At 39.7% G+C, this 222,419-nt stretch overlaps 5 protein-coding genes across 7 annotated transcripts; 4 read left to right on the forward strand and 1 right to left on the reverse strand.

Annotated features, from left to right (window-relative positions):
• The first annotated feature begins 1,500 nt into the window (after positions 1-1,500).
• Positions 1,501-5,089, forward strand: fam163ab (family with sequence similarity 163 member Ab). The gene is made up of 2 exons (XM_088005302.1): positions 1,501-1,609; positions 2,489-5,089. The coding sequence occupies exons 1-2, from the start codon at positions 1,517-1,519 to the stop codon at positions 2,885-2,887; spliced, it is 492 nt and encodes a 163-aa protein (XP_087861428.1). The 5' UTR covers positions 1,501-1,516; the 3' UTR covers positions 2,888-5,089.
• Positions 5,090-6,175: 1,086 nt separating this feature from the next.
• On the forward strand, positions 6,176-37,526 carry crb1 (crumbs cell polarity complex component 1). Its single transcript, XM_015012422.2, has 13 exons — positions 6,176-6,295; positions 9,634-9,870; positions 14,287-14,482; positions 14,813-14,952; positions 15,029-15,214; positions 17,221-18,171; positions 20,462-21,012; positions 21,788-21,953; positions 23,448-24,405; positions 26,371-26,415; positions 27,440-27,562; positions 28,748-28,874; positions 36,312-37,526. The coding sequence occupies exons 1-13, from the start codon at positions 6,214-6,216 to the stop codon at positions 36,528-36,530; spliced, it is 3,981 nt and encodes a 1,326-aa protein (XP_014867908.2). The 5' UTR covers positions 6,176-6,213; the 3' UTR covers positions 36,531-37,526.
• Positions 37,527-37,765: 239 nt separating this feature from the next.
• dennd1b (DENN/MADD domain containing 1B) lies at positions 37,766-176,238 on the reverse strand. Of its 2 annotated transcripts, XM_014999582.2 has the most exons (23): positions 175,811-176,238; positions 173,745-173,809; positions 149,054-149,097; positions 125,312-125,361; positions 123,072-123,191; positions 117,155-117,224; positions 115,358-115,438; positions 113,275-113,334; positions 108,670-108,723; positions 108,010-108,120; positions 95,267-95,367; positions 92,048-92,093; positions 89,024-89,125; positions 76,928-77,053; positions 73,447-73,548; positions 66,286-66,376; positions 63,641-63,681; positions 60,660-60,695; positions 60,230-60,286; positions 57,479-57,568; positions 45,378-45,463; positions 44,423-44,648; positions 37,766-43,505 (listed from the first exon to the last, which is right to left on the reverse strand). In XM_014999582.2, the coding sequence occupies exons 1-23, from the start codon at positions 175,825-175,827 to the stop codon at positions 42,633-42,635; spliced, it is 2,649 nt and encodes an 882-aa protein (XP_014855068.2). In that variant the 5' UTR covers positions 175,828-176,238; the 3' UTR covers positions 37,766-42,632. The 2 variants fall into 2 exon arrangements, with proteins under 2 accessions (XP_014855068.2, XP_014855069.2); XM_014999583.2 differs by lacking the exon at positions 113,275-113,334.
• Positions 176,239-188,137: 11,899 nt separating this feature from the next.
• On the forward strand, positions 188,138-198,182 carry cunh1orf53 (chromosome unknown C1orf53 homolog). Of its 2 annotated transcripts, none has more exons than XM_014999588.2 (4): positions 188,138-188,539; positions 192,515-192,616; positions 194,516-194,605; positions 197,189-198,182. In XM_014999588.2, the coding sequence occupies exons 1-3, from the start codon at positions 188,303-188,305 to the stop codon at positions 194,585-194,587; spliced, it is 411 nt and encodes a 136-aa protein (XP_014855074.2). In that variant the 5' UTR covers positions 188,138-188,302; the 3' UTR covers positions 194,588-194,605; positions 197,189-198,182. The 2 variants fall into 2 exon arrangements, with proteins under 2 accessions (XP_014855074.2, XP_087861213.1); XM_088005087.1 differs by having other exon boundaries at positions 188,138-188,503.
• Positions 198,183-206,180: 7,998 nt separating this feature from the next.
• lhx9 (LIM homeobox 9) lies at positions 206,181-217,242 on the forward strand. Its single transcript, XM_014999590.2, has 5 exons — positions 206,181-206,990; positions 207,726-207,928; positions 208,709-209,067; positions 212,661-212,863; positions 213,404-217,242. The coding sequence occupies exons 1-5, from the start codon at positions 206,811-206,813 to the stop codon at positions 213,656-213,658; spliced, it is 1,200 nt and encodes a 399-aa protein (XP_014855076.1). The 5' UTR covers positions 206,181-206,810; the 3' UTR covers positions 213,659-217,242.
• Positions 217,243-222,419: the final 5,177 nt, after the last annotated feature.

Consider the following 222,419-nt stretch of genomic DNA (forward strand, 5'->3'; position numbering starts at 1 on the left):
CATTCAAAGGCTTGAATGCTGCAAACCAAAGACTGGAAACTTTGCTGATCCTGAAGTCTTTTTGAATATGATGCAACAAGGTTTGCTCTCTCAGTGAGAGACTTTCTGCATTGTCCTGGTGAGCTGTCTTAATTACTGTTATAATTACAGTCCTCAGACTTTAGGCTAGCTTGTCCATTTAGTCTTTTTTTTTCCATTACAGTGCTTCTTTCTCTCATTGCTTCAAATTACAGGCTCTGCCTGCACACCAATCTGGGCTGGTTGGACATGTTTTTATCAGCAGTAATAGATTTCACTTCACCTGGACAAGCCTCAGACTGCACACCAACTCCAATCAGCTGCAACCTTCGTTCCTAAATCACTTTTACTGCCGCTGTCTTCTGGTGATCCATGTGTGTCTCTGAGTGTTTTCCTGCGCAAGAAAGAGAGAGAAGCAGACGAGCTGTATGGATTTTTCTGATATTTGTTCTGCAAATGTTTTTATTTTAATGCTCCTTCTTTTTGTTATAGGAGTGTAAAATTAAACGATGCTTTATCCGGTTTGAGAGATATTTTTCTGTTCTCTTAGTGCCACCTTGTGGAGAAAGACAGTCGGTGTAGCTTCAGTTCAATTTCTCTGATGCTGATTTTTTTCTTCCCTCTGTTTAGAAATGTTCATAGAGAATTTCCTTTGACTGAAGTTCAAACCAAATAACTTCCAAACACTCCCCTGATGTAAGTGTGTCTTACCTACTAACAATACAACAAACTGTATGTGCCGCTCATTTTACATGATACGTTGTTTGTCTGCTTTCAGGTGTTAAGCTACTTTGCTGAACGTGAGTATTGCTTAGTAGCAACTAGGTCTGCACAACAAGACAATTTCTCTTTAATAAGAAGCTTAATGTTTAAAATGAACGCATTTTCTGTAGGACTAGAAAATACATAAATTACAATTGCTGTTATTTTTGGCATTTACTGGAATTCACTAAAATTTTTGAATCCAATCACACTGAATCAGGTATTTGAAATAAAATAATTTATTGTGCAGTAATTTTGTAAACCCAGAAATATAAAGACTTCTTCAATCTGTGAATTTCGACTTGAAATTTTAGACGTAAATCTCTGAACATATAACGATATTAAAAAAATGCCTGTTTCCATCAGTAAGAAAAATGTAATCAGCTCAATTTCTGTTGAATAAGTGCAACCTTGATCTTTTTAAAAATGTATGTAACTATACGATAATTTAAAATGCGAACATAATAGTTCAGGAATTCAAAAATAAGATGTAAGTAAAAGTCCTTCCAGCTGCACAACATTCAAAGCCAGAGGGAATAATTATCTAAACATGGAAGGCCTCAACCAAAAAACTGATCAACTATTATAGTTCATTTAGACATTTGTTCCTCTGTGTGTATGTAAATCCCTGCACTGCACAGCACATCGTTCATTTAATTCCTAGGTGTGTAAACTTCCTGTTTTCCCTTTGATGATTTCTGTTTCTGTGTTCAGAGTTTGATGGAGAGCTGGTCGGATGACAGCTGGAACTGTTGTCATAACTGGAGGAATACTGGCCACAGTGATACTTCTGTGTATCATAGCCGTGCTCTGCTACTGTAGACTCCAGGTACGACGTCGCCGGATGGGTTTCACACAGTAAAGGTCTGGCACCACAACGGTTTCATAGAGGGAAGACCCACTTTCAGGTCAAAACAAATCCCAAATACGGGTTAAAACAATAAAAAACTAGAAAGTAATTTCCTATTTAGACTTTAGTCACTCATTTTATCTAAAGTCATAGTCGATATTGTTTTTATTACTGAAAAGTGCATTTATTATCATTTATGTTTAATTTTATAGATTAACTGCACACATACTGATATGTGTTCAGGCCTTTATTTATGCTATATCACCATGTCTTTAATGCCTGCCTAAAGGTTATTTTCAGAAGATACTTTTGATCTGACAAAAGAGATTCATTGTGATATTAATCTAATTTAGTAATTAAGCCTGTATTTAGCACAGAAATGTGTTAAAACAAACTCTTGTTTTTGAAGTGTAAAAAATAAAAATGTCAAATTGATCTCACTGATCTTTCAATGGCTGCTGGACTTACTATCCAAAAACCACTTGCTGCATTCTTGTTGGTTGTGCAGGAGGCTCTACTTATGCTTTTCAGAGATGTATGGTTGTATAATTGCACATCTGTTTGAAGTAATTTTTACATGCAAATGTAAATATTGAGTTGGGAGGGAGGCCAGCAGCAGCTTATTTGGATTTAAAGTGGGAAGAATGGCTAAAATAGCTCATTCTGAAAGGAGTTCAAAATAGACAGAACTGAGTCATTATCTAAGAATAATTTTGTGAAACACAAAATACAATTAACATGCTTTGTTTAGACCACAGACCTATCCTAACCTGTTCAGGAACCTTAATAGATCATATGTAGTCACCAAAGTTCATTGCTGATTTGTGTTTGTACTCTCTCAAACTTCTTTGTGTATAGTACTACTGCTGTAAGAAGAATGGGTCTGACAGCGGCTCCCTCTCTCAGCAACACTTTGCTTGCAACGCCTGCAGCATCACTGGCCTGGACGGACCAACCATCACCCCTCTGTCGCTGTCGCCACCAGAGCCAGCCAAATCCTTTAACCCCACCAAACTTACCGTGGGGCAACACCACTACTGTCCCACCTGCTCCCCCTACGACTCGCCCTTCTACATCCGTACCACTGACGAGATACGCAATGGTGGTGAGCGAGTCACCTACATGCCAACACACTATGAGAACCAGGCGCTGGCGATGCCGCTGCCCGCTGTCCGAGGCTCCCTGCTGAGGGACAGCCAGCGCGGTCGCCCTCCTGATTTCTACACCAACACCCGAGCCATCAGCACCGAGGTGTGACCACCTCTACACACCAGCGCCACTGAAAAGACACAACCACTATTGTAGATTTTGGCTTCCACAGCAGATGCCAGTGAGTTTGTGGAGGCAACACATTTAGAGTCAATCTCTGGGTTGTAATAGAAATAACCGAGGAAGCTGGAGATGAAAAATAAGTTCCTCCTTATTTTCAAAAAAGAACTGATCCGCTAAATATACAAACATGTACCTAGTGGAAGGGTACGCCTGCTGATTGCTAACGGATCGCTTTCCCCTGAGGAGTAACTAGATCCATGTACGACTTGGGCTATGTATCTTCTTCCAAACGTTACTGTGATGAAATGTATGGATAAGTAAAAACAGACAGAAAAGTTTACCTTTTTTAAGTAGCTGACAAACAGAAAAGTTTGTGGATTTATGCAAGCATGAGGTGTGGCAGTGTGCAGCAGAGGACACCTGGATTTGAATCCTCTATGCAAGGTCTTCAGTCAACATCATAGCTTTTCATTTCCAGCCGTCTCCTTTCAGCAGTTTTTATGGTGAACAGGATACCTGGGACATGTTGTTGACAACCTGTAAGATGTAATGATTCTATACATGTAGATAGACATGAAAAACTTTTGATGACACTATGTTATGCAACCTGTGCTAAAGGGCTACTTTCTTGGTACTTACAGGTTAGTTTCCTGGGAAATAAAGGCTTTCTTTGGAACTTACTGGTTACCATCCCAGATCCTATAGCAAGTGGAAGAGTGAGAGGTTACTTTCCTGAAATATTCAGGAAGCTGATTCTACTTATTATGTACTTTTCTGCAACCTACTTTGTACTAATTATTCTCATAAGAGTACTTTCTCGGTTCTGGGAAAGTAATCAGGACATTTCTTAAAGGATTTGGAACAGTACCTGGTCAGTTTAACTTTAGGAAACTTCCAGGAAAACACCTTGTACATTCTGAAAACTTACCACTAAGTTCCAGGAACATACATAGTATGTCCTGGGAAAGCAAACTGCAAAGCCCCACAAAGTAACCAGAATGTTCCAAAAAATGTTTGACAAAAGGGATCTAGTAAGTTCCTGAATGGTGAAGTTAAAGAAAGGACCTGATAGATTCTGGGAAAGTAACGGGTAAGTTCTGTAAATCATAAAGTAAGTACCTGGTAAGTTATGGGAAACTTTCCTGCAAATTACCTTGCAAGTTCTCAAAATGTTTATGTGAAAGTAACTGAAAAACTTCAAGAAAGTTCCAGCATCAAGTATGTTTGTTGGAAAGTTCCCAAGACTGACTCCTGAGTTCGAGTACAGAAAGAGCTGCAGTGTGTAGTGTTACCAAATGTTTTAAAAAGAATACTGAAACATGGCGTTTCAATTCTTTTTTTTAACAAGTAGCTAAACATGACAGCCTGAGCCCTTGATCTGCTTAAAATTAACCCAGTGACTTTCTCTTGTCTGAAAAAGATGCAAAAAAAATGTTATGTAAATATTTACCTAAAAGCAATCTTTTGATCCCACCGTGTGAAAGATGGTGATGCAAGCAGGAATCTGAGCATTAGGAATAAGGCGGTTTGATTTACTGGTTTATGGGATTTCTTCTACACTCATCTTTCTCTCCTGGTCTCATATTAAATATCAGACATTTTGACTGAAAGAAATTAGACATACACCTTCTTTTCACTTAAAATTTCTCATTGAAAATTACATTTTGTGTGATATTGGTCTTCTGTCTACAGCATGGCTGAAGATTTGGAGCAATAAACCTTAATGATTTGACAGGGGTCAAATATTTAGAGGGGTCTGTTAAAAATGCAAATATAAACTATCAAAATTTCTTTCCAGCTGTGGTAAAACATTTATCTCTCAGTGATACTTTCTAAATGCTTCTTTGTGCACTAAGGATGACCCATTTGAATCACAGCTGGATTTCATACACAAATGAACTAATAGACCAAATGAAGTTCACTAATAATCTCTAATATTTCAGATCAAGGTGATTCTGTAAAATACGCTAGCCCAGTGTGGCTGTAATCTTGAACAGCTTCGATGTCCTTCAATTATTTATGTAGTGTAGCAACTATATATTTTAATGTTTACTTAATATGTTATATTTAAAATAATAAAAAAAAGTTTTTAAATGTGGTTTGAAAGAAAAGTGTACGTCATAACACTAAAAAATGAATATCTGATGGTGTAAACTTTTGACAATTAAATATTTCTAAGTCTATAAATTGACTCTTCGTTATTGTACGTCTTGTAAAGAAACATAGGTAATAAACGCAACAATAAGTTTCCTTTTGGTATTAAGAAAATATAATTTGACCTTGACTGTAACACACCAATTCCTAAAGAAAACCAGTGGACAGAACTAGGAGCTTCATATTTCCTGTCCATCTTGTGGGTATGGTGATGTCTCGCCTGGTCAGCATCACTGTGATTGGTCACAGCAGTGTTGTGGTTGATCTTTTCAGTGGTTTGAATTGTAGTCTGCAAGCAGTAAACTTTGGGAAAAGGGTGGAATAAGCACTTAACTGAAACAGCTCAAAGTTTTCAGCAGATTTTTCAGAAATTATGGGATGTTCCATTCATTTCAATGGGGCCAAAGATGATTACAAAAAGCTGAATGTTTTATACACTGTAGAAGATGTCAATACCAAAAGACATAGCTGTAATATCCTGAATGAGCAGAATATGGTAGAAGTTGAATGGTTGAAGTAGCACAATTCAATAGTTAAGTGGTGAGAAGTGCACAGAAAAACTGGAGGAACTCCAGAAAGACATTTTCCTGCCAGACATTAATGCATCAAACTACAACATGGGAGTCAATGTGTATCCCATCATCATGGCCCATTTTCTACATCCACCAGGCAAAGATATTAAGAAGACTACAATCTGAAATCTATAAAATCCTCTTATTTTTTTTATGCAATTTTCTGAATTGCAATAGAAGCTTATTATTGTTTATACATTACAAATGTAAGTTCACGTTTTGATCCAGATATCTGTTCAAATATCTTTGCTGGCACGTCCATTAGCGCAGTTCATCAGTTAGCTACCTCTGTTTTCATCTCCTGATTAATAAAAATTCCTTCCACGTGGCTCGTCTCCATGGCTACTCTGTGTTTGTGCATGCTCGTGCACGTTAGCGCGTGCCTCCCTGAGCGCCACGCTTCAGTCTTTAATTGTTTTCTCTGATGGAGGCTGTTGCGGATGGTGCTCCAACTCGAAGGGCGCAGAAGTGCGCATCAAGTGGGTCTGGCGCTGACAACCGCGGCGGAGCAGCTGCAGACAGAGACACGGAGACAGATCCACTCATGACTGGACTTCTACACCAGGAACAGGATGGTTCATCGCCATGAAAATGCATTTTACTCGCTGTGGTAGTTTTGACATTCTTACTTGGATAGTTTTTGCTTCTTCGCTGCTTCTAATAGATGGTAAGTGACTCTTAGTCCTGCTCTCTGGATCGTGCTTTAGCTGTTATTAGTTGAATGCTTCTGCTAATAAGACATTTTTACGATACATAGACAGAGGTTGATCCCACCTGCATGATTTAAAATACAAAATATATAGAGGAAATCTTGGCACAGGTGACAAAACCAAATTTTGATCGTGGTAAAATTACATAAAAAAACTTTTAAACAAGCCAATTATGCATGCAGTATAAAAATATGAGATTATAAATAAAATCATATTATAAAATGTGATGTATACAGCTGAGGGAAAGAAAACAACAGAGACCTCTTAGTATGATCAGTTTCTCTGATTTTACTTTTTATAGATATATCTTTGAGTAAAATGAACATTATTACTTTATCCTATGAACTACTGACATGAACTACTGACAACATGTCTCTGAAATTCCAAGCAAAAATTTGGTATTTATTTGCAGAAAATGAGAAATGATCAAAATAATGAAAAAGATGCCATGCTTTCAGACGTCAAATAATGCAAAGAAAACAAGTTCATATTCATTTAGAAACAGCAATGCTAATATTTTAACTCAGGAAGAGCTCAGAAATATATATATATATACCATTACAAGCTTTTTTGCACTACAGTTTTTTTTAGTCCGGACAGGTAACACTTTATTTGAAGGGGGGTGAATAAGACTGTCATGACACTGTCATAAACATGACATAACACCTGTCATGAACATGAATAAGCCTTCATGAATATTTATGACTGTTGTCATAAAGCGTCATTTGGTAAATTATGACACTTTTAATACAAAGTTGACATTATTCAAAATGTCTTTGTTATGACAACTTGACATTAACCAGGAAATCATTACTGATATAAATTTGTTATAAAAGAATTAATGATTGCACTTTAAAAATTAGGTATCTTTATGTTATTAAAGGTAAAGTTTGAACAGTAATGATTTCTTAGTTAATGTCAAGTTGTCATAACAAAGACATTTTGAATAATGTCAACTTCGTATTAAAAGTGTCATAATTTACCGAATGACGCTTTATGACAACAGTCATAAATATTCATGAAGGCTTATTCAAGTTCATGACAGGTGTTATGTCATGTTTATGACATTGTCATGTCAGTCTTATTCAACCCCCTTCAAATAAAGTGTTACCGAAGCGTTCAACTGCAGCCTAAGTCTGACTAACTGCAGTCACAACTTTTTTTTTCTCCAATAAAATCCTTTTTAATCTTGTAATTTCTAAATGTTTTAATCCCATCTCCTGTAATTCTATTCTTGTTTCATGCATTTGAACCAATTCATGGTTGGAATTTCAATAACATGTCTGTCGGATGACATCATTAGTTGGGTTAAGCTCTGTACAGTGTCTGCACGTTGAAAAGATGATGTAACAGTGAAGGGGCAGCAATGACCCTCACGAGAATCTGGGGAGAAGAGATTTCACACACAAAAAAAGGGTTTCTCTTCATTGTTCCACTTCTCTCCAAAACATCTAATAAATACCTGTTTTCTTATCTCCTCTGAAACAGAGGCACACAGCACCAAAGTGTATCAGCACAGAGGTGATCAGGTCCCCAACATGAGGACCTCTCGATAGGCCCAAACAAAGAGCCTGAGCGGTAATTTGCATATGAAGGAGCCCTTACACTGCGGGAGGGGGCTGTGTGCTCTGAATGTTACTGAGCTCTGTCTCAAAGCATCACTGGTTTCAGCTGAAAAATAATTCAGGCATCCTCAATGACAATTACATTCAAACTATTTAGGTTTTACTGTGCTTATAAGTAAAATGGACATGCAATCAATGTACCATCTGGTCCTTCTTGTTAACACAGATATGGTCAATTCATCAATCGCCAACATTTTCTGAATCAAGACACAAATGGCAGCTTCTGGAGAAACCAGCTGGTCCTTTGTACAATTGTTTGACTTCCATTAAAGACAGATGATTGGTCTCTGAGATGGAGAAGATGTCCTTTAATCGGACTGTTCTTCATCTTAAATGTCACTCAGACTGATTGCACTCTTGAAGGTTGATTACTTTGCATGATTATTGAAACGTCTTAACAATTCGTTCCCTCTTAGTAGTTTTTCTTGCATTAGTCATGTAAATCACACTTTATAAACGGTCTTTTCTCCTTTTGATATTCATGTGATAGTTTGAGGGTGTTTGGAAAGCACAGGCTGATTGTCACCCAACAGAGAGCAGCACTTCAGTACATCTGAAGACAAGCCTTCCCTCAGATCTGTTTTCTTTTTCTCTCATTTTCTGGCCATCATTCTGAAAATAACATCTTCAGAATTATGTTTTGTTCGTTGCTGCTCTGGGAGAATGAAAACATTGGTTTTGTTTTTTTTTTGTTCTTGTGAAGTTTGTATTGGCCTTTAGTCATGCAGTCCACAAATCCAGCAATTAGAGAAGACCTGCAAAAAGACACAATATTGCTAAAACAACCAAAAGAAAACCTGTTTGTAATATAGAGAACACAGCAACCATGTGGAAGAAGGAGCATTGGGCAGATGAACCCTAAATTAAATACTAAAATTAACATAATTATACAGCAAAGATGAAGAGTTAAAAATGAACTTTCATTAAGGAATTTGGATATTTTAGTGGTTCCACACTTTGGATTCAAATACTTGTGACTCAGAAAGAAAGTCCCTTAATATGTCGCAGATATGGAGAAAATACAAAATTTGAATCTTGCAGGAATGTTACACCATCTTAGAGAAAAAAGCGAAAGGCTTCACTGGTTCTGTTTCTCTGATTGTGTGCCAGAACGTAGAGCAGCTGTAGGTGAAGGAGTCATCACAAGGTGCTAATCAACCAATCAGAAGCAGACTTTGGGAAGCGCACCTGTTTTGTCTTGTTAATAAGTAATATGGATTCTACAATCTTTTCTTCTACCACGTTCTTTGGTTTCAGGAAAAAACATAAATGAAACAAACTCTCCTCTTAGATAAAACCACCTCAAGGTGTTTCCACTGAAATAAAACGACAGGTATACAGTTTAAATTTAACACATTAAACAATACTTAAAGGTAACCAGTTAGTGACTATTTTAAAAGCTTTCATGGTTTCTAAAAAAAACTATGAAACTAACAGGATCATTCATGTCTGGAAGAGTTGGGACTACTTCTTTGTGTTCTGACTGTTGTGACTAAATTATAGGATATTTTTAACAGATTTAATGAAAGTGGTCCTTGTTGGTGAAATGCCAGATCAATGTTCACTCTTTTTACAAAGGTGTATGCTTTGCTAAATAAAGAATCTTGAATGTGTTCCAGTAAAGGAGAACATCTTCAAAGTTTGATATTAAATAACACATCATGCTCTAGGTGCGTCCCCTGACAAGCTGTCTCAGACTCCGGACCCCTGCCTCCCAAACCCGTGCCAAAATCAGGCAATATGCAGAACCCGTGGGAACGGCTACTCCTGCTTCTGCGTGCCAGGTTTCCAGGGCGCTCACTGCCAGATAGACGTGAACGAGTGTGCTTCACAGCCCTGCAGGAACGGAGCCACCTGTGTGGACGGAGTGGGTCGGTTCTCCTGTTTGTGTCCTCCTGGATTCACAGGTGAGTGTTTGACGTTCCAATGCTGGTTTGAAGCTAAAAGTGTAGACGTTTTATAGACGACTTTTTAATATATTTTTATGTTATCTTATGCTAACTTATAAATATGACACAGTCTGTATGGACAGCATTTATGTTTTAGCATTTTATGGTTTACAGCAGGGGTGTCAAACTCAATTTCCCCGAGGGCCACTTCAGCATATTGGCCACCCTCAACGGGTCACATTGACGGTACAAATCAGGAGTGCATGCCTGCTAAAACACAACCCAGACAAAAGGTTGACTTCCCTCATTGAGTTCTGTAGAGGCTAATAATGAGTCAATGGTCCAGGTGTGTTAGAGAAGGAATGCATCTAAAGCTGCAGATGGTAGCTCTGGAAAACTAGACTTGGGCACAAATGTATAAAAATACAATGTTAAAAATAAATTAAACACCACTTCATAATGTTAAATAACTGATTTTATGTATTGAAGTTTTAAATATTGCATTTGAGTTTCCATGGATGTAAAATTACTGCTCAGTTTAAAAATTACAATATTTAAATCAGTGTTTAAAGGTAAGAAAACAAATGATAAAAACAAGTCACATGGGCAGACATTATGCAAAGATGGCCTTGAGTTTGACACATGTGCATTACACCATAGAACTGCCAATTGGTAATTGAAGTAAAGTAGCTTCGATTTCAAAGAAGCCGACAGGCAAATGAACCATCACCAAAGAGGAAGGCTCTTGTTGTCTCACTGCACCCCAAGAGATGCATAACCTACAAAAACCATTTCTGTCTGGTTTTGAACCAGAGACCTTTTGCATGTAAAGCAAATGTGATAACCACTACACTACAGAACCTGAACTTCTCTATTTTGTTTCAGTTTGAGGTTCCAAAGTTGATGATGTGAGATGCAACGCATGAAAATGTCAACCGAGGTTTGCACTCAGATGCCTGGATTCAGAGTACAGACCATGACACCACAGAACCTTGTTGACCTTTAGTAAACACCTGTGATGAAGAGAATGTGCAAAATCTGTTTCTGTCTGGTTTTGAACCAGAAACCTTTTGCGTGTGAAGCAAACATGATAACCACTACACTACAGGAACTGAACTTCTCCACTCTGTTTCAGTTTGAGGTTCCAAAGTTGATGATGTGAGATGCAATGCATGAAAATTTCAACTAATGCTTGCACTCAGATGCCTGGATTCAGAGTACAGACCATGACACCATAGAACCCTTGTTGACCTTTAGTAAACACCTGTGATGAAGAGAACATGCAAAATCTGTTTCTGTCTGGTTTCGAACCAGAAACCTTTTGCATGTAAAGCAAACATGATAACCACTACACTACAGGAACTCATGCTCTTTGCAGCGTTCCTGGTAGATGATCCAACATTTTGCTAGAGACTAATGTCAACAATTGGCATGGAACAATGTCAAATACTTAAACCACAGATCCTCTCAGAGAGCACAGTAACTTGGTGAACAAGCTGTCAGACTTATAATTGTGCCCAATTTCACATTGCAGTCCATAAACTAAGCCTGGGATCAAAAAATGTATTGAAGATGTCATTACCAGAGACAAATGGTTCTACAGAGAATTGGCTAAATGGCTATAAAATAAAATCAACACTTACAAATAAAAAATGGTTCAAAAATAAAATTAACACATTAAAATAAAAAAATATCTCTGAAATACAATCAACACTTGAGAATTAAAAATGGTTCAAAAATAATATCAACACTTCAAAATACAAAATATCTGGAAAATAAAATATTATGTATGTTGTTTTGAAAAACATTAGGATATAAGCACTTTTATCAAATCTTCATTGTGGTAAAATCATGTAAGTTCTTCTTAAATCCATAGAAACTCAACAGTTTGTAAGGTAGGTGAGTTAGCTCAGCAGGTTAGAGCACCATGCTGGTAATCCTGAGGTCATCGGTTCAAACCCTGTATGGGGCAATTCATGTGTAAGGTCTTTCACACAATCAACACTTCAAAATAAATAAGGGTTCAAAAATAAAATCAACACTCTACAATAAATAAGGTTTCAAAAATTAAATCAACACTTAAAAATGGTTCAAAAATAAAACCAACACTTCAAAATAAATAAGGGTTCAAAAATAAAATCAACAATTAAAAATGGTTCAAAAATAAAATTTACAGTTCAAAATGTATAATGGTGTCTGTTCAGTCCATAAAGTAAGCCTGGGATCAAAAAATTTATTGAAGATGTCATTAGCAGAGACAGAGTCTTGGCTAATACTCACAAATAAAAAATGGTTAGGAAGCGCATTACAAACCTTTGGTTGAATTCAAGTCTCCATTACAGATCAGAGAAAACTAAAGAGAAATCAACGTTGTGTTAATCCATTTGAGGAGCCGGCAGTTTATCTTGAGGAAATAAATGACGATGCAAAAGTTAATTAGACTGTAACATGCGCAGTCCGCTGCTCAACCACTGCAGACTGCAGATTTAACAAATGGAGCCTTCTGGGTGCAAGTTACCCAGGAGAGCGGCGCTCTGGAGGAGCTGCAGACGTAACATCTGTCCGTTTCGGAGAAGCGAAACCACGCAAAAAATAAATAAATAAATAATCCGGACCGCACCGGGTAAAACACTCACAGAGTTCAGTTGATCTGTTTGGATCAGACAGATCCAACTGACTGATGAATTAGCGCAGATTTTTCTGCAGATGGGAACCAGGAGGAAGTGCGTTCAGACCCCAAGTGATGCTAAGTGATGCTAATTTAAGTGAAGTCGCTTAATTTATTAAAAGTTATTGGGGCCTCAGTCAGTGGTTTTTTTTGTCACTACGAGAAAATGTAGATGCATTTATCTGCTTAATTTGTGATGGGATCTGGATTCACGGTGAATATTAACTAAACCACATAAAATGCGACTAAATAGTCGATGTTAATATGATTGTAATTTCACGGATAAAAATAGTACATGACCAGTTTGTGTTTTTGTTTTTTTTGTTTTTTTATGTTGCCGGTCAAGATAGCAGATAACAAAAAAAAGTCTAGGGCGACCTGCCGATGTCTCAGTTTTATTCGCTGGGAAAATCAATAAGCAGCTTGAGGTGACTCTGCTGCTCTCTAGTAGGGAGAAGCCGTAATGTTGGCTGGTAACAATCGGAATGCATTGTGGGAGATGTAGTTTGTAGTCAATTCGTGCTCAAAACCTATTTTAAGCCAATCATCAGCCTATAAAATGCTGGGCGGGCCACGTATAATGACATGGCGGGCCACAGTGGCCCGCGGGCCTTGAGTTTGACACATGTGGTTTACAGTGTCTTTCAAAACAACACATTTTGTCACATCACAACCACAAACTTTTTTTTGTGGACATTTTTTGTGACAGTCCTACAACCACTAGTCAATACATATAGACTGTGTGAAATATCATATAAATAAATAAATTTATATTTTGTAAATATAAATGTGGTTCCAGACTAGACAGTCATTTGCATGATCTTTTCTAAATCTGACAGAATGTATTTCCTTATTTATAATACCAATACCAAACTCACAAGGTGTTCAACATAATCTCATTAAAATTTTTTTTATATTGTTTATGTAGGAGTTCTTTTAAAATTGCTACTTCATTATTAATATATGACTTTATTCCCACATTATTATGTTATTATGTCCTTATTCTGGCAATGTTATTACATTATTCTTGTATTATTATGGTTTTATTCTCCTATTACCATGACCTTATTGTGGTAATATTTTATTTATGTAATTTATTCTTGTATTACTGGGATTTATTCTTGTCATAATATGACAAAGGTAGCCATTTGAAGTGTATAAATACTTTAATTCTCTGCCTCATACAGCTCCTCTTCTCTGCTCCTTCAGACTAGCGGCAGCAGCAATTAACAAACACCTTTTATATGGCTTAGTCCAACACTCCTAAGAACAGTTTTAAAGACTTATTGGAGAAATGTTGTTGTGATGATGTGCTGAAAGAATATCTGTTAGAGCAGGAGCTTCTTAAAGAGACAGTAGACCAGTTTGATTTCGCATTAAATTGTGAAATCAAATTTCTTTTAAGTCATATTTGATATTTATAGTATTTTTGTAACAAGTGAAGGTAACACAATGACCTGATGTGCTATAAAATGGCTTTATGTTCCTGGTAAATACATATTACCGCCCCTTAGCAGCTCTTGCAGGCAGGTTACTCAAAGCGAAAAGGTAATCATTCCGATTTCTGCAGGAAACAACCCACATAGATACAATCCTGCATACAAAGCACAACTTGTTTCCAAAATTTAGACCAGCTGCAGAAAGGGAAGCTTTCCTGTGACATAAAAAAGAAACCCACTATCACAGTCAGACGACCTGAAAGCTTTGCCTGTGCAGCTGGGCTCACCTGGACCCTGACATCTTTGTGGCTTTGATGATGTTCACAGGAACCACTTGTGAGCTCCAGGTCGACCAGTGTCAGTCACAACCTTGTCTTCACCGTGGCACTTGTGTTAACCACGCCGCGGGCTTTCGGTGCATCTGCCATGTTGGTTTCCAAGGAGACCGATGCGAAATCGACACAGACGATTGCCAGGAGCAGCCATGCCAAAACGGGGCTCTGTGTGTTGACGGGGTGAATGAGTAAGTCTTTATGGATAAACGCCCGTTAAGGCTGCCATCAGGGAAACAGACGGAAGATAAAATACGGCTAGTTTATAAATTACTTACCAGCTTAGCACCAAAATACATTAAAGGTCTTCTAGACCTCTCAGGTTTCCTGGTTCTGGTCTGAATCCCCAGAACCAGAACCAAACACAGAGAAGCAGCATTATTATTATTATTTAAAAAGTTTTTATGATGTAAAGCACTTTGTTGATGAAAAATTCCACACAAAGAAACGTGATTTATTGATTGAAGGAACTTCTGAGAAAACTATTACCGATACATTAACAAACTATGTGATTGTCTCAGATACAGCTGCGACTGCTCACACACAGCCTTCACTGGGCCGCACTGTGAGACGCTGCTGCCACAATGCAACTCTGATCCCTGCTTCAACAGCGCCATCTGTAAGGACAACCAGGGTAACTACACCTGTGAATGCTGGCCGGGTGAGAAAAACTAATTTGTTTTTGTGCTCATGATGTTTTGATCTCATCATAACCGCAGTCTGATTCCTCATTTCAGGGTTCGAGGGCCGTAACTGCGAGATAGACATGAACGAGATCGAGTGCAACAGCAGCAGACCGTGCATGAACAGTGGCAGGTGCCTGGAGAGGTCAGGGCAGGTTCTGTACGGCAGCGAGCCTCTGCTGCCTGAACGCTACGAGCCCGCTGCAGGCTACATCTGCATCTGTCCTCCAGGAACAGCAGGTACACTGAAACCAGGGCTGCAACTAATCATTATTTTAGTGATCAATTATTCTGTCTTTAATCACATTCTTCAGATTTTTCATTTAACCACTTGAGCTTATTTTGTACAATATTAGAAATGCATAAAAATACAAAGAAACAAATAACTAAATTCCTTTTTTAAATTGTTAAATAAAAATTTTGCACCTAAAATGCAATAACATTCCTTTAGTGAACACTTGATCAGTTGTAGCAAATGATGCATCTGCAGCTAAAATAAATCCTTCTAACATCAACATGTAAGAAGGATTTTCTGCTCGACTTACATCAATACAGTGTAGGGCTGATCTGTGGAGTATTTTTTGGATTAACTGATTAATAATTGGATAGCAAAAGGAGCTTAATTGGAAATATTTTACAGAATGTGAACAAACTGAAGAAAAAACTGGATCTTTAGGAGCTCTGGGAATTTCTGGGCATTAACAGACAAAGAAGGTATTTTATCTTAAATGCAAAATGTATTTTTTTTTAACAGTTTTAGAGTAGTGAGTGTGTTGTTCTTTTAGCAAATGTCAATTCTTTGAGTTTTTACACTCAATAAAGTGTCTATTTTCAACTAATATTTCGATAACAGCATAATGAAAGTTAGCCCCATCACTCCACACTGGAACTGGAAAATATTTTAAAAATTAAAATAAAACCCCAAAAAACTATAAAGAAAAGTAAATAAAAACCACACAAGTGAAACTATTTATATTGGATTATGACGTCTCTGAAAACAAGCATACTAATCATCAGAATGGAAATTATAACTTATCAATGACTAATTGATTAATTGCGTGCTGTGACAGACTTACCAGTAATGAGAGTGGAAATTTTTTTTTTAAATTGTAACTTTTAAACTTGTAAATTTTAACTTTAACTCCTTCGTAGCAAAAGATGAATTTTGAAAATGCTCACATTATTTCTTGTGCCCGTCTGTGAGCTGCTGCCTGCTGATAATTGTGTTCTAAAAACTGACTCTCTGCCAGTGGCGGCGGCGGCGGCTCTGACTCAGTAAGGTGGCTAAGTAGCATTAGCTTAATCCCCGGGGATCTGGCTTTGCTGGTCTCCTGACTGAACATATTCGCCTCGACATGCTTCAGAGCACACGGCCACACAAGCAGCAGAGCTTCGCCGGGACGCAAACACAAACTAATATGAAGTCAAACAAGTTTGGGTCAGTTCTGGTTGCAAACGTGTCGGCATGATGTGGGAACCCGCACCATGGATTTGGTGGATTTTGTTGCTTGTTGCAGGTAAACTGGAGCTTTTATTTATGTGAATAGATTTGGTAATGCTGTTACATAACAAGTCACCTGGTTCTTTCATCATTAATTACTGGTTTACTCAAACAGTTTAATGCTTAACAGATGTTGTATATTTTAAATTCTTTAATTTATGTTAAATTCATATACCAGTGATTTTTAAAATCTAAAAATGCCAAGTTAAGACATTCATGTAGAGATTTTGGAGGAAATAATTTGACCAGACTAATACGTTTCTACATCATTACAGCAATAAAACACTTATAAAAATATATATATTTGTCACGGCAGAAGATTTTGTAACAACAGGAATATTTGCAGAATTTATCTGAATTCAAAGTTACATCTGAGAACAACATCTAGTTGTTTAATTGTTGTTCTACTCTGCAAAAACAATTTTGATCTAGTTTCTTGACTAAATATAGAATTTCACTATAAATTAGAACATATGCCGATTTGTTTTGTTTTTTTACTTATAACATGGATAACAGGTTTTGTAACAACTTGCCAGTGGAACTAGTACTTTTTTTCTATATTCAAGAATTATTGATATAAAACAATATCTTATACCTTACTGAAAGATTACGTAAGTTAGTTTAGTCTTATTTTAAGTGTACTAATATATTTACAGTAGAAACTAGACAAAAACACTTGGTAAGATTTGGTTTTTGCAGCGTAGAGACTTTTCTGAACGTTTCTCCTTCTGTCTTCTGTCTGCAGGTTCCCACTGCCAGGAAGTGGTGAACCAGTGCGAGTCCAATCCCTGCCGGAATGGGGGCCGATGTGAGAGCCTCGACGGGGGCTTCACCTGCCACTGCCTCACACAGGCGCGTGACGGCGTTCTCTACGGAGGTTCGAACTGCGACGTGAAGTTAGTCGGCTGTGAAGGTCATGAATGCCAGAACGGGGGCTCCTGCTCTCCATTCCTGCTGGACGGGACTCACGGTTACACCTGCTCCTGCACACCCGGATACTCCGGACCGCTCTGCTACACCCCGACCACGTTTTCCTTTGAGCGCAGAGGTTACCTGTTGCTTCACAACCCCCTGGTGAACGCTGACCTGACCTGCAACATCACGCTGAGCTTCAAGACCGTTCTGCCGTCTGCGTTGTTGTTCCAGAGGAACATCTGGGGGCTGGTGCTGCAGCTTTGGCTGGACAAGGGTGAGCTGTTTCTGATGCTGTGGAGCGAGAAATCTGCCAGAGAGATCGACATTCTGGGGCTTCCACATAATGTCACTGATGGACAGTGGCACACTGTGCAGGTTGTGCTCATAAACGAGAACCTGAGCCTTAGATTATTCGATGACCCTGGAAGCTGTGGGAGCCAGTCATGCCACACGATGACCCCAGTCCAAACCAACCTGACAGAGCTGGAGACTTCCCCTCAGGACACATTTATAGGGGGGAGCCTCAAAAACCCAAGTTCGTTCAGTAGACATGTTGGTTTGCCCGTGTTCATCGGCTGCATGCGTGATGTGTTCGTAGACTGGCAGCTGGTTGTTCCAGAGGAATGGCTGAGCGACTCTGTGGTTAACGTGTCGCCCGGCTGCAGCCACAGGGACCGCTGCCGGGACGATCCGTGCCAAAACGGAGGCCGGTGTGTGAACCTGTGGCAGAGCTACGAGTGCCAGTGCACAAGGCCTTACGAGGGGCACGACTGTGAGGAGGGTAAGCTCAGGAAGAGACAAATTGTTCTTCTTCTTTATATATGAATGCACCTTTTGGTTTTTGTTTTCTTTTTTTGTCAGATGTAAAACATTTAAAGGGAACCTATAATTCAAAATTCACATTTTGCATGTTTTAATACTAACATTTGTGTCTCAACTCCTTCTACAAATAACCAAAGCGCTCAAAAAACAAACAAACACTCAGCTGTTTTTGCTAATATGTTCATTTCTTTTGGTGTCTGAAAAATGAGCTGCTTAAAAAACCTCCTAAATGTTAGGTCACAGTCGTTGGGCACTACAACATAATCTAGCAACCCCAGCAGAGACCAACTCTGTCACCTAGCAATGTGAGCTCACTTGGTCAGCTGATTTTACCGCTTTACAATGGCTACTGGAAAAGACACGTATTTGTGGTTTACTTACTGTCAAGAAATTACTTGCTGCATTCTTGTTGATTGTGCAGGAGGCTCCACTTCTGCTTTTCAAACATTTCCAAACAGTTGTATAATTGTGCTTCTGTTTGTAGCCATTTTGTCTAAACATTGAGTTGGGGGGGCAGCAATTTATTTGGATTTAAACTGAAAGAGGCCCTAAAACAGCTCATTCTGAAAGGAGATCAATATAGGCTCAACTGCTCAGGCTAAAGTGTCAATATCAATGTAAAGAACATCATTTGTGTAGCTCACAGACCTACTCTCACCTGTTTAATGAAGTATAATAGACCATCTTTAAGCTTATATGAGTTTCCAGACCTGAATAATTAGAACTGGAGGAAAAACAGTTACACCACAGGCTCCAAATTTCATAAATGGGTAATTAAATAACATCCTTAGCTGCTTTTGTGTAACAGAATTTGCCAGAGACAAGTCCAATCAAAAGCCAGAACGAAAAGGCCGGGGCAGAGATCCTCTTATCCGACGTAGCGGATTAAGGATACAAAGGATCCTATTTAGGAAATAATCACATCCTGCAAGGAATGTCGCACATTTTTTAACATAATTTCACAAACTTAAAACAGCAGAAAGAGAATTACACTCATTTTAGATTTATGTTTCAGATTATTCTTTAATTTTGGTGTAAAATAGAAAGCACTCAGGTTTTCCCCTTTATGAGTGTAAATCCTTTGTTTGCCGACACAAACACATTTCTGCAAGTCTACAAATTTTCACACATCAACATGGAAACGCTTTGAAGCTTACGTAAGGTTTTACGTGACGCGCTCTCCCTGCCTGAGCCTGTTTTTTCCCTTCGTGGTTTCACTATCTAATGAGATGACCGACCCACAGTGGAAAGTGCTGACAGGTGACACAGAACACGTTTCAATGAGGGCCACCACAAACTTTCCTCTGTTCGAGACTGAACTCCTACATTTCTGCAGAAACTCTAATCTAATGCACATCTTTTTAAAAGATGTGCATTAGATTAGTGTTCCAAACACAAGTTACATGTAATCCTTTGGGATTAGAATCAACACAAATTCATTGCATGGTTGTTGCATGCATTCGTGTGCAGCCTTCTTTATTTCAGTACCACTAAATAAAATACAATACCGTCAGATGTTACTGAAGTAATCCTGTGTGTAAGCTTGCATAATCTCTGTTTCTAAATGTGCAAAGATGGTAGATAAATACTCCAACAGATGGTTCAGAAAGTACCGATCAGGAGAGCTGAATACAAATGCACTCCATACTTTTCAGATATTTATTTCTGAATAAATTTAGAAAACTTAAAATCGCATAAAATCTCCAAAAAATACGAGTTCAAAAAGCCTTTCTGACATATTAATACGGCTGCAGATAACAATTTTTATTAGCAATCAATTATTCTATTGGTTAATTGGATAAAAATGGTCACATTCTGCAGATTTATTATTTAACAATATTTGAAATACATTAAAAATACAAATAAAGAAATGAGTTTTGGTTTATTCACTGCTCTGAATGTGTTGTTCTTTCAGTAAATGATCTTTTTAGAGTTTATATTCTTAATTAATCAATTACTAAATTAGCTGACTTGATTGTTTCAATAATCAATTCATCATGATTAATACAAATAATCATTTCTTGTATGTCTAGGGTTGTACTGCTAACAGTTAAATTTCAACCTGATTCAAATCTATAAGATTATTTTCTCAATTAGCAGACAGAAATACGTCTCTGTTTCTTCATAGCTTAAATAAATTTGGACTTTTTGGACACTTTTTAGTTGGTTTTGTGTCCGTGCATCATATGAAAACACATAATCTTCATGAAAATGTCCTCCAGACTAAAAATTGACTATCTTTTTTGCAGAACATGTTACTGCTCGCTTTGGGAATGAGGACTCTCACAGTTTCGCGGCCTTCGCCATCAACAACGATCTGGGTCAGAACCTCTCCGTCTCCCTGTTCCTGCGCACGCGGAGGCCGAACGGACTCCTGCTGCTGCTCTCCAACAGCAGCAGCCCGTACCTGCACATGTGGCTGGAGGGCGGCAGGGTCAAAGTTCGTCTCCATAACTCTGAGAGCGTGAAGGCACAAAGAGCCGTTCATGATGGAGAGGTCCACTTTGTATCTGTAGAGGTTCTGGATGGTCTCATGTCGCTGTATGTCGCGGGGCAGAAGCAAGGCGATGTGCAGGGAAGGACTGTAGATGTGAGCGCAGGCGATGCGGTTTTTGTTGGAGGTCTGCCGGAGAAGAGAAGCACCTCAGAGTTTGGTGGATTTTTCAAAGGCTGCATCCAGGATTTGAGGATCGGCGACACGAGGCTGCAGTTCTTCGGGCCGGACGCTTCGCTGACATCACATCCTCTTGAGCACATACAAAATGTGATTCAGGGCTGCCCTGGAGACAACGCCTGCAGTGTAAGCAAACACTCTGATAGCTGCACAAATGCATGCTGGAGCTATACATCTTATGTAACATCCGAAAATTGCACATGTACAGCGTTTTTACAAAATACGTAAGGGCCAAAGGGAAAGGGGCTGATGTACTTAAAGAGTCAAAAAGTGTAGCACTTTTTGACATGACTTTGAAACATTTAGAGGAGCAAATGTTTCCAAAACAGTGTAATGAGGAAATACAGTAGATGCATTGAGAATTGCAGAAGCTGAAACTGATGCAGAAAACTGCTGAAAAAGCTCAAATCGAAGTAAAACAACCATTTGATCTGATCTAGAGCTGAAGCATCATCAGATCACAGAGAAACATCCAACAAAAATCCAGCAAAAGAGTTAAAATTATTAACAATATAATGCAGAAAAACAGCAGGTTGTACGGTACTATGACCTAGATCTTACTGTCTGTAGCTCAAGACAGTAATATTGAAAGCTAAGCTTTATGAAAGAGGGAATATCGGTATGTGTGAGTACTTTCTTTATTATTAAAGTTGAAGCAGCTGGAAGAATTTATTTGCAAAATCCGGGAATCATATAACATTTGCATATTAGTGGAGTTTATGTTGTCATCAGCTTTGGCAGGAAACAGAATTATTTAATTATAAATATCCTAAAATTTAAACTGATTTCATAAAAGGTAAACGATAAAAAACTGAACTAACAGTCCAAAACTCCAGCAAACCAAAACACAGGACAGTTGTACCAGGTCATAACGCAGCGCATGTTTGTTTCTCATTCACAGAGAAATCCCTGTTTAAATGGGGGCATTTGCTTCTCTGGGTGGGACGACTTCACCTGCACCTGCCCCGGCAGCACAGCAGGGCCGCGCTGTGACGAGGTGAAGTGGTGTGAGCTGTCGCCATGCCCCGCACCTGCAGAGTGCAAGATGCTGCAGCAGGGATACGAATGTAAGTGACTCCAATTTACCCGCACAGATGAAATAGCTTACAATGAAAGATGAAATACGTTTTTTTTTTTTACTAAAACAGAAAATGTTTCTGTTGTTTTTCTCCCATACAAGGTGAATATTTTGCATATTATCCAATTGTTCTAGGATTTACCAGTTCATTCTTAACTTGTCTCTATGTGGCTGAATGCCACAGCAGTTTTATTTAGATTCTGGCCTCAATCTTGCCACTCGGTATTCAGTATCTGATCCGTAAAGCAGGATTGATCCAAAGCTACTTGATCCTTTTCTCAAAGGGATTAGTGATGACTCTCTGTCTTTTAAGGAACCCGTTTCCACTGATACGCTCATTTCTTCATCTTTACACTGCAAAATCACAGGATCTTACCGTGAGTTTCAGGTCTAGCTTCTAGTGCAAATATCTTAGTATACTTTAAATAGGACAAAGCGAGCACATAAGTAACTTTTCAGCAAGATATAGTAGCTTGTTTCAAATCAATAATTCCTTAATACTGATGAAATGTAGTTCCACTGGCAGATTATTTCACTAATTACTCAGGAAAATCTGCTGTTATAACTGTAATAATCTGCCAGTGAAACCAGTACTTTTATTAAATCAATATTAAAGAATTATTGACTTCAGACAATCTCTTATATCTTGCTGAGACATTATTTGTAAGTTCGTTGTGTCCTATTTCAAGTGAACCAAGACAGTTACATTAGAAACTTGACAAAAACTCTTGGTAAGATTTTATGTTTTTGCAGTGGATTATTTTTATTATCTGCTGAAAATGGTGTAGTAAAATTGGGCAAAGTTGTTTATTAGGTTGAAGCTACTTGATTTAAGGAAGTTTAAATCATTTAATGTCGATGAAAGCAAAATAAAACTCAAACCTGACTGGAAACATTTGCTTTAAACTCATCTGTCGCTGACTTCTCCTGTGTGTTTTCTATTTGCAACTCGAGCTTTATAACATTGTTAAATAAAAGGTTTGTGACTTGATCATTTGTGTTAAGCTAGAAGAGAATTAGCCTGCTAAACCACAGCCTCTTGTCCTACTTTTTGCTTCGTGCAAAAGGCTTTGGAGCCTCTGCTGATGAGAAGTGATGCCTGCTGGAGCCAGAGACTCTGCTGAGGTTTTAAATTTTACCCAGTGGCCAACGTGTGGCTGTGATGTGCTCCATCTGCCTGGTTCCAGCTACATTCTGGATCTGCAGATTAGATTTTTTTAGACAGACCTGTGAAAACACTGCTGCAGTGATCAATACGACTAAAGATAACCACATGGATGAGTTTCTCTAGGTCTTGCTGGGACGTTAGTCCTCTAATCCTGGAGATGTTCTTCAGGCGATAGGAGGCTGAAGATAATATCTACAGAGAAAAATGCAGACAGCCATGCTCCTGGTTGATTTTTCTGCAGATGGAACTTTTAGTGAAAGTGTCTGCTAGAAAGTTTTAGATTTGATAACTGCTGTCTCCCTGTTATTCCTCCAGGTTACTCCAATGCAACTTTCCTGAACGACAGCACTGTGACGACCTATCGGGGAAACGGCCACATATTCCGAAACATCACCAGCCTGTCTCTGAACCTCCGCACACGGAAGCGTAACGCAGCCATCCTGCATGCGGAGAAAGGTTCCTCCTTCGTCACGGTTTCTGTTCAGGACGGCCTCCTCTTCATGGAGCTCCAGAGCTCCTCTGGGCGCCTCAGCGGCTCGGAGGAGGAGCAGGAGGAGAGAAGAGAGGAGAGGGTGTCAACGGTGAGCCTCAGCAGCAGGAGGAGCATCGCGGACGGCGAGTGGCACGCTGTCCATCTGTTCATGACGGCGCCGTGGGCTCAGTCGTCTCGCTGGACTTTGGTTCTGGATAATGAGATAGAGGACGCCAGCCTCTCCAAGAGCCAGGGTAGCAACCTGAACTTCCTCAGGGAAGGGGTGGACGTCTACCTGGGCGGCCTGGCTCCGTTCACTGGCTGGTCCCTGGCCGGCTGTCTGGGAACAGTGGAGCTGGGCGGCATCGCTCTGCCGTACTTCAGCTCCTCGGAGGTGAACCTCCCACGCCTGCAGGTCGAGCAGTTCATCCAAAAGTCCCCGAACCCGGCGCTGCCCGGCTGCAGAGGCGCCTCGGTGTGTGAGCCCAGCCCCTGTCTCAACGGCGGCCAGTGCCAGGACCTGTTCAACACCTACAACTGCACCTGTGCGGAGGGCTGGGCCGGTAGACGCTGCGACGTCCTGGTAGACACCTGCGCTTCGAACCCCTGTCTCCATGGCAACTGTAGCATCAATGGGCTCAGCTACGAGTGCACTTGTGAGGTCGGGTACACGGGTGTGGACTGTGAGGAACAGGTGGATGTGTGCAGGAACCACCTGTGTGCCAATGGAGCCACCTGCCTCCACGGGCCGGATAAATACGCCTGCCTCTGCGCCGAGAACTACACCGGCCCGCTCTGCAGGTGAGTCCAGGGGCTTTTCTGCAGACAGACCACTGCAAAGACACAAATCTGACCAAGTGGTTTTGGTCTAGTTTTAGTGCAAATAGACTTAAAATGAGACAAAACCAGCTCACAAATAGCTTTTAAGCAAGATGTAGGAGCTTGTTTTAAGTAAATAATTCCCTAATATTGATAAAAAAAATACTAACCCCACTGGCATATTATTTCACTTTAACAAGACATGTGAAAAGTGAAACAATCTGCTAGTGGAACTAGAACCTTTTCATCAGTATTAACTTATTAAACTCCTATTTCTTGCTGAAGAGTTATTTATAAGTTAGTTTTGTGGTTTTTTTATGTCTATTTGCACAAAAAAATTAGACCAAAAACACTTGGTCAGATTTGTGTCTTTGCAGAGTAGTGCACAGAGTATAGGGCTGGACAATAAGCTAATAATAAAATCTATTGCAATAGACGTGATCAATATCAATCGGGAAAAAGTCTGCTCGAACAGTCAATAATTTCCGATCCAGAACCGCACAGCATTCTGGGGAAGGCTTTAGTCACTGAACCTCTCATGGTGCTAATCAAGTTTGGTGGCATCAACTAACTCACTCGCTCTCTGGTTACCTAGCAACGACCTGTTGAGGTTTTGCCATGGTGCCTCAGACCTGCTTAACAATAAAAAAACAGCAATGTGGAGTAAAGGTTTAGGATAAAACAGGATATTGGCAGATATTTAAACAAAAAAGAATCAATAATTATCGATTTCAAACCCTTTTATCCTGATACATTTTTCAGCCATATCGTGTTAATACAGGGAAAAACTCTTTAACTTCCACTTTGTAAAGAGACTAAACATTTCCTGTTTTGAACCAGTTAAAATTCTAAAAGAGCAAATTTTACAGAAGCTTTTAAAATAAAAGCTTCTGTAAAGCTTGGTTAAATTGGTTAAATTTTAAAATTGGTTAATTTTAAAATTAACCAATTTGTAATAACAGTGTTATTACAAATTATGGTGTCTGCTTAAAACAAATTCTGGTTTGTTTCCTCTTCTGCTATGGTTTAATTGTACATACATAAAACCACTATTTGAGTTGTAGTATTAAAATACATGTTGGGCATCAGTTTTATTCAGTTTAAGCTTATAAAGCAGGAAATTGTCCCAAATGATTAAAGACACAGTAATCTAAGTGTATGCCAACTTCTGACTTTGGTTAAAGTAATAAAAAATTCTCTACAAAATGTCTTGCTCATTATTTAATATTTAAAACAGACATTATTTGTGTGTTAACTCTATCTGACCTAAAACAAAAACTGTTTTCTTTTTCTTAAAGAAAATGTAACGGGTTTCTTAAAACTGAGTATGTAAACATGTGGTTTCTACTCTATTTTTCCTGGATGCATAAAGCTGAAAAATGTGGATTATCATATAACAAACAACCTCTCTCTTTTAAGACATTCTCAATGCTCCAAAAGTGTCGTAAAAAACAGAACTAAAACCTTACTTTGCGAGCACAAAATACACAAATAAATGCTCCAAAATCGCACAGCCGAGGGAGCGCACCACAACACAAAAACAAAATCCTTCACTGTAAATGTCTCCATGTCTGCCTCTGTTCAGCACTTCAACCACAGTTGCAGTAAGCGTCTCAGAAGCCGCGTTTCTATTCTAGTGTCAGCCAGAAAAGGCCTCAGTCTAGTTTCTCTCCCTTGTCATCTCCGGTTTGCCTCTGAGAACCAGCGGGGGAACGCCTCCAAACATTTATCCCGTAAACACACAGGCTCCTGCCTTTTTGCCTCTTTTGCACGGGTAAAATCTTTGCAAGTGTCTCGCTAAGAAAGCAGCCAGTGAAGCGATCTCCCTTTACTGGGAACATCTCCGCTGTATAGTTTTCATCAAAATGACTTTGCTTTGTTTTTCTCGCTTGTTTGTGCTGCTTTCTTCCTCCTTTCAATTTTTTCCCCCTTTCTGTTGCTCTGCAGCGAACGCATGGAAGAACTTCCTTGGTACATCGTTGTCAGAAAAATGTGAGTTTTGTTTTCCTTTATTTATTTCTGCTGCATTCCCAGGTGTTTGTTTCCTGTTAGATATTTGTCTCTCACATGTCATGCACGGCGCATCCTGTTCTTTTGTCGAGTTGTGTGCAACAAAATGCCAAGAAAAGCAAATATTAACACTCCCTCTGACGATGTCTGTTGTCAAAATGAGCCAACCAGTCTTTCAAATGAGTGACAGCTGTTGTTGAAAACATTCCCAGCCATTCAAACAGAAGACTCCCTGAACAAAAATGTACCTTTTCAGAGATAAGTGCCTATTTTTACATCCACTGAGGACTGATTTTCATGTTGCTACTGAAGGTTGTAGAGAGATTGTTTGCTTGCTGATTCCTGCACTTCGGATGTGACAGTTTGCTGGCCAATAACTTCATTTTGATGCGTTTATTTTCTTTTTTTGGGAAGCAGCAGGAGGCCGAACAAATCAGCCAGAATAATGCAGCTTCTGGATTAAATGCAGGAGTCCTGCAAAGTCCTAAAGTCTGGAGTTTGCATTTATATATTGCATTTTCCAAACAAGTATTGGAAAATATCGAAAACATTTTGATATTTACACATTTACATAGTCCACATTTTCTTAAAAGATTAACATCATAGTTTCTAAAATGTGTTTAATATTGTTTTGTATTTATAGGTTTGACTTATTTCTGATGTGCAAAATCACAACTTTACTGGGATCTCAGTAGTCGGTCTGACTCCTAAGATGAATCTGTTGTACAAATGTAAAAAAAAAAAAAAAACAACGCATACATTCTGGTATGAGAATAAGATTTTACATTTTAAAGCTGAGCTCAGATGGCAAAAATAGGAGCGGACGAGCCATTTACTAACGATTTGTGTTGTTTTATTGTTTCTGAAGCTTCTAAGATAAATGTTTCGCAGTCAAATATTCAGACTATTCATGAAAATTGTTCTAAAATTGAATGCATTAAATTTATGGACGTTTAAAATGTGCTGAGGCTGTGGAAACGTGTTTCTCCTCTGGTTTTCCTCTCAGCACGCCCAAGCTGCCTGTTTCTGTGTGTGGTGATGAGATCAGGAACTACACCTGCTTCAACGGAGGGAACTGCACTGACCGGGAGCTCTCCTGCGACTGTCCTGCAGGATTCATTGGACACAGGTAAGATGGAGTCGCTCCTTTCATTCATCCGTTGTCTTCTGACCATTTGAGATCGGGTCCAGCATCCCGCATGCAAAAGGTAAAAATGATCCCTTCAGTGAGTTCTGGGTTTGCCCTGCAGTCTTGTGAAAGTGTGGATCATTTTCTGCACAGGAAAAACAGCAATAATAAAAGTGATGCAGCTACAAGCAATAAATCAAATAATAAACATGTAAATCTGCAAAATGATCAACAGATGCAAAATAAGCATAATTTAAAAATGTAGAAAAAATTTCAACTTGTAAGACAAGAAGAAACACAAAGGATGTCTTAAAGAGACAGGAAGCAAGCTAAGCTTTCACTGCATCACAGCATCACTGTTTATAAATCTTTCTGCAAAACGAGAAGCAGCATAAAACTTTATTAAAAACTTACAGAAGAGTCCCAAGAAAATAATAAAGTCATCTAACAAAAGCTAAATTTGTAATTAAAAACAAAACAGACCCTAAGAGAGCGCCCTGTGGGACACCATTAGTAATTTGCTAATTCAAGCAAATTGAGAAATGACTCAAAGAAAGTCTTTCATGTGTTTCATTATGTTTTTTTAATGAAAAGTAAGCTTTGGTCATGTAATTTGAAGACCTTGATGAAAAAAGAAGGGTTTATTTTTTCATCTATTCTCTTAGAAATATTACTGTGACTCTTTGTTATAGATAATTGGAAATATACATACATGTGACAGGAAACTGGAAACAATTATAAATTATAAATCGATATGAAAGTGAACGAGTGAAACACAGTAAAACCATAAAGTTTCAGCTCAGATATAACGGATGTGTGAATGTCCTGTGGTTTTCCATTACTTGCATAATAAATGAGCTGAATCAGGTAAATATCTGCTGCCAGTCACATTTGAACAGTTGTGTTGTGAAAGAGAGTGTCTCCAAGTCAAACTCGCTCACTGAGGAAAAAAAATAACAGAAACTAAGTCACTAAATTAGCAAAACTAAAATAAGATCAGGTGGTGTTTGAGAACCAGTCAGGAGTCGGTAGAAGCCAGCAAATTTCACCAAAAAGCACATATGGTGTCTGTTCACAGTTACATTTTCCACTGCCATCTAAATACCTGTTAGTGTGCAATTTATAAAGAAAAATGTGTATATAAACATGAGTTGCACACTGTTTTGTGTTGTCGTGTGTCTTTAGGTGCGAGCAGGATGTGGACGAGTGCAAGTCCAACCCGTGTCTGAATGGTGGCTACTGCAGAAACCTGGTCAACAGGTTCGTCTGCGTGTGCGACATGAGCTTCGCTGGAGACGTGTGTCAGACGGACGTAAGCGACATTTACTTTTATGTGGCGATTCTCCTGTGGCAGAACCTCTTCCAGCTGCTGTCCTACCTCATCCTCAGGCTGGACGACGGGCCAGAGGTGGACTGGGGAGCAAACGACTGAGTGTGTGTGAGTGAGTGTGGAAGGGCTGTGAATATCTTCCAGACGCTTTAGGAAAATGTCTGCATTTGAATGAGTAACTGTCAGGGATGTCTGGGATGAGAATGGACGTTTATTTTGGCTAGCACCGAGAAAGATTAGGGACATCTGTGGTTTGATTTCTGGGACTGCAGAGTGATTCTGTGCCTTTCAGATCAGCAGCACTTTATTTATAGTCGGTGCTTACGAAACTTGTTTTGTTTGTCCATGAAAGGATGAGCACATATGTCCTGATTCACAGACTCTGTCTTGCTTCTGCGCCTCTATTTCAGTGTCTAAATCACAAAGCAAGTAGCACTAAAGAGACACTAAAGCTAAAATCAGGTTCTTGGTCAGGATGCAGTCGCTCAATAAAGATCTTTACTTTATGTAAGATGGCATCAAATCTTATTCACAGATTTTGACTTAACTGATTTTTCTTTGAATGTAATATTCCTTAAGCATTAAATTTTATCAAATTTGTCAGAAAATTGTGCACTTACCTGGCAATGTCTTCATAAATTACAAAATTAGTTTGCAACAATTTCAGGTTCTCCTCACTTGTCTTATGAATTGTAAAAAAAAATGCAGTACAGTAAATGTGGGCACCATTTCCTCTAAAGGGATGCGTGACACCAGACTGCATCGTTGCAGGAGAGAGGCTTTTTGCTGACAGTGCAAATATTCCGTTGCAGACGTTTTGTGAATTAGATGCGAAAGGAGAGCAGTGCTTTAGTGAATCAGGGCCTCCGTGTGCAGCTGGATCAATGGTTGATGTTTTTCAGTGTCAGTAATCAGAATGTTGTGAAATTCTTCTAAGTAGACAAATATGAGCAAAGTTTTAAAGAAAAGCATCAAAGGTTTGCACAGCTGGTCCAGTTTGATTTGCAATCTTCAAAAAGTAACGCCAAGCACAACTTGCTTCCTACGAGATTTCAGGGATCCAGAGACGTCCAAAACTTTTTTCCTTTTGTTGCTCAGGCTTCACCGAGAACAGAGTCCTTTAAAGATGCTGCTGCAGCGGTGAATTTGGTTTTCAGTAACGTACAGCTGTAACGAAAACACGGCTGGGAATGAAGTATGGTTCACTGCAAAAGGATTTAACAAAATCTAAACTTTAAAGGTGGGCAGAACTGAACACAAAACAAAAACACAAATTATTTAGATTTGTGTTTATTTGGATCGGGAGGCTCAAGTATTGAGATCCTCAGCAGGAATTAATTAATTTCTACTTTTGAATGTGGAATTTGATTAAAAACTTGTAAATAAAAAGGGAACAGAAACAGACTGTTCTGTTGAGACTTGCTGAACAGAACTGGAAGGTTTGGGTTTGGCGACTAGATTTTGTCTTAAAGTTTTACAGCAAAACAAAACAAAAAAACCTGACCATAACTTGTTCTGTAAGAGTCAAACTGTGTAATGACCTTCAGTAGGGGGGTAACTTAGAGAAACTAACAGAAGTGACAAAGAATATTTGTTGCATTATTTGAGGACTTTAAATTAGAAATAGTCGTTTACTTTGTTAATGATCACCTTGAACTTTCTGGCAGTCTGTTTCCCGTCTGTCCAATGACGTAAAAGTCTTAAGTTAGATGTAAAGAGAAGCACGCCCTGCGTTCAGAAAACACATTTTCAGGGAGGAATGATACAAAATCCCAGTTATTTATACAATTCCCACTACCTGATAAGCTGTCAGTCTCGTCTGAACTTTGGGGTTTGGAAGCTGTATACGGATGAATTTGTGAACTCTGAAAAATAGAGCTGTAGCTACAAGAGCTCCTGCAGGGCCCCGGATGTCTCGCTTGTTCTTGATGTGCGTTCAGAGCGGCTCGTGACTGACTGACTGCTGAGTGTTGTTCTGCACCAAAGACGAAGTTTTCTGCATCTAAACCTTTCTGTCTGAGCCAAAGATATTTTGAGTTACTAAATTCTCGGCGGCTCTGCTTCAGCCGTACGTTTAGAAGTGTTCCTGCGCGGCCGTGGTCAGCGCCGACGCAGACGTGGACGTGGACGCTTTTCATGGTAGATTTCATGTGTGCTTTGAATTTTAGGACGTCACGAGGGTGCGAGTGTAATGTCATGTTCGTCAATCATATTCTGTCTGTGTGTCCCGTCTTTATCCATCTTCTGTGTTGTTTAATAAAACAAAATCAAGAAAAATTGTTCTCTGTCCTCTTTTAATGTCTCTTCACTCATTTTTTCTGTAGTTATTTATTTGTCTGCATTTTCAAAACAATCTGCGCTGAACACCAAAATCAGCTCATTGATTTTCTTCCTGTTGGCCATTGTGTGTGTGTGTGTGTGTGTGTGTGTGTGTGTGTGTTTACTGTTCTCAGGTGTACACCATGACATCAAAGATAGACAGTTAATCCGTTTTAACAAGATGTTGATCCCAGAATAGCTCGGGTTCAGATGCACGCTGCCGACATGCACAGCACACAGTTAGGAAACAGTTTATCTCTTCTCTGTGTGACGTTACAGCAACAAACTTCAGCGCATTTGATATTTTCTGTGTAAGAACTCAAAATAGGAACTGTAGGAAAAATTACATTTGGTTTTCAACACTTTTCTACGAATAATAATCTGAAAAGTGCGCAGTGTACCTATCTTTACCCATAAATCCAGCGCTATAATCGCATGTGTGAGTGATTTAACTAGAAAAAAAGGGTCCACCAAAAGTCCTGTTTGCAGTTTGCACAACTGATGGAGAAAACATGAGAGAGAAAAATTACATAATCACACGGACCAAAAATATAAAGTTATTTGGACATTTTGGTATCTTATAGACCAGAATAATAATAAATAGTATAAATAGCATAAGTACAAATTAACAAAATCAGGCAAAAGAAACATTTTTTCAATTTATTTCAAAAGAAAACTTATGAAACTTTAACAAAAACTGCAGGTGTCTGTCTGTCTGGTGAACTTTTGGCTGGAAGGAGTTTGTTCTTCATTCAATGAGTAGAGATATATAGTGATACTTCACAATAAAACTACTCAAGCAAAAGTAAAAAGTACAGAGTAATAAAAATACTTCTATTTCTTCCAAGTAAATGTAACTCAGTAAGTGTATGTAGTTACCACAGTCTGTTGGATGTGAGGATTTGTTTCTTTTGCATACGAAGATGGATGTGGCTAAACTTTGGGACAATCATAACAGAACCCGTTAGTGAAAGTTCTTGTTCCTGCAGGACGACGACCCTCAACATTCAGCCAGAGGTAAAGTGAAACGGTTCAGACAAAGATCATGGATGGCCTCAAAGGGCCGCTTGTGGAAGAACCCAAAAACAAAACGCTTTAATCTAAATAAATATCCGTCTTCACTCTTAGAGTTAGATAATATCGAACATCTCTTTACATTGATGTAGTTTGGCAGCATATAGATAAAAAACAAACTTTGGTTTGACTGATTGAAATAACATTTAAGCACACGACAGTTATCTTGAGGGTTCTGTTTATGAGTTCCTCTGGAGTCTAGAGGGCCACATAAAAAGTTATGGCTGGCCGGATTCGGCCCCAGGGCCTCGGGTTTGACACATGGTGTAGATTATTGCACATCCATGTGTTAGAATGGCCCAGTCAAAGTCCAGATCTAACACCAATTAAGAATCTGTGAGAAGTGATGAAGCACACATACCAACAGAAGATGAAAAAAAGAATAGAACATTATCTGGGTTTATGCATTGAGTAAAAGAAAACTCAGGAAGCTTGTGGTTGGTTGATGTGCTTCCTGACAAACTTTTAGTGCATTTAGCAAATAGGTAGAGAATTTTTCAGTATTTAAATTGCTATTCACCAATCAGGAGCCAACAAGGTTCCTATATCTGGCTGATTGATTAGTAAACCTGATTAGCACAAGAGAAAATGCTTCTTTAGCACAGTTCACACATTTACAAAATCTATACAGACCTTTTGAGAGTAAAGTGCACCAATAGTGGCACCCATCTCCTTTCAACCTGCACCCGTCATCATGTCGTTGCAACATTTTTTTTTTTTTTAAGTTGAGGCATGTGTGTGTGCGTCTGTGTGTCCTTTGGAGGCACAGGTAGCCCTGACAGTGGGGAAGCACAGCAGGGAGGAAACGGGGGAAGTGGTTTTTCACTGTTGGCACTGATGTGGCCATCCTTTGAGAGCAAAAGAAGCGTAGAGGAAGAAATGTGCTTTGCCAGCAAAAAAAGAAAAAAAAAGAGAGAGAGAAAGAGAGATAGAGAGACAGAGAGAGAGAGAGACAAGGGGAGAAAAAGGGAAAAAGCAGCATCTGGTGCTGAAGTGCAGTTTCAGCAGAGAGCTGGTGGCATTCACAGAAGTTCGGTCTGCTTCACAGGAACGTATGAGGGCAGCTTATCTGGCAGGCACACACACACGCCCACACACACACACGCCCACACACACACACACGCACACGCACACACACACACACACGCAGAGCAGGTTGATAGTGCTGACAGCAGGGAAGCATCGCTGCCGTCTCTGCTGTGTGCGGAGCAGCTCTGCAGAGGCTTCAGGGTGGCCTCGCTCTGCACCTCAGAGACTGGTTAGTTAGACATCTCTGTGTCTGCGTCTGAGGCACTCGGTGACTGATGGCAGGTCCTGGCTGCAGGCTGCTCCGGCTCGCTTGTGTCACACTCGCTCTGACAGCCAACTGTGCTGCAGTGACAGGTAAGCACTTTCCAAGAGTCAACAAAGAACTTTGTAGCAGGGGGAAGGAAACTCTCATGTCTACGGCGTCAAGCATGAGCGCCAGGGTTATTTTTTGCCTCGGGATACGGATGGTTGTATTTTAAATTAGAATTACAGTATGTTTCCATGTTGATTGCTCAGTGTAAAGTTTGCTGACTTCTGAGATTATTTTTGTGTAACCTGCCAAGTTCAGCAAGAAGCTTTTAGTTGTGAAGATGCTGTCAGCAGGGAATTGAAGTGTTGTGGAGACTTACAGCTGCTAACGCTGTTGTAACCTTGTAGCAGCGACTCAGAGAGTCACAGCAGTGACACCAACCACAACCACTGGTGTAAGTGCTGCTATGTTTTCTACTGCTGGTTAATGAAAAGCTAATATTTACTCCGCCGCAGCACTTAGGGGCTTTGATTTCCTTAATTCACTGTGATTTCTGTCAGGACTTGTGCTTTTCACTAGGAAAACACAGAATCTTTAAAGTGTTTTTGGTCTGGTTTCTACTGCAAATATATTAGTACACTTGAAATTCAACAAAACTAACTTACAAGTAACTTTTAAGCAAGATCTAGGAGCTTGTTTTAAGTTTATATTGAATTAAGAAAATATTAGTGCCACTGGCAAATTATTTCACTTTTAGCAAGACATTTTTTTCCCATGTTGTAAGTAATGTGCCAGTCTATCAATATTAAGTTTCTATAGCTCACTGAAAAGTTATTTGTAAGTTAGTTCAAGTTTGCATTTGTAATTGCACTAAAAACTCTTGGTAAGATTTTTTTCCAGTGTTCTCTGCAGAATGTTATCATTTCCAGGTGGTGGTTTGTTGTCTGCAAAGATCAAAGTGCTGCAAAGCTTTAAAAGGCACAAATCATCATTTTGTGTATTTTTCAGTTGTTTCCAACCTTGTAGCTTGTAATAGTCATTTTTATTTTCAACTCCGGCAGAGAGAAGTATGTAAAACAGCTCAAGAAAGAGAAAAGAGCTACATGTGGGACGTTCATAACCCACGTCTACCTGAGGCAAAAGTAACGATTTCAGTTCATGTAGTGAAGATTTATAAGGCGGTTCAATTCTATAAATACGACAAAATTCAGAGAAATATTGTCAAAGCAATGGCTTTGAGACTCAGCAGACCGGCATCCTACTCTGTCATATATGAGCGTGCCATGATGAGGCCAATCTGCTTGTATTTGGAGGAGAATGATCATTTGTGACAAAAACATTAATAGAAATATTCTTTAAGATAGACATTGCAATGCTTTATAACATGGAGCCATGCTCAGCCTTCTGGGAAAAAATATTGGTTACTGGAAATATTATTTAAAGGGCCAGTATTATGTAAAATAATTTATTTTTTTAGCCTTACATCATGATATAATGTTATTCCCTCATCAAAGCCATACCTGGAGTGTTGCTTTGTTTCATTCATGCATGTTTGAGAAATTATTGAATTTCCCATGGCAACCATTCAGATTTGCAAAATGCTTGGTCCCACTGATGGCCGTCTTTTCCAGAAGCTCCTCCTTCCAGCTGCAGCCTGCAGCTGAGTTTCTGCCTCACAGAGCAAGCCTTCCCCACAGCTCCCTCACTCAGCTCCTTCAGACTAGCCAGCAGGAATTAGCAAACATCTGGTGGAACTGCGCATCTGCTGTGTTTCTGACTGAAACGCTGGTAAAAATGCTGTTAAAGGCATAATTACTTAATGTTGTGATGACATCCTGAAGGAGAGTCTGAAAGAGCAGGAGCTTCTTAAAGAGACAGAGCCAAAAAATTTCAAAGTGTTAAATTGCAAAGTCAAATTTTTAAGGGATATTTAATATATGCAGTATTTTGAAAGTAGCATAGTTACTTGATTGTGTTATAAAATGGCTCTATGTGCCTGGAAAATACATAATACCGCCGCTTTAAAAAGTATTTTGCTGCATTAGTGGGCGTGCCTCAAGAGCTACTATGTTTCAGAAAAGGTTATTTTTTACTACTTATCTGGCATGAAAACGAATTAAAGACCAATTGTGATTTATTTCCTTCATACATTTAGTTTTTTCAGGGTCTCTGGTTCCACAATAAGATGCTCTGTGCCTTTTAGGAGCAGATTTCAGACGAATCAGATTTCGCTTTTATTCCGGCTTTAAAGGGCTTTGGTGTTTGTTTGTGGGAGCTATTTTGGGGACAATGGATCGTGGTGCCAGTTCTGATAGGACGGGATCATCAGGCAGCATCTTGGCTGTATGTGTGTATGCGTGTGTGTGTGTGTGTGTTTGTGATCCCTCACAGACGGCGCGTGCTCCACACAGCTCGCGGGTGGCTGCAGTGCTGGCACCGTGTCTGGTCTGCTTGGCGATAGCGGCGATGCTGGGGCTGGCGCTCGTCGCAGCCAAGCTGCGTGAGAGGCGGCAGACGGAGGGAGGTTTCAGGCCGCGGCAGCTCCAGGCTTCTGGTGGTCGCAACCCACCTGCTGAGCTGGGAAACACATCCATCAGCACGCTGGCAGCGCGCGTGGAGCGCCTGGTGTAGTGTGAAGGAGTCAGGGGAGGAAAAAGTGTGAGGGGAGGAAAAAAAATGAGTGTAAGAGCATCCAAAAAAATATGACTTACTTAAATAAATCACATGCGACTCCTCTGTCCCTCCAGCTGACCTCTGAGAGTTTGACCTCCAACCTCTTGCTGTCCATCAGCCTGGCATCTGTCCTCCTGCTTCTGGTGCTGATCCTGACCTCCGTCGGGTTGGTGTCCGCTCTGAATCGACGCGCCACCCACGGCACCTACAGCCCCAGCCGGCAGGAGAAAGACGGATCCCGGGTGGAGATGTGGAGCATCACGCAGCCGCCGCCGATGGAGAGACTCATATGAGATCCAGGTGTTGGATTTGGAGACAAACCTGAGAGAAGCAGATGGACCAGAACGGATTCACAGCCTGCATGGAAACATTTCACACTGCTGCTGCTTTCATTGAGTGAAACATTTCATGCAAATGACTGAATCCAGGCTCCTGCATGCTGCAGGTCAGCTTTAGGTGCACACTCTGAATGTATTTCTGTTTAATGTGTTTATTTAAATTCAGAAAATGTTCCTACTTTGTTCTAGGAAATCTTAAGGATTCATGATTTCTTTTCATTTTGTCAGGTTAGAATCACAAATTTCAACTTATTTTACTATTTAATGCAATAAGTTGGTTGCACTTTTTTTTAAAGGGTGTCAGAGTAAAAGGGGCACAACACATATGCAGCATACACTTTATTTTCCTTTTAGAGGTATAACAACAATGAGAAACAGTTTTTGTTCTGATTAGAGATGTTAAACTGGTGTTATATTGAACACATCTATGAGATAAATGTGTGAGAATACATGCATTAAATAAATACACTTTAATCTTAATGTATTTTATTAGGATTTCTTGTCACTTAATCAAGTTTAGGAGGATCAGAAAACAGCTGATTTAGACGCATGCTACACTGTTTAGGAATTTATTTGCAATTTTAGGACCTTTGCATCCGTTTTCCCCTCTTTTTCACATCTGTAAAGATCTAAGCCACTAAAATATACAATGACTAAATTGATTGTGTGATTCTCAATTAGTGCTTCAGCTTTTATTTTTTTAGGGAACAATTTTCTTTAAAGAACTGATTCAAAGTGTAAAAAAACTCAAGTGCTTCAAACAGGCCAATAATTGCTTAAACTTTATTTCTACACTGTATAATGCCTATAAATGTTCTTTTAAAAAGTTTTTTTAAACTTTGTTACTTTATTTCTGTGTCAATTGATTAGAATGTTTATTGATTTATTGTCTGTCAAGTGTTAAGATAATAAAAAGCTCTTTGTTGTGGCCCAAACTGCCACAAATTATGACATGGATAAGGTGGATGATTATTTAAATGAGATTATTTTAAAAAAAGACGAAAAACATGCATTTAAGCAATTTAAATGTTTTCAAAAATGAATTTTAATATATTTACGCATGCAAAGATCTAAATTTTAACTTTTGTTTTGCTAAACCCCTTCCATTAAATATTAAAGTCAACATTTAAAATCCAAATAAAGACACAAAGGAAGGTGTATGTTCAAAGAAATTCAGTCTGAACACGGCAGAGCATGAAACATTGTTTATTTCCCGTTCACAGTGTGTACATTGTGTGCTGTTGTACCAGGTTACTCATCAGTAGCACATTAGATTGACCTCAGCTGTGACACAGCCACGATGAGCACATGCAAAAGTGCACACCATCAAAAAAATAGAAAAAGAGATTACAAAAAATAACAAAACAAAACCGAAAACATCATAACCAAAGAGTTAGTCCTGATGAAGAGGCCAATCTGAAGAAAGTTGCTGACTAACATTCAGCGTGACGGTCACTACACTGACACTGGCTTCAAATACAGACAGGAAAAATGACGTTAATGTTTGTAAAGCTGCTACATCAGACATCCCCCCCCCCACTCCAAACCTGTAATTATAAAACAAAAACTATATAATTACCGTGAGCATTACACAGTGTCATCTTAACCCTGAAATGTAAAATCCGTCTCGGTTTCAGGACCTAAGTCACTAAAGCTTTTAAGTGGGCCCGTCCTCCCACAGCGCGCCCTAATCTGACGCAGAGCGGAACAAGAAAACAGCAGAAATCTGTTTCCCGACAGGAAAAATGTGCAGCGGGCGACTTCTAATTTAATGTGAAGCACGGAGAGAATTACACAGATTTTATGGAGGCTTTAAATACTGAAATAATATGAGTACCAACAGGACAGATACACGACAGAGTGTACAGTACCAACATGCAGGTTACACACTGAGCACTGCATCACGTACAAACAACCATCAGCCTCCGTTTCTTCTGATCAGAAGTCATCACATCCTTCTGCACCGTTATTACAGCTACATGGGACATTTCTTAATGTTCTCCTCGTTTTCCAAAAATAACATCTCCAACATTCAAAGCTCAGGTGTCATCTCTTTACAATATGCAACACCAATCATAAACGTACATTTCATATATTTAATCCATGTAAAATATATTCAAGCCAGAAAAAATACACATCTATTCAGTTGAAAATAATTTTTTTATCCATATGAAAACAACTAGAGAAACTCCTCTGAAAATTATACATATATTTTAATTCAATCCATTCAAAGGAAGATGTTAAAGTGAAATGAAAAAAAATGCACACAAACTATACAAGCAGTTAAGCTATGAGTACAATCAGAGAAAGTATTCAGTTTACAAAAGAAGAACAAAAAAAAAAGTTATTTTTTTATTTTAAATATGAGCAGGAAGATTTCCGAACCCCAACGCAGAAGAGAAAAAAACTAAAACTCACCACAGCCGTGAGAACAAGACACCAGAGTTCATTTTGGGGGATTTCCTGTTGATTAAAACCCAACATGCTCTGTTCCTACCACAATAAAGTTGGTCTAGAAATTAGTGCCATGTTGTGATTACACAGAGGGGTACGTTCTGCATAAGGCACACAGCACACTACATCCGTAAAGGTCAACTCACACATGTTAAAAGTTGTTTTGTGTTTGTTGGATGGATGTCTTTATAAGAGATGGGCTCCTGATCTCAGCATTTCCAATAATCTGTATCCGACTCGACTCCCGGTACCACAGCGCCGCTTCTAGCAAACCATGCTGCTGATTTTTAAAACTCAACACCTATTTTCATGTGCACAGTTTGCAAAACAGTTTTAATCTCCAAAATGAAGCGCCTTTCAGCCTTTGCAACGACGTTCAGAGTCAAATAGAGACTGTATTGGATGCTGCTTGTTCCAGTCTGCGTTATGTGCAGCATACAGACATCTGTCAATGTTGAGGAGAACAGCGGAAACACTAGACATTAAAATGAATGTTGTTTTAAGTTTGTAATTCAAGAAAACAATTCTCTGTAAATTTTGTCAACACCACCAAATATGTAACCAGAAAACATGCGCGTTAAACTAGCATGAAAAAGTTGTCAGTATGAGCAAGAAGTGATTTTATTGAAGAGTGTAGCTGTAACTTTACAAACTCAAATAGGGTTGAAATATGTTTCACATAGTCAAGACAAAGCAAAACAAAGAATAAACTAGCTAACAGTAGCCTAGCACTTCAGCAAACTGTTATGCATTAAAAACAAATCATCAGCAGGAATAAAATGTGAGCCGCATTTAGCAAGTTCAGTCAGAACTGACTTCAGAATCAGCTTTAGAGGACTGGTTAAGCAAAGTTTAGACATGCTAGCATTAGCCGAGCACTTCAGGACTTCAGATGAGCGTCTCATCAGCAGGAGCAAGACGTGGCTTTGTCAACTTCTGTAACTGTAGTCAGATCTCATCAACAAAGTCCATTTGGGATTGGATAGCTGTCAAATGTATCAATAAATTACTAAACCAGGTTAAACATGCTAGTGTTAGCCTAGCATCTCAGCAAACCGGACCAAGCAATGGCCATCATAAGCAGGAGTAAAACATTACAGACGCTTAAAAACCGGTTGGATAAAAATAGCCGTTGCCGTCTGGCACATCACTGATGAGTGAGTTATGTTGGACACAATCACAAAACCGATCGAATCGGCATATTTAAGCTTGAGTGTGTTATTATTTCAAGACTTATTGGGCTCAGACTCTGTGGCAGCAAATGCCGTAATCTTAAGCTACTGATTACTATCAGGGAGGAAAATAATTCCTCACTGGGACATTCCCAGTTACCCGAGTGGTGAAGAAAACTGGCCTCTTTTAAGATTTCTAAATATTTGCATAGTACACAAGTTTGTTAAAGTGTTTACAGTGAGCGAGGCCAGTGCAGAAACTGTTCTGGACTTTGTATTTTTCTTTGTCTTTAACCATTCTTGGAATTACCATGACTGATTCTTTTTAGCTTTTTAGAAGCACGCCAAAGACTTTATGGGCAAATCGTTAACGCAGAGCAGCACTCGAGAAGTGGAGAAACAGCCGCTATTAAACTGCCACAGCGACTGGCGTCTGGCATAAATCATAAGAACAACGGACCATAAATGTAGTAATCCCAACCCGAGCGAGCGAAAGCGTTTTCTCTTCCTCTGGGTTTGTGGTGACGCAGAGAACGACACGAAGCCGGGATCCCTGGATGCTGATGCTTCTCTCCACAGGAGAGACGCTTATAAAAATACTTTAGACCCTGAACACATTTCATCCACGCAGCGACCTGCAGTATATTGCTTCATTACAGTACAATCGTCCTCCACTGCAGTACAGTGCAGAGGGTTTCCTAGTCAGACAGAGGTTGCATTTCCTATTAAAACACAAAGAAAGGAAAAGAGACCAAAAAAAAGGAAAAACAAAAGCATGGTACCTGTCAACAAGATTCCACACAGTTTAAATTAATCTTTCAAAAACTTCAACACGACATATTCCTGCTATTCATGACCCATTTTGTGGTTGATATCTTCAGAGCGTAAACAGCCTTAAGGCAAAGTGCCACACAGAGGTTAGGGAAAAAGCACAGAGAGGTGGAATAACGGGAACGGAGCTTGTTTTGGACCGACTGTGGGATTGGGTTCATCAACATCCTTCAAAGTTCGCCAACAACTGTTCTCAATTTGTAAAGCCGGCGTTGAGAAACATGCTAAGAGCAGCAAAAGGCCGATGGAAACAGAAACATACAGAAAAATGAAGTAAAATCTCTGGCTTTTCTCAGTCATGCGACTCTTTGCTTCATCAGGTATTTAGTCTTAACAGGTAGGAGTAACATTCGCACAAAAACAACGCAAAACTCATCAAGAACATCTACTTCTCTGTGAATGTGAACTGCTGTGTTTAGGATTCTGATTAGAAAGTACCTGCAGTGATTTCTAAAGTTTAAGACATCAGTATCAAAACAAATCACATGTCCGCTTAAGGCATGGTGATCAAAATCACGAATCCAACAGAGTTTAATTAGTTTCAAAGGCCTGCGTGGACATTGTGCATCTTGCTGGTTTTGCAGTTTAGTACAAGGTAGTAACGGGTGATTATCAGAAATTAATCCACGAGTGCAAATTTTTAGCATGAAATGTTCAGAACACAGAGTTCAACGAAACATAATGTTGTGTTTAGGGGAAATTGGCCCTTTGAAATCCTTGCAAAGCACTGACATTAAATAAATGAAGCTAAAGTGCTGAGTAGAGATGCACCGATCGACCGGCTGGACGTTGGAATCAGCCAATTTTCCAGGCCAAAGACTCAAAAATGAGATTTTTGAGTCTTTAAAATGTAAAAGATTTTGCATTTTACATTTTATTAAATGCAACAAAATGTAAGAATGTCAACTGATAACCATGCACTTTTAGTTTATTAAAATCAGATAATGTTTAGTAATATTTGCTTTGAAGCATAACGTAGAATAAGCCATATTTTATAACAACACCTCTATAAAATAACCTGCAGGATGTTTATTTGTCTTTTATGTGTTATGGTCCTCAGAAAAACGAAACAGTTTCGACAGTTCAGACCTGGAGGAGGATCAGAAATCGGTATCGGCCTGGAAATGGTGATCAGTGCATCTCTAGTGTTCAGATCTTTGCAGACAGATGAAGAAAAAACTGAACTGAAACTAAGCAGAAATCTCCACCTATTCTCATGCATCTTATTTATTTTATAGATTAAGTTTAAACATCAATAATATCTAGTAAATGTATGCATGTTTAAATTTACTCCACCTTTTATCAGTATGTATTCCTGATTTGAATCATAATTGGATGCTTTTTATAATTTCACTCACTCTCCACCATGTTTGTGAGGTATTCTTTATGTAAAATAATTTATTTGACCAAGTTTCTCTTCCAGTAGATGGAGGACAGATGGAGAACTCTGCAGTGCTTCCATTCAGCGCGACCAGCTCTTTGCTCTGAGGCTTTTTGTTTGTTTTGGCCCTTATTAGGTTTGTTCATAACGTTCCCTTATCAGCTGATCAGCTGTAACAGAGGACGGGAACCTGAGTCAGTTTTCCTTTTCCTGTCATCTTTAGGACTTCTCTGTGGCTTTTCCTTGGACCTGATGGTGGCTGTTGCTGCAGTGGACTTGAGAGAGATGCAGGCTGCTGTGAAGCGATGAGCTGAGGCAACACATGGACTCTATCTCCTCCAGCAGGCCCGGGTCCGGCCCTCCAGCCGTCTCCGAGCCTTCACACTGACCCAGACACAGCCCAAAGCCCAGCAGCTTGTCTTTGGGAGTCTCCTTCTCCTCCTTCCTCTCCTCCTCCTCCTCCTTCTTCCAGGGGACCTGGACCTGGCTGCTCTTCGTTGGGCTCGTCTGGCTGTCATGGTTTCCTCTGCTGCGCTGCCTCCGGACCGACCGCTCGTGGAAGTTTTTCACCATCTCTTTGGACATGACCTTTCTCCTCAGGATGCCGGTGGACCCGGTTTGGTTCTGGGTTTGGGAGGGCTCGGAGTTGCGCTGAGGGTCTGAGATGGTGCGACTCCGGCTGGTCAGTTCCGGAGAAGAGTCTGGCTGAGCCGCAGGTGAGAATGGGGGTGTAACTTTATGGAGCAGCAGGGGGGAATAGGACAACCGGTGGTCTCCTGGAGGTCGACCCGAAGGCATGAGGTGGGAATTGGGACGGGACTTGGAGGAGAAGAGGGGAGGAGGATCCGACTTGGTGCCGTTGGCATCTAGAGAAGGAGGAGAAGCGGAGCAGGGGGTCACTGCAGAGAAGGCTGCGAGGTTTCCGGACCTCTTCAGGCTGCTTTTGTTGGGCTGCCTGCGTGGGGATGGAGGAAGGTGTTTCCCATGGACGGCGCTGTCATCCTGGCCCATGTTCCATCCGCCATGATCGGCGCCGCCGTCAAAGCTGCTGTCGTCTGCAGCTGCGGAGTGGCTGCAAGGAGATGGCTTTGACTGGAGGAGGTAAAAAAAACAAACAGGAATTACAAAAATGAAAATGCATCTGCACTCTAAGAGTCTGTAAGTTGTGTTTTATATCAGTCACTCCAAATGATGAACCAAACACAGAGCTTATGTTTTGTTAGACATAAAAATGTAAACTTAAGCATTTAAGAATCATTCCTGGATTTTTACATACGTCCATTTTAACAAAACATTTTATCCTCTCTGCGCTTCAACTTCTTTCCTCATGTCCGTACAAAACGATTACATTCCTTCGCAATAAACTAGCAAATACACCCTCATTCCTACAGTCACATTGATGACAAATGTCATTTTAAAATTCTACATATGTTCACCTTTAAAGCCTCAATGAAAACATGTTCACTCTTCACTCTGGTGCAAAAAATAGTTTAAAATCTATCTACTAAAGTTTGTTTATATAATGTCTTCCAGTGAAGATGGGACTCCACATTAAAATGTCTTTTTAACCCTTCAGGTAACAGACAAACAAAACCGTCAAATGGCAAAATTACCTTGTGAAAAAAAACTCAAAGAGTCAAAACAGTTTGGATGTATTCCTTCTTTCTTGCAGAAAGTTTCTGTCATGTTTATGTTTTGGAGTAGGGATGGAAAGTCCATGTTTGATCTGTTTTGCTCTGTCATTTTGCACGTAAGTTTGTGGTGCATTTAACCAAAAAGAAAATGTTACAAAACTTTAGATAAGTCACAAACAAGACATCGACATACATGGAAAAACCTTAAATTGTAGCAGAAAGACTTTCTGTATTCAAGAACTGACTAAAATACAGAATTGCGCAGGAACGCAAAAGTAAACATTTCCCCCCATGTCCTCTAGGGGGCTCCATAACTTCTAGTCTTTGTTTTGCATCTTCATTCTCTCACAGATTAAATTAATCTGTCTGGCATACCTGGACCTTGTAGTCATCCAAGTCATCCAGGGACCTAAAGAAGTCCAAGCTCTTGGCAGCACTGAGTTTTCCTTGGTCCGTTGTTGTTGTGGTCAGAGAATCCAGGATTTCCTCCAGCAGGTTCATCTGGCTGGAAGGTGACGGGTCGATGTCCGGATAGAAGGAGTCCGAGTCGTCGCTGTCTTCAGTGTACGAATGGACCTCGCCGCTGTCTTCAGAGGAGATCCTGGATTAAAAAAAAACACAAATAAAAACACTTAGCACAATTATATTTAACGTAATGTATTAAAAATAAGAGAGGTGACTAACGCAAGGTTCCTGCACAGAGTTTCCATTCCAGTATAACCACAAAAGGTCAGGATAAATGTCAGCTGTGCAGAATATCAGAAATTTTTCAGTGTTTAAATGTCATATGAAGAAAAACCCCAAAGCGTGTCCATAACACGCTTACAGATGTTTGAGCTTTTATAAAAGTAAGGCTTTTCTGTCAGGAGCTGAGAAACAAAATATGTTGTTAGATGAGAAGATAAATGCTAAAATTAGCATCTCAGTGGGAGTTGTGTAAATAAATATTATAAAAATAAATCAATAACTTAACTTTCTATAGTCAGGGTGTTGGTCCACTCTGGTTATTTCAGTCCAAAGCCAGTGCTGAAAACTTTGGACCCAGGAAACTGGCCTGACCAAAACCCCACAGTGAGCACTTTCTGAACTGATTTGCTGAAACAAATTTACTGAAATGCACCTGTAGCTGCAGCAGCCCTGCAGCTGTGTCCATCAAATGATGCTGTAAGCAAATGGCTCCACTGGAGGGCAGTGTTACCCTTAGCAACAGAAACATATGACTTTCTGTCTGGACCAAAGGCAGTCAACTTCTCAATCAGCCAAAGTTGCCTAATCTGGCATCTTTGTTTATACAGAAAAGAAAAATAAAGCGTCGCCTTCAGCTACTTACTTGCTCGCAGTGTCCAACTCATCATCGTCGAGCCCATAGCCAAGATCTCGAGGGCCCACGCTCATGGGAGACTTGTTTAAGTTGTGCTGTTAATGAGAATAACAAAGCAAGCGGATGTGGTTACACACTCAGAATAATATGATCACAACAAAAGTGGACCCGAGGGGATGTGGGGGGTCTCGGTTACACTGTAATAATAATAACCAGGGTTCTGCAGAGATGGAGGGATTCATAACACTACAGAAAAAAAAAGTGTGTGTCAGGTGAGTCCCCATAAGAGAGAACAAGGATCTTGTTTTAATGAGTCCAGACCCTGAGGGTTGAGACTAAATTTGTCAAATTTGGATCTGCAGGGGAAAAGAAAGCCCTTTAAGATCCCCTGCAGTAATTTGCCGAGCTCAGCATTACGTAGAAGCTAAAAGGCACTTGAGCGCCGCAACACGGGTGACTGCATTGATCATTTGCATTATGGCACCGGCACATGTGATTGTATTTGTCACAGCAGAGAGCTGAGTGATCAGTGTGGAGCGTAGCTGTCTGCCGCGGTGGGTTTAATAAGCCACCTGTGTACCGTGTTTAATGGGCGGGTTAAGGAAGAGACAGAAGCTTTACAGAGCAGGGCAGGACTCCCCCCCATGGGAGCCCAAATCTGCCCCAGGCCACTTATTAACATGCCTTCCACTACGACGCACATGTTCCTCTCACTATGTGTTCATGTTCACTGATGTTAACACTATCTCTCATCTTCTAATTTACACTCTTTGGTGTTTGCTGCTCACCTTCTGTGTCTGTTTTCTTTTGCTCTAACTGTCCCCCAGTCTGCGGTTCCTTCAGACACAATCAGGAGCTTCAGCCAAGCATCTTTCTAAAGCTGACAGACTTTTCTGTAAAATCAAACTGGAACAAAACGCCATGGTCTGTTTCTCTACTTCTTAAACTGTTCTTTGTAGAAATATAAGGGATAAATTAAAACAAACTCAATAATTTCCATTTGCTTGATTTATTGTTCTTCTCTTTTCTCTCTTTCTACCAAAAACTGGATGACAAAAGTCTTCAGTCTGGTGCTTTAGTTTAGTTTAGACAGTTTAGTTTACAGAGACTTCATAATTCATTCTATTCATTGTTTCTGATATTTTGTTAAATTGTTTTGGATATTTAAAATGTTTTCCAGCTCCAGTGGTAAATGTTTATTAGACTTTGAAGTGTTCCTGCCTTATTTTGCCACTATCACCGCTATCTAACTTGAAAATGGTCTACAAACAACAGTATTATCGTTTATTGCAATAACTTCTGAGACAATTTATCATTCAGGAAAATTTATCACAGGATCAAATCTGACCTCCACTTTGCCTCTGGTGACATCCTATCAGGCAACTCAGAGTCCTTTTGGATTCATTAGTATTGTTTAAATTTTTCTCTTTATTCACATTTTTAATTCAATTTCCATCTTCAAAGGTGTTTAATAACAACTCTAAGCTCCTTGGTGATAATTTACAGCCATATTTTTCTGATACATTATGGTCAAAACGGATCACCGGGCAGCCAGACTTACATTTGTGTCTTTGTGCTTCCATTTGTTCTGGCGCATATAAAACATATTCTTCATCCAATCCAAGATGTAGCATGAGCCAAGCTTTAACTCTTCACTTTTCAATTTCAGACTCTTTGTCCACTTCAGCTGGATTACATGATTTAGACAAAATTAACTCTTGTTTAGCTGCTTTGTCAAAAACTAAGATGGATACTGAAATGAATCATTTATTTTCCTGGTTTTCCTCCTTACATGTCAAAAGAGAAAATTCAAAAGACTAAAGTTTCTTCACTGATGCCAGCTGACCGGCTTCTTTCTTCTGCCCCTTGTGATGTCATCAACCCAAATTCACATAAAGCACAATTAGCGACTTATTTCTTGTTTTCAAAACGTAATTTTATAGAATCTTGCCACACTTCAGCACCTACATGTGGTTTTATTGTCAGTGCATTTTGTTAATAAGGATTATACACACCACTGGTTGGGTATCTTTAAGAGCGCTTAGCTCCACCTCCATGTTTTTTTTCACGCACTGTTACTCTGGAAGCGTCAAATACACAATAATGAAACTCCTCAGACAGAAAATGACTCCAGCTCGAGGTGAAAAGGTAAAGAAAAGCAGTCAAAGGCAACCGAACATGTGACCAGCAGACAGGGCGATGAATGGAAAGTGGAGAGAAGGAAATGTAGGAAGGTGAGGAAGAACTTTGTATGAATTGATGGGAATGGTGTGTGTGCTTAGAGTTGTATGGATGAATGAATGTGTGTGTGTGTGTGTGTGTGTGCGTGTGTGTGTGTGTGTGTGTGTGTGTGTGCGTGTGTGTGTGTAGAGGCGAGTTTCAGGGGGAGAGTAACTGTGAATCAAGCTGGTCCTGATTAGTGGCACCAGTGCCAGCCAGACAGGCGGAATGTAACGTGTGGCTGCGCTGCCCTCATTTAGGGCCCGTGTTCGGCCATGAGAGACGCGCACGCCAACACGCACACTCCATCACATCCGCACCCTATTACCAAAAAAACACAGAGTTAAAGTGCCACTTTCTCCATAAAAGTCAGTGAAGGAGATGTGTGCAGTAGCCACTTAAGCCTCTCAGCCATCAGGCTAAACATGAACACATGTGGCGGCACCGCTGATTGGCCGAGCCGCTCCTCTTCCATGGTAGCTTGGAGCTATAATGAAAGAGATTTCAGAGGGGCTCAGGCCTGGGATCCCTAAACAGCCTTTAATGGGTTCCTGTGTCAGAGCCGTAAATCTGGGGCCCGGGCCGACATGCCAGCCAGCCGTGGCAGGCAGGCCGGCCGGCCGGCGGAGCGGAGATGCACCTGTGAGACAGCGGGGACGAGTCCGCTTCAGACAGAAACATGACGGTTACATGTGTCGTGTGATCGGAGTGCAAACTGTTTGTTTCAACCCCCACTCCCCGGCCCTCCTCTGCATTTAGGTGTTTATTAAAGCAAGGTGAACCCAAACACCAGCAGACACAGGTCACGACGCCTGGCTCTCTGATCTCGGTTACAGCTCTGGTGCCGTCTGCCTGACAGGAAGTTCCAGGGGGAGCCGTAAACGGATGGGACCTCACTTCCCGGCTTTATCAATTTGTCATTCCCGCTCTTCATCGTGACCCTGCGGTGCAACATTTAAGATTAAACTGCTGCAACAACAAAGCATTTTACGACTGAAGCGCCACCAGCTGGTTTAGATCATTTGCTTTCTTTAAAAAAAACAAAAAAAAACATGGTGGATTCATGTTGGTAAAACCCACTAGGTAAAACACTCTGACTCTCCAGGGCTGTGAGAGACCTCAGACAGAAGCTGATTCACAATAAGTCAACAACAACAATAACAAAAACATGCAGACGTTCACAATAAGAGCTTCTCCCTCCGCTGAAGCCATGACAGCTCTGTCACCATCCCACTTCTCCCCAGGCCTGACAGGGCAGTGGAGAGCACGAAATAGGAGAACAACAGATTATCATACTGCTCCTTCATTAGTTCCTCGCTGTCGGCTAATGGGAAGCTGAAAGGTGAAAATGAAAAAGCGATTCCCGCTCCATGCCTCCCTGTCTCTCATTTTCTCCCTCCGTCACTCTGCTGCCACTGACAGATGTCACCGTTTCCGTCTGTCTGTCTGGCTCTTGGTTCCTTCGTCTGCGCCGCGTTGCCACAAGTAAAGACCGAACACAGTCGGAGCTCAGGCAGTGAAGGAGTCAGGGGGGAAGCAGGAGAAGCAAAAAAAAAAAAAAAAAACCCAGAAACGCTACAGTTATTTCAGTAACTCAATTCGGTTTTTCTGAATATGCAGAGAAGACTAATATGGAAAAGATCTGAAATGTTTGCTTCTTCATCAATGTACAGAAGGTTAATTCTTTTCCTGTTTGTATCTATTTTTAATTATTTTGACCTTTAACAGAAGCATAAAAAATACCAGAATATTACAAGTAGAGAAACAGTGATTATGCTCCTCTGAGGATATACCAGATTACCTGCTGACTGAGATTTTTTTCCTATAGGCTATAAAATATTAAGGAGAAAAAAACCTGCAGCAAATACATTGACAGAGGTAGTTTTGAATCCAACTGCACATGAAAGAAGTGTGTGATTATCCCCATTAATCCATCAAAGTCCGGGTCCCCTAGTCATAATAAATATTTAGACTATTTATGACAGGTGCACACATCGGTCTTTTACAACCAGATCTGATTCACAATTAAATGGAGCGAGCTTTGAATCTAAAATAAACACTTTGCTCAAAAGAGTTTGCATGTTTCATTCCAAGAGAAAATGGGGAATTTAATACTTCACTTTATACCTCAATGTCTCAGATTTATTACTAAAAGTACCAGTTGTGTTTTAGTGTCTTTTTGTTTTAAGATGTGGAGATGTTAGTGGCCTTTATTCACAGGATTTAAACAGGGAGACATGCAGCCTGGAAGGACAGAAAACCTCTGTACTGCTATGCCACACGCTAAGCCAGGATGCCTTTAAACAGAAGATGATGGGAAAACTTAGTCTTGATGCTTTATAACAAAAATGTATTTCTTTGATCATTTGAAATAGAAATATTCTTTGTTGCTCCTTTGTGGGGAAACTCATTACCAGCAGAAAAGTGTGAGGCAAAAGGATGGAGATTCACAGAAAGGGTGAAAATATAACATCAATCATAAAAACAAATGAGATTCTAAAGCAAGGGCAAATTCACAACAGAAGATAAAATACTGTATGGCATAATCAACACATAATGTTTTAGTATTTCACCTTCACAACACTGACTGATCAAGGGAATATTGTCATCTCTGGCCTATAACTTGTAGGTCTTTATCAATGCTTGTGAGCAGACTACGCCTGATAATTGAAATAGATCAATACAAAAGAAAAAAAATCACATCAAAGAGGCATTTTTTATTCAACAGATGCCCTGACCAGACTCTTTTAGAGCAATTTTCATGAGCCTTTGAGGTCAGATCTGCTGATTTTTAAGCAATTATGAATTTTCTATGGATTTAAACAGGGCTAAAAAAATGTGCTGCAGGTCAAAATGTTAAGGTGGCTTTGAATTCAACAAAAAATGACGTAATTAAAAGATAAGCCTCTGTAATTATCAAAACATGTTCCTAATATAAAAAAACTAAAAGAAAATACATCAGAGCACACACTGCTGGTTGATTTGTTTAAAACTTTTTAATGAATAGAAATAAACACATCAGATTGTTCAAATCTGCTTATTACCGATCAGAGCTCATCCGTGAATTTTGATAAAAACAGTCGTGCTACAAGTCTACAATATAAATCTAAAAGGGAAAGCTGCAATAAAATCACTTATCTACTCTTTAAATGTTCTTTTGCGAACGTCAAGCTATGAAATGCATCCAAGCTAATATATCTTTAGATTTAAATTGCTCTAAATGGTCATGCATTATAGTAGCTTGATCAGGAGAAACAAACTTTTCCCTCCACTCGACTTTTCTCTCTGTGCGACCGGCGAAGTGAAGCAGCTACGCCTCTCTGCACCAGGGCCAAAAAACGAGCTGGACATACATTTTATATAGTATTTCTGAGTGGGCAGTGATCTCACAGCTTGGCAGTGCATATGAAGGAACGCTGGTAAAATGCAAACAAACGTTGGGGAGAACCAAAGAATTCGCATTTGAACGGCCAACTATTTGTTTGCTTTAAGAGAACGAATAAAAAAAGAAATAACAGGAGGAGAAATTCACAGTTCCTCTGTCCAGCTGGCTGCAGCTGAAACGTTGCTTCCTTTCTGCCTTAAACAGGAGCAATAGAAGAAGAAGGAGGAGAATGCAGTATGCTCATTTTGTCAGAGCAAACTAAACCCTCACTGTGAAATGACCATGTCTGTAAATCAGTGCAGCACCTTGTAACCACCAGTAGATGGCACTTTAGCTCCAGAGAGGAAGGCAGCAAGTCTCTGAGGAGAATATGAACAGAGCAAGTGGAGACAACAAACACATACAAATAACCATGAAAACACATGCTCAGCTATGGAGAGAGACACTGCACTTAAACTAACCTGTGATGCATTTAAATATCCAGCATTAATACTAGAAATTATCATCATAACTGGGCTAAGTATACTAAAAAATATCATTTTCAACTCGACAAACACAATGCTCCATAATTTACAGCTCATTATTACGGTGTGAATTATCCACCATCTATTCACTTTCTGCAGAGACCATCTCTTTGGTGTAGCCTGAACACAGTGAACTCTCAATGAGCAACATGTGTAGAAATCAATCTTTGAGCTCCAAGACAAAATTCAGCCCCTAATTTACATTTCTTGAGAATCACACTCAAGCACTGCAGGCTGTGAATACACGAGGCACAAAAAACTCAGGCGAGCAGTCAAACACGGAGCAGTCTTTAAAAAAAAAAAAAAAAACACCTGTGATTTCTTTTTCCTGTTTTACATCTGTGTTAGCCCCCCCGGTCTCCCCTGAACCCCGAGCTGCTCTCCAGGCTGGCATCCCTCCTACCTCACCAGGTGAGCCTGGGGCTCAGGCCGGCCGCGCGCCTGCTGGCTGTCATTGTCCATAACACTGTCCCAACCTCTACCTCTCCTCTGTGCTCTTAACAGCTGTCACTCTGCAGCTTCCAACCTGAGGCAAACTGCAAAATGCATGCCTGTTTGTGCACGCTGAGCACACAGGCACAATGTAGTCTTTGGATTAAAGGGCTCTGGTACAGACATACTTTCTATTTGCATCACAAAAGCACATAAAACACACAAGCAAACACGCTGCATATAGTGAAATAAATATTAAACGCAATCTGGTGCTAAAGGAGCCAGAAGAAATGCATAAAAAAAAAATTCAAGAGTCCAATTCAGTCCTGCTCCCGTCAAACGAAAGGATTCACACCCACATCCTCCGTCGACACACTCACCGATCGTTACAAATCACTCACACGGCCGGATGCAGCTGAAATCCAGATACATGTGACAGCGGCGCTTCCACTTTGGCGCAGGAGTTAGCTGAGCAAACAGAACAGGAATTTCATAACTGAGTATTTTCCTGTGATTAATTAAAAAGAGGCAGGCAGAGATGTTGGCTTCAAATATGAACAACGCGAAAAATGCAAAAGGAATCTTTGCTTTCTACAATAATGTGGAATGTCGTTAATTATTTGATGACAAACTTTTCCTGAAGTCACCTAGCCGTTTAAAAGTTGGATATACAATGTCCTGTATATTTAAGTTTTTTTTTTACATGTTTAATTTAATTATGATTTAAATAATAGACCAACACAAAGGCAAATAAGATAAAAATATGATTTTTACGAATAAAAATCTAAAAAATGTGGCTTGCATTTTTGCATTCAGACGCAGTATTTTAATCTCAGTGTGAATACGCTGCTCCATGAAGCCTCAGAGGTTTGATGGAGAAAATTAATGAACCTCCTTGAGATTCATGAAGATCAAGGAACACAACAGACAGGTCAGAGGGGAAACTGTGTCAGACAAATACACCAACCAGAGAAGAGCATGGAGACTCTGGAGGAGCTGCAGAGACGCCCAGCTCAGGCTGGACAATCTGTCAACCCACAAATCTACAGAACTGAACCTACAGGCAGCGACAGCATCATGGTGTGGTCATTTTTAACTGTGATGAGACTTTAAAACTGATACGACATCAAATCTTCATCAACCCTGACTGAGCTTGAGTTATTTTGTAAAGAAGAAAGGGTAACATTTTCATCTCTAGAGGTGTAACACTGCTAGAAACTTCACCACCAAGAGCTGAAGCTTCTACAAAGTACTGATGAGACTGAATGTGTATGCGGAGAACATTTTTCAGCATTATTTGTAAAAAAAAAAGTTCAAAAACCATTAAACCTTTTTCTCCAACTTCACAATTATGAGCAACATTGTGTTGGCCTATCACATTAAACCTAAAAAAAGTCAAGTTAAAACATTTAAGTTAGGATGCATACCTGAGAATATGTACATACTGCCTCAGTACTTCTCAAACTACCATGTTTAAATAAACAGTTAAATTAGATACATTTCCAAAACAGGTTAAAGCCCGTTTTCCTCCAACTGAGGTTTCTACTTCATCACTTTTTGCAGCTGAAAACTATTTTCTTTATTGAGTTTTATTGCCTTCCAATCTTTTAAATCAAAGCCAGATTAAAGCGGTATTGTTAGATTTGGCAACGAAACTCTGTCATTGTAGTATTCGCAGATGGTATGGACAGAGATTTGACCCTATAAATGGAGCGAAGAATAAAAGGTTGATCAAGCGAAGGGGAGCTTGCCGAGTGGGAGATGTTTGCAGGTAATTTCACTTAACCTTTATTTAACCGTGTTGGTCTCGTGAGATCAATTTCTCGAGGAAAGAACACCTGGTCAAGACGGTTGTGGGCAGAACGAACATCAGTATCAACAATGTATAGGAGTCAGCCTCAAAGAGAGAGAAAAACTACGGATAAAAGGTGAAAAACAAAGAGCTGGAACAATTGCTGTTTCCACAAACAGAAATGTAAATATGCCGTGAAATAAACAGGTGAAAATAGAAAGGAGTGCTTTCAGAAAACAAAGACCTGGAGACCATCTCTAGCTAAATGATTTGGGTTTGGCTTCCAGTCTCGGTGGAAACATGAAAAAAGACAAGCCGGAAAATAAGACAAATTTATAAATTTTGCAACATTTTCTAAAGAAATTTTTGTGGAGTTTCCATCTTTTGACGGTTAATAAAAACCGACAACCATAAATTATGAAGCTCCTCTTGGCTTCTGAATTTACAGTTTTTGTTTTCATTTATCATGTTTTACACAAAAACCCTGATGAGCTAATAAGAGTTTCCATATAGACGCGTTTAATTATTAATCCAGTAAAATAAGGGAGGCGGGCCAGTAAGAGAAGACAGTAATGGTCAGAGTGTATGATTAACTAGAGAGTGATTGACTACATGTAAACAGACACACAAAAGCCACGCTGTGGGACACGCCGTCCTGCGTCCTGACCGTCCCTCCTCCCGCCGTCTCCAGGGACCTGTTACTGTGGCAATGAGCAGGCCTCAGTGGCATGAACATGGGTGTGAGTGTGTATCCTGAGCCTGGTGTGTGTGTGTGTGTGTGTTAACAGTCAATCTGTGTGTGCGACGGGCCGTCTTTGTCTGAGGGGGAACGGCGGGGGAGGAGGGTGTCCGAGGAGGCCTTTAGAAAATCCCTAATTGCCGTTCTTCTCCTCTCTCTCCCCCGGCCGTCACACCTTCCCCACACTAAGACTTTCCAGCCTCATCACACACACAGGAAACACAACGCTAATTAGACACAGCACAAGCTCTCCTAATCACACCCGTACGCGGCTGCGACCGAAATGTCAGCATGTGCATGCAGGCATCCGTTGTTTTTTTTTTTGTTGTTACTTTTTTTTTTTTTCTTCCAGAGTCCACTTACAATTTATGTGTTTAAAAATGAGAGGTGAAAATCCTCCACAGAGGTGTAGCTATGAGGTGGAAGACGACAAAAAGCTCCCTGAGGAAGTATTAACCTTTATACATATTTTTTAACGGTTCAACTACGAATTTTAAAGTATTTTATTCGGATTTTAGGTGATGGAGAAACGCAAAGAAATTAATTATTGTGAATTTTTCAAAAATATCTTGCATTTCTACTCAGCCTGCAGTTAACAACTTGAAATTTTATCCCAAATAAAATGATTTTGTCGTAGTGTAAATTATTCTCTTTTAGAATCACTTTAAATTTTTGGAATGAATAAAAATCTGAAGAGTGTGGTGTGCATTTGTACTGATCCCTTCTGATGCTTGATACCCCTAAAGAAAAAGTTTTTGTAAACAACTGCTATCAGGTGATTTATAAATGGTGTTTACTTAAGTGTCATCTAATCCCTGCATAAATACATCCTGTCTCTAAAGATGTCAAAAGTTTCTTACATTATATTAGTGGAAAAAAATATCTTAATGAAGACCAGAGCTGACAGATCAGAGATTTAGCGGTGGAAAAATTAAAAGCAGGGCTAGGTTATAAAACAATATCCCAAAGCTGTGAGCATTCTGCTAAAACCACGGCTGAAAAACAAAAAGGGTGTGGTAAAATCGCAAACCTACTAACAAACACATGTCCACCGACAGCAAAAGGAGAGCATTGTTCAAAATCTCAGCCAAAATACATGATAACTCTGGAAAAACAGTGCAGGGAGGAAGAAAGGGTCAAAAGGACAACTATTAGTTGTTCACTCCATTTTTATGGAGGACTGGAAAGAACGTTTAATTGTTTCTGGAGTTTCCCACAAACTAAGTAAGGAACATAGCAAACATGTGGCAGAAGGTCTGGCCAGATGAGAGACACACTGATATTTCTAAGCGACATTGAGTGGAGGAAAACTAACAGTCTGAGCAGACAGCAGGATCCTGTGGTGATGTTTGTGAAGAGACTTGAGACAATTCTGAAAGAAAACTGGTCAGAGGCAGCAAACAACGTGGAGGTTCACCTTCCAGCAGGACAACCAGACTGAACACAGAGCCAGGATGGAATGGTGTAGATCAGTGGCACATCTACAAAACGGCTTAGTTTATTACTTCAGGAAACTGTGGCGCACTCATTACCTTAGATCAACATTTAGCTACTTTTATAAACTGTGGTATACTTATTACTTTAGACCAACATTTAGCTTTATACTTTTAATAAGACTTAGAGAAACTCCTTCCTATTAGTTTACAAATCTAGAACAGGCTTAGAAAGTACCACCTACTTAACAACCCAGAACAAGAATCAAACATGGAGAACCAACATGCAGCTTTACCAGAACAAGAATCCAGAGAAACCCCTAATTAATTATGGACTACCTATTATTAAACATGGGGAACCAATAATTACCTTTTTGTCTTTCTTCTGGTTTGTTGTTTTGTTTGCATTTCATTCTAATTCATGTATAGCACTTTGAATTGCCTTGTTGCTGAAAATGTGCTACATGAATAAAATTACCCTACCTATCTGAAACATGCAGGCTGTTGAGGACTGAAAGTGGCGACCACCGGTTTCTATCAAAGCATAGTCATGTGTCAGATTGGCCTAGTCAAAGTACTGATCTAAATCAAATTCAAAGTCTGTGGCAAGACTTAAAAAAGTAACATTGACCAATTCTGAGCAGGAATTATGACTGAGCTAAAGCTATTTTGTGAAGAAGAATGTGGAAAAAAAATCTCTCTAGATTTTAAGAATGTTAGAGAGATGTTTTCCCCAAAACCTGCAACTGTAATTGCAGCACAAATTGGTTCTTTAAAGTATTCACGCAACAGAAATGCACGCTACTCTTTCAGATTTTATTTTTTATTTTTATTCAAAAACATCCTGAAATCCTCTTCACTTCACTGTTATTCACTATTTTTCACATAAAATCAATTTCCGTTTGTGGTTGTGACACAATTTGGAAAAGTTCAGCAGGTGTGAATACTTTCACATAATTAGAAACTCCCTGCCTTATGAAACTTATGTTCACTTTTAGAATGATAAAAATAAACTTCTTCATTAGTTTGTTATAATTAAACTAGAAAACATGTCATCCTTCCTGGTATTTTTACTGATGATTGTGTGTTTTGCACATCAAGCGCCAGCTTTGCATACAACAAAGACAAAATTTTTGCAATCCATTTTTGGAGCACAAGCAAATTCTTCAGAGAAAATGCTGACCAGCAGATGAGTTGCTACGACTGTCCGTGCTGTTCAGAGAAAACCACTGAGTGTACAACAACGAGCGCGTTGAAAGGGAAGGAAAAATGCTTATGATTACATTTGGAACCCTGACAAACTGCTGTACTTCCAACAGAGTGTGAGAGGAGGGGGGAGAGAGGAGAAGTAGGATGGTGATGAGAAGAAAAAAAAAGATCTGGAGCTACAAAAAAAAGGAGAAAAAAATCACAACAAGAAAGGAAAGTGGACAGAAAATAGTGGAAAAGTGGAAGGCTGAATTCATATTGGTCAAGTGAAAACTGAGCTGTGGTGTGATCAGGCAGTGTAAATGTGCATAACTCGTTTACTGATGTGCTTCTGTAGCACTGTGTGTAGCACTGTGTGTGTTTGTGCACGTCGTACCCGTCTCATCTTTTGCAGTCTCCTTGGAGACAGGCTCTTGGTGCTGGTGGGAGACCCTGGACGGACTGTCATCCCGTCTTCTTCGTCTTCCTGAGAGAGAAACAGAGAGAGAGAGAGAGAGAGAGCGAGAGCGAGAGAGAGAGAGATGATGAATATAAATCTGAGACTTTCTGTCTAATGAGTGATCAGTGTGAGCACCAATGTGTGGATTTCTGAGCTGTATAAATGTTGCACATCATCCAGTAAAGTACATTTAATTCACAGGTTAAAAGATCAGTCTGCTTATATATTTTATTTATAGCCTGAAGTAAAAATATTTACCTTAAAAAAAATTATTACATGTCACATTTTGAAATAAGTGTTGCCCTGTGACAGACTGGGAACCTGTCCAGGGTGACCCTGCATCTCGCCCAGAACGTTAGCTGGAGATGGGCACCAGCAACCTTAACGACCCCACTAAGGGACAAGGGTGTAAGACAAGGGATGGATGGATGGAATTTTAAAATAAATGAGCTGTGTTTGGCATCAGCCAATATAAGATTATTGGAGCAAAACCTTGAAGAAACATATCATTTCGCTGTATTTTAAACAAAATAATTTCTTTTTTTGCTGCAAATATATTCAAATTTCTTAAGCTGTAGTTTAAAAGCAGTGCTGCATTAGTAAAAGTTAAGGGTGGAGATACTTTAGTTCTCAACCTATGATTGTATTTTTTCCAACTGGAAATATGTCAAAATAGCTGAATTTGTTTTTTTGCAAGCGTAAAAAAATCCCCACAAAAAACTTAGGGACTTTCTTTCAGCCAGTCGACTGGCAGTGTGCAGCAACAATATTGGGAAGGAGCAGCGCTGCGCTACTCCAGTCATTCTGGTACTTTTCAGACATCTTTAAAATGTCCAAGTAAACCTGAAACCTGAGAATATTATTGCCTTTTAGTGTTTTTGGAGAAGTAAATAATAAACGCTAATTGAAACGGTTTCTATGGATTACAGGAGGACAGGACATTAAACCAAACTCATTCACTAGTGAACAATGTTACCTACTCAAACTGTTTTTTTATCATGAAAAACAAGCCCAAAATTTCAAACACAAAGCTAATCTTCGATTTTAGATTAATGTGAGAAACTTAAATAGGATAAGTTCTACTTCTTACAGTGAAATATTGTATTGCTGAATTAATAATACAAAAATTATAATTTTTTCAGCAACAAGGCAATTCAAGGTGCTTTCCAAGATGAAAATATGAAAACAAGAAACATATTTTCATCATCAAAAATCCATGCATTCATTTTCTTACACCCTTATCTCATTGGGAGGGGTGTTGGTGCCTATCTCCAGCTGACAATGGGCGAGAGGCGGGGTCACCTTTACAGGTCGCCAGTGTCATCAAAAGTCATTATCATAAAATATTGGAATAAAGACTAAGATCAATTTATGCTCCAGTTATTTCTAATCAAAGGCAACTCTAAACAATGGGTTATAAGTCTTGATTTGAAGGAAGTCAGGGTTTCAGCATTTTTGCAGTTCTCTGGAAGAGAACTGCAAAAATGCCAAAAGGGCACAAACGTGATATAGTTTTAGATATTTTCACAAAAACAAAAGATTCTAACCCAAAGAATGGAAAACCCCTTCAGAATAATCAACAAGAGTTAAACAGGGTCCATCTGCTCCTCACTAGGAAAGCTTCACTTCTTGATCTCATATTTGGAAACACTGATTTATCAACTGATTCATGAGTAATCAATTACTGCAGCTTCCACTAAAAAAGTACTGAGGCAAATCTCAAATTTTCCAGAAAAAAACTTTCCCAATTTTTTTTTTTTTAATTTCTGAGATTCATCTAAAATTTTCTTTGTTTTGTCAAGCAAATTTTAGACTTTTCAAACTCAGAATTTTCCTTGTTTTTTCTAAGAATTTCTGATGTTTTTGGCAGATTTTTTTCCCCTTTGTACAAAGGCCCTGATACACCATATCACATAGTACCTCATAATATTGTGATTAAAATTCTAAGTCCACATCACCTAGCCTATTCTCAAGACATTTCTATGCTTATCTTAATATTTTAAACAAATTTCTTCAAAGATTAAAAGCACAGAATATTAATGATGCACCTTAAACACATTCTTCATGCTCTCATATCCCTGGAGCCAATTGAAAAAGTGCAGCAGAGACTCTGTGCAATCACAAATTAATTTCTCTGAACGAACATGAAAATCTGCTTAACTTCAAAATCAAACAGATTTCTGCACCTGTGTTTGCCTCCACCGAATGTGTTTGTGCAGAACGAAGCGCACGCCTCGTGTTCGTCATCATTGCCCTCTCTCCTCGCTTCCCACTGACAGATCAAACTGCTATTGCCTTATCAAATCCATCAGGCTTATGGAAACATACACCTCGTTACATTAGCTTTGAGGAAATCACAGGCTCACTGATGAAATATGCAGACAATAAAAGAGAAAGAAGGGCTGGGGTTTCGGATGACATGACAGGCCATAGCCAGAGGGGCGCTAGTTAAAAATGTACAGCCCCGAACAAAGCGCTAAGCAGGCTTCAACAGTCATTAAAAGGCCCCTACGTCAGAATCACACACTCCATGTAAAGCAGCCTTCCTGTCTGTTTCTATGAGGGAGGCATGTGTCTGTCTGCGTGCCTCTGAACAAAGTTGTGTACGCATGTGTGCGTGTGTGTGTGTGTGTGTTGGCATGCAGCGCAAACTGTGTCGGAAAGGTGTGAAGGTGCATGCCGGCTCACCCTTGCTTTAAGTCTGCCCTTAATGTCCCGAATGCCCCGCTTGGCATGAACCTTGGCCTAGGAGGGGTGAAACACACACAAACACACGCAGACACAAAGACAGATTACTAATCAAAACATGTCGAATTAGCATTCTGCTCTGGTTTCGTGTAACATCAAGAAATTCTTTGATCCCTGTGGCAAAAACACGCAGACAAAAGGCTGGATGAGAGAGCCTCGCTCGCTAACAGGAGGCGATAACATGAAAGGGCACCCTGACCACCTATTATACGGCGTACAACGCCACAGCCAGCCGTGAACAATGCTCTTTAGCTACATTACCAATTATAATCAACATGTTTTTGAACATACATTATAACATTCAAGAGTGCCACTTCTTTCTGTGGAAAAAAAATCTAGAACTGGAAAAAAAAAAACAAGTATTAAATACCTTTGACACAGCTGTGTTGAAAAATGCTCCTCCTCTCTGTGACAAAAAAGAAAACAATATTCAGAGATCTGAAGATTTCACATATCGACTCACAAAACCAGGCTTTCATACATGGACAAAAATAGGGGATTTTAAGGGATGTTATGGATTTTATTACTTTTAGTGTCGTCACACAAGACATAAGACATCGCAACACGTGCGCAGGCCTGATTGACAGCGCTCAGACACCAACCTGGCTCTGATTGGTTATTTCTGACTTGGAGCGGTGCATTGCTTCAGACGACAATAGTGGATCTGTCTCGTATTAAACTGTCATGATGTGGTGACAGTTTCAACAAGTATGTTAGACAAAACCCCCCCAGAACATACTTTTTTAAAAGTTACATACTGCATCTTTAACAGCCTAAACTACAAACCAACGGACACTGAAATGGGCTTTGGAAAACTTTGAAGTTGTGCTGAATCAAACTGACTAAAGCCTGCAGCTGCACCTATTAGTGCATGTAGAGAGGAAAATGTCTGTGCTCATATGGCTCATCCAAGGTGAGCTCAGCCGATAAAAAGACCCAGTTAGCTATTGTTAACAACATGCAAAAGGTCATTTTACCAAGACAAAAAAAAATATATAAAAATATGTTTTCTGGTGATAATTACTAAACACAAAAATCTGTTATGGCTTCATTTAGAAAAACACATTTTATCATGAATTAAAACTGGAAAGTATCTGAGTCTGAAACATTCGATAAATAGGATATCTCAAATGTTACATGAGCCAGCTGAGTTCCCCTGTGTGACATTTAGATTCCTCTATTGGCAGAAAGGCACTAATTAAAGTCTAAATGGGTAAGGAAAAGTACTTCTGCTGCATTATTATTACTAGAAAAATGGTTCCACTGAACAAATCAACTTAACACGCTCATGTTTAAGTTTTATAATGTTTCCTAAAGGTGACTAAAGTTTCATTTCACTGTAAATGAGGGGCTGGATTGTGTTTTGAAATGATCTTCCAAACTGACCATTAAATGAGTTGGAATCCTGAAAAGTGTGAAACCCACATGAAACTTGAAAATAAAGTTTTCAAAAGATCTGAAAACTTTATTCTCACAGTGTGACCATGATTTACAAACACAATCAAAAACATAGATGACTATTTGCCACCTGATACACAATGCGGGAGGTGGAGTTGAGTCAAACATGTTCCAGAGATACAAACTAATAAAATGATTCAAAATGATTTTTGAGTCCAGGATGACATGCCGACTAAACGGCTTGAATGTATTTAAGGCTCATCAACATAGAGAGATATCTGCTTTAAAAGCCAAAAAACAGGATGTTGGTGCAGAAACGTTCCTGTTTTTATTTGAATTAATCTGCACTTATAGTGGATCTGATAAACTGGGTTTGAGAAAGGTTTTGTCAGAAGCAAAATATCAAATACAAAAAAATAGCAGCAGCGAGGCACTAATCATCTAGAAAGGGATTAAAAATTGGCCAATTTTCTTTTGATTAACAAGTCAAATATCAAAAAAACCTAAAAGTTTATTTTCATTTTTATCCAAAATACCAAAACAGAAGATTAATCCTTTTTTCAGTCAGTAAACATATTTACAAGAAGCACAAACTCTGGAGAATCTTGCTTTTAAAAAATACAAATGTTGGACAAGAAAAAGCCAGTTATGTCTCAAGCTGAGATGGACAGATGAAAACCTGGAATAGGATTCAGAGAAAGAAAACGACCCAATATGAGGCTCTTTCTAAGTTCACTGATGGATTAAAAGGTGGCTCCTCCTCCCCTTCAGGTTAATGTCAGGCATCAGAAATACAATTTCAACCTCCAGAACTGATTTGCTTAAACTCCTGATAAGTGTTGGACTTTCATGAGCTTGATTAAATTGAAAGCTTAATCGTCCAGTCATTAAACATCCTACAGAGTATTTAATAGTTAGTTTGCAGAGTGAATTTAGTGTCGGTGTCACAGCCTTCTAAGATAAAAAGCCAAAATTATTCCAAGCTAAACTCTGACCAATGAAATTATCAGATATTTTGAAAATTCCTGCAAACCTCTGCATCGCTCAGTCATATTGCAGGAACAGCAGAAAATGGTGCTGATAAACTAGCATAAACTAAGCAATTCACAGCATTCAAGAGCTTTTTATTAAAAAGAAGCCTAGAGGAGTTACGGAGGGGAATGTATTTCATCCTCTGAGTTAGGAAGGCTGACATTATGGTGCCCAATCTGTTTCTCTCAGTGTCTTTCTTCTTTTCTCTCAGAGTTGCCGTTTTCTTCTCAGTTTGGTCTTTAGTGTAAGCACAAAACGCCGACTAAACGGCTAAACAGAGTAAATGGCAGACAGCGTTTCAGAAGTTGGCAGAAAGAGAGGAGGAGAGGGGCCGAGGTGAAGGCCTCTCTCATAGATCCCCGTCAGTCAGGAAATGTGAACTTTAACAAACCTTTGAAGAGCACTCTAGAGAACTAATTCAGCCTTAGCTGACGGCGTGGGGAGATGGGAAGGGTGAGAGACGGGGGAGGAATCGGGGGGGAGGGGTGACAGAGATGAAAAGGGGGAGAGAGATAAAGACAGATAGATAAGGGAAGGAAAGGATATGAGGGAAGGGCCCAAAAGAGATGAAGGAGGAAGAGATGTATGTTCTTGGGCTGGTTCAGCGGCGTAACGCCTGTGTTTGCTGCCAGATCAACATGTCATGTCGGAGGACGTCTTGTCACGTCAAATCGCTTCTGTCTTCCTCCCTGTCTGTATCCAGTGTCCTGCTGCACGCGCCGCTACACACACACACACACACACACACTCCAGCTGGATCTGTACGTTCAGGCAACCCCTTCATTCCAAAGGCAACAGCAAGACTTCAAACACTGAGCTGTGTCAATCAGGCCTTCAATTAAATATAAGTGGAGAATAAAAATGAAACACAAGGATCCCGGCGAGAGAAGCTGGATGCTGTACAGGACGTTGTGTAAATACCTTCACAGTGTGCATCCACTGCTGGTAGGACCTTGAATTACCTGAGGAGACGAGGGAAAACCAGGGATATGAATTAATCACCGTTTCATCAGAAGCTCGCTGTTTTCAGGATGATTCAAAAGCAACATTATAAATCACTATGAGCAACACTCAGACCCAGAAAAACAATCCTAAATAAACTATAGTTTAAAAAGGTATCAGGACTGAATGACTTACAGAGCTGTGAAAGAACATTCAGCTCTTATATTTTTAATATTAATTGTTCTTTTTTGCCACATATTTGTTTGACAAAAAAGGTCGTCAAACAAATATGAACACCATCCAAAGACAAGTAAATACACAATGCAGTTTTCAAACTATGATTGCCTTTATTAAAGAAGAATAAATATCCAAGCCAACCAGGCTCTATGTGGAAGAAATTTCCCCCTAAACTTCATAACTTCCACAATGTGTTTGTGATTTGAAAAAAAAAAAACACACATCATTTGAAACACTTTTTTGTGTTTCTGTGGTTTATCATTGTTTGATGTTTTGGATGATCACAAAAGTCAAAGTGTGAAAAAGTAAGAATAAAATAAATGTTTGGTAAACCTTCACCTTTGGGAGTTAAAACTTAACACAAATTGTGGCAACCATAAAAGTTGCATTATGACATTTTGTTGAGAATCCTCTAAGGCTTTAAGAATCTTTTAGAAAACCAAACCACTGGGTTGTGGTGCTTTGCTTTCAGTTTCTTTTGGTGCACACCTTCAGTTTTTTATTTAAGAAGCAAAAAAGAAAATTACATCCAAACATTTCCGTACTTAGCTGTACAGGGACAACACAACTGTTACATTATAAATCAAAATATGGAAAATGAAGACAGATAAAGATTTTGCTAGGATTTTCCCTTAAACTTCTTTTTCAGTTTCATAGAAAAGGATTTTTCTGATAACTGCGCCTCTTTGTTGTCAGCATGAGATAAAATTTTGATTCTGAATTCAAACAGGAATCTGAAAGGAAACTCTGAAAGGCCATGCGATCAAGGGCAATGTTTTATTTTAGTTTTCAGATGCATTTTTCATTCTTGTACTAAAATTTAACACGGTTTTCCTTTCTTGCCAGTTTCCACGAAATCCACCAAGTCATGCTCTCAAAGAGAGAAACCTCACACATTTCTGCTTTGGCTTTCAGCTTGGCATTGAATACTGAACTTGTAGTCAAGGATTCCTCCAGCTGTCGGGGCAGGCATGACATTTTCAAAGCGCAGCATTACATTGGGTACGATTATTATTGGGAACATACATTTACATATGCTTTATGCGTACAGAGATGATGCAGAAGTGCTGTTTACTCAAAGCCATGCATCTTCATACACCGTAGAAATGTGAAGCAGAAATACAATCCAGCCACAAGCCCACATATTAGAATATCATTGAAAAGTTAACCGATTTCTTTAATTTAAATGCAGAAAGTGAAACTGTAGCAGAGTGATACATGTAGATGTTTTATAATATGGTCATCCTGATGATCCTGTGACAAAGGCCAGGAGCCAAAACTTGTTGGTCTGTATCTTCATGTCACCAGATGTTGGAAAAATGAAGCTGTACTGAACATTTTTGGCTGACTTGAAATCTATCCAGCTGAGTCAATGATATCTCAGAGGAGAAAGAAAATAAAAACAGTCACTGATAGAAAAACTAGGTCCTCACTTAGTGATGTATCAAAGTAGTTAAATGAAAAGTTAAGTGGAAGGAAAAAGTCTTGTAGATGATAACTGTTATATAACTACAGCTTTGAGAGGATTGTGAAGCAAAACCCTTTCAATATGTAGCAATCTGGGCCTTTTTAAAGTCAAAGAGCATTCATACTGTAATTCATGAAAAAGTGTTCAGTGCATATACTTCATAGTACAAGAGCAAACCTTCAGTAGGCTGACAGTTCTGAATTAAAAACATGTTTCCTTTGGTTTTATGTGAAATATTAACTTTCTTAAATTAGAATGTTGGGCTTTCATGAGTTGCAAGCCATAATTATTTAAATATGTCACTGTGTTTAAATTTTTCAACTCAGTAAGTTAATTAAAATACCCTTTTCTTAAAAAACTACTTTATTCAGATATGCAGGTATGTACATGCATATACGGCAATAACACGCTGATCTTGAGCATGTTACAAAAGACTCAAGATCAGCTCTGTCATTTCAACTTCTTCTTTCCCAAAAAGAGCCAAGATTTCCAGGAGCTTCTTAGGATAAACTGAGAAGTTTGTGGCAAATTTACAGTGGCATTGTTTTTAGCTAATTAAGTCAGTGATAGAGGGTCTGTTCATTTTCACATTTCTGGTGTCAGAACTGAGAGTTTTGAGCAACACGACTGACAAACCAGGAGTTGATTTTAAGACATTTGTAGCTCACGATGCTAACTCAAGCATCTTAATGGGTTTTACATATTTATTTAAATTTTTTTTTTAAACACGTAAAGCTTTACTTGGTTGAAAACACAATTTCTACTGCAGTAGAAGTGTTAAACATAACTCTTTTGGTTTATTTTTCTTCCCCTCCCTGTGCTTCACATGAACAATAGCACAGCAGCATCAATGAGGTGCAATAAATATGAAAAATAAATACAGTTAATCTTATTGGCAGACAAGTCTGGCACTACTCACTTCCACAGAAGCCCCCCTCTGTGATCTCTTCTTCAAACACATCGGTGAAGCCGCGGCCTGCGTTTAATTTGGCCAGCCGTCCGTCGATGAACTGCAACCATAAATTACAACATGCTTATTAAAGGAGTGGAGGGGAAGCGGGAGAGGGGGCACACTCACATATACACAGATTCAAACACTTGAGCCTCAGAGGGGTGTTATTAATCCTACCTGAAGGAAACTACATCCAGAGATTAGGTGGGTTTCCAGGTAATAGGGATTTGTTAATATGGAGCAGATGAGGGATTAGAGCTGCAGTCTAAATTCTGCACACTGTCTGAGACATGAGGAAGTTTCATTTCCTCCCTTTGTAACACGGAGCCCACTAAACTCCACGTCATAAATAAGCACTTAACAGCCGAGACAGCTGCACGTTTTATTAGCTCAGTGACAAACAGCACATTAATATGTCACAAAATAAACAATAACAAACACTCATCGAGTTAAATTAATAAACTAAGTGCATTCTTCGGATAAAAAAGCGATAAGAGTTTGCTTGCTGATTAAATCAAAACAGAGGAGAGAGATAACAGTTTCAAACACATCAGAACCTCTTTAGAGCATTTTGGACCATTATAAAGAATCTGCTGCCACACCAGGAGTAGTTTAACTGTATATCCTGTCAAAGCTGGATTTTAATACAATGCTTTTACATAGTTATTAACAATGAAGAGCTTCCTAATTTAATAAACAATCATAGGAATCCCCATGTTAACCGAGTCCATGTTCCCCTTTAGTGGTAATGTCTCAATATATTACATACTAATAATGCTCTGGGAAAATGGGTAATACATCGTCCAGCATTTTTATAAACTCTGAATAAAAACAAAGTCCCTTACCTTAGAAAAACAGAAAAGTTAACTTTCAGAAGTCATATACATACATATGACTATATTTATATTTTAATATCTTTGACACTTGAAGCATATGCAGAAATATGTTCAGTTGTATCCATGTTTTTTTGTCTAAGTAGGTGGAAAAACTGGTAAAAATGATGCAACATCATAATGAAAATAATTACAATTTATGCAAAAAGTCCACCTGTGTTTTCAAGGCAAACTTTTTTAACTGATGTCATTAATTAGCGAGATAAACCTTCAACCTTCCAAACCCTATTTAACTTTTTTAATAACTAACAAATGGCACTATAGTCTTTCAAGAATAATAATACAAAAACTTGACAGCAACATATTGTCAGACCACTTTTTTTTCTTTTTTGTTAATGCAACAATCCTACTCCTCCCCCTTGTGTTAGCACGTCCGCAGTGTAACACCAGTACAGCCTGTTCTTGGGTGCATGTCCTCAGGGACAGCCTGCTAACTAGCGACCGACACGGCTACCCGCTCCTCTGGTCAGGAGAGCTGGAAACTAATCATTAGATCATTTTAATGAGAGGTGAGACTGCAGACTCCATCGGCTGCTCCGCTACATGGCTGGTCCAATTAGCGGAGATAATCAACCCAAATCATCACCTCGCCCGAGCCTCCACTTAAACACCCTGCACCCCCACTCAAACCCCGGCCAGATTACCTGCCTTGCTGTGGGCCTTAATTGGACATTACTCAACAATGGCAGGCTGTGATCACAAACATGTAAACCACCACTAAAAAAAAAAAAAAAACATCTGTTACATCTGCATGAGCAGAAACAAAGGGGAGAAAGTCATTTTCTCTGTTTTTAGAGAGAGAAGAAAAAGCACTTAAAATTTTAAGACCAAATTGGGGTCAGATTTATTAACACAAAATACAGATGATTTTAGAATATTGCAGTTTTCAGATCTATTTAACTTTTTCTCACCTAACAGCCACAAAATTCAACGCATCTCACTGTCTTTAATTGTAAAATGGAAGGAAAATACGATTCAATATCTCTACATTTCTCTTGCAAAATAGCTTGCTGTTAGCTGTGCATGCTACAACTATTATCTTTGAACAAATTCTCCAATTTGAGGCAAGAATCTGAAGAGTTACAATGGATCTGTTGATTGAAGCCATGCTGGCTCAACCTGTCAGATTATCAGTTCGTAGTTCAGTACTTCCTTTTTCGGATGGCGCATTAAACTCCATCAGATGTTCAAAGCTTGTTGCGTAGCTTAGCACTGCTTTTAAACTTGTCCGAAACTTCATCCCTAATCTGTAGCAATGCACACCAAACTTTTCATATTTTTATTTTGAAAGAAAAAATAAAAACAGAAATAAAAACCGTGTACTATTATTCTAGCACTTCTAGCACAAAATGATGTTTGTGAAAAGATTCAAGGCGTATTGCTACGTCTGCAAGGCACCGGAGTGGCATTCTCTCCCTTAGAAGCTCATTAATATTACCTTAAGGCTAAAGTTTAAGATAAAATTAAGGTTATATTCTACAAAGTCATGCTGTGAAAGCAAAACTCTGCCCCCAAACAAATTTAGAAAAAAATTCCACCAAGGTGGGCGGAGTCAAGATACATTGAGGGGCGTGGCCAAATGTGGAGCAGGACAGGACAAAGGAAGAACAGTTACCAACTTATGCACTTTATCGCTATATTTAGCAATTATTTAGATCCCTGTAGTATTTTTTTAAAGTGACTAGCAACTAATTTAGAGACTTTTTCCTGTTACAAATATGTCGACAACCTGTGAAGCAACTGACCAGTGAGACGATTTCATACCCGAACGTGGGTCTGCAACATAAATGCTAACCAAGCTGTGCTGTTATAACCAATAGGAAAATTCAATTGGAGTAGACACTGTTCAACTTAAGGAGGCCAGATCTGACATTAAACAAATGTACACAAAAATGTCCAAATTTACACAGAAACATAAAGATAGCACCCTTACAAACTGTTAATTTGTTAAAAAAGTTGCTTTGGCAATTGCAATTACAAATCCATGCAAAGGTTGTGAATTTAACAAAATCAATCTTCATTACATGTTGTAAAGGGACTTTGTTTTAACTTGGTAGCTTTTGCCTCAGTTTGTTTGGCCTCTAGTTTGCATAGCCAGAAATGAAGAATCGACAGAAGTTCATTTAGAGCGACATGAATGTAGAGCCTAAAAGGAGTCCAAACACTTCCTGTTGACACTGCAAGATATGTTAGGAGAGATGTCAATCAAGCACACAGGAAAAAAAAAACCTCAAAATCTCATGAGGCGCGGATGGAAACATTTGAAATCGGCAGTACTAAAATCTGTTCAGTGGTGCTACATGCTTGTTAACTCTATACTTTATGGAGGAAATGCATTAAGAGATCCAAGATTTATGTAAAAATTGGCTTTGCTATTTTCAGCAACTCTTTCCAATACTGCCTTGGCAATTCTGCTCATATACACCAAAACTGAATAAATATACATATAGAAGACTACTGGCAGTAAACCATCTGGGTACAAGTGCCCCTTCAGGCTCTTGCAACAAGAAGAAAAGGGTTAATTTACTCCTTCTCTGTTTGCATAATATCCACATGACAATCGAAGTGTGCTTGAGAGCCTGAGTGAGTGCAGGAGCTGGAGACGGTTGATAGGAAGCAGGTTAATGTTGACAGATGTTCCCCCGCATTCCTTCTGAAGACTTCTCCCACTTGTTCTGTTCTGAACAAAGATGGACTGCTTGACCGAGTGGAGGAAGAAAAAAAGAGCCTGTGTGTGCAAGAAGGTGAATATGTGACATTTTAAGAAGCATGTGGCCTCTGTGTGTGTATTTTAGGATTAGTGAAAAGACTATTACTCAGAAAAAAAAGATAAAATTATTTATGGTTTAAGTTCTGGTTTGCTTTCAGCACACCACTCCAATATGCTCTTTTTTTATTATCGCTTTAAAGGTCATATAAACTCATAAGAACAATGGTAATTTAAGCATATGCTCTCTAACATTAATGTAACCAGGTGTACTGCATTGTAAGATGTAAGTAAAATTTGTCTTGTAAAAAGACAAACTCTTTCAGTTAACTGAGCAATTTAACTCTCCAATTATTCACAATGTGCTGCAGATTTAGATTAACAGCTCCGTGCTGCTCAAATGAGGGGACTGTTACTTAAACGGGTAATTTAAAGGGAGTGAAAAACACTTGCAATCAATCAAAAAAGTACATGTAGAAAAGCAATTTCCTGCTAAGATATGGTAACACCTCCACCTCAGGTAACACTTCAGAGGTATTCACATGTGGTTTGGACTGTTTAATGTGGACTGAGGTCAACAGAGTCCAACAGTATGGTTTAAATTTTGAAGGTTTAAAATCAGTAAGGCCAAGAGTATAAAATCCCAGACTTTGGGTATTGTTTTAAGAATAAATAAATGAATAATTTACAGTGAATTTGATTTTATTCAAGATGTATGGAGTTCCACTAGAGAGCGGGGTAAATTATTGAAATGAAAACAGATAAAATCTATTAAATATGAGACTGAAACAAGATTTACTAAAGCTTTGTGCAATGCAACATTTGTCGAAACTGTTCTATTTTCAAAGTGCATAAAACCCAACAAACCTGCAGACCTTCAAAATAAAAATACAGTTGAAACCAGAAGTTTGCATACACCAACAGACAGCTTTTTCACTTTCTGAAGTTAAATCGGAGCAAGCTTCTCTAATTTGATCAGCTAGCGTGATCAAATTATTTCTATTTGCTAAATGCCACAATAGTTGGAGAAATAACATGTCAGAGATTTAATTATTAATTTCTTCAAAATCAAAAGTCCATTTATATTTTCTATGTATTTGGTAGGACTGTCTTAATTGTAGGACTTGGATCAAATGTTTGAAACATTTTTTGCACAAAAACATTCATAGATGATGAGATTTTAGTTTGTTCAGTTCAGACTATTTTGAGCTCCTTCCAGAGTGTTTTAGGGCATCTTGCCGCTTTAAATAAGCTGCTGTTGGCCACGCCCTCCCAGCTAAACATTAACACTCTCATGTGAACATGGCTGCAAACAGGTGCACAAATTATACAACCTTACATCTTTGAAAAGCAGAAATAGAGCCTCCTGCACAACTAACTACAATGCAGCAAGTGGTTTCTGGAAGGTAAGTCAACAACAAAACACCCGTCTTCTCCAGCAGCCAATGAACAGCACACACAGCAGTAAAACCAGCTGACCAAACAGCTTGGGTTGCTAGGTGACAGCGTTTGGCTTGGCTGGGGTTGCTAGGTAACGAGGCAGTGCCTTTTAAATGTGACTTAACAATCAGGCAGTTTTTGAAGCGGCTCATTTCCCAGACACCAAAAAACTGACGTATAGCCAGGGTTTTCTAAGCACTTGGCCTGTTATTATAAGCAGTAGAAACCCAAAAGGAAATACAAAATCATGCAAAATGAGAATTTTGCATAATACGTCCTGTTTACCAATGCAGATTAGAACAGGAGCACAGATTGCAATATCTATATGAATGTTGACATAATTTTAGTGTATTAAACAACAGTGTGGTCATTTGAAAAACGGTAGGATGGACTCGACTAAAGACACGGAAGTCCCAGCAGAACGCCAGCTTAATGGGTCTCCAATGTACTGCAACTCAGACAACAAGGAACTGATTTCCTATTCCTCACTGTATGAATCACCAGACAAATCTTTGCATTATGAACTCAAACTCGAGCTGCAAAAGCTGCAATCATTACTTTTATCTTGAATGGTCATTTTGCTTTGCACCAATGGTCAAGTTTGGCGTTTCAAATAGAAGACCAATTTTCTTCTGTCTTGGTTTTTGTTTCCGTTACCTGTGTGTTTGTCAGTATGTAGACCATGTGTCTGGAAACAGGATAAGGAGAAATATTGGCCAAGACACAAAAGTAGCTGAGATAAAACTATTGAATAAGAAACTACTGACCAAGACATCTTCATTCCCACAGCATGTACCTATCAATATAAAAATTTATGCGTGCATGTGTGTGGCCATGCAAGAGAAGCACTGCATGTGTGTTTCTGAGCGGATGTGGGTCATGGTCAGAGCATCGCTCGGGCAAAACCACTGGCCCCGCTCACTTTAGCAGAAAGAGGAGTGGAGCAGATAAGCTCACCCCATCCCCTGCTCTCGAGAGGGGGAGGAGGAGGAGATAAGGACCTGTTTCCCAATGCTACCGCTTGAGGAGGCAGCCGGCCCGGAGGAGGCTTTGAACTGATGCTCACTATCTCCTCTGCCTGGGAAAATTATGAACAGGGTGTCCAGAGAAACAAAAGGCTGATTGAGGGCCGCTGTTCTGTACTCTCGAGGGGAAATCACACAACTATCATGGGTCAGAGAGCACAAAGAGGTGAGGGGAAAACGAGCGAGAGGAAAGCCAGAGGTGCCTTTCCTCTAGTTCTAGCTTCGCTAAGTTTAGCATTACTGAAGGGACTTGGAGGGAAAACATTAAGTATACATGAGTGATTTTTTTTTTGTTTGTTTTTAAAACAAACCACACATGAATAGAGAATACATCCTTGAACAGACAAGACACTGAGCACCACAGAGGAGAAACGTTACAGTCTGGCATGAGCTTTCTGTGCTTTCAAAGACTGGCACAAACATGTTGAGGACAGAATGCAAACTTGTTATGGTTTTATACAGTCAGTGGACTCTGCAGCCCTAATTTATCACTTTTGTTTGTACTGAAGATAAAAACTGAATAAACAGAGAAACATTAAAATCTGAGCATGGCGATAATGACCGTAAACAGTTTGAAAGGGTCAGTAACCGTCCATAATCCGGGCTTTGCTCTTCTAAATTCCTCCTCATTCTGAACAACTGAACTGTCAAGATACTAACCGCCAACCCTGAGCAGCTGACAGTTTGCTGAGAGACGGCGTCCATCTGTAACAATCACTTCCCAACAAAAAACCCGCTTAAGGTTTTTTGTTGGGCTTGCTAACAAAAGTGCAGTTCCTAGATGGCCACTAAATATGTCCTGTTTTTTTTTTTTTTACTTGTGTGTTCTTTAGATACGCTACACCAAGATACACTGTATAAGTAACTGTGACAGAAGGAAATGATAAGCAAGAACGATGAAAAATCTGCCCTTTTCACACAGATTAAATTGTAGAACAGAAAACAAACTTAACTCCCACATTTTTTTTTTGTTATTTTTAAAAGATTGCACCAATTTTGTTATCTCCAACATGCAGAAAAGAGTGCCAGTTGAACAGAGGCAAACATGCACAGCTGTCTGTACCTGTTTAAAGAGCTGCAGGTTGACAGCCATGGACAGGAAGTTCTTCATCGTACTCGAGCGATGGTTGGCAAAACTCTCCTCGCAGAAGGTGATTGGTTCTCCCTGCAGAGAGAAATGTTTCATTTTGCTAAATACACGTTTTATTTTGTAGCCACAGAAGACAAAAATTGGCTTCTTGAGTTGCAAAGGTTGCTGAATCCTGGCCTCACTACAAATAAAATTAATGAAAGTTTGTGGTTACAACGCGACAGTGTGGAAGGAACTGGATATCCGCTTTGCTTTGGGAGTATTTCAGCTGATTTCTTCATTAGTGAGAAACAAGTAGAATATTCAAGTAATACTGAAACAGAAAGGAAACAAGAAGTTTAAGTTTTTAAAGAAATTGAAAACAGTCCCCTTTCAACCGTTTCCCCTGGCTGCGCTCATATGAGCTGCGCTGGACCAGATGACGGTGTCCCACTAAACTTCCCAGTCCTCCATATAAACACATTATCACATTATTACCATTTCTTACATCATGTCTGTTGGCCTGTGAGCTATAGACACAGAGGATGACAACAGAACCACTCCGGGCCAATCACACGCTGCCCTCCAGTCAATTCTAATTCATGTTATCTTATAATTAACATAACTCTCACACATTTCAACGATGCTCTAAATTCCTGTGCAGTGAAAACAATGAGCTTTGTCTGTTCAAGGCTACGAGCGCAATGTGGCTCATGTAAACAGCTGAACAACAGTGGAGAGTAACCTCATTTTCAAGGATGGGAAAATGATACCAGTGGCCCAAATTACTTCACAAGAACGCAGCTCCAGTTAAATCGTGAAAAGTTTTAAAAGCAAAAAGATTTTTCAACTAAGAGGGTAGCGATTAGGGTGTCCTAACTTTTTCCCCAAACTACCAGTTTTATTGTTACATTTTATTTAATGAATGAAAAGGCTCAACTTTGTTGTTTAAATGCAATTAAGACACTCTTCTGCTGAAACATAATATATATCTGTGTTAGAAATCCATACCTGAACATTTTAAAGAAGAAGTGTAAGTGTAATGACGTGTCCTAATTCTTTTGTCACAGAGACACTTCCTGCCTCTGGCTGACAGCTCAGTCAGAGCTGTTCTGGTCACACCACAGTAAGAGACTGAAAACCGGAGAATATTAAACTTTTTTTGCTGGACCACCGATTCTTTACAATATTCTTCCTGATGAGATCACACTGGGAAGTTGAGAAGGAAAACAATATTTTTTGACATAATTTCCCTTTTTGAAAATGGTAAAGAAACCATGTCATCCAGCTAAGCAAATGAGTGTTGCTCTTTTATAAGTTACAGATCAGCCACAAATAAAATATATCCTTTCCTTAATGTGCCAGTTATTTTTCAGTGACAATGAAAGCAATTATTCAAATCTTTTATGACAAGCAAGGCCAAATGACCGCTTACGTTCTCCTTAACATTTAATTTTTTACATTTCATTTAGAAATGTCTGTGGCAGATGGCCACTCGTACAGAGTCAGGCTCTGGTTCTGCTGGAGGTTTCTTCCTGTTAAAGGGGAGTTTTTCCTCTCCACTATCACTAAATGCATGATGCACGGCATGAGGGATTCCTGTAAAGTCAATGACACAACACAAGCGATTATCTGCTGTCGCTACATGTTCGTCCAGGAGGAGGAAATGACTAGTAAACTGAGCTTAAGGCACGATTTGATAAGTAGGATTAAATGGAATGTATGTGGGATTGAATTGAAATTACTTTTTTGAAAAGGTCCTCATGAAGACATTTTTTGTGAATTGGCGTCATACAAGTAAACTGAATTGAACTTTGCAGCAGAGAAAAGACACAAAGATTTTAAAGCTCACTTGTTTGAGTGTAAATCTGTTCCTGTGGTAAAAACCAACATTTTTAAAAGATTTTTAACACATCTTAAGCAAGGGTGCCAAGAAAGAGGGTGTTGAACGTGATGACACCCTAGCCATTTTCTAAGATTCCATCTTGCTTCACTCTCAGAACTGATTAGCGAATAGCTTGTTCAAACTTTAACTGAGGCTGAGTCTTAATAGTCCTGCTGGCTAAAACTAATTTCGCAAGTTTTTTAACGGAAGATGGCGAGAAACACCTGGCAGAAGAACGTCGAGCTCAAACTGATGGCGTAAGAAAACCCGGTATAATCAGCTGATTGCCTTTCAGCTCATTATCAGGCTCCAGTTTTGTTTCATTTACAGCTCAGCAAGACTCCCACTAAGCATCCACACCCCTCCTTCTGTTGAGGCATATGGGTCTGTGAACCGCTCAGCACAACTCAGCTCTTTCCAGGAGGATCTTTTCTTCAGCTCAGAACAATGAGCAGCGCTGTGGTACTCAACAAATACTGCGGGAAATTATGAGCAACTTCATTAAACTGGATGCTCTGTTTAGATTTTAACATGTATGTTAAATCGGAGGCTTTTATGCAGACCTTGTCTACAAGCAAACACTGTGAGCGTGAGTGAACTGAGAAATTGCCGCTCACACACACAAACATGCTGCATCTTGGTGCTGGTGTCAGAGGGGAGGCAGTTTGTTCGTGTACTGTCTGTATACAGAGAAAAAGAGAGACAGCATCAATAATGTAGCATCTTGACTCCGGGAGTCCACAAAGTCCAATTAATCTCAAAGACTAAGGAACAAAGGCTTCGCTATTTGACAAACAGGACATGGTGTAGTTTGCTCTGCTCTGACTCAGACTTGATAAGCAGAGAAGATCTAGAAAAGAAATGTTAGGGGGGCTTAGTAAAGGAGAGTTAAACACCAAAGGTGGCTAAAAGGGATCTTCAAAGGGAACGTCCTGACTCCTTCCAGCTCCTCTGACATTTCACTGCTTCAGACAAGCCCACCTTAGCTCTGCTCTCCGTCTGAAAACACACCTCTTACCCTCAGTCAAAACTGCCACAGCCTTAACAGACGCAAGTGAAGCTCGACTCACTTCACTTCAGATAAGACTGCTACCATGTCCTGCACATCACCAAGAGAAAATCTGTTCTATTCACAAAATGCTTCAGCTTGTGAATATGAATCCATATTATGTGCTTGATGCTTTATTTTTTTCAGACAGTCTTAAAAGTGTAACAGCTCTTAAAGGTGAGTCAGAACTATGCTGATGTTTCAATTAGTTTGAGGCCATTTGCACGTCGGAAAAATCAGGAATTGAGTGGATCCCTGGTATCCATAGGGGTTATGGACACAGCTGCTTGCAAACAGCTAAAATGTGCAAATACATGAGATTAGGGCTGGACGATATGACTGAAAATGTGTTTCATATCAGTCGACATCAATAATTATTGATTAGTGTTGTTGATTTTGCAGAAAAACACAGACTTCTCACAGAGGTTCCAATAAATAATATTTACAGCGTTTCATGTTGGATAAATACACTGAATTAAAAAAATAAAGCTGAGGGAAAAACTCTTCAATAACTGTTAGTAATAAATGACAAAGGAACTTACAGGTTTATATCTGAGCGCATCTCTGTACGATCCAAACAGAGCGGCCTGCGCTCTCAGGAAGGCCCTGGCCACGCCACTTCCTGTTGCCGTGGACTGCTTCTTCAGCTTGCCCTTCAGAGCGGACACCTGGTGGAAAACATCGAGGATGGGAAAGGGTTGGAGATGATAAAGACAGGGATCAGGGAGAGAGGGGAGGGAGACATGGAAGGGTAAAAGTTAAATTATCACCTCTGAAATTGGTGGAGGAAACAGCTAGCCTATTCTGGGTGTGAAGTATCACATTTGCAGGTCATCTCAAAAAAAGGGATAGAAAAGAATGAAAGCCTTTCCTTCAAGCTTATCTGTTGTGCTGCTGGGAGCACCTGCTGCTTTGCTAATTGAGCAGCGCATTGGGGCTGGAGGGAGGGGGAGTTGGAAGAGAGGGTAAAGAAGAGAGGAAATAGAAAGTTGCATCTTTGCTCTTCCTCCTTCAGCCCTCCTTCTTCCCCCGCCATCACCTTCCCTCCTTTCATTTCTGCCTCCATGTCTCAAGTCTCCTGGTCCTTCCACCCAGACCTGCTGTTCTCCCCTCCCCTCTTGGCTCTCCCAGACTCCCTCTAGAAAGGGATTCTTGACATAAAACGTCTTTAATTATTTCCCCCCTCTCCTGGCTCTGTCTCCAGGACTCCAGGCGAGAGTGGAGGAGCAGCAGGCCTGAGCTTGTTTCAGGATGACAAAAGATTCACCCTGGCCACCGGGCCCTGGGGAGTCTGGGAAGGAAGTTGTCAAGAGGCTCTCCTCACCTGCTCAGCAGTGGTCTGACTGTGTTGTGGAAGTGCGAGGAGGAGGCAGAGATACAGTAGTGATGTCATGTAGCGAGGGACTGTCGCTGTCTCTGTGTGGGCTGCACCAGCTTCATACTAAAGCCTGTTTCTCATCTACATTACTCGGGGAAAAAAAAAAAAAAAAATCAATTGTAAGCTGACGCAAAGAAGGAAATGAAGAGTTGAAGCTTCAATTCCACTTCTGCGATATGTAATATTGTGTAAAAATAACTTTTTGTATGCAAAAAGACAATGTTTAAGGTAACAAGTCGAAACTCTTTATTCACATTTCTACATTTTAAAACTGAAAAATTGACAGCGCATGTGGAGCTGCTGTGTGAAACCAGAAAAAGAGTAAATTAACATTTAGAGTTAGCAGTCTGGTTCCTCCATTTAACACTGCATTGTAAATTTCAGCAGTCCAACCCAGTCACTGTTTAAAACAATGCAACACCAGGTTGTGACGTGTGTGTGTGTGTGCGTGTGTGTTCCTATGTGTCGCCGCTGTGAGTGTTTTATTGCTGACAGACTTTTCATTTTGTAGTTCTAATGAGAAAAATGCACTAAACAAACATGTTTATTGTGTCTTTTTAAATCAGGCATGTGTGTCAAGGTTTAAAAAGGTATGGGTAAAGTTATGACCATAAATCGGGAATCAGAATCAGTTGATTTTCTCTCGACTGGATCCGATTTGTGATCAGCTGGTAAAATACAGAAACATAAGTTTTATTTGTATTCTTTTATGAACCCATCAACAAACACCACATGCAAATCAGATGAGGCTGAGGGACAAATGGAATCTACTGCTCTAGTCAAATAACAGAACTCTCATGTGTTATATCTACTTAAAACTCTAACTCAAAGGGTTGTCTATTATTTTTATAAGAAATATTTTTGTTAGGTAAATATGAAAATTTAATTCCAGGTGTGATGGCTTATATTTTATTGCTCAGTTGCATTGTCTGTACACCATTTTGATTGACAGCGCTAAAATCCTTCTCTTGGCTCTGATTGGTTATTTCTGACCCAATGATGTATGTCTGCAGTCAGTACTGGGAGCTTTGGGAGAAGGCAGAGGAGTTCGATTTTTTTTCACAGATCTGTTTCATATTTTACTGTCACGACATTGTGAAAGTTTTAGCAAATATGCAAAAAAAAAAAAAATAAATTATAAAACTTACATAACCCAGTTTTAAGAGCAATGTCATGTTTTTGGACTGTGGGAGGAAGCTGGAGTACCTGGAGCGAACCCCCACCTGCACAGGGAGAACATGCAAGCTCCACGCTTTAAGACCCCATTAGACACCAGAACCATTTTTCTGCAAGGCAAACAGTACTACCAACCCCATAATTATCAATATTTTGTATTATTTTTAGCAGCACTGCTATTAATTGTATATAATACATCCTGCCCCCCCGTCTAATTTCAATCACAGGTGAGATCAATATCTCTGGAGCTGGGAAGTCTGAGCGGATCACACATGGAGGAAAGAACTGAGATGCTAAGAGACAAAAGACAGAAGGGAAGAAAGCAAGATGTCGATCTTAAACTGGGACAAAGACAAAACGAACAGTGTTGATTCCACTCCCCTGGGCTTTCCCCACTCACCACGGCGTCCCCACGCTGCCGTCGCAAAATGCTTCCAGGCATCAAACAGAAAGTTTACCATGGTTAAATTAACAAGTGTCATCTCCATATTCACTCATTCTACTAAATGCTTTTATGTTTATGTAAAGCCCTTTGTGGGATTAATATTTCATGTTTATGTGCTTATCACACATTTTTATTTATTTTTTTATTTCTGCAAATCATTAAACTGTATTTATTTATTTATTTTTTGTGGGGAGGAATCAAAGCGAACACGTCGTCGGTCTATGAGGGGGAGGCGTACCCAGAAGACTGTCAGAGCAGACGGGATAGCCGAGTTTACCCTGCAGAGTCCTGCACTGCGGCTCTGAAAGGGTGAGCAAACACTTTTTAATGAGGCTGGGGCACAATCTGAGTTTTACTTCCCAATAACGCAAAAAAGGCGCAAAAGAGCAGCGAGTTTAAAATTAAGAAGAATAAAAGAGTGGGGCAAAAAATATTCCTAATGTTCAGATAAATTGCTACATCTCTCAAATCAAACGCTTTTAGTTGCGCCGCGCGAGTGCGAACCTCGTTTTTACTAGTAGAAATCAAACCTCGCGACCCGTCCTCGCTCACATTTCCGACAAAAAAAAAAAAAAAAAAGAAATAAACGTGTATTTAGTAATTGGGTCTTGAATGTGGTGCCTACGCCACAATCATCAGGTATGCCTCCGCGGTAATGGCTCTGTCAAACTAATTAACTTCTACAGTTTGAGTGAAGGTAACGAGACGCGTACAGGCATCAGAGGAAGGCCAGGCTCTACAGGTGATAACCCTATTTGGCAGTGACATTTTTTAGTGTAAAGTCACAGTGGCGGTGATGAGATCAAAGGCAGAGACTCCCCCATTGGGTCCAATTAGAACTATAGCATTGTACAGGGAAGGGGTGGCAGCCGAAGAGAGGGGAGTGGGTGGCTGAGGGAAAGGGGAAAAGAAAAAAAAAAAAAAACTGTTGAGTTATGATATTCATAATCTATGCAGAGAGGCCTTTCCAGTACAGGTCTTCTCCCCATAGCTGTGATCTTTTCAATTTACATCAAGGGAAGATAGTCGGGGATGAAAGCGGGGCATCCGAGGCGCGCAGCCCACAGAGGGCAGACATGGGGCCTCATTAAGGCCCGGCCCAGACAGCCCCAAACAGGGTTTGAAGTGCGTCATATAAAGAGCACGGGGTCAAAGGTCAGACATAGAACAGATCTCCATTTAACTCTCCAGCTGGAGATGATAATTAGCAGGTGCAATCATGATCCCTGTCTGACTGTAAGGGATGATTCCTCCATAGGTGACAGCAGAGAGCGGAGGGCCGAGAATGTCGGCGCGCATGGAGGGCCTCGCTGCGCTCGCACACACACCGCCATTTATCAAGCGTCACCGCTTATCACGTGTGTGTGCGTCTGTATAAGACATGCTGCATTATATTCTAAAAACTAATTTCTATAATAATTACAACTATACTTCTATCTCTTAGTTCTTCTATAAATGGGTTTACATTCATGCAACATCCATCAGAGGTGTAGCGACTATTCAAAAGTTCTGTCATTCATCTGGGTCCTGTATCTTACTCAAGGCAACTTCTTCTCCAGTTAATAAAACGTTTTAGCTCCGACACGACTGAGTGAACAAACCGTTCCTTCTGATGTTTATTGTAAGGTTTTGTGGACCATAAGGACTGAGCTGGATGGACTCCCCTTGCCTTGCAAAGCTTGAATTGTGGATTGTGCAACTCAAGAAGGAGTCCGAGTTGCAACAATAAGAAGACTTTATATTAGTTCAGTTGCTAAAATAAACTAGCAGATAAATGTGTTTCCATCCTTGTCATTGAAACGATGCTTGGTTAAATTCCAGAGAGAAAACTTGGTGTCATTTTAACGCTTAGAAAAGTTTAAGTCTAATTCAAGCAGGATTAGTTTCTCTAAAAGTTGGTGCTAAATTTATTCTATATCCAACATCAACTATTCAAAGTACATTTTACTCAGTTTATAGTCAGTTTAGCACAAATCCATTGTAAATTTGACATTTTCCCCGTTTACCTCCAATGTTTACTCCCCTATAGCGGTAGATACGCAAGCAAAAATGTGATAGGCTGATTTTATAAATATTGGTGGCATCTTTCTGTGCATGTCTTGCATTTTAGCAACATTATATGCAGGTTTCTTGAACAAATCAATAAAGCAGTGTTACTGCACGGTATATAAAGATCTGCAGGATAATCATTTTTATGATGCAAAAATAGTTCCAGACAATTGAAGCCTCAATTATTGTTTCTTGGTGTAGAAAATGATTACAGCTTCATATAACTTACTTCGGTTACATTTGCAAAAATATTATTTTTAAATTCTAGAGATTCTGTTTTTAAATCTGTTTTTAAAATATCTATTTAAAAACAGAGATTTCGTTTGCAAAAAATGATGCGAGTGAAGGAGAGAAGAGAGACATTTTCAGTTTTTGGATTCAGAAAAAATAATCCTTCAAGTGTCCCTTTATTAATAAAAACAATACATAGTAGTTTTAAGTTGATTCTGCCTGTCTAAGATTAAAGATGTAACACTTTTTAGCATTTGCTACATAGCAGGACAGAGCTCACAGACATGAAAGAAAAAAACAAATTATTTGAAATAAATTGAAGATGTTTGAAGATGCAAAAAGTGGCAAAAGCCTCAGAAAACCTTAGTCTGCAACACATTCACAATTTCTCTAGTGGTCCATTAAAATCCGTAAAAGTGATTGTATTGGCATCACATCTCAGTCTGGTTTGATATAAAGCTTTTTTATTAGATACTTTATTTATACAAACCACAGCTGTCCTGTAAACTAAAGGCTTTGAGGACGCTCTGCACAGAAACCTATTTATTATTCAAAGTTTTATGATTTTTATTATTTTAAAATGCAGTCAATAATTGTTAAAAGCAAAATAGGAAATCAGAATCAGAGCACTGATAAAGCTTAGAAAAAGAAAAAAAAGAAACATGGAGATTTTTGCATAAACCATGAACTTCAACCAGAACATCACCAGAGAAAAGGAAAAAAAATAAAAGCCTCAGTGACAACATTGCGTACAATGTACATATAAAAAGAGTAAATCAAAGAAAAAAAAGACACACTAGGCCCTGAATATATATTTAGAATTATAATAAAAAATTTTAATACAACATTGCAAACCTCTCCCCCAAATAATGACCCCGGCATTTGTCTGTTGTTGGAGGGGAAAAAAAGGGAATAAAAAGTTGAGTTTTCTCTTCGCAAAAAGAGTGTTTTGTTTAAGCTTCTGTCCAGGGAAAGAAAGCCATGGGGACGCAATTAAAGAACTACAAAGAAAAAAATAGTTATGAAAATCTCCCACTTTCTTTTGATGTGCTGCAGTCTGAAGTGTACACACACACGGCGCACGCACAAAACACACAGACACAAATCCGAACAAAGACACAGAGAACAGACATACAGCACAGTCTAACAACTGCAGATGCATACATGCACACAAAGAGCATGGGACTCGGAAGTCTATGAAACAGATTCATTCATTAAACTAAAGATTAATATTAGATTTCATAATTTTATCTCCCAGTTAACCTTTTTCCCTATTCGTTAAGCTGCGCAGTAGAAGGGATTATTAGATAAAATAATGGGATGGAGTATATCTATTTTTAGTTTTAAGCATAAGCGTTTAAAACATAATTTCACTGGAAATAATGTGCCTGAATAACAAAAAAAACAAAAAAAACAAGATGAGATCAATTACAAAGTACAGAAATTGCTGATATATTGTGGAGTTAATGCAAAGCAGGTAATTGTTAGGAAAAAATGAAGAGTGGGAAAGCAGAAAAGAGGAAAAGCTGTATGTGTGTGTGTGTGTGTGTTTTAATAGGGCTATGAGTTTCTCCCCGGTGTGGGGTTACTTTGTCAAGCTGACCTCTTATAGCAGCTGAGCAGCAGAGTTTTGCATACATAATTAACTATAGCTAAATGTCATCTCTCGCTTCAATAACCATCGCAGTGGGTGTTGCTTCTCTCCCCCCCTTTTTTTTTTTTTGACTTCTAATCCGGAGTGAACCATCGGCAGAGCAGCTATATGTGAAAATGAAGTGCAGCTTTTAAAATCCACACGAGTAAACCGAGGAGCCGCAGTGAAGAGAAATGAACGAGTTCGCCGATGTTTAAAACAATCACAACCCGGAAAATAATTGTCAAATGAGCAGACTCTGACATTTGCAGCTGGTAAAATACCGGCTCTCCAACAAAAACGACATCCGAGTCTTTGTTTGGAGCTTGTTATTATACACTGTGGACTGTTCCTGGTAGAGCACGGCATGTATGTGAGCTGGGCGGCCACATTTTCCCACAACGAATCGCATGAGAAACTTTACTTTAAATGGATCAGACGCATTTGGTTTGTTTTAAACAGAAAGAAGCGCATAGAAGATCAGATGGACAAACAAATAGTGGCAAAAGTTTCCTCCTGAGCGACACCCGAGAGTCGCTGATGAACGTTCCCGGTTGACAGCGTGTAGGTGTGCCTGAGTGCATCTGTGCACCTACATGCGAGCGCTGCCTGCCGTCTGCAGCGCTCTGTGGTGGCTGATGATGTAGATGTTGCTCCCCAGAAAGTGAGCGCCCAAATTAAAGCCGCGATGTTTGATTAAGTGTGCCAGGTGATCTCAGGAGAGGCGAGGCAGACACAGCCTCAACCCCCTCACTCATTTGTAAACCTCCAAATGCGGGCTTGAAATACAGGAAGTAGGAGTGTGTGCTGTAAATCTCCCCCCCCGCCCCCCTTCCCCACCTCCCTTGATTGGGAATACAAATGATCAAATGTACGAGGGCTAGGATTGTATGGGTACACGGTGTCAGCAAAGCAGCGAGCGGCAGAGAGGAGGAGAATAGAAGGAATTAGGTTTGTGATGTGTGAGAAAGAGGGAGAGAGAGGGAGCATCTGAAAATAAAGATATAAGCTGCATTGTAGCTCCTCAACTTGAATGTGTGGCACAGAAAGAATAATACATGAAAAAAAATCTGTCATTGGTTTGAGATCAATTGCCAGAATCAAATAAAAACCTTATTCAGTCACACGCTGTTTGTTTTCAGAATTAACTGACTCCTAATTTGCTATTCTTGGATAGTTTTAATGACTAGCGAGGTAAACAACTTCACCAACCAAAAGTCAATTATAACTTTATCAGTCTCCAGTTGGGAGAGATGTGGATCTTACAAAAAGCAACAAAAATACCTTGATCTTTATTGTTTCATTGAGTATTTCTTCTCAGCGTGCTTGTCAACACACTGATTTTACTGACAAAGCATGGTGTCACAAAGATTAAAAAAAGTAGCAAACTATTGCAACTTTTGGTTGAACTTTACGAGTTTTCAGGAATGCAAAGGACTGCTAAAACACATTATGCAAAATTTAAAGAATGCTCTATTTTCTCCCAACAATTTATTTAAATAATTGTGAAAAAAAAAAAAACAGCGATTCAAACAAGAGAACAAAGACTACCCCAGCTCTACACTGCTGCTCTTACAATAAAGAGAACATTAGAGAATCTGCATGACTGACCTTTAACTGTTATCAGATATGCACATTGTTATTTTACTTTTTAACTCAAAGCCTGGCACTACATGTTAAATAACTATAGCGCAAAAACAGTAAAATGCAGAATCTTTGATTCATTTGACAACATTTCCTATTAAAGAGACCCAATGTTTAAAGTTCATTCGGTGTTCCTCAGGGCTTCGTGTCCAAGATTTTTTTATTTAAATGAAAAAAAAAAAAAAATTGTGGAGTTCCAACAGTAACAAATATTGCAGATCAAAGTATTTTTTGATCTGGTTTAAAAGAAAGAGCTGCTGTGTGTGGAACTTACTCGGAAACGTACAGAATAAAAAGGTGCTTTGGCTATAATTAAGTAAAACACAGTTTATGTTATTCATTTATTAAGATCAAGAAGCATATTTTAGTAAATAAAATAAAGCACATTCAGTACGACAAATCACTTCAAACAAACTGTCTGTTTAACTGTATTTGCATTAAGAAGCAGTACTTATAAAACAACTATGTTCATTAACAAGTTGCAGAAAAAAAAGCACAGTCCCCAAAACTGTTTATAGAAATAAAATAATAATTATTATTAAAATAGAAAATATTCAAACTCACTTCTCAGTTTCACTTTTTAACAGCAGGAGCCACGTATAAAATAATGGTCACTGCTAATGTACAAAATTGTTTTCTCTCGGACATGGAGGATATAATGTAAAAATGCTTCTATTAATCTAGATGTGGAGTTGAAATGCAGAATGGATGAACTGCAGACCCTAAATGAAACTGTTTTAAAGTGTGGCTTCCACAAGTGCCTAAGTATATATGTTCATACACACACAAGTTTGTATTTCTATCCATATTAGGACATAGTATTGCTTCATTTATGCATAACCCAAACACTTAAGCTAACATTAAACATTACCAGTATATTACAAACCCTTAACTTAATCGAAACTTAATTCACACCATACATCTAAAGCTAACAGCTAACCTGGCAAAAGAGGCTCCACCGCATTAGTACTGGCTTTGCCCCCCAAAAGTCCCAATGGTTTTCATGCGGTCAGTAAATATGCAACACAGAATAGCTTGTTAATTAGTTTTAGATTTAAAATGAATGTCATTCAACCAAGAAGTTGTTCCTGATATAAAATGAGACAAGCCTATCCAGAAACCATCTAAAGGGAAATTTATTTTTAAAAATAAACTGATGGTTTCATTTACGTTTTATATAAAAAATGGCATGTTGAAAATTATTTATAACCTTTTCAATAACCAATAGTTAAATCTCTGTAGCTGTGGGATCACAGCTACGAAACTCTTACACATAATTGCTGACCAGGTTTCCATAAATATTTTGACGATTCCTTTGTGGTGATTAGCCCCAAGTGTGTGAGGTGGGAAGCCCTCTTTGCCATCACCCTAATTATTACATCACTCCACACATTCTCAGATTCAGAACCCAGAAGAAACATGTTGATAAAATTAAAGTCTTACTTTAAACGTGTCAGGGGTATGAAAAATTTTGAGCTTCATTACTGTTCATAGTTTTGTTCATGTGTGTGGATTTATATGTCGGTAGAAATTAAGTCATGTATGGTATGCACATGTATAAATGTGATTAAAATAAAATGTGTGAAGCAAACAGGGAATAAAAAAAAGGAAGTCAAGAGAACGGGTTGGATGAAACAATAGTTTAGCTTCCTCCTGCTCCTTTTGGATATGTTCTTTTTAAATGAATAACTATAATAATAATAAGAAAAATCAGTAATTTAATTCTCAAAGTTCATTTCAGAAGATCACGGCTTCCTTTGGCACCCCTTAATAATTACTCTCTCAATAGATTTAGCCTTTCCTTTGCAAAACGGAACCGCTACCAGCTTACTAGTATTTGTAATAGTCAATAAATGTGAAATATTATGTGTGAAACTGTGAGAAAAGGCCGTTATGGGGCGGGCACTTGTGGAGCTGGGGTAGGGGTCCCGTCTGAAAGGGAGCGGCTAATTCAGGACAACTGTGAACTCTGAACCTGCTAAAAGCACGGCCACTGGTCAGCCGGGCCGCCTAACCAAGTCCACATGCGCTCACAGCCTGCGCTGCCATAATTACACGGATCTCTAAAGGTTTGTTTAAATCAACATCAGAGGCGCTTTGTTTTCCATCACAGTTGGACCTAAAGCACAGACACGTTTTGCCTGTAGCCTTTACCTTTTAATTCATGTCGTGCTGCATATATTCTTAGAAAGTGACGCCGAGGGTTTGCGAGTGAGGATCGCTGCGACTCCCTAGGTCTCAGGGCCCGGGCTTCACTCTGAATAAACTGGAGTGTTAAGTAGCCGCTGTTACAGTGAGAACTGGAGAGAAATAAAAAGCGGTTTTTAATAGCTAAGAAACGACGCGGAGACAGAGAAGCGCTCGGCATTAATTAGGAAATCAGGCCCCAGTTCAGTAAACAGCACAATGCCTGTAACATCTCCTTGTGTGGAAACACTAACATCAAATGCCATGTGGCATGTCCTCATCACTAACAAGCTAACTAACAAGAGACCTGGAATTCCACTCAATTAGTACCTGCTCGCTTTGTTATTAATCTACTAGCCTCTGTGAATAGATGAGAGGAGACAGGAGGGAGAAAAAAAAAACTTGTATGGGAATAAAAAAACAACAACAATTTGTTCCGATAAATATATTAATGCCAGCAAAGTTTCTGTTTCAGGTGCTGTAATTTGACATGATATGCGAGCTATGTTCTGTCATTAGTCAAGAAAAATTGGTGAGCAGGGGATCAAAGCGAAAAAGGCACTGAGCCTGCCACTTAATTTATCACACGGCAAAAAAGACAAAGGCTTTTCTCTCTGCTTCTGTCGCTTTTCAAAAGCCTCCACTCTTTTTATGACAAACTCAGTTTGCAATTTAATTTAGGGCTTCAGTCCCCAGGTGCAGAGAAGCGAGCAGGCAGGAAGTGAGAAGACGGTACTGCAGCCAGACAGGCACACAGGCAGAGAAGTATGAGAAAGCAAACAGCGGGTGCAAGAGACGTCCAGGTTGGCGGGAAGTACTGCGAGAGAGACACGTAGGCAGACAGGTGCCATGAAACCCGAGCAGCCGGGGAAGCAATAAGGCAGGCAGGCAGGCAGGATTGAAAGTCGGCAGAAAATGTTATAAAGTGGAGAAAAGAACTCACGAGGTAAAGAGACGTTCGTACGCGCTAGCAGTCAATGTTGGCAGAGCAGTGCTAAATCAGGAGAACCAGAGAAGTGTGGGAGTGTGAGCAGGTCTGGGGTCTGATGGGCAGTGGGTTGAATTATGTAGTGCTGCTGGGGGAAGGAGTCCAGTAGGCAGTGGAACCTGAGCGTATGCTGTTAGCAGCGTGGGTAATAGTGCATCCACCGCCTCAGCTGGGATCCCAGCGCCTCACAGAGGAGCTTTAATACACACACTGTGAAGACCAACTAAACAAACAGATTCCTGCTTGCACCAAGACAGGGGAGGCGAGCGCATGTGTTGTTTCCTCGTGGCTGTGGATGTGTGTGTAAAAGTGTGAGTGACCCTGACGCCACGGCGATGCTTCCTGTAGCACTGACCAGCGTCAGCGCTCCATTAATTAAAGAGACGATGCGCTGGCAGGTGGCTTCACTGCCCACACTGGTAATTGGACCCTTTCTACCCACTCTCTCCCCCCCTACAAAATCACCCATCTCTGCCTTTTCTTTTCTTTCCTCTGCCTCGTTCCCTCCCCCCATCTCTCAGAAACGTGCCAGTGGGCAGGCAGCAACGCAAGACTTTGTGAAATAATGATTAGAATGGATGAAGATGAAGGGAAGGGAGTTTCACATTTTCCCACATGCCTCTGATGGTCGGGGAATGCTGTTTGCCTTCAAGCGTCATACGACGCGACGGGAGTTTACTTTAGACAGCCACAATCTGAGAAGCCAGAGCTGCAGTCATTAATGATGTGGGGAGGGGACAGAGCTGTACTTTGACAAGTTTCTGGATGTGGGTGTGCGCGCACATGTGGGCAGAGATGTGAGAGCGGGATTACGTCGGAAGGAGAGAGGGAAAATAACCTTGATGTGCTGCATGTGGAATGACACAATAAAAGGCTGAGATGCTGGAGACGGTTGTGTGTTTCTCACCATGTCGCTGGGTAGGTTGTGCAGGTCATCAAACGGGGTCTCCAGGGTGTTCGTGTCCACATTCAGAATGACCACATCCTCCAGTGATCGACTGCGTACCCTCTGAAAGACAAAATGTGCAGTGTGATCTACAGCAGCTGTGGACAGAGTGAAAACTTCACAACATATCGAGTTTGGAAAAACGCAGCAACTGGAACTGCGTGTGTCTGTCTTATTCTGTCTGCATGCAAAACTCGACTTAATGAGGAATGATTCTGTGATCACCTGAAACAAACAGCAAAGGGAAAGATGGGAGGGAGAACGTCCCGAGGCACATGAAAGCTGGGATGGAAAATGCAGATTATTGCAACAAATCAGGTGTTTTCTGGCAAAAAAAAATAATTCTCCAAGTTAAATCGTGAAACATTGTGTTATAAAGTTATTATTTTATGAACTTGTTTATTGTTGTTTCATGTTATGAAAGAAGCATTCCTCAAATTATGACGATCTGTAATTTTAAGTAAAAATAAATACTTAAAATTGCCACATTTGGGGGCTAATTTTGGATAAAGCTTGTCAGCAATTTATAGAACAAAAATGTTTTAATAACACATCAAAAAATAGAAAAAAATCAGAAACTAGAACTTTTAAAGTGGTCTTCATTTTAGCATAACTAATAATAGATAATAATTTATAAGTTATCTTCTATAACAATAAATATTTTTGTCTAAAATGTCCAAAGCTCTTCTTAAACGGCATAATTCTACATTAACATATAAGGCCTGCTTGATGCTTTTATGTATTACAGAGATCAACCAAATCACAACTAAGCATTCACATTTAATATAAAATAACAGAAGTAAATTCATCATAAATTTCCAAAAGATAATTTAATTTGTCAAAAGGAAAAATAGCCATCGATCCCCCACTGTTGGTGAATAAACTACATGAGATTGCCCATATTTTATGTTCACTGCTTCAGCTACACCAGTTCCTTAAACAGAACCTGTAGGCTAATAGATCAGAAAGAGCAACACATCATGTCCTGATCCAGTTACGTTCAAAAGCAGATGAGACATTTTTAGTCTGAAAAGGGTTAAAACACCATGTCTGAGGTTTAGTAGGAGTCAATGTCGAGAACGAGTTGGAAGGTCAAAATTACACTTTGACCTATCCAATATATGCAAACAAAGATCTTGAGGACTGAAAAGAAAATGATCTGTGATGTGTGTTGCATCCTGGGAAAAAAAACTAACTTCAGAAAAGAGCATTATGCCCCCAGTGAAACATGGTGGTGTTAGTTTGGTTTTGCATTGCTGGATGACAAAACTAAGATTTCTGCTCTGGTTTTTGAAAGAGAATGTTTCTCTCCATCAGCCGGTCACCTTAAAGTCAAGTGTGATGAGGTTATGCAACAGGACAATGATCCAAAATATGCCAGCATAAATATCCCTGAAAGAATAAAAGTGCACAGGTGTAGATGGTGACTTCAAACAGGCTGTTCCTGCTGAAAAAGTGGCTGAATTAAAAGACTTCTGCAAAGAAGAGGAGGCCACAAGACTCATCCCCAGTTATCACACCTGTTTGTCAGGTTTGGGTGACAGTGACTCTGTTTTAGTTATTCAAATTTGAAACCTGCATTTTGTTTATGTTCAAATATGTTTGATGATCTGAAATATTGAAGAAAAAGGAAAGAAATAAAATCTTTAAAGGGGAAATAATCTTCTTTTTTTAAGACAACTTTCACCCAAATTAAGTTATAAACTGAATTTCACTGAACTTTACTGAATTAGAATTGGAATGCATGTAATTGTGTTTGAATTTATTTAAATTATTTGACTGTTTTGGGTTATATTAATTATACATATTCTGGACATAAATCAGACTAAATTAAGAATCAGAATCAGTTTTATTGGCCAAGGTTTTGTGCACAAATTTGTTTTCTATTTCAAGCACTACAGTTAAAGTCTCACACGTCTTGATAATTAACAATAAAAAATTGCGAAAGGAGAACAAAATTAAAGTAGACCACCTATGCTATAACACACACATGGGAAATGAAGAATGGGGCTGAGAGGAAACATTTGGACTCTAAGCGCGCGTTCCACAGAACCAGAAACATCATGCATCAACAACAACCCAGCGATGCTGTGCTGTGCCGAGCGCATCCTGATGGCGACAAATTCAACAATTATTTCAGTGTGGTGCAGGAAGGATATGGGCAGGTGTGGTGTGTGTGCGTGTGTGTGTGTGTGCGTGTGTGTGAGTGGGATGGGAGGCAGCATAGTGTGTGAATTTCTAGTTTGTCACTTTTGTGACAGCCTGTGCAGCGGAGGCTCACATGCTGATCTGGACTAATTATGTAGTGGCGGAAAGAAGGTCTGTCACGGATGCAGAGTGTGATAAATACTGCCACTGCCGCAACTGTCATACAACTATCACACACACACACACACGCATGCGCGCAAACACACGTGTGCATAACATTATAGGCAATTACACACGCACGCACACGCCTGGAAACTAACACTCGCACACGAGTGCAAAAATGTGTGCGCTCTTGCGTCATGCGTTCACATGAAACAGCCGCACTGATGACGGCCTGCTCCCCAGCCAACACAGGGTTTAACAATGAAGAAGAAAAGCTCTTTGTTTGCAGATGCTTTTTCTGCCTTTCTGTCTCTGCCTTCTGTACTTCTGGTTCAGAAGCCAAGGCACACACAAGCAGTAGACAGAGCAGAAACAGACAAAAAAGAAAAAAAAAAGAAAAAGATGTGAAAGTGTAAAAAGTTGGGATTTTTAAAAGTAGCATTGTTTAATTCATGATGAATTAACTCTTAAATATTCGACACAAACTCAGAATTGAGTCGTCATTTGTTTCCGACACCGAAGTTCAACAAAACATATGGATTAGCAATGAATAATCAAAATCAGCTTACACATTTCAACCCCCGTTTTCAAAACGCAGGACGTTCATGGAGCATCTTGATGTTTTTGCATTAACATTTGCAGCATATGCATGCATAAACTGATCTGATAACATACCTCAAGCAGACTATAGTGAACTCCCACGAAGTATGGCATCGGAGCACTGAGGATGTAGAAGGTACAAGACATCTGTTAGTGGTGTATGCAGACGCAACGTTTATTTGGAAAATAGCATCTACCTTTCAGTCATTTTATACACATTTAAATAACTAAAGATTGAAGTGTCTTCACTGTATGGATTCATAAATAAGAGACACACCGATCTGGATTTTTCCAGGCACATACCGATTTCCTGTTTTCTTTTACATTTGACCAAGTCCGATTTTTCTTGCTAAGGACAATAATATATAAAAGATAAAAACAGAATATACTGCAGGTTCTTTGATAGAGGTAGCAGATTTTAATGCAACAAAAAAGGGGAGAATAGATTAATCCTATTTATACTTCAAAGGATATAATTAACATTTTCTAACTACATGCTGGTTAATGTTTTTGTAGATAAAAACTGTTCAATTTTAATTAAAAAGAAAACAATAATCAGATTCTATAGTATATTATTGAGTCAGTCTTTATCTTGTGTGATTGATTAGTGCACTTTTATACATACTTGTGAGAAAAACATGTCTGATAATCCAGACTGAATATAAGACATAAAAAATGATGATTTATGTTAAGCCAATACTTAACACAGAACAAAATACTAAACGTGACCTGAAAAATAATCTGAAGTGCAGATTCTTTTCTATATCAGGATGTCATAACATGATAATGTCGCAGGCAGCAACAAGCCTTTTCATATCCAAGGCCCTCAGAACAGAGGAGTTATTTTTATGGAATCCAGATGCAATAAATGCCGTTTCCCTTTTCCTGCCTCTACAGAAAAGTACACACTGCTGTCACTAATGTGTGAATAGAAAATAGTTTAAGAACGTAGACCGCAATTAAAGTTGATCAGGCAACTTGAATCTCCTCAGAGACAGCTGGTAAATGACTGATCGTATACCAAGAAGTATTTCTGAGATTCTCTTTTTTATGTTTTAACTCAAAAAATTGACAGTATCACTAAATGTGATTATACTTATCTTAAAGATCCTCTGAAATCTAAAGCACAGTGATTGGCTTATGAAGTAATTAAGGGATAAGGCCCTGAAATAGATCTCAGAGTTGCTGTTCAGGTTCAATCTTTTCATTTAGTGTTTTTAGGATCAGAACAAAAAGAAAAGAAGTAACGCTCAGAAAATGGTATTTTTGTTAAAGTTGATTAAAAAAAACAACATTCAGTTTCTTAGAATATTAGACCAATAAAAATGTATTTTTAAGACAACAGTGACTTGACAGGTATGTGCAAGACAGTCGCTGCTGCCCTTCACTAAAAAGATCAGCCTCAAGAGAGCTGCATCCCAATATACTAATGGGCAATTAGAAGAAAAAATATGGTGGAAAAAAAGAGTACAACACAGCTAAATGTAGCTTTGAGAGGACTTAGCAAAGCCCAATCGATAATTTGGTGGATTCAGATTTGAAGACAAGGACTACATGATGAGTTATTTAAGATCAATGTGAAGTTTCCACAATGATGATTTTTCTGAGCCATGATCGTAGGCCTGTGTTGGTCCACTGTGTCTACCCAAACCCAAAGGCGGAGCAGCGATCCATCAGCACATTTTCAAGCTCGTCATGGTTACCACTGTCCATTTTCTAGCAGGTTTTGGCACCTGCAAGAACGGTCAAAAGCACCAATATCTGGTTTCGTAACTATGGGAACTTTCGGTTTGACTGGCCACCAAAGCTAATCTGACCTAATTAACAAGAGGAAGATGAGACACCAAACCCAACAGTGTATAAGAGCTGAAGTCAAGCAAAAGGAGCCCAAACCATAAATATGCACATGCACTGTACAGAACATGAAGATATTTTTCAGGTTGAAACATTTTTATAGGTTGCATAAATAATATTCCTATTCTGTAAGAAACACAATCTGGGTTTTTTTATTAACTGTAATATTCAAAACTAGTAGATTGGAATATGTTACTCTGTGTGTAAAAGATATAAGTTATGCATGAGTTAAAATTTTTGAATTAGATTACATAAATACATTTTTAATAATATTTTAACTCGCTGGGTGGCACTTGGTTGTTTGTTTCTTAGCACTGGAAACAACTCCCTGAAAACACACGATTTTCAACAAACTGTTGGCTTTTTCAGGTCAGCACATTTCTAAAAAGCCTTTTGCATTTCGCAGTTTCTTGTTTACTTTCACCATTATTACTTAAACTTCGTCTTTCATTGTAATTTTTCATTTTTCTCTTTAAACCGCTTACCTGTGTAAGAATATCATGAAAAAGTTTCCTTGTTTGAAAAAAAGACAAGAAGAAGAGGCCTTTTGGATGTTCCTACAGTCCTTTACTTTAGCATGTTTCTGGTCAGAGTGATTTATAAACCAAAGCTCATAATCACTTTAAAGTGACAGAATAAAAATAAATAGGCAGGCCTGTCGTGTTTATTGGATGCCCAGCGTTGACTTACAGAATTTCAGATGTAATGTAGAGGAACACAGAACATCTAATGTAATTTAGTTATCGCATCAGGGAATGGAGGACACCCCGTCATTTAATAAGGTAACGATGAGCCTTTGCAGAGTGATGGAAATCACATTTCCCTGTCAGTGAAGAATAGTTTCGCTGAGATGATCCGTCCCTCCTGGAAACGCTCCGCACCATAAAAGCAATCCCATTCAACCATGCTGACGTCAACACATGTACGCTACGTCTGCACTGATAAAAAGTTGACCTGAAAGCATGCAGATTTTGTAGACGCTACTTCTGCTCTCCGTTCAGTTTCAATCAAGTCCAATCAGATTTGTTGGATTTGTGTTGGAAGGGAGGTAATGAACCCCTGAGAGAGTTCGGACCATGATGAGAGCGTGCTGCTAAGAGCTGCCATGAAATATAGAGTAAGGTGATCTGGTCCGTTCATTATGTGCGGAGCCGTGCTGGAGAAGGCGTCCGCGCAAGAACACAAAGACTGAGTGGGAGAGCGTGTGAACATGTGTGGCAAGGCTTTAACACGGAGATCTTAGTGGCTAAAACCGATGCATAACTGTTGCACATGACGCAGTGTGTGTGGCTATACGTCTGCGTGCCGAGGTCCAGCATCAGACGCGGACAGCAAAGAGGAGAGGGTGGAAAAAGAAAGACAAAAAAAACAATAGCAGCAGAAACATTTTCTTTAAGTTGATAATGATTGTGTTTGTGCTTTAGAGGTTGTCAGGCTTACCAGCAGTAGTCCAGCAGATGCGGAGGCAGAACCGGGATGAAGATGTGCTGCCAGTACATCGGAAAGAGCAAAGCTGCTGCACCGTGGACGCATGCAGTTAACTACACAGAGAAAGACAGGAGGGGACGCCGTCAGCCCAACTTTACATACAGACAAGTGTCTTCTTACTGTTACAACACAACAGAAACACAGCAACTATTACTAACAAAATCTAGTTTAATAAAACATGCTTTTATTTCAGAGATTAACATTTTCATTTCAATACATAATGATGTCATTGACTGCTTTAATCTGTCGTTCAGAATGGGGAACGACACAAACACATTTCAAGCATTTTCTTCCTGTGAACCTTGATGATTTCAGCTTTCAGCGAATGAAATCCCCAAATTCAGTTATAAAATAAAATACACATTTTACAGACAGAAATATCAGCTAAAAAGGGAAAAAAAAGTGTGTTGATCTGCTGTGCTTTATGGAGTTAATACTTTATCTGGGCTCTTTTAGCATGAATTACTGCATCAATGAGGCATGTGGACTTGCTGATTTGCTAAGGAAGATCAAGCTGCTGTTTTCCCCTCCTACAGACTGGGAGCTTTGATTTCCAAATTAAATACAAAATTTACTTTCATCTGAAAAGACAAATTCTTGTTTTTTTTTTCTCCTTAGCCCAATTCAGCACATTTCCTGGATATGTCTGTGTTTTTGCTCTTGAAACACTGACTCAATCTGCGCTTCAGATCTTACGATTCTCCTCCGAACTCTTGGATGGGCTTGGCATTAGAGTCCTCTCAAGGCTGTGATCGCCAGTTTTTTCTGCCAGTTTTTCCTTCCACTTAACTTTACTTTTTAATTAATTTAATTTTTTATTTTATTTAACATAATATCTCACTGAGAATTAAAAAAAAAATTCTAAGGGAAACCTTAGAAAAATGTTGCCAGTATGACATAAAATTGATTTGCTCTTTGGAATCAGTGACTTTCATTCACAACAATTGTTTGAGCCACATCTGTTAAAAATAAAACTGATAGATATTGCTATGCAAAATGAATCCATATAATATAAATCTTTTACTTTTTGAAATTACTGGCAGAATTTAATTGTTGATGATATTATAACTTACTAAGAGGTGCCTGTAATTATGCTAGTCATTGAAAAATTGAGATGATAAATAAAAGCTAAACAAACAGGCTGGATGTTTCCTTGACCCTGATGAAAGAGACGACAGAGGAGGAAAGAGATCGGTATAAAGTGGGGAAAATATTTTGACCTAATGTAAGGCAACATTTGTTTTAATTAAAGTGTTGTGCTCTGTATTGATTTTTTGTCAAAAAAAATCTATTTTTCTATTAAAAATGAGAAAACCATGAAGTCAGAGTATTTCTATTGAAGAGGGGTTTTGTGCTGTGACCTGGACGAAAAAAGACAACAAAAGAAAGGCAAAAACATCCCTGACAGCAGCCATAAAAATCTGAGAAAAACTGAGAAATGACTGGGGAAAAAATGGAATAATTAACCTCGTTTTTAACAAATAATGAGCCGCAATCATGTAAGGATGACACTGCTTTTCAAAGAGCCTTTTTACATTGTCAAACCAATATTACACTCAGAATTAAAGTCATCGTCTCCCATTGTCTTAAAGCAAGCGGCCCCCTCCTTTCCTGACATGACATGTCACAAAAACTCAGCAATAGTAATGACCTGCAGCACACACACACTCACACACATACACAGAGAGACGCAGCAGGAGACAGAGGCGTTAGCTCATCCCCCAGATTAAAATAACATGATTAAATATGGAAAGAGAACAGAGGTCTGAGGGGCTCCTGCGGGACTTCATTAGGGCAAATTGCCAAAGAATGAAACATGAGTTAGCCAAGAGAGACTGCGGGCTAGGCCAATACCGCCGGGACCCCCGCAGCAGCAGCCGCCGTTATACCGCGGCAGCTTCACAGCCAAAGTGTGAAGCGGACACACACTATCACACACGCACAGCTACCAGGAGACCCCCCCTGCTCGCTGACACGCAGAGTGTCACAATTGACCGGCCAAAAGCCGGAGAGCGCGGTGGCTGAAAACAACCGCAGCCGGAGGAAGAGATGAAGAAAAAGACGAGGAGGGTGTGGGGGGCGTCCAAATACACCCTCTGATGAAGCTCAGGCATCTAAGAAAAAAAAAGAAGCATTCATGTGTTTGTGCGTCCAGCCCCCCCCCACCCCCCATCCCTCCTCCGTTTGTTTTAACTGCATTCATTTTTCATATCAGCCGGCAAACAAAAAGCAATGATTTTCTTTCTTATTGTCTTTCACACACAGAGTCCCACAATACTTAAGACTTAATCAACATTTAATTGGTGTCTTGCTCTGTGTATCTGCATATGCATATTCCTGCTTCCTGCTGTCTGAAAATGAAACAACAATGCCACACTCCTGTCAGGATTAATTTCTTGGCAAACACTTTGTTTTTCTTTTTCTTTTTGTTAATTCTGAAAATAAATCAATGCGATGAATATTAATAAGCTGAACTGAGTGCGCTCGGCGAAAAGAAGGGCTATCAAAACTATCACACCCTTCTTCCGTCTAGTAAGGGGCCATTAAATCGTGATGAAGAGGGGTCACCGATCTGCCTGCGGACCTACGCTGAGACACACACACACGCACGCTGAGTGAGGAGCCAACAGGCGGGTGTATTCCTCCTCTGGGAGTGCGAGACAAGCCCCAGCCATTCGCTGGTACCAGGAGGTAATGGCACAGAACACCTCGCTAACCAACTCCAATTATCTCCACCAGGCCTCAAGGTGAGCCCCCCAACTGGCATGATTTACTCTCAGGTTGAAAGTGAAAACAAGTCTCTCTCTCTCTCTCTCTCTCTCTCTCTCGCGCGCGCTCCGGCTCAGGCTGGGTGGCTGGGCTCGGGGGAGCTGGCTGGGAAAGGGAGTCCGAAACTTGGATTATGATTTATAACGCAAATCTAGATTGCGCTCCTCTTTTACTTGTTATCTACAAAGCGATGGAGGCAACAGTGTGCTTCCTTAGATAAAGGAAGTTGGAAGGAACTCCACAGGAATAGTTCACATATTTGCTTCTCAAAACTCTTAGATTAATACAAATCCCTGTGTCCTTGTCCAGGTTTTAGAACAAATGAGGCAAAAAGTAAAACGGGAGATAAATTGAAAAGAAAAAAAAAAAATAATAACCCCCCATTTTTTCTTCATTTAGAGGAGAGCTTCACATGAGAGTGGGTCATGAGAGGCTAAGGCTGATAAAATATTTGCCAGGCTGATAAATAATAGATGAGTGGAGCCAAATGGCTTACACGCTCCACAAAAGACCTGGGTGCTTAATATTCCATTCAATGGAGAATCACAGATACAGTCCCCAAGAACAAATACAGGATTAGGTGCTGGGTCCAGTCCTCAGGGACCAGGGCTCTGCCCGGTAATGAGGGGCTGCCTGCCTCTTATGCTGTGTGTGTGTGTGTAGATGTGTGTGTGTGTGTGTTGCCCCCTCCGCTGAGAGAAGCTAACCGATTATACAGCGACAGCCTGCTTCAAAAAGCAGTCAAGGTCTTTGGTTCTGCCCTGAGAGCTTTTTAGTGTGCTGTGGCTTAGGCGGAAAGTGGCCAAACGAACGGCGGTTTCTGCAGACCCATTCAGTGAGACTAAAGGACGGACGGGGGGCTAAGGGGGGCAGACGGAGGGACGGAAAGACAGAACAGAGAGGGAGGAGGGGAAAGTTGGTGAAGAAAGAAGGAGTAAAGAAGGACAAGATGAATGCAAACTTTGAAACCGGAAGCCAAGCTAAAACTGAGAATTCAGACACCAGTTGGTCAACTTCCAACTGTAAGGTAACATTCACACAACAGGCAAATGCAGCCCAAATCAGGATGTTTTTTCTTTTGCCCAAATGTGACCCATATTCAGCTTTTTCACCGCAGTCTGACCGGCCCAATTCTGAACTTTTCACCCCAAAAAATTCCAATCTGTGCCATTTCCATATGTGGGATCAATTAGGACACATATCCCATTGTTTCAAAGTGTCTTCAGTCTGAACAGTGATGGTGCATTTTATCCGACTTTCATGTCATTGATGTAAACAATGTATGAAAATTATGATTAACAACTTGGAAAAGAAGCCTGTCACTGAAGCACATCACTCCACTCTTACTACACACCCAAACAAACTTCTCTACAAAAGTTGCAGTCAATGCTGCAGAAAAATCCGTTGTTTTTTTTATTTGTGTTATGATCTTGTAACGATACTTTCGGCTTTCTTTGTTGAATAAACTCTAAAATCAATCCACAGACGGCGTATTACTTCCGTAAAGAACGCGCTGCTGTGTGGCGTCATCGTTGTTCTTCTGCACATGTGGGTCGGTTTGGGGTCATAAATCTTTCACACAGAAGTCTCACTGTGGTCGGGTTTAATTAACGACATGAACGACTGAAATTGAGCATGAAGACCTGCTGTGTAAGTCCAGTCTAATTTCGTACTTGATGCAAAGCAGCAAACAGCTCAGTGTCTCATAAAGTTTTGCTTCCATAAGTTATTAGAAACTTTACTCATCATTGTTTTAAATCATCACAATGTCCCCAACACCTGACGTGATCTTAAACATCTCAGCCACTAAAATTCACATTGTATTTGGAGATTAGGCACAATGAGCCTCCAGCCAACTGATTAAATGTATCTTTTTGCAGGCTGAGGTTGAATTCATGACACTTCAAATATAATAAAAAAAACTAATTCCGCATCCGAGCAGTCTTTTGGGCCTGTGAAGTTTCACACATTAAAACTGCGATGACAACTGTGATTCAAGGTATTGTGCAGCTCTAACACACAAAAAAACTACTTAATATTCACTTACAGCAATGAAGACAAGTGTAAATTACATAAAAACAAATAGAAAAATTTCTGCACAGTTATCGGCGATCTTGGCTGCAATCAAATGTCTTTCCAATTTTCAGCAGCTCTCGTTTTCTTCTTTGTTACTGAATGTAGTTCATGTTTCAGGGGGGAAAAAATCTATACTATTTTACATCCAAACACTTACATAAACAAAAGGGCAAAAGGTTAAGTGAATCTGCATGTGTAGCAATTAATTGTTACTGATGCCTTGCTCAACTATTCATACTATTCAATTTGTTTCCATTTTGTCACGTCCCAAACACAAACCTCAGTGTGTTCTATTGTGATTTCATAAATAGATAAATCTGAAGTGAAGTGTACTAGTAAAATGGAAATGAAATGATACAACTGTTTTTTAAAATAAAAATCTGATAAATGTTCATATGTATTCAGCCACCCTGAGTCAACGCTTTGCTGCTGTTAGAGCTACATGTTTTGTGGGATATGTCTCCCCCAGCTTTGCACATCTATAACTTTTATTTATTTATTTTACAATACAGCGCAAGCTCAGTCAGCTTGGATGGAGAGCATCTGTGAATGTCAATTTCCCATCCTTACCCCAGATCCTCATTTGGATTCAGGTCTGGACTTTGGTTGTGCCATTCTAACACATCAATATGCTTTGATGCAAACTGCAGCTCTGGCTGTAGGCTTATGGTTGTTCTGGAAGGTGAACCTTCACCTCAGTCTCAAACTTTGCATATAAGAGATTTATTTCCAGGATTTCTGTTTCTCTGTCCTGGCTAACGAAAAGGATCACCACAGCATGGCACTGCCACCATCATGTTCCACTATGGGATTGTGAAACCTGAATTTGGCAATTGACAATGGAAGAAGTCGACCAAGTTTGAGTTTCTACTCACAGATTTGCAAGTAGGTCAGAAAGCGACATGACCAGAACAACTTCTTCATCTACATGTCTTGTGGCTAACTGCACACAGGATTTCTTCTTGCAACGCTTCTATAAAGACCACAGCTGTAAAGGAAAGAAAGTTGTCCCATTAAGAGATTTTCCCAACTGAGCTGTGAATCTCTGCAGCTCCTCCAGACTCACCCTGGGCATCTTAGCTGCTTCTTTAAATAATGTGTTATTTATCCTACTTTTCAGTTTAGGTGGACAGCTATTGTCTTAGATTTACAGCTGTATTATACTTTTTCCATTTTTGAAAAAAGTATGGTAAGTGGGGAAAGTTGAGTTACTCAAGGCTGGGAATATTGTTTCATAAGATATCTCTGCTTTAAGATTATCCATGAATCCAAATTCAAAACCATCTATTTTTCTCGTCTTGCTTTCTTTTTTTTATCTCTCTCAGAGAGTTTGACATGAAATATATTTCTGCATAAAGAGCCTGAAAACGAGGAAGGAATAGCAATAAAAAATAAGATTCTAGTTATTTTAAATCTTGATCTCCAGGCTGAGATCCAGAAAATCACTGGTCACCGACTCCCTTAGTTTTGTGGTTTCATATTTTAAATTACTGTCTAGATTCAAACAACTCAAGGCATCCAAAATATAATTTGCATCACAATTTAAATATTTTTTGATGTAAATAACTCCTGACTGTGGTACAGATGGACATTGTGTCTACTGTTTTTCTGTATCCTTGTGTTGATCATTTTTTTTTGTTCTAATAATAATAAAAATAAATAAAAGAAAATAGAATAAAATTTTCCATAACAGTGTTTGGTCATTATTGCTGTCGACGGACAATGTGGCCTACACCAAACAACTAGATTTGCACCAAGATTCAACTACACACATACAGACTGATAATTTATTGAGGAGCATCAGCGTAAAGGAGGTTCAAAATTTCAAGTCACACTGATGAGTTTTACGTTTCCCTTCACAATTATGCATAATTAAGTGTTATTTTATGTTGCTCTGTGAGGAAATCCTAAAATATATACACTGATCTCATGCAGCTCACATATCAGCAAACGCATTCAAAACACATCGTTATTCTTTACTGGATGCTGAAGGAACATAAAATCGCTGAATCTCATTCACGTATTTTGGGATAAACAATAAAGCGGACTTAAAAGCTATAAAATATACTCTGCTTTTCCGTCCTGAAATGTCTTACTGGACTTGTTCGACTGTAAAGAAACAGATTGCGGAAGAAACCGGCTGCTGCTCCAGGCGGTGTAATTTAATTTGACAGGAGGAACGGTATCAACATAGCTGCTCTTGACCTTCTCACACCAGCTTTAAACGCTCATTTCTCCTCAACTAGCCTTTTACTTCCAACTCTATCCCCACACATTTGCCAAACTCAGTCCTGCAGTGCCTTGCAAAAATATTTATGCGAACTGAAGGTTTTCACATTTCATCACATTACCATTACAAAGCTCCATGCATTCTGTTGGGCTTTATTGTGAAGTCAAAAGAAAATAATAGATGTTTTTTAAAATTTTCTGCAACTAAAAATCTGACAATTGTATGCACTTATTTTCATCCCCGTTTACTCTGATGCACCTAAATGCAGAATCTTTATCAGGGAAAGATTGAAGAGGACAACTATGTAGGGAAAAAATCTGTCAGCAGGACAACATGCATTCACAAATCTGGCTTTGGTGGCAGCAATGCTGAATTGTTGAGAAATTCAAAAGAGGTCATACAGGGTAAACAGCAGATGAGGAAGAAAGTGCAAAACAATGTCTGAAGAAAAACTAAAACTAAATGACCCCTAGCAAATGCCCACTGTGAAACACTGTGGTGACAACGTTAGCTGGTCAAAGTTGATGGTAAGATGGTAAATAAGGGACAATCTTGGAAATAAAACCATTAAAAGCGGCTAAACCCAGAACTAAAGTGGAATAGTTAAGATTGAAGCATATTTATGTGATCGAATGGCCTAATCATTATCTGTGGGAAAACAACAAAACAGATTTGAAAAAAAAGAAAAAACAGGCCATACAGCTGCCCAGGTTCTTGGTATCATTTACAGTTTTCTCTTCTTCCTCGTTTATCCTGTTACTTTATCGCTGTGTTGGCCCTTCCCTCTCTTCTCCTATGCACTAAGTCACCAATTATGCATGCTCTGCTTTCCACCGTGTTGACAAACGTTGATGTCAAGCCTCGTAAGGGCACATACACGGGTATGTTGCACTGGGAGAGAAGTAGAGGGCATGCAGGGCGGCGCATGTAGCCGCTAACACCAGGCCTCCCACACAGGAAGACAGAAGGCATGAGGGGCAAACACCTGCAAGAGCAAATAGGGGAGACTGTGGTAAGATGAGCCATTTTTCATACTTAGGATCACTACACAACGACAACTTTGGTTTGGTCGATAACTTGTATATCTACATATATTTCACGATGTTGTGCATCCCTTCAAACAATCAGAAACATAACAGTTTTGATAATATAGCATGTTAAAAAGTTGTTTCGTAGCTCAGCTTACCCCTGTATGGGATAAGTTGAACTGTATTTCCTAAAACACACACACGCGCACACACACACACGCACGCACACGCACACACACACGCACGCGCACACACACGCGCACACACACGCGCACACACCATAATCCTCTTCATGGTAGCGGCTCAACTTAACCAAAACTACAATTTTGACTTTATTTGTGCCCACAGCTAAAATGCTACACTTTTATCTTTGGTTTATGACCTCATGTTATAGCTCATACATAGCACAACTGATGCATAAAACAAATTTTTAAATATCTGTTATAGTCAAAATATAATTCTTAGGAAACTTATGATAGACTAAATTCACTTTCAAGAGTGAAAAATGTTTTTTTAAAGGGGCGGTGTTATGTTAAATTTACTTTTTTGAGCTTCACATCATATAATTGTGTTATTCTTTCATCAAACACATGCCTGTAGTGTTACTTTGACTCTTTCATTCATGTTTGAGAAATCCTTGAATCTCCAATGGCAACCATTTAGCTGTGCAAAACACCTGGGTGAACCGAGGGCCGCCTTCGAGACGCATCTCATCACTTACTCCTCAAAAAGCAGCTCTCCCATATAACTCTCCCCACTCAGCTCCTTCAGACTAGCCAACAGCAATTAGCAAACACCTGGTGGGACTGGGCCTCCACTGAACTCATATAAAGTACTTCTCAGTGCTTGTTAAAAAGTTAATAGAGGAGCGACGCTGTGATGACTTTCTGAAAGCGGAGTTTCAGAAGGAGCAGAGTTTTTAAAGAGACAGGTTCAATTTCAAGCTATTATATTACAAAGTCAAATTTCTTTCAAGTCATATTTGATATATCCATCTATAATTTTTATAAAAACTGAAGGTAACAGTTACTTTATAGTGATGCCTGGAAAACACATAGTCTAACCACTTTACCCATGAGGTTCTTACCTTCACACACTTGAATAAATGATGCCTTCCTCCTAACTATTTGGTCACATGATCAGTGCTTTTTACCGTTTCCTAGCAACAATGGGAGGCTCAGTGTACCCCAGTATCCCCTGCTCAAGGAAAAACACATGCACATTTACAGTCCCACCAACAACGCACAGGACACACGAGGAAGGGGAAGTTTATCGAGGACAAGCAGAGGAAGGTACTGAGGGAGGGGGATACAGGGGGAGGATGTTCCAATGTTCTGCAGTTGCCCAACAACTGAAGGACACATTAGGACTCCCAGGAAGAGGAAGGCGATGTCAGAAAGAAAGAGGTGTAGCGAGAGAGTGAGAGACAGATGGACAGAAAATAATATGTCACAGGGAAAGTATAACTAACACAGCGAGAGCTGGGAGAGGCAAAGAGAAGTCAGCGAGAGAGAGAAGAGGAACAACAGAGGAAAAAAGCTGGAAACCAGGAGACAGCTGGCACTCTAGGGCACGGTGGATGGATAGCTCCTTGTTAGCATAGGCCTGACAGCCTGATGAGAGGGCTGCTGTCAGCCGGCGCTGGCCGATAGGCAGGGCAGAGGCTGGAGGGGAGGCTGGGTAGATGAAAGACACGGGTGGGGGGCGGCGGCAGCGGTGGTGGGGTCCTCCCTACTGACTAGTTAGAAGAAGGGCCGATGCACCCCTATTATACGGGCCTATGACAAGGCTGCACACACGGCTGGCTGCCGCCCCCTGCACCACCACCAACTGGCTTTTTAAAAACAGCGGTACCATTCACCTCTGGTCACAAAACAGCAATAAGTCAACTGGCGCATGGATGTAAGATCATGATTTATTCCTTTGCTTTCGGCTGCTTGCAAGACGTGGCAGCCATGTACCGACAAACTGACATGCAGGGTTCACTGGGGGCTTTAACACAGGCAGCACCTTACGAAGGCAGAATATATATAAATACATGAGCTGTGATGTGTCTGATTTTTTTTTTTTTTCCCACTTTCTATCCCGTGTTTCTGCTCGGCTGGAAAGGCGGAGGTGGTGGAAAGCAGCTGGATGTAACTAACGATGTTTCCAACAATATCTCCCAATATCTTCTTTATACGTCTTCTATCCGCAAGATCAGGCTATAGAAATATAACCCATCCATCCAATGAGTGATAACACTCATTTTAACATAATGCTGTGCCAAAATCTGACAGCAATTACACGTCTCTCATCCTTTAAGGTGTTTGATCACATGACAATGGCGCGGGTAATGAGTGGAGATATTTTCGGTTAGGTGCGTATCTATACACTTAGCTGGTTTTAAGAATCATGGCAGCCATTTGTGCTTGAACTACGAGGTCAATCTATCCCAACAGCAAAAATAACGCATCACAGGAGCGGTAATAACACAAGGCCAGCGAGTAATCCCACTGGGGACGAGAAAATGGCTTTGTACTACATCGCCTGACATACATAGCTACCAAACCAAAACACCTCTCCCTGAGGAAGACGGATGGATAGACGACTGGATGAGGAATTGCGGAGGATGAAAGGCTCACGGAGGTAAAGGTCTCCTAAAATATTCTGCCGGCATACATTTGCAATAAAAGCAAAAAGCGTGGTTTGTCTTCAAGTTACAGAAAGCTTTAAATCACACGCCGTCTTCGTGCTAAAAAGGAAAACACTCTCACCCCTCCCCCGAGTCTGATAATTTACATCATGTTCTGCTTGTGTCACAGCAGAGGGTGCCGCCTCAGCTGAGGTGCAGCCGGTCTGAGCCGAGGAGGGGGAGACAGGTGAAATTCTCAGAGGGGTGGGTAATCTTTACAGCTCCTCCTGATTATAGCTCCGAAGAGAGACCTTGGGAACACTTCCCCGCAGCGCCAAACACCACCAAAGGCCCCCAGCTGTTAAACCTTCTGCAGACTTGTAGATTGCGTTGGCAGGAGCCGCTCAGCTACAGATACAAATAGAAGTTGGATGACATCACTTCCCTCTCCCATCTAATCTGTCATAAACATTTGGCTCTGCCTCATCAGCTGCAAAGATAGCATGGGAGAGGAAGAGTGGGAGATGGACACACAGAGTTCCTCCCTCACACACACAGAAATGACTTTAAATTATAAGAGTAAGCTAAGGCATGTAATAATAGATAATTTAAGGCATTTTGGACATTAATATGCTGCGGTTATATGGTACAAACAGCCACATAAAACCCAGCTTCAGCCTGAATTTCACAGCCTGTCAGAGCTGGATGATTAAGAAGAGGGGCGGCGGGTGAGGGGGGGACTGCTTCAAGTCTCTCTGAACAACTATCAAGCCATGTCAGATAAATATTCCCATCGTAATACTTAGGGTTTCAAATCCAGCTGGAATATTGATGAAGCAAATCATGTTCAATCTATTGAACAGCCTAAGGTTAGATCCAGTTTTAGTGGGATAATTTGGCATTTGAATTTGATTTAAAGCATGACGGTGCAGGTCTGCAAGTTGGCAACAAGCTTTCTGAATTATTATTCAAGTGCAGAAGTCCTGCATAACAAAAAAACAGCTTTATGCATAAAAGTGTTGTGCATTTAAAACCTTTTACATCCGTTTGTTTTCCCTCCTCCAATCAGAGAAGACTGTTTTTTAGTAATTTTTCATTTGAGGAAATCACACTGCTTAAAGATACACAGATACATGTGCACATAAAATAGGATATAATTTAAAAAAGACAATTCATATAAGTCATTACATTTAAGAAGTAACACTATGCATATAGATAAGCAAAGACAGCTAAGCTGACAGTTATTGACAACCATCACAAGAAAAATATGCCACAAAGATGTCATTGCTAAACAACCCAGCAGTTCACAGAGCGATGCATCTGGGAATATAAATGGGAATTTGTGTGGAAGGAGAAAATGTGTTGTATAAAGGTGCAACAGGTGTAACCACAGTCTGGGGGCATCTTGAAGCAAAGCACATTTAAGAGTTTGCAGACGATTCGACAGCAGGTGTTACACCAATGCCTTGTACTAGGCCACTCCTGACCAAACCAGACCAAACTGTAGAAGATTATTACCTGAACTAAAGAGAAGAAGAACTGGAGCCTTCTGCTCAGATGTAAGTGAAGTTTGTATTTCATTTGGAAATCAAGATCCCACTGGTTTCATTGCCCAGCAAGACTGAGAACCCAAAGGTACCAGACGCTGGTTCGATGACCATGATGCTTCTCAGCTGAACCTTTATAGATTTATAGATAATCTATCAGTTATTGTTGAGATCAAGATGAGAGACATCAGACCCAACAATCCAGATGAGCTGAAGGTCGCTACCAAAGCAACCTGAGCTTCCTGAACACCAGGCATAAATTCACACAACATTCTCAAAATAAACATAATAGCAACATTAATATTTGGAGGGAAGAATCATTTAGGTTGATGCTGTATTCTAGTTGTTTTTCAAGCTTTTTTCAGCCTGTGCCTACAAGGCGAGGCTCAATAACCAAAAGCTTCAGGATGATTCAGGAGGAACGAACTCACAGTGCTAAGCTTCCTTGAGGTAATGATGATGCGCCGTTCGTGCAGCATACTGGCGTAGAGTTGGAGCATGTTGTTGATGTCCACAGCCACAAAGTACTCCGTCAGGTTCCTCTGGAGATGCAACAGGACAAAATGTTTTTAGCTTCCAAAATGTATGCACTACATCACTGTACAGACTGTGAGGAAGCCTGATTATATGTCAAAGAACAGTGTAAGAAAGAAAAAACTACTACAGAGATTGATTTGCATTAAAAATAAATGGTAAGAATTATGTGTGTTTCAGCTGCATTCATGCCTGTGATCCATCCAAAATAGTCAGATTGGGGAAAACGGATCACATTTCACTCTACGTCAGCCTGAGACCGACAATTGCTGTCATCTTGTGTCCCTTGCCATAAAAATTTGAGCTCGAATTTAAACACAAAAATCAACAAAGAGCATGTGCTCAGTTTGAATCTTTTATGCCAATCACTAAACTTCAACATTAAAGCACAAGCACCACAGGAGATAAATCTGAAACAAGAGGATGATGCAATAATTTCAAACGGTGACATGTGTATTAGATTAAAAACGATTAGAGGCAGGGATGTTTCCATAAGGGAGGGATTTCTCCTTCATCTCCTTTTTTCTCCTTTTCTCCTCTTTTCCATGAGCACTTACACTCTCTGGGATAGTTGGCAGTCCATTGATATCCGGGGCGATGAAGTAGGAGTGCTGCAAAAACACAAACATGCAGGAAAGAGAAGAGGGAAGGTCACAAGTGAGGCATAGCACTTATTCAGAAGAGAATGAGGGGAAGAGGGGAAAAAAGGGCCGTTCACTTTGTTGTATGATTTATGGCTCATCTTCTGCTCTGTCTATATGAATTGCTGAGCTGGTGTCTGAACCGTGGCAATGCTTTTATCAGGCCTGCAGAACAGAGAAAGCTGAATAGCAGCTCTGCTCCCCACAGACACACACTGTGGTGATGTCTCCGGTGGAAAACTGAGTCTTTATTTAAGCATTGAAAAGGTTTGTGGAGAACCAACACACGCGCGCACACACACACTGAAGCACGTGTGCACATTCACTTCTCCATACACACACACACACACACACACACACACACACACACACACACACACACACACACACACTCAGGTTGTTTAGAGGATCACAGGGCTGCCTGTCTCACTTTGGGAGAGCAGGGCAGGTTCAGTGTTCAGATCAAAGGGGCCTGAGAGAGGTGCTGTTTGCAGGTAGACAAACCACCAAGAGAAACACACTGCTGCGTCTCTCTACACACACTACTGAACGTTTGGTACACCTGCATGTCTCTGGGCCATCACTCAAACCATCTGTTGCAAGTCGTCGTAAAAATCCTCTGTGATGTTGGTGAAATTTCTAAGGCAACTTTGTAAGAGTTCAGATTTGCGACTGATATACTTTTTAAGAGTTGCTTCAAAAACATTTCAGTTTCTTCGAATCGTCGAGAATCTCTTTTGGAGCCGGGGCCCCCACTGGGAAGGAAGATGGACATGAAAATCCAACACAAGCTTTGCAAAATAAAAACATATGTAATAAAACAAATACAAAAGTTACAACAAAATAAAATCCCTCCAAAAAAAGGTCAAGACACCAGATCTGAAACCAGATGTTTTCATACAAATGTTGAAAAAGACTATTTGTTTTCCTCCCTTTCTGCCAACAAATGAGATAAAACTTCTGTTCTTTTAGGCCAGTTAGTCTTGTCAATATTATTTCTAGAATCATTATGAACTCAGAGTTCTTCATACAATAAGGCCACTTTGGCGTCAAGCTATTTGTTAAGGCACAGATGAAGTCATGGATTTGTAAGTTTCTAATAGGTTAATTCACAACATCTGAGTTCAGCGGAGGCCAATCTGTGAAAGTGTGCTAAGCTAACGCCTCAACCATTCTAAAAACAACAGACAAAGCTAAACTACGGTTTTAAAGACATGTTGAGGATGCGGTGAAGCCAAAACTGACGAGCTTGGTCAAAATGACATTGTTACATTTAGAGATTGTTTTCAACAATACAACCCCACACCTCTTCGGTAAAGGGGAGGCAGCATTATGTTGTGGGGTGAAGGAGGGAATGGTGCACTTCAAGTAAGGCACTTGGACCACTGACTGTCTGTCTACTCTTTTTATCCTTGAAACAACGTCTCAACAGAGTGTAGCTTAGGCTAAAATGGTTCTTCTAAACAAACAATAACCATAAGCATAAAGCCAAATTGGTTAAAAAAGGGATTTAGGACGACAAGGTCAAGGTTTTAGAGACGTCATCATGACACTTTGATCTCAGGCCCGTAAGACAAAAACAGAAAAACAGAAAAATTTAGACTGATCAGGGAGTGAAAGAAAATTTATATGAATTGTCTTTTTCTATAATGTATGTAAACATCTTGTTTTAACTGCACATAATAAAACATAGTATAAGAAAGTAATTAAGAAAAACAATTAAAACGGAGTCAAAATAGAGCCCAAACGAAAGGTTTTTACAAATAATTATTACAAATACAGGGACAGAAACCCAGACACAATTAAAGTCATGCAGAAAATGAATAATAAAAGGGAAAAAAAAATTTTTTAAAGTTTGAAAGACTTTCGTTTAAAACCATTTTGTGATGAAGTCAAATTCAGTTCAATATTCAATTTGGTTAAAAATGTTTTCCAAGAAAACTCATTGACTTGCTGCTTTCTTTCTTCCTATGTCCACATAGTGACAGTAGACAATCGCTGTGTTGTGTCGTTGACTTTACAGCGATCCCTCATGGCCAGCATGCATGTAGCGACAGTGGACAGGAAAAACTTCCCTTTAGCAGGAAGAAACGTCCAGTAAAACCTGGCACAGTATGAGCAACCATCTGCCAAGACCAACTGGGGGTTACTGGAGCCTTTTATTTTTATGATTTGATTTGGTATTCTTTATGCATACATGCTTCTTTTTCACCACTTCGTCATTCCTGTAGGTTTTTATCAAAATGGGCACCAGATAATGACTATTTCTGTAGCTTCACTGGATGTTGTGTTATATGGGATTCTGGGTAGTTTAGTGGCCTGGAAATTACAAATGACAAAAATTACTACTACTTCATTCAGTAAACATGTAAAGGGGGTAAAAAATTAGGTGTGATTCAAGGCCATGCCTCTAAGAAATACTGAAAGCACTAAACAAACACAGCATTTTTCCTCCAAGTGGGTGTGTATTAAGTGATAAACACATGAAAACAATTATCCTGAGTAAACACTTGTCTAATTCCCAGAGGATGGTCATTGTTACAGATGAGGCAGTACAAACAAACACTAAACTGGAAGTAACACGCAGGGCTTTGCCTCCAAGTTGTGATCAAAACATTTTCTAAGAAAAAGAAAGAAAAATCAGCCAGTTCAATCAATAATATGTCTGCTCACCTTATGGAAATTGAAACCTTCATGTCTATTTTATACAACTATGTGTAAAATTTGACTTTTACTCTGGGTATTTATTAATGCGTTTGCTCCTACTTCCTGACGGCAGCAACATTTGAATTGAAAAATGAATTTACACTGAGGACCAAATGTGTCATAATAAATATGCATTGCAAATAATAGCTTGCAAATTAATAATTAGCTGCATAGACACACAAATAAACCCACTGATGACAGAAAACAGACAATTTTCAGTTTGACCACTCAGTAACTCAAAAGACTAATCTTTTTTAGATCAGTGAATGCACCATAGATAACAGGCTAATGCTGACAACAACCCTCTTTGCTGTGGATGTCACTACTGAGTGAAGACGACTCAAAACATGTTTAATATCGGTAAGGTGCTTACAAATAGAGGAAGAACAAAATATGTAAAAGGTTTAAAAGAAATTGTTTTTAAATGATGTGGGGTTTGTGTCTGGACTTCATTCATGGTTTAATGTCAAAATGAAATTGGTGGTTGAGGGTTGTGGGAGTTTTTTTAAAGACAAATATAATTTAACCTGAAGTTAGCGTTTTAGCATTAGCTTCTGCTACATAATATGTTGATTAGTGCTTTAACATTAATGGAACTGGCGACCTGTCCAGGGTGTACCCCGCCTCTCGCCTGGAACGTTAGCTGGAGATAGGCACCAGCAACCCCTCCCGACCCCACTAAGGGGCAAGGGTGTAAAGAAAATGGATGGATGGATGGATGTTTCTAATTAGTGCAACTAAATCTTCTGTTAGCGATGTCTACTGTAGATAAATCAGATTCAGCTCAGGTCAAAGTTTCAGAAAAAACTAAAGAAAAGGCATTAAGTTCTGATTGGAGCTTCTCTTATTAGCTCCACATTATTAAAAAAAAAGCTTTGTTCCTGCCCAGGTGTCACATGCAACAGCAAAAATAACATCTTCAGATTTCTTTTTCAGCTTCAGTTCCTCCCAAAAAAAAAAAAAAACCTGTATATTATAGCTGTGGTCTCTCAGAGTTTATTTACAAAACTTTACATGAAACAATTTTAAAAATGTGAGCATGTTGGCACAAGAGGGACTTTTTGATCTGATCTTTGCTTCTGAATAATTTCTGTCTGCCAAATAGAAAGCAAGAGTGCTTTCAGCTGACTAAAACAAAGACGATCGAAAGAATACTTAAAATAACAGCAGTTGCAGATAAACAAATTGTACTAAAAGATCAGGGACTTGGGTCATACCTCTGAGACTGAGGACAGCTACTAAAAACCGCACAGAACAACTACAGTGGGGTGTGATTTCTATTCTTTCTTGTTTTCTTGCGCTTTGTGTGCTAAATTATGTTCCCCTGTTGGTCTACAAATTCGTGGCACTGTGATAATCAGAAGCCACGTTCCTCAGTGCAGCCGTGGCTTTCATTGGCTGTCTGCTTGCTTATCAGCCTCTTTCCTTGTTCTTTCGAAGACTTGTTTATACGAAAACGCATTGAAAGTGGGTTAACTGGAAAGGCATCAAGGAGATTTCTTGAGTACAATTGCCTTTTGCTTTAAACATAAAGAGAGGAAGAAAAAAAAACTTTTGATTTTCAGAGACAGAATATAGCAGAGTGGAAAGACATTAATCATTTACAAAGTTTGATTGTTTTCCAGAGGAGAAGAAACACACACCCAGACCCAGGATAGTTTGTTTTTGTTATATGTAAAAACGGTAGCGCAGCTTATTTGGCCAAATTGGAAATCAGTGGCTCCCATGCGATTAGTGTAGAAGCAGTTTCATATTTCACAGCAGCATCCTTCCCTCCACCCGTCTCTGCCGCTCACTCACTCCTCTTCCACTCACCGGCTCCTTGCTTGGCTGATCTCTCAGTACTTGCCCAGTGGCAATACACAACCGCTCATTCTTGCACAATAAGACAGAGAGAGAGCAAAACAGGGTTCACACATGAAAGGGGACAAGGCTTCTGCTCTTGGCTGCCATGATAAAATAAAAAAGGCTCCTGTAAGGGAATAATTCTGCTTTATCAATTAAATATTAAACTAGCAGCTTCTCTAGGAATGAGATGAAGCTATCATCTCTGTTCTCCAGCGTCGCCTTCAGATTGAGATAAAGAAAGTTTATTCAAGAGATGCTTTTTGGAGCCCATACTGATTTTCATTGGGTGTGTGACCTGCAGATTCAAAGTCCTTCCAGCTCCACGTTCTATGCTCAGGACTAAAACACATCAGAGAACAAATATGATCCAGGTTCTTTTGAACACAACAGAAAATGAAGGAATTACAAGATCATGACTATTTAAGCATCAAAGCATTTTCTCATAACCTTGATCTGATTTTTATTAAACTCATAAGAGGCATCAAAGAGCATGGTGTTTACATAGGATGAAAACTAAGGAAGTTTGGAGTTTCGATGCATTCAGTAATGGGGGAAAAAAGCCCAAACTGTTCAGTTTTTGACCAATCACACCTAAACAAGGGTAACTGTTTGATTCCAATCTCTGGGCAACCGATTGGTGCATCTCTATGCATAACTGTGGTAAGGCTATTGTAACCAATGTGCAACACAAAAACAAGTCAAAAGCTAATATACTTTGAGATTGGAGAGACATTTGATCTGGGGACGCACCGATCGGTCTTTTCCAGGCAGGTGCAACTTTCTTTAAAATCTGACCTGCCATTTCAGATTTGGAAGGATTATTTTAGGCAAGAAGAAGAGAAAAATGTGTTGCAGATTCTTTGACAGGTTCAGTAGATTTAAATAAAGGCATTATAAGATCATCAAAAAGCTCTTGTTTCAAACCTTTATTAGATTTTTAGTGCGTCAAAGTTCATCCTGTTTGTTCATCTGTTTACAGACTAAAAATCTCCTCAACTCTGATGCACTTAATGACTATAAAGGGAAGAAAAAACAATGTTTTTAGTAGTTAAGCTGAAAAGATAAAATCGGCTGAATAAAATATCTGGCTGACTGACTAGTTTATTCAGACAAAAACACGCAAACTACAAACTAAATCTTGACTTTATTGACCTGATATTTGTCCTGTTTTCTTTTTGTCTTTTCTTTTTTTGCAAATTCATCTGGGTAATTAGATGTACATCCTTCAGAGACCTTTGCTGTAGAGTCGACTTACAGTTGCTTGCTTAATTGGTTAAAAAAAGGGGGTGTAGGGGTGGAGTGGTGGTCCTTAAGGACGAAGGCTAATACCGAAACTCTTTTGATCCCTTCATGGTGTGGAGTCTGGAGATTGTGAGCTTAGCAGACTGGCTAAAAACCTTTACGTTGTGCTTAAATCGGCCGGGCTTACAGAAGTGACAGTGTTTAATGTTGGAGGCATTCCATGAGAGCTCGTGTCAGAGTTAACTCAAACAGAAGCTGACTTTGAGGGACCTGGGCTCGTTAGGCCGTTGCAGTTTCTTGATAAGCAGGAGACATGATGAGCTGTGAAAGGGCCCTTCATGTTTAAACGTGTCCAGCTTGAGCTTATCACACAAAAAAACCCTGTAAGCGCCACTTCTTGTTTCCAAACACGGTGTCAGTCCCGGGCCCCGTGCGCGTGTCCGTTCCCGCCCGGCCTGCCTTAACCTCCTCCTGCTCCGCGCTCTGCATCTCCTCTGCCTCTCTCTCATTTATTCTCTCACATCTCAACCTCTGCACTTTGCCGATCTCCTTATTTCTGCACATTCTCATGCCGTCTTGGTCTCTTTTTCTGTCAATCTCGTTTTATTTCTCATTATCTTTCCCTTTTGCTCGCCATGTTTTCTGCTTTACATTACGTCCTCAGTGTCTCTTGGTTCACTTTTAACTACTTCGCCCAATTGTCGTCACCGTCCCTGATGCAACATGCTGCTGCGGTACCTTTCCCTCTGTCTGTCTCTGCCTCAGCTGTCTTGCATCTGATCTAGCAGAATAACAGATGTATACCTACCACACTCAAGTTGACTGGTGTGAAAGGCTTTGGCACAGGCAGCTCATAGAGGGAATTCAGCAAGTCATTCAAGTCATTTTCCTAAGGGAGAGAAAAAACATGGGACACATGAATTATATTTACTTGTTTTGTTGATAACACAAGTTATGTGTCAATCTTGACAACGGTGCTGGGACAGGCACCGCGGCAGACCAGAGGGCAAACCTGCAGCGAGGCCTGAAGGGCTCGACAACATCCGACTGACATATGTTTAACGAGAAGTGTTGGGGTTAAAAGACGGCGGAGTGTATGGCTGCAGACGCTTATTATCCAGCGGCGCTGATTTACAGCCGAGAGCAGCCTGCGACTAATTAACCAGGGGGTCCCCGCTCCAAAAACAGGGCTTAAGGAAGCTGTCAGAAAGCCGGGTTTGACCACAGAACCGGCTTTGAATTTACTCATCCAACATTTATGACTCCTATTTACAATCCCGTGTCTTCTGGAAGAGGAAAATCTTTCAGAAGGCAACACTAAAAAGTGAAACTCGTATTCAAACTTCTGGGAAAGCAGTTAGTGAACTGCTGTGGAGTTTCGTCGAGCTTTTTTCTTCACTAAGAACTTTGTTTTCAGTCTGGGCTATAAGAAGATACTGCGAGTTGTGTGCAAGCCACAGATTCAGAGAGGCGATGGGTGGCAACGTACAGTGAGCAGAGGAGGGGGGAGGGCGGGAGGGGAGGGGTGCTAGCTGGGGTGTGTGCAATCGAACAGCCTCCTGTCATGAGAGGCTCAATGCTCACACGCATGGTCAGCAACACGGCCTGGGGAAACAGTTCATTTACCCCTCACTCTAAACCCTCATCGCTCTTCTGTCTTCCCTCGTCTGTCAACATCTCCCTCTCGCCTGGAACGGACAGCGGGGTAAATAGAAACCAAATCATGCACACTAACATTTCAGTCACCCAGGATTTTTTTTTCCTCCCTTCTTTCCCAGCGTTCTTTGCCGTCTCTCCTCTTTGCTCTCAAAAAAAAAACAAAAAAAAAAACGCTCCAGCCGCATTTACTTTTCCTCAACCACATTAGATTATTCCACCGAATCTCTTATAGCTGAAGAATTATGTGGATGTACGTTGATTGTTTATGTGATGTGACTGTCTTTTTTTTTTTTTTTAGCACGACACACTGTCCTGATAACAGCTCCCCGAGGATCCGGGGAGAAGCAACGACTACATGACAATTGAAAAGTGGTCCCAAAGCTCTCTGCCTCTCCTCCGTCTCCCTCCCTTCCTCTCTTTTCACCCTCTCTTCAGTCTAAACATTGGAACATCACCTACACCCTATGCAGTAGACTCTGCACATCTCCCCAGTTTGTTGCATATTTTACATTTCCCCTCCCTTTTGCTCGTACAATGCAGCGAATAGTCTGGGGAGACGACTTTTGTGAAGTGCAGGCATGTGTGTGTTTGTTTGCTAACTTGCGAGTGTGCGTGTGTGTATTGTTTTTAACGATTTGTTTTCCAGTAAATCATCAGGAATAACTTCCAGTGTCAGATCAGCGTTTGGTCTGTGAAATGTCAACATTGTTGCTGCTAACAAGAGGAACCAATTCAAGCCCGAGAAAAAAAAATATATAAAAAATACAAAACATGCAGCATGCAGACGAACACACAGTGGAGGGAAACGTCTCACCACAACACAGACTTTAAGAAAATACATGGTGTGATTGTTTATCAGTCAAATCCAAATAAAATGTTGTCTTATTTGTAAATGCATAAAAACTCCAGGCACCTTACGGTTATTAGAAACAGAATGAGTGATTACCTGCTGTTTTGTTAAGTAGTCAGCCAGTGTGTTCAGCAACTTGTAGTAGATTTCAAACCATGGTAGATAACTGCGGAGAGAAACACATTAATGCAATAAATATGGAGAAGTCGGCATTCATTTCATCAGCTTCTACAATAAACAAACAAGATGCAACGAATCAAAGCGGACTGGTGTGTTATTTATTTAAAATACAAGCGCAAAGGGAGTCAGTCTGCAGAAAACTTGAATGTGTGTTTCTCAAAATGTCTTCCTCATTTGACCTGTTGTTTCAAGATAAAATGCATAGATTGAGGAAAGATCCCAATTCTTACTCCAAACGTATGCTACCACATCTTTCTTATTACATTCTTTCTGCCCTTTGCATGTGATAAATTCTTGCCGTGTCTCCTCTTTAGGGCAGTAAAGAAAAAAAAAGATGAAAAGAAAACAAGATTGTAGATCCTTAAAAAAAAAACAAACAAAAAAAAACACTGCATTGCTTTTATATGGTGCAGAGGGATACTATGGTTTACAAGCATGCTGATCCCAGATGCACAAGCTTAACAAAAATACACCACCCCCTCCCCCCTTTACACCACCCTCCCCCACCCGCCTGCTCTGCCCCTCAAACTGCTGCTTTTCATGCCCTACACATATTAAAAAAATGTTACTTTATATAATTAATGTAAAGTAAATTAATTCATTAACTAGCTCCAAATAATTCATACAGCAGTGTTTGTGTTGAGGCTAATCAGTAAGAACACCCAACATAAGCTAAAGCATCTGCAGCATGGCTTTCTTTACAAAGTTGACATATTCTTGGCCAAGTAGGCTCGCTTTCTGGGTGGAAGGAGGCCAACATTTTACTCCAGCATAAAAGGCTGTGAGGGCTCAGTTCATTTAATGTTATGCAATTAAATAATAAAAACATGAGATCCTATCATGGTATTGAATTTTGATGCAGTTTGGGGTTTTAACATGCAGATTTAGACCCTGAATGAGCAATAATTCTGGCTGATGACTTTTAGGACTGCAATTAAATAAACAGACACTCCTTGTGATGCTTTATTAACTTTGATGGATGCGTGGGTTGAAAATGAACGTAAATATTATTTTAATCTCAATATAAAACTCTCTGAGCAATGATTTAGTTACATATCTCATAAAATGACCCAAGTTTGAAGTATTTTGTTGCAGCGGGAGATGTTTAAACCTCGGGTTTTAAAGTGACAGAGTTTACAGTCAAGCTAAAGCTGTTGGCTGGAGAGCGAGGAGTTGCCAGGGCATGGGTCACTGGCTGCTCTGCAGACTGGAATTAACAGACAACAAGAAAACAATAAAGTGGACCTAATGCAAATTTTCATATCACTAAATCCGCGAGGGGCCAATGACAGCCCGGTTCTTCAGGAGAAGTGCAGCCAAGCGCGCCAATCAGAGAGGCTGAGTGACCATTAGTCTGAAACAATCAGACTCTTAACATGCCGATATTTTGACATCTGCATGAAGATTTACCACAATCGGGTCACACTTGCAGGAGAGACTCAATCAAACACACTTATGTTAATTTACATGCTGACCGTATATGAACCTGAAGACCTATTTCTGCCATGTCAAGCAACACCCACGGGTCAGTTTTTGATGTGCAAAATGCATTTTTTCATTACAGTAACATAATCTGACAATTTAGATAAATGTAATTTTTTCAGTGATAAGTGGAGAAACAAAAAACCATCCAAGGCTAAACTGTCATTAAATAAGTATCTGCAGCACAATTAATTTACACTAAAAGTCATTGAAGCAGCTTTTCATCCTTACAGTTTGTAACTTAATCAGTAAAATGTAATTTTGATGTCTATGACATCATCCTAACCCTGGGGTAAAAAATTTCCACAGACAAAATTGGAAAGCCAAGAGAACATTCCATTCAAGACAGACAGGATGGGCAACAATAAGTCAGACAGTCAACTCTATATAAAAATCTAACTTTAAGAGAGACAAATAAGATAATTAATAAGTCCAACTTTATTTTGCTTCAGGCAGAAAATGATAAGGAAAATCTCAAGCTCTCTGTATGAGAATGATACCATTCTTTTTGTCAGTTTGAGATTATGTTACCATGACAAAAGATGTATTTAATAATAATAATAATAATAATAATAATATTAGTAATGATGACTATACATGCAGTAGGTGCTACATTTGCAAAACTACAAAAAGTCTGGTCTAACAAGTGGAGAATTTTTTTTATCTATATAATTTTTGAGGTTCAGTTTTATGAACTTTTAATTAGTAATCTATTCCTTTAACTAAATAAAGCAAGCCAGATATTTGTTGAGCCTTATTCAAATTCAGACAATGGTTACAATAAAATTACTATTTTCCCAAATACAAAGATTTACAATCTGAGTAATTAATATTTTAAAAGTTTAAAACAACCAACTGTGACAAGCAATGCAGAGTCTCAACAATGGAGAATGAGCACAATGGCAAAGTACATAAAAATGCAAAATGCTAATTGATAGAGAACTGCACCTTTTCCATTCACTTCTACAATAAAACAGAACGTATATGTTATCAAGATAATAATTATTAAAAAGAGAGGAGCTGCACTCTTCACAAGAGATCTGGTCTGATAACAGAAGCATTTTAGGTTGATGAAAGTATTTAAAGATGAAGAGCATCTTTTTAAGAAACTTTCGAGATGGGAAACCCAGGAAAACTTACCACTGAAGTCATAAAACAGCTCAAAGAAAGTAGCTACTAGCTTAAACCTGCCTGCATCTATAGCTAAGAGTACTAACATAACAGTTTAAATAACTGGAACAGTGACAACCAAGGCAGAAGTCAAGCTTATTTTGTCACTGTGCACAGTGACAAAGAAAATAGGAAAATCTAAAGTTTTCTAGTAGATAATTAAGGCAGTTGTTCAGAGATTATGCGACAGCAGCAGTTTAGAGAGTAAATTCGTAGTGATAATGTGGAGGGTTCTGAATTTACACACTTCACTCTGATAGGGGCAGTGCAAGTCGATAAATTACCTGACTCATTTACGACTTGTGTTCTCTGGACATTAAACCTTCAAGTTTTCACCGATGTGCGGTATATAAATGAAAGCCTCGCCGTCAGCGGCGCCGTCAGGCCTCACAGAGCTCACAGACATTACACTCCTTAACCAAAGTGCTGTAAATTTAAAGGAATACACACAATCACTGGCAAATCGAAACCCTCGCAAATTATCAATAATAAACTCATATTTGAAAGACGGAGAAAGTTTTCCTTCTTCAAAAGGAGACAAATTAATATATTTTAAGGATGCATTGGTGTATTCTTCTCCCCTCCCCTGCCCTGCTCTGCACACGCAAAGTTAAAGTTTGGAAAGCTCACTGAGAGATACTCCTACTCGTCACAGTTCATTGCTCAGATCTGTTTGTGCTTCGCAAATCCTCCGATAGAGAGAGGGAGGGGGGGAGAGGCATCTATCACTGGAGTGCTCAGTGCGTGGGGGTCCCGCGATCTCTCCTACCATTTTAAGCACACGTCTTCTCAAAGTGCCATGTACTCAAAGAGCGAACCAATTAATCTGCGACCCACTCGCAGTCTCTCCGTTCCAGGCTCAGACCACCTAACGCCGTGGACGTTTGAACGGGCCTAAAAGAAGCAACTCTGGGACTCAAAGAAAAAGCAAAACGTAGTGTAAGCCTGAAAAAGTAAAAAGAAAAAAGAAAAAAAAAAGACTTAAAAAATCTCAACAACAAAGAATGTTGGAAATTAAATGTTTAGACAAAAGCCAGCCCTCTTTGGCTGCCATAAAGTAAGTTGGGTGTTAAGCACGACAGTTATTCCTGTTCCTTCGATGAGCCTTAAATCGTTTTTACTGCAGAGGAATCTGTAATCATAAGTCACCTACACTTTGTAGACGGCTCAGCTGAAGATTGCATTACACATTTACTTTCTGGGGTCAGGGGTTAAGTATGGGGAGGGGAGGAAGTGTCGTCCTGAAAAAGTGACCAATAACTGGAGCCACTCAGTACTTAAAATGTATCCTAAAACATCTGCTGTTACACAAAATTACTTTTTTATCTATCTAAAAGAGGGAACAAAAATGATTTAACACCTAGTGGGAAAGAGTGAGAGGAGATATGAGGATAGAACATTAAAATAATAATGAGATTTCAGCGCGTTTTTTTTATCTGGTGTGATCTGTGGCTTTATTCTGGCCACAACTTCAGCAACGAGACTACAAAGGCCTTTCCACATAAAACTGTCCTACTCATTAAGGCACTTCCTCTTGTAAGCAGAGGTGACAATTTTACAGAGCCGACATTTCAGCGATCACAGAAGCAAACTGTTTTCATTAAAGTTTAGCTTTTATTCTTTGGAAATGATTAAAACTCAATAAAACTAGGGAGTTCAGATAGTCTTCCCTGTTTTATTTTGTGATTTGTTCTTTATCATCTATCTAAACAAAATGAACTTTCAACTCAGGACCTTGAAAAAATATATCTTGAAAATTGTTCACATTCCTTATCTGGGAAATCTACAACAGTGTTATGTTTTCGAATGATCCCAACATAATGTGGTTATTAGTGTTTTTAAAAAATTCAATAAAATAAGATCTGGGGAGGAAAACTGGGCAGCACAAATACACAAAAAAAGCAGAAAAAAATAACTTCCTATATGTTATTTTATAATAAATGAACCAAGTCATGCAAACTACTCAGAATGCATAATGAATTTTATACATCATATGTCAAATGAATTAGCATGTCTAACTCAGCGAGAGGGACGGGGGAGCCTCTGCTAATTGGCAGCGAAGCTTCATGCATAATTATGGGCCGAGCGTCTTTGCTGTCGCACTGTGGCAGCAGCCGAATAACGAGGAGGAAAGAGAGGGAGAGACAGAGAGCACGAGATGGAGAGGGAGAGAAAGGAAAAACAAAGGCCACGGAAGCTGGCCGGGAAGGGTGGGTGGTATATACGAGTGTGTATGTGTGGGGAAGGTGGGTGCGAGGGGGGGTACGAGGGCACTGTTCTTCACAGCAGCTCATCAGGCCAGCGACAAACCCACGACTGTCCATCACCAGCCACACAAACACACACAGAGGCGAGAGCGAGCCTTACAGGAGTGCTGCTTCACAAACAGAGAACAGAGGAAGGCTTTGTGCTGCTTTTCCAATTTGTTGTTTCTTAAACTGCTTATTACATTCATTAAAAATTGATCTTTTTACTTTTTTTTCTTAGTTATTATTAAAGTGCAGCAAGCCTGTCCACTGAGATTTTCACTGCAGTGCTCATTCTTTGTAATGGGTAAGTAATTGCATCTGTAAAGAAAAAAAACAAAAAAAAAAAAACAAAACAACATTGCATCGACATTAAATTACTTGGAAATTAACAGATAATAGCTTTTTTTAGGAGCATATTTATGCAAAGAGAAATAAAATTTTTCAACGTCCGGGGTCCTCGTTTGTCTGCGCTGTGATAGAAGGAATAAAGCTATAAAAAAAATATAAAAACGGCTAAAGTTTTGGATAATTATAGGCACTTTAGAAACATATTTGTGTGGGCAGATAAGAACATAAATTTGTTTTTCTGGCAAAGTGCAGCACGGTGTGAGAATGAATGAAAAGGTTGTTTCAAAAATCTGTGATCGTTTCTAAGATGTTGTAAATTAAAAAAGGTTTTATCCTCCACCATACAAAACAAACAGGGATACTCATATATTTATGATAGCTACTTAAGAAATAAGTAAAAAATAAAAGCTTGTAAAAAATGTATTTATTCACATTTATGGCTACTTAGGATTTGCAACTTTACTTGCAAAAAGGTATTTTTCTGACTTTTAATTTAATGTCTTGAAATCAGACATAATCCTTAAAACAAAAAACTTCAATAATGAAGTTTAAAATGACAATTAGAGAGTGGCTGTGTGTGTTACCTGAGGAGACATATGCAGACCCGGCAGCCTTGGGTGAGTCGACAGAAACCAAACCTCTGCTTGCTGTCGATGTCTGTGAGAACAAAGGTGAAGTTCTGCCCCACCTGATTCTGGGAAACCCTGCCGACGACACAGAGGGGCGCACGCAGTGAAGGCTAAACAGCCAGCAGTTTATTAATAAATGTGGGAAGAATTAGCAACAATTAATAACAGACAAAATTATGCTAAATTAATGCAGAGGGTTAACACATTTCAATCAAGGATGGCTCAATTCTGGTTGATCTGACCTTGAGAATCAACTGCAAACACATTAATTCCACATATTTCATGTTTAAAAGTTATAAAATCAAAGCTTGTCTGAGGTTTTGAGATAAATATGTATTAAGCTCGATTCACATTTCCACCACTAGATGGCAGCAGCTCAGCTTCAGTAAAAGCTCAGTCCTCCCTACATCCCTGTTCTGTCTGAAGAATGGATCATTTCACATGTTCCAATATAAAAACTGGGACTTTTCAGATAGTTCAGGCCTGAGCAGATCATGTTACATGTACAGAAACACATGATTTATTCCTCAACTCATCAATGACACTGGCTGTCACAGGTGACCTCATTTTCACCAATGACACTTGTTGGTCTCATCACTTACACATTAACATGTAATCACTTACACATATTCTGGTGAATATTTAATTGTTTTTATCAGATCATTGTTATCATTTCAACCCTTAAGACATTTTATATCTTTGCAGTTTTGATTTTGTACTTGTGGATGGCGCACAAGACTTACTGCCATCCATGGGTCATTTTTGTACCTGCTTTAACAAATTACATTTCAAAGTAATTTTCTAGATTCCACTCACAGACTACTTTTAGGAAACCGTGTTCACATGACTCCAATTAATAGTAGCTTCCAGCAGGATGTGGCCTGGAGTTATTTCAGTATGATCAGAGGTCTTAATCTGTTTTATAGGAGTCAATAGTTCCTGACTAAAGCGGCCATTGGGTAACAGGCGGGGTTCACCTTGGACAGGTCGCCAGTCACACAGAGATCCAGATCAAATAACCACTCACTCACAGTACAGGGCTATAGAGAAAGACCAATTTACCCATCCACCATGTTTTTGGACTGTGGTATGAACACAGAATGTGACATTATATATTTGAGATAAATTATGTGAGATTTTCAGATCTTTTTGCAAATATTCTCTTGGCTAATTTTCCCCTTTCATCAATTCATTCCTTGTGAACAAACCACAAAATTTACTCTTGGTTTATTTAACTTAGAAGTTCAGTGTTTTTACCATTTAAAAACAAAGATAAAATCAAAAAGGCTCACCTAGGATGCAATTGTTAATTAAATTCTAAACGTTTTCCACAAACACTCATCTTATGGTTATTTTGGTTTTATTCTCATTTTGACTCTAATGAAATCCTACATATGAGGACTCTTGATGCATCCAAAATGACTAAGAAATATTTTACTTATTTATTTATTTATAATAAACTATGAAACAAGTTTAGAAAATTACTATAAATCAGTGGTTCCCAAGGTTAGCATAAAACATTCAGAACTCCACACCATGCCGAACATTTTAACACAACCAGGACTACAATAACACAAGAATGTGATTTTATAAATAAAATTGGCATGGTATGGTAAAAGGTTTTTGAAGGTAACGAGTTGGTAAGGTGGTCAAGTCATTAAAGTACCACTGAATGCTTTTATTGCCAAACAGCAGAACTCAGTCAGAAGCAACTTTTTTCCCTATAAAAACCTGAACTTGAGAGGGAACTACTTAATACTCGTTATATTGGATCCACATTTGACATGAAACCAAAGCAGAAAGACCGTAACAATTAATTATGGGTTTTACTATCTCTAGTCATGCCGCTGTCACAACATTTACCAATGTTATTGAACATCGTGTTTTCTTAATTTCATGCAGTCTGTTCAAGGCATAAAAAAGAGTTTCAGCTTTGTTTTTGTTTGTTTTGATCCCACCCATGTGGACACGACCACAATAAACACTCATCATTAAGCTCCAACAGTCAGGAAATTGGCAGGTGACAATATCACTAAGTGATTGCAATTTAGAGCTCATCACTGTCACATCTGAGAAGTATAAACTGTACATCTCATTTTCTGTCTTTAGGTGTGTGAGAAGTGATCAGTTTTTCGAGGTGTGTGAACAAGTCAAATGAGGTGAAACCAGGAAACGGAGACGGAGAGGAATCATACCTTTCCACGTCAAAGGGAAAGCAGAACTTTGGTATTGTCTGAAGAACTTCCTAAAAAACAGAACACAGAAAGAAACAAATCCTTTTAGACATATCACAGAGAAAATGAACAAGATTGTATATTTCAGTATGGAAATTTCTTGGGCCTCCATCAAGTAGGGGTTAGGGTTAGGCTATCAACTGGCAGAACAAAATGGGGATTAATGCTAAACAGTACTGATAGCAATCTGACAAAGTCTTAACATCCCAAACAGTGCAGCCTAAATGCACTTAATCCAAATGAATGGGCAATATAACCCAATTTATTTGGCAGAACAGAGTGGAAACGTTCCCTTTTTTCCAAGAATAAGGGAGGGATCCTCGATGCACAGCTTGAATAATTAGCAGTTAATAAGTTCATCGATTATCAGGTGCCAAAGGGAGATGAAAGGGCTTGAGAAGAGAGAGAATGGAAGAGAAAAAGAGGGCAAGGGTGGTTGGGGGGGGATACACACAGCACCCAGGCTATGGTGGCAGATTGTAGTGACAATAGGCTAAGCAGCTCTGTGGGGTTAAGAGGTACGGAGGGGGGGTACAAGCCTGCAGGGCTTTACCTCCCAACACCTCCCCTGTGGGTCTGCGTGCTCTTGATGCGAGGTAGGGGAGACGGGGAGGGGGCGCTGGTCTTTTCCACCAGCGGCATATGGATTTAGACAGGGAGCATGAACAGTGCGGTGCACCATATGGGTGAGCCACTCCAGCCCAGCCACACAGAAAGCGAGCGCGGGGTCCCCACTCTGCCTGTCGCTCCGGCTCGTCTTCTCTCTGGCCGCTAACCTGGCCCAGAATGGCTGCCAGGTCCGTTCTGGCCGTCTGTCTGCCTGCTACCTCTCCCTCAGTTCTGGTCCTGCTCTGCCAAGCTCAAAGACTAATCCTGGGTACTGGGTGGCTCTCTGCTACGCTCTGGCCTCCCCAGCCGTCTCTCTCTTCCTCTTTCGTTTACTTGCCAAGCTCGGCCACTGAGCTGAGGTTTTGGTCTTTTTTTTATTTTATTTTTTTATTGGACACATCCGAGCAGTGAGTGATGCAGTTTCTCCTCTTCCATCTCCCTGCCTCCCCCAGAGATTGATCCGGACGACAGGTTGGGTTTCTGCTGCTGCTGCTGTCTCTAAGACCTCACCATGGGGAGCAGTCACCGATCCCCCCCTCACTCCCTGCCCGCCTCATCAAAACTTAAATCTGTCACCCCGGCACAACACAAACATCGCTCCAGACAGCCAACCAAAAGCAGCAATGAGCTATGACAGGATGTGTGTGTGTCGTGTGAATCTGTGCATTTAAATGTTATGCTTGCTTCAAGGACTTTGCTCATTCCATCCAAGGCTGGTGAGGCCTGTACATTTATGTGTTTGTGTGGGTGGCTGATTTTCAGTGGGCTATATGCTTCTATGAGAGCCTGTGCCCAGATATGGAGCATTAGGGAGGGGCTGGAGGCGAGGCGGGGTGGGTGGGTGGGTGGTTGGGAAGTGACTGTTTTTCCTTATCTGGATCCGTGATAAAATTGAGAACTCAACAAAGACGGATGGTACTGTGGCAGAGGAGGTCTGTTTTTTCGGTGCGTGTGTGTGTGTGCGTGTGAGACTAAGTCTTGGCGTGTGCGGCTGTAAAACTGTCACACACATCAGAGCTGCCATCGTTTTATGCTTTTGCTACTATTATTAACCACAATGCACGCACACCAATATGTTCCAGAGAGCCCTCCCTGGCACACTGCATATGGCACACAAACCCAAACAGACACACACACACACACGCATGGAGAGACGCTCTTTTTCCTGCAAATAAAAACATTCGAGTTGCCAGATTTGCAGTGTTGTCGCGGCCCTGCCCACATCGGGTTTCTGTTTCTGAGTGACAGTCCAGGAGCTGCAGAGACTCTGATCTCACACAGAATCAGCAGGAAGTGAAGTGATGAGGTTGTATTTGTGTAGAGTGTGACATTGAAATCACAGCTATATTCTCCCTCCATATAAGGAACCTCAGGACGCCATCCAACATATAGGCACTTTCAGACTGCCTGTCTTTAGACGTTAAACAGTCCAGACAGCTGTGCCTTGCAAGCATGTTTGTGAAGTTGGACAAGATCCACCTTTTTTCTTTCTCTTCATCTTCCTAGTATAATGATTTAAGGTGGAAATTTCATACATCTTAACAAAGGCATAGACAGTCAGGATTTCATAGAATTACACAAATGTTTCTTACAAGACCAAATTTAAATTTAAAGTAATGTTCATGAAGGTAATGTTCTCTTTCTGCAAAATATGCTCCTCTTTCAACTACTCTTAAAACTACCAAACTTTTCTTATTGTGATCTGGAAATGGATCAGCTTTTGACATTAAAGCATAGATAAATCATACATAAAACTTTTCGGTTATAGCACTCCTACATTTTCTATTCCTTAAAAGTGGAGGAAAGTAAAAGAGTGAATTTGGTTTTCTCCAGCTGTTGGAAGCGTAGAGTAACAACATAACTCGGCCTCTACTGCATGTTGCTGATGGGTCAAGCTGGCTGAAAGACACCCACAGCTCTTTTTCGTCGCCAACCAGGAAGACAAATCCTGCTACAAGAATGCTATAAGTGCTTTGGGTGTAAAGCGGCTGACTGCAAGTTAGCTGGTAGACCAGCTGACTAATTAACCAGCCAATATAAGCTATCACTAGCAGGAAAAAAAGTACTTAGCAGGTGTTTATTCAAAATGTTTACCTTACGTTTATGAATAAAAATCCAACTCCAACCGTTTTATTCAGTGTAGTTGTACTGCAACTTGAATTCAGGCAGTAAAAATATTTAAGACACTTCTAAATTTTTAATAGTAGGAAACTTAACTTCTCTGGTTACTTTGCGATACTTCATCTTCCATCCAAAATGCTTCTTCGATTTTCAACATGGTATGAATATGGCTTACAAGCTCCAGGTGAATGAAAAGCTTCATCATTACGTTTGGTTCACTTGCAGAAGTGCAAACTGAGCATCGGAATAGGAAGAAAAGGAGATTTAAACGATTCTGAATGTCTATCTCTAATACTGTAAGTTCATGAGTGGCTCAATTAACCACATGTTACAAGCAAGGTATGCAGAATCATCTGTGGTCACACGACTCAGGCTAAACTAAACTACTGGTGGCCATTCACCAGATCTCAGCCCAACAGCTGCACCTTTGGGATGCGGTATGGGCTTTTCGCATTGTGGATGTGCAGCAGAGAAATCTGCAGCAACTTCATGCCAAAATGTCAACATTCACCAGCATCTTAAATTTATGACATGAAAAATGATGTCAGATCTGAATGTGTGAGAGGGTCCAACCCATAACCTAGAAGTGACCTCTGACTATAAACATCATCATCGTAGTAGTAACAATCAATGTGGCATACTGCTGTGGCAGCCTAAAGAATACTTAATACCAGTCCATTTAAATTTAAAGCAATAAACACATACTACACCAATCTGACCTTACCCTTACCCTATGCAACCATTGTAGTTTTACCTGCAGTTATAACAAGTCTCAAAGTTTAAAGAGGAGAATCTGTTTGAAAAATTTATACTCCATATAAAGACAATGGAAATAAATGTATTTACATTGATCAAAAAACATTTTATAAACTGATTGGTTACCTGGAATCTCACTAGCTGCCAGAGATATTTTGTTTTATTTGACAATATTTTAAGACAAAAGAAAAAAAAAGGAAACTACTTAGTTTGTAAGTACAAGAGTTTTATTTTCTCCTTATACTTGTGAATTGACCCATTATTTTCTTCCTTCATTCTTTTCTGCTTTAACCAAAGAAGACGGCAGCATGTAATTTGAAACTCAAATCTTTTCCTCATCTGTCAGTCAGTTTTCTGTTTTCCATTCCCAGCATCTCACCTGTGTTACTGGCAACTCTTAGGCATCTGTAACTCTCTTCCCATCACTAGGCCCTATACCACTGGGATATCTCAACACGACTGGCACAAAGGGGATGTTCTGCTACTATTCCTTAGCATGGTAAACACACACACATATACAAGCACACTCGTCCCCCCACATGCCATTTTCCCAAGACAAAAGAAAAAGAGGCAGCTAATATATTTGCAGCTTTTGCGAGTGGGTGGGAGGGTGAGGGAGGAATCTGCTGCTAGGCTGGGCTTGGCAGACACTGATGTGTGTATGTGTGTGTGTTGTTTATCGTGAGTGGAGACAGGGGTATCATTCAGTGAGACAGAATGCTCTGGTTTCCCCCAGTGGACACTCGTGCTATCACTGCATCACATCACTACAACAGCACTGTGCCCCCACAGGATAACACAGTACAGCAGGGGAGAGCAACAAACTTCACAGCACATAGCGACACTTCGCTTTTCTCCTCTTAAAAATAGGTCTAAACTTTACTTTTATTCTTGCTCTACCCTAATTCCCCCTATAGAACTATCTGTGTTGAGGTAGGCTATATATATAGTCTGGCATTACACCAGTTTCTTAAAAGACCTGACAATAATGATGTGTGGGCTGGGCTTGGCTGTCTACCACATAAAGGGATGCACCCGTCTTTAGGCTGGACAACAAGAAAACTGCAAAAACAAAGCTGTACGACTTAAGCCTGTTAAAAATGATTTGTGTTTATAAACTGATTAAATCCCAAGCTCAGAATTAGTTGTGGTGTTTCATTTTGGGTGTGAACTTCATGAGCAATCTACACGTTCCCATGTGCGTGCAAACAGAGAGAAGCAGCAGAGTGGTGTGGAAAAATATGGGCAAAAGTAGAGAAGGAAGGAATAAGGGGGATGTAAAAGAAAAAAAAATGCAGGAGGGAGAGAGAGTCAGACAGACAAACTGACAAAAGTGAATGTCACAAGGAAAGGAGAGGTGGAGAATGATGGACAGAGGAGTGTGAGGGGGGAGGAGAGAGAGGGAGGCAGCTCAGTTCATGCCCCTCTCCCTTTGCAGCGAGGACTCCTCCCTGGGGGGGCTCAAGACTTTAAGCCCCTGTCCTGATTTATATTCCCTTGGCTACTGCAGCCAGATCAATGTAGCTAGCTACCCAGTGTAACTGAGTCTGGGTCTGTTCAGCCTGGCCCCCTGAGCCCGCCTGACAGGATGTAGTTTTATAAAAGAAGGGAGGAAGGTAGCAGAAAAAATGGGAATCCGGAACTAGTGGTCCAATACTAAAAAAAAACAGATTAAAGAGATGGCTTTTTTTCTTTTCATGTTAGCCCATTAATGCAAATCATATATACATTACTCAATTTTTTTTTTTTTAGAGCTTTTTGTTAAGCCTCATATTACAAGTAATTCCTACTACCGTATAATGAATCACTGTGAACACTATTTACTTTTCCATGTGTCTTGGCTCATTTAAATACCCTTGTACTCTGGCGCATTTTCTAAAATGCCATTTCGTGTCTGTTAGAAAATCACTTGCATGTAATGTATATAAATAAATGTAAAAGTATAAAGGGTGTAAAAAGAGGATCATTCATCCTGAATCTCATTTCTGAGGTCAAACACTGATGTTGGATGAGAAGGCCTGACCTTCAGTCTATATTCTAATACATTCCAAAGGTGTTTAATCAAGCTTAAGGTAGCAGTAGGGGAGAAAAAAAACCCCATTTGATTCATCAAGATGTGGGCATGGATTATTCTGATTCGATTAATAAATGTTAGAATGACTTTCCTCAATGTTAATTTACATCCTCACTGGGAGAAATCACTTTTACCAACTGTCCCTAGAGCCCACATTTTTGGCAAAAAGGCTTTTAATTTTGCAGCATCGTGTTCAGAATGAACTTCAGTTGAAGGAATTGGTCTCATTTTATTCTTTTTAAAATACAACAGAAAAGCAGTCTGTGTGTCATTGCTTTTAAACTGATTTATTTATTATTTTTACTAATGATATTGATGTTAATGAGTGAAAGTGAATCTGTAAGTGACTATTTCTGCTGCTGCCACTTGCCAGGACATTCTTGTAGAAAGGATTTTCCATCTCAAGCAGCTTTTTTATCCTGGTTACATAAAGGTTGATGAATGCAAAAAAAAATTGGTACCCAGTAAATTCATGGTGACAGAAGAATGAGAAGCTAGCTGATGAGAAATACATCTTGAAGGACATCTTGAACGAGAACCACAACATAATGAGGCCATGCAAAACTATGCTGAAATATTTAGAAATATTGCAATCGCAAAAAATCGTATTGCACGTTTCCACCTGGAAGCTGAAGAAAAACAGCTTGTATTACCTGCCTCCATAAAAGCTAGGACCTAAGAGCAAGCAATGTCAACGCAACTCCTTAACTCGGAAAAGGCAAAGCTAAAAGCAACATTCATTTGAGCTTTTCAATGATTTCTTTATGGACCTTTGTGCAGTGGTGCGTACATTTGTTGGAACAGGAAGAGCCTAGCAAACTGAGGCCACCATGTCAAGAGCATAAAATTGTCCAAAATGTCTTCGTATGGTGCAGCATTAACAGTTTTTCTCAATGGAATTAAAGGGCCAAGCTCAACTACTAAAAAAAGCAAAAGAACTCTGCACCATGATCCCTTCTGCACCAAACTTTACAATCGACATAAAGCAGTCCAGCAAGGGCTGTTCTCCTGACAACCACTAAACCTGGACTCATCTGTTGGATTGCCAGACAGAGAGGCATGATTCGTCCCTCCAGAAAACATGTCTTTATTGCTCCTGATGCCAGTGGCAGCATGATGTAAGGCTTGGCTGCAGCTGTTTGGCCATGAAATCCCATTTCATGAAGCCCTCCATGCACTGTTCTTGATATAATCTTAAGGTCGAAAGAAGCTTGGTGGTCTGCAGTTATTGACTCTGCAGAAAGTTGGCGACCTCTGCATCCGCTGACCCGCTCTGTGATTTGAAGTGGCCTACCACATCTTGGCTGGGTCATTTTTCCTCCCAATCATTTCCACTTTGTTATAGAACCACTGACTGTTAAATCTTTAGTACAGAGGAAATTTCAGAAATGGATTTGCCGCACAGGTGGCCCACTATCACGATAGCGTGTAGTAATTCTGTGAGCTCCTGAAAGCAATTTATTCTTTCACAAATGTTTGTATAAGCAGTCTGGAAGCCTAGGTGCTTGATTTTTATTGTCAAGCTACTCAAATCTCTGAATCACTATAATGTGTGGGAGGGTCTGAGGGCATCCAAAATACATTCACCTTTAAACAAGTTGCTTAAAATAAAAAACTATGAATAAACATTAAGCCAGAAGTTTACAGATCTGAGATCACAGGCTCTACATGCCTTTTTAAAAATTACTTTGAGGAAACGGTTCCAAAAAATAAATAAATAAAATAAGATGCAATATTAGCTGCCAGGAAGCTGCACAAAAACTGAGAAACAGCATGCTAGATATTTGTAGCAAAACACTGACCATTGGCTCAATAGTTCACAATTTGGCAAAAATGATTATGATGAACCCTCTATGGAGGTGAATCTTTGAAGAAGGCATATGGCTTTAAGGAGGTTTTGATAAGATCATAGAGAAACGGTACTATTAGGTGGTTTCTTAAGCTCATATAATAAAATAAATGAATTTCATTTTTCTGCATAGAATCTGAATACACTACTCACAAGCTTGAGTTTACATTTGCAATCAGCTCAGAGTACAGTGACATTAACGCTGCATACTTAAGTGTTTATCTAGAACTAGTCATACCATCACTGAAATAATTTTGTTTCTATATTTGAAACGTTAAAAAAAACATTAGGAACACAGAGACTATCAGACAAACAAATCTATGGAAACTGCTAACAACCCTTTTCAAACTGACATGCCACTAATTAGATTGGAAGACCACTACGATCTTAGTTCAGCTAACAGCATATTTTATCTCAGCCAACGTATGTATATAAATATATATAATACCCATGAGTGGAAGCCTGGTATGTCTAAAGAGTTTGAGTTTAAAGTTAGAGGAAAACTTGTTCTTATCTGGATGTTTAATAAATGCATAAAAACTTGCTTGCAAAGGGCTAGCTCATGTGTCATGCAAACTGTGTAAGGCTACAGTGGTTTGAAGCAAGCAGGGACTGCGGTTATCCAGCCGGCCTTCAGCAGCATAATGACATAGTCAGCAGGGCTACCAACACATCAGTGCTGGAACCCACCGTGTCTAAACTCACCCTTCCTTCACCTCTTCCCCCAGCATACATTCATGCCCTCTCCATCACCTCCTCCCATCTTTCCCTACTCCTTCACTCCTTCCATCCCCCCAATCTCCATCCTCTTTCACCTCCCTCCTAAACCCCCTGTCGTCTTCCTAGATCCCCCCTTCCTGCATACCCCACCTTTTTCCTCACCCTCACCAACACCCCTCGTCCCCTCTTTCGCCCCCCCTTTCCCAATTAGTCTGTCTGTGTGCAGCTACCCAGCCGATCTCTGCCCATCCGCCGGTGCTGGTTCGCTCACCCAGCCCCTCTGGCGAACATGACAAAGAGAGATCCTCAGTATTCAAACAGACACACTACTTTCAAATGCCGAATGGCAGGGTCGACCTGGGTGCAGCTTTAAGCAAAATATTCAAATTTTCAGCCTTTCTTTTTTTGAGAATTTGCATGGATATGCATTCATTTGCAACGTGTAAAGGCACAAGGACAGCTGAGCCTTGGTAGTTGAGGGAGAGAGGAAAAAATAAATAATGCAGAATAAAAATGTGTAATGGTCTGAAGCCTCACATGGGCTAAACGTGGTGCAATAAAATTAAGGGAAAAACTGGATAAAAACACAAAGATACAAGCAGAACCCAAGACTCAAAGTAGCTGTGAAAACAATAACTGTTAATATTTCAACGGGAACACAGAATGTTTGTGTTATTTACTGTAAATTTCTTATTTCTGATCTGATCTTTGATTTCAAGATCCAATATGGCAACTCCTCACATCAAGAACAGTAAGCTGTGGTGAAAACGTGTATATTTTATAAGAGACACTTGTCAGAGTGCGTGTAAAATCAATGCTACATGTAGCAGCTGTGACTCTAAGCTGAACAACTTAAAAGTGGTGTTTGCATGTAGAAAGTATGGCTTAAAATGGTGTTTGCTTTAAGCCATACTTAAGAGGTACCATGAACAATGGCTATTTCAGCATTGCCACATTGGAATACAGACTTCTCTGAATGCTGTTAATTTCACTCATCCTCTGCTGGAGTCCCAGTGGCCAAGTTAGACTGATAGATGTCCGTGACACTGTGTCTCTTCTTTTTCTGAATTTCTTTGCGTTACTTCTTCATATCTTTCAGCCTACTTCATGTTGTCAGATAAGTAATCATGCAATAGAACCTGACTCTACATGGGGGAAATTCTCAATGCATTACTTGAAAGTATGTAATTGGTAAAGTTACATTTGATTAAAATATTAAAATTTGTTTGGTGATTGGCTCACATAAGACTTTGAAAAATCAAATATAAGACGGATATTTTTAATAATTCCTAGATTACGGCTTTATTCTGGCCATAGGTGCATTTAAAAATATCCACTTTTATGTAAATTATTTTTGAGATTTAAACTTAATGTAGAAGTTTTTTACAACATGTTTCCTCTAGAATAATATTTATTTTATAATTATTATCATTTCACCTTCATTTATACAGGTAAATCTCAATGAAACATTAGGTCTTCTTTTGAAGTGTGAACTGTTTGCACAGTCAGTGACCCTAACCTTTTTGAGAAGAAAAGGGAAAATCACATCCCCTGGGTATATTCAGCATGTAACACCAAGATGAAACTTTAACCTTCATTACCGTTTTCATGAAGAATTCAGGAAACTATTTATGAGCCTGAATATCACAGAAGAAGGCAAACATAGATGAAAGTGGAAAAAAGTGTGAAAATGTCATGAGAAACATATCTGGTGCTAACACAGAGGGGACCTTTAAAATGCAGAAGAACAGATGAAAATGAGTGACAGTGACCCAAAAAAAAAAAAAAAAAAACGTGACAGAAACCAAGCAGAAGGCAAAGAGATGAAATTTAGAGCAGAAATAAAAAAAAAAGACCTGCAGAACTGCAGGGAAAGAAGAAGAACAATGGGCAGAGGTAGTGTCTCCTCTGGACGCTGCAGACCCCAGACCCTGCAGAGATTCCTTTCATTAGGCTTTAATAGTATGCTGCCGGTTTGCCATTCTGACCCGCGCTCTGTGCCGGTAATAAGAACGGCCTTCAGAGCCGGACCAAAGCAACACAGCTGCTTTAGCAGGGGGAAGGTGGGACGGAGGGGTGCGGAGAGGGGGGCACATGAGCCGATGAGGTGTACTTTTAAAATTGACACGGGGGCGTTACATTTTCACATTCTTGCTCACTCCGTTCCCGCTGATTGGTGAGAGATGGGAGGGAGCAGTTGTGTCTTTCTGGATTATTATTAATTCCCTCTTCATGTTTTTGATCCCAATGACTCCTCTGACGTAGAGCGTCTCCGGTGAACGGGGTTATTGTGATTAACAGCAGTCCCGTGTTATCAGAGCCTGTCTTCAGGAGGTGTTGAAGGTGGCAGATTGATCCTCAGGCCTTCTCAAACACTTGCCAAACCCTGACAGGTACGATATGTGTTCGTGTATTCATAGCACTCGCACAAGGAGAGACACTGCAGCAAAGAAAGCCGCGTTTCCAAATCTTGCTTCAGGAACCTGAAGGACATAACGGGGAATAAACCAAGGACAAAACGAAGGCCGCGCGTTTGGGCCTCCTGCGAGCCGCTCAACAGCATGTTTCCACAGGCTTCAACCTTACATTCACCTTTAGATTGCAGAAGTAAAAAGTAAGAAGTCATGCATTTTACTGCATTTCTGTCATTCTGCAGCATAAAAATAAAAAATAAAACACTAAAGGAGGACATTTTTGGCTTTATATGTGCAACATTTAATTGTTATTTTATTTCATTGACTCAGTTTAGAAAGATTAACTTTTATATAGATTCATTACACACAAAGTAATTTTTTAGGTGTTTTATTCGTAATAAATTTAAAGATTATGCTTTAAAGCGGTGGTCTCGAACTCAAGTCCTCAAGGACCGTCCTGCAACTTTTAGGAGTTTCTCTGCTTCAGCACACCTGGCTCCAATTTGAGCTCATTAGCAGAGCTCTAAGGGCTTTACTGCAGCTAGTGAGGCAGCTTAACTATTTAGTTTAAGTGTGTAGGACAAGGGACACATCTAAAAGTTACAGGACTCTGGCCCCCAAGGAATGCAGTTAGAGACCACTGTCTTAAAGCTAAAGGAGACTCAAAAGAGAATGAGCATTAAATTGTCATTGCTAAACAATCCTGCTGCACAGAGCGCTGTATCCAAACGTATTAATGGAAAGCTTAGTGGAAGAAAATAATATTGTTGTAAAGGATGAACAAAAAAAAACACAGGGATGCATTCAGAACCATGTCTAAACTTGTTGCTTTCCTGGTTTTGATCTACTCCTAAGTCAGAGATGTCAGAAGCATCTTACCTGGAAAATTGACTGGACTGTCGCTTATTTGTCTAAAGTCATGCATTTTCAGATGAAAAGTAAAATTTGCATTTCATTTCAAAGTCAAGATCACAGAGTCTTGAGGAAAAGTGGAGAGACAGAAAATTCAAAATGATTAAAGGCCAGTGAGAAGTTTCCACAGTTAATGATATTTTTGGGAGTCATGTTATTGGCCAGCAAGCTCACCTGACCCAAACTCCCTACTGGACCTATGAAGTGTTGTCAAGAGGAAAATGAAGGACACCAGGCGTGAAAATGCAGAACTTTAGCAGAGCCACAGGATGATCAACTCCATGGATCTATTGATGCAGAAATCCATCCAAAACGAGCACTGACCAAGTACTGAGGCTATAGACTATATTTACATGTCCACGTCCAATGGCTGGCTGTACCTCAGTCCATGTTTAATTAGTACGATGAAATTCATTAAACCTTATGGAACATTCTAATATACTGAGATACACCTGGAAGACTAAAATTATCTTCTGGAACCTCCACTGTCCCTGTTTGACACCTGTAAAAGGAGTCAATTCCAACATAATGTTATTTTTTAATGCTTAGTCCACTTGGACCTACCAGTGTTGTGAGGTGAAAGGGCAAACTGCTTAGAGCCAATAGGTATGGACCGTCAACAATAACAATGTGCATTATTCTAGAGCTAATACCCTGTCCTGCCGATGTCCTTTCCACACATCACAGATGGGCTCAGACAGGGCAGAGCGGCAGTATTATGCCTCTGCTGAGATTTTCCACTGAATATATTACCATGTGATAGGGGAGATGTCTCTTTTGCTAACACACACACAATCTCTCTCACACAAACACACACAGTAGTGTTGGGCCAAGAGAGCTGCATATGCCCCAAACATACAAGCATTGGTTTCATTAATGAAGTGCCAGGAGGAGAGAGCGAGATATAGAGATGGCAAGAGTGTGCGTGTTCCTGTGTACGTGTGTGTGTGTGTGTGTGTACGTGTGTGTGTGTGTGTGTGTGTGTGTGTGTGTGTGTGTAGCTAGAAGCCAAGGGGGGGATTTCCTTCTTTAAGCTTTCAACTCCCACTGGGCTAAGCTCGACTGTATGAACCCTGATGTGGGCCTGCCTCCAACACATGGCGTCACAAACACATACACACACACAAATGCACTCACACACAATAAGAACGCATACACAGCAGCTCAGCGGGAGAGCCGTAGCCCAACACGGGGCTGCTAAACATTTGGCTGCGGACGTCTCGTTGACAGATGTACAAGGAATACTGCGAAGAGGGTCAGGTCATTGCTGCACCCTCTTCTTCTCCCTTCCTTTTACTGCCCCTGTTTCCAACACCCTATTCCTTTGCCATTCCTTCCATCTCTGTCTGTGATTGGAGCCTTGGGGTTGTGCCATATCTGGGGTAGTTCAGAGAAAATACTTGCTAATTAAGCCACAATGTCCTTTGCAACACAGCTATGTTAACGGGCTGCGGTCGGTTTGGCATCATATATCTAAATATTACTTTTTTCTGTTTGAAACAAAACAACTTGAAACCCCATAAAGTGTCCTCTCCCTTCCCGTGTATGGCAGTTCCCACACTAGGGGTTTCTAGGTACTTCAAATTCACAAGCCAAGCCTCACTATGCATTGTACACTAATAGAGAGCACGGAGTACCGAGAAACCAATATAGAGTGCAAAAACTAATCAAAGCAGAACAATCCATCGACCCAACCTAAGCAATGTCCCTGTTCCCCATTCTAAAATCTCTGTTCCTTTAATTTGGCACTGTGCATAAAACCTGCCTTCAAGACCTCAGAGTATAAAAGCAGATGGACAGTTTATTAGGTAGCTCTGTACAACTGCTTACTAGGCATCTAGACACAGGGAAGACAAGTTCTTACTTCAAACATAGGATTAGGTAGAGAAGGTAAGAAAAGAGCTTTAAGTGACATGAGAATGTCATGAATGTTGGTCTGAGAATTTCAGAAAATGCAGATCCAGTGGGATATTCATAGATAACCATCTCTCACTTTTACAGAGAATGTCCTGAAACAAAAGAAAATATTCTGAGTCATAGTTCTGCAACTTGTCTGATGTGGAAAACTGGTATGCGCAATAATGGCTAAAACAACCACGTGTTAAAGTCAAAGTTTCTGGAATATTACCGCTGAATACACAACGTACTAACCCTAACACAGTCTCAGAAGGCCACTTTTGTCAGCTAATCACAACAAACTTACCATACAATTCACAAAGGCTCAACCAAATTTGAAAATAATGGATTGGAAAATTGCTCACTGGTCCAATTAATTAATTTTGGCTGCAACATTCAGATGGTAGAGAAAGTAAGGACACATTTTCCCTTGTATCAAAGGTTCAAACTGGTGGTGTTGGACATTTCCTTCATATCAAGTAAGCCTTGTTTAATTGAGGGGTTTCCAACTATACAACCTGGCTTATGTGTTTTTAACTGACTAGATTAAGGGTGGGGGGACATACAACTAGTTTCTGTACCGGACCAAATGCTCCCAGGTCCATGTCAGCTCACATTCTTGTCATCTTGAACCGTCTCAGCTGCTGTACGTGTCAAGTGGACAGACAGAAGCAGACAAATACTTTCGGTTTTTCAAAATGAAACTACTCACAGTTTAATAATCAACACCACTAAAGTTGCAAAACATTTATTTTTTTGAATAGGGCCAGAACTAACCAATCCACAGAGCAGCGGTGGTCCAAGTCCCAGGGGTTAGGGATGTCTGGTGTAAAGGCACAGCCTACCTATTGTTGCTGAAGGACAGTGAGCTCCTCTTTTAATGGCTGCTTCCAGCAGGGTGATGCACCATCACACAAAGCCAGCTCCATCTAATAGAGCACCTTCAGGATGTGATGCATCCCATCACTGATGTGCAGCTGATATATATGCAGCAACTGAATGATCCAATTATGTTATCAATGCTCAATATCTAAATAATGTCTCCATCTCTTTATTGAATTTGTGGGACAAAGAACCACAGTTATTTTGAAGACAAAAGAGGGTCAAACATGTACCAGCAATGTGTACCTATGAACGGGGCTCAAATTCAAATGATCCAGTCAGTTGAGTTGTGATTTATTTTATCAATATTAAAAAGAAGAAAGCCTGAAGATTTTGCATCATCCAAGTTGAAAAGCCCAGCAGTTGTGCTACAAGAAATTGCATTAAAACTCTCTTTTAAAGAAAATTTTAAATTTTACATGCATCCAGGGATTCCTTAACCAGAAAACACATTGGTTAATCTCCTGTTCACCTGCAGCTTGGGAAACACAAGCAGCTAACGGCTCCTCTCTCTTCTGCCAAAACACACTCCCACTTTCTTTTCTGCCAGTCACTGGTTGATGTTAGAGAGATGTGAGCAACGGGGCGTAAAAGTACTTCCTCTGCTCTGCTTCTCCCTCTCCACCACCCTTCTTCTCCCAGGAAGCCAGCCCCAGAGGTCAGCGCAATCAGGACCCATGAGCAACAACGGGGCCTAGTTAGGCATCCAGCTCAGTGCCCGAGTCAAAGGCCAGCTTAGCGGGGCGAGACTGTCCATTAGGCAGGACCCTGGAACACCTCAGGGATCTTAGGTGAAAGGGGTTAGGGAGAAGAATAAAAACAATATCAACCCAGACGCATACACAGATATATTCTCAAAGACATACAGAGATCATATTAGGCCTTGTTTGACACTGCTGTCAGGATGCAGTGAAGGGGAAAGACAAGACCTTGTGACACACTGAGACATCATAGGCATAAACAAATACACACACATTTAGACCTCTCAACACATGAAAACACAGAAGGGTAAGACAGGATCCCTTTTTTTTTTTTTTTTTTTTTTTAAACAGCCTCCCAAACCTCGTACCACGACGCCGTTGCTTTATTTTATACTCAACAGTGTCACAGTTTGAGGGGACTCAAAGGAACCAGTGTCTACAGATGGCAGGTAGCTTTACAAACTGCAAATTTTAAACAAGATTTTCAGGCATTTTGTTGCACAAATACACATTTTTAAAATAGCAGTAACGTAAGGAAAACAAGTCATTTTCAATTTTCAAAGAGCCATTAGCTTAAAACTAATGGCTTCTGTGAAGAACAATGGATCTCTCAGGTGCCTCTCATTTAATTTTTCAATACTGTTTAGTGGCTGCAGGTGCCTTTAATGTCCCACATATCTCTTTTATTCCCTTGTTCAAATGTTCACACATTTTAAACATTGTGTGTTCCAACTACAGAGTTTAATGTATGTAGGATGTTATGTGATAAACCAAAACAAAGTAAACTTTGAAGAAAAAGGAAAATGATACATTGACTTTCTATATTTTATGCAAATAAAAACAGTAACTCCACACTCTCCACACTTGACAAGACAACTATTATTTAAGGAGTGGTGGTGGAGGTATGACTTCCTTTGGCTTTCTGCCTTATTAAAGGAAATTCATAAGAACCCTAAACTGTTCTTTGTCACAAGCCATGAAGAAGACCAAGCAACCTTGTGGGAGAAGGTGCTTTGGTCAGGTGATACCAACACGTATCTTTAGTCACCCTCTAGCAGGATGACACTAACCATTCAGCCAGAGCAGCAAAGATATCTTACTTCAAAGGACTAAATCAATTTTAAAATCTGTGGCAAGACTTGAAATATAGTCTTTAAATATAGTGTTTAAATTAAATATATTTATTTAATTTTGCATAGCTCTCATCTTACCAAAGTCACTCAACCTCCAACCTCAAGTAAACAACCTTAGTGCTTTCCTTTTGACTGCAAACATTCCCTTTGACCACTTCAACAACATTTTCTTGTTCCTATTGTTTTATTTGCACCTGCTTCCTTTGGGTGCTGTGCAGCGTATCATTTGAGGCTCACATATCATTGTGTTCAGGTTAGTATCTGTGACCCCATGCTACCCAACCTTTGCACACCCACATGGACTCCTCCACCAACACATCTCACCCTCCATCTTCTTCTCTCCTCAGGGTCAACACTCAACTCCCTCTGGGACAGAGTCACCAATCATGTCCACAGGCTCCTCTCCATTACCTCATTCCCTCAGACCACCTCTTCCTCACCAACGCCATCGACCCCCCGCCACCCCTCCCGTCACTGCATCCCCCCATCCAGAGTCAGTCCACAGAGCTGCAGCCACCAATCACAGTGTGTCAGCCAGACTGTCCTGATGGAGAATGGTGTCAGAGCAGCTCTCAGAGCTACCGAGGACGAAGCCTCGAGAGACCGTCCTCCTCTTTTCTTCTACTTGTCTTTGTCTGTCTCTCAGTGTTTCTGTCTGGCTGATGACACATTAAGCTTTTGCAATGGATTTACAGAACTACAAGAACCAGTTTGGCCTCAAGCCACATCTAATGAAGGTGGCTAGTGGTTTAGACAAAATAACGCAACTGCAGAAATAGGGATGCAAACAATCATGAATAACTGTCGATTACCAATTTGCTAGATTAAAATTAGTTTGATTATTACTAGTTAATCCAATCGATTAACTAATAACGTCTGCTTAGACCTTTTAGTGTTCCACTTTGGCCACCATCCCTGAAGAGGGCGCCACTGGTCATGGAGCCAGTTGTTAGTGAAACAAAGATGGCAGAGGGTGCATCCCTCAACAGGAAAGTGAAACGGTTCAAACATAGTCTGGTGTGGGATGCAAAATGCTCTTTATGAGGTTCTGTTTAGAAATGTAAACACTCAACAAGCTCAAGCAGTTTCTGTCCACGGAGTGGCAAGTAAGTATCTCTCTGTTCATGTGGGGTTAATGTGTCACGTTTTATTCTTTTCCTCTTTTCTTTTCAACAACCTAAGAAATTCTCGTTTTGTTATATTTTATAAATATGTCTTGGGTTAATAAAGTGAGAAAACCACAATTCTCTGTTTATTCAGTCAGTATTTAATACAGCTGGCAATATTTAAAAAATATATAATATAATTGCCTCTTTTAAAATCCAGTATATTATGAAAACAGCCGTTTGTGTTACGGAAAGACGGCCATCCCGTCTAGACAAGAGAAAACTCAGGGTTTTTTAGGAAAATTGTCACTTATCAATTAATCAGTAGTCAATTAATAAAATCAATCAACTTTAGATTAATTAATCAATAACTTGCATCTCTAAACAGAAATAGATAATAAATATAATAAAATTGATAACACAGGCAAAAAAGGTAAGCATATACAGAGCATTTCACAATGTAACTGTAGCTGGATAAAACGTTTATATTGCCAAAATGTCCGGTCTGGGACAGTCGGACAGTGTGATCTAATTTGTTTGTATTTACCACTTAGCAAGTGTTTATTTTGGATCCTCGATTAAACTCTGAATTCTTTGAATCAGAAAGGAATTTAATGATTAAAGAAGCAAGGAAGCATTTATCCTTCCAAGACGATTAAATCCAATGTAAAACTTAAACAGCATCTCTTAAATAAGAGCTACAGGCCTGTTTTTCCAAACATATGAACAATTTCTTTGATAAAGTCAATGACTCCTCCCTGCAGAGCCCTCATATTCTAAATTCGCTGAGATCATAAAGCTGCATGACAGGAAGTCAACAATTGCTTATAAAAGGAACTGGGAGATTTTGGAAAGCTTTACAAATTGATTATACATAGCCGTACGTGTCCATATCAAAGCAGAGATATTTCTTTAGTATCGAACCCTCACATGCAACCTTGGCATAAATGAAAGCAACGTCTCGTACAGTCAGCTCGGCGCAGTATGCAGCAGCAAGATCAAAGGTTCCTTATTACAGTAAAATGTGCGGAATAGCCACGGAGAGTTAACATCAACTTTAGTTTACAGTTCATGTGGGGCCTTGGAGTGAATTCTATTTATAATTCAATATTTCCTTTATTCCTCCCTTGATACTACCAGACTGGTAGAAAAATAAATGTAATTTGTGTGTAATTTGCATTTGCAATATCTTGTAGCAGTATTTTGTGAGGCAAAAGGATAAGGATTGTGGAAGTAAGGAGGTTGATGACCACGCAAGGCGGAAAATACAGTAAACCCAAAGATGAATACATGAAAATAAAATTAGGGTAAAAAGAAAGAACTGAACAAAGAGGATGAGAGCGAACATTAAGAGTTACTTATGATTTTAAAACAGATTGAAAGCCTATAAAAACATGCAGAGTTAAGTTTTTATGTCAGTTCTTAAACTGAAAAAGTGTGTAGAGAAAGAACACAAACAGGAAGCAAGACCATAATTTAGTGCAAACAGAAGACAAGTTAGATAAACAGCAAGAACACAGTCCTCGTTTTAAGCATGTCAAATATTTTCAGGTTTCTAATCATTTTAAAAACTAAGTCAAAGTATTCCTGAACCATTTTTGCTTGGTGCCATGTGTTTTCCAGGCAAGCAATACACAAAAAACTAGCCGTACTCTCGATGTAGAACAAAATTAGATTGATCATTTTCCTATTATTCCAGATTCCAGCAGTGATAGTTTCATGCAGGTTGGTGACCCAAATGCAACAATATGTAATGCATTTCATATTTCTCTATCAGAACCAGCATCAATGTCTTTGTCAATTTGAGCTGCTGGGCTACACAAAGCAGCATCAACCCATCAGTGGCCATAATATTATGTCTAATCAGTGTATTTCACTCTGAAAACTAACTGTGAAACATAATCACAGACTAGGGGGAAATAACACCCCTGAAGCCAATCACGCCGTTTTCTTTTTAAGCACAAACATACAGCTATTTGCATTAGTGTATGTTTGTGTGAGCATCTTACTGAGGAGATACTAACAGCCTTAGTCTTCAAATGATCCTCTGTTTGTGAAGCTTGCAGAGTGTTTATCGTATCGTCATCTGTTCTTCACAGGAGAAGTCGGCCACCAGCGCTGCATACGCCACGCAGGGGTTAGCTAGATGTAGCTGGTTGTATCCTGTGTCTGTTCTGTCTGCTGATTTCCCCTCGACAACTTTGGGACGAGATCTAAGAGAAAACGGACAGATTTCCATCTGTCTGCTTCATTTGCAAAAACATTAAAAAAAAGACGAGAAAAAAAACCCTCTTATGATTCAAATATATGCTTTAGCCACCTCTCCTTTCCCCTCCCTCTTTCTTACATCTTTCCCTCTCTATCCAAGTGGCATCTGTAGATGACCAGGGCATCGAGAGTCTCAGGGGCTAAAGGAGGAAAAGAGGAAGGAGGAGGGGAAAGACGAGGAAAAACAGGAAGAGAAACAGAGAAAGAGGCAGCAAGCCCCTCTCACTTCAGATTTCCCTAGCACCACCCCAGCGTGTCAGCCAGCCTGCAGTCTGTTCTCCTTTGAGCTTTCTATTCTACCACTGAACAGAAAAAAAAAATCAATTCATATTTCCATAATCCACACTCCTGTCTGTCTACACGCCTTCCCTCCCTCCATCCCGCTCTGTCTTCCTCCCTCTTTCCGTCTCCCTCCCCTGGGGAAGACTAACCCCTCCACCTCGATCCTACGGCCTACAAATGTCATTACGCTCCGCAACAATAACGGCCTAAACAAAAGGAGGCCTTGCTCTGAGCTCCGAGTCCCTCTGCAGAGACTGTTGGCTGCTGCTGCCATATGCTGGCCAGCTCAGGCCACAGAAGACAGAGACTGTGGCTAGAGGACTCCAGCCTTCAGCTCCACAAAGGAGGAAAAGAGCCCTAATCCTGGTAATGAGGCCTGTGAATACCGCCTTTATGTATATGAGGGAAAGAGACCAATCCCTTTGTACACAGCACACTAACTAGCCAACTTAAGGACCATCTTATGCACACAAACAACTGACTGAAAGAGAAGTGGGGATGCTGGAGATACAAGACGGATGAGGCTCACGTAAACGCAAGCACATCTTTCTTAGATTCAGATATGTATAAATCTCAAACCGTTTTCTATTCTTTATGTCTTATTCTGATAGCATGCATTGGTTCTTGTGGGGCAGATATAAATTGCCTGAAGCATCTTTCTACAAGTCTGTTTATTCCTCAAAGTGGATCAGAGAAGCAGTAGAGCTGTTTAAACCTAAGTGCCAGACTGCTGTGTAAACTACAGCGGGTGTTTTTTTGAACCTGTTTACGTTACCTTGCACGTTTATTTCTACAGTCATCTGTCAAATACTTTGATTTCTGTTCTCCGGTCACTTTTAGCTGAATAAAAACCTGCATGGTTTGGTTTTCTTTTGCCATTTGCTGCATTTAGACGAAACCCATAGAGATTAAGCATGTGATGCTCACTGGTATCAAGATACAACACTCAAACAGTTCAAAGTCCTTTTTCACACAGCAGTGTAGTGGATAGGGGAAAAACTGCACTGCCTCTACCCAAACCTTTACCTCCAGACTGCCAGTCAGCTGGCTGAAAGGGGGCTCCTTACACTTCTTTCCCCATTTACAAGAAAGAGAAATTCAGCAGTTTGGAAGTCATGATGTGGAAACATTAGTGCTGCCCATCTCTCTAATTTTATGCTGTTTTGAAACTACAAACTACCTTACAAGGCTAGCATGGTAAGATACTGCCTACCAAGTTAGCCTGACCAATTAGCCACCAATATCAGCTTGATCTACTTAGAGTCAGCGGAATGACAATGTTTTTGAAAACTGCTACTAAATTCAGTGACTGTTTAAATGAATGTTGAATTTTGTGTTGAAACAATATTAGACACAGTAGTAAGAACACCTCTATTTGCACTTAAAAATGAAGCCTTCAGTCTTCTTGACGTCATACATACCAACTGATTACCTTGAATCTGACAGACCTGAAATGTAGCTTTGCTTACTATACTGCTCAAAAAAATAAAGGGAACATTTCACTTTAATTTTGTGTGTGGCTCCAAATCCAGGCCTCCATTGGTTAATAAATTTGATTTCCATTCATGATTTTTGTGTGATTTTGTTGTCAGCACATTCAACTTTGTACAGAACAAAGTATTCAATGAGAATATTTCATTCATTCAGATCTGGGATGTGTTATTTGAGTGTTCCCTTTATTTTTTTGAGAAGTGTATTTGGATTTTCATGACATTTTCTTACTCAACCTTTCTATCTGGGTAAGAGGTTGTAGCAACCTCATGTTCTGTAGTTACTTTTCTTCTGCTTGTATTTGTACAGGTGTAATAAACTTTTTAATGCTTACATCCAAATAAACAAAAAAAGGAAAAGTGATGTTTGGGAATTGCCTCAGCCAGAATCCAGAATTAAATCTGATTCAGGGGGTGGAAAGGTCTTCACAGTCCAAAGCTTTATAGAGTAAAAGTGACAAAATATTGACAGTTTAAGATTTATTATGTTGAAAGACTTCATGCTGAAGACTAAACACTGAAATACATGGCTTAACAAAGCATTGGTTCAAGGATATGCACACACTGCAGCTTTCTTATAATTCCCCCACTAACAGTTTTGTTTATGTTTCAGTTAAATTGTAATTATAGTATTAGAATAGGACATTACATTTATATGAACGTAATATGCTACATCATTTCATGACCAGTGCAAACACTGAAATTCTCCCACAAACAACAGATCATGACTCGTCACAGGCTGATGAAGAGCAGGAGACTGATTCAACCTCATGTGCTGCTTACACAGTTATACTAATATACTCCTGCATTAAAGCATGTGAGATCATTCTGATCAACTTGGATCTAAAGTGTTTTGCTCTGGAGGTGAATTCAGACAGGGAAAATAAAACAGACACCCTGCTGAGGCGGAATATTTTTCTTGGGGGGAAAGAGCAGGCCTTTCAAATAAAATCCAATCAAATCAAGAGCGCTTAGCGTCCCCTCGAGACAGCTGCTAAAATATGTGACTGGCATGAAGGATAATTTAGTTCCTGGGTCCCATTTAGTTGTTTATAATATGATGATGTTCAACAATGGTAAGTGCAGCTAAATGAAGTGACAGGAGGCAACAGAGGTAAATACTGAAACAAAACAGCGGTGAAAGAAAATCCCAGGATTCTGCATCATTCTTTCTCCACTGATTTGCACATAGCTGAATTAATGATCATGATTGTAACAGATATATGGTATGTGTAAATTAAACTTGATTTATTTGTATCTTTTTATGAGCTGTAATGTAGCAGGTCGGAGGGCTCAAGAGCTTACTGTGATACATCACATCAGTTCAGTGAATCTTTGGACAACAAAGAATCAGAAGCATAAAATGTCACCCAAACTTAACAGTTTTAAATATTTATTAAGATTTTGAGCCTGATCATATAACGCCTTCTTGTAAGCTAGAAACTTGTCCCCCCGCACCCTCACACACACATTTAGTGAATGCAGGTAACAAAACTCTGGTGAGGAAGTTGTTACCATCTAAAGCATTTTTAGTTTTAGTTTCATGTCAAAGAAAGAAAAAAAACAAGCAATTATCACTAAAAGACGACTAAAAAGCAGCTCTAAGGTTCAATAATTAAATGAATGGCTTAACAATCTAACAGAACAGCAAATTAGAACTTTTCTTCTCAAATATTAACTTTGTCACACTCACTATTTTCAAATGATCTTGTGGGGAAAATAATGAAGTCTTATGGTACGGTTACATTTTAACCGTAGTAACAAGTTAAAGGCCAACTTACTGTTTCCATCGAGTTTAATATATTTTGAGACCTTAATTTTAAAAAAAATTAAGGTTGGCTATAAAAAGAAAAATCAGAATCGGCTAAAATGGATGAAGAAAATCTCTGATCTATGTCTGGCTCACAAAAATAATCAACAAATTCAGAACATAATTTACATAAATTTTTAATAATATTTCATTTGCAGCACAAAGTAGAAAATACTTACCTTAAACTGTTTTATGAAGACAACAATGTATTTCAGATTGAAACTAAATACAGTAAATACGAGACAAAAGGAGGAATGAAGAGAAAGGCAAAAAAAGAGAGATGGAGAGGGAAAGAAAAAAAGGGGGAGAAAATAGAGGAGTGCATTCCTGTCACGGATGCATGATAATTACAGATTCACCATTTATTGAAGACCTGCTCACTGCTTTTCATTACCAACCACAGACGTACAGTCAGGCAGAGAAGGATGGTGGGGATGAGGAGGAGGAGGAGAGGAAGCACCTGAAGGAGAGCGGTGGTGGTGATAGGTGCTGGGGGAGGTTACCACAGGAAGGCAGGGTGAGTTCGGGCGTGAGGAAAAAGGAAGAGAGACGGCGGAGGAGGAGGGAGAGGAGGAGGAGGAGGTGGTGGCGGTGGTGTTGGCGGTAGAGGTTGTCTGTAACACTGAACGAGTGAGAGATTTGGAGAGAGTGGAAAAAGAAAAAGCAGAGTGTGTTCCAACCTGGTCTGTGTGGTCCTGGGGGAAGCTCCACAGCACGGTTGGATCTAGAGGTAATTGACAGACAGCATTAATCAGCGGGTGAGAAACACACCGTCTTCGCTAGCTGCCTCAGATCACATACATATTAATGAGAGGGGTGGGGGCAAGGGTGGCTGCTGCGAGCCTGTGCACGCACACACACTCGTACGCTGACATGCACACACACTCACATGGAGCAGCGCACACTGAAAGACAAGAGAGTATCTAGGCTGACTGTGTTGTAAATATGCAAATCTATATCCTCAGTGTAGATATGATAGCTGATATTATACACCGAATCATGCACGTTTAACAAAGTCAAAATAACACACTCTGGTTTATTTGCTTAATTATTCCTACATTGATGCAAGCTTTGCTGTTTGCTGGGATGTAAATCTTAAACCAAAAGGTCGATTACTATAAAAGGGTTCTGATTTCTATTTTCAGTAAGCAACAGAATAACATAAATGAGAGACTAAACTGGATTATCATTGGATTTGCAGATCAAGTAAATTACCTACTTACAACAAATACTGTTTTGTTGGCTTAGCTGGTTTTGGTAAACACTATTATCCAAATGTTTTGAGTGAATAGTGGGAGCTGATCAGGTGAATAAAGACATTTCTGGATATTTGCAGATATCATCTGAGTGAGTGGGTGAGGCTCAGTGGGAATCTATAACTGTTTTGAACAAATAAAACAGTATTTGTTCAAAACTAAATTTCTGGGTAACACTTTATTTGAAGGGGGGTGAATAAGACTGTCATGACACTGTCAAACCAAGAAATCATTACTGTTATAAATTTGTTATAAAAGTATTACTGATTGCACTGTAAAAATTAGGTAACTTTATGTTATTAAAGGTAAAGTTTAATCAGTAATGATTTCTTGGTTAATGTCAAGTTGTCATAACAAAGACATTTTGAATAATGTCAACTTTGTATTAAAAGTGTCATAATTTACCGAATGACGCTTTATGACAACAGTCATAAATATTCATGAAGGCTTATTCATGTTCATGACAGGTGTTATGTCATGTTTATGACAGTGTCACGACAGTCTTATTCACCCCCCCTTCAAATAAAGTGTTACCAATTTCTGTAAATTTAGTTACTTTGAGACTAGTCAAAGTAACTAAATTTACAGAATTTTCTTAATTTAGACGGTGGCAAAGAGGGGGAAAAAGAAAAAGGGAATGAGAAACTGAAAGGTCACCAAAACTAGCCAGTCCAAAGCTCAAAAATCAGACCTTAGGAAACAGTATTTTCTTCATTCCTGCTGCCACACAATTAGAGAGGGCAGAACTTTTAGCGGATAACAGGAAGGCTGATTAAAATAAAGCCAAGCTACACTGCTCTCTAATTCCACTTTAAGCTTTATCAGTCGTGGATTTAGAAATGTCAACCTCAGTTACTGTTAGGGTCTACGTTCAGCAGAATATATAAACCAACATAACATTATGGCACAACCAGCTGCACTAAATAATTAACAAAATAAGATACTAAAGCCATATGAGAAAGTCAACTCTAATAATTTGCTTTTACTATAAAATAACAGGAAATCCTGTTTTACAACAGGTGTGCATGGTGTGTAAATAATAGGTTTGCTCCTAATATTTATAAATTACTGACTTAACTGCAGCATTAAAATATTGTTTAAAATATATATTTTAATGCTCAAGTTCTTATGTCATACTTTATTATAGACAGTAAAGAAAAATGACAATAGACTTAAATCAGTTTCAGTCAGACAAAGTTAAAAATTTGAGAAAGGAACATGAAATAATTTGCAGTTTCACATTCATATTAACTTGTTTTTGAGTTTTCACACCATAGAACCAGTTTGTGCCATGTGTTGGAGAGCAGGCGGGCGCCCAGCTATAGTCTGAACACAGGGGTTATCTGGTAAACATGGCTTCCACAGCTCTGAGTTCATCCAGTGACCCTGGCAGGAACAGCAACGGTTTAAGCAGACCAGCTTTTGTGTGCCAAGTTCACTGTCGCAGATGGACTACAGAGTAAAAAATAAACACATCTACTTCTCTGCTCAAAGAAAACTGAATGAGAAGAAATTAAAAAGAAGCAGAAGTCTTAAACAACTGTGAATAAAAACCAATGTAATCGCACAGTGTTAGGAGAGGCTTCATGGCTAACAACCCAGGATGTCTGTGAGAATCAGAAACACAATGGCAGCGTACACGACGGAGCGGCAGCAGAACCCGTGGTGCCTTACGTAATCCTATTGGATGATTTCATGGGTCTCATCCTGAAAAGAGCGGCCCAGTAAAAAAAAAAAAAAAAGAACACCAGACCTCAAAGCTCAGCAATCCAACTATGACTACCCCCTTTCTTTCTACCCTGTGATCTGGCGCAGTCAGGGCTATTTTATGGTGATTTAGTGGGTGAGAGAATGGAGACGCTTGCTGGGGATGGATGACAGACATGAGGAGGGACAGGAAGTCTGGAGACGAGAGAGAGCCTGAGAAGACATGGGAACATGGAGGTTTGTTGCAGAGCGGCTGCTTTTAGCACTGCGTGGGGGTCCCACTAACAAGAACCACTATATTACTGTTTCTGAATGCTTTTAACCATGTTCACAGCTTAAATGGTGGACACCAATGTGGAGAACGTGACTGAACACAAAATGAAGTTGTGAAAAAAGGTACAACAAAACTGATCAAACATGGCTCTAAAATACCGTCTCTCTCTTAACCAACTCACGTTTTTTAACAATCATGGTTCCAGATGGACGGATGGAGGAAAAAAACAGACAGGCGGACAAACTAACTGACCCAGAGAGGCAACCCACTTTGTCATGTAGAGTTTAACCCAGAACTTCACATTTAAATCATGCAATCGAAAAACACATTTGAAATTGATTATGAAGCTGGCGCAATAAAAACAGTATTAGAAACGTGCAAAGCTGACTGCTGAGGACCTTTAGGGAAGTTTATATGGTTTCCTACCAAATCAATGAAGAGTCTGACGCATGCACTGCCTACACCACGATTACATCAGCAAAGTTTCTAAACTTTGTCCTTTCAACAATTTTCTTTCTGATAAATTTTAGATAGAATATTAATACTCCACCTTTGAAATGTCTTGACATAACTTCTTGATAACTTAACAACTCGATAATATCTTGGCTTTATGTTCTGATGTGTTTTTTGTTTTACATAGGAAGGAAAGTACAGGAAGGAATTATTTTGCTTGCACTAAGCAGTAATATTAAGCCAAAATAGTTTTTTTTTTTCATAATATCTGCCCTTTACACAGGAACAGACTTTTTTTTCCCCCGCTGCATGTATATCAGGTCTTACAGGTCCAACAAAAAGCTTGAACATGTAAATACATGTCACCTTTTCATCCCATTCATTCCAGGTTCCTTCAGGAGCCTATTTCTCCTATTTCAACTGCTAATCATTTTTCTTCTGGATTCCCCGTCGTTTGTCACCATCTTCTCCCTCCATGATTTTTCTCAGTTAACAACTATTTCTGCTTCATTTCAGGTCTTCATCTCCTGAAATGGTAAGCATCACTCCGCCATGCTTACCTAAGACATTTTACAACACAACTCTTTCCCCTCCTACTACCACCAGATGTCTGCCATATTCAGGTTTGCACCCCACTTCTCTATTTTTTGCACTTCATGCACCCCTCCTGTTGAAGGTGTTGGGCGAATGGTGGGTGGAGAAAGGACGCTGAAGGGGTTAAAGCTGAAAGTTGAAGGTTACAGAGGTGAAGAGATCTCTGCTGCTCTGCCGAGGGACACAAATGTCACCATGACAGATCTTCAATATTTAGTTATCACAATTTTGAAATGTCCACGTCAGCTGTTTCTTCTGTTCAAAAGGTAACATTTAATTGAAATCCAAGTTTTCTGAGAGATTTCTGTTTGTTTGTTTTTTTGCATTAGCTTTGACCTGATGGTCCAAAAACTACTGCCAAGAACAGTCTTTAGCCATTTATGTTTGAGGAAAAGATGGCATCCCACCATGTGAGGAAGCATTTTACTATTATTTCAAAACAAAGAGAAAATGTTGGAGTTGTCTTTAGCTTCTTATTTTAGTGATTAGCGCATTTTGTGGCTAGCTTTACTAAAACAGCAGGCATTCTAGAGTTTTCCAAAGGGAAAACCATCATTTCCAAACATAGGATTTTTCACAATAGAGAGATCAAAAAGAATAAAAGGGCAACTTCGCCAAAATATGGCTAGTCTTCCTGTTAACAGCTGAAAATCTTGCTCTCTTTTGCAGCCTGAATCATCCGTGGATGTTTCAACTTGCCAAAGATCCAAGTCGAGGCTGAAAATGCTTCATTTATTCTTTTTTATGAGTTCCCGCCATTTTTGTGTTCCCAGAAACTTACATTCCACCGCCTCACAAACTCTGAAAATGCCTCATTTAGTCTGTTAAAACTTTTACACAGAGCTTGGGTAAGGTAGATTTACTTAAGAAACTGGAAAAGCAGAAGTTTTGGAGAACAACTGCAGGCTTGTGTAGTCAAAAATAAATCTGTACTGTTAATGGAAATATGAAATTCTACAAAATATCTGCATTATACAAAAATCTTTCCTTGAACAACATATGCGCATCAGAATTGAACTGATACTTTTCTAACAAGGATCTTGTTCTTTTTCACACATTGTTATGCCTCTTTGCAGCTGCTTGTGCACACATCCATCATTCACACTTACCATAACCCTACCCTACTTGCATTATACATTTATTCAGAAAAATACTCTGTCACCTCCATCAATGCCAAAAACAAAAAAAGGCTGAATAAGTTTTTATTGGATTTTCTACAGCTGACACAATCTATAAAGAGCTGTTGGATGCAGCATAAAAACAGTCAATTTTATGTGACACTAGTGGCAGCAAGAGTGACAGAATGAAAACAACCTATAGCATATATCACCCCGGTGCGGCGTAAACAAATCCAATGGGTGAGAATTGAATTGAAATCACCTATTGAGGGTTAGATTCCTGCAATCACACCCAGGAAAATGGAGGTGGGCGAATGTGACGAAAAAGCTCAAGAAGTGACCGCTGGTGCCTGCGTGCAGCGTGTGTGAAAATGTGTACTGCATGAGTAGATATGTGTTTACAGATGGATAGCAAGCTCAGGAGTGAGTATTTACAGTACAGTGACTTGTCCATTGATCCCTGAGGGCTTCAAGCATGGCTGACCTCCCCCAGTCACAGTGGGGGCAACAATCCGGCAGCCATGAGCCATGACACAGATACTGGTGAGGGGAGAGGGGCGGAGGGGGCCTGGGTGGTTGATATGGTTCAAAAATCAATGTTTTGGCTACTTTTAACACGCCTGTCATTGAAAGCCGGAGGGTCAGCCTGTAATTAGAAATAATATGTGAAAGCTACAAAACAATTAGAAAAACAATTACAAAAAAAAAAAAAAACAGTCATGCACATGTATCTTAATGCAATAAGTAAGTAAATAAAAATTGCTGTTGGTTAAAATAAACCTTATTGGTGCATCTCTAACTGCAACCCATCTCACCCATCTACTGTATATCTACTCTAAGATTAGAGACGAAATAAACTTGCTGCTTTACCGCCCTTTCCTTTAATTTTCCCCACAAATCTTTGTCTGTTGCCTCTAAATGAGAAACGTTGGCATGTTCGCCTTGGCATAAATCTGTGCTTCTTGGGATTTTCAAGTAGGCTAAAAAGAAGCTGCTGGCAGAGGATGTCATTCCTAATGCTGCTGGCTGGAGGAAAAAGTTGGCACATTTTACCAGTGTGTCAGAAACCTCACGCTGCCCAGCGCTGCACAGCGAGTTATTCAACTTGAAGTCATTTTGTCACTGAAAGAGAGAGGAAAAAAACATGCCTACTAACTTTGACTGACACAGTGCTGGATAAAAATATCCTTTTCAAACAACTGGAATAAGCATATGATGAACGTGGAATACGCCCACGGACCAGAGGCAGATTTGTGCTCTGTACTTCTACATGATCACCTTAGCAGTAACAGAGGCACTTTAAAACTGGGACTTCAGTGAAGCACAAAAAGAGCCAACTCTAAATCCAGTGTGAATACACATTTAGATGAAAGCTTTTGGTTTATAATTCTCTATACTATGTGAATCAAACACAGACTTGGAGCCCTTATGGCCATGCAGTGTTGTAAAGGCATAAAAATGCACTTTTTTCTCCATCGACGACTGAATGTGAGTGAAAAGGAGGCCTGTTTGTTAAGGGAGGCCAAATCCCATATGGCGAACAGCAGCTCTTCTGGTGAGAAGAGAGGCTGAGAAAGCCACCGGCAGCCCCTCTCCTCCATCCGTGTTGCAGAGATGAAGGGATGTAGCGCCTGCCTCTTCTTGTTCCTCTTTTCTTCCCTCTCCCTTTGCCTCCTCTCCTCCTTCTTTCGTGGCCAGGGGTTAAACTGCTGCACTCTAACCTCCTTGGCAAAGATTTCATTCACTCACTTTCTCTCGCTCGCTCTCATCTGAGGCAGAGACTTATTTCACAGTATGTAGTGGATTAGGCCCCCTCATATGCCCCTGGACAAAAGCATTGTTTTAGCACTAGCCTGTTTGCTATAACTGGAGGAAGCTAGCACTACTAAGCGTCCACAATACGGCCATTGTGGACAGGGGGCTAAAGGGACACTGCCTCGGAGGCCGTCTAGACTTTGAGCCGGGGCCGACTGGAGAATCGGGAGGAGAAAATCCCATCAGGCAGTGGAGTGAAAGTTAACTAAGGTAACCTGCTGTGAACCTGATGAAGATGTCAAGCCAACATATGGCAAAAAATGTCTATTGTCAGAAGAAGAAGCTTTCTTCCCTCTGATGGAAGCAACGCTGGAGGAGGCGGAGACGAGGGCCGGCTAAAGAAAACTAAGGGGGGTTGAACAACCTAAAGCGAGGAATAAGTGCGGTGGTCATCGTTTTACTTCTGGATCAGCAGTCTTATTCTGGCCGGGAGGAGGCCCGGCCCCTCCGCTCACAATTAAAGGAGTAAGCAGATTAACTGGCATCTTTCAAAGGCCAGCAGAAAGAAAAACACACTCAGGGACGTTTAAAACTGGTTTTTCAATTTGCCCATCACGTCTCGTACTGCAAATGGCATTACATTTCATGCTGATTTTGGATGTTTTCAGACACATCTTAAAACTATGACATGCTCCTTAAGTTTACTAATCTTGATTGGTCACACTATGTTGTTAAAGTAAGGGCTGCAAAGTGAGAGAGAAAAACCCAGTCCTCTGGAAAACATACCTGGATTCAAGCCATTTGCCATACTTATTTTATTTAATTTTCAGTTTTCGTTAAGTCTAACACTGTAAAACCTTTTTTTTTTTTCTTTAGATAAGCACCATCAAATGTATCACAAAGCTGATCTAGATTAGATCTATAAATAGGTCTCCATTTTCACAGGAGTGATGAGATTTGCCTCCAAATGCTTAAAAATTTGAATAAACAAAGAGAAAACAACAACCTCTAAGGTAGAGTCTGAGCTGCCAGCCAAAAAAACCCAACTGGCAGCCTTCACATGTGAGAGATGCTGGCCTGAGGGATTTCCAAGCCATCTCTACAGATACATCTGAAAAGGATAAACAACAGTCTCAGTTGGAAGGGGAAGAAAGACCGAGCTGCATGGAGATGATGTGACCCTATTAATGCCACGTTAGTTGTTCCGTGTTCCCCAGCAATGTGAGAAAAATGCTTCAGTGGGATGAGCTGAGAGAAAGAAAGAGAGAGAGAGGGGGGTGGAAAAGAGGTGGAGAGAGAGAGAGTGAGAGAGACAGAATGAGAGGAGTGAAAGCGATACTGTCTCCAGGCTAGTTGGGATGCAACCCAATTTCACAGCTTCACGAATGAGTGGCACAGCATATGGATGCAACCTTTGTGACAGCCTCTCTGTATCACCACGTATCAGCGTTGATATTCCCAGTCAGATTCCATACTGGTCCAACATTATGTCAAACACCAGCGTCGCATGACTGCATCTTCAACACAGCCACCACACGGAGTGTTTGTTAAGAGGAGGGCGTCCTCCTTCAAACAGGGACATACGCTAAAACGGCGTCTCTACGGGTAGAGTCCGCTCACTTCACTCTGTAGTGTTTCAGGCCTTAAACGTTAAGACATAACCTGACGTGACCTGCATTTTTATTTACAAACACGTGACAGAGGAACAAACCGCGTCGTTTTGGCCGGTGTGCCACCAAGTAAACACAGTGCTGGGTGCTGGCTAGTTAGCTGAAACATGTCTTTATGTAAATGCATATGTCTGCATATGTTCCAACCATCTGCTTTCATCAAAACATCTATGAAAATAAAGACAAATAACAGCTCTATGAACTCAGTCAAAGGCAAAGTGAAGGAGACGGCTGCTGTGGCTACATTAATATACAAAGGGATGTTTTTTTTTTCAAGTGCATAATACACAGTTCCTTGGAAGTATTTAAACCTCTTGAACTTCAATATACAGACAACAAAGTTGTCCATAACTACTAAGTCGAAGGAAATTATACATCTATGATTTTTTTTTTTTTTTTTAACAAATTAAGAATCTGAGAAATGTGATGTGATGTGATGTGTATTTAGAAATTTTGCTAGATGTTGTGGAGAACCTCTCTACCTGCTTTGTTCATCTAGAGCAGGGATGTCCAAAGTGGGTCCTGGAGGGCCGGCATCCTGCAGGTTTTAGTTCTCTCCCTGGTTTAACGCACCTGGATCAAATGATGGATCGTTAGAAGGCCTAAGCAGAACACTGACTTGCTGAGGAGGTTGTTACTACCACTAGGGAGAGAACTAAAACATGCAGGATGCCGGCCCTCGAGGACCGACTTTGGACACCCCTGATCTAGAGACTTAAATTTCAGTCTCTTCTTTGTAAAATTACATCGTTTCACTAACATTGTATGGAGAGTTTCTTTGAACATGCATTTTTAAGTCTTGACATAAATTCTCAAAAGTATTTATGTCTGGACTTTGACTAGGACATTCTGACAGATGAATATGCTATAATATTCATTTGTTATTTAGTCTACTGAAGCTGTGGGTGGATTTTCTGTACTGCCTCAGTCTCCAGCAGGCATCTTCCATGATTTTTCTCTATTAGCTCCAAATATCTTCCATTCCACTCAGTCCAACTTTCCTTTCCCTGCTGAAGATAAGAATTCCCACTGCATAATGCTGCCACCACCATTTTTAGAGCCTGTGTACTTTGGGTAATTAATTGATTACTAAGTTAGTTGATGATTATTTCAATAATCGATTTATTGCAATTAATTGTTTCAGCCCTAGTGCACCTAGTGCAGTGCAGGTTTTCCAACCCACACAAGATTTTGTATGTACTCTAATCTGATCAGAGGAGTCTCATCCACATGTTTGCTTTGTCCGCTAGATGACACTGCAAATAAGACATCTTATGGCTTTCTTTCAGAATTTGTTTTTCCTCATTACTCTTGAAGGCCATGTTTGTGGAGAGAATGATCCACATTTGTCATCTCAAGAGATTCACCCACCTGAGCTGTGGTTCTTTGTAGCGCCTCCAGAGCTACAAAGATTACTGGTCTCCTTGCACATCAGCTATGTGTTGCTAAAGTTGGGGTTTTCCCAAAAATATCAGGTGTGCCTGTTTGAAGATCTGATAAATAATAAAGAAACTAAGAAAAGCAATGCATAAAAACAGACTGCAACACACTTTCTTTCAAATGGTTCAAAGGGCAATTAGGAATTATAAGAAAATGTAAAATAAATAATAAATCATGACTGGCCTAGAGAAAAATCGAGACCGATACAGATAGTAATATTGGAATCGATCAACAATCTCTAATCTTCAGCACATTGTGTGTTAGTTAATGAGTCCTAACAAACCTGAAAAAATCTGGACTCCATTTAATTAACATTATTAAACTATTATGCACCTTTAGTGTTTGTCTATCACAGAACATTTCAAGGGTTTGCTTGGTAATTTGCTGAAAAGTGCTGCTGAGGTCCTTGTTAGACGACTGTTTTTAAGAGAAAGCGCCGTGTGCAGCACAGAAGCTCCTTGAGGTGTGGAGGGGATCGATCTCAGTTAATGTCACATGGCACAGCACCCAGAGGCAGCCGCGTGGCGCTGATGACACTGTAAAGCCTTGCCTTTGGCGGCTACATGCTCGGTGCCGCCGAGCTGCGATTTGAAGTTCACATGCAAAGGCTGACAGACAGACAGCTCTCAGTCAGGCAGTCAGTGAGTCAGTCAGCCAATCCTTCCACAGGGATGGCAACATACCTGTATCTGTTAAAAGCGTACAACACTGCCTAAACTCAAACATGTACACAGGGGCCTCGGCATGCTGCAGGACTGATGGACTGACAGAAAAACACTGGCAAAACATCACCAAAATGCAGCTTTGCACACACAAGAATGATCCACTCTTACATGTAATTTGGCAGAAAACTACTGCATGTCAACGTTTGACGAACGACACTTACAGGGAGGTAAACATGCTGTTTTTTGGGGGGGGTTTTGTTAAAATTTGGCTTGCTTAGCTTAACGTAAATCTAAAACCAAAGGGAAAAAAATTAAATACAAAGAAGTATATCATTTTACAGGTGAGGTATTAAAACTTTACTTAAACCAGTAATTAATTTATTTAAGCATATCAAACGTTTGACAAATCAGGGAGAAATCGTGAAAAGACAAGAGTTTTTCAGAGTAAAACAACATGCAGTGCAAAATTACGCAATCGAGCACAGCACAAACTCAAACTTTGCTCTGAGTTTGTGGAAACACTATGCAAATGCTCAATCTGAAGGACCAAAAATGCAGACGTTGAGTCGGACAATTTATTGTGAACACATAAAAATACACAAGAAAGTGAGCTATAAATGTAAGATGAAGCTTCTGCCTTAAAGAGAAAATGGCTTTAGAAATGGCCACACAATACTCAAGCTGTGTAAATCTAATCTGGAATATCTTAAAAGATGAAGGAAACGAGAAGCAGTATATTAAAGTGTTTCCACCTGGCGGTAAAAGTAAAACGGCTGATAGGACCCTGCCTCTGTAAGCCAGAGGAGCACGAAACAATGACAAAGCTCCAAGCTAACTCAGAAAAGTTCATCTTAGATAAAAATTGTTTGTGATTATTGATTATTGCCGAAGACTATAGTTTTTCACTCGATGGAGAGTTCTTTCCACTTTTGCAGACGGTTGGAGTCATCAACCACAAACACAGCAGATATGTTTCCAATTGCAAAAGTGATTAAAGAGAGAAAAAATTACTTCCCAACACAGAGCTTCAGGTTGTGGCTTGATCAGGCACTTGTCAAACTTACAAAAGAACACTTGATGATTAAGAAAAACCACAACTGGAATGGCAATTCCAAATAAAAGGTTAAATGTGGTGGATGTTTTTAACGCACTGCTCCAGATTGTAGTAGGCGGGAATGATCCGTCCTGTTAACTGATTCATTGAAGGTAAACAGCCTCCATCGAAGTTCATGTATCAGATAATGAAGCCGTCACATGCGTGTATGTATTTGACTAAACTGTGATACGGGATTAGAACTTTTTTGCTTTCTTGACCATGAATGAATACAATATAAAAGAAAGAAAGATTGCTTTGCATGTAAAACAAAATAATGTGATAAATTGAATTAAAATTTTTAACATGTTAAAATCAATGTAATTAACTTAAACACATTAAAGTTCCTATCCTTTTTTTAATATTATAAACGAGCCTCATCAGAACCATAATTTATGGAATATGACTTTTTGCCTTATACAAGAACATCAGTTAATAACTGAACATATCTTAACTTTGTACACGGAAGTTCACACTAAAATTTGCAATGAAAAGTTGAAGCTCCAACACTGGTGCATTTGTGGGCGTTCAAAGAACAGTGCAAAGCAAATCAAACCTTTTAATGTCCCACAGCTGAACACGAACAACAGTTTAACTTAAGTGATGCCAGACTGACTGGAGAACTTAAATGTCAACACTTTATCTACATTTCTCTAAAAGAATTAATACAAAAAAGAAATGTCTTAACAAAAGATTTCACACACAAAAAAAAGCTGTCCAGTTGAGACATTAATGATTACTGGAAGGAGAGGGATTATATGCAGATATGCAAACAAAGACTGATTTAGAAGATCTGCAACGGTAAAAGGTCTGGACACTTACAGAGGCATCAAGATTGACCCATTTTATTTTCCGTCCTAAAAAAGTAGGCCAGAACCCAAATTAGGGGCCAGTAGGGGTACCACACGCGTAAACGCCTTCGTCTTTACAGTAATTGTTTGATGTTAGGCAAACTAGGAGCAGCCTCGAGTGGCGAGACGTAGCCTGAGGGCATCGCTGTTGACATGTAAATATCAAGAATGAAAGCTGAAATGACAGCACAGACAGTCGGCTTGTACTCTTGGCTGTGCTTGGATTTGGCCTTGACCATAAAATTAAGGTTTAAAGGACAAGGGAAGCCTACATGTCCAGATACCACTCCTCATATCATGTCAGTAAAGAGGCTGATTTTCTTAATAGGCGGGAGAAACACATTTTCATCTTTTGTCATTCATCTGTCATAGTATTAAACTGGCACCGGCCCAAAGATACCAGAATGTAACTGGGACTCATTCTTTAACAAAGCCATGCTTTTTTCTCACCATGCAAATAAATGTAATCTAAAAATTAGAGTGATGAAGTTTATAACATAGTTAAAAAGGTTTAGTACATGTAAAAAAAAATGCGCTTGCAAATAAGTTTAATCAAACTCAGTTAGATTAATGCAGTGGTTCCCAAACTTTTTCTTCTGCGCCCCCCCCCCAGTGGTTTCCAAATATTTTCTGCGCCCCCCTATGGATTACAAATGGCTGTCTGGTTGAAACGACGCGTGTGACGGGAGGGCAAAATGAATGTGCGTAGCTGAAAATAGACACCAACATCGGTAGCCTACAAGGTCCTTGTTAAGCTTAAGGTTCTGTATTGATATTAGCTAGTCATCTTTTAGCTAACATTACCTGCATCCAACAGCTTTACTCAACTCAGTTGGTTAGTTTAGAGGGAAAAACTGTGAAAAGTTCTTGGCGTTTTGCTGGTTTGCTGCCGTGATTCTAACACAAACCTACGTAGCTCCGCACAGCAGCAGCAGGTCTCCTTCACAGGTGTAAACCCAGCGCGAGTGTCGTAGCGCTCATGTTGCGTTTAAAGGCGGCTTGGAAAAACAGGTTACAACATGTTAACAACGGATGAAACAGTTTTAACTGCTGATAAAAGTGACAGAGGACACAGATATGGGAAGTGTGGAAGCCTTTACTGTATCAAATTGACACAGGAATAACAGAGTTGGCCATTCTAAGGTAAAAACCCAGCGCATACAGTGTTCATGTTTTGTTTTTGTTTTTTTTCATCCAGACGGCTTCCCGCTCCCCCCCTGCAATGGCACGGCGCCCCCTCTAGGGGGCGCGCCCCACAGTTTGGGAACCTCTGGATTAATGTGTGTGTACAGCACCAATTCACCACAACAGTCATCTCAAGGACCTTTACAAACTAAACACATTAAATGTACAGAAATACATTATCTCAATTCAACCCAAACAATACACTGAATTTCATACATTCAAGATCAGTCCTAGTTATATTATTACCCAATGGGAAACCAACTTAAAAATTCTAGGATGGGTTCCAACAAGTAGGATTATTAGATTGTGCTAATATGTTTTATTACTCTGAAATCTCAAATAAATTTAGAATGAGCTTTACAAATAAACTTGACCAGGTCAAACCAGGCTAAAGGTTATTGCTACCTCAGACAACCTCACTGACTGATCACCTAGTTAGCATGTTTAGGAGGATGCTAAAAATTATTTTAATAGAACCATTTATCTCTTTTTCCGTGAAGTCATCACAGCTGAGAGCTGAGGAAATAGATAGTGGCTCTGTTCAAGTCTGGCTACAGTTCTCAAAAAACAACTAAGACTGTTCTGATGAGTAAAACATTTTATGCATTATTCCTTGTTTAACTTATGATGTCTAAAATGACCAATATTGTGACTATTGAGGTATAAAATTTGCCTGAAGCGCTGTCTGAGCTGTACAGTATTTATTATAAATGGAACACAAAATGTTTTAGGGTAAAAGCTGTGTTCTGTTAAAAATAAAAAAGTGTGACTGTTAATAGGCAGCTGTTTTAATCCTTCCTCTCTGAACAGTGTTCTAATGTATTCAGGCATCTCAGATACACTATTGTGTCAACTGATGTGGTTTACTTCAAACTGTTATTTGAGAAGTTCATTCAACAGAGACAAATTAATTTCTGCATTTTAAACTGTAATTTAATTACATAAGCACAGAATCACCACAGAACACTTAAATCTCCAAGTATGGTGCCAGTTTGCTATGTATCGAAGATAATGTACCTATATAAAGCTTCTCCTGACTTCCTCCTCCTCACTGGACAAATCCTAACTTAAAATTTGAAGTCCAGGCTTTACAATAAACTGCTTTTGTCTTGGGTGGGTATTGTGTATTGCAATGATGCCTGAGTTCACTAATCCAAAACGAAACATGATCACTTTTCTGCAACTGTCAGCTGAATTATCACCAACTTAGTGCTTCCTTTTTTTGGTGTGCTTTTTTATTAAACATTAAATCTCAATTTGAGACGAGGGGAAAAAATGAATGAAATCCATACTCATTCAAATCCTATGATGACATGTCATAAATGTCAACATCTTTTTTTTCCCTGAAATCCAATTTAACAGACTAGCGCAGATTATCATCTCCAAAGCTATATTAAAGCAAAGGCTGAGCTAATCCTGTTCGTTTGTGGGCTAAACTAGGCCACACTGGTATTACACACATAAGTACCTGCCAATTATTGTGCTTTGACTCAGAAAATCAGGTTTTACGCAGTTGTTGGAGTACAACAGTATACACTTGCACCATCTGCTGTGCAAAGCATACGGCATATACTAAATCATCTGTCACGTTTTGAAAGGACCCATATGAATGAAAAACAATAACAACAACTGTTTTTTTTGTTCTTGAAGCGCCGTGCTGATGGACATTTTTGTGGCCTCATAAAAACGACCATCACAAAAGCGCATAAAACTGCCACAGATTTTTAGAAATAATATTCAACAGTGATCACAGGAAAATAAATCCAGCTGCCAACCCATAAAATTGCACAGTACAGGGAGAAAACGCACAAACAAAAAGACAAGCCACCAAGAAGACTGTTCCAAGACTGCAAGTGGGATAATGTGATGAAACTCTTCTGCATTCATCAAAATCTTTTCATTTTAAATTATTGATCGGGTTCCTACTTTTCCCCACTTTTTCGCCATGAAAAGGGGAAGTCTAAAAATAGCCTGCTGGTGTCAGTGCCTAGAAGTCTTTCCATGATCCCCCCTCCCTCCCTAACCATCTACACCCCCCTCCAGTCTGGCAGCATTAGTGAATTCAGATGAGCCTCCTGCAGTTCTCCCAGCTTCTGAGTCTCAATCTTATAGATGCAGTCACACACACACATACACACATACACACACCTCTACAAACAACACAGAATCAGCCGAAACATACAGTTCCCCTGGAGTTTCAGTGCTGCATCGGAGAGCGGGAAGGCTCTACCAACACACCTCAGAGTCTTGGTTCTGAGTTTATATGTTACCACCAGCAGAGTATTTGCCTCTTTTTTTAGCCTCACGTCTTCATTCTCTGTCCAACACTTGGCACCGTGTTTAAATTGTAAAATACTATACGTCTGGAAAGTTTAGAAAAGTCACACGAGAGTGAATGATTTCCTTCCTCTCTACACTTTAGTCGTCAACCGTCTCTTTCTCTGTCATTACAAGTCATGAGAAGGTGAGACAGATGGTTTGCAATTAGTCACTCTTTAACCAGCGGTGTGATCACAAAGGAAGAAGGAAGAGATGCGACTGATGCAACATAAAAAAGACACCAGTAGTTTCAGGCAGACGGTTAGTTTGAATAACTTAACACCAATACGCAAGCAAAACATGAATGATTGTTCTCAGAGAAATTACACCTGCAAATATGAGAAATCCATTGTAATGTTTCTATGTTATGGCAAGCCGGAGTGAATAAAGGAGTGAGGACTCCAATCAAGACTTAAAGCAAGAGCTCTTACTGAAGTTAGTCAGTACAACATCATAAAAATATTTCAAAAGGCCTTAAAATGTATATATAAAGATCAGTTTTCCACCAGAAGCAACCAGAATACTTACAATGAGCAGTTAGTTCCAATCAATAGCTGCGTTTCCATAAAAGTGTGCGCAAAACTTTGCGCTAGTCCTGCAATTAGCGGTGTTTCATTTAAAAAGGAAAAGCAATTAAAATCACACGTGAATAAGCGTGCTCACGCAGCAAGTCATTTAAAAAAAATGCCCCATCATCCTCCTGTCGCCTTCTCCATCTCTTCTGCCAGTGGTAACAGCTGGTTGTTGACCACGTAACTTGTGTGTTGCAAAAAAAGGATCTCCACTGTAGTTTTGCAGAATACACTAATTTCAATACAGCTGAAAAACCACCTCATCCTATTACAAACACCTTTTTAGTGAAAAACATGACTTTTTTCTAAATCTGCTTGTTTCCATTTAGCAAATCTATTTTCATATATCCAATTTGTAAAGTTATAAGTTGAATGGAAACAGCTGCTGATGCTGTGGATCATGATTAGGTTCCCAGGGCCTTTGGAAGACAAAGAGACCCAGAGCATCACAGATCTCCTGCCCTACTTAAAGTCAGCTTGAGGTGTTTTTCCACATTTTTATCTTTTCTTTTTTGCTGCACTGAGCTGGACTGTTAGATGTTGGAAAGATTAAAGTTGGTCTCTTCTGACTAAAGCACATGGCTACAGGTAAAGTGTCTGTATCGTTCAGCAAAGCTTACATTTGTTTGTGACGCAGAACAATGCAGGCTTTTTCCTGTTTTGACTCCAAAACAGTGACTTGGCAATGCATGTGATGATTGTTATGGAGATTCTTTGACAACCCTGGTCCTCTCTACCCTTGACTATTGCTCAAGTAGTTTTAATTCTAGATATAGGAAGTTTAGGTGAGTAGTTGTTTTCCTGTAGCCCAGTGGAGGCAAAGTCAACTCAACTAGAGCAGCTAACTTGCAAACTTTCAATCAATCAATCAATCAAATTGTATTTGCATAGCACATTTCAGCAGCAAGGCATTTCAAAGTGCTTTACATAATTAAAATAAACACAGCATGTGACATTGACTAAACAGTGAGAAAGACATTTTGAAAAAGATTAAAAAAGATAAAAACATTAAAACCCGCACCCCTTTTAGGACTTCAGTTAAATGTCGTTTAACTGGGACTCAAATCCTCTGGGACTTTAGTCAAAAACACCGTTTGACAAGGACTCCAACCTCTAGGTTTTTAGTTGAAACGCCGTCAACTGGGACTCTAAACCCTGTAGGACTTTAGTTAAACGTCATTTAACAAGGATTCTCACACCCCTAGATATAGATTCGTTGACCTGGGACATTTTCCGGGGGGGCTTTACATAGAGAGTGTGAAAGAGAAATAAAAAGTTAATAACTAGATGAAAACTTTACATGCATTCCTTCCCTTTCAGCTCTTCAGAGGCCTGGTGACAAATTGAAGAAGGGACACATGTAAAAGTTGCAGGAATGACTTTGCCGCCCCTGCTGTAGAAATTTCCTGAGTTATAAAGAACAGTTCATGTTTCTTTCACTAAAATAGCATGTTCTCTTGTCTTTCCCAATTTAAAGAGTTGTTAAAATCAACAGGCTGACGTATCACCACATTTTACACCCCAGCAAACAGGAAGTCATCTCTTACTCATTAATAGTTCTTTGGCAAAGGTAGAATCTTAAAAAATTAAGTTTGCACAATACTTCATGTTTATGCCATTTAGACAAATTCACAAAAGCAAGATGCACAACTCAAAAGCCTTCATGCAAAAATATCCTCTGACTTCAACAGCAGACTAAAAAAATATCTCAAACTAAAACTTTAGATTGATTGACTGCAACCCTGCTCTCGTTATGGGGTTTTTCAAAGTCTACTCATTACCACGTCAAGGCAGGAAAGTGAAGACACTTCCTCAATTCTGTTCAAAGGAAACTGATTAAAAATAACAGTAGATGATATCAAGCCTTGTGTTTAACACTCAAGACTCACAAATTTGTGTGGCTGAGACAGAAGAGAGAGGCAGAGGAGTTTAGAGATGAACAAAGTGTGAGGAGCGGGGGCTGTCTCAGGAGTTTAATGACCAATCAACACCCTTCTTGCTGCCATGGCATCGGCAAGTTCTCCAAAGGGCCCCCAGACTTGGTGTGAGCCCACCATGAACTCAACACGAAGCTGGCAGAAAAATCAGACTTTAGAACCAACAATGGTTGGGTCACAGAGCAGTGACATTTTGCAAAATGTCATCATGTTTTAAAACACTTTTTAAAACACGTACTACATAGAAGTTTTACTTAATAAGGGAAAAAAAACTTTGTTAAATAAGGAGAGGGTGAAAGAAAGAGTAAAACGACATGACAGTGCTGCTTGAGGAAGCTGAAGCTGAGACACAGCAGTTTGATAGTAAAAGATGCAGAGACAAAAATGTTTTTATAATTATACAGCTGCAACTTCAGCAACAAAAAGAAATATTTTGTCACTGCCCACTTCATTTAATTCATCTGTTCAACTGCTTCTTAATAAAAAATTGCAACTAAGCCAATTACATGCCAACAATGAATTTAGCCATCTAATTATGCTAAAAATGACTTGAAACTGATCATCAGATTGGAGAACGAAATGAATTCAAAGCACTTTTAATGTGCTCTGGTTGTTACTCAGATTCTGCATGCATACCTGGGGATTTGTTACAACCAAGGCAGTAAGAATACCATCTACAGGCTGGACCGTGAATCAGATGGACTCTAACAGCAGAAAACCACACCTGGTGCTGCTTCTCTCAGCTAAGAACAAGAAACTCTCCCAAGAAGCTCACCAAAATGAGATAATAAAAGATTGGAGAACCTTTACCTGATCCAAGGAGACTCGATTTCAGAAATGTCCATTGGCAAACATGTAAATATGGACTCATCCTACCTTGTATCAGCAGCTGGTATCAGTGATTTAACGTGTGGGAGATATCTTCCTGGCATCCTATCACCAACAGAGTATTGCTTAAGCTCTGAGTCTACCTGCCTAATGCCACATCCCTTCATGGCCACAGTGTACCTTTCTTCTGTTGGCTTCTCCTAGCAGAATGAAGCCGCATGTCACTAAGCATCAGGACAGCTCTGAAGGCAAAAAGGGATCCAACCCAGTACTAAGTCATACCTCATAAAGCAGCCAGTGTGATTTACTGTTCTTACGTTCCTACATTTTAAACGTTACCCTTCTGCTTCATAAACTAAAGTAGGAAGCAATACTTCTCATGTAAATAAAGATGCTCGCATGTAGAGAGTTTAGGGAATCTGACATGAGCTCTTCTAGGAAAGCAAATTAGCTTAGCTAGTAAGGGGAAAGTTTATGATACCAAAAACTAGAAGAAAAAAATAGGAAAAAGGGTAAGAAGAGAAACCTAAACCTCTGTCCATCCAGTGAGACCCCAGTGCTAACCTGGCTGCCATCACTGAGTTTTATGTTAATAATAAATCGCTTCCCTAATTGCAGCATAAATGTTGCTGTAAAACTGATATGTTGGTCTATTAAGTTTATTGGTTTGTTAGCGGGAACAATCTGGCTGTAGGGAGCAGGCGAGGACAGGTAGCATCTGTCCCCACCTACTGCCTTGGCAGCATTAGCGTCATCTGCTAGCTTTGGCAGCATCTTGGAAGCACATCAATATGGCTTTATGTAGCCAGGGCCGCTAGTAGCTAGCATGCCAGTCACGCTCTCAGGCAACACTCTGCTCACAGCCTGAGCATCCACAGAGCAGCGTGCCAACAGAGCTGAGCAGAACTGAGCGGGGTGCTGAACAGGGAGGCCAGGTCTCTGCGGACCTGCATGGGGGGAAGAGGGACAGTGTCTGTCATCTAGCCACAGATCTGTGGTTAGAAGTGTGGGGCCGAGTCCAGGTATGAACACCGCCACCACTGCAGTGGAAAGCTTTAAATTCTCACTGTTGTTTCCTTCCAGCAACACCGATTCAGAATGCTGATGCACTATATATATATATATATATATATATATATATATATATATAAAATATATATATTTTTATATATATATATATATATATAAAATATATATATTTTATATATATATATATATATTTTTTTTTATATATATATATATATATATATAAAAAGACACTAGTACTTTTTAGAAAATAACGGAGAATTCCAAGTAGGGCTACAAATGACGATTATTTTAGTAATCGATTATTCCATCGATATTCTTTTGTTTTACAGGGAGAAAAAAAATTGCCACATTCTGCTGAGTTTTCATTTAATTGTAATTAAAAATTTTTAAAGAAAAAAAGTCAACATTTTATTGCCTAAAATGCAGCAAAATAAGATTCCTGCTTGACTTAGCATTAATAGAGCATAGAGATAATATGTTGATTATTTCATGGATTAATTGATTAATAATTGGATAGTAAAAGGTGCTTAGTATGGGGTTGTTAATTTGAATCAGGTGAAGCTAAAATTATGAAGATTTCTGAGTTGAACATATTTACACAGCAAGATTCTTTTCATCTGAAAAGATAAATGTAAACATTTTTGCAGTTTTAGTTGAATTACTGCTCTGAGGATGCTGTTCTTTCAGAAAATAGCCGTTTTTAGTCTACATACGCTAGTTAATAATTAACTGATCACTAAATTAGTTGACGATTATTCCAATAATCTATTCATCACGATTAGTCTGATTAATTGATTCAGCCCTAATTCAAATGATGACGAGTTTGAAATGGTATTTTATCATTCACTGCAAATTTTACCGTCTAAACTTGAAATTGGTGGATTACCTACATTGCTGATGCTGCACTTTGCCTGCCAAAGAAAAAAAAAAAGGAAAAAACTACCCTTGGGGAATAATGACTGGGAGCTGATCCAACACATCATTTCAGACCACAGGCAGAGTCAAATTATGAGGTAACATGATTTTTGCTTCCTAATTACAAATTAACAGTTTTCTTCTTACAAGGCCATAGTTTTTAACCAGATGTTAGGATGTACATCAGTAGCAAATGTCATGCAAACTGAAGTCACTTAAAGAAGAAATAAAGGATTGGTCGCTGAAGTGACATAATGTGCCCTTTAACATATTCCATACACCTCACTGCAAGCATAAACTTTAATGTAACTTAAACGGATTGTTTGAGAGAAACAAAGTCATATAAAATTGTGAAAAGAAAGTGATAGAAGGTTCCTTATATTTTATCTCACTAAAACTTATTCAGTCGCCTTTACTGTGAAATTGCTTCAAAAACTCCAGAAGAATACTCAGAAGTCGTTTAAGTCATACGGTTGTAATGAGGCAATGCTAACTCCAGAGGAACTGCAGAGACCCAGAGCTCAGGTGGGAGGATTCATCTACAGCTTAACGTGTTTTATTAATCCCAGAGTGAAAATATAGTTTTTTAACACATAAAATGTTCATCAGAGTTATAAATGCTGATGGCTTTGACTCCTGTAGCAGTCATTATTACAGTAGTTCTGAAGAGGCTTCTGACTAAAGACGGTCTTAAGAGGATGCAGAAGGTTGTCTGTTATTTTCAAAACTATAAGAATCCATCATTGCAACTTCACCTCCAGAGCATTGCCCAGAACTTTATCAGCCTTCTATAAGTTGTGTTCTCCATAAAATATCTACTTTATTTGCACCATTTTAAATCAAAGTTAAGACGTTGCCAAGTGAAATGGTAACTATATAGAGCACAATCTATTTAGAGAGTAGTCTGTTTAACAAGGCCAACATGGAACAGCTTATTGAAATGCAGGCTTGTTGCAGGGCTGCCTGCAGAAATGTGGGTGTCTTCAGCATTGTGGCTAGAGAAGGTGCGAAACCCAGGTAGCAGAAGAAATTTAGGTGCAGGCGTGGTGACCATTCATATGGGGTTAGCTATTTTTACCTGACTTTTGTGCAGCTTTTTTGAACTTTGCAAGCTAACTGTGACCTACACAAGTGTCTGGAACTACCATTTACAGAGTAGAGGCACTGAATCAAGGTGCTGCGCATGGATCTAGTTTCAAACCTGCAGGACCCGGATGTGGTGAGAGTGGCAAAACCCTGGTGCGGCATCAGCAAGATAACGCACACAGCAAGCACTTCTCCTCCACCTCTTCAGTCTCTTTCTACAGGGTAAACTAGATCACTGATAGGGGAAACGCACGACACTGAAAACGCAGCCAGAAATCAATCTAAAATAAAGCTCGAGTTCCCTGAACTGTGGGGAAGAGATGTGAAAAATCACAAGCAAGCTTCCACCACTTCTCCAAATGCCAAATGCTCCAATCTTCTACATCACGTTGCTATGACAATTTAATTATAGTCCGTCATGGTCGTCCTACTGTTTGTTTGCCTCTCTGAAGCAGTGGGAAGATAATGTGTGAATATGAAGTGGCACTTTTTGGCAAAGAAAAAAGAAAAAGATCACGTTAGACTGTAGGAGAAAACGGTGCTGGTGTGTGGTGTGTGTGACTTTGTGGAGGTTTCACAGTGTGTCCAGGGTCTGTTGATTATGACTCATAACGCTAACCCACTTCGCTCTCAATAGAAGCTCACCGTAGCGTTGAGACAAAAAAAAAAAAAAAAAATGCAAGCAAGGCTACAGAAAAATTACACGGGTATATTTTACGTTTAGGTCATTAAGATGTTAAAATAATTTTGAGAATCGTTTTAACACCCAAGAAGTGTTCTACTTCATAAACACTAGTTGAGGTTAAGTCAAAGAAACTGAAACTGATCCAAATTTTTTGGAGAAGTGATTCATTCCTCATTGGAGTAAATGAAACTGCTTCTTGTCAAACGCTGACCACCGCAACCATAAGCCCCTCCTGAGAGTTAGCTCACAAACAGCTTCCTCAACTGATAAGTTTTAGATCCAATCAGAACTCTGAGCAGAACCAGCACTTTGGGCAAATAACTGAGCAGAATACGATTTCCCTGAAGAGTGCAAGCCTTGCTCTCTGCTCCGTCTGCTCTGGGGAACAGGGAGTCCGGATATGAGCCTGACCCCGGATCATACAAGAAGGAAGTCAGTTATTACTGCGCAATCCGGCGGTTTATGAGTTTGGTTTGAAAATCCAATATGAGAAATACATCCAAGGACAACTTTCAGCCTTCCCTAGTCAGGCCAGCAGCTGCCCAAGTGAGCCATCCAATAACACCTCTTTAAATCCAGTCCTCTGAGCGGGCAAAAGAAGACAGTGGGTGTAATGTGCAACAAAAATGTTTTTACACAATATTCAACTGATGAGGGATGGTGGATATTGATGTGAAATATATATTTTAATTTCCATATCCATGAAAAGGTAGAACACAGCGTTGTTCCTTATGAGCCACGGTCGTTTCCCAGAAAAGCTCTGGGCACCAGCGATGGAATATTTTATTAATGCAAACAGCAGAACAGTAAAGCAGCTTTCTGACCCAATAATGTGATTTCTAAAGCATTTTTGTGGGGTAACAGCTACAAAAATAAAACTTCCAACTTCAACTCAAGACATTTGTTAAATACATAAACTATATATCTACTTGATCAGTCTCAGAGCAAGATGTTAAAGCTAACTTATTGACATTTGAGGTTTTTCGTTTGAACTCAGTCCTGACCTTTTCTTGTCCTCTGGATCCTGACTGAGTGAACACAAGCATAACAACAGAACAGTTATAATGACTACTCTCATTGTGCAAAACCCACTCAGTCATGCACTGAAGTTCGGTGACACTTGGTGTCTTGCTTTAAGATAATGTGCAAGTGCATTCAGCAAATGCTCACTGAAATTACATGGCACTCTGACTGCAAAGCTGAACAATTATCATAATTAAAGGCTGGAGGATAATAATATATTTTGGAAACACAGAGAAGCAAAAAAAAAAAAGCCCTCGTGGATACACATGAAGATGCTTATGGCATTATTGTTGGTAAACAATCAATTCATTTAAGTCTGAAGGAAAAGTGAAAATAATCATTCAAGCCTAGAAGAAACAGCATCAAACAGGAAATATGTTTTATGTGTCAACAATCAAAAACATAACAGATTTACAGCAAACATTTGCTTTTCAGAAATTGTACACAAAGTTAATGTGCCCCTAGTAGCTGATTTACATAAAGAAAAAACAGCAGCTATAAACTGTGGCCATTGAGGTTGTGCTAACACACTTATCACCGACAGAATCAATGCTAAGTTTGAGCTAATATCTGCTATATTAGCTCAAGTTATTTCTGAACATTTTGTTTATACGAATGGCAATCAAACTGGAAAAATACTGCTCTTTATTTTAACAGCCCACTACAGCATCTTTAGAATGATAAATGATTAGAATAGTTGTTTGTGTGAGAACCAAGAAACTGTGTTGTTTTTATTCAAAGGTTATAATATTAATGGAAAGCTTGTGGTAATTAAACTTTCAAATAATTGAAAGTGTATATATGTTTCAGCTGTAGCTCTATGGATGAAAAGCTTCATAAACTTTCAGCACATGCACACACCAAGGAGATGACACACAATCCAAATATTAAGAATGGAAATATTGACATCACCTACCCTCATTTTCAGACGATGGGCACGCCACTTGTACTACCAGATCGAATGTTCTTTCTGGGTTCTCCCTGCAAAGAATTAAACAGTTCATTAAAAGAAAAATAACAAATTAATTTTAACTTTGCATTCAGCATTAAAAAAAACCCACATCTGTGGTGAAGATGGAATGCATCAGGCTGCCTGTGTACTTCTATTTAAAGAAAAAAAGTCTTGATCTGTCCTACTTTACCAGAGCAGAGAATGTCAATACTGGCAGCAGTTCAGTCACACAAGCACAGCTCAATAAATTAGAAGTTAGTTTTCAATTATTTCAATTCAAAAAGTGACTTCACAGTTGTCCAGGAGACATGAATTAGACATAAAAGGCTATTGCTGTAAAGCTGGCTATTCATACACTGCTATATCCAACAGTGTTATAGAAAGTTTAGTGGAAGGGAAAAACTGGTGGGAAAAGGGCATAAACGAGTCACTGTTCCTAGAACCACCAAACGCAGCCCAAAGTGTTAACCCCCTCTGCCCACACAGTGTAAAAGTACCACCCTGCTTTGAGAGAACCATGTATAGGGGTCAAAGGTCGGGGCCAGCAACCTTTTCATTTCAAAGAGCCACTTTATGCCCTGAAAATGTACCTAGAGCTATAAAAAAAATAAATGAGATGTTATTTTGGAAGTTGGGTGAAAACAGCTCAGACTCGGTCGAGCAGAAGCACCACATACAGTCCTCAATGCAGTTGTTCGCCGGTTCGATTCCTGCCTCCAGGCCGTTCATGGCACGTCTTCCTGTCCTCTCTCTGCCCTTCTTCCTGTCCAGCTACTAACAAATAAAGGCCACTAGTGCCACAAAAACTTAAATTATATATTTATTTCTGTTTTCAGTTAGAATAAAATTAATCACCTATTTTTGTCAAAGGAAAAAAAATATTGAGTGAATAAAGCCAGCTTTCAATAAATAAGCAAAGAGAAAAGGAAGAAAGATATTCAGCCCACTCAACAATATAAAAACACAGTTTGAGTGGAGGAGCTGCTAAGCCACCCATCCTTATTGCTTTTAAAACCAAAAATATGTCTTATTTGGTTTTTAAGAGCCTAGTGTGACTCTGGAGCTGCAAATTGCTGCCACAGCAGCACAACAGGCTGATCATCTGCATGCAGCACTGCACTGAAGCAGTAATTCATGCAAAAGGAGCCATGTCTAACTGTTAAGTGCGTATTATGTGCAGTAAAGAGTATGTGTCAAACTCGAGGCTGAGGGGCCAAATCCGGCCCACCATAGCTTATTATGTGGCCCTCTAGACTCTAAAGAGTCACAGGAACAGGACTTTAAGATAACAGCTTTGTTCTTAAATATTATTATATGAATCAAATCAAAGCAGTTTTTATCTGCAAACTTCCAAATTACATTAATGTGAAAAGATTTTTATTTTTAAGCAGCTTATTCATGGGTAGTTTTATCAATACATTTTTTTATCAAAACCAGCCTTTTGAAGACATTCTTGGAAGACCCACAATGGAAATGAGTTTGACATCCCTGATATAGAGAAACACTTTATTTTTTTAATTCATACTATGCAAGATTAATTTTTCTTAACATAAATAAGTGAAATATATTACTCTGTGATGACGTAAAACTTTTTGAATTAAATCAGCCAAATAAGTTAACTTTTCGACGTTATTTTGAAATTAAAACGTACCGAGTGAGAGCTGGTTATCTAAGAAAGAGAAGTTCTCTAATTTCACCATTATCTGGACCTTGCTCGTGTTTCCTATTTGAATGCGCCTGCTGCTTTTGGCTGTCAGAGCTGCTAACTGGTGGTCAGCTAGTAGACAGCCACAGACTGACCCACATGCTGTCTGGGCCAGCTGGCTCGGCCGTTAAATCCGCGGCTGGAGAGGACTCGAATTACGCCGAACATTCCTCCGCATTTCTCCCGCAGCTCCGAGTCAACGCTACGTGCCTTGCCTTGCCTTGCCTGGCTCAACCGCCGCACATTAGCCGTTAGCTTGGCAGTTTGAATGGTGGTAGAGGGGAGAACACGGAGAGAAATGAAAAAAGAAACTCCGGGGTCTTACTTTATCCTGCTGTCCATGGTTTAGTTACAACATCGCGACAGCTCCGTGCTGTCGGCGGCTCTGCTGTGCTGCTCTGAGAATATGTTGTTGTTTTTTTCCTCTTCCACCTCGTCCTTCTCTCCAGCGTACCCCTTTTCTCTTTTCTCCTCTGTCCTTATTATCTGGTAGCGGTCAAAGGCAGTCGCGACCACATGTTTGAAGGTGGGAGCGAAGCAACGGCGTGTCGCGTCTGTTCCTGCCGTGTATGTGGCCTAATTCCCCAGTTCAGCTCAGCAGCACCGGGGCTGTTTCCCACAACAAACACCACTCCAGGAAGTGCTGTCAAAGACCCGGTGACGTCGGCACGTCAGATGAGCACCTTGCTGCCCGCGAGCGTCCTGCTTCCACTGTGGATGAGTAACAGGGAGGATGAGGAGGATGATGATGCAGCAGCAGACCTGAACCATGTGATTCATGCCTCTTATAAAAAGGGGCTTCCCTATGACACTAATATTAGCTCAATAATATTGTAGCCCTCAGCGCTGGCTCCTACAGGAGCGGTGCAGGTGCTGCTATGTAGAGCAAAGTTGTTCTTTGCAGTGTTTATCTTTTTTAGCTTATTAATCTGTTATATTTTACACGAATTTATTTACATAATTCAGTTTCTATATTATTAAATTATCGCATAGAAATAGCGTCTACTGGCTCATACAGAGAAATTTCAGGCGTAACAGCAGCATCAGATATATATAGAGGTTCACAAAAAAGTTCCAAAAGTCTTAAAAGATATGAAAAGAAACAACTATCTTAACAATAATAGCAATAATAATAATAATCATAATAATCAGAATAATAATAATATACTGTAAGATTATGACATAAAAATATTCAATTATTAGAATATCATTGTGATTGTGTCACTATGTTCAGAATTTAATAAGTTCAAGCAGTTAAATATTTGCAATAATAAAATTATTTTTTAAAATCATTATACATCCATATCCTCAGGAATGATGTGCATGTGCCTTGCAACAAGAAGGTTCTGGGTTTGAATCCTGGGTTGGTGTCGTTCTGCATGGAGTTTACATGTATGGGACCATCCATCATTCTGGTGTCTACCTACAGCAGTCGTTTGGTGAGGGGACCGGTCCATCACATGCATTCACACACTAAACCTATGTGCAATTTAGAGAGGCCAGTTAACATACCGGCCATGTATTTTTGGACTGTTAGAGGAAGCAGAAGTACCCAGAAAGAATCAATGCATACACAGAGAGGAGATGCAGACTCCATGCAGAAAGAACCAGGACCTTCTTGCTGCAAGGCAACAGTGCCATACATTCACTGGGCAGATTTTTCCGATATAAGCAAACCAGTTCAGCTCCTTGCCAACCCAAACTGCAAATCAATGGAAGCGATTCAGTGGCTTTAAGCATCGAGATATGAAGAGTCCAGATCTCTTGTTTGAAATTCAGACTGAACGTGACAGGCAGGCTCCTCAGAGTACAAACCTCTAATCTACTGGGATTTTCATGCACAGCTCATTCAATTCAGTTTATTTATCCAATGCCAATTCACAGCATGTGTTATCTCAAGGCACTTTACGAAAAAAGATCAGTTCAGTCCAATCATACATACATTCAAATTGATCCTGATAGTCAAAAAATGGAGTAAAACCATTTCATTATTCAAATTGATTTAAAATGTCTTCAATCTAAGGAAACCCAGCAGAATGTATCCAGTCACTGACTCACAGTATTCTATCTTTTTGGATAAGCACGCAGCGACAGTGGACAGTCACATGCGCGTTGTCGTTGACTTTACTGCAATCCCTCATCCTGAGCATGCATGTAGCAAAATCAAACTGCACCTTTTACAGGAATACCACCTCTTGGGTTTAAGGAGAATGGTCTGAAAAAGAGGAACTATTCAGTGAGGAGCTGTTAACCACTTCTTTAAAATCATGGTATGTAGAATACCCCCTCTAGCTGCCTCTAAATGCACAACATGTTGAACCTGAAGCAGAAGAAAACACTGGGTGCCTCTCCTGTCGGTGAGGAAACGGGGCTACAATGCCCTCAGACTTATTCAAATCTGACAGGTTGGCAAAATGTTGCCCTGTCCAATGAGTCTTGAATTCATCAGCATCATTCCACGGTCACAGGTTGTCAGATCACCACTGGGAGGTGGTGAAATGGGAGATTAGCATCGCAACTGGCAAACCTGGAGCAACTCTGAGTAATGTTCATGGCATCTAAATGGATCTATGTGGCAAATAGTTAAAGTATTAATACAATGAAAATAATGTTTATTGATGGAGAATATATGTCATAATTGATCAATGCAATAGTGTGTAATCTTATTTTTTATATTATCTATGCATTTTCTACACATTTCCACATTTTGCAAGCAGACATCACCAGGAAGGTTAAGCTTTACAACCCACAAAAGACACATCCACCACTCTAACCATTTTAATTTCTTACTTTTTATGCACAAATCTAAAACACATTTACCTATGTAACATGTTTGCCTTCTTTGATCGTCCTCCCATGACTCCTGGACACCAAACTTCCAGGGGCTCAGCAGGTTACACACATATGAAATCACTAATGGATGTTTGAAAACAGGAATTTATGACTATTGAGTTGGTAGATATGTTGTAGAATATCAGATGATTTTTAAAAAAAGATCATGGTTTATGTTTTGGTGTGCCAAGATTATCAGTGGCCATACGTTACAAACACTTAATTCCTTCTGTCAGAGGGCCAGAGGCCAACACAGAAACACACAGGACAAACAGCCATCCACCCACCCACACACACACACACACACACGCACGCACGCACGCACGCACACACACACACACACACACACACACACACACACACACACTTTCAGACATTTTGGAGTGGCCCATTAACCTGACATGCAAGTTTTGGGGTGATGGGAAGAAGCCAGAGTAAACAGAAAGAAAGAAAAAAAAAACATAGATGCACTCAGAGAAAATGCAAGCTCCAAAAAGAATCCAGGGCATTCTTGCTGCTAGGCAACAGATTCAACAACATGTCCACCACATTTGATGCCCGTGTAATGATGTTTACATTGTAATAATCATGGACAGAGAGTCTCAGACTTCCCAGCTTCCACCCAAAGTTTGGCTGGTGTTGAAATGGACAAACATTCACAAACACAAACATAAGAGTACGGTCAATATATCCATTTTATCAATTATGGCAATGAGAATGGATTTAAAAAATTCAAGGCCAATCCAGTTGGTATGTCACAACGGGCCCCCAAAACCCGTTTTTTCAACTTCTGCCTGAAAAAGCATTATTATAAAGCCGAACCTGCATTTGGTTTCCTATTTCAGTGGTGTATAAAATATCTGTACTCTTCTTCTAAAGGTCCATGAGATCAAATAGGAGTACAAATGCTCTATTGCTTCAGCTTAATAAATCCTGTTCAGTCATTTCAAAATGCAAATCAGTGCCATTAAACCCCAGACACTAATGCGTCACAAAAACAACACTGACTTGATTTTTAAATGTAAAAGTTCAAAAATCTTTTATGTTCACTTGAACATAAAAGTGTAACTAACCCCCTTGTGAAAGCAAATCCATTGAAATGAAACAATACTTGGCATGCTTGCAATTTCAACTCCTGACTCGCCACCAGTGTCGTTTCTCAGTGAGATGGTAAACCAGGGCTGAGTGACGAAGACGCTAACAAAGCTGTACCATTGTAACCAATAAGAACATTTAACTGCAGTAGCCAATGTTCAACCTAAGGAGGGAAGCGCTGCAGAATATTTAAGGAAATTTACAAGGAATATCAAAATTTGAACAGAAACAAAGAGGTAGCACCCATAGGAACCTGTGTAGACATTTTATCTGCAAAACAAAGTTGATTTGTGGGTTAATTACATTTTAAGCACCACATCCTATCACAGTTCTTCATGCATTAGTGTGTGCTGCTCTTCAGTTTTCTTTGTGGTTTTAATAGCTTTCTTGCTCTAATCTCGTGTTGGCATGTGGTGTTAGAAGCTGACTTACAAATAAAGTTGTCACCACAGACTGACACAGAAAACTCTTATCTTTAAAGGGTACTTAGCGTTTGAAGCAACAGAAACTGACATTTTTTTTATTGCTTAATGCAAATGGAGACGAAGGCAAGGAAATTAATCAGATGAATCTGAGAGGTAAAAAAAATCAAAGAGCAGCTTTTGCCCCTCCTTCAGCACCACCTCTGATGTGTCCTTTGGCAAAGCTTTGTGGCCTCAGCAGCAATGCTGCTCAGTGGGAAGTTGATTCAACTGCGGTGCACAGAGGAAGGGTGGCGAAGGCTGGCACGGTTGCCTGACTTTCTCCTGCATAATTACAGTGTGTCAAGAGAGCATGGCCCTTAAACACTAACCATGTTAGACAGCAGCAGTTGACGCATGAAACAAACGCAGAGGCAGCTGTGAATAACTCAGTTTCATCTGTTTTTAAATTACCAAATGGTTTACATGCATTAGCACTTTAAATTACTGCTAAAGGTTTGCTTAGGGACTCTTTATTACAGTTCTCCTAAACTGACGAAGTCTCTTGTTTCCTAGTGGAGCGCTCACAGCTTGAACCACAGCATCCATGTAAATGTACTGGCGTTAACCTTACAGTTAGAATAAAAATATGGTTTAGATGTGAATCATAACTTAATGCTCATTTTGAGTCCTTAACATAATCCAGTTTCTATTTTTATTATCTTGTGTTCTTGCTTTGGTTTTATTTCCAGTGAAAGTATTTTCTCTGTTTCTTTGCTTGACTGGTCTCCTTAAGGACAAAGTTGTTCACATAGTTATCGGTGCCATTAACTTTATGTACTCTTTATTTTAGTTTGTTCCCATAGAAAGAACTCCCGGCTTGCTTGGAGGCGTTTCTTTTCCTAAATGAAGCGAATTATGGAGTAATAATTACAGATGACTTTGTACCCTCTCTGTTTCTGCCAAAGAAAGAACACTTAGGTCAGTGGTGCCTAAAAATGTTCACAAAAATATTCACACCCATGGGTATGCTAACCTTTTATTGCTTTAACAAATCAGCCCATGTCAGCAAAATTGGGCTTTTTGGCAAAAGTTAAACAAAAAATATTTCAATATCAATGTGAAAACTGATTTCTTCAAAAATAATGACAATTTAATACAAATATTTAACATAAAACAAGTGATTGGATAAAAGTTCACCTTCTTCTAGTCAGTATTTAGTAGATGCGCCTTTGGCTGCAATCACAGCACAGAGTCTGTGTGAACAGATCTCATTGAGGCTGCACATCTGGATGCTGCAGGTTTACCCCGTTCTTCCTCATAAAACTGTTCCAGCTCTTTCAGATTGAGTGGGGATCGGCTGTGAACAGACCTTTAAAAGTCCAGTCACAGGTTCTCTATTGGATTGAGTTTTTTTTTTTTTTTACTCACAAAAAGTACTCGTGGCTCAAGCCGTTTATGTAGCTTGTGACAGCTGACCAGTGGTGGAGAAAGTACTCAAAAAATGTACTTAAGTAAAAGTACAAATACACAGGCAAAAATGTACTCAAGTAAAAGTCAAAGTACCACATTAACATTTTACTTAAGTGAAAGTAAAAAAGTACTGGCTTTTAAAAATACTTAAGTATTAAAAGTAAAAGTACTTGCTGAATACATAACCTAATCGCTAATATCATTAAGTGAACTGATTATATTTAATTTTAATACATAAGAAATGTGCCATTTTAATGAACAATGCCACAGATTAAACATGTTCTTATTGTGTTTACTCTCTGTAACAGTTTAGACTTAGATATGTGATTCTATGCATCATAATTTCAGGGATGGAAACATCTTATTTCCTGTCCTAACATAGCATGAACATTAGTGACGTTTATTTAGAAAGAAATCCAACAGAAAGGGGATGGAAAGAAGGTGGGTGAGGGAGAACATGCAACCAAGGAGCCACGTAGCAGAGTTGTAGTCAAGACCACCGAACCCAAAACCAAGACCAGCGCCCTGCACTACATGACACAATAAAATGAAGTGCACCTATCAAAATTGGATCTCAGAATGATCTGAAAGATCAGCATTCTCATAAAAACACCTAGATATTAAATACTTAGAGCTGAAATATATTTAACCAGTATCAATTAAAACTCATTTCATTCTGTTTTGCTTTCATCGCTGTGCTACAATCCGCAGAGGTCTCCTGCCATCCCTATAAAAATAACGCCCTGGGTGGTTGGCCATATTGCCCATGTCAGAAACCACAACTGTCTGCACCATTAAACCATGAAACATAGCAATTAACGGTAAACAACACTATGAACACTGTTCATCGGCACAACAAGCAGAAGGAGCACCATGACTGTTCTCATCCTCCCTCCCACTGCATGTTTGCCACCATGACAGGAGATGAAATCAATCAATGAGCATGCTCTGTGTTCATACGTTCAACTTTTACTTATGCGGCAATTAAATAAATGTTTGTGTGCATATATATATACTGTATATACATTGTATATACATTGTGCAATAGCTAGCTATTGCAGTGTACACAAGAACAAAGAACGGCTCTCAGTGAGGCTTCAGTCCCATCAACCTTAGTAAAGATCCGTCCAGAAGAATCGGATCGTTCCTGAATGTTATATCACTATATTGCACTTTGGTCACAGCGTTGTGCCATATTTGCGACACCTCACTCAACACCTCCACACAATAATTCAGTGAATGAGTGACAACTTTTTTTTCATCGCAGATGCAACATGTGTCTCGTACAGCTAGCTTTGCTAGCATCACGTCCACAGATCTTACCTTTCTTTAAGCTTTCCTTCGAAGTGACGCTAAAAGTTGGACTAAGTCCCCACCGTCTGTGAAAGCGAAGCGCTGCTGGTTTTACATGTCGCCATATCTTATGATTTATGCAGCTATTATCGATTAGTTAGACATCTTCTCCCGCTCAGAGGAAACCACTGCGCATGTCTGGAGCTCCGCGTGCGAGTAAAGGTGGAGCCGATGGGTGACAACAGACACTAAGTCACGTTATTGCTCGGATTTTACGGCGCCACCTTAAAACCCTGAACTTCACATTTTAACGGACAAAAAGTGCAATGCGACTTGGATGTAACGAGTAACGCGACAGTTTTGTAGAAATGTAGTGAAGTAGAAAGTACAGATACTTACTGTAAAATGTAGTGGAGTAAAAGTAGAAAGTATCCATTATTAAATCTACTTAAGTAAAGTACAGATACACGAAAATTGTACTTAAGTACAGTAACGAAGTACTTGTACTTCGTTACTTCCCACCACTGCAGCTGACCCTACTGTCACACAGACCTGAATGGTAATCATTTTGTTTGTTTATCCTTTACATTAATTTAGACATTAATTAGTGAATAGTTTAGATTTTTATTAAAAATTATTTTCATTAGTCTGACCTTTTAGTTAACTATTTGCAGTGCACACATTTAGTTAACTTTGTCAGTTCTTTATATGTTTGTTAAAAGCAACAAATTAATTTATTTGTTTTGAGTTGCCAGTTTCCTTTGGAGCTGCTGCTGGAGGGTCACAGAAGAGCTCCAGCTAATTGACATCCATATATGGCTGGCAAAACCTCCTCAGCGGGCTGTTCCATTTGTTTGCCAGGGGACGGGGAAATTTGGTTTTCTTTCATTTAATTTGACCATTTCTTTAATGTTTCTTCTATTTGGTAGTTTCAGTCTAATGTTTGTTTAATTTAAAGATTTGGTATTGTATTTGTTTAAGTTTTTGTATGTTTAAATTACCCCTTGTGTGTCAGCAGTGGTCTGATCAGCCACTATTTAAGTTCCCCTCATGTCTTGTTTGTTAGGTCAGTTTTGAGCTTGAGTTCTTAGTGTTAACACCTGAGTTGTAGTTTGTTATGTTGACCTCAGTTTTGGGCCCAATTCTTCATTGTTTGATTATTTTTGAACTTTTTTGTAATAAATTAAAATTATTTTTTGAATTCCATTCAGCGTTTCTCTGGCTGGTTAATGTGAGAACCCTCACATAGCTATTGCCACCATGCAGACTTTTGACTACATCTGTTTATGGAGCAATTGCTACCATCCACTTTCTTTGTTTCTCTAACTGCCGAGAGTACAACTGACCCTGTGATTATGTATTTAGATTTCATTTTTAAAACCAAGCTATCTTAACCACTGGGTGCTCTTTTTTGGTTTTTCATACAAAGTATTATTGACCCAGTGCTTCTGTATCTAGTTGTGTTTTTTAAGAAGCAATTTCTGCCATTGACTGGTTCTCTTTTCTTTCTTCAAAAGGAAGGTACTGATGCTGTATTCTCTCAAGTTCTAGCCTAACTCCACTGAAGGATTCACCCTGTTAAAATTGTGCAATTCCTCTCCATTGTTACCACATGCTTGCTGTGGATGAGGGATTGCTGCACGGTGGATGACTTGATATGCTCAGATGGGATTCCTTAAACAGATTTTTTTTTTTTACCAATCAACTGAATTTGACTTCAGATCTGAACTTGGCAACTTGTTAGGATTGTACTGGAATAAAATGGGTGTAAATTCAATTTTGACTGAATTTGATTCCGTATAAGTGAACAACATGCTTGTGTTGGGAAAGTGTCATGAGGAAGTAACTTGTTGCAAACTACAAAAGTCAAATTTCTTATATCTTGATTTTAAAATCATACCAAATATTGCATGATGTACCATATTTTTTCCTCTATTTTATGTTTCCAAAAGCAAAAATTGTATCTTTTGCGACTCTATTCCAATGGTTTTCTCCTTACGTTTTAACGGAGAGGTTGTCTGGATCACAGCCAGATGTCTTCAGGCAGGCTGGAAGGTAATTAAGTGGCAGCAGACTGGGGCATGCTGCTTCAGACATCCATACAAAATTATAGTGGTTTTGTTGACATAGGGACTAAAGAAATAACATGACCTACAAATAAAAAGACAGTTTTATTCTTGAAGGTAATAAACCTCCAGTTTATTACCTTGAATCACAGGATGTTGATGTGGTCTGCAGAGACTCCACAAAGGAGTGATTAAGATTTATCTGCCTAACCAATAAATCTTTTTTTTTTTGTAATGATGACCACGCTGAATAATGTGCATGCAAATGCCTCTTTACCAGCGACGTGTAATTTGTTTGAGGGTGAATTGACCGCACAATGTCAGTCAAAAGACACTTGTCAGGTTTCATTATCCATAGTTCTGAGCACACAGATAATCAGCAGTGGCTTACAGCGGTGGGTAACCTTGGGAGGACTCATTAGCGTCCACTCATCAACCTTGCAGGGCCAAGTCCAAGTAGCTGTATTGCTTTAATATTTTACGGAGAGAAGATGCCTCTTCTCTGTGTGCTGCGGGAAAGCGAAGCCACTGAAGCTTTTTTGTGGAGTCGAGGTTAACCTCCCTGCTCCGACAGAGTGGTGGGATTGACAAAATGTTCAAAGGGTAATGTTAAAGGTGCACTGAAAAGTGTCAGCAGTTTTTACAGAAGCTGCTTCTTTGTTAGAAACTATACCGTTCGTAGCATAACCTAGAAAATACATGAGACTCTTTTTAAAAGATTATTGTAGTGCTTCCGAGCATATGAGAGGAAATGAGCTCATAGCACAAGATGGAATAACTCCTAAAAAATACCTCGAACATCTCTGAAAAGTACCAACTACTTGACATACAAACATAACAAAACTGTGTGAATGTAACATATCTTTCAAAAAGGTGTAATATTGCATTTCTAAAACAAAATTATCTGAAAATGTAAAAAATATATTTTATCTTACTCATTTTTTTCTGTGTCATATCACCGTGTATTGATACAAATATATTTAAGGTGGATTTTACTATAAGTTGCATTTCAAAGAATTATATTATCAAAAGTCTTTTTTTTCAGTAAATCATTTTAGAAAATTTAACTCGTGTATATATAAACTGGTTACAAATAGAGACATATTTTTCCTTACATTCAGCTTTATTTAATATTTTTGAAGAAGCTGGCAAATGGCCAGCTTCTTCAATAATGTCATTTCGTGGCTTATATTTCTTTTCAGGATGTCAGAAACTGCTGGACTGGTGTCAACTCTGCAGCTGTAATCCATAAACATCAAAAGTAAATACTTTAAATATATTATTCAGTCCACATCCTGGTTAAGTCTGTCTGAGAAGCAGCTGCAGTCCAAGCTTTGTGAATCATCGCCAAATGGTTTTGCTTCACAATTTTCTCAAAGTAATTCCTGTTACATGTGCACATTTTTCTACCCAGGGGCACCGCCAGAAATCTTGGGGCCGCATGACAAAAAAATAAATTGGAGCCCCCCCGCTGTTACAATTTCTTGAGTTTATTTGACCCATAAACAGCATCAAATGTTAAAGACTTGCAACTGCCATGCTTTCTTTGGATACTAGCACAATATTTACTGCTAATGAATTTTACATGCAACTGTATGCATGCTGTATGCAAATAGGTTGCTTAATTTCTTAAAATTAGTTTTAGCCTACTGACAGGTCTCTCCCCACAAGCAACAGTCATAGGCAACATGCAAAATATACATGAAGCAATCCAGACTACTCAAAAATGCTATGTAGTTGCATTTCATTCAAGCTGCAGTATATAACTTTAATAAAAAATATGTTTTCTCCATATTTGTTAAAGCTGTCACGATGTCGTAGCAGTTTATTATGAGACAGATAAGCAGTGAAAAGATCAAACTCCTCCACCTCCTCTCTGAACTACTATTGCTGGCTAAAGTAAAGCAACGTTCCGACCAAAAACAACCAATCAGAACCAGGAGGGTTTTAGTGCTGTTAATCAACTTCATTCACTCACTGCTAAATCTGCTAATGGTGGAGAAACAACTTATCGTTACAGGAAAACTGATTATCTGCCATCATTGGTAGCTATGCTAGCTAGGCAGAGCATTCACAACAGGCTATGCTAGCTGCGGCATAGCACAGAGCGAGGGAGAGGAAGGATGAGCCACATGAGATTGAGATTATCTCTTGTGCCAAACTTTCACAACATAATGGCAAATGACAAATATGTAAAAAAAAAATATTTTTTATAAAAGTTAAATCCTGCAGCTTTAATTCCACTTAGGAGAGGACAGGTCAGGAGGGACGTGGCAATACATATTTGTAATTTAAATGCAAGTTAAGGTAAAACTGAACTGATTTTAGTATCATTTTATAAAGACTGAATTTCTGTCAGTAGTAAAAATCTTGCTTTTGTTGTGTAATTGTAAAAAGAGCAAAGACAGAGAAATCCCTATATACTCACTGGAATGATGCTAACTAGCTTGTCATTGGACACTGTGTTGTCCTTTTACTCTGGCACAGGGGTTAAAGGTTATGCTGGTGTCAGAGTTAGAGCTGCTGCTAAATGACTCACCTGTTGTTAAATGTGGTATCTTTCCCCCCCTTAATTCATTAAATGCTAGTGAAAAGGAAGCAAACAGAAGTCTGTAGCTAAGCTAACTATGCTACATGGTTGACAATCTCCCACAGTCTACCCACCTCACTTGGAGAAAAACTGGCTTTCAAATTGACACTCTTGTCTTTTTTTCTGTCTGTATTTTTGAAAACCTGATTTTATAATTTTCCTTAGCAGCATAGTTACCGCCACAGCGGTTCTTGTCTTGAACTGACTGCTGCTGCACAGTTATGGTCAAGGTGCCAAGCAGAAACGAACCATTTCATGCAGATGCGCGGGGGGCTCAAAGCTAATATGGATGTGTGCTTTTTAGTCTAGGAGGGGTAACATTTAATTTTTACTGCTAAAAACAATTTTAAAAACGGAATATGCTTAATTTTGTAATTGACAGGGCCCCCAATTTTTTCTATTTCTATGAAAAAAAAAACCCAAAAAACTATTTTGTGGGGGACCCCTGTTGGTCAAGTGCCCTTGGAATTGTCCTAACTTCCCCCCCGTCCTCAGATGTAACATTCTGTGAACAACCAACCTTTTCAGCAATGACCTTTTGTGACAGAAGGATTCAGATTTGGTGGCTAACATAACATTTCTGCACTGAAGATATGCATATTTTTTACAGGTAATTAATAACATTTTAATTTTGTGATATTCTGAAAGCCATAATCATTAAAATAACTGCGTACTTGATATATTACTGCGTGTAAAGCATCAAGGTAATACATGAATGTCATTTTTTAAATTAATGAAATAAGTTACATTTTCGCTGATATTCTGATTTACTGAGACCCACCTGTAGGTTTCTTCTCTTTCATTCAAAACTAGAACTAGAGCCCATAGTAGCAGCTTTGAAACAGCAGAGGCGCTGTACAGGCTGGCAGTTAAAATTACCACATGTGACAAATGTAAAAAGAGGCAGACCAGGAAGTAAAACACATGAGTGTACAGGGAAAACTAGGAGGAGTAGGGAGAAAGTTAACATGCTGCATAGACAATCTTTGTTTAATGTAAACAATGTCCGCAGGGTTCTCTCGGTTTCCAGCGTTTCTAAATGACAGAAACCGGGTTTTTACTCGAGCATGTTTTACAGAAAGCTCCCCGGCGGAGCGTTCATCAGCAGGTCGATTCAGCTCCGTGTCCAGCTTCATAAACGACTCGTAAAGATGTCAGTGATGAAGCCTTCAGAGGAGAGGAGCTCGGAGCGAGGGAGAAGCAGCTGCAGCCTGCAGACCAGTGAAGACAGGAGCGCTGCAGCTGCACAGAGGCTGACGGAGCAGGAGGTGACCATCCACAGACTCCACAGGGAGGCGTGTGAGGTACCACGAACCAAACTGTCAGTTGGTGCATCAGGACAACTCCAGTTAACACGAGAAATTAGCGTTTACACCGTCACTTATACCGAATTATGACATGATCACAACGTAATCACACCATAAATGGTACTTCTAAGCATCCTAAGCTCCATCCATCCATCCATCCATTCATCATCACGATTAATCCGACTAGTCGCGATGAATCAATCATTTAAATAATCTTCAACTAATTTGAATCTAATTTATTTCCATACAAAAGGTAGTCCATACCATTTTAAAATAAAATAAAAAATATTTTTAATAAAGCTTTAGGTATATCATGTGTCTCTATGTGTCACAGCTGACAGAGCTCTTTACTCTTAAGTTTTTTGACACCTTCAAACGGCACATAAATTTATCCTTGTATTTCCCCAGCAAGGCATAAAAGTTGGGGTGTTGCTCACGAGGAACATTTGACTTGCAGATTCTAAAAGCATCCTGATAGGCTACCTGCAGTTTATTCATTATAGCTTTACTGTAGTTACACCACAGGTGATCCATATAAAAGGAAGCGCAATAAGCTCAAAAAACGGACCCTTTAACCTCATGTTAAATTTACGTCATAGGTTAATCGTTAACTGGAGAAGACAGACTCAATAAAGTGACATTTAGTGAAAGAACACACAGCAGTAATTAAGTGAAAATTTTACCAAAAAATACAAGTACTTTTTGCATTTAAGATACCCCTCCCACACACCCCCACTTATTTGTCTATAACAGTGTTTCTCAATTCTGGTCCTCAGGGACCTCTGCCCTGCATGTTTTAGATGTCTCCGTTCTAGAATACCTGATTCAAATGATTGCATGACCTCCTCTGCAGCCATGAAGTGCTGCAGGAACCTGTTAGAAGGGAAACATCTAAAACATGTAGGGCAGTGTTCCCTGAGGACCAGAATTGAGAAGCACTGGTCTATAAGTAGGTTCCACCCAAAACTCCTCAAGTGGCATAGTTTTAACTTCACCTGGTTCAGATTCTTTAAAAAAAAAAGATATCCTATTAAGCAACATATAATCAGATTAGCTTTACACTTTTAATCATTGGAAAGGGCCAAGCTTTTCACATGCTGATGTTAGAAGTATTTCTTTAGCTGCAGATGCATGTTTTTCTACGAATGATCAAGCGTACACTAAAGGAATGCTATGTTATTACATTTTAGGCAAAAAAAATCTTATTTAAAAAAAGATTTAAATTATTTGTGTGCATCTTTTAATGTATTTCTAATAGGATATATTAAAAAAAAGGTGCAAGTGGTTAAATGAAAAATCTGCAGAACGTGCCAAATTTTTTATCTGATAAATTGATCAGTGTTGTCAAGTCGTCTGAATAATTGATAGAAAAATTGATTACGATGGTTGATGGTGCAGTTGGCTGCACAGTCGCCTTGCAGCAAGAAGTTCTTGGTTTGAATCCTGGGTTGGGGTCTTTCTGCGTGAAATTAGCAGGTTCTCCCTGTGACTCTGGCTCCCTCCTGCAGTCTAAAAACAAAACTGTTGGGTTAATTAGTCTCTCTAGATGCTCTTAGATTTGTGTGTTTGTTCTCTGTTTCACCCTGTGGTGGACCGATGACCTGTCCAGGATGTACTCTGCCTCTCGCCCAATGACCGCTGGAGATAGGCACCAGAACTCCCCCCGCGACCTTGCAAGGACAAGTAGGTTTAGACGATGAATGGATAAAATGACCAGACTGTCATGTGACCTTTAGAAGAACCTGATCCTGCCCAAATACAAGAAATAAAGAGGCATCATGAAATAATTCTGATAAACAGTCTGTCTCAACAGTTTCATTTTTTGTAAAACAGTTGGACCTGGTGGAGAATGTCCAGAACGGCTTAGGTGAAGTCTGTGGGTCAGAGACCAGAGCATCATGGGGATCATGTGGAAACTAAATGTTTAACTGAAGCTGCATGGAATCAAAAAAAAAAATAAAAAATAAAAAAATTGGAATACTGTTGCTGAAAATTGCCACGATTTTTTCATTCATGACTTATGCACATTTTCATTTTCTTTTCTTCCTTTGTCATGTTGGTCATTTTGCCAAGTTCTGGTTATAGGGATGTGATTTACAAGCTAACGTAAATATTTTAAAGCCTATTCTCCAATGTAAGGATTTTAGAACTAAATATATACACAGGTCACACATTTTAGATTCTAGTTGTAAAAAACGATTGAAAACCATGTATCCACAAGGTCTGTATTTCTAAAACTTTACTTTAACAGTTAGCATTTTCCCACTAAGCTCAAAACCAATGTGACTGGTTTGATTTATTATCTGCAGTATTACGTTTTTAACCCACCCGGCAGCGGTAATCGTTTTTGTCAGACATCTCATATTCACCAGCTCTGACTTGCTCCTCCATCAAACAGAGGCGCGGCGCTCTGCCTCGATGACAGTGGTGCAAAGGTGTCGTGTACGTGCCTTTAGGCTTATCTGTTGTAAATATTGCGCTTCGGAGTGAGGATGAAGTTGAGGCAAGTTGGCCGCGACCTGAGGAGAGTGGTAGGGCCTGGGTGGGAAAAGCACAATACCGTGGGGGGGCCCGGCAATGCCAGCTTCACTATGCGGCCCCGCACCGCCATGCGAAATGACAGGCCGTGCCACCGAAAGGCCCCAGGCTTTTTTTGCTTTTGTGAGCTGTCAAAGCTCACCAACTAGTGCGCTCTCAGTTTGAAACAGACTGAGAGATGGCATTTTCTAACTTCCCAAAACATGGCAAGAGAAGTTCAGTGTGTTTCGCCTTCAAAAGGTGTTTGCGTGGAACGATTAGTCTAAATAAACTGTCTATAAAGCGTGCATTGAAGAGGTAGCGCTGTTGATTAATCACTCGCCTTTGGAGGCGCACAAAAGGATAGCACAAATTAATCAGCAACATCACGAGAATTAACCTGTTTTACATCTGTTTGTATGCACAGAGGTCAGCTTTTCCCTTTTTACCTTCACCTGAGCCAATCTGTTGGTGTGTATACACCCATATCCGGGATCAGTGCGTTCAGGCTGCTTACTTACCGAGCTTACCTTTGTGTAATTAAATGTACTGTATATAGTTATGTATGCAGGGGTCACATGCCGGCATGCATGCTTGTTTGTCATGCTAATTGGGGCCTGCTCATAGCATTACATGGGGAAGAGTGATTGCCTTGTGAAGCAGGCACCTATTGTTCTACACCTAATAGAATGTCTCTTTATTTATTTATTATTCTTCCGTCACCGTTAATGCGGCTCATACCGCCACAAGAAAGGTATCAAAACGTGCGGCTCGATCTCGGCATCCGGCCTATTATTCTTATTGGGGTTTCGTGTAAAAATGGTGACGTAAAAAGTTAAAAACGAGCAAAATTTCCAACTGTCGAACCTTAGAGTGCAACTGACACCAACTGCCGTTTTTTTAGAGTGAGAAAATGAGTAGATTTTTGACCCCAAAATAATTTTGAAATGGCTCTCATGGCTGCAAAAATTGCTCTATTGGTATGAAAGTCGGTCATGATATTGATATGAGTGTCTGCTCCGGTAAAATGTTTTCAAAATGTCCCTAGGGCTTACAGTTTACGGTGACTTAGCATTAGCCTTTTACCTAAAATAACCTATCAGCTAATTTTCTTACTTATTAGCGATGTTTAGTATACTAAATGGAGTAAGTCAATGACAGAAAACATGCTAGTGATGCCCCACATGCTACTGAGAGCCTTCACGCTAACATTAGCATTTTGGTTAATTTTAGGTTATGCATTGATTTTAACATACTGAATAGTACAAGTACAGCTTAGTCAACATGCATCTGCCTCTCCACAGGTTATTGACTACAATTTAGCTAAGCTTAGCATTGATGACTATTTTTAGCATCAGAACGCTGGGTCCGAACCGTCGGGCACACTTTGGCAGGCCCCGGTTAAATTTCTTCAGGAATTTTCTAGTTAAATTATAATATCTTCATTATGTTCAGGCAAAGAAGCAGATGTATGCGGACCCTTCCAGTGGGTATAAGGTGTTCACAGAGTATGCCCACCTTCAGAGAGGGAAATGCTGCGGCAGCGCCTGCAGACACGTGAGCTCTTTTGTCTTCTTCTCTTTTTTTGTTGTTGTTGTCACCAGGTTGTGTCGTCCTTTGGATCGCTGGTATTCTTCTGCACATTTTGTCTCCTTTATCCAGCCTCAGCTGTTTTGCTCTGTTGTGTTTTTTTTTCCCCCATTGTGTTTCTACTCTTTTTAGTCTGCTGTACTTTTTGGTTTGCTGGTAACATTACGGATGAAAGAAAGCATGCAATTGGTAATGAAAATTAATAGTAAAAAGTATGGCAGTGTGTTCTATTGATGCATCTACAGGTGCGTCTAAACAAATGAGAATATCATCAGAAATGTTATTTATTTCTATGATTTAGTTCAAAAGCCACTCCAGAACCAGAGTCAAAGTGTTTTTACCTGAGATATGGGAAAAGGAGTGGACTGCTGCTTAATAGCCCAAAGTTCTCAAAGTTATGCATTTAATTTGCAAATCAAGACCCTAGAGTCTACCAGGAACCGCAAGAGCCCTTAAAACTTCGTTCTGCTAACATGTTTTATGGAAATGCTCATTGCATTTTCCAGCAGGAGTTGGCACCTGTCTACACAGGCAAAGCAAAACCTGGTTTAACGACACCAGTGTCATTGTTCTTGACTGGCCAGCAAACTTGCCTGACTCAAGGTTGTTTTTTTCTGAAGCATTTTTTTCTTGCACTCAACTTTCCTTCAGTATGCTTGGATGACTCACTCTTTGAAAACATTTTCTAAGTTATGGAGGTGTACTTTTATATTTAAGCTGAGAGTTATCTAAAATTTCAAATCTCAACTACATGTCTGGAGTCAATAAAAGCTGATTGTTTGGGAAGGTGAAAGTTCGGGACAGGGAAAAATAGGGGAGGTAAAAGTTGCTTTTACTGAGCCTTTAAAACAAAACAAGTCTTTTAACGCAAGTTTATTTGTATGGCGCCTTCATACATGTAAAGCAAGAGAGAAAAGAGAATCACATTAAAAGCACAAAATATGTTGATCCATAATTGTAAAATAATTAAGCATCACATACAAAAATAGAAATGTGTATTAGAAATTAACTGATGAATCTATTTAGAGCAAAAATGAAACCATTAAAATGGTTCAGGCAACAGTTTTCCTATTTTCTGACTTGAAAAATGCTAAACTGGAAAAACCAGTGTGATAAAAGATGGTTAATTGTCTAATGCCAAAGAAAAACAGCCTTCAGTCTGTTGTGTTTGGGAATTTTGGTGCTAGAAAAGTCCTGAGACTGAAGCAGAGGCAGCAGAACAACCCCAAAAAGTATCAAAGCATATTAAGCATTTGTTAAAATGGTCCAGTCAAAGTCAAGACTTCTAAAAAGACTGTCTGACCAATCTGACTGAGCTCAAGCTATTTTTGGCCAACGTTTTCAGACTTAATCTTCTCCCAAAGGGGAACGCCTTGACAACGTAAAAAAATAAATCACTTAAATTCGACATTCTCTTCCAGAAAGATATTTTCCACCTGCACTGCTCATCTCTGTTATTGAACCTGTTTGCTCCCATCTGAATTAAAGTCATAATTCTGCTTTTTTTCAGTTCCCTTACGAAACAACACTTTGCAAAGTGGTGAAATGAAATGACCTCTGGTTTTAGTCTCAATTGTTTTACCACATTATGCGCAGGATTACTCGTCCTAGAATAGACTGGTGAAGATGGCACCTTGCTTTGCTCTGCTGAGTCCGATTCTGGCTGCTTCAATCCCAGCCTGCTTCGTCTCGCCACACCACTCCTTCCTTCTAGTCCTGTCCTGTCCTGCATCGCCCTGTTCTGTCCTGATGTGTCTCATTCTGTCCCTTTGCATCGTGTTTTTAATTTGTTTCATGTGCCGTATTTTCGTGCATTCTTAGAGCTGCTCTACATGCATCATTTGATTTAGTCATTTTCTCTCACAGTGTCCATATGGCCAGGTCAACGTGAAGGACCCTGCGATGAGGAAACGCTTCAACTCCCTGTTTTATGTATAGAGCTGTAACTAGGCAGAGGTAAAATGCTAAATGCTGTTTGGAATGAGCCCGGCTCTCCTGGCTCGTCTCCTGCCTGTCGTTATTTTGCCTGCGTGTGAGTCATTTTTTTTTTTTTGCTGTGTAATAAATGATGAAATATTGGTAGTGTCTGTGCAATACCTACCTCTTATGAATCACAACTACTCTCAGGATTGTTTTCATTGTCACAAATGGAGGATTTGGAGAAAGGATTTGTTCACTAGACCTTAATGTAAAATAGTCTTTTATAACTTTGTTTTCTCTTAGCGTGGTTTGTTTTCTGCATATTTTTCTTTTTTTTCCCTCCAATGTCCACCAGAACGCCCCGAGCTTCGTTTTTTTTCATGTCTCTTTAAGAGTATTTAAGATTTTTGCGGTATTCCCCTCCTCAGATGCATTTACAAGGGTTGTGGGAGTATGGAGATGAAAACTGAGAGTGCATTTTAGATCTTCGCCCTCAAGACAAAGGGCATATGAGCGAACGTAACTGCAAATAGTCAGACGGAGCTCTTTTGCTTTCGCATCTCTCGTTATCTTTTGTTGCTCCCAAATGTACAAACATGCATGAATATTAGCATCATTTGCACTCCACAAGTGCTTGACTGAACTGTCTACCTTTGACTGATGCGCTGTGTTGTTAAAAATAGGAAGGTGGGGGGAGTAGGGGGGAGAGGAGGGTCAGCCCTCGCACTTGGCTGCGCTGCTGTTGCACCACTTGATGGAATCAGGCTGTTAGCAAACATGCCATGGACATCAGCAGCAGCCCTCCCTCCCCTCCTCTCCCCACCGGACGCGCAGCTCAGCCTCCTGGCAACACTTGGCTACAGCGCAGCTCCCCGCGGCAGCTCTCCAGAGCTGCAGCCCTAATGAACTCCTGGGCCTTCTCATCCCAGGACTGCAATAGATCAGCTCATGTTCGCCAGCGTGCTGAGACGCACACATGCATAGGGATGCTCCCTCCATCAGAGCGCCCTGTGGCTCCTAATAGGCCAATATAGAAGAAAGGTTGCGCTTAACGCAGCACTTTGTAGCCCACAGTAATGGTAGATGGAGAGGTCAAGTGCTCACGCAGCTCCACCTGTGCGTGCAGGAGGCGTCGGGGAAAGCGGCGCCGCTTGATTTGTGAGTGCATGTGGGAAGGCAGCGCGGCGCCTCCGGGCTCCTCTGTCTCTCTCTGCTGCTCTGAAGATGCCACACACACTCGCCCGTCTCCGCCTGATTGGGCAAACAGCGTCGTGATGAGAGGATGTGTCTGCCGCCGCGTCCACGGCAGGTGGGTTCCCCGAAGGCTGGCTGGCGCTTTACAGTGATCGGAGCAAAAGCCCGTCGAGCGGCTATACAAGGAGACTAGTGATCCCAACATGACTGGGTTCTGGGGAGGACAGGTTCTGCGGCGGGTTTGGTTGGGGCGGGTTTGTTGGTGCTCCTCTAAGCAGAGGCAGCGGAGCGTGCGGCGGCTGCGGCGGGACGGTGAAGGTGTCACACTCATCAACTGCAGCCCTACCTGGGGCCCGCTTGCCTGCTGCAGCTCCGTGGGGTTTTTTGCCTCGGGACTTGTCTGTCACATTAAAGTAGATGCGTTGCCATTCAGGACCTCGGCGGTCCCGCAGCCTGACCATGAAATAGGCCAACTTTCATGTCTGCCCTCATCCCCTCCGCGTCTTCCAATCCAGGTTTGAATCCCACCCCAACTCCCCCCTACACACACACCACACACACCCCATTATGCTCTAACTAAGCAGTTGGTGACTGCGACACAACAGCGGGAGATTCTGGTGAATCTTATCAGTTCACGGCTATCACAGGCTTCAGGCCTTTTTTATGAGCATTTTTATCATTTGTTTTAATCTGGTAAAAATCAGTTCCTTGTTTTAGGCTTCGCTTTGTACAGGTAGTCTGGACCCTGTGCTATTGTGAAATGATTGTTACAGGCATGGACTTGTTTAAGTTTTAAATTTAACTCAATGGCTATTTGGTCATGACATAATGCACCAGCTCCAGGAAGCTTACCGGAAGCTGTAAACAATCATCAAACACTGCAAAGAGAGAAGTGTAGAACCAAATGAGGCAGCTGTCAATGTTAGTTTGATATTTAGAAGCGTGGACTGAATGGTTTCCTTCACTTCCTCTGCTGCAATTACTAAAACTACAGGCAGACTAGGATTTTAAAACAGCAATCAATGTCATCTTTCGCAACTAGTCCCTCTGTGGGTCAGTTGAAATTCTACCATAGAAATCCAATTCAATGGGAGAAACCACAGACTGAACAGTGAAGAGATTCAAATCGAGCTGAATTTCCTGGGAAAACAATGACCAGGCAAACATTTTTTATGTGTCCACCATTATAACAAGCATACAAACAGTATTAAAGTATCCTCTTTGCTTTCATCTAATAAAATAGATTTTATTTTATTAGAGTTAAAACTATTTAACTGTGTTTGATTTCAAGTTTTATGCGACGTTATACTTAATTGCAACATATCAATTTAAAACCTAACCCTATGCCTAATGTAAGTGTACTGCAAATTCCAAAATAAATGCTGAAAAATATTTATAATTTCCCATTTCCTATCCTGGTTGCAGGTGGTCATTGGACAAGAGGCAGTGTCCAGCCTGGACAGGTCACCAGTTCATCACAGAGCAACACAGTCACAAAGCTGGAGTACCCAAAGAGACCCACTGCGTGGAGGAAGAACATGCAAACTCCATGTGGAAAGGCCTGTGCAGGTTTCGAACCAGGACCTCCTTCCTTCCTGCAGGGCAACAACGCTAACAGCTGCTCCATCATGCAGGCCTGACATGAATATACTGGATAGATTGTGGATAATGACTTTCACTGTGGTTAACTGGAGACCCAAAAATTTAGAAACGTCTTTGTTACCTTTTGCAATATGTTAGTCAGTGACTCTGTTTCTGTGTTTCTTTGTAAGATCCTTTAGCCTACTTCATGTTGTCAGATATATTTTGTGTAAGTAATTCCTTTATTCTCTTGCATAGACAGTAAAATTGAACCTAAAAATGTGGCAAATGGCAAATCCCAGTTAATTCATGATTTACTAATTTGGACATTTATAATTTCATAGAGGTAGGCTTGGACCCCCCCCCTTAACTATATTTTGTTTTTATTCAAGCTATATATAATATTAAATTTGCTTCAGGTAGTGTGACGAAGACACAAAAGAATTGTAAGGAACAAATTATTTTCCCAGCAATGCAGCTACAGACTCATTCAATAAATTAGAATATTATTGAAAAGTTCATTTATTTCAGTAACTAAATGAAACATGTCATGTAGATGTTTTCAAGCCTTCATTTGTGTTAATTGTACTGTAGAGGATTAGAGCCACTGGGAAAAAAAATCTGACTTTAATCTCAGAATTCTGAGATTAAAGTCAGAACTGTTTTATTTTTTTTCCAGTGGTCCTAGTCCTCTTCTGTATAATTATGATTATTTTCTGCTTACTGTTAATGAAAATCTGACAAAGATTAGAATATTACTTCAGATCAATAAAAATATTTTACTGCAGAAATGTATGTTTGATGCGTAATTAAATAAAGGTCGTTATTTTCAAAGTTAGTTGAATCACACATTCTAATCTATTGAATATCACTATTGGCTTTTGGGGGTAAAACAAATGTGAACATATGAGCAAACACTCCAGATTCACTTGCCCTCCTCACTGCAGATCTGCTGCTGCACTACAACTGTCAGGCAGACATGTGAGGTTTTTATTTCAGGCATTTTGGACTGAACATCTCTGACCCTCAGCCGGAGCATATGCTGCACTGGAGCAGAGTGGCAGCTCTACACCGTGTGCCTTTCTGCAGGACGATGCCACTAGCCGCAGAGAAAGAGAGAGCTGTCCAGATCGGATCTGCGTGCAGACGGGCTCTAGTCACAACCAGTTGACAGGCCAAGCAGCCCCCACCATCTCACAGAGCCTCAGCAACCCCGCGGCCAAAGGCCCCAACCGCAGCCAGTTAAAGTGTCTCCATCACTGTTGGACAGACCAGCCAGGAACTGACACAGGGTTGGCATGAAGACAGGAAAAAAAAACCTCGAGTGTCAGCCTTATGATGGCTGAAAGGAACATCAGTAACTAGCCGGGCACTGCTTTGTACGTTTGTGTGTGCGCGCGCGCCCGCGCCGCCGCGCGCACGCGTGTCTTGATATTCAAGCAGCATTTGAGCAGCCCCTACATCAACGTCTGGTCCTTCTACACAGACAGTGTCAGCTCGCCTCGGGGCAGCAGCCTCCGCAGTGGTCATATGGACAACCGCATCCCTGTGGTAGAATTAGTGATAAAAAAACACACGCGGCCGCTGAGTGATAGTCAGCGCACCAGATTCCTTTGGACAGACAGGGCTGCAAATAGCACAGAGGAGCTGCCTCTCCCTCAGACCGCAACTGGTGGTCAGGCTCATGCCAGGCGGAGCCGCGGCCGCCAGATGAGCCCAGATGAAAGTCAGGGGCAGTCAAAGGCACCTAGGAGCCCGAGGAGCGCTCTGGCCTGTTTATCCCCTCCCTGGTTCTACATTAAAGCGCTCATATCTGTGATTTCTTGTCACACCCATCAGACAATGTCATTGCTTTCTATACATCGCGTCTTTAAGAGAAATGTGGCCGTTTGCGGAACTAGTTACGTTTACTTGAATATGTACTTTTATGAGGTTTTTTTGTGTGTGTGTGCGTTTTGAAGTATCGCTACTCTTACGTGAGTATTTCTGGATACTCTACCCACTGCGAGCAACTGAATGAAAAACACCAAAAAATTCACGCCTACAATGTTTGTTAAAATTTTATAAGCTTTCCATTGAAAGAAATCTATTTTCACTTAACTTTATGTTTTGATCAGTTACTCGGTACTTGAGTAGCATTTTTAACAATTCCAATTTTACTCTGACTTCAGTGATTTCTTGGATGGATTTTCTTATTGGTACTTGATAAAAATTTCTCCAAGCAGCTTTACTGAATGAAGAACACCAAAAATTCACCAGACACACCTGCAGTTTTTGTTAAAGTTTCATGAGTTTTACATGGAAAGAAATTGATTTGGAAAAAAATGTTTCCATTTATCTTATTTTTTAGTTATATTTATATGAATTATGTTATTGTAGGCCTTTACAATACCAACATTTTCATGTAACTTTATATTTTGGTCTGAATGATGGCGAAATCGTTTAAATATTGAATAAAAGTATTTGTAAAAGTATCAAGTACTTCTGAATAAAATTCAAGTATTGAATAAAAGCAGCCCTTGAGTCGCCTTTTTACCAAATATATTTTTACTCTACTTGAGTAAAAATTCTGGATACTCGACCCACTATGAGTGACTTCACTGAATGAAACTTGTTTCAACCAAAAATTCACCAGACACACACACACACCTGCAGTTTTTGTTACAGTTTCATAAGTTTTATATTGAAATAAACTGATTTTGAAACTTGTTTCTCTTGCCTGATGTTGTTATTTTGTAATTATGTGACTTACATGAATTACTTTTATTTAAGATTTGTGATATACCAGCATTTTCCTCGTTTTGGTCTGTCTGATTCTGTCATTTTTAAATCTTAAATGATTGACGTTTTGATCAGTTACTCTGTACTTGAGTCGTCATTTTACCAAATACCTTTTTACTCTTGAGAAATAATTTTTACTTGAGAGAAAACACGTTGAAGTAGTGCTTCTCTTACTTGAGGACAATTTTTTTGGCTACTCTACCCACCTCTGTCCGTTTGACAACATAACCTGAACCAGTATATTATGATACAGAACATCCATCTATTATGTTTCCATGTCCTTTCTAGTGTGGCCAGATCTGGACTAATACACGCACCATTCCCCGGGAGGATACTGCATCCCCAGAGGAGCCGGAGGTGTGTGTGTGTGTGTGTGTGTGTGTGTGCGTGTGTGTGTGTGTGTGTGTGTGTGTGTGTGTGTGTGTGTGTGTGTGTGTGTGTGTGTGTGTGTATGATGGTGGAGCTTCTCTCCGATGCAGGGAGGGGAGGCAGGCAGCAGTTGGTGTGCAGAGAGCAGAGGCTCAGGCTGGCTAGTTAAGAGCTTCTCTCTCCTATCCTCCATCTGCCAGGGACCGGGGTTGTGATTTGAGCTCCAGCAGAGCAGAGCAGGGAGGAGATCGAAGGAGGGAGGGAAGGGAAGGATAGAGGGAGATAAAAGGAGGGGGGGAGTAGAGGAAGCAGGGAGTTTGAGTTGGATAGAAATGACCAACAAGAAATGCAAAAACATAACTATAATCTCAGCAGAAGATTTGATTAAGCTGCTTTAAAATCAAGTAAATCGGCTGCTCCGATATTTCCCGTTTCCATCAAAAATGTTCCCTTCATGGTCATTTTGTGCCTGTAAACATCTCTCCATCCTTTCACCCACCCACCCAGGCTCCATGTGACTGTGATACATGTGACTATAAAGCTTTACAGTGCTTCTCTCCTCCCTCTCTTCCTCCTCCTCCTCCTCCTCAGCCCCCCTCCACCCTCTCTCCCCTTCCATTTCCTTCATTCTGTCAGTGTTTAGCTTGTGGTTCCCTGCTCCACAGTGGATCCTGGGAGAGCCGGGGAGCCTTCCCTCCTCCTCCACCACCACCTCCTCCTCCACCTCCTTTCCTGTCCACGCTCGGGGAGAGCTGCTCTGCAAGACAGAGTGTCACTGGAGGTGACCCAGAAATGATAACTCCACATGAACCTTGGATGTGTGGTAATCCAGCCCACCATGCCCTGCAGCAGATCGGAGCCACGGCGTCCGGGACGGGTCGCACCGAGGAGCCCAGGCGGGACGCCGAGCCGCGCGTGTTTCTGGGTGTCAGGCGCGGAGAAACCGCCACGTGCGCGTTGACGTGCCGTGCGTGGCGCGCTGTGAAACGGATCTCGCCGTCGCTGCATTATTGATGAGATGCACTGTGATGTCAACCCAGGCTGAAGAAGCAAAGCAAAATGACTGTTAGCAGTGTGGCACATGATCGTTTATGCAGAGGAGTAATTAATTGTCACCCTTTTGCTCCCAGCACCACTGTACTCTGTTAACTTGTTGTCATTTGAAATCTGTCCATCTGAGCCTCCATGTGCATGTGTGTGTGTGTGTGTGTGTGTGTATGTGTGTGTGTGTGTGTGTGTGTGTGTGTGTGTGTGTGTGTGTGTGTGTGTGTGTGTGTGTGTTGTTCTCCTTGGACATCCTATTCTGGATGCTGCCCATTTCCTCATTTATTTAACAATAAACATGCAGTTCAAATGGAGCCAGCACTTTATGCTCTTTAATGTAACAGATGGTTGTCATGTTATCGTTTAGTCTGCCAGAAAATAAATAATAAAACCTCTCCAAATGAAGTCACCTTTTCTCAACTTTATCCTCTTAATTGAGATAAAATGGTGATGATAAAAGTGAATTATGATTTAATGAATATTTCAGGAAGATGAAAATTGACATGGTTTGATTCTTCCTACAAAAACGTGCTGATTTCTAATTTCTATCATTTTAAATTATTGTTATTGTTAAATTACAATTTCCATGCATGATAATTATGGGTAGGATCGTAAGGGGACAAATATGAACCTAGAGATGAATTAGTATTAAATTTATTATGGGATTTTCTGCAACTTTTATTCATGTCATGTGCACATTTGTAATCGTTCTAAAATGTGCAATATAAATATTTTATGTTATCTTTAAAAAAATAATTTTAAAATCAGACATTATTCGTAATAAATATGTTTTCTGGGTAATAATCATCATTCAAAAACAAGAGAGAGTGAGGGGTAAAAACTGTAATGATTAAATCACTGCTGTGAGTTTAGGCTCCACTTTGTGTGTTCCCGTCTGCGAAAACACACAAATGAACGCGCAGTGTGTTATTTCAATTTGGCCTGTGCTTATTGAAGACAGAAGCCATTCTTGTTTTGCAGCTGTGTGTTGCTGTGCTCCACATCTTCTGATTGATCGAGTTTGACTGCGCACCTTTATTACTGCATATTCACACGAACCTCTGCAGACAGTCAGAACCTGAAGCTGCTGCCGTTCCCTTCTAATCTCTATGCAAACACAAACATTCACGGCTGCTGGTGCGTTTTGTGACCGTGACTCTCATTTGCGTTGATTGCAACCAAACAATCCGGAGCAGATGCATTAACGTTTTGCATTACCCGGGTTGTTAAGATTTAAAAATAATAATAACAGTAATGCCTTTTATAATTTTACAGCCGCTTTTAAACTCAGTTTCTGTTCTTGTTTGGGAATGAAATCCTCCATGCAGAGGAGGCCATTGGCTCGTGCCTTCCCGTTCTCCTGTTTGATGCTCTCTGTTGAGGGCTTTCTGCATGTAAGAGAGAGGGGAATATTTAAATGTCTTGTGTTTTAATTGACGCACGAACGGGAGCTGCGCGCTCTGAAACGAGGACCACCCGTCCCCTCCTCACCCCCCCCCCCCCATATCCCCCATCTACAGGCAGCGTCTCCTCCGCCTGTCTGTCTCCTCTGCTCTGCGCGCACAGTCCGCAGCTCCTCCGCCTGCGCGCCGCACAGGGGGATCTCACAGCCTCAGGTAAGACCCTTTCTGCAACTCTTCAGTCTTGGGGCGATAATAACACAGAGCGGGGCTTGATTTGACGGAAAAAACTGGAGGAAATCGACGGAGGAATGTGGGTTGAGAAATGCGCGCGGCACATGTGAGGATGTAACGATGACACGGTTGATATTCTGCAGGATGAACCGGGATGTGATGGAAGGTAAGGCCACGGATTGATTTTTTTTGTGCTGCCAGCAAATCTGTGATCGTTTATTGGCCAAACTCTGGATTTTGCAGGTGGCTTTAAAGTATGAAAAGAAAAGAAAAAAAAAAACAACAACAAAAAAACAAAAAACCAAAAACGCGTTAAACCATCAAAATCCAGGCGTTTTAATTTGGATCTGAGAACTTTTACAGTTTAGATTTATAAGAGTCTCTGCTCTCTGACGATATACGAAAATAAGGGGGTAAAAATGGACGTTTGCAATTTGTATTATTTAGGTAATTGGTAATTGATATATATATATATATATATATATATATATATATATATATATATATATATATATATATATATATATATATATATATATATATATATATATATATATATATATACACACAATCAATAAATCACGCTTTTCTTTTAATCCTTCAAAATAAAACTCTTTCACGTCTTAATATGGTAAATGTTTTTTTTATCTTGATTTACGCCTAGAGTCTATATAATAATGATTAAAGTCTAACTCTAAAATCGTTTTTTTTCTTTTTCTTTCTTTTTTTTTTTTTACAAATAAATAAATAAATTACAAAGGGCTCGTAAGTTCATGGTTGCGAATAGAGATGGGGAAGAAATAAAACAAAACGACAGCAACAAAGAGCTGATTTCTTCATCCCCTTGGTGTTCACTGACACACTGCTTAAACCCTCTTCAGTCAAATGAAATGTCACCGCTGGAGGCAATGGGTCAAAACTAACGAGACAAAAAAAAAATACATTATCTTGTACATGTTAGACTTTTAAACTTATGCGTTTGGATGAACAAAAAATGCATAAATGCGTAAGTTCCTATTTTCTAAAGGAGGAAAAAAAAATCAGCGGCGTGAATGAATTTCACACAGAGATGGCTTGCTCCTTTTTCCCCCCTCTCGGGGTGTCTTTGTCCAGGTGAAATGCGATCCGTTTTGTCCATTCTCACCGCTTTGCGGCTGCTGCTGAGACCCTGACAGAGAGCAAATGAAGGTTTCTGCTCTGAGAACAGCTGCAGCTCCAGCCCGTCCAGGAAGGTTCAGGCTTCAGCTTACAGCGCCGCTATCAAGGGGCCTCCAATTAAAGCCAACACAACTTCACTGGGGGGGCGAGAGAGAGAGAGAGAGAGAGAGAGAGAGAGAGAGAGAGAGAGAGAGAGAGAGAGAGAGAGAGAGAGAGAGAGGTGGGGAGGCGGGGGTCATGATGATCTTACATGTCTTGAAATGAAGCATCCACACCTGCAAACCCTCCTGAGCATGTGTAAATCTATTATTTGAGCTATAATGTCACTTTATGAGTATTTACCTAATCAAGATAATTATTAGAACAGCAATAAGGCCGGTATCCCCCGGCTGGACTTAAAGCTGGCCTACAGGGGCAGTAACCCAGGGCCCATAGTAATGGGGGCGTGAAGACAAATTTAATATTTTTATGTAGATTTTATTTATGAAAAAAAAAGTTAGAATATATCAGTGCATATATCTTGCAGGCCATACTCCACATCTGCTTTCTTCACATTGTGTATTCAGCCCTAGCATGCATGGCACCATAAACGTTTAGGCCTTTCTTGTGTGAGTGTGTTTCCAGAACTGACACTGTTGCTTTTCTTTTTTTTATGAGGATTTGTGTTTGTTTTTTTGTTTTGAAAGAGCAGTTTAAAAAGACCGTCTCAGAAAAACTATTTCTATGTGAATAAGGCATAAAACTTCAAAGTTAATGTGCAACAAACTAATTAGTGAATAGGGCACCAAAACTGGCTCCATCCCAGGGCCCCCCATGCTCCTAAATCCGGCCCTGTGTGAGCCTGGGTAGTTTTCACTCCCTTCTTGTACTGCAACTGAAATTCTTTAAGTCTGGCCCTTCTTCTTTTTTTATTTAATATAAAACAGCTTTCACACCCTTTAAAAGTGACACTGATCTTTATTATATTGCTCCACAGTGGCTCTCATGAAATGCAATATTTAATAGAATTTCATGCAATCTTTTTGGAAAATATTACCAAAAAAATTGTGGTGATGCTCCATCACATCAAGTCTCCTGTTGGTAAATAAGGTTTTCACGACTTACAAGAGATTAAATGTGTTGATGAGCCCAAGATTCCTGCAAAAATGTGACACATAATGGAAAGGAGAGGGAGTTTTGTTCTGCATGACATTTACAGGTACATATTAATGTGTTTTTATCACACACATTGTGGAAAGAGGAAATTTACTTCTTGGAGTAAAAAAATCTGATTTTTCATAAATGGAAATAGAGATGAATTTGGTCTATGCAAAAGCATACATACAATGTTTATCCTAATTTTTTCAGTTAAAAAATGAACATTGTGTTTTGGACAAAATCCTAATAATATGCTTTATTTTACATTTTTATTATTATCATTATTATTTCAAAATGGTATTAATGCAACCTGTTCCCGCCTTCTACGCTGTCACAGATCTCTGCCCCGCCCCAACTGTACAGCAGGAAGATTTATTGCGTTATTTCAGGGCATAAAAACACACGACTTGAGCCAAATAGCAGCGTGGTTTCAGAATAAAACTGTCCGTAAACGCAACACAGTGGGAAATGTAGTTTTTCTTCTATTTCTTTTATATGTATTTACAAACAAAATCTTTATATTTACTAATCTTTGGATGCATATTTAAGTATATCAGTTACATACAATTTATAAAATATGCATAATATAATATAATATAATATAATATAATATAATATAATATAATATAATATTTTGGTCTATTTCAGGTAGATGTTTTTTTAAAGCCCGATAAAGGCAATGAAAACGTGAGGATAAAGTGATGCTTTTTGATGAAATAGTGACAGCTCTTTGTTGGTGAATAGAAAATCAGAGGTGAAACTGAGAGAGCGAGAGAGAGAGAGAGAGAGAGAGAGAGAGAGAGAGAGAGAGAGAGAGAGAGAGGACTCCTCCTACCAAATTATTCAGACTGGGCCGGCTCTGCTCTGCTCTCTTCACAAATACAACACGGTTCTCAAATCCAGGCAGTCCCAACCTGACCTCCAAGCACCGAGGAACCCCCTCCCTTCCTCCTGCAGCACAAAAAGAAGAAACCCAAAACTTTGTGACATTATTTTTTGGCAACTGCTCACACTGTAGCCCCCTCCTACTCCCCTGGTCCCTCTCCACCACAGCTTCTACATCGTTTTGTCGCATCATTTGGACTATATACTTTTTTTTCTTCTTCTTTTACTGGATGAGAGACATTCACGGGAAGCAGGAATTCAGCGCCTCTCCTCCTGTCCCACCCATGCTGTAGTTTTTTTCTGCTTTCAGCCGAGGAGGTGGTCTAAATCACCAGGGTTTGGTTTGTTTTTTTTTTTCTCCTGTTTTGTGTTTTGTGTAGAGCCCAGTCGGATGCGCTGAGAAAAACAAAAAAAGAGAGAAAGAAAGGAAAACGGGGCGCAGCGCAGAGGCACGGTATATGGAAGTTGTGAGCTGCAAAACAGAGGCGAGCAGTTGCACGTTGTGTCCAGGACCGGGAGCCATGCTTTTCCACGGGATCTCCGGGGATCACATCCAAGGGATCATGGAGGAGATGGAGAGAAGGACGAAGACGGAGTCGCGCCTGGCGAAGGGCATGCAGCTCAACGGCAGGGAGTCGGTAAGAACCGCGGAGATGGAGCTGAAATTCAGACCAAAATTCATTTTTTAATACTCGATCATGTCAAGTGACGTGATACTGTATTGTTTCTAAGGTAAGCAGACCTGAGCTGCATTAACATCTTTATTGGCACTTATTTTCAACTTAATAATGTGCTTGAATTTTTCTAATTTGAAATACAACTGAATAATGTATTATGAAAAATAAAATAATTATTCTTATTGAAATATTAAATACTGTTCTTCTAAAAAAAACAACCAAAAAACTTAAAAGAGACCAAAAGCAATATATTTGAAGCATATCTAAATAATTTGACAATTTGACACCTTGTAGTTATTTTTATATTTATTATTATTATTATTATTATTAGATTTACATTAAACAAAAAGTGTAGATGTTTTGTACTAAACAGATTAAATAAAACAGCTACCCAAGGAAAAACAAAAAAACTACAAATATTTAACTCCGTACTTAATTTTTCTGCTGTTTCGTATTTAACCTCATCTGGTTCGAGATGTAACAATAAAATGTTTATTTAAAAAAAAAAAAAAAAAAAAAAATATATATATATATATATATATATATATATATATATATATATATATATATATATATATATATATATATATATATATATATATATATATATATATATAGCCTATATAACCAATTTTATATAAATGAACGAATTGGTTTCGTAATCTTCCCCCTTTCACACCTTGTTCTGTTCCCCAGACCATGACCTCCATGAGCCCGGAGAAGCCTGCCCTGTGCGCCGGCTGCGGTGGGAAGATCTCGGACAGATACTACCTCCTGGCCGTGGACAAACAGTGGCATCTGCGGTGCCTCAAATGCTGTGAATGTAAGCTGGCGCTGGAATCGGAGCTGACGTGCTTTGCCAAGGATGGGAGTATTTATTGCAAGGAGGATTACTACAGGTAAGAAGACCTTGGATAAACATCGGCGCGCTCTGGTTTTAAATGCTCAGCTCTTTAGTGTAGCCATGTCAATATAAACCTTGATTCAAGAACCTGCTTTAGGCCTCATTCTTGCACACTAACATCATAATGGTGATCCTGGAAACAAGTTTTGATACTAAAATTCAAGTGTATTCGGCACTGGCTCAGGCAGGAATGCTGTGACTATAATGCTAACCACATGGACATGAATGCATGAGTCACCGTCTCTTTTTCCTTGCGCCTTTTACTCGTTTTGAGCTTTATAAGCCATCGTTTAGTTTTAAAGTAACCCATTTGTGGCTTTTTTTCCTGGGCACTGTTGAGCTTTCCCCACATTCTCACATTGAAATAAAGCGGGCATGCGTGCTACCTGGAATGCCATCATTAATACAAAATACAACTGTAAAATCAGAAGCATTTTTTTGCTTACTTCTATTTTGTTTTATTAACAAATATGACGCTAATTGATTATGTTGTATGGAGCAATGACTGAGGTTAAGGTTGAGTTTTTCTACATTTAAGGGAGAAACGGTTTAAACACACACGCACACACTCAGTTTCAGGCCAGATGTGGCTATTAGCGACATCAAAGTGCGGGCCTATACGTGCATACATTATTACTGAGTCACACACACACGTTTCACCTCACCTGGACACTGTAACCCCCCACGTTAGCCAGCTTCAAGTTAGCATTCAGTCAAATTGGAGATTATTTTATGTATGCGGGTTTTTTTTTTTTTGACGATGCGTCTGTTCCAGAAGGTTCTCCGTGCAGAGGTGCGCGCGCTGCCACCTCGGGATATCCGCCTCGGAGATGGTGATGCGAGCGCGCGACTCCGTGTACCACCTGAGCTGCTTCACGTGCACCACGTGCAACAAAACCCTGACCACGGGCGACCACTTCGGCATGAAGGACAGCCTGGTGTACTGCAGGCTCCACTTCGAGACGCTGGTGCAGGGCCCGGACTACCATCCGCAGCTCAACTTCGCCGAGCTGGCGGCCAAAGGCGGCGGCCTCGCGCTGCCCTACTTCAACGGCACGGGGACGGCGCAGAAAGGGAGGCCGCGCAAGAGGAAGAGCCCGGCCATGGGGATAGACATACCCAGCTACAACACAGGTGAGTGGTCCAGGGGGTGGGGCCTCACACGTTCACTTGCATGGGCTTTTATTTTTATTTTTATTATTTTTATTTTCTAACCCGGATGTAAATTAACTATTTGACCTTAAAAATTGGACCGGTCCAGCAGCAGCAGAGCAAAGTTAGACGAATCACCCCCCTCGCATAATTTTTGCAGAATATTAATTGCTGCGGTGGCCTACATCCTAAAAGCTCCCATGAGCCGATGGAAGGTTGACTTTGAAAGCTTTTACTGAAATTTGTCAAGCAAGTTTCTTGATGTGGAAAACTGCTTCTCTTTGGGGACGCTCCTTCTGATTCCGTCTTTTCAGCTCGTTTTCACTCAGAATCAAAATCAGAATAAATAAATAAATAAATAAATAAATAAATAAATAAATATCGGATCATTGTTATTAATATATATAGATTTTTACAATTTTTCTTTTTGATTTTAAGAACATAAATATTGCTCCCGTTACGCATAAAATCCTTTGTCTCCCAATCTGATAAATTTCCTCGCACTGCGCTCTAAAAACCCGCGTTCTACAGATTTTAAGATAAATACACGTCTCATTTAGGCCTTTAAAAAAATAAAATAATAAAAACAAAACATTAAACATTATTTGAGGCTAGTTGAGCCTCAGCTTTCAGTTGAGGCGTCTCACCGTTTCCGAGGTTACACAAAGTAGCCCATAATCGAAATTTGACCTCTGCGTCAACCTCCTCGTCAACTTCTATAATTATATTGAATTTATATCTTGATGACTTTACAGTATTAGGGGGTAGGAGGAGGATTGCTTTGAGGGAAAAAATATATGTTTTACTAGTTTGTTCTTCCAAGCTACTAAACTGGATCCTCGCTGCGTAAACTTGCGTTAAATCGCCACTTTTCATCTGAAATCTTTCTTTTCAGTCGCCTGAATGTTACGACCCCGACCCCCCAACCTTCCCCGCTGCGTCCCCATTTTGTTGTCGCTTTCCGCGAATTAGTGTGCGGTTGAGAAAGTTTGTCATTGTGCGCCCAGTTTCCCCTGCTCCCCCGCTGAATGGAACAGGGGGAGGAATAGGGGTAATCTGCGCGTTAATTGTTCCTTGTTAATTGAAGGTGACGTTGGAATCCCTGGCCTCCTGCGCCGCGGTCAGTGCGGTTCTCAGGGACAGAGCAGCTCCGCGCACAGGGGCCTGCAGCAGGGACAGGCACAGGGCACTGTACAGTCCGAGCTGCGCTCGACAGAAAGGAAAAATAAAGAAAGAAAAAAAGAGCTTTATTTTCCCCAAACACAACTGCGAAGGATTATGCAAATCTTAAAGTTCCCACTGTTGCTTTTATAGGAAGCAGGATAGCTTTTGCGATTTGTTTACGCTCCACAATGCCGTCACAACAGGAAAACAAAACAAAACAAAACAAAAAAAACACTGACAGGCAATTGTAAATCTCACAGCTAAATGATGTCCGTATTAATTCATTAAGCTCCAGACGCAGTAAAAGTCCCAATGGGAATGTCTCATATGGGACTCTTTAATAGAATAATATAGATAGATAGATAGATAGATAGATAGATAGATAGATAGATAGATAGATAGATAGATAGATAGATAGATAGATAGATAGATAGATAGATAGATAGATAGATAGATAGATAGATTATTTTAATAATAATTTTAAAAATGTGTTAGTCTAATACTCCACAAAATTAAAGTGAAACTGAGTCACAGCAGGTAAAAAGTTAAACTGAATAATTCAAAGCGGTAAAAAGCCACTTACAGACAATAATAAATCCCTCCGATAAATTTAGTCGACATTACGTCATTATTAGGCAGCACAGACACAGCAAAGGTCCCATGGGATTATTTAATTTATTAATTTATTTGTAGAATATAATAGATTGAAATTGTGTATTTTATATATGCAACAATATAAACATATAAAATCAAGTTTAGGCTTTTTTTTGCCGCTCTGTAACTTTATTTATACAAACAAATTTATATCAGTTGTATTCTTTATTTTGGGTCTAATAAATGTAAAAACTATAAAACATAAAGCTTCTCAGCTCCATCAGCAGGAGTATTATCCCCTCCTCCTTTCCTCTTTTGACTTTGCCATTTTGAACAGACTCAGTGTACATGTCCCATTACTGTCTCACACTGTTCATGTTAATACACCAACGTGTCAAACCCAGAGACTCACATTCCTGACAAATTGGAAGAGGTTTCGTTTGAGGTTTTGTTTGTGCTTCAGTAGGAACATCCGTGCATGTTTCCACCAGGGGAAAGGTGTGTATTCCCCACCGCTCGGTGAACGCGTTGCTCTCCTATGCATATGGAGACCCCTAGTGGGTGATGCTGAGAGAAACACCGTCCAGTGAGGACTGGAGCACAGAAAGCAGACAGATGGATGCATTCATGATGCTTTAAAATAGTAATAATAAAGAAAGAAATTTTTATGCATCTTATTTTTGTCCTACATGAAAGAGCAGATTTTAAGCACATGTTTTATAACATTATATAAAATCTATCTCTCCTATAATTAAGCTGCTAGTGTTTTTGCTCTCTAGGTAATAAACTATATACACATTATCTTACTATCCTCAAATAAAAACACAACTCCACACAAAAAAAAATCAATGCAATGTTCTTGTTTGAACATTAGATTTTCACTCATTTGCAGCGAAAATGATAAAAGTCCAACCTTAGCAAACCAAATTTCTATACTTTAAAAGAAGGAAATGATCTGTTTGCCAGGCCAAAAAGTTTCTGCAACAATTTACCAACTTTCGGAAATAGTGCGATTCTTTCTGTCACGCTGATAAATGCTGGAGCATCTGTGGAGCGTTTAGCCAAGCATGCATACCGTTTAGTGAATCCATTTCAGGTGCTTTACTTTCAAAGCTGCTGACAAATGAGGCCCATTAGGCCTATTAGTCCCTGCAAACACAAGCAGAGAGCATTTAGCCTGGTTCCAGTGTTACTGTAATAATTCATCAAACTGTTGGCTCTATTTTGGTTGGTTTTAAAACTTATATATTTGAGATGGAACGACAGTAGATTCCAGTTGTATGTTGCGTCTGTATTGGTTAATACATATGTTAATCATCATGCTCTCGACTCGTAGCAAACAACAAATGTGTAAACAAACTTTTCAAATCGGACAGCATGTGATTCATTTTTGCTGAGAAAACAATTCTGACTAAAATAATATGTTTATTCACTAATAAACCCTTGATTTTAGCCATATTTTGATGTAAATTGTATTTTTTCTTATCAGTCTCCGAGTGCATTACATCATCTGGAGGCAAATTAAGTTATTTGGAGCAACTTAAATCAATTTTAGGGTTGTTTTATTTGTAAGGAAGAAATTATTCACATTTTTTTTTTTATCATCTTCCAATTAAAACCAGATGTGCAAACTTTAGATTAATCCAATGCATCAGAATAGTTTTTGCAAACAGTGAAATGCAGATATTTATTCACTCAAATAACTTACATTTTTGGCAGGATTGAGAATATTTTTTGAAATTCTAGTCTCCAAATGAGTGTTTCTGAATCCGCGCTTCATTGTTCTGACTGTGCTCTGCTCCCTGGCCTTTGTGCAGGCTGCAACGAGAACGACACCGACCACTTGGACCGAGACCAGCAGGCCTACGCTCCGACGCAGAAGACCAAGCGCATGCGGACCTCCTTTAAGCACCATCAGCTCCGGACAATGAAATCCTACTTTGCCATCAACCACAACCCGGATGCCAAGGACTTAAAGCAGCTGGCTCAGAAAACAGGCCTCACTAAGAGAGTTCTGCAGGTAAGCAAGCAGCCATTCCTCTTTACTGATGTTTTCATCCCTCACACTGAATGTTTGCATCCCTCTCCCCCTCCACCTCCCCTTGTTTCACGCCATCAATTTCATCTCTTTTAGTTTTGCTTTGTTTTGTTGTTCCATGTAGTCGTTAGATGTACATCCAGGGGCCTTTACATTAAATTTCCTAACTGTTAAATGCTATTTTTTCTAGAAAATTGAAAAGTAGTAATAAAGAATGCAACCGAAAGCTAAACACTGTTATATTACTCATAATGAGAGTGCATATTTCCTTTATAGCTGCAGCTCTTGCATTTAAAAAAAAATAGGTGCAGGATTTTGATTTGATTTACTGTCAAAATCACACAATAGTTCAAAATAATGATCATATTATAAAGGTTTATATATCTATAGAGAAGGGAAACTGCAGTAAAACCTGTCATAATTTGATATGTAATGATTTGGTGCTTTCTTTAAAATAATAATAAAAAACAACAACTATACTTAAACACAAAAAGTAAAAGCCACACTGGGATTGGTTTGCAGGTTTGGTTCCAAAACGCAAGAGCCAAATTCAGAAGGAACGTTTTGCGACAGGAGAATGGAGGTGTTGATAAGGCTGATGGCACCTCACTCCCTCCACCCTCATCCGACAGTGGGGCCCTGACCCCCCCCTCCAGCGCGGCCACACTAACAGACCTGACAAACCCCTCTATCACTGTAGTGACCTCCGTCACCTCTAGTTTGGACAGCCATGATTCGGGGAGCCCTTCGCAAACTACCTTGACAAACCTTTTCTAACAAGCTATCTCTATCAGACTGATTGTTATTTCAACTGAGTTTTGTTTTTGCTCTTTTTTTTTTTTGGACTTTCTTTAAGTTTTTTTTTCTTCAACTTACATTTATTTTTGTAAATGACACCTTTAAAATGAAGCAGAGACAAGTCCTGGGAAGAGACAGTGCTGTACTGTGTACACAAACAGAAACAACAACGGCTACAACAGCAGCGACCACTTAGGAAATTTCTCTAATGTGTAGCATCTCAAGCTGCAAAGATTGACTTTTGGATTCTTGGACTTATTTGGGGTTAAAGAGATTGAAAAAAATTAATTGTCTTGGATTGCAGATTTTATTCGGGGGAAAAAAACTTGAAACTTGGCTGGAAATTTAGACTCTGTCTGATCTGACTTAATTTGTGTATTTGTAGTAAAATATGTTTGAAACACGCCCTCCCTAATTTATTGTTAATTGGTGAAATAAAAAAAAATATTAGTGCCAGAAGTATGTATATGTATGCACTGTGTTCGCACTATCAAGATTTTTTTAATTTCTTTGGTTCTGCGTTGGAATAATTTGGAAAACCTGTCGAATGTTCTGTATATGGGTAACTCCAGAAAACAGGCTTTAATTAATACCGAATGTTTTCAGTCTGAGAGGCTGACTTTGATGGAATCAGACGCCGGCAATCTGACAGAAGCTACATGTAAAAGCATCTAAATTTACATTGTAAAGCACCTAGACGGCCGCCAGACAGAAGCTGAAACCACACACGGCCGTTTTTCTCATGAATCCAGAAGCAAATCCCACACTCTGTGCAGTGGTAACTGTTCAGCGCATCCATTAGTGGAAACTGATGATTTAAGAAAAAGAAAATAAAAAGCAGCAGAAGAAATTCAGATCAGTTGGGATCACTCGTGTGTATGACAGAGCGCTTTCTGCTTTTGGGGACTTGCGGTTCTCACAGAGCCTGGTAAACATATCCACACACCCACAGCTAAACTCAGTTGCACAGTGACAACATACTGCCCAGAGAAAAGTGCATTATTGTCCTTATCATGTTGCTCAGGGTAATGACGTGATTTTAAATGTAAAACAAACAAAAAAAAAAGAAAAAAAAAGAGTCAGGGGCTGAGAAATTAGGCGGTTGCGACGCTGCGGACTAGACTTTAGGAGCTGACAGAACCAGTCAAAACATCTGACCTCAGATGGGTGGAGTCGCGAGAAAAAGCCAGTAGGAAATCATTGTCCATGTGTTCCCTGTTTGTTACACTTTCTTTATTGACACTTGCCACTGAACAGACCAAAAAAATAATAGTTTAAAAAAAACAAAACCAACAACGCGCCCCTGTTTCTTCTGGCTGATAGATGGAGCGAGAAAACCTTCAGATTTCATTGTGAGCGTCACAGTTTGTTCTCCTGCAGAACAAAGTGCCGCTCTTGATCTACTTCATGAAGTAGACGCCTAACTCAGTTCTACTATGTGCCTTAATGCTATAACTTGGGAGAGAGTTTGTGAAATTCAGGATCTATGTGTTCTTTGTTAACTGACTCACATCCTTTTGGCGCCTCACTAGTTTTGTACTGTTTTGCATCTTATTTCCGAAGATCTTTTTATGGTGTATCCTGTTTTAAAAGTAAAAAAAAAAAAACAAGAAAAAAAGTGGGCAGGAGGGAGGGGCAGCGATGTCATAGAAAGCATTTGTGCACTCTTTCAGATATAGTTGGGTAATCCAAGAACCTTATATATTGATCTTCGTGTTAATAGTTGAGTACAGTAAGTGTTCTATCAAGATTGTCCATGTTTCCCTGTTTCTTGACAAAGATGGTGTATAGAAACTATTTCCCCTTAAATATTTATGGACCAAACGGTTGTTATATATCTTATTAAATTTGTGTGAATAAAAATACTTTGCTTTAAACGGGTTTTTTATTTTTCATTTACACTTGCCATGTTTTTGTGTTCCTTCTTGAATGCAAGTTTATCACATCAGCAAATGCAAGAGAGAGAGAGGGAGAGAGGGAGCATGAGAGAGAGCATTCAGTAATTAAATACAAGCTAAACGTCTTCATTTTTGCTTCCATTTTTAATTTCTATTTCCTAATTTATGATGTTTATGGTTTTTTAACGTAATGCCCCATGGATTTGCATCTAAACCCTGCAGTCAGAAACATTGAAATTGCTTTTTAATGCATGAACATGGCTTTAAATTTTAAATAAAAGGAATGCTGCAAAGCACATATTGATTTCTATATCGATATGCATACGTCGTCTATATTTATGCATAACATATTGGTAAATCTAAAAAGTGAAGTGAGAGTAAAATGCAGACCGCGTAAAGCCAGGTTGCTCTGTAGTTAATATATTCTTACTCTATCGTTTCTTTCAGGGAGAACAAATCTTGGGGCATTACAGCCATACATCCCGACGTTTGAAAATTCCCTAAAGTATTAAGAGAAGGGGAAAACTTTGATGGGAATTCCTCACCATTGAAGACAAAGACAATTTTAGGATAAGATGATAGCAAATCGAGAACAAATAAAACAACCAACATTAAAAAAAAAAAAAAAATTGTGCCAGATGCAAATGTGAAACAGATTTTCTTTTTTTTTTTTTTGTCTTTTAAAGAGTAAAATGTTTGAATGCATCAGCAGAAGAGACCAGTGGTGTATGATATTTATGCTATCAGTGTGTAAAAGTGAAGATTTCTGTTTTGGAGTAGAAAATTGTAAAATTTTTCATGTGATATAGTTTAAAAAATTACTCACATAAAGAAAGGATGTGATTGAAGGACACCTAAAACAATGAGACAATATGGATGTTATTGGTATGAACACACACACACACGCACACACACGCACACGCACAGGCACACACGCGCACACACGCACACACACACACACACACACACACACAGACACATGCTGCTGCCCTCCTCCTACCCCCCATCCAAGATCCAGCTTGCTAAATAGAAGTTTTCTTTTGTCACAAGTGTCATTTCGTAAAACACATGGCCTCCTCGAGACTCGGCAGCAGGATGCCCATCAAATATGATGAGTGTATGAAGAGGACTGCAGAGCTGGAGCTTTGCCATCTGGCTGTGCTGAGGGAAGGAAGTATAAAAAGAGAGAGAGAGAGGAAGAGAGAGAGAGACAAAGTGGATAAAGAAGAGATCCTCATTCTTGCATGCACCTCATCATCTTGTTAACATTTTCCTCGAGGTTGTGTATAATTTCCTTTGATCCGCTGTATGATTTATTGTTTGCTGCAAAAATGAAGCACATGAATTATATACCTCCTGAGCAGACAGCAGATAGGCACTGTTGCTTCAAGCTTATTTGTTCTTGACATTCAGCTTATAACTGTAAAGGGTGAAAAATGCATTCCTGGTTTCTCTTAGCTCATAACTGTGGTTATTTGTGGAAGCAGTATTTCTCTCGTGAGTCTCAGAACGTTACTGAATATTTTTGGTTCTCACACTTGAGGTTCTTCATCAGTTACATTTCTTCTCAGCATCACTTTTTTTTTTTTTTTTGCTTAAAGCTGTTTGAAATATGAGTCATGCAATTGCAGAAATAATTGTTTTTGTAATAAAGGTGAAAAAGCACTTTGTTTTCAGCATGATATGTGATGTACGGTGAATGGACAGCTGCTTCTGAATAAATTAGAATATCATTTCAAAAATCGCTTTTTATTTCAGTAATTTAACTGGAAAAGATTAAACTTATATCGAGGTCCACAGGTTCATACTGTGGTTATACTCTGAGATGCTCCTGTTTATTTTGATGATTATGGCTTACAACAACAACAACAACAACAACAACAATTCAGTTTCTTATTTTTCCATTATTTTTCTATGCTATAGCAAAGTTATGTGAAAAACTTTAATGCTCAGGTGTCCAGCAGTTATCTGCGAAGAGAGTAAGTCAGAAAAATATCTTTGATGAAGAAGCTGGGAGTTCACAGACTGCTGTGTGTATGGAAAATTAAGTGGAAGGAAAAAGTGCAACGCTCATTTAATGGTTCTACGTAGATTAACAAGGCAGCTGGAGTCACTGATTCAGCAGGACTTGGACATCATTAGTGCAAAGCCATTGCAGAACCTGAAGCGTTTAGCAGAACTGGACTGGACTCACTGGTCCAAAGTCCTATTTCAACGTTTCATCTTAAAATCATGGTTCCAAAGTCTAGAGGAATAGTGGAGAGGTAATCCAAGTTGAAATTCCTACAGACGTTGCAGACCAGCTCCACCACCTGCATGCTGCACCACGTTGATACAGTAATTCATGCAAAAGGAGCGATCAAGAACTGAGTGTAGATTCTCTGCTGTGGAGATTTCTCTACTAAAAATAATTTTTTATTGCTGTTATGTAGTCTTTTAATTTTCTGCAAAACAAAATTTAATTTTGGCTTTTCATTGGCTATAAACCATAGTCATCAAATAAAACAGAAATATTTACGTGATGTAAATTAGTCTGAGTGTTAAACTGCGGTTTTATCGGTGAAACTGAGCAGAATTTCTGATTTACAGAACTGTATCTGAATCTGCAAAGCGGGAGGTTTGGGGTTCGTGCTGTGTGGCACAAATGCTGGGTTTGCATTTCAAATAAAGACAGAGCCAGAAAAAAAAAAAGAAAGCCACACCAGTAAACAGGCTGGTGCTGGATTCCAACAATGTGGGGAAACGCTTCAGTCAGTCCGAGAGGAAAGCTGAGCCGCCGGGGCGCCTGAGCGCCGTGGCAGCAGGGCTTGTGTTCCTCGGGTCTGATGGGAGGAAGGTGGGCAGGTTTGACACCACACAGCTACGGGAAGCCCAGATGGAAGCAGAAACACAAACAAACACAGCCAGCCCCTGCTCCGGGTTCTGGAGCTGCTGCTTGGAAATTCTGGACAACGTCATGACTCCACGCTGGCAAGAAATTCAGAGCTTCGCTTCTCACTGGAATGTATTTTATCTTCAATATATTTATTTTTAAGGCTGGCCTTCTTGAAAGGCTCTGCTTCGCCGTAAGGGTTGCTATATTCCAGTCAAAGTATTGTTTTGTGTTTTTTTTAATTTTTTTAAAATAAAAAACGTGTTTATATATTTGCACACCTGATGTGTTTTGGTCCTTTAACTTAAACAAGTAAATAATTTCAGATGTCTGCCTGACACGGGCTACATTAAATGTAAAATCCAGGACATGCACGTCATTGTGTGGAGCAGCAACAGGTAAGAACGGCGTCCTTCTGCTGACTGACATCCTCCTCTTCCTCTCTCATCTCCTCTCCCTGTTACAGTAAATGACAGCTGTGTACTCTGACTAAAACAATGCTGACAGGGCAGCATATTTTCTGTCACACAAAGAGTTTGTTCATAAATCTCAGCTGATCCTGACAAACGTAGCAGATAAAAGGAAACAGGAAAACCTTCCCTAAATGCCACTTTGGCTTAAATGTGTTTAAGATGCAGCTCTGGGTGGAGGTTAACTGAGGTCACAGTGCATTAACAACGACTGGTTCATCATTTTGAATGCAGCTGCAGAAATCAAAACAGAGGGAATTAGCAAAGGATTTCTAAACTTCCTGGGTCAGGGGTCAACCTGTGGCTCTGGAGCCGTAAGAAGCTCTTTGAACTCCCCGCAAAGGGTCTTAATAAATGATAAAGAGCAAACTATTATAACAAATACAGGTTTTAGCTGTTTTCTGTTTTTTATGGAGCTATTACTTCAAACTTCCACAAGTGTGTGACATTAAAGTCTATTTTTCTTGTAACTTGTTTTGAAACTATTTTCAGGTGTATTTTTTTAAATGATCTTCCTCAAATATGAAAATCCCATAGAAGAAAATATATGTTTTTTGTTTACTTTAAACCCTAAACATAAATATATACGACAACAAATGTCATATGTTACATATTTATAAAAAATGTTTATAAAAAATATCAAAGTGGTCTTTCTTTCTTTGTTTCTTTGTTTTTTTGTTTCTTTCTTTCTTTCTTTCTTTCTTTCTTTCTTTCTTTCTTTCTTTCTTTCTTTCTTTCTTTCTTTCTTTCTTTCTTTCTTTCTTTCTTTCTTTCTTTCTTTCTTTCTTTCTTTCTTTCTTTCTTTCTTTCTTTCTTTCTTTCTTTCTTTCTTTCTTTCTTTCTTTCTTTCTTTCTTTCTTTCTTTCTTTCTTTCTTTCTTTCTTTCTCTCTCTTTCTTTCTTTCTTTCTTTCTTTCTTAAAGAAAAGCTCTTAAACTTTATTTTATTCAGCTGGATTAAGACAAAAAGGGTAAAGGTTGCTGATCCTTTACCTCGACTTACCCATAGACTTTCTCCTCTCTATATCACTTTAAATTTGAATTTGAAGATTTAATATCCCACCATTAAATGAGATCATTAGTTTTCACTTTTTGTGACTTAATAAACCAGTTTATGCTGCGTAGACATTCATAAACCCTGCAGCAGATAAATCTACTGTGACACTGTAAATGTTAAGAGACTTTTGTATTGACAGTAAACTAAAACTGGATTATATGGCATGTTACATGGCAGCAGACTTTATGCAAACGGTGGTTTGCAAAAATATGAACACCTTCATAACATGAGCAGAATGTGGTCATAGTTTTGAAACGCTCCACCATCCTTTGCCAGTTCCCTCTGTGACATCATTTGTTTCCCTGCCTGGTCCACTGATTATTACTCTACACTTGTTCACCTGTTTAAGATCAATTCGTTTTTCTTTCCTGTAAGTTTCCTTCTTCTTAGCTAATATAAGTTCCTGTTTGTATTTTGGCCCTGAATCAACTGTATCAAACATGACAGCTGTAAAATTTCAAACCTTAGGATATTGTTTTTATAACCTAATCAGTTCTAAATGTCTCCACAACTTCATTTCAGGCCTGTTTGCTGCATTTATTGATCTTTATGATACTAATGTTGCATTTATTGGGATTTAATTAGTCACATATTGACTTTATTTACTAATTGGTCAACTTTTCAAAACATTTATTTTGTTTTCTATTCTATTTAGGGTGATAAAATTAAAGCGAGTTGAGTATATGTGTATTCAGATGTTTAGGTAAACAATAACCTGGAAATTATCCTCTTGTTTTTACCCCCAACTTTTTGGCTTTGCACTAATTTGAATTGGCCTAGTGTCTAAAATACGCTGATGTTTGAAGTGGTTGCAATGAAATAAAATGGGGAAATTGGTCAAAGGGCAAGGCATCAGAAATGGTCAACACAAGAGAAAACAGATAAGTGATCCAGTAATTTACAACATTTTTACAATCGGATGGGGACCGGCTTATTTTCTAGGTCATCCACCAAAGTATTGTTCTTGCACACACATTTGAGGTCCCATACAGCCTGAGTGACAGGCGACCGAGCCAAAGTATGGGATGATCACTGAGGCGTGGGTCACATCTGCAGTTTACATGCTGCTCTGATGGTGTCGTTCCCATTGTCACTGGTTCTGAGCATGTGTGTGTGTGTGTGTGTGTGTGTGTGTGTGTGTGTGTGTGTGCGTGTGCGTGCGTGTGTGTGTGTGTGTGTGATATTCTGCCAGTTCCGCCTCAATTCACCCCTTTCCCATTGATAGGCGCCTATTTAACCTCACCTCACACACCAACCACCCCACTAACTCAAACACACAGATGTCAGAGGGGAGATGATGTGAATGAGACACAACCTGACTGTGTGTGTGTGTGTTTGTGTGTGTGTGAGAGAGAGACTGAGGCCTGCCCCTCTGGATGATGCAAAACAGGTGGAAAGATCCAAAGGAAATGGAAAATATTCTATTTGTTATATATGATGGAAATGCTCGAGCAGTCCCTGCAAAGCAGATTTCATGAGACGACCCAAACAAACAATATTCAGCTTTTGTCCTTCACATTATCTCACAGTTTCTCTCCTGTGCCTCATTTACGCGGTGCTCTCCACCTGCTGCAAATCCTTCATTTCTCTGTTGTGCTGTTATTCTATATTTACATCCATTTGTTATTTGACGGCTCACATCCCGACAACCTTGAGATTTCAGCGATCAAGGCCGATAACTACAGGTTTCAATTGCACTTTGAAGACAAAACAACATTAATTAGGGGGTAAAATGGAAACGGAAGCATCATCACGTGAGGTTTGACTGCAGGTTGGGGCTGGATATATGCAGAGCGAGACGTTTCACACATATTTCCAGGTGTAATGCCCCCCCACCCCCAGCCCTCTCTGCCTCCCTGTGATGGCTGCGCTATGCGAGGCACATAAGGAAGCTCGTCTGCATTGGTGCGGTGCGTTTCAGCGTGTGACAGGTCATCTTTGTACCGGCGGAGTGTAACCTCTCAGTTTCTGCTAAACCTTCAGGATGCGCGCAGGCTTCTCCCTCCTCCATCTGCTGGTCTCTATGAAGTCTGCTGCTGATCACAGGAGCTTTGACTGCAGCTTCTGTCTCTACCACACTGCAGACATACCTAACCCCTGAGCCACATCATTAACAAACAGCCAAATAAAATGACACGTGTGGAAACGGCAACATCCCTTTTTGCTTTTTTGAGTTTTAAAACACGTTTTTAGTCTCTACAGGAATTTTGTGTGTTGCTCCCTAAGTTTGAATGTATGGGGGGGGGGGATGTTTGAATAAAGATTTTATGATGTAGCTTTACATTGCCCTATAAAACTTTGTAAGAAATCTTAAATTAAATTAATGTCTTATTGCAGGAGCATAACCTAGCAGATTTATTTCATTTCAGCTTTTATTTGAGCACATTTATTCAATCAGAAAATAATAATGAAATCATGTACACCACATTTTTGGCACTCTTCTGT

This window comes from Poecilia mexicana, unplaced genomic scaffold (genome assembly GCF_051168715.1).
Source record: "Poecilia mexicana isolate PSO_F unplaced genomic scaffold, ASM5116871v1 scaffold_4, whole genome shotgun sequence".
In the NCBI taxonomy this organism is placed as follows: Eukaryota; Metazoa; Chordata; class Actinopteri; order Cyprinodontiformes; family Poeciliidae; genus Poecilia; species Poecilia mexicana.

Bases quoted from the DNA above. Each gene is read 5' to 3' on its own strand.
- cunh1orf53 (XM_014999588.2), top strand. From the start codon at position 188,303: ATGTTTTACAGAAAGCTCCCCGGCGGAGCGTTCATCAGCAGGTCGATT. The intron at 188,540-192,514 runs GTACCACGAACC...CATTATGTTCAG, and splicing joins TCCACAGGGAGGCGTGTGAG to GCAAAGAAGCAGATGTATGC. The intron at 192,617-194,515 runs GTGAGCTCTTTT...TTTCTCTCACAG, and splicing joins GCGGCAGCGCCTGCAGACAC to TGTCCATATGGCCAGGTCAA.
- lhx9 (XM_014999590.2), top strand. From the start codon at position 206,811: ATGGAAGTTGTGAGCTGCAAAACAGAGGCGAGCAGTTGCACGTTGTGT. The intron at 207,929-208,708 runs GTAAGAAGACCT...CGTCTGTTCCAG, and splicing joins TGCAAGGAGGATTACTACAG to AAGGTTCTCCGTGCAGAGGT. The intron at 209,068-212,660 runs GTGAGTGGTCCA...GCCTTTGTGCAG, and splicing joins CATACCCAGCTACAACACAG to GCTGCAACGAGAACGACACC.
- fam163ab (XM_088005302.1), top strand. From the start codon at position 1,517: ATGACAGCTGGAACTGTTGTCATAACTGGAGGAATACTGGCCACAGTG. The intron at 1,610-2,488 runs GTACGACGTCGC...CTTTGTGTATAG, and splicing joins TCTGCTACTGTAGACTCCAG to TACTACTGCTGTAAGAAGAA.
- dennd1b (XM_014999582.2), bottom strand. The intron at 117,225-123,071 runs GTAACACACACA...TTCTCTCCGCAG, and splicing joins GTCTGCATATGTCTCCTCAG to TTATCTACCATGGTTTGAAA. The intron at 45,464-57,478 runs GTACGACGTGCA...TCTCATTAACAG, and splicing joins GACTGCAAAAGATGAGACGG to CACAACTTAAACAAGTCTCC.
- crb1 (XM_015012422.2), top strand. From the start codon at position 6,214: ATGAAAATGCATTTTACTCGCTGTGGTAGTTTTGACATTCTTACTTGG. The intron at 6,296-9,633 runs GTAAGTGACTCT...ATCATGCTCTAG, and splicing joins TTCGCTGCTTCTAATAGATG to GTGCGTCCCCTGACAAGCTG. The intron at 14,483-14,812 runs GTAAGTCTTTAT...TGATTGTCTCAG, and splicing joins TGTGTTGACGGGGTGAATGA to ATACAGCTGCGACTGCTCAC.